The sequence below is a fragment of the Mesoplodon densirostris genome, chromosome 15, assembly GCF_025265405.1.
Source record: "Mesoplodon densirostris isolate mMesDen1 chromosome 15, mMesDen1 primary haplotype, whole genome shotgun sequence".
Classification (NCBI taxonomy): Eukaryota; Metazoa; Chordata; class Mammalia; order Artiodactyla; family Ziphiidae; genus Mesoplodon; species Mesoplodon densirostris.
Genome location: NC_082675.1, coordinates 17,794,512 through 18,038,304, shown reverse-complemented (window position 1 = coordinate 18,038,304; position 243,793 = coordinate 17,794,512). Strand labels below are relative to the sequence as shown.

The following is a 243,793-nucleotide window of genomic DNA, read 5'->3' as shown; positions in this document are numbered from 1 at the left end:
ACCTAGCAAGATTCTCCACCATCCAGCGCGCTGCCACCAACCTTCTCTGGGGAGGTCTGAAGCCCAGCCTTTGGGAGGAGACCCTCCAAGTTTGTCCCTTGTTGATGTTGAAATATTCCTCTGCAACAAGATAGTCTCCTTTTGACCAACGTTCTCATCACTCATCTTTGAATTACATAGCAAGTTTAGGCAACTAACATTCAGTGAGTACAGCATGGTCAGGAAAGCAGGCTATAGGGCCAGGCTATCTAGGTGCATATCCTGACTCTGCCTTTTGGCAGGTCTTGGACATGTTTTATAACCTCTCTGTCCTCAGTGTTCTCGCCTGTAGAATGGGCATGATAAGAGCATAGGGTCAGAATGAGGATCAAGAGAGATAATACATGTCAAGCATTTAGTGTAGTGACTAACATAGTAAATGCTCAGTTCCTGGCAGCAGCCGCTGTTACTACAGTTATTGCTTTTACTATCATTACTTGTATCCCTAACTGGATCATAAATGCTTAATGAAGAGAGCATAATTTAATCTCTGCTCTCAGCTATCCCCAGAGTTTGGGATCTTACTATTTTCATTTTAGACGAGCAATAAAAATGACAGAATAAGCGAGTTGCTGAGGAATGTTCTGTTTCCTGTAGAAAGAAGAAGTGGGACGGAAGCACATTCGTCTGCACATGGAAGGCGCGCTGACTGCCCGGGACAAGGTCGGGGTGCAGGATTTTGTGTTGTTGGATGCCTACACCAGTGAATCTGCTTTTCTGGACAACCTTCGCAAGCGTTTCAGCGAGAACCTCATCTATGTAATGTAACCCGTTTCTCAGCTGTTTTTCCTAGAGTGGTGGCTCCCTTCTGGTCTTGTCTCGATGATCGTGAACAGTATCACTCTAATTAGGTTAGGCATTAAAGGGGGGTGTCGAGGGACCACTGTCAGGTACACTTTGATTCTTTGAATTAAGACTTTTGTGTCTGCTGGTGGCAGAGACCCAACTTAAATCAGCCTAAGCTGCAAGAGGGAATCTATCAACCTATGTAACTTCAGGGTCCAGAAATAGATCTAGGGTTTAAGGGTGATGTCTTGAGGACTCTTTCCCATCCCTCTGCTTTCTTTTGCATCAGTTTCCTTCTGGAGCAGCCTCTCTGCATGGTGGCGAGGTGACTGCCAGCAGAACCAGGCTGATATGTTATCCTCTTAAAGCTGCTACTGAGAAGGGAGCAAGTCTTCTGGGAGATGGAGGATGGTTGGCTCTGATTGGCCCATGTTGGGTCATGTGTCTATCTCTGAACCAATCCCCATAGGTAGAAATGAGGAATATTCTGATTGGCCAGGCTATTCCCAGGCCCACTTCTAGAGGTGAGGGATGAGGCCAGTGGCCCCCTGACCTCATGATATGGACTGAGAGCTGGAGAAGTTCTCTCAGAGGAATCTGTTGGAAGAAGGGGGACTTGATGCCAGGCAGGCAAAAATAAGAGATGTCCACCATATCCCAGGAATCTTCAAGGGTCAAGACTGCAGTATTTTACCAGAACTCTGTTCAAGTTGGTCTCCTTGCTTCTAGTGGTCAATTTTTATTAAGATCTCCATTTATCACTCCACCTTGGTTTGATTGGTTGCTGTTCAGGTAAATTCCTTTAAGGGTGCGCTCAACAGTGTTTCTGTGTGTGTGTGTGTGTCTGTGTCTGTGTGGGTGGGTGTGTTATTGTTTAATTTTATTAGCTTTTGCTAAGAGTAAATGAGATGATCAGAAGCAGTTTAAAAATATTAAAAAATTAAAAAATTTTTTTTTCTTATAGTTATTTTGTTTGTAATAGTGCACGTGACTTAGTCTACATGTGGAAACCAAGGTTACCAAAAGAAACAAGCAGGGCCTCCCTGGTGGCGCAAGTGGTTGAGAGTCCGCCTGCCGATGCAGGGGATACGGGTTCGTGCCCCGGTCTGGGAGGATCCCATATGCCGCGGAGCGGCTGGGCCCGTGAGCCATGGCCGCTGAGCCTGCGCGTCCGGAGCCTGCGCGTCCGGAGCCTGTGCTCCGCAACGGGGGAGGCCACAACAGTGAGAGGCCCGCATACCGCAAAAAAAAAAAAAAAAAAAAAAAGAAACAAGCAAAGTGTTTCTCAGAGTGTACATTTTTAATCGTGGAAATAAATTTCATCTATAAGTTTATGTATAAGCAGAAGAGAAATAGTATGGTTTGGGGAAGTATAAGTGGGATGATAGGATCATCATGGATAAACGAAGTGTTTCCAACCTGAACAGGTAAATTTCAGAAACTGTGTTCTATCTTGGAAGATTTCTACTGATGGAAGCGATGCAGAGTTTTAGTCAAAATACTCATCTGTGATCCGGTTCTCTGTTTGAGTTTGTCCTAGAGATTGGAAACAATAGTTGGAATGATTTTAGCATAATTTAATGTAGGCTTGAGTACCTCCAGCTTTTGAGACTCTGAAATGAAAAGCAACAAACAAACTCAGAATCTGAAAATACCAGATATATTTTTTATACCATTTTTATTTATTTATTTTTTTTTTGCGGTACGCGGGCCTCTCACTGTTGTGGCCTCTCCCGTTGAGGAGCACAGGCTCCGGATGCGCAGGCTCAGCGGCCATGGCTCACGGGCCCAGCCGCTCCGCGGCATGTGGGATCTTCCCGGACCGGGGCACAAACCCGTGTCCCCTGCATTGGCAGGCGGACTCTCAACCACTGCACCACCAGGGAAGCCCTATACCATTTTTAAAGGTTACTTTCCATTTACAGTTCTTACAAAATATTGGCTCTATTCCCCGTGTTGTACAATACATCCTTGAACCTATCTTACACCCAATAGTTTGTACATCCCACCCCCAAACCTATATCTTGCTCTCCCCCGCCTCTCCCCACTGGTAACCACTAGTTTATTCTCTATATCTGAGTACCAGATGTATTTTTTTTTAATACTGGGATTTTTAAAAATAAATTTATTTATTTTACTTATTTATTTTTGGCTGCATTGGGTCTTCGTTGCTGCACGCAGGCTTTCTCTAGTTGCAGTGAGTGGGGGCTACTCTTCATTGCAGTGCGGGGCTTCACCGCAACTACTGAAGCCCACGCACCTAGACCCCGTGCTCCAGATGTATTTTTAAAGGAGCCTAAATATTTATTTTTATATATAAGAGCTTAGAACTTTTATTCATAATCATATTCCAAGAAGCTTTCTTTAGTGGCTATATTACACATATAAGTACTTCAAACGCTTGAATATTAGTTGAATCCAACAGTGAGATCTAGAGAAATAAATGCCAGTAGTGGGAGCATTTGCCCAGTTTTAGATGGCAGGTATATATGCTTGCCCTGCTTTCACTCAGTCACCAGAAGGACCTTTGTGAAACACAAATCAATCAGATTATGGTGTACACCCTCAAAGTCATCTCTTTTACAGAATAGTTCAGGGCAGTGTTTCATTTCAGTAGCGGGGAGTGGGCCCTCTGACATCCATTGCATGTGGAATGACACCCTGCATGGTCTCAGCTCACACCCTCCCCAACATCCTCTCTACCATTTTCTAGTTTCCCCTCCCTCACTGGCCTCCAACGTAGAGCCACACATGTCCCCTCAGCCTGAGATGCCCTTCCTGCCTACATTTTTCATGACAGGCTCATCATCCTTCAAGTCTCAGCTCAGATGTCATCTCCTTAGAGAAGCCTCCCAAAGCCCACTAGCTAAGGTGGCCTTCCTTAGTCATTCACTCACTCATTACTCTCTTTATGCCTTTCTTAGCACACTAATTGAAGCAGTCGTGGTCCCTCGGCTGTTTGTCTGCCTGCCTATGCCATGTAGGCTCCATAACAGCAGAGAGCGCCCCCCCTCCCCATCTGTCTTATTTATCGTGTTATAGTCCCAGCACTGAAGGAATACAAGGAGATTATAGCACGTGATGGTCTTTTGCTGTAGCCATTTGCACCCCGAAATTCCTCACTAGGGCTTTGGTCTGTTCCTCTAGACGTATATTGGGACCCTCCTTGTGTCTGTGAACCCATACCAGGAGCTTGGAATCTACACTGTGAGCCAGATGGAACTTTATCAAGGGGTCAATTTCTTTGAACTGCCACCACATGTGTAAGTAGCACCCATGAGGTCAGCAATAGGAGTATTTTCCTCGCTTTCTACCTCTCTTTTTTTCCCCTCTCTCCCTTCACCCCACCCATCCACCTACCACCCATCCAGCCATTCATCTACCCACCCATCCATCTACCCATCCATTATCCATCCACCCAACCATGTACATCCTTGATGCATGCTCATTAGGTTGTGTATCTCACTTAAACTGCTGCCTTTCAACAGTGGAAAACATCAGCAGATCAAATCTAAGCTTAAATATGATGAGAAGTAGAATCTTTGTATGACTGCTGAGAAATCTAAATGTGGCTAGGGAGGTGTCTTCTCTTGGAAATGGATTGCTATAGTGCCTTCTACTGCTACCTGAATGTCATGGCAGCTGAGAAGAATGCCCATTGGTAGGAACTTACCAGGGCTGCAGATCCATAGGAAAAGCAATTTCCTGCCTGGTCTATATGTGACTTGGGCTTTGCTGAATTTCCCAGTTCTCCTCCTTGGTTGACTTCTGGGCTAATATCTAGGTTCCCCCTTCATTTTTCTTGGTGATTCACCTATTCCACTCCCAAGGCATTTATGAACCTTTCTGCCTCACCACCACCAGTGATTTCTGAAATACCCAGCTTTCAAACTCAGCCACATACTAAAATTATACCCTTGAGAGACCTTCCTGCTTTGGTTTCTGATATTGTAGATAAAGCTCTTATACTAGTTTTACCTCTTGTCCTAAGGTTATCACAGAACTTTTCAAATCTTTTTGGTTTCCTGTCTCTATACTCTTAGTACTTTAGGTTTTGAAGGGAAGGAAACACGAGATCTTATATCTATTGAGTTACCCAATATTTAGACAAAATGTTATTTCCACCTACAGTTAATAGAGCATCTCTTGGGGATGTAACTTAGTATGTAGCTTATTCTTATAAGAAGTGTTGATAGATTTTTTAAAAATTGGTAAATTTTGAAAAAATCTTTTTATTCCTGCCCCAATTCTTCACTGTAACTCTTCTATTGTTAGAGTTTTGATATCTAGTACACACTGTGAGTGATCAGTCAATGGGTCATGGTGAAGGTTTGCTATCTGTCTGAACTAAGTGCCTTGTACCACAATCTGGACGTGGCTTCTGGGAGGCAGAGTACTTTGTCCTTCTGCTCTCGTGGGCATCAGAGTCAAGGGAAGGAGTGTTATAGTCACTTCCATTCCTTGCATTTCTGTCTCACTACTTCCCCAGCTACGCCATAGCTGACAACGCTTACCGCATGATGTGCTCTGAGCTAAATAACCACTTCATCCTCATTTCTGGAGAGAGCGGGGCAGGGAAAACGGAGGCCTCCAAGAAGATTCTCCAGTATTTTGCAGTGACCTGCCCAATGACTGAGTCACTACAAATAGCCCGTGACAGACTACTACTCTCCAATCCAGTGCTAGAGGTGAGCGATCTTTGAGGACCTAGAGAGGGCAGTTCCAGGGAGGTCACTAAGTAAGAAGCATCTTCTGTTCGGGTAGGTCGGTCAAAATGGGCAGGTCTGGAAGTTAAGAAGAGGGCAGTGGATCACATGGGTAGTATTGTGGTTGAAGGGCGTGACCTTGAAGTCCAGCAGGCCTGGAGACTAACGCTGGGGCAGTCATGCACCAGCAAGCTTCTGCAGTCACTCCCCATCTGGAGAATGGGTCTACTCATAGTACCTACCTCTTAAGAGGTTTTGAGGATTAAACAAGATGAATGCATAAAAAGCACACAGCAGAATTAGTAAGCACTAAAATAATACTCTTATTATTCATTAATATTTTTATTTAATTAAAATCATTTTGATGATTATTATTTCTACTATTGCAATTCACTGACTTGCTGGATGATTTTGAACACGTTATTTTCTCCTGTGTTTTGGTTGCTCTTTGCATAAAAGGTGTTTATGGTTGAAGGGATTTTCCCAGTAGACCTTTGGGCTGAACTGTTTACATCTTTGATATAGGAAGGTGTCTGGTGATGGGGGCCATTAACTGTGCCCTTCTAGAACAGCAAGGGCCTAGGGTCCTATCTACCTCTGCTTAGGCCATTTCTAATCTATTCCTAGATTGGGTTTTAGGGAGAAGATATTTTTCCCTTCTTTTCTCTGGGTCCAGCCCCAAATTTTGGCATCAAATCCTCTGTAAATAGTGATTCCTTCTTAGAAGATAAAGTATGGCTTTCATTCCTGGTTCCCCCTCCCCTCCTCCAATGAGCATGTCATTTAGGGTCAGGAATTCGATGAGCATGGCGAATGACTTAAATGGCACTGAATGACACTTAATGTCATTGAGTGACACATTAAATGACACTGAATGACACTTAATGACTTAAATGGCAGTGAATGACAATTTGGTTCAGTCTCCCCTCCCTTTGTATTCCAAGGCCTTTGGAAATGCCAAAACACTCCGGAATGACAACTCCAGCAGATTTGGAAAATACATGGACATACAGTTTGACTTTAAGGTACACTGAAGTTCCTATTACTGCTTCATGGGGACCCCTTAACTTGCCAGCAATGGAAACCCATCTCAAGGCACCTTAAGGGAGGAAGGGCATTTATTGGCTCAAAAAGTTGAAAAATCCAGGATTAGTGCTAGTTCTAGGAAATGCAAATAAAGACCACGATGACATATTTTACTATGTGGGCAAAAATTAAGAAGTCTGATAATACCAGGTGTTGGTAAAGATGTGGATCATTAGGAACTCTCACACATTGCTGGCGGGGAGGACATTGGTACAGCCCATTTGGAAAGCAATGTATCATCTTCTGATGTTGAAATCACATAATCTAAGGTGGAGCCATTCCACGCCTGGAGATATTCCTACAGATGTGCAAAGATGCCCACAACAGCACTGCTCACGATGGTAAAGGGACTGGAAAAGAACCAACACATCTCGAGGGAGCTGAATGCCCATCAACAGGAGAACGGCCAAATAGCAGGATGCTCACACAATGAGATGTTTTATGGCAGTGAGAGCATGTGAACGCCAGCTACGCACAATGTAGACGGGTCATGAGAACGTGCTGGGTGTCAGTGTGATGCCATTTCTTATAAAACTTGAAAATATTCCAAAGTAAACAATATATTGCTTATGTGTACATAATTATATGACATGGGTTGGCAAACTTATTTGGAGAGGGCCAGATAGTAAATATTTCAGGCTTTAGGAACCATACAGCCTCTGTCTCAACTACTCAACTCTGCTTTTGTAGCATGAAAGTAGCCAGAGACAACACATACTGAATGAGTGTGGTAGTGTTGTACACAGAGTTTAAATGAGGCTAATGCAAGTAGGAGGGGTAGGCAGAGTTCTCAAGGACATATAATTCCAAGTGACAAAATGACACTTAGGCTAGAGAACAGTAACTGGCTGAGCATTCGGTGTAGTGGTGAGGACACACTGACTCGGTTTCCCAGAGGCTGGAACATGGGTGTCTGGTGGTGTGTGCATAGACTTTGAAAAAAATTTAATAATGATATATATTTTTTCACTTTTTATTGAAAGTCAACACATAGTAAAAAGGACACAAATCATGTATACAGCTTGATAAATTTTTTACATATGAATCTACCTGTGTAACCACCACTCAGATCAAGATATAAAAATTTCTAGCACCTAGAAGGTTCTCCTACCTGTCTCTGACAATACCCCCCCTTCCCAAAGGTGATCGGTCTTCTGACCTCTATAATCACAGATTAATTTTTCTACTTCTTGAACTTCAGAAAAATGGAATTATACAATTGTTCTATTTTGTGTTTGGCCTCTTTCAATCAACATGTCTGTGAGATTCAACCATGTTGCTGCATGGAATTGTTCATTTTTTGATTGCTCGACTTTTATCACCATTTATCTGTTCTCCTCTGTTGGACATTTGGGTTGTATCCAATTTGGGGCTATTGCAAATAGTGCTGTGAGCATTCTTGTACCTCTTTTAGTAGATATAAGCACATTCCTTTATGTTGGGTATATATCCAGGGGTGGCATTGCTGGGTTCTTACCAGCAATGTTATAATTGAGAGTTTCAGTTTTTCCACACTCTTGCCAACATTTGGTATTGTCAGTCCTTTTAGTTTTAGGCATTCTGGTGGGGTATAGTGGTTTCTCACTGTAGTTTAAATTTGTATCTCCCTGATTTTTAATGAAATTTTGCCCGTTGGTCATTTAAAAATTCTCTTGTATGTTAAAGTCTCTTGCTCATTTTTTTTTTTTTTTTCTTTTTGCGGTATGTGGGCCTCTCACTGTTGTGGCCTCTCCCGTTGCGGAGCACAGGCTCCGGATGCGCAGGCCCAGCGGCCATGGCTCACGGGCCCAGCCGCTCCGTGGCATATGGGATCCTCCCAGACCGGGGCACGAACCCGTATCCCCTGCATCGGCAGGCGGACTCCCAACCACTGCGCCACCAGGGAGGCCCTCTTGCTCATTTTTAATTGGGCTGTCTGTTTTTTTTTTTCCTTATTGATTTGCACATGTTCTATATATGTTCTGGAACACAAACCCTTTATTGGATATCTTATTTAAAGCAATAATTAAGACAGTGTGATGTTGGCACAAGAATATATAAAGAGGCTGATGGACCAGAAGAGAGTCGAGAAAGACCCCTCCCCCCACCCCGCTCACGTATATGGTCACCAGACTTATGACCAAAGCACCACTGTGATTCAATATGCATAGAATTGTCTTTCCAATAAATGGTGCTGGTCAACTGGAAATCCATATGGAGGATAAAGAGATCTTTGGCCTCAACTTCACCCCATATACAAAAATTGAATAATGATGGATCACAGTCCTCAACGTGAATGGTAAAACAGTTGCTTCTAGACAAAAACACAGAAAATGTCTTCATGACCGTGGGCGTAGGCAAAACTCTTTTTGAAACGGAACCCAGAAAACACTAATCCTAGAAGATCGTTAGATCAGACTTGATTCAAATTCAGAATTTCAGTTCCTCAGAAGACACCAGTAAGAGAGTGGTTTGATTATTGGGGGTTTTTTTCCCCGAATTTTTTGTTCTGTTTTGAAGGGCATTCCTGTAGGCGGGCATATCATCAGTTACTTGATAGAAAAGTCTCGAGTCGTCTATCAAAATCACGGTGAACGGAATTTCCACATCTTCTACCAGCTGCTAGAGGGTGGGGAAGAAGAGCTCCTTGCTTACCTGGGACTTGAGCGAGACCCCCAGCTGTATAAATACCTCTCACAGGTTGGAAAGACCAGCACCTGGTTCTGGTGGCCCTTTGGGGGGGGGGGAATCAGGGGTGTTTGGGGGACTTCTGTGGGGTGTTCAGTAACTTTCTCATTACCATTGTGGAGGTATTCTACTGATTGGTGTCTTGACCCCTCCTTTTACACCTGGCAGGTATATCATCTTGGTAAAGTAACTGATATCTCGGTGAGTGGTTCTCAGCCCTGGCTGAAGTTAGAATCACCCGAGGAACTTTTGAAACACACAAAGGCCTGGGCTCTACTTTCCAGAGATTCATATTTAATTGGTCTAGAGCAAGACCTGGACATCAGGGTGGTTTTATTATTTTTTTCTTATAATTTTTTTTATTATGAACATTTTCAGTTTTCAGAAAAGTTGAATCAATATCATTACATGCCTCACTCACATTAAAAAATTATTACCACTTTGCTATGTCTGTTCTATCATCTAACTTCTGCTGAACCATTTTAAAGCAACTTGCGATTTTATGGCACTTCCATCACAAATAATTCAGCATGTAGCTTCTAAAAATAAGAGTATTTTCTTATACTGTGCTACCATATTGAACCTTAAAAATTAACAATAATTTCCTTATATCATCTACTAACTAGTCTATAGTCAAATTTTCCATTGTCCTCAAAATACTATCTATAGCAGTTTCTTCCAACTAAGATAAAATCATGCATCGGTTATTATGTTTCTTTCAATCTAGACTCTTACTTCTTTTCATAAAATTAACAGTGTGAAGATGCTAGAGCAGTAGATTGAGATTAAATATTTTTGGTAAGGACACTGCATAGATGCTCTGCGTAGGCATCCTGCATCATCTCAGCAGACACATGTTGTCCATTGCTTCACTGTTAGTGATGCGATTTTTTTTTTTTTTTTTTTTTTGTGGTATGCGGGCATCTCACTGTTGTGGCCTCTCCCGTTGTGGAGCACAGGCTCCGGACGTGCAGGCTCAGCGGCCATGGCTTACGGGCCCAGCCGCTCCGCAGCATGTGGGATCTTCCCGGACCGGGGCACGAACCCGTGTCCCCTGCATCGGCAGGCGGACTCTCAACCACTGCACCACCAGGGAAGCCCGTGATGCGAATTTGATCACTAGGTTAAGGTGGTGACAGATCTTTCCACTGTAGAAATATTTTCCATCAGGGTTGTTTTAAACATTCCTTGGTGATTAAATGTAATTCAGTGAATCCCCTGGATGTTCTAATGCACAGCTGCAGTGAGAGCTTCTGGTCTAGTGTGATAGAAACACACTGTCTATCTGTGTCCACAGCCTATGGTACTTCATTCTGCTTTCAGAACTAGTTTGGAAAAGACTTTTTGCACCTTCCTGCCTTCCATCCCGAGAACTGCGAAATGAATGAACATCCTCCCTTACAGAAATAGTTCAGACCATTTCTACGAGCAATCCTAGGATGTAGTGTTGTACAAAGTGGCTTCCAGAATTTAACTTCCCAGCACTAATTTTTTTGCAACCAGCACTAGGGTGTGGGATGCTCAAGATGTAGTGTACCTCTCAGTGTTTGATGTCACTAGCACCTTTTTGCCCCAAGATTTTTGGATTTTTCTCTTCTTTCTGGGCCTGGCTTGAAAGGAGGTCACTTGGCAGAGTACAAAGCAGGGACATCATTTAAGAAAGAGAGCCAGCTCTTATAAAGTGAATATTGTAAGATGAAGACCAACGTGTCATAGTAAATCATGGAGGAAAAGATGACTTGATGGAAATTTATTTTGAAAAATGCAGCTAAATCAGGAAGATAAAAGAATCTCATTTTATACTTAACAAACTTTGTACTAATTCTTAGAACAAAGAATAAATCAAATTTGATTTTTTTCCTTTTTGAGGACCTCATTTTTCCAACAGAGCTGTATGGGAGCATCACCTTTGGCTTTTCATAGCATGATCAGAGGATCAATTTGTTACACTATTTGAGGACTTCATCCATTAAGGATGGACTTCATCCATTTAAGAGGACTCCATTTATGTAGGGCTTCTCCTAACCATTCGATTATCAAATCACTCTCTTTGGGAATGTATCATGCCTTTATCCTTGCAGATTTTTTCTGGCCCGATTAATTTGGCAAGATCCTCATGCCACAGTGGCTTTGGAAATGGCTCAAGCAACTCACCAGTATTATTTTGATCGATTTCATATTCTCCTGTAACTTTGGCAAACTTTGTGACTGCTTTGTAGTATATTTGCACTGCTTCCAAACCTCTAGGTGTCCTCTGAGGACTGACTTAGACTAGCCCTGCCCTTGGAGAGGCAAGGGCAGATGTTGCTAGTTGTGTGGGATAGCTGGGAGGTTGCAGATTTAACACTGGCCAGTTCACTGGTGAATATTTTCATGGTATGACACCTTTGTTTTCCCCACACAACAAGGAACTCTTTTAAGGTAACAAACCTTCAGATAATCAGGAAACTAGGAATACTCTGCACTACAAAAGCAAAAACAACAACAACAGCAACAAACCCTCATCTAGAAGGTTTTCTCTTTAAATTGTGATATTGGTAGTCTGTTACTTGTTTAAAAGACAGCCTCTAGAGTTAATGGGAAAAGTCTTATTACACTTCCTGTAGAATCTGTGTTTCTCTAGATGCCAAACTTTTATTTCCTTGAGTGAAGGAAATCCTGCAGTGAAGTTTCTGATGTTGGTTGCTAAGTGTGTCAAGATTGTTTTCTGAATTTAAACACTGTCATTTTCCTGTATGTTTCAGCAGATATCTATTGAGACAAGTGTTTCCAATTTATTCAGCAAAAATGGCAAGAAAACCTATTTTTAAAAACACACTAAAGATATACCACTAATATGTAACTTTGAAAGTTTTCCCAGACAGATTTTTGAACAAAATTACAAATAAATTTGAAAAAAGCAGCAGTTGGCAAATCATCAGGTGCTAAACAGTTAGAATAAAATCCATTTTTTCACAGCTCAGAACATTATAGAACTAGCTTTTTCGTGCTTGTAGAGAAAATCATTTTGATTAGGAGTAGGTGTTTATAAACCTAACTGTCCTTATAAAAATGCTGTTAAGCGACCCAATTCTGTGTCAACAGGGCCACTGTGCCGAAGAGTCGTCTATTAATGACAAGAATGACTGGAAAACTGTTTCCAATGCCTTTTCTGTCATCGATTTTACTGAAGATGATCTTGAGGTATGAGCCCCCTGAGGGCAGAGATGCCAGTAGTCAGGTCTGGGATTGTGGAACCATCCTGGTTTCTTGGTGATTACACAGTAGGGTTGCCAGATTCAGCAGATAAAAACATAGGACACTTAGGTACATTTGAATTTCAGATAAACACTGACTAATTTTTTTAGTAGGAGTATGTCCCGACATTGCATGGGACAAACTTCATACTAAAAATCAGTCATTGCTCATAAATACACTACCATGTGTAAAACAGATAGCTCGTGGGAACCTGCTGTATAGCACAGGGAGCTCAGCTCGGTGCTCTGTAACGATCTAGATGGGTGGGATGGGTGGGGGGGAGGTTCAAGAGGGAGGGGATATATGTATACATATAGCTGATTCACTTCATTGTACAGCAGAAACTAACACAACATTGTAAAGCAATTTTACTCCAATAGAAAAAAGAAAAAAAAATTAGTCATTGCTTACTTGAAATTCAAATGTTAACTGGGCATTCTGCATGTTATCCTGCAGCCCTGAATTTTCCCCGTGTTGGGTGCCAGCAGGTGGTCATGTTTCCTCTTCCCCTTAAACCCAATCTCAAATATTTAATCCCTTAGAATGCTAGGAATATCATTTATTTATGCTTCTATATTGGAACAAACTGGACCAAATTGTAGGATTTATAAACAGTTTGTTTTTACATCTTTTTGTCCTTGTTTTCTGGGTGGGGGGAGTGGATTGTTAAACTATTGATCTTTCAAGGACCAGGATATAATTTAAAAATATATATATATATATATATGTATGTATATATACACACATATGTGTATATATATACACACACACATATATATACACACATATATCTGGGATCGTGACATTTGAACATTAGATGGGTGGGGAGGCACAGGGTGATATCAAAATAGCAGTGTCTTGTGCTGGAGATGAGTGAGGCATCATCCTGCCCTCCGCCCAGGCTCTTTCCCGGCTTCCCTTAATATCTGGGGAAGGAGGAAACTCCATTCGTTCTGTGAGCTCCAGGCTGGAGTTCAGGGGCGGGGAGTTCTCCCTCGGGTATCTCCTCCGATGATATTTATCAATTAGACGGCCACCGTCTTCTCTCCCTGCCCTCCTCACCACTTCCCACATTCCTAGAATCTCTTTGGAATTATTGCCAGTGTCCTACACCTGGGGAACATCTGTTTTGAAGAGAACCAGCAAGGCTGTGCCTCCATACCAGTCACCCACGAGATCAAATGGATTGCCAAGGTGATGGTCCAATTTGGGAGAGCCCCGGTGCGGGGGGAGCAGACACTCTCAGAGATGGAGAGGCGGGGGAGGGGAGCGAGGCAGCCGGATGCCCATGTCCCACATGGCTCACATCGTGTTCTCCCAGCTGACACTGGTTAGGAGGTTTAAAGAGCATGGGGGTAGATAAGGGAGTGGGAAAAAGCCAGTTGGTTGAAAGACCAAATATGATCTGTTTTGCCTTAAAGCACAATTAGTAGGGCAGGTACACCTGGACCTGGAAACACTTTATTAGTGAGTAAAGTTGGGTTACTGAATGGCATTTTGATTTCCATTTATTCAGCTCCTAGGGGTCCACCCATGGGTCCTTCTGGAAGCTCTCACCCATAGAAAGATTGAAGCCAAAACGGAGGAGGTAAAAATGGCTCTAGGTGGAAATGTACCCGCCCTTCCCACCACTGCTGCCAGCAGGATGGTGGCCCTAGGGGAGGCCAGACGCCTGAATCCTGCCCGCCAGGTCCTGTGTGGTCCAGCTTCTGTCAGCATCTCCTGCCTTAACTTGCCCATCCCCCAACATCCCACCATCACAAGCTCTCTGTGCCTCACACTCACCCTGCCTTCCCTCCACAGAGTCTTTGCATATGCTGTTCCCTCTGCTGGAACACTTTCCCCTATGCTTCTTTTAGTTAACCCAGCCTTATCCTTCAGTTCCCAGGGATCATTTCTTCAGAGTCCTTTCCCTGCTCATCCCACCCCTACCCTAAAGTACCATATGTATCTCCTTATAGCACTTGTCACTCTCAGCTTGAGAGCAACATGATGCTTCTTTGTGTGACTTGTTGAATGTCCCCCTGCCAAATGTGAGCCCACAAAGGCTGGAACTGTTTGTCTTAGTCATGGCTATATATCAGCACAGTGCCTGGCACTCAAGAAATAGCATGAACAGCACAGGCGGGAGGGGCATCTTTCCCCAGCAAGTATCCTTCCCTAGTCATCTTTAAAGCCTAGGTTGAACACTCAGGAGGCCTTTTAATTCTTTTAACCTCTGTAAAGATGTTACCTGTCATTCTTCTCAGGTCATATGCCCATTGACGCTAGAACTCTCTGCCTACGCTAGAGATGCAATGGCAAAGGCCGTTTACGGACGAACATTTACTTGGCTGGTCAACAAAATCAATTCCTCCTTAGTGAACAAGGTTGGTCCACACACATTGGATAATGTGCTCACTAACACGGTAATGTTTTATAACCAACATCTTTACTCTAAAGAATTTGTGAGAATTGACTGTATGCTCCTGGTGGGCAGGGATGGTGTCTTTTCACGTCTACATTTCCAGTGTTGAGCACACAGTAGGCTCACAAAAATGCATGCTGAGTGATCTTGGCTGTGTGTTCCCAAGTGTGGGACACACAGCATTTCAAGTATGCCAGGTGGCTTTAAGTATACACAGAAGCTTTTCCTTTTAACAGTATATTTTAATGTGTATAAGAAAAAACAGGCTGACTCCTTCGAATTTACCCTATGGGCATGTTTCCTTTTTAAGTGGAGTTATTTAAATTAAAAAGAGAGTTTATTCAAAGCTGGAAATTAAGGAAATGATGTGAGGGCAACGGGGGTACATAGATGTGGTGAGACTATTGGAGGACGCATGCAAAGGACAGATTTGGATACATGGACTCAGCACATCATATATAATGTTAAATTGTGTCCCTTAAAAAAAAAAATAAGACATGCTCTCTTTAAATAGCCATCCTTGCGGGACAATACTTGGTCCTCTGTTGAAAATGATATCCAAAGTATCTGCCTTCCCTCCTGGATAAACATCTCTTTCCTGCTGTTTATAGCTTCCTTCTTTCCTTCCCTCCCTCCCTCCCTTCCTTGTTTTCTCTTTTTTTTTTTTTTTTTTTTTTCTCTTCCTCTTCTTTTCTCTCCCTCTTTCTCTATCTCTTTCTTCTTCTTCTTCTTCTTTGGATTGAATGTGGGATTGGGAGGCTGAAGAGGGCTGAAGCAAGGAAGTGAATCAGAAGATGAAGGTTTCACTGCTCCGGTGATGGATAAGGAAGCTGGGATGGGATCTGGGGAGGCTGCGGGCAGGAAGAGGCAGGCTGGGAAAATTATTTCTTCCCTAAGGTTCTTCTGTGAGCCATTGCTGGAGAGAGAAGGCATAAGATTTATAGCCAAATCCCAGATTCGGGGACAGCTGCCAGGTTTTGAGAGTCACAAAGTAAACAACCTTAACAATTAATGGTGTGTGTTACTTTGACTAGGATTTCACTGGGAAAACTGTGATTGGATTGCTGGATATCTATGGGTTTGAAGTCTTTGACAAGAATGGGTGAGTTCGTTGTTACCCACTGGTTCTTTGTTTTTCTTTAAGGTCTGAATCTGGTTTATGGCATCTCTGATGTTATTGGAATTCGTTTTCCTATTTCTAGAAATTCTCCAGATTTGCATAGCCCCTACCTACTAGACTTTTCTAGAACCGGAATAACTATAAAAAATGCAAATGTCTTTTAGCTTGACTCTTCTGGTCTATTTAGTAAATGATTTGTTTAATAAGGGGCTTTGGTTTTTCTGTATGGAAAAGCATCCTTAAAAATAAGTAAAAGCAATTTTTAAAAACTTGGTCTACTCATGTAGCTTTCGTTACTTAAATCTTTTGCACCTCTAGTTTTGAACAGTTCTGTATAAATTACTGCAATGAGAAACTCCAGCAACTATTAATTGAGAGAACCCTAAAGGCGGAACAGGCAGAATATGAACTGGAAGGCATAGAGGTAACTGTGTCGATGTTTCCTCCTCCTTTGATTTCTTAACCGAGCAAAAGACATTTACTTGAGAAATATTATTTCATTGGAGATCTTTCCAGATTAGTACTAAGGATTATTTTCCACTCCTTCTCTGCTGATTTCGTGGGAAGTTATTTTGATATTCAGCAAGTATTCTTTGTGAAATGTTAGAGATAAAAATCAGATTTGGGAAAAACAGTTGGAAAATCAGTTTAAAAGAATTATATTTGATGTTCATCTTAATCCTTCTTGGAGAATATTTTTCCTCTTTGTCATTTTAGTGGGAGCCAATTCAGTATTTCAACAACAAGATCATCTGTGACTTGGTAGAAGAGAGACACAAAGGAATCATTTCCATTCTGGTGAGAAAATTAACATTGACTTGGGGCCCATTCAGTGGTATTTACAATACCCCGGAAGATCTTTTCCCCAGGCTTACAAAGGGTTAAGAGTGAAATCCACTGGATTATTGAAGGATGCAAGTTGAACTTTTTTGCTGAATTTTTGCTCCAGGCTTTAGGCTGAGCTTCCTCCTCTTGTTCAGATTCACAGACCTAAATTATAGCCCATCAGGAGATCACAAGGAAAGACCTTTTATAATGAAAGCATGCGTGTCTCTCTTCGATAGACATGGCAGGATGAGCCAGGGAACTGGGGACCTGGTTTAGGCACTTGGGGGAAGGGCTGCTTTCACACTTAGCACTGAGCAGGGAGCCAGAAGATTTAAAGGAAGGCTTTATAAAGAATATCCACGGATCCTGAGCTGAGGCTCTGTGAGGTGGGCCTGTGACCTTGTTTTAAACTATTGTGACTTCTGAGAACACCAGGGTCCTCGAATCCACAATTGTTCCACTTCAAACATCAATGTCTCTAACAAATTCTGAAGGCCAGTGAGAAATGACTTCCCTGCCTTGCCTTCCATTCAGGATCATCTGTACTATGGTTTGCCTCCCTGTTAATGAGAATTACTGGTCCCCTTCCTCCTCCTGCCTCCCCGACAACTAACTGCTGTGTGAACCCACGATTCTGAAGCACAGCAGGGACATTGATGGGTGGTGACTGTAGTCGCCAGGAACATGGGCACCATCTCGATTCAAATCCCAGCCCTACTGCTTATTAGCTATGTAAGCTTAGGTAGGTGTCTTAACCTCTCTGAGCTCCAATTTCATCATCTTTCAGTGGGTCCAATGATAACAGCACTTACCTCAGAGAGGAGCTGTAAGGACAAATTAAGTGAAATAATACACGCAGAGAGCTTAGAACTATACCTGGTGCATGGCAAACATTCAGACTCTAGGGCCTCCCCGGTGGCGCAGTGGTTAAGAGTCCGCCTGCCGATGCAGGGGATACGGGTTCGTGCCCCGGTCTGGGAGGATCCCATATGCCGCGGAGCGGCTGGGCCCGTGAGCCATGGCCGCTGGGCCTGCGCGTCCGGAGCCTGTGCTCCGCAACGGGGGAGGCCACAACAGTGAGAGGCCCGCGTACCGCAAAAAAACAAAAAACAAAAAACAAAAAAAAAACATTCAGACTCTATCCGTTCAACAAATACCTATTGAATGCTTACTTTGTGCCAGGATTCTGCCTTGTGCTTTGGGACATGGCAGTGGACAAAAACAGGTCAAAACAACTGCACTCAGAGGCTTTAAATTCTAGCATGGAGAGACTAACAACAAACAGGTGAATGGGCAAAATGCACAGCTTGTGCAATGGAGAAAAAAGCAGGAAAGATTAGATGTGCTGGGGAGGGAGGTTCAATTTTAGATAAGATGGTCTAGAAAGGATTCTCTGAGAAGGTGACATTTGAGCAAAGACCTGAAGGTGGGGACAAGCTGCGTGGACGTCCAGGAAGCACAGACTGATGTAAGCCAGTACAAGTACGTTCAATGTGCCTGCAGATTGCTAGACTAGTATTTTAAAATACCTTAGTAATAAGTACTTGTTTCTACTTGGTTTGCCATAGGTGGAATCAGAAAGCATAGAAATGTTGCATTGTAAGAATTGTTTCACCAACATGAACCCAGCTTTTTTGTTGTTTTAATAAAAGCTACAGGGTTGATTCGTTTTTGTTTTTGTTTTTGTTTTTTTTTTGCGGTGCGCGGGCCTCTCACTGTTGTGGCCTCTCCCGTTGCGGAGCACAGGCTCCGGACACGCAGGCTCAGCTGCCATGGCTCACGGGCCTAGCCGCTCCGCGGCATGTGGGATCTTCCCGGATCGGGGCACGAACCCATGTCCCCTGCATCGGCAGGCGGACTCTCAACCACAGCGCCACCAGGGAAGCCCGATTTGTTTTTTTAAGATGGTCAATTAAATGTTATCACTGTTGAGGACACAAAACAGGAAATAGACATAGCTTGTGAAATAGGAAAGGTTAGACTCAACTAGTTTTACGGCTTGCTTTCCCTGAGGGCTTTGCTCCTAGTAAAAGAGGGTATGTTCTTGGCCAGCTGGTTACGAGTGGTTAAGAGACAATGAAGTTGAGTGTTTCAGCTGGTTTTGAAAGCTGTGAAGTGTCCCTGGGAAGACTTTGGACATAGGCGTCAGACAGGTGGGAGAGTTGAGTTTTCATGGAAATTTCTAGTCTCTCTGGTTCCAAGGTTCCCTGATCAGATTTAAGAAGCTGAGCACATGGGCTTCCCTGATGGCACAGTGGTTGAGAGTCCGCCTGCTGATGCAGGGGACACGGGTTCGTGCCCCAGTCTGGGAAGATCCCACGTGCCGCGGAGCGGCTGGGCCCATGAGCCATGGCCGCCACTGAGCCTGCGCGTCTGGAGCCTGTGCTCTGCAACGGGAGAGGCCACAACAGTGCGAGGCCCGCGCACCGCAAAAAAAAAAAAAAAAAGAAGAAGCTGAGCACATGTGATGGATTACCCTTCCCCCCCACCAGAAATGTTCACCCAAACTTGTGTGAGATGATATATTTCAATCCACTACATTTTGCCCCAGCTGGTGGGAGCATTTAAACTTGGAATTGATGGAGGGTGGTGCCATGAACAGAGACTTCTCTTTCTGTTTTGTAGGATGAAGAATGTATTCGTCCTGGTCCTGCTACAGACTTGAGTTTCCTGGAGAGATTGGAAGAGAAAGTGGGCAAGCACGCACACTTCCAAACGTAGGTGTCTCATTGCGAGGCTGTTGCATGGGGGAAGGTCATGTAGAGTTGACCTTTGAACAACACGAGTTTTAACTGCATGGGTCCACTTATACATGGGTTTTTTTTTTCAATAGTAAATACTTACAGTACTATGTGATCCCATCCCCTGTTGCTTGAATCCATGAATACGGAAGGCCAGCTATGAGTTATACACAAATTTTTGACTGCGTGGAGGTCAGTGCCCCTAAACCCCATGTTGTTCAAGGGTCAACTGTATCTCCATTATCTTGGATGTATGGACAGTGCTCTCCAAGAGTACAGATACTTCTTCATTCCTAGAAATATCACAATGATACGCCAACTGCACACCTTTTGTTGGTAGGGGTCAAGCTCATGTGAATTCCAAGTAGAATTTTTTTTTTAAGATTTTGTGTCTTTATTCATCATCATTTCATTTTGGACATGTCCACGTGCATGAAATGTCTCTTCTGAATTCAGGTATAAAATTCATGCGGTGGTGTATGTAGATCTGAATTGTACAGCCAGATGAATTATGATATTTGTGTGTACCCACATCACCATCCCAGAGATGAAGACATAGAGCATTTACAGCACCCCAGAAAATCAACTAGAAATTTAACATAGTCTTTGAAACAAGGAGGAGAGAATTTAAGGGCATGTGCTCTGGAGTTGTAGGGAGCTGGTTATGAATCCCAGTTCAGCCACTTATTAGACACGTGACTTTGGGCAAGCAATACTCCTGAGTTTGAGTTTCCCCTTCTACAAGATGGGATAATTAATATACCTACCATATAGCATTGTAAATGACTACATAAATCACCTAGTGTAATTTCTGGCCATAGCAAAGATTCAGTAAATTGTAGTGGCTTCATCAAACCCCTTATAGACTATTCAAAGGCTAAATAAGTGGAACTGGATAAGTATATGAATCAAGAATGGGAAAATAAGTTGTAACATCTTCACAAACGGGATAATATATGGCCATGATAATGAACAATCTATAATACATGCAGTGATGTAGGTAAATCACAAAAGCGTATAATCAAGAGAAATCAGACACAAAAGAGTACATATTATATGGTTCCATTTCTATGAAATATCAAACCAGGTAAAAACAACCTCTTCTGTTAGCTGTCAGTTTGTACCTGGAGAGGGCTCAAGGTTGGGGGTTCTCAGGGACTAGTAATGTTCTGTCTCTTGATCTGATGCGAGTCACACAGAAGAATTCAGTTTGCAAAAATTCACTGAGCTGTGCACTTGGGATACGTGTGTACATAATATATATGTATATACATTTCAAAAAATTTATAAAAAATTATGAATCACCAGGATCTGAAAAACAATGTTTCATCAGTATTTTAGTCTCTCAGCATCATAAAAAGGTAAAGTAGTAAAACTGACTTTTAGGCATCACTTAGAAAAATGGAAGTTATTTCATTGTACAAATAAATGTGTTTCTGTGACTCATGTATTTTTTTTTTCCATTCCTCGGTGCTTATGAGAAGGAAGGATCTAATTTTAGAGAGACCTTGGTCTGTAGCCAGAAGAAATAGGAGGCAAGTTTTCCTGGGAGCTGCCCTTTGTGGTTAGCTTTCAGTGCTGGCCTTCAGCTGATTGTCACAATCCTAAACAACTCTTTTGCTTTATATGTTGGTGCATTTTGTTGCAGTGAAGTAGAAAGTTTCAGTTCGTGTCTATTTCTGTCTTGCTGCAGCCGGAAGCTGGCAGGTCCAAAGGGCAGAAAGAGGATTGGCTGGATGGAGTTCCGGCTCTTCCACTATGCAGGAGAGGTCACATACTGCACCAAGGGTGAGTGTCTGTGGGGCACAGGTTACAGGTCACAGCCATGCAGGTGCCCCCGAGTCCACTGAAAAACTGCTGCACATCTGTCTCAAATGTTCCCTAGCCCCGCGTGCAAACATTCCATTTTAAAAGTATTTTAAAAGTTTTTACTTTTATATATAACCACTTTATTGTGATAATTCACATAGCATCTATTTCACCCATTTAAAGTGTGCAGTTCAACGGTTTTTAGTATATTCACTCTGCAACTGTGCAATTATCGCCACATTCTGTTTTAGAACATTTCCGCATCACCCCAAGAAGAGCCCCTTTACTCATTAGCAGTCACACCCCATTTTCCCCCAGCCCGCCTCCCCCAGCCCTAGGCAACAAACCAGTCTACTTTCTGTCTCTGTAGATTTGCCTATTCTGGACATTTCATAGAAATGGAATCACACAACATGTGGACTTCTGTGTCTGGCTTCTTTCACTTATATAATGTATAATGTTTTCAGGGTTCATCCACGTTGTCTTTCCTGTTTAATTGCCAGATAATATTCCATTGCATGGTTACACCACATTTTGTTTATCCCTTCATCAGTTGATGGGCATTTGGGTTGTTTCCTCTTTTTCGCTATTATAAATAATGCTGTTGTGAACATTTTTTCAAAGCATTTTTCAAACACTTTCTTCTGTCACTTCTGCTTTAGGTTCTAGATAATTTTTACTTCTAAATAAGTTTATTTTGCTAAAAAATCTTTAAAAAGTAAAATACTGTATATTAGGTTTTTTCCCTTAAGTACAGAGTGGTATAAAAAAGAAAAAACGTTTTAAATAGGACAAATCTCTCTATGTATATAACATTGATTTTTGTTTAAAGAATAAAGTAATACACCTGCAAGGCTAGAAATTTCTGACAATACAGAAAAGTACAAAAGGAAAACTAAAAACCCCTTTTATTCTTAGTCTCTCCCTGAGGTAAATACAAGAACCAACTGGAAAATACAAATGTCTTATGCATATACTTATACACGTGGGGACATGCATGTGCGCACACACACACACACACACACACATCTAAATAACACATATTGTTATTTTGTGTTATCTCTTTTGCATTTTTCATTTAATAGATATTGGCAATCATTTGGACTCCAACTAATATTCATTGAGCTCTCACTACGGGCCAGGCACTGTCCTAAATGCTTTACCTCTGTTGCTCATTTAGACCTTACAGAACCCACCCTGTGAGGTGGGTAGCCTTATTAGCCCCCTTTTAATCTATGAGACACTGAACTCAGAGACGTTAAATAACTTGACCAAGGTCACACACCCAGGCCTCTTGCCTCCAGACCTGCATTTGCTCTCCATAGCAACAGACAGATTCCTCTGCATTTCTTCTGAAAAGCTACAGGTACTCCCTGTGGAGCTGTGTCCTGTCATCTGTTTGATGGCCTCTCATTGTTCCCAGCTTTGTCTCTTGTAAACACTGGTGTGTTTGACATTTTTGTCTATTCCACTTAGCCAATTTGTGCACATTATATACCTAGGATAAATTCCCAGAAGTGGCATTGCTAAGTTAAAGATTCTATCATAAGTTCCTTTTGACCACTTCTGGGCGTATATCCAAAAGAACTGAAAGCAGGAACGCAAACAGATATTTGTACAGCCATGTGCATAGGAGCATTATTCACAATAGCCTAAAGGTGGAAGCAACTCAAGTGTCCATCGATGGATGAACGGATAAACAAAATGTATTCTATCCTTTCAATGGAACATTATTCAGGCTTAAAAAGGTAAGAAATGCTGGCACCTGCTACAACATGGATGAACCTTGAAAACATTATGCTAAGTGAAATAAGCCAAACATGAAAGGACAAATCCATTCCACTTATGTGAGGTACGTAGTCAAATTCATAAAGACAGAAAGTAAAGTAGGAGTTATCAGGGGCTTCAGGGAGGAGGAATGGGGAATTAGTGTTTAACCAGTACAACTTTTCAGTTGGGGAAAAAGAAGTGTTCTGGATATGGATGGATGGTTGCACAACAGTATGAATTCGCTTAACACCACTGAACTATACACTTAAAGATAGTTTAAATGGTAAATTTTATGTTATGTATGTTTTACTGCAATAAAAATGTTAGTTTTGATAAGTCCAAATTGTCATCTAAAAAGGTTGTATCTTAGACATTGCTGATGCATCTTTTTTTTTTCCTGATGCATGTCATCTTTAGCTGGTTTTGACTTTATAATGCCATCTAGTTACTAATTTTTTTTTTTTTTTTTTTTTTTTTTTGCGGTACGCGGGCCTCTCACTGTTGTGGCCTCTCCCGTTGCGGAGCACAGGCTCCGGACGCGCAGGCTCAGCGGCCATGGCTCACGGGCCCAGCCGCTCCACGGCATGTGGGATCCTCCCAGACCGGGGCACGAACCCGTGTCCCCTGCATTGGCAGGTGGACTCCCAATCACTGCGCCACCAGGGAAGCCCCCTCTAGTTACTAATGTAATTACTAACTGGCTAGGTTTTAAGTGAGCATTGATAAGCCAAGTTTTAAAATTCAAAATAATGTGTCTTCCTTTGATGCCATTGGGTATCACTAGTCCAAGTGCTTGAGCTTGATTTTTGTCAGTGGTGGGGTGATTTTCTCATCCATCTACATAGTCTCACCTGGCCGCCCTTGGAAATCAGCTCCCTTCCATTGTTTCAATGTCATTCATTGTATGTGTAGTTCTTTACTAGGGCACGTGTACAATACTCAGTGTAAAGACTCTACATTCATGTGATAGCTCATCGGGGTTTAGCGTGTAGCATGTGAGCTATAGGTCAGTTCTGAGGACTTGGTTCTTGACCAAGGATGGAGTTATCCCCCCAGGGACATCTAGCAGTGTCTAGAGATCTGGCATCTAGTGGGTAGAGGCCAGGACTGCTGCTAAACATCCACAATACACAGGACAGCCCCCAAAACAAAGAATGATCCAGCCCCAAATGTCAGTATTGCCAAGGCTGAGAAACTCTAATCCTAAAAGATTATTTTAGAATTTCCCTTTACAATCAGTTGGGACGGAATTGTATTTTTAGTCAAAAACATTGATTCAGGGATTTCTTATTCAATGTTTTACAGGATTCTTGGAAAAAAACAATGATCTCCTCTACAGACATCTGAAAGAAGTAAGTCTGAAACTTAAGTACATGTATTTCTGATGGTTATGAGATATCACCTGTGATACTGACTTTGGGGTAGATTTGGCCTTCTGGATTTTTCTCTTCCATACATTATATTAGAACTCCAGCGTGTCATGGCCGGAACAGACATTTAAGATCATCTGTATGAACACTTGACTCAACAAACCCATTCATATGTGTGTGGTGTCCCTCCTGTGTGCCAGGCATGGTACTAGCTCTGGGGTCTCACTGGTGAACAAGACAGTCCTCGTTCTCATGGGTCTTATCATGGGGGGCTGGGGGCAGGGTGGGGAGGGAGGGAGGAGTGGCTGAGAATAAATATATACACAATTAAGTTATCCATCAGTGAGAAGTGCTATGAAGAAAATAAGGAACTATGATTGAGAGGGACATGTTTTTGTTTTTGTTTTTTGCAAAACGCAGGCTTCCCACCGCTGCGGCCTCCCCCGCCGCGGAGCACAGGCTCCCGACGTGCAGGCCCAGTGGCGATGGCCCACGGGCCCAGCCGCTCCGCGGCATGCGGGATCCTCCCGGACCGGGGAACGAACCCGCGTCCCCTGCATCGGCAGGCGGACTCCCAGCCACTGCGCCACCAGGAAAGCCCCTGAGAGGGACATTTTAAATTTAGTTTAAGTGGTCAGAGAAAACACCCTCGTTGAGGTGACTTTGAACTGAAACCTGAATGAGAAGGATCTTGGCCTTGGAAAGATCAGGGGCTACTCCAGGTAGAGGGACCAGCATGTGCAAAGGCCCCAAGGCCCAGGTGAGCTCAGCATGTGTTCAGTGAGGGGCAGTGTTAGAGGGGGCTGAGAGCTCAGCAGGATGAGGTCCCCAGGGAGGAGTAGAGATCTTGTCTTGCAACAGTGGGAATACACTGGGGTGACACAATCCAAGGATGAAGAAACTGAGACCCAGAGAGATCATGACTTGTTCAAGATCATATCTCAAGGTGGGGCTGGAACCAGGTTATACCCCTGGGGCTACCAATGAAATTCTATCTCTTTTCATATGCCTCACTGATCAGAGAAACCTTGGGGTTTTTTAAGCCTTTATTTTGTATTAAAATAGTTAACTGTTTTTTAAAAATTGGATCGTATTTAATGAGCTTGGTTTATAAAAAGCTTAAATAAACCTAGAGAGACATTTTCAGAGAGAACATGCAAATGGTTCATCTCAGGAGTGTTTTCTGCCTTTCCCTATTTTTCTCCACCACTTTAGGACCACTTGTCCCAACCTCTGGGATTCAGGATGGATAAGCGATTCCTAACTTTGGATGTTTGCTCCAGGCGGTGCTCTCTGGGTCTGAGTCTCAGCCTGACCCTGTCCCAGCTCGGGGGTCTCATGGCAGATTTCCCCATCGGTGAAGTGGGTCTGTTGATGCCTTCCTCTTGGAGTGGAAGGTCCTGTTGGACAAATGGGAGACAGTATTCCCCTTGTGCCTTTCCCCTCTGTGGGCATTGCCCAGCCCCTTCACAAACCCATCCATGGAGGGTGCTTCCCACAGGAAGAATCTCTAAATCTCCCACTTTTTCCACCAGGGCTGAAGTTCCCTGTACTTTCTGAGATGGGTGCTTTCTAATTTTTAAAATTTCCTATCTGCAAATTACTCTCTCATGCCACTGTGAGTTTAAAATTGGGGTGAGTTTTAAAAAATTCTTTTCTAAATTTTAACTGTGGCAAAATACACATAATATGAAATTTACTATGTCAATCATTTTAAAGTGCACAGTTCAGTTGTGTTAAGTACATTCTCATTGTTGTGCAATCCACCTCCAGAACTCTTTTCATCTTGCAAAACTGGAACTCTGTACCCATTAACCACTAACTCCCTTATTCCCCCGCCCCTCCAGCCCTTGGCAACCACTCTTCTACCTTCTACATGAATTTGGCTACTCTAGGTACTTATATAAGTGAAATTACACAGTATTTGTCTTTTGTATCTGGCTTGTTTCACTTAGCATCATGTTGTCAAGCTTCATCCATGTTGTTGCATGTGTCAGAATTTCCTTCCTTTTTAAGGCTGAATCATCCTCCATCCTATGGCTATAAGGAAAAAAAATTTGTGTGTGTGTCAAATTAAAATTTTTGAAAAGATATGCACAGAAGGAAAAATCAGACATACCAAAGCTGATGTCCTTGGACCCATGTCACCAAGTCCCTCTCCTGAGAGCCAGTTTATTGTGTATCCTCCCAGGGATGGTACAGACCACGACGTGTGTATGTGTGTATGTGTGTGTGTGTGTGTGTATGTGTGTGTCTCCCCCTTTTTCTTTTCTCTTCATACACACTATGCATGTGGTCCTGCATCTTGCTATTTTTCACTTAACACCATATCTTGGAGATCATTCTTAAAAAGCTGGTTTGTTCTGTAGCAGCCTAGCTGGACTGGAAATAATTATTGCTTCATCATGTCCAAGGAAAAATAATCAGATGGCCTCACCAAGTAGACAAAGCACTGGATATAGTACAGATCTTCCTCAACTTACATGGGTTACATCCTGATAAACCCATCATATATTGAAAATATCATAAGCTGAAAATGCATTGACTACACCTAACTACTGAACATCATAGCTTAGCCTAGCCCATCTTAAAGGTGCTCAGAATGGTTACATTAGCCTACAGTTGGGCCAAATCACCTAATACAAAGCCTATTCTATAATAAATTATTGAATATCTCATGTTATTGATTGAATACTGTACTGAAAGTGAAAAACAGGATGATTTTGAGTATATTGGTGGTTCACCCTCGTGATCGCATGGCTGACTGGGAGCCGTGGCTTGCTGGGCTGCTCAGCATCATGAGAGTGTTGTAAGCCCGGGAAAAGATCAAAAACCAAAATTCAAAGTATGGTTTCTATTGAATGTTCATCACTTTCACACCACTGTAAAGTCAAACCATTGCAAGTCGGGGACGGTCGGTATTTGAACATTTTCTTCTACATACGATTGTGTTGTTTTTTTTTAATTAATTAAATTTTTTTGGCTGTGTTGCGTCTTCATTGTGGTGCATGGGCTTCTCCTGTTGCAGAGCACGGGCTGTAAGTGTGCAGGCTTCAGTAGTCGTGGCATGCGGACTCAGTAGTTGCTGTGGCTCACGGGCTTAGTTGCTCCGCGGCATGTGGGATATTCCCGGACCAGGGCTCGAACCCGTGTCCCCTACATTGGCAGGTGGATTCGTAATCACTGCGCCACCAGGGAAGTCCCTATGATTGTGGGTTTTTTGTTTTTTGTTTTTTTGTTTTTTTGCGGTACGCGGGCCTCTCACTGTTGTGGCCTTTCCCGTTGCGGAGCCCAGGCTCCGGACGCGCAGGCTCAGTGGCATGGCTCATGGGCCCAGCCGCTCCGCAGCATGTGGGATCTTCCTGGACCGGGGCACGAACCTGTGTCCCCTGCATTGGCAGGCGGATTCGTAATCACTGCACCACCAGGGAAGCCCCTATGATTGTGTTTTTTCCCCTCTTCTTCTTCAAGTGCTCCCAAGGCAGATGCCTCTGGTCCATTGTACACACTTACGTGAACTTTCCTGAAGAACCCTTACTGATTTCTGAAGCAGCAAATGTGGTACTCATTTCTCTTTACCTACAGGTGCTGTGCAGGTCCAAAAACAGAATCCTGAAGGAATGCTTCCGGGTGGCCGAGTTAGAAAACCGGAGAAGGCCACCAACAGTGAGTGGCAGGGGGAAATGCCTGTGCAAAATTGGAAAGGTAGCAAAAATCACCCAGAGGGTGCAAGTACTTTAGTTACCTATGCTTTTTAAGCTATCCTCTCCTTTTTTTGGAAGTATTACTCTCTAAATGTTCTACTAAATATATATTTTCCAAGGTTAGAACCAGTGTGTTCATTTGCAGACATTCATTGAGCACCTACTGTGTGTCAGGCACTGTGCTGGGCACAGGGGTATCTACTAATAACGGAACAGACAGTGTTCCTGCCCTCGTGGGGTTTACAGTCTAGTGGGAGATAGTATAGGAAGATACAGTAAGTCCCCTACACACAGACCTTCAAGTTGCGAACTTTCAAAGCTGTAGACGTGCATGCCAACAACGTCAGGCATGAGTGAAATTGCAGCTTGCCCTCCATCTCCCATTGCTGACGATCCTTCAGCTCTACCATCTCCCACCTCCTCTCCCTCCTCCAGTCAGTAACTTTTCTTGCCTGTTCACTCGATGCCAGCCCCTGTGTGCTAGATGTTGTACTATACTACTGTACTTTTCAAGGTGCTATACTGTAAGATTAAAAATGTTTTCTTATTTTTTGTGTTTGTTTTTAATTCACTGTTTGTGTGAAAAGTATTATAAACCTATTACAGTACAGTACTGCATAGCCGATTGTGTTAGGTCAGTACCTAGGCTAACTTTGTTGGACTTATGAACAAATTGGACTTAATGTGCTCTCAGAACGGAATTTGTTCATATGTAGGGGACTTACTGTATCATCAAATAAAGAAATTACAGTAGTGCGAGTGTCATAAAGGAAGCTTGGTAACAAGGAAACAGGAAGGTGGTGGAGGGTGACTGGCTCAGCGGCAATGCTGGCTCCTACGAGGTGCTCACTTTGTATTTTCCAAGTGAGGGAAGCATCCTGGAAAGATGCTTGTCCAGCCTCCACTTGACCAGACTGAGCTTGGGCTTCTCAGACCAGGACATTCAAAGCCTTCTCTTAATGGACAAAACAATTTGTGACAGGTAACAAGCAGAACAGTCTGTCGAGCATTTGGGTCTAAAGGGCCAGTCTTGTGATTTAACCAGTCTTCTCTGTATAAATGGGGAGCAACAGCGTCTGTTTAGCTCATTCTCTCTCTCCCTGCAGGTGGGGACTCAGTTTAAAAACAGTCTGAGCAGCCTTCTGGAAATTCTCATCTCTAAGGAACCTTCGTACATCCGTTGCATCAAGCCCAACGAGAGTAAAGAACCCAGTGAGTTGTGAATTGTTCAGGACACTGAGCTCAGGGAAATGAGGCTGGGCGGAAAACCAAGATGACAGTGGGCAAAGTCCTAAAAACCACCACAGGCTTGCTGCTTGTTCTCTGTATTAAATGATAGAAGGCAAATGAATAAGGAGGAGGGTTCCTTTCATGGTCCTGTGTGAGCTTTGCTCAGAGCGTGGCCAGTTTCAGGACTAACACAGCTGAGCCAAGCAGACCTCAGAGGTGAGGGGAAGCAACCCTGCTTCTCTCCAGCCAGTGAAGAATCTTCCAAAATGGTCTATGACTTGGGTATTTTCTAAGCTTGTGCCATGGTCTCATAACAAAGCTGTACAGTCAAAGGCTTATAGAATCCAGGCAGGAAGAGCGAAACAGACCAGCTGTAATGCAATAGGGAACAGAGGGGACTGTGGCCAGCTGGAGAGAGCACACCCTGTCTAAAGGGGCAGTCCTCCTTCCTTAGGGCCATTTGTTGCCATGTGGGGCTCTAGGCCCAGAATGGCCAGATCTCATGGGTTTTCAGGAGAAACCAGAAATTCAGACTTTCCTGTAAAATTCCCCCATTAAGAGAAACACATTTAGGACCTAACAAAACATGCCTCGTGGCCAGACCCAGCCCACATATCGTCAGCTTACAGCCTCTGGTCTGCCTTGGTTGAAACAGAGCCACAGGGTCCTTCACTGTCACTCTTCCTTCTGTGTTTCCAAAGGCAAGTTCGATGACTTCCTCATAAGGCATCAGGTCAAGTACCTGGGGCTGATGGAGCACCTGCGGGTGAGACGGGCCGGCTTTGCGTACCGACGGAAATACGAGCATTTCTTGCAAAGGTAAAGTTTGTTTTGTTGATCTGAAGCCAGTGAAGTGTGTGGCGATGAACAAAAGGCCACCCCCCAGGGAACTCCATTTGCTTCTTAACTGCTGTAGTGGTAACAGTGATGAACACTGACATTTCAGAGAATAGGAAGCTGACTTAGTTTGCCACCTCTTCATTTCGCCAAGCCCCTAACTTCTTGGAATCTAGGAAGTACAAGACGCGATGCACAGACTTGCCCCCAGGGGGCAGACGTGGGACATGCACCCTTGGGGTCTGTACTTGGCTGGGGAAGACCCTTCCCATGGTGACCATGGGTGCTGGTTTTAGCGCGGTCAGTCTGGGAGCAATCCCCTTGGCCTCGTGGGCTGTCCAGAGACACAGGTGTAGTGGTGATAACATGGGCGTTGGAGCCACAGATTCTTGGGTGGGAATCCCCATTCTTTCTCTTCCAACTGAGACCTAATTCCTCATGTGTAACACGGGGATTAAATTGCTCTCGAGGAGTTTGGAAGGATTTAATCATACATCCACCACCACTCTTACTGTGGCCCAAATTGCTTGTGCATGCAGTTGGGCTGCATGTCGTTTGTGCTACCAAGAAAACAACACATTGTTACACTCGCAAGAGAAGCATAATCAAGTGGTTCTTTTTGTGGGTCAGCATGGTTGAATATCAGTAATTTCATATTTTAACTTAATATTAGACTTCTTTGTTATTAAAAAAATTTTTTTAAGTTGAAGTATAGTTGATTGACAATGTTGTGCCAGTCTCTGCTGTATAGAAAAGTGACTCAGCTATACACATATATACATTCTTTTTTTAATATTCTTTTTCACTATGGTTTATCCCAGGAGATTGGATCTAGTTCCCTGTGCTCTACAGTAGGACCTTGTTGTTTATCCATTCTAAATGTCATAGTTTGCATCTATTAACCCTGAGCTCCCAGTCCATCCCTTTCCCTCCTCTTCTTGCCCTTGGCAACCACAAGTCTGATCTCTATGTCTGTGAGTCTATTTCTGTTTTGTAGATAGGTTCATTTGTGAATATTAGGCTTCTTTTGAAGTACAGCTTCATAATTATAAAAAGCACATGCATGAGGTTACATTTTCAATCCAATTCCTCGCATTTTGCAATTTACATCAAGATCCTGTGCTCTGAAACTTCATTTTTTGGTGCTCTTATTTTCAGCCCCTCATTTAATCTCAGATTTTTCTCTACCCACGGATCTTGCTTATTTTTCTCCCATGAGCCCCATGTCTTGATAATTAATATCTGTGTATATGCATTTATTAAGTAACCATCTCTTTCCTCACTGTTGTTTTTTAATGATTTACCTGCCGATCTAAACCTCTGATGAGTATCATCAGCATTAACCTTTTGAGTTGATACAATTTCAGCTAAATACACTGAGGATTTTATTGACCTGTGTGTTTCTATCTTGAGAAACAGTGTAAGTGTCTTTGGGTTTTAGAAACAGTAAAAAGAATTACAGACAACCCCACCCCAAATACTACCTTGGAAGGCTCAGTGGGGCCCGGGACCCCAGCCTTGGAGATCTCTGCCCGGCTTTGCTCTACGCTATAGGTACATTTGGATAAGCATCTCCATCCCAATCCTCACAGATGAAACACCATCACAGGTGTCCCCCTGGAGGCCCGTCTGGAAGGCAGGTAGGAAGGAAACATGGGACCGTCAAGCAGCCTAGTGTCAGAGGCTGGTTGTCACCCCACTCTCCTTTTTGTCCTCTCTCCTTTTTTCTTTCATCTGTCACCATTTGGGGACCACATTGCCAGTGGATAGCCATGGTTTTCTTTCCCTAAACAGCTTCATTGAGATATAATTCACCGACTGTACAATTCACCCACTTAAAGCATCAGTGATTTCTGGTATTCACAGATCTATGCAAGCACAGTCCATCCGAGAACACTTGCATGCCCTCAAAAAGAAACCTCATACCCTTTAGCTATAAATGCCCTAACTCCTTACCACCGTGCCCCAGCCCTAAGCCACCACCACTCTCTACTTTCTGTCTTTATAGATTTCCCTATTCTGAACACTTCATACAAGTGTGGTCGTATCATATATGGACTTTAGTGTCTGGCTTCTTTCCCTTAGCATGATGCTTTTTTTTTTTTTTTTCTTCACGGTACGCAGGCCTCTCACTGTTGCGGCCTCTCCCGTTGCGGAGCACAGGCTCCGGACGCGCAGGCCCAGTGGCCATGGCTCACGGGCCCAGCTGCTCCGCGGCATGTGGGATCTTCCCGGACCGGGGCACGAACCCGTGTCCCCTGCATCGGCAGGCGGACTCTCAACCACTGCGCCACCAGGGAAGCCCAGCATGATGCTTTTAATGTTCATCTCTGTTATAGCATATGTCAGCACTTCATTCCTTTTTATGGCTGAATGATACTCAATTGTGTGGACAACATTTTATTTATCCATTCCTCTGTTGATGGGCATTTGGGTTGTTTCCATTATTTGGCTATTCTGAATAATGCTGCTGGGAGCACTCAAGTATAAGTTTTAGTGTGATCATATGCTTTCATTTCTTTGGGCACATACCTAGGAGTAGATTACTGGGTCAGATGATAACTCAGTGTTTGTTTGAGGATCTGCCAGTCTTTTTGCCAGGGTTTTTTTGTGTGTGTGGTGGGTAAGGGTTAGGTGGGGGGAACCTCCTTGACACACCAGTTTTGTTCATCAGCGACTTGTCATTCACCCTTATCTCATCCATTTTTCTGAATCTGAAGTCTAGTGAAGATGGAAGCAGCGCCACTGCCCACCCCAGCCCCAAAACACACAGGCATTTGCCATTCCAGTCTTCCTGCGTTTTTTCCTACTTTGCTGCTGTCGGGCTTGTTTATTCTTTCTGTAAATACTAGTGAGCCCCTGCTTTGTACCAGCACTGTCCAAGGTGCTGGCTAACAGCAGTGAACAAGACACACCCCACCCCTGCCCATATGGAGTGTACTTTCTACTGGCGATAACAAGGAGATATAGGAGGTCAGATGGGGCGTACATTCTTTGAAGGAAAATGAATCTGGGTTGGGGAAAGAGTGGTCCAGGAGGGCCTCTCCAAGTAAGGAAGGGAGCCATGGGGATAACTGGAGGCAGCTGTCTGGGCAGGAGAGCCTGGTGGTGGGAAGTGGGCAGCTTGAGGACCAGCTAGGAGGCTGGCATTGTTGCAGGACAGTGGCCCAGGGGAAGGCAGGAGAGGCCCATGGGAATGGGCTGGAGATGTCCGAATGTGTGCACCCTCCCTGGCACTGCTTCCCTTGACCAGGGAGCGACTGCATCTCAGAGTTAAACAGGACAGAAGTTATGAGTCCCTCCACCCTGCAGGCATTTAAAGCATCTCCCCATCTCCTCTGTGTCTGTCTAGCCCATGTTTAGACAGCTTTGATGGTGTGTGCTAGTGATGGGCCTGCAGCAGACAGGAGGGAGCAGGGCCCGGCGTTGCTCTGCGTTCCCTGGGGTTGGCATGTGTCTGTACCTTTGTGTGTGGCAGTAACAGAGGGAAGTAATCAGGGAAGAACATGTGACACTTAATGCCTTAGTTCAGGCTGCTATGACAAAGTACCATAAACTGGGTGCCTTATAAACAACCGAAGTTTATTTCTCACAGTTCTGGAGGCTAGAAGTCCAAGATCAGGGAGCCAGCACGGTCAGGTTCTGGTGAGAGCCCTCTTGTGGATTGCACCCTGCTCTCTTCTCATCACATCCTCACATGGTGGAAAGAGGGCAAGGGAGGTCTCTGGGGTCTCTTTTATAAGGGAACAAATCCCAAGGGTGAGGGATCCACCCTCCTGACCTAATCACCTCCCAAAGGCCCCATCTCCTAATACCATCATATTGGGGGCTAAGATTCTTCAACATATGAATTTGGGGGTGGGAGGGCACAAACATTCAGTTCATTGCAATGTCCTTAATGGATTTTCTCATAAAACGTAATTCCAGGAAAATAAACATGTTCTTAATGGTTTGACATTTGATTTTAAAGTAATACAAACCATATAATGATATTAAGGGAAGGAAGTGTAATAGGAATACCGTAGCTAACATTTTTTGAAGTCTCAGACTGTGCCAAATACTTTCCATGGGGTATCTCATTTCAACCTTGTGACGACCCCACAAGGAAGATCCTGTCATTCATTGTTTATGCTGCAAAGTGAGGAGGTGAAGCGACTTGTCCAGCTCCTGAGCTGGGCTCCAACCCAAGCAGTGCGGTTCTAGTCCCGTGGCTCCAGTTGTATCGCTTCTAGCCTTAGTCCACAGGCACTTCTGAATTCTGCATTCACTTTTCATTATATTACAGACATCATGGTTATCTTTATCGTGACCACATATTAGAAGGGAGTTGCATTTTATACTGAAATCAGGTTCTTAAGTCAACCTTGGCTCCAAAATTACCCTTGAAAAATCCCTCTGTCACTTATCAAGCATGATACCTTTTCTTCCCGTGCTGGACCATACTTGTTTATACATTCCTTTGTCTGTTGATGGACATTTGGGTTGTTTCCACCTTGTGTCAATTATAAATAATGACGCTCTGAATATTCACGTATAAGCTTTTGTGCGGACATATGTTTTCATGTCTCTTGCGTATACACCAAGGAGCAGAATTGAGTTTCTTGGGTAGAGTGTCTGATGAGGTCATTGTTCTATGAAGACAAGCCAAACCTCCCACCCTGTTGAAACAGTTCCTCTTGTTTCTTTATTGCTGAGTATATATCGTTGAATTCTAGGAAGTGGGTGTGATGAGTCTACTCTGTTACTCTGAGTGGTTGGTGTGCCCAGCGGAGTGAAGCTGACCTCTAGGGGAGCTAGTTAGTGTAAGGTCTGCGGCTTCCTAAACATGCCTCTCCCCTCCCTAGGTACAAGTCTTTGTGTCCAGACACCTGGCCGCACTGGCACGGGCCTCCAGCAGAGGGCGTAGAGCGGCTGATCAAGTACATTGGCTACGAGCCCGAGGAGTACAAGTTAGGGAGGTGAGTGTCCCGGAAATCGCTGTCAAAGTGTTTTCCTAATCGATCTGTATCCATCTTGAGCCTGGAGATTCATTCTTCAGGAGTTTACGTAGATTTATAAGCAGATACTCGCATTCACTCAATTTAAATGCATCTCTGTAAAGAAAAAACTCTCCTGTGTGTCTCTACTCTCAACGCTTCCCTCACACTCAAAACACTCCATCACACTTCTAACACCAGCTGGGTGTCCTACAATTAAACTCACTTCTGACAGTCTACCTGGAGATGGTGTCAGATCCCGCGGGTTAAGGGCTCGGTATCCCAAGACTGTCCATCCTCCCTTCAGAGACCAATCACAAGTCCAGTTTGTCACCTGTGTTTCTGACCAATCAGCTATAAATTGGAGGTCCCCATGACCCCCTCCTTGGGTTTGATTAATTTTTCTAGAGTAGCTCAAAGAATCAGGAAAATACTTACTGGATTACCAGTTTATTACAAAAGGATATAACTTGGGAACAGCCAGATAGAAGAGATACACAGGGCAAGGTATGTGGGAGGGGGTGCGGAGGTCCCATGCTCTCTCCAGGTGCACCCAGATCTCCAAATCATGCCTTTTGGGGGTTTTATAGAGGCACAAGCATGACTGATAAATTCATTGGCCAGTTGTCATTCATTCAACCTCACGCCCCTCTCCCCTCCCCAGGAGTGGGGCTGAAAGTTCCAACCTTCTAATCTCAAGGTTGGTTTCCCTGGCAACCAGTTCCCATCCTTAGGTTATCCAGGGGCTTTCCAAACATCAGCTGTTAGCATAAACTCAGGTGTGGTGTGGTTGAAAGGGGTTTGTTATAAATAATAAAAGACACCCGGAGAAAGGGGGTGGGGAGGGATAAATTGGGAATTTGGGATTAGCAGATACAAACTGCTATAAATATAAAATAAACAACATGGTCCTACCGTATAGCACAGGGAGCTATATTCCATATCCTATAATAAACCATAATGGAAAAGAATTTTTAAAAAGACACCCATTTCCCCTTTATCACTTTGAAGCTATTTCAGGAACAAAACCCAAAAGATTATAGCAAAAGATGCCCCACTGCTGTAATCACTTAGGAAATTACAAGGGTTTTGGGAGCTGTGACACTGGAACGGGACAAAGACCAACTACATATTTCTTATTATAAAGCACCGTATCACAAGCGCTAAATGGTTAGAAAGGCTACATAGCTGCCTATTGGAGGAGATTAAGTATAAAGGAGCCCTGGGTTCTAAACCTGCACTGGAGACTGGGATGAGCTTCTTTGTGCGCAAAATGAGGAGGGTGTCAGCGCAAATTCCCTAATCTCTCTGTGCCTACATTCTTTCATTGTTCAAAATGTATGCATGACTTCTCAGAGGGGATATCAGGACCTCGGCGACGAGAAAGCTCCTCTAGCATCTCCCAGAAAGTGGTGTTCTAGAACTCGAGGTATCATCACTGTAGAGTTGTCGTCCGTGAGCAGGAGGACTTTTCGTACACATTGAAAGCGTCAAGGCAGAACTCAGCGGGGTGAACCAGGATAATTTTCATCTGTTCTCTTAGACATTTTGGTCAGCGTTCATTTGATTGCAAAGAACAGGGCCCACGCATGAAGAGGATCTACTCCCAGGCTGCAGAGATTCCAGCGTCAGGGATCTCTGCCTTTGAATCTGTCAGTGGGCTTTCCCTGCCAACTTGTACATGGCCCTCTATGACCACCCTGGCCCCATTCCATCCTTTATCCTTCTATTCTGGGCCCTGCTCCAAGGAGCAGTCACTTTTCCAAGCCAGATTTCTGAGGAATAGGGCTTAGCACATCCAGTGGGAGGTGGGTCATGGAGGTCAGAGGTGTTATCTGTCCCCGGTATAAAACCTCTGATGGGTTCACGTGGCACGATGCACTGCTGTCCCCCAGTGGCTGGCCTGGGAAGTTTCCCTCAAAGGGTGGGTTGCCGGGGAGCCTGAGAGGGCAGGCAATATGAGCTCAATATTTATAATTTATCTTTGCTGGCTGATGGGATCTTCTCCTAAACTTAGACCCATATTCTCTGTCATCACTTTTTAAAGCCCAGGGAAGTCACTTTGGGTTAGGAAGGTGAATTAACTTCCTAGGGCTGCCTAATGAATTAACTACAGACTGGTTGGCTTAAAACAACAGAAATTTATTTTCTCACATTTCTGGAGGCCAGAAGGCCAAAATCCGGGTGTTGGCAGGGCCGTGCTCCCTCTGATGTCTCTCTGGGAGGATGCTTCCTTGCTGCTTCCAGTGGCTCCTGACATCCCTTGGCTTGTGGCAGTATCTCTGCCTCTGTCTTCACGTGGCCTTCTCCCCTGCATCTGTGTGTCTTTCCCTCTCTCTTATAAGAACACTCTCATTGGATTTAGTGTGATTTTATCTCAATCTTTACCTTGATGACATCTGCAAAGACCGTATTTCCAAATAAGAATCACATTCTGAGGATCTAAGTGGATGTGACTTTGGGGGCGGGGGGAGGACACTATTGAATCCACTACAGATGGTGATGACCAGTTAATAATTAAAACATTTTTTTCATTTCTAGATCCAAAATATTCATTCGCTTCCCCAGAACTCTGTTTGCTACTGAAGATGCCTTTGAATTTAGTAAACATCAATTAGGTATGGTTTTTTTTCCCTGCCCTGATTTTAACAGAATGTGATATGAACAAGCTTAGCTTGGGAAACATCTTAAACATGAGTGTTTGATATAATGCTAGAAGCACTGGCTTTGGAAACCCAGAACAAGGTAACAGGATTATAAGATACAGGTGAATTTATGCCTTAAACCAGAACAAGGCAACAGGATTATAAGACACAGGTGAATTTATCCCTTATGTTTGGAGGGCTGTCATGGATGCACCTGGAAACTTAAACACTGTAGTTCTGCCTCATTTTTAGTTTGGATCCAACTTTGTTGTGCCATACTAGGACCTAAACTGATGGAGTCCATCCCCCTTAAATGAAGGTGTGGGTTTTTTTTTTTGCGGTACATGGGCCTCTCACTGTTGTGGCCTGTCCCATTGCGGAGCACAGGCTCCAGACGCGCAGGCTCAGCGGCCATGGCCCACGGGTCCAGCTGCTCCGCGGCATGTGGGATCTTCCCAGACCGCGGCAAGAACCCGTGTCCCCTGCATTGGCAGGCGGACTCTCAACCACTGCGCCACCAGGGAAGCCCAAGTTTTTTTAAACCTTCATTTGTATAAGTGTCTGATGTCAGAAGGTGTAGCTATGAAGCCCACAGCCGGGGTGTGTGTTGTGAATGTGGTGAATGAGAAAACTCAGACGGGAGGAAAGTGCAAAAAATCACAAAGCACAACTACCAGTGGGTAGGGGCTTCCCCTCTGAGGTCTCACCTGGCCGGCTGAGACCAGCTCTGCCTGAGTCACCTCAGTGCTTTGCTGTATTCAGGATCTCATTGTATCCTCGGAACAAACCTGTGGACGACTGCTATTATCATCTCCACTTTACATGTGGGGAAGTTGAGGCCCAACAGCAGCAGAGCTGGGGTTTGAGTGTGTGTCTGTCTGGCTTCAGGGCGTGGGCTCGTAACCACTGTGCTTGGTGGTCTGTTTTTGACCCCTCCGGCAGCGGGCACTGATCACCCAGATCAGGTTCATGGGCAGGTGCTGAATGCGGGGGCCTGGGTTAACATTTCTCCCCAGCTCCCAGGGGATGTGATGCTGCTGGTGTGCGGGACCCTCGAGGAGCTTGGTCTGTGGGGGGACCCCAGTCACTGGGTGGAGGGGGCACGCTGTGAATGGAGGAGCTACAGGGCCTGTGTGTGGTTCCACAGCCCTGGGTTCACACTCCTGCTTCATAGCCGCGTGGTTGCCTCGCACCTGGCAAGGGTCTTCACCGGCTGGGTCTGTGATCCCCTTTGTGAAATGTGCTGATGCCTGCCTGCCTGCCTGCCTTGCAGGGTTGGGTGGGAGGATGAAATACAATGCCTAGAACCAGGGGCCAGCAAGCCCTCCAGACGGTGGTTCTGTTCCTTAGCTGGGGGAAGGCAAGAGGAAGAAAGGGAGCCCCAGTTACTGGCCAGCTCTGGCGCTCAGGCTGAATGTAACCCACCCACTCTCGTTTCTGTCCTATCGTATCCCGTGGCTTCCTGTCACCTCTACCCTGCACGCCCCTAGGGCCACTGCTGACTCCTCCCCTGAAGGTCACACCTACCAAGCTGCGCAACTGAAAGCCATTTCACCAAAAGTTTTGTTTTCTTTTAAGTTGCGAGAATCCAAGCCATGTACAAAGGCTGCCTGGAAAGGAGAGCATACGTGAGAAAAAGACAAGCAGGTAAGAACTGAACAGGACCTCTCAGGTTTGCCATGGCCCCCAGTTTCCCTCTTATCCACGTGGCACCTAGACCCACAGGCTCCTTTGAGCATCCTTTTTGCCTGCCTGGCCTTGAAACCTTGGTGTCGGGCATTCTCGGGGTCTGGTTCTAGGGCCTCATTTTTACTCTATATAACAATGTAGCCTTTACTTGTTCCACACGTTTTATTTGATCCACAACATATGCATGTGTTTTTTAAATTTATTTTTGTCTGAGTTGGGTCTTCATTGCAGTGCGCGGGCTTCTCATTGCGGTGGCTTCTCTTGTTGCAGAGCACAGGCTCTAGGCATGTGGGCTTCAGTAGTTGTGGCTCGCGGGCTCTAGAGCGCAGGCTCAGTAGTTGTGGCGCACGGGCTTAGTTGCTCTGCGGCATGCGGGATCTTCCCGGACCAGGGCTCGAACCCATGTCCCTTCCACTGGCAGGCGGATTCTTAACCACTGTGCCACCAGGGAAGTCCATGCACGTTTAAAGAATAATTTTTTTAAAGGTTACTAACACCATGAGTGCACTTGGAGCCCCTGCACTTTGTCCCTCCCCAATCACTTCTCAGCAGCCCCCCAACACACACACTATTCTTCTGAACTTTGCATTATTTCCTTGTTTTTCTTTATAATTTTATCATCTATGGATGCATCACTAAATAATATACTTGTAGGCTGGAATGTTTTGAACTCCATATTATGCTGTTTGTATTTTTCTTCTGCGACATTTCTATTGCAATAAAACTTTACTTACAGACACAGGTGGCCAGCCCGAGGGCCGCAGTTTCCTGACCCCTGTGTGCTATATGAGCGTACCATAATTTAGCTGTTCCGTTGATGGACATTTGGGTTGTTTCCAGTTGTTTGTTTTTGTAACAATGTGGCCATGAGGAATAAAATAAAAGCATTTTAAATATCTGAATTAACTGGAAAAACAACCTGAAAAGCATTTAAAAATTGGAACACAAGCCAGAAATCTGATTTTTGTGTCCCAATTTATGTATCCCCATTTTTTAACGTAGACAACTAAAACTAAACGCAGGGTGAGACAAAGCAAATGCAGTGGCGAGACTAATCTGTGCCGTCAAGTGCCACTCCGGTCTCTCAAAAAGACCTCAGAAAACTGACCCCCTTGCATAATTTTGGAGCTTCCCTTGATGCTTCCCAGCACCCTCTGCTCCTCTGTCACTCTGGTTCAGTTGTCCGTCTGGGCACGTCCAGGTAGAGACTGATGACTCTCATCCCACTTTCCATCTCGAGGGCTAGCGGAGTGCTGTGCTGGGCATCCAGGTGTTTGTGGAGTGGATGAATAATTCTGGAAAAGGCTTTTGTATTTAAGTGATTGTGCTCACCTTCTAATGCCAGCAGTGAACTCTTTCAGCCATTAAACTTGAAGCCCACTGGCGTGGAGCCCTGGCTCGGAAGGAGGCCAAAAGGAGAAAGTGGGCTGTGCAGATTATAAGAAAGTAAGTTCTCAGTTGGGTCCAGTAGGGAGGAAAGGTCTCTAAGTGCTATTGTGCTGCAGAGGGTGGTCATGGACTTGGAGGTTTTGGCTTTGGGCAGAAAAGTAATCTTCCCTGCAGGATGTCAACCCTTAGGAATTCTGTTCTATCTCCTTCCTCTGAGCTCCCTAATTTGACAGGGATCACAACTCAGAACGTTTGTTGTTTCTCTTAGCCTAGTGCAAAGGTCACAAAGTCGAATGCCTTCTGAGGCCAGGCAGGGACAGCAAGTCTCATGAGCTGGGATAAGGCAATAAGGTAGGGTAGGGACTGCGGCAAACTGGAAAGCTCAGTCCACCTAAGAGGGGCGGTCACTACTCCACTTTAGCAGACTGTGGCCAGGCCAGTGTTGGCAGATCTTTTTTTTTTTCAAGGAAAGCTGGAAATCTGGCTTTCATGTAATACTTCCCAGTTTGTTGTTGTTGTTGTTGTTGGCAATGAATTCAGGTCACTCAAAACAAAACAAAAAAAGTGGTGTGGGTGAAATAGAACCTATCTTTGGGCCAGATTTGGCCTGTGGCCCTACTTGGCGAACAAACTCATCTCCACCGTTTTGGCCACCGTTGAATCAAACCAGTGGGGGAGAGAACGCAAGTTTCAGTGAAGAAATGGGAAGTGAAGCAATAGAAAACGAACAAAACTCTCTCCCGCTTAGGTTCATAAAGGGATTCATCAATCGCAACAAGCCCCTCTGTCCTGACAATGAGGAGTTCATTGTGTACGTGCGGAAGAATTACATCTTGAATCTTCGGTATCATGTCCCAAAGAACGTCTTGGACAGGAGCTGGCTGAGGCCTCCTGGCCTCTTGGAAAATGTAAGGACTGTTCTAGAACTCACGTTGCAAATGACGTGGGCACGGATGGAGCTCAACTTGTGTACTTTTTGGTGCTGACTCCCTTTCCTTGAAAGGGCTGCCTCAGCGGACAAACCACTTCCCTGCAAGAGCGATGCCCAAGGGATTTAACTCTTCACAGTTCGTATATCCTCTCTAGAATTACAAAGCCCGTGGAGGTCTGTTTACACAGAGCACTCTTGAATGCTTTCTGTCCTTGATGTAACATTTCAGATGGGTTTAGGGACTGTTGCCTAGAACAGTGTTTCTCAGAAGATGCTCTGGGGACCCTCTGTGTCTGGAGCACAGAGTGGGGGTGACTAAGATTCCTGGGCCCCAACCCGGGCCCATTGAATCGGTGTCTCTAGGAACCTCCTGGCCAGCAACTCAGGTGACTCAAAACTCATTCAGGATTAGGAACAGGGCTTCCCTGGTGGCGCAGTGGTTGAGAGTCCGCCTGCCAATGCAGGGGACACGGGTTCGTGCCCTGGTCCGGGAAGATCCCACATGCCGCAGAGTGGCTGGGTCCGTGACCCATGGCCGCTGAGCCTGCACGTCTGGAGCCTGTGCTCCGCAACGGGGGAGGCCACAACAGTGAGAGGCCCGCGTACCACAAAAAAAAAACAACTAGGAACCACTAGTTTAGCAGTAGCGAACAGTGAGTCCAAAACTGGAAGATGAGCTGCTTTCTTTGACTAGAAAATGTTAAGGCTGTCCTTTACCTCAAACTGAATTCAGCTGTGCTTTCAAAGCTTCTGTTTTGGCAGCTGAAGCCTAAAGCGGGGGCGGGTGAGGGAGGCAGGTGGAAAAGAAGAGTGTTCTCCACGCAGGCATCGAATCTGCTCAGGAAAATGTGCGTGAGGAACCTGGTCCGGAAGTACTGCCAAGGGATCACAGCCGAGAGGAAAGCCCTGGTAGGGACGTGGCGTTGCGGGCAGGTGGCAAGATGCTGGAGGGGTGGGTGCTGGCCCCTGGAGGGTCAGCAGTCCTCACCCACCATCTCACCTGTAAGCCAAGGGTCACACGAGGCTCATGCCTCATACATGCTTTGAGGATAAAATGCATGGAGACCACTTAGCACAGAGCCCTTGTTAACTGGCAGCTGTTAAAAGTAGCATCGCTCTTTTGTTACCATGGGAACACCAACTAGACGACCTCAGAACTGCAAAGCATGCAGGGCCCCTTCTCTGCTGGTGGCATAGTTCTGTTTATGTTCATTTGCTGGTCGGCAGACTTTTTCTGTAAAGAGCTAGAGGGTAATATTCTAGGCTTTGCCGGCCACACCATCTCTGTTGAAATTATTCTGCCCTGGTACACACAAGCTGCCAGAGACAACCTGTAAATGAATGGCATGGCTGCGCTCCAAAATTTTTTTTTTACTGGATTTGGCCCACGGGCTGCATTTTGGGATCTCTGACCTAGAAGAAACTGGCAACTCTGAAAATTCCACTTCCAGGAAGTCAGTGCAAGCATAGACAAGCCTAAGTGTCAACTTCAGACTCTAATCAGTAGAATTTTTGGAGCATTTTGGCCAAAGCCAAATGTGTTTGACTTCTATGTGTTCTGACTCCTATGCAGAAGTATGACAAGGCTCCTGAGGAGCCTTACTTATTCAGGGAAGCAAGCACTAGTGTGGACCTCTTTAGGTCCCCAAAAGCCTCATGGCTACCATTTTGTACTTTTAATTATGTATTACCAGATGCAGCAAAAGGCGATTACAAGTGAAATATTCAGGGGAAAGAAAGAAGGCTATGCAGAAAGCTTAAATCAACCCTTTGCCAACAGCCGAATAGGTAAGTCCCTTTTTTCATCTATGTGCTCACTTCCCCTATTTAAGAAAAAAAAAGTCAAAGGAAGATGCTTGATCCACATTTCCTGACAGCTATCTCCCAGGTTGAGCTCTTGGTCACAGAGGGACAGAAAACCAGCAGATGCCAGTGGCTTGTGCACTGGGGTGGTATTTAGTGATGATTCGCTGTGTTCTGGTTGCTTCCTTAGATGAAGGAGACATTAATCCCAAAGTGCTTCAACTCATCAGCAGTGAGAAAATCCAGGTAAGGAAATGTGTGTCCTTGCCTGAGACAGGATTCCCCCGTGGGGTCTGAGAACAAACAGGGTCTGTCTTCTACGTGAAGGGGGTCTGGAAGCACTATTTAAAGGCAGGGGTGCGTGTGCGTGGGCCGGGCTCTCAGCTGTGATGCTCTGGGTGTTAAGATGACAGGGATCACGATAACGTGACTGTTAGGTACCTGTGGCTGTTCTTATGGTCCTCATCTGTCACCCAGGAACTGTGTTTGGCTTTCTATGAAGTTGAGAGAAACGCAGGCATACACTTAATCATTAAACATCCCCTATCAGAAGCAGTGTGCCTGGGCACCGACGTGGGTTTCATAACTTAGCTGTGTGATCCTGGGCAGGTGACTTGTGATCCTGGGCAGGTGACTTACGCCTTCGGTGCCTCCATCCTTCTGTGAACGGGGAGGACGGAGGGGTTGATGGTGTGAAGGGCACAGGCCTGGCATGCGGCAGCTGGTGACTGGCTCCAGTGGCTGCTCGGTCACTTCGGTCCCTGGGGACTAGACACCTGTGACTAGGTTGGATTACCCTCTGGCTGTCAGGGCTCTTAACGCCTGCAGAGCATCTTCATCTCTGCTGACCTTTCAGAGCAGCCCCGTGAGGCAAGTGGCTGTGGCCTTGAATACCTCAGAAGGTCAACGCCATAGGCAGAGCCAGGAATCACAGCCTTTCATGCAGAGAGCCAGGGTTCAGGGAAAACTCATTTATGCAAAATCCGTTTGAGCCCCTCTCCGTTCGGGCGCTCGAAGCAACGTTTCCAGAGGCCGAGTAACAAGGCACTCGGTACGCGGCCGCCCTCCCCCGCGAAGCAAGCGTCGCCTCGTAGTGACGGTCACCTCCTTGCAGTACGGCATCCCGGTCATTAAATATGACAGGAAAGGCTTCAAGACACGGCAGAGGCAACTCATTCTCACTGAGAAAGCAGCTTACGTGGTGGAACTTGCCAAAATCAAGCAGAAAATAGAGTACCCTGCGCTCAAAGGTAAGAAGCAGGCAATCTTCAGAAAATTCACTGGGTTGACTCAGCTCCCGGGCACACCAGCAATGAAGCAACCTTTCACTGAAAGAGTGAAGAGTGCCCACAAAACCCAGGGCCGCCCGGGCTGTGCCTCTTATTCTAGCATAAACGCCAACGGCGTCTCACTCCGGCATCCGGGTCGGACACTAGGCACCTTTAACAGGGACCAGCTTTTTATTCCGAGCACAGGTGCTGACTGCAGGGCCACCCCACTTGGCCCAGCTAGGAGGGAAAAAGCCTGGGGTTGGGGACCCCCAAGGCACGCCTTTTTTCTGTATTAATGTCAAGTTGTCCAGTTCCTGGCCTCTAACTTTGGATCTGTCCTAAGGTGTCTCTACCAGCAGCTTCAGTGACGGAATCTTAGTCATTCACGTTTCGCCAGAACACAACAAGCAAAAGGTAACACAGCTACAGGGCTGCTAACAGAGGGAAACACTGCCAAAATCTTTAGCTGCCCCCAGTGAAACCTCAGTGATGTTCTTCTTTGAAGCCGCTACCACTGAACCGGCCGTGTTCTCTCCTCTCTGTCGCAGGGGGATGCCGTCTTACAGTGCAAACACATATTTGAGGCAGTTACTAAACTCGTCATGCTGGTTAAGAAGGAGAACGTTGTAAATGTTGTTCAGGGAAGGTAGGTGGTTGCGTCTGTACTCAGGAAGTCATTCAATGTTAAGTGTCTATTAACAGATCAAGGAAGACGCAAATGTTAATCGTTTCACCCAGGCCTGCCCCTCCCCGTAAAGTAAGAACTGCCTACCCGCAAGGGGTGGGGTAACCCTTGCCCCCTCCGATCACCAGCTTTCTTCCCTCCTCACCCCCTAGGACTTGGGCTCCACAGAAATGAAGTCAGTGATCACTTATTCACCCAAGGGAATAAACAGTGGTTTCACCATCTAGTTTTCAAAGGAGGTGCTTATGGTCCTAAGGGAATTTGTCACCCAGTGAAAGGGGGACCCCCCCCTCCCCTGGGCGAGAGCAGGTGCCAACCACACCTCTGCTGTTGATGCCTGTGGAAGAACTGTGCTAAACTGATTTGAAAATAACTACAGGAAGGCATGGCCATTTTCCCAGTTGCAGAAACGGTTTTCTTTCGATTACTCAAACAGACAATAAAACTCTGTAATGAAACAGGAATTTGATCTTGAAACTAGTAAGCACCACAAGTGAATTTCTTTTGCAGACCCAAAGCTGAAGGAAAAAATAGAGTATGCCAGTAATTTATCACTTTGTGTATTTTAAGTTTACAGTTTTATATTAGTCCTGGAAAAGAAGGCACAATAGTTTTTGACACCGGACCAGAAGAACAAATCTATAAAGATAAAAACGGACAGTTAACAGTGGTGAGTGGCCGTGTCTGGGGAGGGGGAGGTGTAAGCAGTTTCAAAGAAGACTATAGGTTAAAATTCTCCCTATTTCAGTCCTCCTGTCGATTGACCAGAATCAGAATCTAGTTCATTTCTCCCTCTGTCCCTGATTCTACGTTGAAAAATAGGAAGGAATGGGTACTAGAGGTGTACATTCAAAACTGGATGAAAAGGAAAACAGTTTACTCACATTTGTCAGTGAACCAGAAGTTGACATTAAACTTTTCACAATGTTAAATGTCAAAGCCCAACTCTTCACTGGGTGTCAAAGGCCTTGTGCCCTATCATGTGGTTCTCAAGTGAGTCTCCACGGGGGAAACTCCTGGCGAGCTTCGAAAAATACCAGTGTGTGTGTCTCCCCCGACCCGCTCCCCGACACCATGACGTAACTGGCTGGGGATGAGGCCTGGGCTCTGGAAAACAAGGATCCCAGGACTGAGGAGGAGAGGTTTGGGAACCAGGCACATCTTAAGAAGTCGAGCCTGAGTGCTCGGTGCTTTTGCCCTCCCTAGCAAGTCTGATCCAATTGTGCTGGCAAATGGCAAACTGAAAGCTGAGGGGGATGAATCTTTAAAACGTAGTTTGTAGCAAATTATGAATACCTGGTATATATATATACAAACTAAAAAATGGTCTGACAACATGGACTGTCTCATACATTTAACGATGAAATTGTTTTGTGGACAAAGAGTACATGTAATTGCCCCCGGATACCGTTAACTCCTTTGGGGACAAGTTAAAATACTGAAGCATGAGTTTTAATGTAAAGTATAAGGTGACTTTTCAGTTTACATGCTGTAAACTTACCCCCATTCCTCCCTGGCTGGCTCAGGCTGAAGCTGAGAGGCCTCAGTGAGCCCACTTCTGGACGTGGCTTGTCTCACGGGAGGTGGGGCAGGAGACGGTGCGGGGGACGGGGCTTGGCCGCTCACGGCTTGTCCATGTCCCCCTCAGCCACGCGGGCGGCTGCACCGCTAACTGCCGCCTCCTGAGTGAGAGGAGAGACCTCTAAACCTCAGCATGTACCTTCCCCAGGTGTCGGTCCGCATGAAGTCCTGATGGAGGATGACGTCTGATCTCTCCCATCGCCGTTTCTCTGCTGCAACTGAGGAAAGCACCCAGGAAGCTTGAATTTGGTCCAGCTAGCGACACCTTCAAGCAAAGGTTCCAGCAGCTCTAGGAAAAGGATCGTCCCTGAAGAAGCAGAGTGGCATCTTATGCCAAAGGCCAAACCCTCAGGTGTTCTGTCACACTGCATGTTCTCTTTAGGGAGCCAACCTCAAGTCACCCAAGGGGGTGATTTTAAACATCCCCAGTAGGACCTACACTTGACGGGCACTTGAACGTGTCAGTATGGGGGGATGACAGATTCTCTTTGTCATGCTGCCCCTGAGGCACAATGAAGTATTATACGTGGTCTGAGAGCATAAAGCTGCAAAATCTGAATTCTGCTTTAAATAAATGGAACTCAGAAACATACCCAATTCCTTCACGGCTTTAGGTTCCACGTGGTGAGGTGTAGCTCTCCCCACCCCAAACCTGCAGTCGGGGGCAACAGCAGCCAACTGCTGTTTCACAAGCCCAGCAGCATTTCCACCCAAGACTTCCTTCCAGTGTTTGAGTTCAAACACTACGGAAAAATGACTCATCTTTTCCACCCTGAGCAGCAACCTTTAGGTGGTGAAGTACAAGGTGGGATCTCTGCTCTCTTTCCTGTGAACTGCACTTCAGTTCAGTGGCTGGACTGTGCTGGGTGTTTCTGAAAAGACCCGGAAAAACAGATTTAAGTAGAAGCGTTATATAACTTTTATTTTACATATGTCCACAGATGCTTGTACAACACACAGTGACTACTTCTGAAGCTCATAGCGTTTTTTTTCATGGCACAAAGAGACAGAAAGGTTAGTGACACAGATGTGTTACAGTGACTCTGGGTGGAGCCCTAGAGAAGACACATTCCAGAGGGAGGGCCAGGGTACCTGCACAGCGATCCCCCCTGCTAAGCCATTACAGGAGGACGATGGAGAGGCAAGGCCCCCAGTCACCACAATCAGATGACTTATTTGAAAAAAAGCCTCATTACGAGGGACCCAAAGCTGTTCTGCTTTTTCCATTGTAAGTTATTACAGTGAAATAAAACTTCGCTCTTCACCAGATCTTAGGCCAGTGTTTGTTTTACTTGGATGGTTCTTAAATACAAATATTGACTTTTGTTGCCCTTTAGTGCTCACATGAGAAATCAGTTCTTTGTAGAATTATGTTTGATAACAGAGCCTGGACCAGCCAACACTTTGTCATGGTCAGCTCACGGCTGTATGCAACTAACAGTATCACTCACCATGGAATGTTTCATGAACTTGTTCATACCCCAGGGAAGCAAAGACTCCAAACTACAAGTGCAAAGTTGAAGGAAATGTGAAAGTAGAGAGACGGCCAGAAACATTTGGTCATAAGGTGTACAAGCCCCAACTAATCAGACTGTTCCACAAAGTTAGTTACTCTTCACGTAAACATTTGAAAAACAGAACTTACATGATGGCTTTTCCATTCCTACAGAAAACATCAGAACTGACATTCACTTTAACTTTCTAAAAAAGTTCAACCCAAACAGCAGGGTTGGTGTTTAAAACTTAAACAGTATAAAATATTTACAAAACATTATTTAAGCCCCCTCCCCTCCCCTCCTTAGCACTTAATAAAGTCCAAATGGCCTAATATGAAAGTTTCCCACACAACAGTTTAAAAAGCATCTACCCGATACATGATTTTTAGGTTGGGTCATGATTGTTTTAAAGTTTTATTGTAGGCTTTGCTGCTGGATACAAAATAAAGGCATACAACTGTCACAAGTAGGGCAGGATGTACAAAGTCTAAGCTGTAAAAACCATTTCAAAATATAAACTCGTTTTGTTCGAATACACTGTATCAAAGGCTGCCCGTATTAATACCTTTGGTATAAAATGGAAACGTTTCCCTTGAATAGCAGACAAAACCCATCCATACCTTACACACATCCGAATCTCCTTGCAACTACTCTACCAGCCTAGTCTCAACCACCCACGTTCGTCACCACCCCCTCTGTGCGTCACGGGCGTGGAGACGGGGAGGTAGGTAACCGAGAACGTCCGTCCCACACGAGCGCCGTGCAGAGAGCAGGGCTCCAGCGCGGGCCACCCAGGCACCATGGGCACACATCCTCATCCACATTTGCACACGTCCCTTAAACAAACATGAACACGCACACTGACCGGACCCAAAAGGATCTGCACGTCCTCTCCGTCTGCTCACCAATGGCCACTCCACACTGTGTAAGAATCAGAGAGACAGGAAGGGATCTCCAGGCGACGGCTGCGTTGACAGCAGGTGAGCCGTCCTGAGGCTGCTGGTGTGAGCAGTGGTCCTGTCTGGACACCAGAACAAAGGGCAGGGCATCCGCTGGGGGCAGTAAGCCCTACTTAACGGGGCACAAGGCCAAGGAGGAAGGAATGGAGCCCACCGGGCAGTGGTTTGTGCGCTGTGCCCGTAAGCAGGCCAGGCAGCCTTCCTGGAATGGAGTGGGTCAACAAGGAGGGCAGGGGAAGGGGCAGCTCTGCTCTCGGCCAGACCCTGTGGGGTCCCAACAAGCACCAGCCCACAGACCAGCCGAAGGGGCGACAGGCCTGCCCGTTCAACAGAGCTGGGCATCCAGAGCCACACTAGGAACAGCGGCTGAGAGGCAGGAACCCCCAGGTGGTATCTCCACTGCCACGAGCTGTGGTCCTTCACCAACAAGCTCTAGGATCGATGCCCGAGGCGGGATGGGCTGTTCGCAAAGCCGTGGAGCCTGTGCCGGGCACGGGAATGGGGCCAGGGTGCTGGGGTGGAAACACTGAGCTCGCAGACACCTCTGCTGACCACCGACTACAGGACCCGTCTCAGAGTTGACAAACCGAACCCTGGAGGGAAGGCGACCCAAGAAGCTCAAAGAGGCAGTCAACACCCACAGAAATAAATACCGCAGACAAGTTCTCACATACACACCACACCCATTCATCCTCTTCCTCCAGAACCAGGAAAGCCTGGCTCCAGTGCTTCTTGGATTCTCAGGAAAGCAGAGACCTTGGACCCAGCTTGGTCAATAGCAGGGGTGTGTTCACCTGGGTAAAGACAATCCATTCACCTGGTCGAGAAATACCAAAATCGTCATCTGGCTTTTTAGGCAGTCTCTCCGGACGCGGGGGGAAGCGGGAGGCCCGGGAGCTCTCAGGGAATCAGTGCACAGCGGGGAGGAGCAGGGCGGGCGGGGTGCAGTCGGGGGCCCCCTGCCCGCTCACTGGTGGAGGTGGGCCCGGTCGTCCGGGCGCTTGATGTGGATCCGCCGCACGCGCTCGATCCGCTCCCGCTCCCGCTCCTCGTCCTCGTCCAGGTGGTGGGAGCGTCCGGCCGCCCCACCCGTGGCCTCCAGGAGTGCGTTGTCAGGTCCCCGGCCATCCTGGGCCTCATACAGCAAAATATTCAGGGTCTCCTCATAGATCCGGGCTTCAGGGAACTCCACCTGTAGCCCCACAAAACACAAGGCAGGTACATTAGCATCTCAAACCCCTCACCCCACCAGCTCCGCCACCACCCAGGACTTCTGAGCAGGGCCATCTGTCTACACCAGGCCCCTAAGACTCCGTAAGACCGTCGTTATTATGTTTAAAGCAGTTTTTATTGTCAGTACGCAACACTTACACATGGCGCTACATTCACAAGAGACAAAAGGGACACAGTGAAACAGATCGCCCTGCCCTCTCTGCCCCCCAGTTTGCCTTCCTTTGGACATTTACGTCATTCCCAATGTGTTGCTTCTAACAATCAGGGCTGCAGCCTTGTACACGAGGCGTTCCACACCTTAAAGCAGCGTCCTTTCTGAACAGGGACCAGCTGGGGACCCTCATAAAATGGACATAATCCCTCCCACTCAGTAAATCCCTGCGCGCGCTTACTGCCCTTCGGGGTCAGGCGCCGGGAGCTGGAGGTGGGTCCCAGGCAATCAGTAAGAACTGGTAAAGCACTTGAAACGTTCTGCCAGGGAAGGTACCGATTACGCAGAAACCCAGGTGGAACATCCGTGCAGTTACGGGAGACAAGGAACCATGAGTGACAGCTCCAAAGCACAGGTCCCGGAAGTGTGGGATGGAAGGAGAGGAAACTGTGCCTGAAGGGGCAGCCATCCCAACACCAACTCCCTGGAAAAAGGAAGGAGCCCTGAGGGACAAGAGGCAGAGCCAAGGGAGCCAGGAGAGGGGCTCTGGCCTCCACCCCGGCTCCACCACTAACCAGCTGCACGAACATGAGCACAGGCTCACTCTGGAACCCGTCCACGAATCTATACACAGTTGGGATCCAACCACGAGGTCTCTGAGTGCCTTTGCTCGCAGTTAAGCTCTAAAAACGTAAAGTCACTATTTTAAAGTTTAATCAATATTATGATTAGCTTTTGAATATCCAAGGGCAGAGGCAATCCATGTACATAGAAAACCAAACTATGACAAATGGAGAGTCTGGTTACAGGTGGAATTCACAGCCGTAAAGAAAAGAGGCACAGGCTTCCCTGGTGGCGCGGTGGTTGAGAGTCCCCCTGCCGATGCAGGGGACGCGGGTTCTTGCCCTGGTCCGGGAAGATCCCACATGCTGCGGAGCAGCTAGGACCGTCCGGAGCCTGTGCTCCGCAACGGAAGAGGCCACAACAGTGAGAGGCCCGCGTACCGCAAAAAAAAAAAAAAAAAAAAGAAAAGAAAGAAAAGAGGCACGTCTTGTTAACATAGGAGAAAAAGTGAATAATTCTGGTCCCCCCACTATCTTTGAAAGGAAAAAAAAGAAACTCAGTGTTTTTCCCTTCCTGGCTACCTGACAACAATACATACCTTTTAGGATACATTCTAAATACTAATGAATCAAATGTTCAAAGAAGCTAAAAAAAAAAAAAAAAAAAAAGGCTTCCCTGGTGGCACAGTGGTTGAGAATCCACCTGCCAATGTAGGGGACAGAGGTTCAATCCCTGATCCGGGAAGATCCCACATGCCGTGGAGCAACTAAGCCCACGAGCCACAACTACTGAGCCCGCATGCCACAACTACTGAAGCCCGCGTGCCTAGAGCCTGTGCTCCGCAACAAGAGAAGCCACCGCAATGAGAAGCCCGTGCACCGCAACGAAGAGCAGCCCCTGCTTGCTGCGACTAAAGGAAGCCTGAACGCAGCAACAAAGACTCAATGCAGCCAAAAATAAACAAACAAAAAAAAACACGTACCCTTTTAAAAAAAGAAAAAAGAAGTTAAAAAAAGATTTTAACTCTGGTTTCTAGCTTGTGGTCTGATTTTCTCTCGTTTGCATTTTGCCTTTGAGGCTGCTCTAGCATCACACAGAGCTGCCGGCTCCCTGGACTGCAGTGAGGACAATAACCTGCGCAGGTGACCTACAGATCTGTATGAAGGTGACTAGAGGCATGACCTGCTGCATGTGTCCCTGGCCATCAGATTTCCCCAGATAGGCTGAAAAGGAAATGACACAGTGTATGGGATGATTAAAAAAAAAAAAAAAACACAATCAAGATGGTAGAATAGTAGGACATGAACCTTACCTTCTCCCACAAATACAGCAAAAATATATCTACATGTGGAATGATTCTCACAGAATATCTACTGAACACTGGCAGAAGACCTCAGACTGCTGAAAGGGCAAGAAAATCTCCACGAAACTGGGTAGGAAGAAAGAAAAAAGAAAAAGGAAAAGAAAAAGAAAAGAAAGTGAGAAAGGAATGGGACAGGACCCGTGTCACTGGGAAGGAGCTGTGAAAAAGAGGAAAGGTTCCTGCACCCTGGGAAGCCCCCTCACCGGTGGGGAGATGGGCTGGGACAGAAGGAGAGCTTGAGCCTCAGAGGAGAAAACAGCAGCTGGTTGGCGTCAGCCAAAGCAGACGGAGGGCTGCACAGTCAGTCAGTCAGGGCTGCCGCCCTGCACTCCCCAGCCTGACACACGAGTCTGCCAGTGCTGGAACTCGGGCTTCAGAGATCAGAACTGGGGAGAGGACTGGGGTTGGCATGTTGTGCAGACGGACCAGGGGGGCTGGAATCCAGTGTGACCACAGCTGGGGGTGTATGCAGGGGAAGCCTGGGCCATCTTAGGGGCCAGTCGCCATTGTTTGGGGGGTGCATGAGGGGAGGGGTGGGATCTGCATTGTAGCCTTTTTCTCTGTGCGTGTGCTTGCAGAGGGCAGGATACTACCTGCATGGGCTCCAGGAGCAGTCGCAGCACCCCCCAACCCCCGACACCAGGAGTGGTTTCAGGCTACCACCACCTCCCTCCTGGACCCCAGGAAGGGTTGCAGGGCCCCCACCGCTGCCCGCCCAAACTCCAGGAGTGGCTGTGAGATGCCATCACGCCCATCGTGTGCTCTGGGGGTGTGCCTGAGCTGCCCACCGCCACCAAGAACCCAGGACTGGGCATCAGCCACTGCATCTGCACACCCCCATCAAGGGGATAACGACCAGCACATGCTGAAGAAAAAGGCCACGGGCATCCATACTAAAAACTGCCCTAGGGCTTCCCTGGTGGCGCAGTGGTTGAGAGTCCACCTGCCGATGCAGGGGACACGGGTTCGTGCCCTGGTCCGGGAAGATCCCACATGCCGCAGAGCAGCTGGGCCCGTAAGCCATGGCCGCTGAGCCTGTGCGTCGGGAGTCTGTGCCCCACAACGGGAGAGGCCACAACAGTGAGAGGTCCGCCTACCGCAAAAAAAACCCCAAAAAACTGCCCTCACGCCAAATATATTAAACTCACAAAAGCTACACAGGGACGACCCCACATATAAATAGCCCTCCAAGACCACAGTAGACAATTGTTTCTCCTAAACTCACAGAGAAATATGTAAAATGAAGAAGCAGAAGAACTACTCCCAGATAAAGGACCCCTGAAGGAACAAAGAGTGAAACAGACCCCTTCAGTCTAACAGGCACTGATTTCAAAAAGAAGATTATGAAAATACCGAAGGAATTAAGAAAGCCTATTGAAAGAAACGCAGAGTACTGTAAAAAGGAAGTAGAAACTATAAAGAGGAACCAAAAAAAATTAGAAAACTCATTTGCAGAGACAAAAGCTGAGCTAAAGGCAATGAATAGCAGAATAAATAATGCAAATGAATAGGTGATCTGGAAGATAAAATAATGGAAATCACCCAATCAGGACAGCAGATAGAAAGACAAATGAAAAAAACCAAAAGCAATCTAAGAGACCCATGGGATAATATAAAGTGTGCCAACCTATGCAGAATAGGGACTCCAGAAGGGAAAGAAAGAGTAAAGGGAATCGAAAATGTATTTGAAGAAATGATGGCTGAAAACTTCCCAAACCTAAAGAAAGACACATACCCAGGTACAGGAAGCTCAAGAGTCCCAAACAAGATAAACCCCAAAAGACCTACACCAAGACGTATTATAATAAAAATGGCAAAAGTTAAAGAGAGGATTCTGAAGGCAGCAAGAGGAAAACAAAGTTAATTAGAAGGGAACCCCCCCATAAGACTATCAGCTGATTTCTCTACAGAAATGTTGCAGGCCAGAAGGGAGTGGCAAGATATATTCAAAGTCCTAAAAGGAAAAAATCTGCAACCTAAGATACTCTACCCAGTAAGACTATCACTTAGAATAGAAGGAGAGAGAAAGAATTTCTCAGACAAGAAAAAATAAAAGAACATAGCAATATTAAACCTATCCTAAAGGAAATATTGAAAGGTCTTCTCTAAATAGAAAAGAAGTAACAATCTATAGGAAAGAGAAAATCACAATTGGAAAATAAATCACTTAAAAAAGCCAGTACAGGGCTTCTCCGGTGGCACAGTGGTTGAGAATCTGCCTGCCAATGCAGGGGACATGGGTTCGAGCCCTGGCCCGGGAAGATCCCACATGCTGCAGAGAACTAAGCCCATGAGCCACAAATACTGAGTCTGTGCTCTAGAGCTTGCGAGCCACAACTACTGAGCCCACGTGCCACAACTACTGATGCCCCCACGCCTAGAGTCCATGCTCCACAACAAGAGAAGCCACCGCAATGAGAAGCCCTCACACCACAACAAAGAGTAACCCCCATTTGCCACAACTAGAGAAAGCCCGTGAGCAGCAACAAAGACTCAACACAGCCAAAAAAAAAAAAAAAAAGCCACTACACAGATTAAAAAAAAAAAAAATCAAAATATTTTCTACGAAAGTGATGATAACCACAATGAACAGCAAAAGGATGAACGTGAAGATGTCAAAGAGGACATCAAAATCATAAAATGCTGGGGAGGAGAGTAAGAAAATGTAGATTTTTTCCCCCTAGAATGTGTTTCAGCCTATATGACCACCAGTCTAAGGCAAATATATGTAGGAAGGGCTTAACATACTTGAAAAACAGGGTGACCACAAATCAAAAACATACAATAGATTCACAAAAACCGAAAAGAACATAAGTATAATGCAAAAGAATATCATCAAGCCACAAAACGAAAAACCAAAAGAAAAAGGGACAAAGAATATAAAACAACAGGAAAACAAGGTTTAAAATGGCAATAAATACATATCTATCAATAATTACCCTAAATGTCAATGGACTAAATGCTCCAGTCAAAAGACACAGAGCGGCAGATTGGATTAAAAAAACAAGAGCCAGGGCTTCCCTGGTGGCGCAGTGGTTGAGAGTCCACCTGCCGATGCAGGGGACACGGGTTCGTGCCCCGGTCTGGGAAGATCCCACATGCTGCGGAGCAGCTAGGCCCGTGAGCCATGGCCGCTGAGCCTGCGCATCCGGAGCCTGTGCTCCACAACAGGAGAGGCCACAACAGTGAGAGGTCGCGTACAGCAAAAAAAAAAAAAAAAAAAAAAAACAAGAGCCTACAATACGCTGCCTACAAGAGACCCACTTCAGGGCAAAGGACACACACAGACTGACAGTGAAGAGATGGAAAAAGATATTTCATGCAAATGGAAGTGACAAGAAAGTGGGGGTTGCAATACTAATATCAGACAAAACAGGGCTTCCCTGGTGGCGCAGTGGTTGAGAGTATGCCTGCCAATGCAGGGGGCATGGGTTCGTGCCCTGGTCCAGGAAGATCCCACATGCCGCAGAGCAGCTGGGCCCGTGAGCCGTGGCCGCTGAGCCTGCACGTCTGGAGCCTGTACTCCGCAACGGGAGAGGCCACAACAGCGAGAGGCCCAGGTACCACAAAAAAAAAACAAAAACAGGGGCCTCCCTGGTGGCGCAAGTGGTTGAGAGTCCGCCTGCCGATGCAGGGGATACGGGTTCGTGCCCCGGTCTGGGAGGATCCCATATGCCGCGGAGCGGCTGGGCCCGTGAGCCATGGCCGCTGAGCCTGCGCGTCCGGAGCCTGCGCGTCCGGAGCCTGCGCTCCGCAACGGGGGAGGCCACAACAGTGAGAGGCCCGCATACTGCAAAAAAAAAAAAAAAAAAAAAAAAAAACAAAAAAAACAAACAAAAACAGACTTTAAACCAAAGCCCATAAAGAAAGATAAAGAAGGACACTATATAATTATAAAAGGATCAATACAAGAAAAGGATTTTATACTCATCAACAAATATGCACCTAATATAAGAGCACCCAAATACATAAAACAAATACTAATAGACATAAAGGGAGAAAATTGACAGGAATACAATATTGGGTTGGCCGAAAAGTTCGTTCGGGTTTGTCTGTAACATCTTTCAGGAAAACCTGAACGAACTTTTTGGCCAAGCCAACAGTGGGAGACTTTACCACCCCACTCAAATCAATGGACACATCTTCCAGACACAGACTCAATAAGGCAACAGAAATACTAAATGATACAATAGAACAGTTAGACTTAATTGATATTTTCATGACATTACCTCCAAAAAAACCAGAATACACATTCTTTTCAAGTGCACATGGAACATTCTCTAGGATTGACCCACATATTAGTGCACAAAACGAGCCTCGGGCCTCCCTGGTGGCGCAAGTGGTTGAGAGTCCGCCTGCTGATGCAGGGGATACGGGTTCGTGCCCCGGTCTGGGAGGATCCCATGTGCCGCGGAGCGGCTGGGCCCGTGAGCCATGGCCGCTGAGCCTGCGCGTCCGGAGCCTGCGCGTCCGGAGCCTGTGCTCCGCAACGGGGGAGGCCACAACAGTGGGAGGCCCGCATACCGCAAAAAAAAAAAAAAAAAAAAAAAAAAACGAGCCTCAACAAATTTAGGAGTACAGAAATTATCTCAAGCATCTTTTCTGACACAACAGCATGAAACTAGAAATTAGCCACAGAAAAAGAAATGAGAAAAAAAAATTACACGGAGACTAAACAACATGCTACTAAAAGACCAATGGGTCAATGATGAAATCAAAGAGGAAATTAAAAAATACCTTGAGACAAGTGACAATGAAAACACAACCATACAAAATCTATGGGATGCAGCAAAAGCAGTTTTTATAGGGGACTTCATAGATACAGGCCTTCCTCAAAAAAAACAAGAAAAATCTCAAATAAACAACCTAACCTACCACTTAAAAGAATTAGAAAAAGAAGAAAAAACAAAATCTAGTCACCAGAAGGAAGGAAATAATAAAGATCAGAGGGGAAATAAATAGAGATTTAAAAAACAACATAAAAAAAATTAATAAAACCAAGAGCTGGTTCTTTGAAAGGATAAACAAGATTGATAAACCTCCGGCCAAGCTCACGAAGAAGAAAAGAGAGAGAACTCAAACAAATTAGAAATGAAAAAGGAGACATAACAACTGATACCACAGGAATACAAAAAACCGTAAGGGAATACTAAGAACATTTATATGCCAACAAATTCAACAACCTAGAAGAAATGGACAAGTTTCTATAAACATACAGCCCACCAAAATTGAATCAAGAAGAAATACATAATTTGAACAGACCAATCAATAGAACTGAAATAGAATCTATAATTTAAAAACTCCCTACAAACAACAGTCCAGAACCAGACAGTTTCACAGGCAAATTCTACCAAACATACAAACAAGAACTTATACCTATCCTTCTCAAACTCTTCCAAAAAATTGAAGAGGAGGGGGCTTCCCTGGTGGCGCAGTGGTTGAGAGTCCGCCTGTTGATGCAGGGGACACGCGTTCAAGCCCCGGTCTGGGAAGATCCCACATGCCACAGAGCGGCTGGGCCCGTGAGCCATGGACGCTGAGCCTGCGCGTCCAGAGCCTGTGCTCCACAATGGGAGAAGCCACAACAGTGAAAGACCTGCGTACCGCAAAAAAAAAAAAAAAAAAAAAAAATTGAAGAGGAGGGAACATTCCCAAGGACATTCGATGAAGCCACCCATCACTCTGATACCAAAACCAGACAAAGACATCACCAAAGAAGAAAATTACAGGCCAATATCTTTGATGGTATAGGTGCAAAAATTCTCAACAAAATATTAGCAAACCAAATCCAACAACACATAAAAAAGATCATACATCAAAACCAAGTGGGATTCATCCCAAATTCATAAGGATGGTTCAACATATGCAAATCAACGTGATACACCACATAAACAAAAGAAAAGACAAAAACCACATGATCATCTCCATAGATGCAGAAAAGGCACTTAACAAAAATGCAACATCCATTCATGATAAAAACTCTTACCAAAGTGGGTATAGAGGGGACATATCTCTAAATAGTAAAAGCTATTTATGACAAATCCACAGCCAATACTCAATGGTGAAAAGCTGAAAGCCTTCCCTCAAATCTAGAACAAGACAAGGATGCCCGCTGTCACCATTTCTATTCAACATAGTATTGGAAGTCCTAGCCACAGTAATCAGATAAGAAAAAAAAATAAAAGGTATCCACATTGGAAGGGAAGAGGTAAAACTGTCATTATATTTAGATGATATAATACTATATACAGAAAAACCCTAAGGACTCCACACTAAAACTACTAGAACTGGTAAATGAATTTCAGCAAGGTAGCAGGACACAAGATTAACATACAGAAATTGGTTGCATTTCTTCACACCAACAATGAAGTATCAGAAAGGGAATGTAAAAAAATCAATACCATTTAAAATCACAACCCCCCAAATAAAATACTTAGGAATAAACCTCACCAAGGAGGTGAAAGACTTATATGCTGAGAACTATAAAATGTTAATAAAGGAAACTGAAGATGATTCAAAGAAATGGAAAGATATCCCAATGCTCCTGGGTTGGAAGAATTAATATTGTTAAAATGGCCATATTACCTAAAGCAATCTACAGATTTAACATGATCCCTATCAAATCACCCATGACATTTTTCACACAACTAGAGCAAATAGTCCTAAAATTCACATGGAACCATAAAAGACCCAGAATTGTCAAAGCAATCCTGAAGAAAAAGAACAAAGCAGGGGGCATAACCATCTCAGACTTCAGATAATACTACGAAGCTACAGTAATCAAAACAGTGTGGTACTGGCACAGAAACAGACATATGGATCAATGGAACAGTACAGAGAGCCCAGAAATAAACCCACACACCTACAGTCAATTGATCTTCAACAAAGGAGGAAAGAATATACAATGGAAAGAAGTCTCTTCAGCAAGCAGTGTTGGGAAAATTGGACAGCCACATGTTAATCAATGAAGTTAGAACACACCCTCTCACCACACAAAAAAATAAATTCAAAGTGGCTTAAAGACTTAAATGTAAGATATGACACCATAAACCTCCTAGAAAAGATCATAGGCAAAACATTCTCTGACATAAACCATACCAGTGTTTTCTTAGGTCAGTCTCCCAAGGCAATAGAAATAAAAACAAAAATAAACAAATGGGACCTAATCAAACTTACAAGCTTTTGCACAGTAAAGGAAACCATAAACAAAACGAAAAGACAATCTACAGCATGGGAGAAAATATTTGCAAATAATGCGACCAACAAGGGCTTAATTTCCAAAATATACAAACAGCTCATACAACTCAACAACAAAAGAACAAACATACCAATCGCAAAATGGGCAGAAAACCTAAAGAGACATTTCTCCAAAGAAGAAATACTGATGGCCAATAGGCATATGAAAAGATACTCAACATCACTAAATATTAGAGAAATGCAAATCAAAACTACAATGAACTACATTCTCACACCAGTCAGGATGGCCATCATTAAAAAGTCTACACAACATCGTTAATCAACTATACTCCAATATAAAATAAAACTTTAAAAATTAAACACAAAAAAATTAAATAAAATACCTTCACAAAAAAGAAAAAGGTCTACAAATAACAAATGCTGGAGAGGGTGTGGAGAAAAGGGAACCCTCCTACACTGTTGGTAGGAATGTAAGTTGGTGCAGCCACTGTGGAAAATAGTGTAGAGAATTTCCTCAGAAAACTAAAAACAGAATTACCATATGATCCTGCAATCCCTGGGCATATACCCAGACAAAACTATAGTTCAAAAAAAGATACATGCACTCCTATGTTCATAGCAGCACTATTCACAATAGCCATGACGTGGAAACAACCTAAATGTCCATCAACAGATGAATGGATAAAGAAGATGTGGTACATATATACAATAGACTACTATTCAGCCATAAAAAATAAAGAAATGATGCCATTTGCAGCAACATGTATGCAACTAGAGATTATCATACTAAGTAAAGTAGGTCAGAAAGACAAATACCATATGATATCACTTATATGTGGAATCTAAATTATGACACGAATGAACCTATCTATGAAACAGAATCATAGACACAGAGAATAGAATGGGAGAGGGATGGATTGGGAGTTTGGGATTAGCAGATGCAAACTAGTATATATAGGACGGATAAACAACAAGGTCCTGCTGTATAGCACAGGGAACTATATTCAATATCCTGTGATAAACCATAATGGAAAAGAATGTGAAAAAGAATGTATATATGTATAAGTGAGTCACTCTGCTGTACAGCAATTAACACATTATAAATCAACTATACTTCAATAAAAAGAAAAAAAAAAGAAGGGAGGAAAACAAAAAAAACCCAAAAAACCCAGTCACATAGCCTAAGGAGGAGGGTAGGCAAGCAGAAACCTAAAGGGAGTAAATATCCATTAACAGTGGACCAGATCTCTAACCACACTCTTCAGCATGATCTAGCTTTGGAAAACAGCACAGGGACAGAAGCCAAGGGAGAGGTCAGGTCCACTGGTTTGCAGAGGATGACATAAAAATGGGTCCAGAGTCCAGATCAGTCAGGCAGTCATGTGCTGGGACGAAGCCACCCAGGTTCACGAGGAGTGCTGAGAGGGCCCCGTGAGGGTGGAGGGCTGCCCAAGTCGGTGGGTAAGAGGAGGACAGATGACAAGGAAGTAGTAGCTCACAACTAGAAGGCCAAGGTCAAGACCTTGAAGGTAGCACTGCTCCTGATGAGTGAGACGGATGGGGCCAGTGTGGTGGGAAACAGCGTCGAGCGGAAGACGGCAAGGAGCTGGTACAGGTGGGGTCAGATCGTTGATGGCAGAGGAGAAAAGGCAGGCAGCGGGGTACACACGGGTGCAAGGACCCGTCTGAATCAACCTTTACGGAAAAGGAACCCAGGAGCAGTATGACTGTCTATACTTACTGGGTGTCAGAGAGGAAACGCCATTCTGTTTTTCCAAGCCTACATTTGGATCTTTCCAGGGCCCAAAAGAGAATGAATATTTGAACAATGAGCAGTCATGAGCCAAGGAAAGCATTTTTAGAGGCTTTCCCTCTTGAAGTGTATTTTGCTCAAGGAGAAAGGGAAGTTTTTCAAATACAGATTTCAGACTAGCCACTCAGAACCGTCCTCTGGAGGCCCTTACCTTGGTCTGTTTCTTCTCGGTGGCGTAGACGATAGAGGTACAGCAGACTTCAGCGATCTTGCGGCCCTGGCCGTAGAAGGACCAGCAGCAGATTTCGTCCCCAATGACATCCTTTATGAACAGGACCCTTCCATTAAAGCGCAGGGACAGCTTATCAAACAGTTCGATGTTCTTCAACATATTGTCGTCAGAATTGCTGCAAAAGAGCATTTGATAAGGTGGTTGGTTACAAGCTGGTGTTAACAGCCACCACTAGTGGGGGAGTGTTTCCACACACCGGGCCCATCATCTCCACCATCCCTTTTCAACCTCACAGGAATCCCGTGAAGAAGGCACTACCGTCCCCAAAGCTCAAAGGAAAGCAAGGGTCAGAGAAATTAGGGCACTGCCTGAGGCCAAAAACTAATAAATGGCAGAGCTGAGCCTCAAAAAGACAGCTCTGGCCTCTAAGTCTGCACTCCTCACCAGCGTGCTAGGGCAGACGCCCTGCTGTGCGACAGCCAGGAATGAAATGCTGAAACCACGGGGTCTGCAGGCAGAGGCATCAGGTGGGGGACATGGAGGAGAGCCCCACGGAGCCACATGAGAGGCTGAGTGACCTGCCCGAGGGAGACTTTTGATCCTGGGTCCGTTTATGAGTCTTGAGTAACTTCATCGAATACCCCTACAACCCTTAAGTTCCTGATTTAGAGCCACATGTTCCCAAGAGCCAAAAGGCATTCTAGAAACCTGTATATATTGCTAGTGGGAACATAAAATGGCGTAGTCACTTTGGAAAACAGTTCGGCAGGTCCTCAAGTGATTAAACGTAGAGTTACCATATGACCCAGCAATTGCACTCCTAGGTATCCACCCAAGAGAAATGAAAACATGTATGTGTACATGCATGTCCACAGCAGCATTATTCCTAAAGGCCAGAAGGTGGCAACAACCCTAACTGTCCATCAACTGATGAATGGACAAACAAAATGTAGTCTGTCTGAACAATGGAATATTTTTCAGCCATAAAATGAATGAAGTACTGATGCGTGCTACAACATGGATGAACGTTGAAAACGTTATGCTAAGTGAAAGAAGCCAGACACAAAAAGCAACATATTATAAGGTTCTACATATATGTAATGTCCAGTGTAGGCAAATCCATAGAAACAGAAAGCAAAATAGTGGTTGCCTAGGGCTGGGGGAGATAAGAGGGTGGGGGGGACATGGGGAGCGACTGCTAACAGGTACAAGTTTCCTTCTGAGGTGATGAAAATGGTCTAGAATTAGGTAAGTGGTGATGGTTGCACAACTCTGAATATACTAAAAAACACTGAATTGTGTATTTTTACACGGTGAATTTTATGGTATGTGTGAATTAGATTTCATATCTATCAATCCATCTGGGCATTCTCGAGGTGCAAAAAGGCCACCCTCATCTGAGGGGAACGAGGGGAGCTGGGCCTGGCTGGTGTGAGTGCAGATGTCTTTTCTGGCCAACACCTTACCTGGTATACGAGTATTTGTTGTTACTTCTGTTGTAGAGCAACTTCACGGCTGGCTGTGGGTTGTTTTAAAAAAAAGGAAGAAGAGAGTCACTTGGAGTGCAGGTGCGAAGGACCACCGGCTTCCCACAGTGCTGGAGCCCTGCCATCCGCCTGAAGAGGCAGGTAAGCGTAGCCTGCTGGCTGAGGTGGGGCTGGAGAGGGAGACTGCGCGAGCCAGCACCAGGAGAGACACAAGCTGAGCTGTGCGCCCCCATGCCTGACCCCTTCTCAGGCCTTGCCAAGGCAATTGCGCACATTTTTATTCCAAAACTTACTAGCCTCCAGCACTTTTGGTAGCAAAAGAAATGCCACAAGGTTGCCTCCACCATACCTTATTTGAAGTCGCTATAAGTTTCTGTTCTTCCTTGGATGAGGTGATGACAGGAACTTTGCAGAAAGGCTCATAAGTATCTTTGTTCTGCTGGAACAAAACATGCTTTCAGCCTGGGAGGCCTGCCCAGCACTGGACTGTTTAAGCTGGCCTGCCGGGCAAAGACGGACTCTGGCGAGGGGAGACGGGGCAGCCATGGCTGGGAAGAGAGGAGGATTCTCAGCACCAGTGAAGTAGGATGGGGGACGACCAGGGGTGGAGTTCTCCAGTGAACCCGCTCTTCGGCCAGGACTGTTATATGCCAGGGCGCTTGGCATATAAATACTAACAACAATGACACATTTCACAGCCCAGGAAGCCACTCAGAAATAAACCCTGAACATGGCAGATGAAATATGATTGCATCAAAGCTCCTAAAACCCCACTGCAATGACTGCAGAGGAATTATAAGCCCATGAGGAGAGAAAGAATGGGAAAAGTGGGGTCAGCAGACAAAAGATGTCAAAAATTCAAGTCTGGAAAGCAGGTCTCAAGTGAGTGATAACTGAGGAGGAGAACGCTGAAACCTAAGTTGCCGGATGGGAAAGAATCCACAGCTTTGAAGGCTGGTGGGCTCAGGGCAAGAGCAGAGGGTCGCGTGCTAGTCGGCAGAAGCACTGGTGAGCCCTCCAGATGGATCCCCTACCCCAGCTGGGCAGGAGAAAAGCCCACTTTCCTGGAGCAGTTTGCACAGGAGAGGACAGGGCTGAGTTGCTATTCCAAAAAGGGGAGATTCAGTGAACGATCTACGCGCTAAATGGTGAGCCCTACCCCCACCCCAGCCCCTTCTCCTACTCAGATCTCAGAAGGCAGCCAGTCAGGCTTATACCTACCAGGCAAGAGAGTGGAGGATTCCTCTACAGGGAACCACCTGTCCAAAAAAAAAAAGGCTACAGATTCTGACATTGAGAGTTCCCACTGAAAACGCCAGCCTTATCATCTGCCGCTGAAGCCCACTGGACAACAATACATACAGTGTTTCAGACCCTTTACTCTTGAGTTTCAACAGACCAAGGACCATCAGATTATACCCGGAAAGCCTCTCAAATATGAGACTGAAACCAAAACAAAGAGAAAAAGTAAGAGAAGGAGTCACACAATGAAGGCAGCAGAAAGAAAACTTCAAATAGTATCATCAGACAGATGAGAGCAGATATCGCATCCCATGAAACAAGATCAGCGTGCTATATAAAAAAGAGCACTCGGAGAACAAGAAAAGGCTCTCGGGAGTTAGAAATACGATAGCAGAAATGAAAAATTCAATAGAAGCGTTGAAAAGATAAAACTGAAAAAACCCTCTGAGAAAACAGAAGGATAAGGGCGACAGAAACTAGGAGGTCAGTCCCGGAGGTTTAATCTCAGACTAACAGAAACCACAAAAAGGAACCCAGAGGGCATGTCTCTAAGACAAAGATGAAACAGATTCCCTGATGTGTCTGAACATACCAAAAGGAGACTGAAGTTTCTGAGAATTTAGGGCTGAATTAGGGATGTGTGCTTAGAAAACCAAGCAAACGAAAGACAATGAAGCAATCACTAATTCTGGCAAACTGAAAAGTTACACGAGAAAGGAAATAATCACTGCATACTCTGTGGCTCAACTGTTAACAATATTTACACGACTCAACGTAAACTCTGAGTACGGATTTAATCAAAACTGTGATAAACTATACTGGGAGAAGGAATATGTGCATGCAAGTTTGGTAGTGGCTGGGGGTGGTGTATGAGCTAAATTTTAATTTTCTACAGAAACGCCAGTAGATAATGTGGTAAACTGAAAACTCAATAAATAGTATAAGAAACAGGTGAGTAAAGAAAGAACTGCTGCAAGAATTAAAAGAGGCTGCTGCAGGGGTGGGAGTGGGTGGAAGGCATATGGTAGATTTTTGACATCAACCTAGCTTACAATACTAACTTGGCTTGGTAAACGCTTTACATGCATTACTTTAATAAACATACAAATGAAATAAAAAATAACAAAGTAAAAGCTACAACATTCAGTTAAATTTACAGGGAGTTCACAGACTCGCAGTAGCGGCAGGGGTGGTGTGTGCAAATAACAGCTCCTCAGGCAAATAACAGTTCCTCAGGCAGACTGGCATTGTGGGTACTGCCCCAGTGGAGAGCCACCCAAGAGCCTCACGTTTACAGATCCAATTCCTAGGACAACGCAAAGGGGTTCTTCTGATTCTCTGCCATGTTTTAACTTGCCTTGAAATAAATGGCTGCTGGCCACATCTAGAAGTGTTCTGGTTTTGTAGGGATTTTACTGTCCCTAGACTTGACCCCAGTGGTCCTGTCCCAGCTCCAGCTGAGGAGTGAGGGGTGTCTGTCTGTAGAGATTACGCTGGGCTCTCAACAATGACTTGTGGGATGAGAATAAGTCTCCCAATGAGTCCAGAAAAAGGATCAGGTTTTATACCCCATGGCTCGGTACTGAAGGGTTACAATGCACACAGGGAGAGGACCCAACACCATGGGGGCTGAAATAAGCCAGAGAGCAGTCAGGTGGCATCAGCATCACAGGGAAGCCTCTCGGGGGTCGCGCAGGCCAGAGGGGAGCAGCTCCGGGGCCAACTCATTAACTCTCACAACAGCTCAATGAGGGAGGGGGACAATGAGAAAGGCAGATGAGTCTGGGGCTCCCCCCGCCCACACGGGGAGAAAGGGTGATGCCTACTTGCAGGGCTGCCTGGCACTCTTCCACCAGGCCCTGGACCAGGTAATACTTGGCTTCTGCCAGCAGCTCCTCGATCTCCCGGCGGCTCTCAGGCAAGGGGACTGCCCCGTCACGAAGGTAGTTGAGTATGGTACCAAAGTGCTTCCCACACCGGTCAATGAGGATCCAGCCTGCGGTGGGAGGAGGGGGGAGGAGAGCTGGGGTGTCTCTTGGCTCCCACCACCTCCGGGGAGAGCAGGACCACAGAGAGGGTTGAGGGCCCACCTGCCCAGCTACCAGCAAAGGGCTGACCAGGCCCTGCTGGCTGTAGACAAGCACACTCCAGACTCACTGGTTTGGGCTCCTTTATTTTATTTATTTATTTTTAACTTTTTTGGCCACACCGAAGGAAGGATTGAACCGGTGGCCCCTGCAAAGGAAGCACGGAGTCTTAACCACCGGACTGCCAGGGAAGTCCAGGGCCCCTGGGGCCTAAAAGCATGTTCCTAAAGTACCTCAAAAATCCCTTTGTTAAGAATATCGCAAGAGGGCCTACCCCACACCTGGATAAAATGGGTCCAAATGAGCACATCCCATTGACAGGGGAAAGGCTTCTGGTGTGAAAATATCTATTCCCTTTTTCAACAACGCTTTTTTTTTTCAGACTCCCAAATAACAGAGCCATTTCTAAGGAAGCAGACAGCTCACTGCCGCAGGCTGTGACATCTGACTCCCAAGGGTGACCCCCAGGCACTCACCAGCACCACCACAGAAAATTCCATCCGTAACCCCCCAAACAAGTGTTTAGTGGCTAACGACAGCGATCAGAGATAAAATGGTGACCAGCCAGACCCTGCCCTCAAGCAGTTCAGTCTAACTCGGGGAGATGGCGCTGGCATTCATGAGATACAGAAACACGTCCCAGCTGCTGACCAGAGCCAGGCACAGTGCGAAATCGTGCCTTGTGGGTGGGGACAAGGCGAGTCCTGCTGCTTCTCAGCGTCTTCTCCAGTCTCCAGTCTTGGCCCTGGTCTGCAGGGCCGCTGTGCGGCTTCTCGAAATTCCTCGGCTGAAATGCAAATGCTACTGGGAAGGGGAAAGAGGACTGGAGCCTGGGAAGGGGAGGAGGAGGTAGCAGAAGGGGAAGCAGGGATGAAGTGAAGACCAAGTACATCTCAAGAGAAAACGTGAAGCCAGACAGATGGAGAAGTCCCGGCCTTCCTGATAAGCAGGGTCACCCCGGGAAGGGGGCCCCAGGTCTCCTGCTGCACACTGCAGGTGAGGAAACACCAGTGCCCAGGGAAGTTAGGAGGTTCACACAGGAATCACTCCTTCTCTGCCCCTGCTTTCCCTCAGTTTGGGAAAAGAGCCAGGTTTCCACTCCTAAGACCACTATGTCTTCCCAAATCCTCCTCAGCCCCCGGGCCCTGGAGCAGCAGCAGAGGCCAAGGGCGGCCAAGGCACCTTTTCACGTCCGGTCACAAGTCGGTCCGCCTCCCCCGAGTCCAGCCCCACCAAGTGTGCTCAGGTGTTCTAGTGCACTGGTTAGTGTTCTTTGCCGCCATCACCAGAAGAGTTGACAACGAGGCCACTTCCACGTTCCGCTTTGCAACTGCTCCTCAGTCCACGGTTCCTGGGCCTTTGGTTAAAGGTCCCGTCTCGTCCCTCCAGAGCCTTCTGCGTGGCGCTTCCACGCTGCTATGGCTTCCTGAGTACAGCAAGAAGTTCATCCCCAATCTCGGCAAAAACAAAGCAAATGTGTGGCCTGGAGTCAGGCCCTGGATCCGAGCAAGGACAACGAGGCCTTCACAGGTGTGGTGAATCCTGTCACCTTGACAGTGCCCGCTGGCCATTACGTTCCCGCTCCTTTCTCCAGCTGAGACAACAAAGTGCGGACTCAGCATCTGTTCTGCAGCTCAGGTGCCTACAGGGGCCCTGAGCACACAGGATTACCAAGTGCGGGTGGGCAGGGTGGACCACAGCCCAGGCCCTGCCTGCCCCCCCACCCCTCAAGGGGGTTCTTCCCGCTCCAGCCAAAACTGGCCAGGCAGGAGTGAGCCCCAGGGCTGAGAGAGCCCCTGATGTTCCAGGAGATGCCAAAAATGCAGATTTCCCTGTGAAATCTCCTGACTTCTAAAGAACAGTAAGCTGATTTTTTTTTTTTTAAACCTGTCATTAACCCACCACAGGGCAGCCAAAGCAGGGCCTGCTGGCCACCAGCCTGTGACCCCTGTTGTTACTGTGGATCAAGTGCTCTCCTTCCAGCGAGCCGACGAGGTATGGAAAGACCGTATTATCTTCCCAACAGTTCTTGTTGATGGAGGCTCATTCCCCTGCATTTTCCTCAGATGAAAACAGGCTCGGAGAGGTTCAGGGACACTCCCAAGTTGGGGAGGCAGAACTAAACCACAGAGAACAAGCAAGGAACTCATAGGAAAACTCTTCTCATCATCCGAAATTGAGAAGACACGTAGAACCTCAGTCTTTGGGAGAAAGGGCAACAAATTCCACCCAGCTGCTCTGGGAAGAAAATGCCCTCATCTGCCTTTGATGCGTGGACAACGCAGCCACTCAGAAAGAACAGGGCCCCTGAAATCAGTTACCCAAGTGACAGTCCAGAGTTTCCATAAACGAACAGGCGGACCGTGACACTGGGCTCTGGCTCAAGAATGCTGTCAGGAAATGCTTGTGGTGAAAGAATCATACTTTGGACAAATAAGGGCAAAAAAAAAAGAGCACAGCCAGGCGCACTCTCCATGAGGTTTCAATTAGCATTTTGACTTCAAAATATTTTAGTTGCTTTCAAAGCAGGAATCGATCCCTTTGAAATAGTCAGCTCCAGTCCCCAGCATATAGACAAGCTGAGGGAAGCCAAGCCAGGTCCGGGCGACCTGGGCTCCCTGGCCCCTTCGGCAGGGCTGGAAAGAAGAGTGAGGGGCGTAGACCCGGAGGCGCTGGGACGGGTTGAGTGAGGCAGTACAGGCCTGTACTGGAAACCCAGCTCTGCTCCTACTCGCTGGATGACGTCGGTGTCTCACTTAACCTCTCTGTCCGACCGTTTCCTGTTCTAAAAATGGTTCCTCCCTGGGCTGGCATAAAGGTAAGATGAGAGGATGTACAGGAAGCACAGAGCACAATGCCGGGTCTGCCAGCAGCCATCACATAGGTCTCTGATGGTGAACCCTTTACCTATGTCATCATCACTGGAGAACAGACAGGAGTGGCAGCGGCATCCAGAGGCGGAATGTTCCAGCCCCCAGGAAGGGGGTCTGGGAGGAGGCTTGGCTCCTCCGCCGGGCTTGCCCCCTCCCAGCCCCGCCAGCAGACCAGGTACTTCCTCTCTCCTTCCCTCCCCCACCTCCTCCAGGGAGCTTTCACTGACCTCTCCTTCTCCACACTAAGCTATTTAGATTTTTATGGTCCCCAAACTTGCCTGTTCATAAGTTGCCTAAGGTACTTGGGTCCTTGTTACAAATTCAGACTCTTGGAAGTAGCCTCGTTCCTAAATCAGAATCTCTAGGGCAGGGTTTCTCTGCCTCAGCACTGACACTTTAGACCGGGTAATTCTTTGTTATGGAGAGACTCTCCATAGGGTATGAGGCAGCATCCCTGGCCTCCACCCAATAGCATTCCCACACCCAAAATGTGACACCCAGAAATGTCTCTGGATATTGCCAAGTGTCCCTGAGGGTCAAAAATCATCTCTGGTTGAGCACCACTGACTGAAATAGATCAAAGACCTAAATGTAAAAAATAATGTAAAAACTGAGAGGTATCAAAGTCAACAAATCAGATTGGGTGAAGATATTTACAACATAAGACCACAAAGAAATATGATCCAGAACATATACTTATACAAAGAAAGAAAAAAAGGAAAACGGGAAAATGTGTAAAGATACTGGCCGGCAGCTAAATGATGAAACACAACGGCCAATAAACATAAGTCACTCAATGCACTGGATATCAGGAAATGCTAAATAAAACAACAAAGTACTGTATCATAACCATCAGATTGGCAGCAATAAACAATGACAGGTGCCCAGTGTTGGCAAAAATTCAGACCCCTGTAGGGAGGATAACTGACACAACCGCTAATACCTAATCAAGCCGAGGATATGATCCCCAATTCCCCGCTTGGGAATCAACTCCAGGACAGAGCTCCCAATGGTGGGTAGGACCTTAATGCTGTGGGCCCTGGCGGGGGGCTGGCTGGGGCCTGGGGACTCCAGAGCTTCTTCATTCACCAAAGTAAAAATATTATTTTCTGGGTGTGCCATGATGTGGCAAAGGTTGGGAAGCAGAGCCCACACGTGCACTGGGAGAGTGTTGGAGAATGATAATATTCCTAACAGTGAATGCTGGAAACAGCCTAAATAACCATCACAGAACATGGATCCATAAACTGCATGGAACACTCTACTTCAGGGAAATGTGTGAACTAGAGCTGTTTTTTCATGGATCAATCTCACAGGCATAATGCTCACTAAAGCAAAAGCTAAAAGGCTAAGTACAAGCTATAACACGTAACACCGTTTATATGATGTTTAAAAATTCACCAGCTATACAGTGGTTACGGACATAAACAGTTGTAGTAACAGTAATTCATGCAAAGCCCCACACCAGTGGTTCTCAGCCCTGGCCGCGCATTAGAATCCCACGTAGAATCCCACGGCGAGCTCTTAAAGTCCTAACGCCCATCACACCCTGTCCGGTTACATCTGGCTGAGGAGGGGGTGGGGGACGGACACGACAGGCATCAAGGTTTAGCTCTGAGGGTGACTCTGTGCAGCAAAGACTGAAATCCACCCCAGTGACCCTATAGTCAAGCTACTTAGAGGTCATCGCTGGAAGGGAGAGAGGCAGAGAGGGTAAAGAGAAGCCCCATGGGTCCAGGTAACGTTTTAGTCCTTTTCTGAGTCGGGGCACAGGGGAGCCTGTTACATTATGCAGTTTAAACGCTTTCAACTTATTTCAGAATTTTGCATAAGGCAGGAGGCCTGGAGAGCTCAGGGAAACGGGTACTGCAGTTTTCCTGCTTATTACACTGCCCCACTGGTTTTCTAGGGAAGGTCTACTGATAATTAGATTCATGACTCTCTTCTCTGATCTAGTGTATAGACTTCCTTACTCCAAAAACATTAGCCAGAGACCAGACACCATTTAAGGCGGGAAAGTACTACAAGCAACAGGGAGGGATGAGGCAGGCAACTACAGGTGAGGGCCAGACAGAAGTCGTGTTACTAAAGGTGCCACATAAATCCACCCGCCAATGACGACAATGACAAGGGCTCCGGGAGAAATTCTAGCACTGCAGGAACTGAACCTTTCTGGGGAGGAGTCTGGGAAAGGCCTGATCACTGCCACCGTGTTCTCTCAGAAGAGCGACCCCTGTAGGGGGAACGTGAGACCGCAACACCCTCATCCCACAAGGCCAAGGCAGGCCACTTCTCCCCAGCGTGCTGAGACCCTTCCCCATAGCCCCGCCCCCTCTACACCCCAGCCCAGGCAGGACTAAAGCAATAACAGACAGCCCCCATTTACTGAGTCTCCCAAAGTGCCGGGCATTCTGTCAAGGGCTTTCTAACGTCCTCATGTAATCCCCATGACAACCCCGAAAAGCATTATCATTTGCAACTTTGAAATGAGGAAAGAGGCTCAGAGAAAAAGTCACTCGCCCAGTGTCACATCACCAGTGAACGGCACGTGAGCCTGTATGAGCACAATGCCCAATATGTGGAAACTGCTCCGTAGCGGTTAGCTGGGACAGCTACCATGTGACAGAGCAGGACTCAAATCCAGGTCCACCTCCAACACCCACGCTCCTCTCTGCTGAGGAATTACGTGCACACGGTACACAACTCAGGCAGGCAGAAGGGCGTGTAGTGCAAGAGAGTCTGCCACCCACCCAGGACCCCAGGTCCCCTCCCCAGAAGCAACCAGCTTCTCAGGTATCCTGTACAGATTTCTAGCAACACAATGCATATACTGTTCGGTATCTTCGGAGCCCTTGTTCTTTAACCAGCATGCCGTCCTGCTGGCTTTACACGCCTGGGTGAGCCGCACGCGGCAATTGGGCCTGTTTGTGGCAAACTTCACTGCTGCCGACAAGCTTCCTGCCTGAAGGCCAGGGTGAAGCTGTGAGATGCGGAAAATCTACCGCATTTTGTAGATCCAAGGGTGTGCTTAGGCCACGGGTCAGGCTGGGCAGTGTACTCCCCAGGGGCCAACAGGATTGCTCTGCCAGCACAGCGCTGGCTGGAAGACCAGACACCCAGCCTGACATCCCAGGCCCAAAAGGGCTTCATCTCTAAGCTGGTGGTTGGACCATAAGGCTGCCACACTCAGACGACCAGGCCTAGGGCTGGGCCCACATCAAACCACGCACAACAGACAGTAAGAGCCAGCAAGTCCTGGGTTCAGTAGCTTCATCATTTCCAGCCCTGTGGCTTTTGAAAAAGCATTTCACCTCTCTGAGATGTGAATTTCTCACTTAGCAATCGGTAACAACAGCAGCCACCCCTTAAAGGGTTAAGGTGAGGCTTAAATGAAACAAAACCCATAAAAGGCCATACTGTGAGCTTTTCATGATGACTTGAAGGGGGCTGGAGTTCTGTGAAGTGGAAATAGCTGAGGTTTGGAGTGTCAAAGGCAGCACTGCTTCCCTGGAGATGCTGGGTTTTTCATGAAGCACCGAGAAAGGACATCCTCTGGCAGCTGTTTAGAAGCCTGCGCAGGCCCACTGGTTCCACTCTCGTGCGTCTCCCAGTTGGGGGATGGGAAAGCTTGTGGACTCTGTCTCCTTTGTGACACGGCATCAAGCCACCAAGGTGAGAGCTCTCAAGGAGACACGGCTTCCACTTTGCCTTGGAAGCAAGCCAGCCGCTTTTCCTGAGCCCCGCCAGAGACTGGGCAGGGCGGAAGAAAGGCCACAACAATCCTGGGGTCTCAGATAAGGTCCACTTCCTTCAGCAGCTGGGGTGCTATTGTCTTGATTTCCACAAATACTCCCGGGCAATGCTGGGTGCGGCCCAGCAGAGGGGATCCTCCTACTCATAAAAACCCTGGTGTTTTCTGGGTGGGGCACGGAGGCAACTCTGGGGCTCTGACCTCATTCACCTGCTGCTGGGCCAGAAACCCGAGTTTGTGGGGAACCCAGGGAATTGGGACTGCAGGTCCCCCAGCAGCCTGGCTTCTCCAGGACACAGAGGGAGACGCCCCCACTAGCCGAAAGTCCAGGGTGTGGTCCTCTTAGGACAGGAGAACACGCTGTGCACACCAGGCCCAGAGCCCCCAATCCCACCCCCTGTGTCAAAACTCGCCACTCTTCCAGGAACTACCATCTCGAGAAAGGCAGGGGAGTCAGCACAGAGGCCAGCCTCGGAAACAGGTAAGGTAGGGTCAAGCCAAGCCGTGGTCTGGCCTGGTCTCAAGCAAGCTCAGGCCAAGGAATTAAGGATGGGGCCATCTTTAAACCTCATGTGACCTGCCCCATAAACCCAGCCCAGGAAGGATGCTCCCTCTTGCAGGGGTCTGAGTGTTCCAGGCGGGTGGAAGCAGTTATGGGAAGTAGGACCATTTTAAACAATCCTTTGCCCTTCATTAACATGACTTTCCACAAAAAGAACAAAGAAACCACACACTGGGGACTTCCCTGGTGGTCCAGTGGGTAAGACTCCATGCTCCCAATGCAGGGGGCCCGGGTTCGATCCCTGGTCAGGGAACTAGATCCCACATGCATGCCGCAACTGAGAAGCTCACATGCCGCAACTAAGAAGCTCGCATGCTGCAACTAAGAAGTCCGCATGCCACAACTAAGTTCCCATGCCACAACTAAAAACAAACAAAGAAACAAAAACAAAAAACCCACGCATTGAATATACATATATTGAATGCTTACTATGGGCCAGCAGTCCCCCCGGGGTGGGTGTCATTGTGCCCATTTACCAGATGGAGAAATGAGACAACGACAGGCTAAACAACTTGATTAGGGTCACCAGATAAGAAAATGGGGAGCTGAGACTCCAAAATCCAGGTTTCTGAGTCTTTTATCAGGAACCCATCCTAGGAGGACAATGGTCCAGAGAAAACGCTCTCACCTCTGTCACACTTGAGTTTCACTCTGACATCACAGAATCATGACAGAGAGAATGGGAAGAGAGCCAACCAGGGCAGCCAGTCCAGCGTCCACTGTACAGAGCTGATGCCTGGGGCGGGGAAGTGACTTTCTCAAAGTCACACTGCAAATCAACAGCTAAGTCGAGATTATGACCCCCCATCCCGCTGACTCCTACTCATCTTCAGCTCTCAGCTTAGGTGTCACCTCCTCAGGGAAGCCCTCCTTGACCACCTCCCCCACCCCCCCGATTAGATCTAGTCTCCCTGTTACTCACTCTCAAGGCTCCCTGCACGCCCAGTAACACTGAGCACAATAGGAAACCTGGGCCTGTGGACACTGCCTGTTTCACGTTGGTTTTCTGAACTGCAAGGAAGCCCTCGACCACAAGCACATCCCAGGCCCCGGAGGCTGGGCTTACCTTCACTATCCGTGAGCACCTCCATGCGCCCGCTGAACATGGCCTTCAGCATGGTGTCCTGCTTGGTCAGCGTCTGCATGGTGGTGTAGTACAGGGCTCCACCCACGTTCAGCTTCACGTACTTGGAGCTGGGGCTCGTGCCCTTGAACGAAGTGGTGCGGGTCGCAGCCGCTGGCACCGCTGAGCTCACCACACTTTCTCCTGACATCTCTTCCTGCCAGGGGACAAACACAGGGGCACTAGGGTCACAGCACCAGGCCTGATTTACTTTTTGCAGCCAGTGTGCTGCAGCTGGCCTCCAGATGTGTTCTGCTTAGTCCAAGTGTATACTGCATTGAAAACAAAGTTTGCTCCCAGCATTGACAACTCGGGAGAATTCACAGGAAAATCTGGGTTTCTGGCTTCTCTTAAAATCAGAGGCCAACTAGGCCAGCAGGGGAACCAGTGGTGGGAGCTGGGGCGTCGGCTGCCCCATGGGGAGGAGCATGCACTCCCCAACCTGCCCCAAACTCCAAGCAGACAGCCTCATACACTGGCTTCACTGCTGACCCTGCAAGTACCAGTTTGCCACTCCAGTCTTGCATTACAAGGACTTCCTTTGTGCCCACTACTCGTATAAATGAACACCCTGGCTGTATCCTAAAGCGGCCGAAAGCACTGCCAAGGTCTCGTTTTCTTACTGCTACGCACCACGGAACAGCTACAAGTGCCACTTTTCAGTTGCATTACCCATGAAACAAGCTTTCAGGAAATTGAGTGGGGTCTCAACTACCACTGCCTTACAGGGAAAAGGTGTTTCTAAGGACTCAGCAGACATAAAAACTCCTGGAAGCAAGTTATTGCAAACTGGAGACTTCCTGTACTGGTGCTACCCCGAACAGCAAGATCCGCGGAAGCTCCCTAAAGAGCACTGCCAGCGACCACGAACATCCCCGTAAGAGAAATGGATGCAGTGTCTGATCTAAGCAGACGCAGGAAAGGAGAGTGGTAGCTGGCATGGGTGTATTCAAAGAAAACTTCTTTTTCCCCAATTCTGTTTTTTTAAATTGTAGTCTAGCTGATTTACAATGTTGTGCCCATCTCTGCTGTATAGCAAAGTGGCTCAGTTATACACACATTTTTAAAATATTCTTTTCCATTATGGTTTATCATAGGATACTGAATACAGCTGCCCGTGCTATACAGTAGGACCTTGTTTATCCATCCTATATACAATAGTTTACATCTGCTAATCCCAAACTCCCAGTAGAAAACCTTTCTTGAATAGGGAACATTCTAGAGCGGAATATTCCAAGAGTGGCTGAGTCTTGACTTGATCTGGAGCACAGCACTGAGAAAGCAGCCCCCGCTGGCCAGGAGCTGGCCCAGCACTCACGCCGAGGCCTCGGGCTTCCCACAGAATGTGAATGACTTCACAGCACATCACCAGCAGACAAGGCAACTCGGCGGCTGATGCATCAAGACACAAGCGAGGCCACTCCGTAATTATGTCCGAACACAGACAAAAACAAGGACATTGTCCCCCCAAAAATGACCAATAAGAGTCATGGCTGCTTCTTTACCAATTAGAGCCCCATTCCATCCTTCCCGCCTTCAAGTGAGGAATGACTAAGACCCAGTCCCAGAATTAGCCCTGTTTCCCGGCAGCATTCAACACAGAGCAAAGCCCCACTTCCCTGAGTCCTTCGCACAATCACCCACCACCAGAAGCCCGAGTCCTCTTTCTGAGACTCTCCACAGTTCTCCCTCAATGCACCAAGGAAACAAACCCAACTATGACTACAGACATACTCTTGGTGATTTCAGCTGGAGGGCATTGACAACACAAAACCTTTAAAACTATACCCTGGACTGAAAAAGGACTGTTTTTTTTTTTTTTATTCTTTATGCTTTTCTTTTTCAGACCTCCCACAATAAACACATATTACATTTATAGCTGGTAAAACACAAATGTTATTTTTTTTAGAATTTATTTATTCATTTTTAATGGATTCATTTATTTATTTTTTGGCTGCATTGGGTCTTCGTTGCTGTGCACAGGCTTTCCCTAGTTGAGGTGAGCGGAGAATACTCTTCCTTGCGGTGCGCAGGCTTCTCACTGCGGTGGCTTCTCTTGTTGAGAACACAGGCTCTAGGCAGGCAGGCTTCATTAGTTGTGGCACGCAGGCCTCAGTAGTTGTGGCTTGCGGGCTCTAGAGCGCAGGCTCAGTAGTTGCGGCACACGGGCTTAGCTGCTCCGTGGCACGTGAGATCTTCCCGGACCAGGGCTTGAACCCAAGTCCCCTGCATTGGCAGGCAGATTCTTAACCACTGCACCAACAGGAAAGTCCCCACAAGTGTTATTTTTTAAATGGGGTAAGGGACTAACGGGTGGCAACCTGCCATCCACCAGTGATAGTAGAGGCAATGGCCAACTTGCTTGACCTCCATCCCCTCAAAAGAGTGGCCTGGAAATCACCCACTGGGGAACCCACTGTTGTCAGGGCACTGCAGAATGACATGGATGAAGAATGGCCTCCTGGAGAGAGAGGTGTTTTCTCAAGAAACTGTTCCTGCTTCGTTCATCAAGTGAAAACATCACAAGAAGGTTAAGTTTTCAAAAGCTCAGGCTTAGCTCACGTGGGGTCTCTGTGGCCTGATGTCAAACACAAAAGACAGAAGCCAAGAGGAAGTAGTGATGCCTCCCTCCTAGCTTTCCTGTGAAATCAGGCCTCAGAGACCTGCCACTAACAGTTATGACCAACCATTTCCCCCAGAAAGACACACTGTCCATTTGATGACAGAAATGGCTTACAGGAGTAAAGAGTTTCAGAAAACTCTGATGACCTGGAGCAGGGGGGAAAGAAAAGCTTATAATTATGGATTGGGAGGTTTTCTTTGGGGTGGGGGGTTAGTTAAGGAAATTTGCCCCCAAACGGAAATACTTTTTTAAGCACTTATTTCAGATCTAAATTTATACAAAAATAAATATGTTTTTGGGAAATGGTGTGGCATTTTGTAAGGCACTTACCGTGAAACAGACAAAAAAAGTCATAAAGTATAATTTTATGTGCTGTACTTTTTTTGCTTTCCAATACCTTTTTAAAGATAATTTGCATACACTAAAGTGTATTTTAAGTGTAGAGTTTGATGAGTTTGGGTCAACTTATGCACCTATGTAGCCCCTACTCAAATCAAGATAGAGAACATTTCCATCACTTCCAGAAAGCCCCTCCCTGACCCTTTCCCACTCCTCCCTTCCAGGAGATACCACTGTTTTAATTTCTATCACCACATACTACTATTTAAATCCAAACAATGCTGGAAGACAGTTATCATTATTTCCATTTTGTGGATTTGGATACCTCAGCCCACAGACAATCAGTCACTTCTCCAAGTGCACGGGTGACGGAGGTGTCTTGAGGAAGCGAGTGAAGGATGTGGGCAAGTCCTGCCTGGCCCCAAGCCCATGGTTTTACCAGTGGTCATGCTTGGTATACACAGAGCTGTGACACAGAAATTGAGAAGGGGGCCCCACCCCCCATTCTTCAGAAAGTACAAAAAAGCTCTCAAAGAAAGACAGCAGGTCATGTGTGGCTGAGGGCTTGGGTTTGGAAGTCAGACCTGAGTTTAGGCCCCAAGCCCTGCCACTTACCAGCTGTCTGAGTCTAGTCCCATCTAGTGAGTGGGGACAGCGGCCACACCTTCCAGGGCTGCGATGCCCCCAGAGAGCACTCAGCCCAGCCCCTGCCTCAGAACAACACAAAGCACTCAAACTACGATGATCTGGGAATGCGCTCCAAGTCTCAAATTATCTTCTCTTTGAAGTCCATTTCCAGGTCTACTTACATTCGACCGAATCACTAAGAAAGAAAGGCAGAAACCATCCTGATCTAGCTTGAGACTTCCAAGGAGACAGAGAAAGCCCTGAACCTTTCCAGAGCCCACCCTTCCAAAGGTCAGTCACTTCAATACTAGGAGAGGCCCTTGGAAAAAAGATTCTGGCTGTGTTCATCCCTAAGCCTGAGTCACAGGGAGCGGAGGACACAAAGCAGTAGACAATATGCCTCTCACAGCAAACCTCTCTTCGGAGGCCTCCCCAGCCATCCCTGCTGGGATCCTGCCTTTGTTTCATCGTTAATGAGGTTGGGGAGGTGAGGCAGGAGAGAGCACAACTGGTTACAAGAAACAGAGGTAATTAACACTTGCCGTATTGGTTACTGATTCTACTCAATCAGAAGTTTATTCCTGTTAGATCAGTAAGTCCAGGCTTCTCTTTCCCACCTCCCCTGAGCATACTGTTGCTGATTCTAAACAGTGGCTCTCCACTTTAAAAAAATCCTGATGCCTGGGCCCTACTCAGGGAAATTCTGATGCAATTGGTCTGGGGGTGTGGCTAGGCAATAGCACTTTAGAATTCCAACTCCCTAGGTGATTCCAATGTGCAGCCAAGATTTCAACCAGCTGTTCTAAAAGTTCTGTGTCGCCCCACTCCAATAAGCCTACATTTAACTTCCTGGTCTTGGAGAAGCTCCCCAACCTCTGGCTCTATAAGCCCTATGAATTTCTGACCACACAGAAAAACAAACCAAATCAGAAACAAAAGCAGGCCCCTGCTTCACAGTTTCAGGCCACACACAGACAAGAAGCAACTGTATGCATGCTTAAAAATAAAAATCAGCCTAAGGGGTAAAACCCCTGACTCGAAAGGAGACCCAGGCAAGTACAACAGGAAAAAAGGCACCAAATCCCTCACCCTTCGAGGTTCCCTCTACCTCTCTCTGTAGAACTGTCTCTCGTGTGTGTGCGTGTGTGTGTGCGTGTGTGTGTGTGTGTGTGTTGGAGATGTGTGTGGAAGGTCTGAATAAGAGTTCAGCAAACCTAAACCTGCAGTTCTGTGTGACGTTCAGACAAATGGTTTCACCGAGTCTCAGCTTCCTAACTTGTAAAGTGAAGTTAAAGCCATAATCTTCAGAATAACCCGCAAGGAATAAATATTTAAGTATTTGGTGTAGTTTCCCTTTTGCTCAAGTTGTCCTTGAGGCCAGAGCTTCCCAGCCTTGACTGAACTGGAATCACCTGGGTGCACTTAAAAAGTGGTGATGCCTTGGCTTCACCCAGAACAATTAATCAAATTGGGGAAGGGTGTGGCAACTCAGAAACTAGTGTTTAAAAAGCTCTTCAGGTGATTTTAATGTGCAGCCACAAAGCTCAGGTGTTTCTTTAACTAGCTAAGAGTCATTGTCTTGAGGCTAACTATAAAACTCCCTCTACCCCCCAAATCAGGGCACTTCTACAACTCAGAGGTCTGCTGTTCCATTTCAACAAAACTAAATTCAACCAGTGGACTTCCCTGGTGGCGCAGTGGTTAAGAATCCGCCTGCCAATGCAGGGGAAACAGGTTTGAGCCCTGGTCCGAGAAGATCCCACATGCCGCGGAGCAACTAAGCCCGTGCGCCACAATTACTGAGCCTGTGTGCCACTACTGAAGCCCGGGCGCCTAGAGACCACGCACCACAACGAAGAGTAGCCCCTGCTCGCCGCAGCTAGATAAAGCCCGCGCGCAGCAATGAAGACCCAATGCAGCCAAAAATAAATAATAAATAAATTTATGAAAAAGATAAAAATTCAACCAACCACATAACTGTAGCATTATTTTGCATCCAAAACTTACAGGACAGCCACTGATATTTCCAAGAGTTTTGTCGAATTACTTTCTCTTCCTGTGTTGAGCACACAAACCATTGGCCTATTTCTTTCAGCAGGCTAGTGAGGAAAAGGTTATCATCACGCCCATTTTTAAGGGGAGAAAAGTAAGTACCAGAACTATTAGGATCCTCTGCCTTCCACTCTCATGCACCTCTCATTACAGAGCCCAAATCAAGAAATCATCACTCTCTAGGGCCTCCCTGGTGGCGCAGTGGTTGAGAGTCCGCCTGCCGATGCAGGGGATACGGGTTCGTGCCCCGATCTGGGAGGATCCTATATGCCGCGGAGCGGCTGGGCCCGTGAGCCATGGCCGCTGAGCCTGCGCATCCGGAGCCTGTGCTCCGCAACGGGAGAGGCCACAACAGTGAGAGGCCCGCGTACAGCAAAAAAAAAAAAAAAAAAGAAATCATCACTCTCATCCGCTGCAGGGCTTGCTAAAACAGATTGCTGGTCCCCACCCCCAGACTGACTCAGTAGTCTGGTAGGTCTAGAAAACTTGACCATTTCTAACAAGTTCCCAGGTGATGCTGCTGGTCTGGGAACCACAGTTTGAGAACCACTGCTTTAATGACTTCTCTCCCTCAAGTGGAACTTACTTTGCACAAAATGGAGCTGTTTAAAGTCAGATACAGGTTGAATCATTTTTTTCTTCAACATTGGCCTTGGGACCGGTGTTCCCTAAAGACTGCACTTGCCAGGTTAAAGACTTGGGGCAAACAAGTAAAAAGAGGGTCTGGGCTGAACTTCGGTCATTCCCACCTTGAAAAAGGGCTATTCAAGAACAGACCTTTGAAGGATTCCAAGCACAGAGAAACTTCCCACAGCTAGAAGATAAGAGTGTGAGGCATCCCCAGCTCCTTGGGTGTGGCCACCCCGGGTCTCGACGCAAGTGACTAGATAGGTACCCAGGCGCCAATTAAGGCGCTGGATTCCGTGGGCGAAGGTACCCTGACCTCAGGACCCTGGCATCATACCTCCGCGGAGTTCCCAGCACCGAGCGCACGCCCGCCGGCGGGCTCCCTCGGTTTCTTTCCTCCGCTCCACTGGCCCGTGTGTTCAGACGCACTTGTAAGCCTCGTCCCCACTTCACCGAAACCCAGTGACTCTAGCACAACTTCCAAAAACCCCGAACACTCCGCTCCAAGGAATCCCACTTCACCCTCTCATAAATTACCCATTCTCCTTCACAACCCTGCCCAAATCCTCATTTTCCACTCCAGATATCCATCTTCAGTGACATCTCTTTGTTCTCTTTACAATCACCAATTCTCATTTCCGACCAGCGCTGAAGTCTCAGAGATTGCCCCCCCTACTCATCCATGCACATATCTACTCCCGAAGCCCAAATGCCCTTTCCCGGATCCCACAACAGCCAGGGACAGCACTCCCCTACACACACAAACAAACAAACACACACACACACACACAAGCACACGCACACACTTCTCTGTCCAGAGCCCTTCCCCCATCCCCGGCCTCGCCCCCCATCCATTCCCCCAATCACCTCTCTCCTATCGCGACAGCCCCTTATCAAACCCCCTCCTCTCGGTCCCTGCCCCCTTTATTCTACCTCTGTCCCGCTCTCTCGCCCGCCCAGAGCCCCCAGTCCGCGGGCAACGCCCTCCTTACCATGAAAAGCCGGAGGACGCCGGAGTCTCCAAACCCGGACTAAGAAAGACAGGAAACACCCAGCTCGCTTGAGCCTAGGGCGGAGGCGGGGCCGGGGCGAGAACTTCCGCACTAGGCCACGCCACTTCCGCCCCGCAGAGGACACTTTCCTAAAGGGTCCGTTGTACTCCTAGATATCGGCCGCTTTCCTTCCAAGTTCCCTGGCTGGAATGGGTTGCATCCCTTCTCGGATGGGTCAGGCAATTATCCCGCTCCTAATGCTCCGCTTTTTCGGCTTCCATAGAGGAGGAAAAGGTGCAGGGAGGTTTTCCTTTCCGGACGAAGAAGCTCTTCGGAACTGTCGTTTCCGGGACTGGATAGTTGTTTCCCGGCGGAGCTCTCAGAGTGAACACCCCGGGGCAAGATGGCGGTCGGGCCTCGGCTGCTTCCCCGGGTCAGGCAGAGCTCGGTGGTCTTGGGCTGAGGCGGTGGTAAACTGCGGCCCCGACCCCGAGCGCGGGGGCCTCGAGCGGATAAAGGTCTACGGCCTGCGGGTAGCGAGTGGCAACGGGGTTGTGGGTTCTCTGGGTAGTGGGGCCGGGGACTTGGAGGGAGGTGCACATGGGGCTGGGTCCCTGCTTCGCCTGGTCGGAGGGGCAGTGCTGGGGACTGGCTTTCGGGTTCCGGTGGGGGGTGGAGAGGGGGAGGGGCTCTCCGTGACCTTTCTATCTCTGGGGCCAATGAGATAAAAAGGGGCAATAGGCCTTTATAAGCGGACTAGCGCTGGACGAAAAAGATTTGTTATTGTGGTTGTTGATGCCAGGGAAAGACGCCGGGCCGCAGGAGTCACCCAAACCGGAGTTCGAACCCTACTCACTGTAACCTTGGGTGAATTCCTTCTTCTCTCTGAGCCTCAGTTTCCAACTCTGTAAAATGGAGTAATTAGCTCGTGTCACAAAGGGTGTTGTGTAATTTCAAGTTTTAGAACCATGTCTGACATTCAGCTCTCAATGGAAGCAGCTGATGTTAATGATACCAATAAAGAAAAGCTTGGTAGTAATCTGACTTTTAACTTAGCCCCACGGGCAGCCTTGCATTCTCGATTTTTCTTTGCCTTCCATGAATAGTGGCGTCCCTGGGTCTTCTCTGTTTCACTTAAAATAAATAATTGCTTTGGGGTTAGAAGTGGGTTCAAATTCAGGAGCCTAGTGACCTCTGACAAGTCATGTCACTTTCTACATTTCATTTTCTCTGTGTGAAGGTGGGATTTGATAGGATGCACCTACGTAGGCTGTAGCCTTCAAAATCTGTTGCTTATTCTTAAGAAAGTTACACTGTTGAGACCTGATAGAGCTGAAAAGACAGAGGTGGTTAAATATCTGTAGTGTCTGATCCACGGTCCACCCTTAACAAATGGTCATTCAACCAGGTCATTCAACCTGGCTGCCCAGCTATTCCCACCATAAGCGGAAAATTTTCTTGGGCTCAGACAGCAGTTGTTTATGGTGCTTCACCTTTGGACTACACTCTCTAGACTGTCAGGCTCTTTCATAGTGCTCCATGAAGTTGGCCTGATCCAGAAAAGATTGATTTTGAACAGTCTCATGGAACTATAGAAGTAGAGAAAAATCCTGACTCAGTATTAAAATCTTGACTCTGCCCCTTTTGGGATTATGGGAGATATTAAATGGGATTATGGGAGATATTAAATGATCATATAGGGTTGCTCTTCTTGTTAGATGAGATCACATAGAAAGGACAGGCAGTGGGTACCCAAATCAACATGTTTCCTTTTGCTTTTCAGACCATCTTGGTTATCACCAATCTCTTGTTTCCTAATCTTTCCACCTATAACATTTTTGTTTCCCTAACTGGATTGTAAACTTCTTAGGGAAAGAACGGTAAAGCTCACTTACCTGCTGTCTGCTTTCAGATACTCCGTATTAACATTTTCCCATTTAATCTAATCCCAGTATCCTGATGACTAAATCAAGATACAAGAAGGGTAAATTTTCATTTAATCCTTTTAGCAACTCTAGGAGGCAGGTACTATTATTATCCTCAATTTACAGATAAGGAAACTGAGGCCTAGAGAGGATAAGTAACTTGGCCAAATAAGGTAGAACCAGAACTAGAGAGAATCAAGGGCTACTTTGATGCAAGGCTTTCTCTGCTACACACAGCCTTTTCTATGCACAGCCTTTTCTTTGATTCTCCAGGGCATTTAGCAGAGTAAGTACTTAATAAATACTTCTGATGTGTTTTTATTTGATTGATGAACTGTAGTAGATGTTATGCAGGTAGAGGAGGTGAATAAGAAAGAATTTGAAGAACTGCAAAGTATAGACCATTATGTGGTGTAAACAGAAACCAACATATAGCGTTGCCGAGGGGATGATGATCTCAAGGAAGGGATCTTATCCTGCAGGGCCCGCTGGGAGAAGTGAAGTTTTGACATAGTCTTAGAGGTTCTTAGTCACCGTTAGCATGCAACCTCCTGTTTTTCTATTGGGAAAAGTGCTCTCTTCTTCTGCTCCCTCCCCTTCCTCCCCCTGCCCCCCAAGAGGGACTGTCTCCACATTAAGGAAAGAGTATACCATTGTGCTCATGGCTTGGGCCGGCTTGTTTGTAGCTCTCAGGACCTTGAAGCTGTTACCCAATATAAACAGGGCCCAGGGTTCACAGCCCAAGTGACAGGACTGGTGAGTCTTAGTGCACCCAGGGATAGAAAAAACTCTTAACGGGTGACTGTTATTTCCTACCCAAAGAACCATACTGTACAGAGGAGGGCCTCTGCTGAAGAGTTTTAAAAAAAATCTTTGTGTCTATAAAAATAATACGTCAATTAGACTTACTGACTGTGCACCCCGTCAGCCACCTCTATAGGTGCTTGATGTCGTCATCTCATTCAGTGTTCATGATCGGCCTCTAAGCTGATTAACAGACAAGACAGAACGACGCCGAGATATCTCCCCCGCGGTACATGGCAGAGCTGGGGGCTGACTCCAGCTCTGTGTGACTCACAGTGCCATGTCACGCTACCACATGCCTTCTATGGAGAATTCGGAAAACAAACTAGTTAGGGAAGCAAAATTCCCACAGTTCCCCTACCTCAAAACAACCATTCTTTTTTTTTTTAATATTGAAGTATAGTTGATGTACAATATTATATATAAGTTACAGGTGTACAATATTATATATAAGTTACAGGTGTATAATATGGTGATTCACAATTTTTAAAGGTTTTGCTCCATTTGTAGTTATAAAATACTGGCTATATTCCCCATGTTGTACAAAAGATCCTTGTACCTTATTTTATACCTTACAGTTTGTACCTCTTAATCCCTTACCCCTATACTGCCCCTCCCTCCTTCCCTCGCCCTGCTGGTAACCAGTTGTTCTCTATATCTGTGAGTCTGCTTCTCTTTTGTTATATTCATTAGTTAAAATAACCATTCCTAACGTGTTTTTCCCCCCAGTTTTGTGTCTACCTGTGCACATGATTTTTTCTGTTTTGTTATGTAATTGGGATCATGTTGTACTAGGGAAGAACCCTTTGTATTCTATTACAAGTTAATCACTAAAGGAATGTTGTCTGTAAGCTTAAATTATACATAATGGCCCGCCTCTGGGAACCCTGCCTCCCAGGTAATGAGCATTAAGCTAAAATACCTTTGTTTAGCTCACAGGAAACATCCTGACCAGGCCCACCTCTGAAGGACTGCAGGGAGGAAGAAATTAACACATCCCCTCTGGAGGCTGACCAGAACCAGGAAATGTTTGACTTTACTCCCTCCCCTTTTAGTATAAAAGAAGCCTGAATTCTAACTCAGGCAAGATGGTTCTTTGGGGCATGAGTCCACCATCTTCTCAGTTTGCTGGCTTTCCAAATAAAATCGCTGTTCCTTGCCCCATCAACTCATCTCTCGATTTATTGGCCTGTTGTGTGGCAAGCAGTATGACCTTGGACTCTAACAGTGTTGGTTCACAGCCAGCCTCCTTTTCATTTCTTAGACATAAATATTTTTCCAACTTGCTGAAAATGTCAAACATAATTTGCAATGGCTTTTAAACATGTCATCCCCTCTGTTATTCTTGGTTGCCATCACAAAACATTTACAGCTTTAATTCAGCAACTTCTTTGGGCTTATTCTCAACCTATTCCCTTTAAACTGTGAGGACTGGGGAGATACATCTACCATTTAGATCCAACATTAGCTAGAGAGGACACAGATTTTTTTTTAAAACCAGAGGCACTGTCTTTATTACTTTTTCTCAGTGAGGAAGATATATGATGCCTACCTATAAAACTAATCCTAAATCTGGATTTTTTTTCTTCTGTTGCCAGAAAACACAAGCTCCTCTGAAGTGAGAAGATGTCCTCAGCAGTGAGCCCTGTGCAAAATCACTAATGACTGATTACCTGACATTTCTGCGTCACCGGCAGGTCCTCAGGTGAGTGCTCCAGTCTTCCACTTCTGGGGCAGAGTGAATGGTTTGGAAGACTGGTACCTTTTTATTGCCTGTCTTCTCACACTCCCTCCCACCATCAGGTAAAAGCTTCAAGATAGTCTTACAGGTACTTAGTCACAGTGTGTGTGCAACCTCCTGTTTTACTGTTGGGAAGAGGCTCTCTCTTCTGCTTCCTCCCCGCCGACACCCCATGAGGGACTGTCTCCATGTTTGTTTGTCTTGAGAATTACTGATGAGAGACCCATGTGTAGGAAAAGCCTTACTGTTTAACAGATGTGAATCAATGTCCAACAGGGGCCACAGAGGTCCCCTGACGTGTTGACATGGGAGGAGCCTCTCGTGACCTTCTTATCCTTAATGTTTTCAAGTGGACACTGCTTTGAGTGAGGTAACCTGGTAAAGAGATGGTTTACAAGAAGTCTAGATTTCTGAGTAATTCATTTCAGTGCCCATGTCAGCTGGTCTGATTATATATTTTGGATAGAATGACAAAGTTTTCAAGCATCTAAAGACATCATCTCAGTGTGGGAGGCTCTGTGGACCACTGCTATGTGCTCTAGGCTGATAGCCAAAGCCATCCCTTTGGGAAAAGACACTTACTGATGATTTAGATTAAAATGTATTGGCTAATTTAGAGCCTCTGTCCAAAAATACCAGTCTGTGGATGGGGGCCTTTCTACTCTAACGTCTTCCTCAGCCCTTGGCAGTATGGGAACGGTGAGGACAACAGAATAAGTTATGCTTAAAACCGAACACGTTCGATTTAATGGATTGTCTGCCATTCTGGAATCATGTACCTTTGGCTGTTTTAGTGTTTAAATGGCCCTTTAAAAAAAAATGAAAGGCTTCTTTTGTGCTGGGCACAAAGTAGGTATCAGTAAATATTTGTTGAGTGAATGGATGAATAAAATAATGGTGCCAGTAAATAATTATGTTTAATGTTTTGCCCTCAAGTCTTTACTTGGCAAAATAAAAGTTGACTGCTAAGTGAAATATCCAGGGACCTTTGACTTGAGGATGCCTGGTTTGAGTTAGAGCTTTGTGGATGGAATTGATTCATGCTTTGTTTATTCATTAAACCATTGCAGAGCCCGGACCCTATGCCAGGCACTCTGTTCTTTCTCTTAAAAAAATGTGATTACTTAATACAGGAAAAGGCATCGCTGGTCTGGGGAGTTGCATGCAAGGAGCCGACAGGAAGTTGGGACTTGTGCGGGGACAGCTATCAGCCCTTTGGGAGGGAGCTGGGGGGTCCCGAGTAGCTTTCTGCTGCTGCCCAACTCCCTTCCTGCCCTTTGCTCCTGAGCCCCTTTCCGTGAGTGTTTTTAGTATAATGACCTACATCAGCCACTTGCCATTTTCTTTGCAGGGTTTTTGCAAGTTTGCAAACATGTTCACTGTTTCTCAGACCTCGAGAGCTTGGTTCATTGATAGAGCCCGTCAGGCTCGAGAGGAAAGGCTGGTGCAGAAGGAGCGGGAGAGGGCAGCTGTGGAGATTCAGGCCCACGTACGGAGTTTTCTCTGTCGGCGTCGACTGCAAAGAGCAATCAGGTGGATGTCAGGAGCTCCTCAGCACGTTTTCTTTTGTTTCCAATTCATAGCAAAAAAACCCCAAACCGATTGCTCTTAAGAGTGCTTGAACAGCCTTCCAGCTGCTATGAGCTCCTAATTTAAAACGTCTTTTTTTACCCTTCCCTCCCTAGGAGAGAGATTGATGAGTTTTTCAAAGCAGATGACTCTGGGTCCAGTAAAAGAAGTGCACTTTGTATTTTTAAGACTGCCAGGAAACTGCTGTTCTTGTTCAGAATTAAAGAGGATGATGAGGTAAAATAATAATAGCAAACCCACATCGTGCTTATGTGTCAGACCTTTTTGTAAGTATTTGATAGATATTAACTCATTTCGTCCTGACAACAACTCTATGAGACAGGTTCTGTTACCCCCACATCCTACCCCTTTTGCTTTCTTGGAACCTGTTGCGTAGGGATTATGCCCAGTGCTGGGAATCATCACGATTGTTTTCACATTGACTCTTACAGGCACTTGTCCTCAGATGCGTAGGTTAGCAGATTTAGGAGACACAACATGCTACAAGTCATAATAAATGGAACTGACAGGCGGTGGTGAGGACGTCGGAGGCAGCGGTGGGCTGTGGTGTGCCGTCAGAGGGGTGGCCGCTCCCCTGCTCCGGCCACTGGGGGACTGATACTCTGATTTGTTTAAAGACACTCCAGAGCTCTTTGACACTCAGTTTTCTAATTTGTAAAAATCGGCCGCTAATTTGAAATTTCTCTTATAATCCTGCAAACCAAACAAAACAGGCTAGTTGTACCTTTGGAGTTAGAAAAATCAGCCTAGAAAGTAAAATTCCAGGGGAGCAGCTAGTCATCTGTAACAGTACTAATGGAGACCCTTGAGGAGGGCCTCTGTGTTTCTGGGGGTTAGGCATCCATTACTGCTATGCTTCACATTGTGCCAGACCCTCTTCTGGGTACGGGGCCCCAAAAGGAAACAAAGCGGGCAACGTCTCTACCCTCGAGGAGCCTGTAGCCCAGCAGGAGAGAGAGAGAGGAGGACGCTGGCAGTAAACACAGTCACGAAGATGAGGACAGGCAGGCGCAGGGAGGTGACGCCTGTTTACAGAGGAGGAATCCGCAGCTCAGTCTGGTAGGGCAGCAGCCAGGGCCACTCCTCTTTTAAGGGTGGATCCAGGGTTGGTACAGCCAGGGTGTACCACTTCTCTTGCTTTTTCATTTCAAGATGAAAGTGGTGATACGACAGTTTGTGAGGCAAAAGTCAGTATCCGTGGTGCTTACAAAATGGCAAATGGCTGAGCACAATTTAGGAGACAGCTGCTAGTCTGCAGGAATCCAGGCCCAGGTTGCCAGGTTGATCTTGTTTTGCAAAAGGAGCCCCACTCTAAAACACACGTAGGGCTCATCCTGCCTGCGGGTCACCAGTTTGAGAGCCTTCCCTTAGGCTTTCTGATCCTCGGTTTCCACATCTACAAGTCGGAATTAAATAGGATCCTGATGTGAGTCATCTGGCGTCAGGCCGGCACATCCATGCCAGGGGTCCACGGAACATTTGCTGCTTTCTGATTTCCCCATTCATTGTGAGAATTTGTAACCCCCACTCTGCCTCTCTGCAGAGATTCGAGAAGTTGTGTCGCTGCATCCTGAGCGGCATGGATGTTGAGAATGAACCCAAGGTAAGTGGGGCGGAAGCCAGAAAGTCTCCCGCGACCCCTCAAGCTGGCCTGTCTGCCTCTGAAAATTCCTGATGAATGTTCTGACTGTTGTGTATGACTCTGCATGTTCACACCCATGTGTAAATAAGTAACGGATGGAAAACATTAACAAAGTACAGGTGAATTCCGTAGTCTTTGCATTATCCAAGAAGCCGTGTTCTGTTCTTGCCTCATACTCAGGATGGTAAATCCGCTTACCAGGCTATTTTTACCTTTGGGTTTAGTGTCAAAATAAGTCCTCCTTGCTGCTTATTTTTATGTTCATCCCCCTGCCTTATCTGGCTCTGGACCTAGATAATTGGTCCCATTCCAGTAGCTGGAATGTGTGTCATTTGATCCCTGTAACTGCCCATTACATTTCTCTTTTTCCTGTTTGTAGGTATGGTACGTGTCCCTGGCTCTTTCCAAGGATCTCACCCTCCTATGGATTAAACAGATCAAAGACATTATGTGGTATTGCTGCGAGTTTCTTGAGCAGCTCAAGGTAAAAAATAAAAACAAGACTGTAAATCTATCCTTCCCACTTGAGGCCTGTAGAATGTATTTTCAGAGTCCTCGTGGTTCCCTCATAGGTTATACCTTTGTGATATATCAGTTGGAGTCTAGTAAAGAATTACTGGAGCCCCTGTTCCCAGAGAGAGTGAGTTAGATGCTGTTAGCAACTTGAGGGCTTCTTTCATGCAGGGTATTTTGAACATTGACCAGCACTTACCACAGTCTTGATGCCAGGGAATCTTGTCTTCCTTTCAGTGCTTTTGATATAGTGGATACTTTGTAGCTGGCATTATTATACTAGTCAGGCCCCTCGTTACAGTGCAGAAACCCAACACGAGTGCAGCTGGTAATACATACTAGAGCCAGGGGGCTTCTGGATTTTCCCTCTCTCTCCTTCTTTCATGTGTGCTCCCTTTTGGAATCACCTTGTCCTCTCCCACTGTAATCATGGCAGCTGGCAGTTCTAGCCTCACATCCTGACTCTGTCTTGACCAAAAACAAAAGGGAGGCTTCCCCCATTGATTCAGAAATCTGAGAGGACTCATAAAGGTCCAGTGGGATCCTGGTCTCAACCCTGAACTGGTCACAGTGGCAAGATGGGTGGGGTACTGCCACCAGCCCTGCCTGGTCCAGTGCCCACCCTTGTGTTATGGGAAGGTGGGCAGGGGTGTGAGTGTGCACAAACAGCAGCCATTTCCACTTTGCACGTAGGGAGGGAGAAGTTTCAGGAGCAGAGGCTTGGCAAGGACTCTGGTAGTAACTGAGCAATGGAGCAGATGTCCCCAGAGCACCCGGTGATCCATTCCCAGACCTCTCTCTCAAGGCACTTGTGAATGGCTCTCTTGGCCTTGACCCAGCATCAAGCATGAATTATAGTCATCATTATAGTAATAGCCAATAGTATCAATACATAGTGTTCTTTGTGTGCGAGGCACTGTTCTTAGTGCTTTATGTTCATTAATCCATTTATTTCTCACAACAACTGAATGAAGAAAGCAGTGTTACTGTCCCTAGTCAACAGAGGAGGAAGCTGAAGTACAGAGAGGTTAAGAAACTTGCCCAAGATCACACAGCTAGTAAGTGGTAAAGCCAAAAGTCTGAGCCCAGAGTCCTTGTTATGTTCAATTGCATTTATACTCTGTTGCTCCAGTGTACATTCATACATATGTTAAATACTAAATGCATACATGCAGCAGGCCAGCCCTGGTCATCTTGTTTTCTAAGAATTCTCAATTCTCCATTCCCAGGAGTATTTCAGTTCTATGGTCAAGCACTAGTGTGCTGAAATCCCTGTTGTTTAACTCTTATAGTGGTCATTTCTCAAGAGAAAAAGAATAAAGACTTAGAATCCTGACTCGTTTGCATTCAGAAAAGTTGTAAAACGGTTGCTCTACTGTCTTGGACTGGAGGGCGTGTGTCTTAATCTTACTCTCTTTATTGTTTTTAGCCTGAAATTTTACAAGACTCCAAACTCATCACACTGTACCTCACGATGCTTGTCACCTTTACAGACACTTCAACATGGAAAATTCTCCGGGGAAAAGGTCTGTGGGACTTGCTTCAAAATCTTTCCTAAGTAGCGTTTCCATGGAGAGTTCGGGGACCTTTTCAAGAAGTATTTTTGCCGCCACAAGCCTCAGGGAAGGCCCTAGAACCACACACATGGAGACGCTGCACTGTGGTATCTAGGATAAGTTCAGTATCGTGTGCTCAACTCTCTCCCTTCTTGGAATTTACGTTTGAAGGCACAATCCCTCTGAGCTCATTTATTACAACTCCCGCAGCACCACAGCCTTCAGACTGATAATATTCCCTTAAGCCTCATCATTTCACTTGGAGAATATTCGGCAGCAAATAATTCTGTTTTGCCCATAAAATTGCATGTAAAGCTGCCTTCTTCCTTGAACACTGAACTCGGCCTTACATGTTTCATACGTTCACTTTATTTATCCATTCACCCAGTAGCCTGCTGTGTGCCAGACACTCTGCAGGCACTGGAGATCGGGGAGAGGTCACTGCCCTCCAGGGGCTTGAGGTGCTGAACTCTGTGTGCCTGCCCTTCCTCCCAGCACCTGAGTCTGGCGGGGTGGGGAGGAGACAGACACTAAAGAGAGGTCATATATATATGAATATCTGAGTAGTATACATGGGTATGTAGGTCATGACAACAGTGTGACAAGGGGCGCTTGGAAGGAAGAGCCCAGGAGAAACGAGAGTGCAGTGGGGAGGTAGGCCTTGCCTTGTGTGGGGCTCAGCCTTTCCCGAAGCAGTGACATCTGAGCTGAGAGCTGCAGGGGGAGGTGGAGTTTGCAGAGCACAGATGTGGGGCAGGACTCTGAAGCAGAGGGAACTGTGTGCCAAGGCTCCAGGCCAGGAAGGAGGGTTCATTTAAGTCATGATCCTGGACTCCAGGGGGGATTTAAAACTCGGTGCATTCTGGGCCCTGCCAGGGGGCTTGTATCCCAGTGGGGAGAGGAGGTAGCCACCGGGGGTAGAAAGTGCCAGGCCCTCGGAGGGAAGTAGAAAATGTGCTGCAGGAGCTTGGAGGCCGGGGATGATACTTCTGGGAAACCATAGGTCCCGTCACCTAAGAGGTTACACTTCCACTGGGCCTTGCAGGAGAGAGAATTCTGGAGATGTTGCGTGTCCCTGTCCTCTGGTGCCAGACCCAAGGGGAGCAGGAAGGCAAGCCAGAGGAGCTGGCTTACAGCTCCTTACAGCCTGGGGCCTGGGGCATGTGAACAGTTCACATTATGGCCAGAGGTTTTTTTTCTCAGACTTTTTTCTTCGTTTAGGTGAGAGTCTTCGACCAGCCATGAACCACATTTGTGCAAATATAATGGGCCATCTCAACCAGCATGGATTTTATTCTGTGCTGCAGGTCTGTGACCCCATCCCTAATATGGGACTCACTCTCCATACCTGAACTTGGGTTTTTACCTCTGGTTTCGGCATATCTGCTGCCATCCTCACAGAAGCGCTTTCTGCAGGAAGTGCCCTCTCCTCCCTCCCCAACCCCGGCTTTGAGACCCTCTCGATTTGTGTGAAGGGAGGACAGTGACTGGGACCCCTTCACTGTGCTACATTTTTGACTATGAGGATAATCCAGTCATTTGAGACTTAAACTCAGGAAGGAGGCCTCAGGATGTATTCCCTCAGGTTCCTTCTTGGTTGGTGTCTGGAATCGTCTTTCCAGCTCTGTGTCCTCAAACAGCCTTCCGTCCACACTGCATGTTATCTTGCCAGTTTGTACATCCAGGGAATTGTCAGAGATGTAACTAATCACTGTTGAAGAGTATTGACACTTTGGAATTCTTGAGTTTGAGAAGTGACATTGATCTAGGCTGTCCTCCTGCCTGGCACTGAGATGGGCTCCTGGTTGGGTTTCAGTTTCTCCTCACGACAACCCTGCGAGGTGCTGTGGCAACCAAAGGTGGATTCTCAACAGTTCATCTCAGTGGAAGCGTCTACTTGATGCCATAATTCTGAATTGCTTCTAAAATAATTGAGATTTTAAATCTGTTGTTCTTTTAATCGGCTGCTAATTTTTTTAACTATTTATTATTTTTTTAAACTCAAGTGTAATATTTAAAGTAGAGAGAGAGTGGTACAGTGAATCTCCATACATACCCATTGCTTTTCTTTCATTTTTTTAGAAACATTCCAATACAGTTTTTTATCTGAAGCACTTACTGTGCATTTTTTACGTGCACATGAATATAAAGTTGGTGTCGCCCCCTGACCAATTACAATGTTCTTTGCAGGTATTGTTAACCCGTGGCCTGGCGAGACCCCGGCCTTGTCTGTCCAAAGGCACTTTAACAGCAGCCTTTTCCCTAGCAATGCGGTGAGTAAGAAACTGCACCCGAGGAGCTGGCATGCTTCTGAAGGCCCGCTCCTCCTGCTTTTCTTCTCTTGTTACTGGTATTAGTTACGGGCTTGCCCACTTTGTTAGAATTTACAGGAAGCGTTGTTCTTGAAAATGACACATCTGTGACTGCCCTGTTCTTAATCTTCCGGCTGTACCCATGAATGTTTTTGCATCATGATTTGAGGGAAGCTGTTCAAAATGAATTGCTTTTATTCTGCCAGGGGCCAAGATATGACCATTTTTCCTTTTGAGCTTTTAATTGATAAAGGAAACCTAAGAGCTGAAAGAGGCCCAGCAAAGGGCAGGGTGAAAGGATTCAGGGAATAGTGTTGCGAACACGGGTTTAAGACACTAGAGTTCGGGGGCTTCCCTGGTGGCGCAGTGGTTGAGAGCCTGCCTGCCGATGCAGGGGACGCGGGTTCGTGCCCCGGTCCGGGGGGATCCCTCATGCCGTGGAGCGGCTGGGCCCGTGAGCCATGGCCGCCGAGCCTGTGCGTCCAGAGCCTGTGCTCCGCAACGGGAGAGGCCACAGTGGTGAGTGGCCTGCATGCCTCAAAAAAAAAAAAAAAAAAAAAAAGACATTGGAGTTCGGAGGACCAGAGAGGATATGATATTTATCTTCACTTAGTCAGTTTGGAGATGTAAAGTACATGAGAAGCTACATATTTCCTGATAGAAATCATACCAGCAAGTCTGAGAACTGCCAAGTGTAAAGAGCTGTGCTTGTTAATGGGTCCAGAACATACCTAAACTGTTGAAAGGAGCAGTAACCTGGGGAGTTGTTAATAAGATCGCTTGGTAATCTGAGATCATCTTAATCCCCAAGGTAATAATAACTTGGGAAAGAAGGAGTATTGTGGTCAAACCAGCTTGGTAAAGCTGCCCGTCTGCCCTTTCCTGGTAATTCACTGGGCACCTTCCTGCTGAAAGCTTTAACAGATCCTGTGGTAGCAAACTCTTTGGGCTTGTTTAACCTGATTTGACCCAAACATATCTGAACATGGAGTACTCTCGCCCAAGTTTTAGATGATGGAACATGTCTGTTACTATCCTGTGGAATCATTTTCCATGGAACACCAATTTGAAAAATGATGGTCTAGATTATAGGTTGGCAAACTTTTTCTGCAAAAGGCCAGCTAGTAAATATTTTCGGTTCTGTGGGCTACACAGCTTTTGTCACAACTACGGTGCCACTATAGCCGCCAAGCAGCCATAGACAGTACGTACACAAATGAGAACGGCTGTGTGTTCCAATAAAACTTTATTTACAGAAACAGGCAGTGGGCAGTTTTTGACCTGTGGGCCACAGTTTGCCGACCTGATCTAGATTGTGTTTTCTACTAACCATTAGCCACGTGGGGCTATTTAAATGGAAATTTATTAAAATTAAATAAAATTAAGAATTCAATTCCTTGGTTTCATTAGCCATATTTCAAGTGCTCAGGGGCCACGTGACTTGTTGAAAACCATATTGACAGCACAAATGTGAAACATTTTCATCATCACCAAAAGTTCTATTGGACAAGGCTGGTCTACACCGTCCAATAGAAATATGATGAGAACCACATTAAATAAGTCAAAAGAAAGGGGAAATTGAGTTTAACGATATATTTTATATAAACTGCTGTATCCAAATTTATCATTTTTGCATGGAATCAATACTTTTAAATTATTTATTTTAATTAAAATTAGATAATTTATTAATTTTTCTTTCCGTGCTGAGTCCTCAAAAAGTGGTGGATATTTTTTTTTTTTTTTTTTTTTTTTTTTTTTTTTGCTGTACGCGGGCCTCTCACTGCTGTGGCCTTCTCCCGTTGCGGAGCACAGGCTCCGGACGCACAGGCTCCGCGGCCATGGCTCGCGGGCCCAGCCGCTCCGCGGCATGTGGGATCTTCCGGGATCGGGGCACGAACCCGTGTCCCCTGCATCGGCAGGCGGACTCTCAACCACTGCGCCACCAGGGAAGCCCCAATGTGGTGGATATTTTACACTTAAAACATAGGAATTTGGCCTAGCCACATTTTATGTGCTCAGTAGCCCCTGACATGTGGCCAGTGGCTACTGCATTGGACAGCACACCTCTAGAGGCTAGACCTTCATAACAGGAACAGAATCCAACCAGTTATGCTATGATTAAAGAAGTAGAACAGATTATCTAGGTAACAGTCATACGTTTATTACATACTTTGAGAGGAGTTACATAGAGATGTATTTAATGTGTCGTAACACATGTTTTCCTAGATCAGGTTTACTGCAGCTCCCTCTCCTGAGTCACCTGAGCAGCTCATTCCAGCAGCATTGCCCACCCTCTCCTCTGTCAGAGACAGCGGAGGATTGACACACAGACGCCTGAGCCCAGGAGCGCAGCAGCATCCTCTAGCTCCCCTGTCTTCCATCTCCCAAGAACACAAGTCATCTTTCCGTCCCAGCATCCTTCCCCTGTCCCACTGTGGCTGCAGTTCACACTGTGATCCACCAAGGGGGTCATCTAGTCATTCCACCACGTTTCTTCTCCTTTGAGAATATAATAGCGTCCATGATTTTAAGTTTTTTCTTTCCATATGTCAGAATCCATTGACTCACTTGTTAAGGCCGGGCTGTTCTGAAGCCTTTTTCTTTGCACAGTACACTTTTTTTTCTCCTCTGAATATTTGTAAGTAATTGAACAGGACCAGGACCTTGTAAAACAAGATATTCAGTGGTTTTGTCATACAATATATAGATACTACTACTAAAAGTCTATGAAGTCATAACTGATATGTTTAGATGTGATCACCAAGTCCTATAATACAAATAGCTAACATTCATGGGCTGCACGTTGTTTTAAGACCTCTACACACATTAACTGACTCCTCACCACATTCTCTTATCTCCCTTTTATAAATGAGGCAGCTAAGGCCCAGAGAGGTTAGGTCTCTTGCCCTTGGTCACACAGCCGGGAGGGGCAGGGCCTGGAATTAAAAACCTGGGCCATCTGACTCCAGAGCCCACACTTTTTATTCCTTACTCTTTATACTTGCTTCATATATTCAACACATTTTTATATTCTAAGATCAATATATATTTCTTAAATTAATGGCCCATGGGAACCTTCCCAAACTCACCTTGTTCCACTTATTATCTGGATATATATTCAGAATAAATTGCTTAATTGAAGTATGAGTTATTGGTGACTTATCACCCAGTAAACATACCCATGTAAGCCCCACCCCACCTGTGAAATAGAACAACAGTAGCAGCACCCCAGAAGCCCCTCTTTTCCTCCTTTCCAGTCACTATCCCCATCCTCCTCTCCCATGTATATAGTTTCTCATTCTGCTTTTTTTTTTAAGTTGATTATAGCATGAGGATTCTCTCATGTCAGTAAAACTTCAGTAAATTGATTTTTCATAGCTGCATCATAGACTAAAGTACCACTTATTCAAACTTCCCCCAGTGAATGGGCCCATTTTCAGCCTTCAGTCTTCCTAGAAGTACTGTGAAGCATAATTCCAAGGGATTTGGGGGTGTTGGTAGGGTTGTTCTTTTGTTCCAGGTTCACATTAAACGTGTCTGAGTAAGGTGATATGTCTGTGTCTAGCCCTGTGATTGCTGCACAATTTTCAGACAATCTGATCCGGCCGTTCCTCATCCACATTGTGTCCGTGCCCGCTCTCATGACACATCTCAGCACAGTGACCCCCGAGGTGAGTGGGCTCTGAATTCCCCCAATTCCATCTTTGCCTTTGTCCTTAAAATAGAAAGTAAAATGTTTTCTCTGTTAATTTCTACCTCGTCTCCTGATGGTTCTCCTAAATCAGTAGCTACCGTAGACACACTTGTGTTAGAAGCCCAGAGAAAAGGGGTCTCATCTTTGTTCATTTTCTTCTTGGTGATGGATAACATGTTTGGCAGCTAGGGGGTGATCTGCAGGGATAGAGTTCACACTCTGGTGGGAAGCTCCTTTTATCAGCTTCCGCTTTAACAGTCTACGATTGTTTGCAGCGCCTCACTATTTTAGAATCTCATGACATGCTCCGTAAATTCATCACGTTTTTAAGAGACGAAGATCGATGCCGTGATGTATGTGAAAGTTTAGAAGGATGCCATACACTTTGTCTCATGGGTAAGTATCTATGGCTGGAATTTTATTGTGTTCTGGGCGTTGGGAGAAGCCCAGGTGTTTTGCTTTCCACCATTCTGGAGGCCACAAGCTGTTTTTAATAAAAGTTGGAAGTGCTTACAATAAAAGACAGGTGATGAGGTAAACAGTTTAAGTAGACACATGAAACTGAAAATCACATGGAAAAATACATCAGCCTGGCAAACTAGCTGAGTGACTGTAAATGAATGTTAAATTTCAGCCCTTAGCTTCCTGGCAGCCAAGGGAAAAATGAAAACGTGTTGAGTTACCTGGATAACTCTCATCTCAAGAGAGAAGAGAGCACAGTTGGCTGGGGCTTAGATCAGAGTAGGGTCTACAATGTCTATTTTACAGTGTTTTCATTTAGCTGAGGAAAGGGTTTGGGGATAGAGAAGCATCTGAAACAGCAGAGGTACACAGGTCTCGTTGCCTAATGAGAGGAAATTTATTTTACATAGAAAAAGGTTCTTGGGGCTACATTTTAAGGGAGTTGATGGTAAGAGTCCTCACAGAAAACGTTAAATAAATTCAGTGAACACTGAATAACTGATTTTCCAGGACTTTTCAGCTATTCTTCAGGAGGTCATTTCTTGTGTTGACCCTTGGTTTTAGAATCTTGATATAAGAAAATGTTATACTAACTTAAAAATCTGTGTACCTGACATTTTACACGTTACTTCACATAGTCCTCACATCAAGAGTGGGGATCATCACTCCAGTCTTACCGATGAGCAAACAGACTCAAGAAGTAGGTTGAGGATCACCTAGCTCACCTCTGGCAGAACCAGGATTTGAGGCCAGGTCTGCCTGTTTCTAAGCCCTGCACAGCACTGCAGCCCCAGCACTGATGGGTTCCTCTCTGCGTGGAATTTCTTCCTGCACGTAGACATGGACGCATGAGCCCCAGGCAGAGAGCAGGGCTGGGAGGTGAGGAAGCGTGTCTGTCCGGGCCTACCGCATTCAGCCTTCTCTCTTCATAGGCAACCTCCTGCACTTGGGCTCCCTCAGCCCCAGGGTGTTAGAGGAGGAGACAGATGGGTTTGTGAGTTTGCTCACCCAGATGCTCTGCTACTGTCAGAAGTACGTGTCCCAGAAGAAATCCAACCTGACCCACTGGCACCCTGTCCTTGGCTGGTTCTCCCAATCCGTGGACTATGGGTGAGTCCTGGAGGCAGATCACTGTCTTCCTTGTCTCTGCCTGCCTCTCTTCCACCACTTCCCCCTTTTCATCGAGACTTGTGGGCCAGGCCTGCAAGCCAGCTATGAAGAGGACAACGCAGTAGGCATCAGGAAGCTTTTGTCGACTGGATGGTAAACAGGATGGAATTAGGATGAAGAACAGATAGAGGGTGTCTGGGAAGTGACTGTGACACGTGGGGCCTGGGGGGAGCAACAGTGCTGCTGGCAGCACAGGAAGTCTGTGTGGAGCGAGAGAGCCAAGAAAGAGGTTGGTGCCTTCTGCATCCAGGCCTCAGCGGCAATTTGTGGATCCCACTTCTCTTTTAGCATCTTACTTGCCATGCTGAGTGGCAGTCCCCAGCTACCCTTCCGTGTGGCCATCCAGCGGGTGGAACTGACGTGCCCGCTCTCCTGCTCTCTCCTAGCCTTAACGAGTCCATGCCCTTGGTCACCAGACAGCTGCAGTTCCTGTGGGGGGTGCCTCTGATCCGGATCTTCTTCAGTGACATCCTGAGCAAGAAGCTGCTGGAGAACCAGGAGCCGGTCCACGCGCCACCAGCGTCCCCACAGAATGTGCTTCCCGTGAAGAGTGAGTGGCTCTCCTTCCCTGAAGTGCAGCGCCTGACTGGCCCTGTGTACCTGCTCCCCTCTGTCATGTGACCTCCGACTTCTCCCCTGAAGATTTTGAGACAGCTTAAATCAAGTTCACGTTTAGCAAAACAGTGACTGGGGGCCTCCCTGGTGGCGCAGTGGTTGAGAGTCCGCCTGCCGATGCAGGGGATATGGGTTCGTGCCCCGGTCTGGGGGGATCCCATATGCCGCGGAGCGGCTGGGCCCGTGAGCCATGGCCGCTGGGCCTGCGCGTCCGGAGCCTGTGCTCCGCAACGGGAGAGGCCACAACAGTGAGGCCCACATACCGCAAAAAGAAAAAAAAAAAAAAAAAAAAAAACAGTGACTGGAAGTCCTTAGGGATAGTAAACAAGGACTAGGGAAATGGAACTATGTGAACAAAATCAAGGTTGTGTGTAGAGAACATCCGCAGATGATCCATGAGGGCTGCTGTGTTTATCTCTGAACTTCCATTTGGCTCTGAATTTCCAGTGGCCAAAAATGAAAAGGGATTTGTGGACCCTTTATTACTTCTCACTAGTAGGAAGAAGGAGGAAGATCTATTTCTTAGGGGAAGTAGAGCTTTTCTGAGTTCCTAATCATAAAATAAATCTCCCCTGTGGAGCTCCTTATACAGGTGGCAGTGGTCACTGACCAGGCTACCACCCCAGCGGCATCCCCGTTGCAGGGTCACAAATGGGTTCCTTGGAAAGGTTTCTTATTGCGCACTCTGATAAAAGTAAGGCAATGCTGTTAACACATAATTCAGTGGAGTTACTTGCCTATGACAGATTGCCAGGTTCGGTGCGGTTTTTCTTCTGCCACCCAGTGTGTCACAAAGCTCCATCTTGTAGCTGTCCGTGAGCATGGGCTCAGTGTAACTTCAGCAGGATATAGATGCGAAGGTGTCAAACGAGAGTACAACCCCAAACTGATGAGTACTTGAGGTTGATGCTCCTACTTCCCTCTGAAAGCACAGAACATTGGGAATTAGCCAGGCCCCCCACCTTTGCCCCTCTTCCCATAATTCAGTCCTTGGAAGGTTCACCTTTGTGGGTTCTGCAGTTAAGTGGTTACAGTAAAAGAATCCACGGTAAGAATCAAATATGTTCGGCTTGTTCTGACAGGTCTTGTGCTGTTCTAAAGAGGTCGTTGTGTTCTGTCTGAAAACCTTTTGTGACTGCTTTTCTGATTTATCCAAAAGAGATGATTTGAATCAAAGCTGCAGCCTCTCTGTCTGGCTCTGGCTGGAAATTAGGAGCTTTACTGAAGTGCTCTCCCCTTTATGGGGTGGAGTTTGGCAGATGGCTGAACTTCTCACACGTTCCTCCTTCTCTCCATGCCAGCTCTCCTGAAGCGTGCATTTCAGAAGTCGGCATCAGTTCGGAATATTCTCAGGCCTGTTGGGGGTAAACGTGTTGATTCTGCGGAGGTACAGAAGGTTTGCAACATCTGCGTCCTCTACCAGACCTCGCTGACGACTCTCACCCAGATACGGCTGCAGATACTCACAGGTCTGGAGTCCTGAGGCAGTCTCTGCCATCTCTCACATTTGCCAGACAAGTTTTCTTAGAAGTTGATTCTCTCCTGGCTTCCTTGACTCAGAAAATAGATTCTGAAGAAGGGTATTTTTGAGCTATTCTTAGAACTTGATTCTCTTCAGTTAAATAGCTTAAGGTCATTGCAGTCCTAGCACTTCTAGTTTGTTCCTGTGACCTGGCTTTTATTTTCATTATGAAGTGCAACTTGCTTTTTTTTTTTTTTTTTTTTTGCAACTTGCTTTTTTAAAAGTTAATATTTTTTTATGAATAGAAAACTAGAAAAGACAAGGAAGCAGAAAAAATAAAACTTAAACCACTCTTAATCCTAGAGTCCATAGATAACCACCTGATCCTGAGTCTGTTACATAAATATATATTTAGATTGAAATACATAGTTTTATTTTTCCCTTTCCATTAATCACATTATAAGCATTTTATCATGTCAGAATTCTTTAAAAACCTCATTTTTATTGGCTGCGTAAGATCTCATTGCATGGATATGCCCGACATTTTCCTTTTTAGTTGAGCAAGGAAGAAAGTCCCCGCTGTGAGCAGCACAGGAGTTGTTAGTATGACAGGTGTTATGAGGACAAAATGTCTATAAGCCTTGAAGCTGTTGACTGCATAAAGGGTTAAGAACTTCTCTGTTACATTTTACATTTTTTAAATCAAAGTGCTGCTACTTCTGTCTTTCACACTTACTTACTCATCTTCGGATATTTATAGAGCACCTGTGTGTGCCAGGCACTGAGGATGCCGAGGGGAATAAGACAGCCAAGGTCTGTGTTCCCGAGAGGATTGCACTGTAGTAGTGAGGAGACCAATGATAAGTGAGAGGAAAGTATATTTAATATAATGAAGGACACTGTGACAATGAAAATAATGAGAGACATTGTTGACTTGGACTAGGGCAGGGTTTCTCAGCCTTAGCACTGTGGACATTTGGGGCCAGATAATTCTTTGTTGTGGAGGGCATCCTATCCATTGTAGGATGTTTAGCAGCCCCTGACCCCTACCCATAAATTCCAGTAGCACCTCTCTCCCACTTTTGACAACTGTACATGTCTCCAAACATTGTCAAATGCCCCCTGGGATGGGGCGGTGTGCAAAATCATCCTTGGTTGAGAACCACTGGGCTGATGGAGGTGGAAGAAGGAGGATTTACAATCCACTCCAGGAGTGGAGTTTACAGGTCTTACTGGTAGATTGGATCTGGGGGAGTGAGGACTATAAGTTTCAAAGATATTGCCAGATTTCTGGCCCAAGCAACTGTGTGGATGGTGGGGCCATTTGCTGAGCTAGGGGATGACCAGCTTGGATGGGGGGGGCAGGAGGTGGAGGGGGGATCGTGGGCAATCGAGAGTTCTGTTTGGCTGTGATGAGTGTAAGGTACCTGCTGGACCTGCAGCAGAGATGCCAAGCCAGCATACTGTGTACTGTGTGGAGGCTTGAGCAAAAGGGTGGGGTGAAAGGCCTGGGCCTGAGGGCCATTTCCCTAAGGAGAGTGCAGAAGGAGAAGGGGCCCAGATGAGCTGGCACCCCAGCACAGTGTGAGGGTCTGGGAAGCATACTGAGTGAGATGATTTTGAGGTTATAGCCTGTGTCCACCTTTATAAGATAACCACATTAAGCATCCCCCATTGTCCCAATGAGAGAATTGAAAAAGAAGTTTTTTGGCCAATTTGAAAGCATATGATTTTAGGGATTCCCTGGCTGTACAGTGGTTAGGACTCAGCTCTTTCATTGCCAGGGCCTGGGTTCAATCCCTGGTCGGGGAACTATGATCCCACAAGCTGCACTGCGTGGCCAAAAAAAAAAAAAAGGGAAAAAAATACATGATTTTTAAAATGTAGATGAGCTAGTCTAAAGTATATGTATAATATTCGTTCTATTAGCTTGGCTATACACAAACTAGATTATAGAAAATAACATACTTGTTTTAAAAATACTGCTGTTTTTCTGCTCTCACAATTTAGAAAATGTCTTTGTTCGTGCTCCTCACATACGTGTGTTGGTCCTGGAGCCACGTGCTGCTCCTCTGACCCGGCTCACCAGAGCATGGCATATTCATTCCTATCTAAGTTGCTCGAGATGCAGCCCTCGTTGAATTGGTATATCATGCTATAAATGAGTATATTTGTCCTGTAGAAGTATACCTGTGATCTCTGCACTGTAACTTCTTACTCCATTTTTTAAAATTGAGGTATAGTTGACATGTAACATTATCTTAGTTTCAGGTGTACAACATGATTTGATATTTGTACACATTGCAAAATGATCAACACAGTAAGCCTAGTTAACATCCATCACCATACATTGTTAATTTTTTTTCTTTTTTTTCTTGTGTTAAAGACTTTTAAGATCTACCCTCTTAGCAACTTTCAGAAATGCAGTGTATATTATTAACTATAGTCACCATGCTGTACTTTACATCCCCATGATTTATCTTTTTTTTTTTTTTTTTTTTTGTGGTACATGGGCCTCTCACTGCTGTGGCCTCTCTTCTTGCAGAGCACAGGCTCCAGACGCACAGGCTCAGCGGCCATGGCTCACGAGCCCAGCCGCTCCACGGCATGTGGGATCTTCCCGGACCAGGGCACGAACCCGTGTCCCCTGCATCGGCAGGCAGACTCAACCACTGCACCACTAGAGAAGCCCCTGATTTATCTATTTTATAACTTGAAGTTTGTCCTCTTTGATCCCCTTCACCCATTTTACCTTTCCCCTACCGCCAACACCCTGACCCAGCAACCATAGGTACACCAATCTGTTCTCTGTATCTATGAACTTGGGTGTTTTTTTCTTTGTTTATTAGTTTCTGCATATAAGTGAGATTATATGGTATTTGTCTTTCTCTGACTTATTTCAGTTAGTATAATGACCTCAAAGGTCCATCCATGTTGTCACAAATGACAAGATACCATTCCCTTTTATGGCTGAATAGTATTCCTGTGTGTGTGTGTGTGTGTGTGTGTGTGTGTGCGCGCACACACATGCACACCACATCTTTTTATCCATTTGTCCATTGGTGGACATTTGGGTTGTTTCCTTTATCTTGGATATTGTAAATAATGCTGCTGTGAACAAGGCGGGGTACATACATCTTTTCAAATTAGTGTTTCTGTTTTCCTCAGATGAATACCCAGAAATGCAATTGTGGAATCATATGGTAGTTCTATTTTCAGTTTTTTTGAGGAATCTCCATACTGTTTTCCATAGTGGCTGCACCAGTTTACATTTCCAGCAACAGGGCACAAGGGTTCCCTTTTCTCCACATCCTCACCAACACTAGTTATTTCTTGTCTTTTTGGTCATAGCCATTCTAACAGGTGTGAGGTGATATCATTGTGGTTTTGATTTGCATTTCCCAGAGGGTTAGTGATGTTGAGCACCTTTACATGTGCCTGTTGGTCATTTGTATGTCTTCTCTGGAAAAATGTATTCAGATCCTCTGACCATTTTTTAATCAGATTACTTGTTTTTTTGTTGAGTTACATGAGTTCTTTATATATTTTGGATATCAACCCCTTATCAGGTATATGATTTGCAAATATTTTCTTCCATTCCATAGGTTACCTTTTCATTTAGTTGATGGTTTCTTTTGCTCTGCAGAAGCTTTTTAGTTTGTTGTAGTCCCACTTGCTTATTTTTATTTTTGTTGGCTTTGTTTTTGGAGTCAGATCCAAAAAAATCATTTCTAAGACCCTTGTCAAAGCGCTTACTGCCTGTGATTTCTTTTAGGAGTTTAATGGTTTCAGATCTTACATTCAATTCTTTAATCCATTTTGAGTTTATTTTTATGTATGGTGTAAGGTAGTAATCTAGTTTTATTCTTTTGCCTGTGGCTGTCCCATTTTCCCAATACCATTTATTGAAGAGACTGTTCTTTCCCCATTGTAAATTCTTGCCTCCTTTGTTGTAAATTAATTGACCATATATGTGTGGGTTCATTTCTGAGTTCTCTATTCTGTTCCATTGATCTGTGTGTCTGTTTTTACGCCAGTACCATACTGTTTTGATTACTGTTTCTTTGTAATATAGTTTGAAATCAGAGTGCGTGATGCCTCCAGCTTTGTTCTTCTGTCTCCAGGTTGCTTTGCATTCAGGGTCTTTTTTGGTTCCATACAAATTTTGATTCTATTTCTCTGAAAAATGCCATTGGAATTTTGATAGGGATTGCATTGACTCTATAGATTGCTTTGAGTAGTATGGACATTTTAACAATATTAATTCTTCCAGTCCATGAGCATGAAATATCTTCCATTTATTTGTTTCTTCTTTGATTTCTTTTATCAGTGTCTTTAATTTTTTGTAATTTAATTATTTATTTATTTATTTTTCATTGCATTGGGTCTTCATTGCTGTGTGCGGGCTTTCTCTAGTTGAGGCAAGTGGGGACTACTCTTTATTGTGGTGCGCGGGTTTCTCATTGTGGTGGCTTCTCTAGGTTCACGGGCTTCAGTAGTTGTGGCACGTGGGCTCAGTAGTTGTGGCTTGCGGGCCCTAGAGTGCAGACTCAGGAGTTGTGGCACATGGGCTTAGTTGCTCTGCAGCATGTGGGATCTTCCTGGAGCAGGGCTCGAGCCCGTGTCCCCTGCGTTGGCAGGCGGATTCTTAACCACTGCGCCACCAGGGAAGTCCCTTATCAGTGTCGTATAGCTTTCAGTGTACAGGTCTTTCAGAACTCCTTGGTTAAATTTATTCTAGATATTTTATTCTTTTTGTTGCAGTTGTAAATGGGATTACTTTTGTAATTTCTATTTCTGATAGTTCATTTCTGATAGCAGCGGATTTTTGTATATTGATTTTGTATCCTGCAATTCTACTGAGTTAATTTATTTTAACAATTTTTTTAATGAAATCTTTAGGGTTTTCTATATATAATATCACGTCATCTCAAATAGTGAATCTTACTTCTTCCTTTCCAACTGGGTTGCCTTTTATTTACTTATTTTTTCTTGCCTAGTTCTGGCTAGGACCTCCAGTGCCATGTTGAATAAAAGTGGTGAGAGTGGGCCTCCTTGTTTTGTTCCTGACCTTAAAGGAAAAGCTTTCAGCTTTTCACAATGATGTTAGCTATGGGCTTTTCATATATGGCCTTTATTATGTTGAAGTACATCCCCTCTGTACCCACTTTGTTGAGAGTTTTTTATCATAAATGACTGTTGAATTTTGTCAGATGTTTTTTCTGCATATAGTGAGATGATCATGTAATTTTTATCTTTCATTTTGTTAATATTATGTATCCCATTGATTGATTTGCAGATACTAAACCATCCTTGCATCCCTGGAGTAAATCCCATTTGATCATGGTGTATTATCTTTTTAATATCTTGTCAAATTCAGTTTGCTAATATTTTGTTGAGGTTTTTTGCATCTATGTTCATCAGGGCCTGTAATTTTCTTTTTTTGTTGTGTCTGTCTTGTTTTGATATCAGGGTAATTCTTGCTTTGTAAAATGGGTTTGGAGGCATTCCCTCCTCTTCAATTTTTTGGAAGAGTTTGAGAGGGATGGGTATTAATTCTTCTTTGAATGTTTGGTAGAATTTATCATTGAAGTCATCTGGTCCTGGACTTCTATTTGTTGAGAGGTTTTTGATTCAGTTTTCTTACTAGTAATAGGTCTATTCAGAATTTGTTTCTTCATGATTCAGTCTTAGAAGATTGTATGTTTCTAGGAATTTATCCATTTCTTCTAGGTTATCCAGTTTGTTGGCATATAATTGTTCATAATAGTCTCAGGATATTTTGTATTTTTTCAATCAGTTGTCTCTTCTTTCATTTCTGATTTTATTTGAGCCTCTTTTTTTTTTTTTTTTTTTTGGTGAGTCTAGCTAAAGATTTGTCAACTTTATTTCAAAGAACCAGCTCTTAATTTCATTGATCTTTTTGGTTGCCTTTTCAGTCTCTATTTCATTTATTTCTCCTCTGATCTTTGTTATTTATTTCTTTCTACTAACTTTGGGCTTCATTTATTCTTTTTCTAGTTCCTTAAGGTAAAAAATTAGATTGTTTGAGATTTTTGTTGTTTCTTGAGGTAGGCATGAATCACTATGAACTTCCCTCTTTTTTTTTTTTTTTTTTTTTTTGCGGTATGTGGGCCTCTCATTGCTGTGGTCTCTCCCGCTGCGAAGCACAGGCTCCGGACGCGCAGGCTCAGCAGCCATGGCCCACGGGCCCAGCCGCTCCCCGGCATGTGGGATCCCCCCGGACCGGGGCACGAACCCGTGTCCCCTGCATCGGCAGGCGGACTCTCAACCACCGCGCCACCAGGGAAGCCCTGAACTTCCCTCTTAGAAGCACTTTGCTGCGTGCCATAAATATTGAAATGTTTTATTTCCGTTTTCACTTATCTCGAGGTATTTTTTAAATTTCTCTTTTGATTTCTTACTTGACCGATTGGCTATTTAGTCACCTTGTTGTTGTTTTTTTTTAAACATCTTTATTGGTGTATAATTGCTTTACATTGTTGTGTTAGTTGCTGCTGTATAACAAAGTGAATCAGCTATATATATACATATATCCCCATATCCCCTCCCTTCTGCGTCTCCCTCCCACCCTCTCTATCCCACCCCTCTAGGTGGTCACAAAGCACTGAGCTGATCTCCCTGTGCTTTGCAGCTGCTTCCCACTACCTATCTGTTTTACATCTGGTAGTGTATATATGTCAATGCCACTCTCTCACTTTGTCTCAGCTTACCCTTCCCCCTCCCCGTGTCCTCAGGTCCATTCTCTACTTCTGCATCTTTATTCCTGTCCTGCCCCTGGGTTCTTCAGAACCATTTTTTTTTCTTTAGATTCTATATATATGTGTTAGCATACGGTATTTGTTTTTCTCTTTCTGACTTACTTCACTCTGTATGACAGACTCTAGGTCCATCCCCCTCACTACAAATAACTCAATTTCGTTTCTTTTTATGGCTGAGTAATGTTGCATTGTATATATGTGCCACATATATAAAGAAGAATTGACATTTAGGTTGCTTTCATGTCCTGGCTATTGTAAATAGTGCAGCACTGAATGTTGTGGTACATGACACTTCTGAATTATGGTTTTCTCGGGGTATATGCCCAGTAGTGGGATTGCTGAGTCATATGGTAGTCCTATTTTTAGTTTTTTAAGGAATTTCCATACTGTTCTCCATAGTGGGTGTATCATTTTATATTCCCACCAACAGTGCAAGAGGGTTGCCTTTTCTCCATGCCCTCTCCAACATTTACTGTTTGTAGATTTTTTGATGCTGGCCATTCTGACCAGTGTGAGGTGATACCTCATTATAGTTTTGATTTGCATTTCTCTAATGATTAGTGATGTTAAGCATCCTTTCATGTGTTTGTTGGCAATCTGTATATCTTCTTTGGAAAAATGTCTATTTAGGTCTTCTGCCCATTTTTGGATTGGGTTGTTTGTTTTTTTGATATTGAGCTGCATGAGCTGCTTGTATATTTTGGAGATTAATCCTTTGTCAGTTGCTTCATTTGCAAATATTTTCTGCCATTCTGAGGGTGGTTTTTTCGTCTTGTTTATGGTTTCCTTTGATGTTCAAAAGCTTTTAAGTTTCATTAGGTCCCATTTGTTTATTTTTGTTTTTATTTCCATTTCTTTGGGAGGTGGGTCAAAAAGGATCTTGCTGTGATTTATGTCATGGAGTGTTCCGCCTATGTTTTCCTCTAAGAGTTTTATAGTGTCTGGCCTTACATTTAGGTCTTTAATCCACTTTGAGTTTGTTTTGAGTTTGTTTTTGTGTATGGTGTTAGGGAGCGTTCTAATTTCATTCTTTTACATGTAGCTGTCCAGTTTTCCCAGCACCACTTACTGAAGAGACTGTCTTTTCTCCATTGTATATTCTTGCCTCCTTTATCACAGATAAGGTGACCATAGGTGCGTGGGTTTATCTCTGGGCTTTCTATCCTGTTCCATTGATATATATTTCTGTTTTTGTACCAGTACCATACTGTCTTGATTACTGTAGCTTTGTAGTATAGTCTGAAGTCTGGGAGCCTGATTCCTCCAACTCTGTTTTTCTTTCCCAAGACTGCTTTGGCTATTCAGGGTCATTTGTGTTTCCATACAAATTGTGAAATTTTTGTTCTAGTTCTGTGAAAAATGCAATTGGTAGTTTGATAGGGATTGCATTGAATCTGTAGATTGCTTTGGGTAGTATAGTCATTTCACAACGTTGATTCTTCCAATCCAGGAACATGCGTATCTCTCCATCTGTTTGTATCATTTTTCATTTCTTTCATCAGTGTCTTATAGTCTTCTGCATACAGGTCTTTTGTCTCCTTAGGTAGTTTTATTCTTAGGTATTTTATTCTTTTTGTTGCAATGGTAAATGGGAGTGTTTCCTTAATTTCTCTTTCAGATTTTTCATCATTAGTGTATAGGAATGCAAGAGATTTCTGTGCATTAATTTTATATCCTGCTACTTTACCAAATTCATTGATTAGCTCTAATAGTTTTCTGGTAGCATCTTTAGGATTCTCTATGTATAGTATCATGTCATCTGCAAACAGTGACAGTTTTACTTCTTCTTTTCTGATTTGGATTCCTCTTATTTCTTTTTCTTCTCTGATTGCTGTGGCTAAAACTTCCAAAACTATGTTAAATAATAGTGGTAAGAGTGGGCAACCTTGTCTTGTTCCTGATCTTAGTGGAAATGGTTTCAGTTTTTCACCATTGAGGACAGTGTTGGCTGTGGGTTTGTCATATATGGCCTTTATTATGTTGAGGTAAGTTCCCTCTATGCCTACTTTCTGGAGAGTTTTTATCATAAATAGGTGTTGAATTTTGTCAAAAGCTTTTTCTGCATCTATTGAGATGATCATATCTTTTTTTTTTTTTTTTTTTTTTTTTTGCGGTATGCAGGCCTCTCACTGTTGTGGCCTCTCCCATTGCAGAGCACAGGCTCCAGATGTGCAGGCTCAGTGGCCATGGCTCATGGGCCTAGCTGTTCCACGGCATGTGGGATCTTCCCGGACCGGGGCACAAACCCGTGTCCTCTGCATCGGCAGGCAGACTCTCAACCACTGCACCACCAGGGAAGCCCTAGATGATCATATCTTTTTTATCCTTCAGTTTGTTAATATGGTGTATCACATTGATTGATTTGAGTATACTGAAGAATCCTTGCATTCCTGGGATAAACCCCACTTGATCATGGTGTATGATCCTTTTAATGTGCTGCTGGATTCTGTTTGCTAGTATTTTGTTGAGGATTTTTGCATCTTTGTTTATCAGTGATTGGCCTGTAGTTTTCTTTTTTTGTGACCTCTTTGTCTGGTTTTGGTATCAGGGTGATAGTGGCCTCGTAGAGTGAGTTTGGGAGTGTTCCTCCCTCTGCTATATTTTGGAAGAGCTTGAGAAGGATAGGTGTTAGCTGTTCTCTAAATATTTGTTAGAATTCACCTGTGATTCCATCTGGTCCTGGGCTTTTGTTTGTTGGAATTTTTTTTTTTTTTTTTCGGTACGCGGGCCTCCCACTGTTGTGGCCTCTCCCGTTGCGGAGCACAGGCTCTGGACGCGCAGGCTCAGCGGCCACGGCTCACGGGCCCAGCTGCTCCACGGCATGTGGGATCTTCCCGGACCGGGGCACGAACCCATGTCCCCTGCATCGGCAGGCAGACTCTCAACCACTGCGCCACCAGGGAAGCCCCTTGTTGGAATATTTTTAATCACAGTTTCAGTTTTAGTGCTTGTGATTGGTCTGTTTATGTTTTCTATTTCTTCCTGGTTCAGTCTCGGAAGGTTGTGCGTTTCTAAGAATTTGTCCATTTCTTCCAGGTTGTCCATTTTATGGGCATATAGTTGCTTGTAGTAATCTCTCATGATCCTTTGTATATCTGCAGTGTCAGTTGTTATTTCTCCTTTTTCATTTCTAATTCTATTGATTTGAGTCTTCTCCCTTTTTTTCTTGATGAGTCTGGCTAATGGTTATTCAATTTTGTTTATCTTCTCAAAGAACCAGCTTTTAGTTTTATTGATCTTTGCTATCATTTCTTTCATTTCTTTTTCACTTATTTCTGATCTGATCTTTATGATTTCCTTTCCTTGTGCTAACTTTGGGGGGGGTTTGTTCTTCTTTCTCTATTGCTTTAGGTATAAGGTTAGGTTGTTTATTTGAGATGTTTCTTGTTTCTTGAGGTAGGATTGTATTGCTATTAACTTCCCTCTTAGAACTGCTTTTGCTCCATCCCATAGGTTTTGAGCCATCGTGTTTTCATTGTCATTTGTTTCTGGTATTTTTTAATTTCCTTTTTTATTTCTGCAGTGATCTCTTCGTTACATAGTAGCGTATTGTTTAGCCTCTGTGTGTTTGTATTTTTTACAGTTTTTTTCCTGTAATTGATATCTAGTCTCATAGCGTTGTGGTTGGAAAAGATACTTGATATGATTTCAGTTTTCTTAAATTTACCAAGGCTTGATTTGTGACCCAAGATACGATCTATCCCAGAGAATGTTCCATGAGCACTTGAGAAGAAAGTATATTCTGTTCTTTTTGGATGGAATGTCCTATAAATATCAATTAAGTCCATCTTGTTTAATGTATCATTTAAAGCTTGTGTTTCCTTATTTATTTTCATTTTGGTTGATCTGACCATTGGTGAAAGTGGGGTGTTAAAGTCCCCTACTATTATTGTGTTACTGTCAGTTTCCCCTTTTATGGCTATTAGCATTTGTCTTATGTATTGAGGTGCTCCTATGTTGGGTACGTAAATATTTACAATTGTTATATCTTCTTGGATTGATCCCTTGATCATTACGTAGTGTCCTTCTTTGTCTTTTGTAAAGTCTGTTTTGTCTGATATGAGAATACTACTCCAGCTTTCTTTTGATTTCCATTTGCATGGAATATCTTTTTCCATCCTCTCACTTTCAGTCTGTATGTGTCCCTAGGTCTGAAGTGGGTCTCTTGTAGACAGCATATAGATGGGTCTTGTTTTTGTATCCATTCAGCAAGCCTGTGTCTTTTGGTTGGAGCATTTAATCCATTCACGTTTAAGGTAATTATCAATATGTATGTTCCTATGACCATTTTCTTAATCATTTTGGGTTTGTTTTTGTAGATCCTTTTCTTCTCTTGTGTTTCCCACTTAGAGAAGTTCCTTTAGCATTTGTTGTAAAGCTGGTTTGGTGGTGCTGAATTCTCTTAGCTTTTGCTTGTCTGTAAAGGTTTTAATTTCTCTGTCAAATCTGAATGAGATCCTTGCTGGGTAGAGTAATCTTGGCTGTAGGTTTTCCCTTTCATCACTTTAAATATGTCCTGCCACTCCCTTCTGGCTTGCAGTGTTTCTGCTGAAAGATCAGCTGTTAACCTTATGGAGATCCCCTGTATGTTATTTGTTGCTTTTCCCTTGCTGCTTTTAATATTTTTTTCTTTGTATTTAATTTTTGATTGTTTGATTAATAAGTGTCTTGGCATGTTTCTCCCTGGATTTATCCTGTATGGGACTCTCTGTGCTTCTTGGACTTGGGTGGCTATTTCCTTTCCCATGTTAGGGAAGTTTTCAACTCTCATCTCTTCAAATACTTTCTCAGTCCCTTTCTTTTTCTCTTCTTCTTCTGGGACCCCTATAATTCGAATGTTGGTGCATTTAATGTTGTCCCTAAGGTCTCTGAGACTGTCCTCAATTCTTTTCATTCTTTTTTCTTTATTCTGCTCTGTGGTAGTTATTTCCACTATTTTATCTTCCAGGTCACTTATCTGTTCTTCTGCCTCAGTTATTCTGCTATTGATTCCTTCTAGAGACTTTTTAATTTCATTTATTGTGTTGTCCATCATTGTTTGTTTGCTCTTTAGTTCTTCTGGGTCCTTGTTAAATGTTTCTTGTATTTTCTCCATTCTATTTCCAAGATTTTGGATATCTTTACCATCATTGCTCTGAATTCTGTTTCAGGTAGACTGCCTATTTCCTCTTCATTTGTTAGGTCTGGTGGGTTTTTGCCTTGCTCCTTCATCTGCTGTGTATTTCTCTGTCTTCTCATTTTGCTTAACTTACTGTGTTTGGAGTCTCCTTTTCACAGGCTGCAAGTTCGTAGTTCCCGTTGTTTTTGGTGTCTGCGACCAGTGGGTGAGGTTGGTTCAGTGGGTTGTGTAGGCTTCCTGGTAGAAGGGCCTGGTGCCTGTGTTCTGGTGGATGAGGCTGGATCTTGTCTTTCTGGTGGGCAGGACCATGTCCAGTGGTGTGTTTTGGGGTGTTTGTGAACTTAGTATGATTTTAGGCAGCCTCTCTGCTAATGGGTGGGGTTGTGTTCCCGTCTTGCTAGTTGTTTGGCAGGGGGTGTCCAGCCCTGGAGCTTGCTGGCCATTGAGTGGAGCTGGGTCTTACCATTGCGATGGAGTTCTCTGGGAGAGCTGTCACCAATTGATATCATGTGGGGCCAGGAGGTCTTTGGTGGTCCAATGTCCTGAACTTGGCTCTCCCACCTCAGAGGCTCAGGCCTGACCTCCGGCCAGAGCACCAAGACCCTGTCAGCCACATGGCCACGTATGTGGGGAGTTTCTTGCCTTTTGGGAAGTCTGAGGTCTTCTGCCAGCAGTCAGTAGGTGTTCTGTAGGAGTTGTTCCTCATGTAGATGTATTTTTGATGTATTTGTGGGGAGGAAGGTGATCTCCAAGTCTTATGCCTCCGCCATCTTGAAGGTCCTCTCAGTCACCCTGTTTTTTGTTTTTGTTTTTTTTTAACTTATTTTTAAATTGTGAGGTTTCTGCATTTTATAACCACATCCCCTTACCCTTGAAAATGTGAGGTCAAACCCTTAGGAATAATAATGAGATGGGTGTTAAATTTCTTTGCCTCCATTACAATCCCTTCACTTCACCCTCTAAACATCCATAAGTAACGTTGATTGAGTCTGCCCCCAGGCTAATATATCTTCCCCAAACAGTTCTTTGTTCAAAATTAAGCCATTCAAAGTGCTCTATAAAGTGAGAGGCATTATAAGGACTCAAATATAAGGTGACTCCTCCTTTTCTGAGGAATAATTTGAGGAACACATCTTACTGTACATTCAGTGACACGTGGAACTTTAGAGCCACACTTTCTAGGTCAATAGCCATATTAAAAGCCTTCAGAGATAACAGTGATGCAACTTGTGTGCCTGAGGCCTAGCCATCGAGAAGCCCTCTGCTTCTCCCGGGGTCAAATTTTTGTGTGACACTTCAGAGTATCTCATATTGTCATTCGCTGCTTTCCCATTTTTAACAGAGATAGAATAATAGCAGTAGATGAGAGGAAAGCTTTGCTAAATGTGGATAAGCCTGCAAGATAGTTTAAAGCAGGGGTTGGCAAACTATGGCCCATGGGCCAAGTTCAGCTCACCACTTGCTTTTGTAATTAAAGTTTTGTTGGGAACACAGCCACATCCATTTATTTACCTATTGTCTATGGCTGCTTTCATGCTGTGATAGTAGCACATTGAGTAGTTGTGACAGAGACTGGTCCAGACTGAAAACCTAAAAATACTGACTGTCTGGCCCTTTCCAGAAGAAAATTGCTGATCCCTGATTTAAAACGTAAACACTGAGTCAGCAGATCTGGTCTGTTCTTGGCTCTGACACTTAATGGTTGTGTGATTTGGGGCCAGTTACTCAACCTCTCTGAGCATCAGTGTCCTCCCTTAAAATGGTGATAACATCGGGTTTTCCAAGGTGAAAAGGAAATAGTGCCTGTAAAGTATTTAGAATGGTATCTGACACATAGTAAGCACCCATTAAATATTAGCTGCTATTATCATTGTTGTTCTCATGGTGATGTTATTCTTCGTAATTGCACCTTCTTTCTCTCAACGTGCGTTAAATGGTCACTAATAGGTTTAAGTGTTTTGTTTTCCTGAAGGAGAGGAGACGTAAGGGACCAGGTGGAGCCCCACCTGAAGCTTGGGTTTCTCTATCCTTTTCCAGGTCTCACTTACCTTGATGACCTGCTGCCCAAACTTTGGGCGTTTATCTGTGAACTGGGGCCCCACGGAGGGTTAAAGCTCTTCTTGGAATGCCTCAACAATGACACTGAAGAGTCTAAGCAGCTCTTGGCCATGCTGATGCTGTTCTGTGACTGTTCCCGGCACCTCATCACGTAGGTTGACTGCTGTGGGGCTGAATTCCTTTCCTAGAATGTGGAGAGACCAAATTACAGTGTCAGCAAGGAAGCAATTGTTAATGTGATTACTGCAAGCATTTGGACCTGTCATTAGAAGAATTAGACAAGACATTTACAAAGTGGGTGGCACTTAGTAGGGATTCAGCAGTTGTTAGTTCCCATTCTTTCAGGAGAGCTGGGTCATTACCACTTGATGTGGTCTTTGGGGTCTTCTAGAGCTGGGTTCAAATCACACCTCGGCTATTTACTCACTGTTGTAGGTAGTTAATTGGAAAATTCCAGAGCCAGTGTGCAGAACCTGGCTCAGCCACTCAATGAGACACCCTGGGCCAGAGGGGAAGGGACTCCACCTCTCTGGGCCTCAGTTTCCTTATCTATAGTTAGGAATTCATAGCACCTACCTCTTAGCCGTGTGGGAAGGTACAGAAGAGATCAGTGATAGGCATAGTCCCAGGCACCGGAAGCAGTCAGTGTGTGTTGGCTGTTATTCTTACAACTGTTGTCAAGCTGACCCTGGGCAAGTTGCTTAACCTCTCTGAGCCTCAGTTTCCTCAACACTGGAATGGAGACAATATTACCAATCTGATAGGGAGTAAATGAGAAAAGGAATGTCAAGTACCTAGTACAGTGCCTGGCACAGTGAGAAACTAACAAATGTTAGTCCTATTCAGTTCCTTTCCTTTGAGCTTATGTGTCTACTTGAGTATGTGGTATTCTTTTAATTCCACTTTTTCCCAAAAGGTTGGTGAAGAATTGTAAGATAGAATGGACCTCAGGAAGTTATATTCGGTCTGGGAGAGATCGGCAGGAGGGGATTAGGGGTATGTAGGTGGCGGATTGGGTATGAGACATGGAGGGAGGGCCCAGTGAGTAGTTAGAGGGGAGAGCAGGGGTCTGTAGCTGCTGGTGACACACCCTTAATTGCCTGGTCAAGGGTGACCCAAGAGTGAGTCAGGCTCTAAAGTGAATAGAGCAGTTATAGCAGATTTTCAGATAGAGCTGCATCTTATGGTTCATTTATTCATATATGCTTTCAGACATTTATTCATTCACCCTCAAATACTTATCAAGCACTTACTCAGTGCCCCTAGTGTCTGTTACAGGTGCAGAATAAGATTCCACAACTTCCCTCAGTAGACACAGACTCTCAGTCAAGATTCCTTGATAATTCAGACATGAATTCATAAGCAGTGTCACAGTCAGATCCTTACGAATAAGAAAAGGGTAGAGCAGAACGTGTTGTTTCCTTCCTTTCTCAGTTGTATTTTTTAACTTCTTACTACAGACAATTTCAAATAAATAGAAAGTGGAAAGAATAGTATAACGAACCTTCACGAACCTGTCACCAACTTCATTAGTTATTGACTCATGGCCACTCTTGCTTCATCTATACCTCCACCCACCCTTCCATCATAGCCTTTTACCTGTAAATTTTATCTAAAAGATACAGCTTATTTCTTAACATTATTTTGTCTAGTATGAGGAATAGATCTTTTTTTTCCCCTTCTTCTTAGTGGGAAATTGTGAATAATTTTCTGTCTGACTTAGGATCCTTGATGACATTGAAGTTTATGAAGAACAGATTTCATTCAAACTAGAAGAACTGGTCACCATCTCCTCTTTTCTGAATTCCTTTGTGTTTAAGATGATCTGGGATGGAATCGTAGGTAAGGTAAAGATGTAAGCTGTTGTTTAATTGCTGCTACACATGGGAAGTCTAGAGTCTATAACATCAACTGATTCTTAGCCTTGTTGTCCATCAGAGTTAATTGAAAATGCACGTTTATTCACATAGTTAGAAGTTTTATTTCTCCACTCTTTATGACCTCTTAAGATAGTAGTGTGGGTATGGAAGTCTTACTCTCCCAGGCATCCTTCAGGATTTACATGTGTGTGTGAAGGATTATTCATGATTAATTTTGCCCTGAAACTCCTCTTGATTCTTTGAGTTGATCTTCATGAAGATAAAACACGTGCCTGGTCCCACTTCAAGTTAGAGTCTACCTCCTGAAGTGTTTCCAGTCGTTCAGCACCAACCTCCTTAGATTAAAAGGTCCTTTGGATGACATACAAGTGGGAGGCAGCCCGAGTGACTGTGTCTGAGACATTCCCGGGTCCCACAGGCCCTTAGAATGTACCCAGGGAGCCTTTTAATTCCGTTGATTCCATGTAACGTTCAGCATGAGGGAGACGAAGAACCGCTGGGCCTCGGGGCTGACGAGAGGGGACACGGGCTATCCTCCTGTCCCCTCCAGTTCTGAGCAGCTCCGGGACTGTAGCTCTCCTGGTTGTCTGCCCCACAGAGAATGCCAAGGGTGAGACCTTGGAGCTGTTCCAGTCCGTCCACGGGTGGCTGATGGTGCTCTACGAGCGGGACTGCCGGCGGCGCTTCGCCCCCGAGGACCACTGGCTGCGAAAGTGAGCACGGGGTGGGAAGGGGGTTTACGGAGGCTGGAGTCCCTCTGTCACGCCGCCAGCACCAGTGTGGCCTGATGCTCAGCACTCATGTTTTAGGGCAGAGAGGACTTGCTCCGTCTTCTTCATCTTGTCCTTTCATCTGCATATGTCCCTATAAAGCACCTGTCAGGACAGGTCACCTCGCAGTTGCTTCTGTTAGGACACAATACGCTGAAGATGATTAGAGCTCATTATTGGCAGCCAGAGCCAGCTCACATTGAGCAGATGTTTCATACGCAATCCGGAAAGAAAAGTTTCAGCTGAACTAAGCAACAGGTTATGATCATTAAATGGCAGTTTTTATCAGCAGAATTAGGGCGATAAAAACCACAGCTAGGGGCCTCCCTGGTGGCGCAGTGGTTAAGAGTCCGCCTGCCGATGCAGGGGATATGGGTTCGTGCCCCGGTCTGGGAGGATCCCATATGCCGCGGAGCGGCTGGGCCCGTGAGCCATGGCCGCTGGGCCTGCGCATCCGGAGCCTGTGCTCCGCAACGGGGGAGGCCACAACAGTGAGAGGCCCGCGTACCGCAAAAAGAAAAAAAAACAAAAACAAACAAACAAACAAAAAAAACCCACAGCTAGGCTTGTTGGGGGGTAGGGTAGGGAAATCCTCTTGCAGCCACTAAACATAAGATCATGTCTGCCTTTTTTTAATCAATGACAGATCAACTCTTATGTAACTATTGAAGTTGTGGCACTAGAATAGCAATTAGCAGACTTTTTCTGTAAAGGGCCAGACAGTAGATATTTCAGGCTTTGCACACCAGACAGTGTCTGTTGCACCTACTCAACTCTGCCATTGTAGTGCAGAAGCAGCTAGAGACAGTACCTAATGAATGGGTGTGACTGTTCCATGAAAACTTTATTTACCAAAATGGGCAGCAGGCTGTATTTGACCCATAGGCTGTAGCTGGCCAACCCTGCGCTAGAGGATGGTTTTCTTGTTTTTTATCCCAAATCCATGTCTTTGTTTTTAAGGGATCTCAAACCTAGCGTGCTCTTCCAGGAACTTGACAAGGACAGAAAACGGGCCCAGCTGACCCTGCAGTACATCCCGCACGTCATTCCTCACAAAAACGTGAGTTGCCCTCAGAGCTGGCGTCCTCCCACCAAGTTCCTGACTGTCCATTTTTGTTATAGCGATTATTAGAAATGAAGAAAAACGACCATTCAGTAAATGCAGATGCTGATTGACTCTTACTCTGTTGCAGCTGTTATGCCAAGTGCTGGGGGTGCAGAGATTGAAGACAGTGTGAACTGTCCATTTGGCTAGTGTGGGATGGATGCTACGGGGATGGATGCCGTGGGCACCCAGGGCAGGGGCTCAGGAGAAGACTCCACAGGTAGAAGTGGACAGTGCTTGCAGGCCCAAGGTGAGAGAGAATGTGGTGCCAAGGGAGAGCCAGGTGGAGCCCAGAAATGAAGCTGAGGAGGTTCGTAGGAGCTGGAGCAGGAAGGGCCTCGTAAACCAAGGGCGGGAGCGTGGATTTTGTCCAGAGCCGTTGGAGACTTTTTAGCTGTGGAGGCACCTGGTCAGAGCTCTGCCTTAGAAGATTCCTTCTGGCCGTAGCGTGAAGGACTGGCGAGAGGCAGGTGTCGTGGCCAACCGGCCTGAACTCGGGTGGGCCCACGGGAGTAGAAAGACAGTGACTCCAGAGATCCTGAGGGAGGCAGCACCCGCAGGCCTTGAAGAGCGCGTGGCCCTCGGGGGGAAGGAGGAGGGTTCAGAGCGCGCTCGGGTCCCGGCCTGCGGGCCTGGCTGCCCGAGAGAGCCGTTGCCAGAGGTGGGGGCACAGGCAGGAGCGGGACTGGCAAGAGCCGGGAGCAGGCGGCGTGTCTGCGGCTCCTCGAGGCCAGTGGACACGAGGGTCTGGAGTGCAGGAGAGAAGACGGGGCTGGAGGTGGACTCGACCTGCGGACGGCTTGCCACCTCCTCGGTGCATTCGTGGACGAGGCTGAGGCGGTCAGGGAGCCAGAGGGAGTGAGCAGACCGGGGACGGAGGCCAGAGCCCTGCACGGGGAGAGGAGTGATCAGAGGAAGGAAGAGAACGGGGCGGGGGGGTGTGGCATACAGAGCCACGGGGCGTGAGAGCCTTGGGAAGGGCCGGGTGCTGCGGCAGGGGCGCCCGGGAGATGAGGGGCATCCCTGGTGTGTTGTGAGCACTCCAGAAATGTCTGCTCCTTCGGGGGGAGGCTCCTTAGAACCCACAGGTGCCCTTTCCTTTCTCTCCTGACTTACTTAGTACTCCTCACTGTTCTCTGGTATGGTCTTGACCTTGATGTCATACTTTTGGTTGCCCTTCTTTACCTCCCCTCAGGCAGCGGTTCACAAACAGATGTGGCTGTTTAAATTCTTACTGCGCCTGACAGCAGAGCCTCTCAGAAGGCTTAGACAGAACTAAGCCTCTCACGGAGATGACTTAGTCACGCGCCCTCTATGCATGAGCCCCTTCAGCGGCATCCCTGCCCCTGCCTCAGATAGAGGATGCGCAGCTTTGCAAAGCAGGCCATTGTATGGCTTCTGTCTTCCCAGTGGTGGAACATCCTTCCTTGTCTTACACGATCTACTTCTCTGTAACTTCTACCCTTTGGTCCTTGAACAGCCACTAAAAGTGGACGGTGTCACCTTCTGCGGTTTGCTTTCTGGGTGGTCTGTTTTCCAGGGGTGATGCCCTGCCCTTCTCCAGCCAGTCCTCCTTTGAAGTGGGTTCCAGCCCTTCACCTCGTGAGTCTGGTCCAGGTTGGTGGAATCGGACTTGAAATGCGGCTCCTCGCTCCGTTCCTGGGTGTCTGTGACTTCAGCGCTGGCCCACAGCGTCTGGTCTGGAATCTCCACTCCGCGTGTCTGCAGTTAACAAATGGTGTGCTGGGGCATCCTGGTTGCTACTGGATATTTTAAATTTTTGAGGGAAACACAGTGAAATCTGTTGGGTACCATGTGAAGTACTTGCTTGAGTTCACAGCGTCAGCGTTAAATTCTGCTCCATTCTTCTCGATGATGTCCTATTTGCTAAGCTGGGTTTAAAAAAAAATGAAATTAAAATATTTTTAATTTCAATTGATGCGTGTTTTTTAAATACAGCTACTAAGTTCTTAGGACATAAACACTTATTAAGTTGTCAGGACTTAACTGTCTACTAAATGGAACTGTTAGGTATTTCTTTTGACCTAAGAGTGCGGTAAGAAATATTACTGAGCCATTAGGGGTGCTGAGAACAAGAAAGTCTGGGAAGCTCTGGGTTTAGCTGACCTGACTTAAGAGTCCAGGCTGTATGGTAATCCTCACCAAGGGGCGGAGTGGGGGGCGCTTAAGATGGACAGCATGAAGATTATGAGCCATTCGTCCTTGGCTCATAAATCTCTTGCCTCCCTTGGGAAAATAGGGCCCTTCCTCACGTTCTGGCCCCTGTCCTGCTCCTGTGATGGCACCAGCAGGTCTGGGATAGTGTCTGAGGCTTGGCATGTTTTCTGTGTCTCAGGCTTCCCTTCTCTCTTCACAGCGTGTGTGCTGTTTTCTTCCGGTGACGTTCTTACTGGGGCGTACAGGGGGTGAAAGCCTCTCTCCAGGCCTGCGTTGTCTCTCTCATCCGTTACTGTTATGCCATCTGCCCTAGACACCGAACCTCTCCTTCGTTCTTGATCCCGCCTCAGTGGGTGGCTTATCGTGCCTTTACTGCTTTCCTTAATATTTTTTAAAGTCTCAGCTCTGCCTGGTTCACACATGCAGCACTTCAACCCCTGCACTCTCTTATGTTGCTTTTACATGTTTACGTGCAGTTCATCTCCTGACTGGTACTTAAGGCTCGCTCGCGCTCTCTCTCTCTCTCTCTCTCTCTCTCTCTCTCTCTCTCTCTCTCTCTCTTGCTTTGTCCTAGAAGGCCTAGGCCCACGTGTGGTGGGTAGGGCTGGGTAGTGTGGTGGTCTGTGCATGGGCCCTGGTCCCCGGTGCACCAGCTGTGTGACCTTGCATGACAGTTTCCTCATCTGCAAAGTGAGATGATGATCCTTACCCAGATGTCCACTGTGCTCACTGAGGTCTCGTAGCCCCTTGAGAGCTGGTGACAGTTACCCCAAACCTTCTTCCCTGCCCCACGGAAATCCAGAGGCCCATCCAGTCTTTCTGCGATTCATGGGAGGCCAGCAATCTTGTGGTCACCTCTGTAGTTCTGCCTCTGTGTCCGCTGTCTCTGCTCCATGCGGCATTAACCTTGACAGGAGGCTTATCTTCTGCCTCAAGTTCCACAAGACGGCACCCCTTGTTCAGGTGATCGTGCTAAAGACTTGGGGGTCACGGGAAGCAGTCATGCCACATGGCCCCCCACAAGTTAAATACCTGTGCCTGACTCCAGCTCCCCAGCACAGAAGGCAGAGGTGGGAGTCCCCGGCATGTGCATCTCCAGCCACCCTCGCTGTCCTCAGCCCGCTCTCTCCCTTCTGCGTTGCCCAGGAACCCCGAGAGCTTTTGCTGTTTTTCAGGGCACTTCAGTCCCAGTTTCTAGACTTGTAAACCAGCCACATGGCGCCCCTTCACTGACCAGTCCCTCCACTAAGCACATCCCCCATCTCAGGAGGTTGTCGGCAGTGGCTTTTCCTGTCTCAACCATATTTACTTCAGGGAGCTAATAGAATGGTCAAATGAAAATGCAGTAGCCTCCCCTCTTGTATAGTTAGTTCTTATTACTACTGTGGCTGTTACTATTATTACTGTTATTATTTGTATTTAACAATGCTCTTGACTTTGGGGAGATTTCCATTTTTCAGAAAAACAGCTGAGGTTGGAGTTATTCGTTCATTCCGCTGACATGATTTGAGTGCTATTACAGGATGGGGCCAAAGGTCAATGCTCTCCTAAAGGAGCCTATCAGAATCTTGAGAATGCGAGAGGCTTCTATTTAAATGATACTTGAGAAATATTACTGGTGGGACTGCGATGTGCTTGAGGAGACAGAGGAGGCAGGTGGAAAGGTCAGCGACCTTTATACTGTAGGGTCATTTACACATTTCTGACAGTAAAATATATATATATCTGTGAAATGTTTCTGTGTTTTAAATTCATGCTGTTGATTTCCTCTAAAGCAGGCACGGCTATATAAAGCACCCTCTGTAGTTCATGCTGCCGCAAGGTTTTTACGGTAGATTATTGACTGAACAAGGAGAATGATTTTTCTCCCAGACTGTTCTTAGCTGGGCTCTGGCTGCAGCCAGACCACTCTTTCTGGAACCTTTCCCCTTGGCATGTATTCAGCTATATTTCTAATTCCCAGGAGCGTTTGGGGGGATGTTTACTGTCCTCACAAAACACTTCTAACCTGTAGCACACATCAAAGCGTCCCATTCTGGGAGCCTCTCACGTGCTTACATTTCATTAATTTTGTACAGTGTGTTTTAGGGGATCCTCAGTTGTTGACCCCTTTATCGGTCTCACCTTTGCTCATTTCAGAGAGTTCTCCTGTTCCGAAACATGGTGACCAAGGAGAAGGAGAGACTGGGGCTTGTGGAAACCAGCTCCGCCTCCCCTCATGTCACTCACATTACCATCCGCCGGTCCCGGATGTTGGAGGTGAGAAGCCGGTTGCAAAGTGCGCTCTGTAAACCGGAGGGTTTCTAGTGGGTGACCTGTTGCCTCTGAACTGTTCTTATCACTCCTTGATCTAATGACACTGAAGCTAGTGCTGTGGGTGCAGGAAGGGCCTGTTTGTCCTGCCAGCTGCTCTGAGCACTGCTTGATTAAACACGCCCTCAGTTCTGGAGACCCCAGCGCAGCAGTTCCCTCCCTTTACCCCACAAGGTGAGAGTGGCCAACAGTCTGTGCCTCTGAAATGAGGACAGACGCGCTTATACCTGTGCAGACTCTGTCTGTCCTGGCAGGCGCTTTGCCCAGCCGCCCAGCTGTGAGTGTGGAGGCTGGAGTGCGGGTGTTAAGTTACTGAGCCATCCTGGGAAATACATCGATCACAGAGCTACATGTTCTTTTTGGACATAAACTTAGGGGCTGCACGTGAAGTGGCCCACCTATGCCAAACCCAGCGTCCAGTGTTCCTCCCATGCAGCAACTTTGTGTGACTTTGAAATAGGTTCCTGTCCTCAGGACACTGTCCTCCGTGTGTCAGGAAGTTGTCATGATATGTTGATTTTGCTGGAACAAGACCCTGAACATTGTCATAATAAATGCGCGCACCTGCAGTGTCTGCGTCGTGCCTGCCACACGCCCCTCCGGCATTGTGCAGTGTATGTGCATGTATGGTGATTGAGCCCCATGTCCCCATTCCCAGGAGCGGCTTGGCTTCGTTGATTTGCCCATGCTTGCCCTCTTGCCTTTCATCACACTCCAGCCGCAGTTCCTCATCGGCATGTTCTGCAGTGTAGAACAGTCAGGGGATCCCAGGACAGCACAGGGCCGCATCGCCAGCCACCAGCAAACGGCATCGGCAGCAGCCCTTCCTCCCCACGCGTTTTCATTTCTGCCTCGGGGCATCTGTGCTGTGTTTGTCGCTCCTGGAGAACTTGTTTAAGTTCTCTGACCACTGGTGATTGACACTGAAAGCTGCCGGGGAAAGGCAGCAGGTGGTGAACAGATGATTCTGACATTCTCAAAAGTAGGGATAAGGAATGTAAGTGCCCCCAGGGGCGCTGCCAGTCATGGAGATGAGTAACGCTCGCTGAGAGTGTCTCGGCACAGGGACATTTTGTTTGCATGCTAAATGAATAGAAATATTCTCCACTTCCACTGCTTGCTCCTGTTTTTCTTGAAACACAGCCCTTGGACTAACCTCACAAGTGAGTGGATAATGACAACTGACAACCAGCCTCAGTGTCGGGGCGCAGGAGAGGGTAGGCAGGTGGAGAACACATTCCTCTAAAAGAGGCCACCTTGTGGAGATTTGGGCTCTATAATGCTCCGGCTTGTTAAGAAAAGACCAAAATTTAGGGTTTTGTGTGAAATCCACAGATCCTTTGTGTTGTGAACTAGTCAGTTTTTGTAAAGTACCTGGAAGGTCAGATAACACCTGTCTGCCCATCAAATTCAACCTGCTGGCCACCAGTTTGCAGCCTCTGCTTTGACTCAAAGAAAAAAAAGCCCAGTTGTGTTGTAGGGACTCACTTCTCCAGCACTTTCTTTGTTGGACCCAGATGCACCTTTCCTGTCTCTTAAACTCCTCCATCCCACCGCCCATCATACCCACTCCTGTGTGGCCTGCACAACGGGGAGTCTTGGTGGTGGAAACTGGGGTGTCTCCTGAGAGTCACACAATCCCCGATGCCCTCCTCAAGTGTTACTGGGAGATTTACCAGACACCTACTTACCCTGGGCCAGCTTGTTTAAACACATCCCTCAGGGACATCGAAGGAGGGATTTCTGTCTTAGATTTTAGGCAAAGTCCATTTTCCTCTTTACGTTCCATTGGGATAGATCCTGTCATGAAATTGATCACTGGTGTTCGTACTGAATGAGGAAGGAGAGAGGGTCATTGATTCAGTGACCCCAGTTCTCACGATTCAGTGGTTTGGGTATCAGAACTTGAGAGCCCAGTGGCCTTTGCTTGATGAGGACACATGGGGGCATCAAAAAGCCGATATTTGACCCATGATATCCTGGGCTTTTATTCTGTCCCCTTGTTTATGGTTTGTACTGAAGGTGAGGCTTGTGTATTAGGCTTCCAGGTGGTGGTCCAAAGTCCTGCAGGAAGGCCTTTCCTCACAGGGGTGAACGGGGGCCAGAACACCAGCAGCACTGCAGAACTAGAAGGAGCCGTGGACACACCCTTGCTCATCCCCTTCCCCTCACCCCGTCAAAGGCAGGACTGAGGCCAGAGGAATTCAAGGTCACTCAGGTGTCAATGACAGAGCTGGGCCTGGAAGCCAGTTCTCCCGCCCCCGTCAGTGTTCTGTGCATCCGCTCTTTGAGATGCAGAAGAGAAGAGGAACGCCCTGTCCCCTTTCACCTTCCCCTGGGGCACAGATATAGAATCCTCCAGAGAGGGCAGTGGGGTGCAACAGGAAGTATGTCAGAGGAGGTGGGCAGCAAATTCCTCTCTACAGTGTTTCAAAGGGAGACTAAAGAGGGGCTGATCCAGCAAAACTGAGATTTGAGTCCAGCAAACATTCCTGGAGCACCTGCCATAAGCCTGACCACTTGCTAAGAGCTTTCACATGGACCAGCTCGTTTAATCTGCATGACTCTGACACACCTCCTAACACATGCTAAGGTTAGGGAGGCATCATTTTAAAGCAGAATGGAGGAAGTCCTGCAGGCAGGGGCATGTTAGAATTCTCTCCCCGTCCCCACTCAGTGCCAAGATAATTACCTTACATTTAGGCAGAATGATTGAAATGCTGCAGCAGCTGCCTGGTGACTCCCTGTTTTTCTCTCCTTTTCGTCTGACTTAATGATTTTCATATTTCATGTGCATAAAAAAGTACTTTTCAGGATTGTGCACTCAAAACCGTGTTCTTACTCCTTCAGGTGATTTAGGGGACTTCAGAGGTAGTTTTTTTTTCCTTGCTCACTAACTTTGGAACCTAACTCCTAAATAAGATGGGTAGCCACCATGGCACAGGCCTTTGCATCCGTAGGTGAGCACAAGGAAAACATGATCGGCAGGAAGGCAGCAAGCGTTCCCCAAAACGGGTCTTGCCATACTGGCCTCATTTGCTTTGTGACAAGGAACCAGACTGGCAGGTGAGTGGGTGCTGTGGAGATGGCCTGTCTGATGTCAACAGAGCATCTGAGAGCACTGCACTTGTGCCTGAGGGGAGGAACGTGGGGTGGCCACAATAGGACGTGGCAGCTGATTTGTAACCTATTCTGTGACAGTATCTAAAGACATCAGTTTGACCCTGGTTATGGGGCCTCTCAGGCTGGGCCGAAGTACTCCTCCCTGGGCCCTATCGTGTTCTAAGCACGGTTTTTTATAATCACTGCTCTGAAATGAAAGCCTAAGCAGCTTGCCCGTCAGCACCCACCTGCCAGGAATACATTTGAGGACAGGCTCTGGAGCCAGGAAGGCCTCGGCAGATCAGAATCAAGAGATAGACTGTGCACGATGATTTAGCAGGAGAGCTCCAGAGTCATGTCCTAGCTTTCTGGACAGGGAGACATGCCCAGTGGCTGCGTGTCTCAAGGGAGCCGACCGCAAGCCGGAGGTGCTGAGGCCTCTCTTCCCCCTGCTTCTGCCCTCCTCCAGGCCCAGCAGCACTCCTGGCACCCATCTCCCTGCTTCCTGCCATCCCTCTGCTTTGCTTCCAACAGAAAGATCTTCCTAAGACAGAAAGCCAGCCATGTGACTCTCTGCCTAAACTCTTCTGTGGCTCCCCAGCGCCCTCAGGAAATAACCTGAATTTCCCAGCGTGACTCACAGCTTTTCATGATCTGGGGAAAGGTACCAGGAGTTGAGTGGTGGGGGGCTACTCTGATTTTTCATCTTACAGCTTTCATCTTGTCTCAGCGTCTTCTGTCCTGTCTGATGACCGAGAGCTTGTCGTGGCTCATCTTGTCTGACCTCTCCATCTCACTGCTCTGCATCCTCTGAGGGCAGTCTCCCCTTGCCAGAGAGTGGTAAAGTCACATCCCCGAAATGGGTTTTTCTTTTCACAGGCTCTCGTCTAGAAGCAGGTGAAGACTGCTGGCTCTCCTCATGCACCCGTGCGTCCTGACACATTTAGTAATGACACTGGGAAGGCTTCCCACAGGGGAGAGGGAGCTTTGAGGAGGGAGCCCTGAATCATGCAGGGGCCCTTGGGTTCCTAATGGGCTATAATTCTGCCCTTGGCAGGACGGCTACGAGCAACTTCGGCAGCTCTCCCAGCACGCCATGAAGGGCGTCATCCGCGTGAAGTTTGTCAACGACCTCGGGGTGGACGAGGCAGGGATTGATCAAGACGGCGTTTTCAAGGAGTTCTTAGAAGAGATCATCAAGAGGGTGTTTGACCCAGCGCTCAACCTGTTCAAGGTATTTAAAGGGCACGAGATCGTGGTTGATGGCAGCCAGATTCGAGGTGACAGATGAGAAGTGAAGGCCTTGCTCGTTGCAAGGCATTTAACTTCCCTGTCCCTACCCGTCCTTTTGCCTTGCAGACGACCAGTGGGGATGAGAGACTCTACCCTTCGCCCACGTCCTACATTCATGAGAATTACCTGCAGCTGTTTGAGTTTGTGGGCAAGATGCTGGGGAAAGCTGTGTATGAGGTAGGCGCGTTAAGAACCAGTGAACAGGATTGGAAAATAAAATGTTCTAAGTACCGTGGGCTTCGTATACATGTAAATGATCAGGTACATAGTGGCAACTACCTGTCACAAGGATAAAGGCGAGGAGAGAGGGACGGGAACCAGCACCAACTGCTCTCGTCAGTGAAGGGGGGATAGTAGAGCTATGTTATTGGGTTGCTGTAGGTGGTAAATGAGGTAATACAGGTAAACATCTCCCATGGTGGCTGGCAGCTGGTCACGGGGGAAGTCGGAGCTGGCATCCTCACTGTTATTAGGAGGAAGGGTGTCTGAGCTTCTGCTCCCGGTGTTGTGGGGTCGGGGTGGTGTGGCCTTCCGCAGGCTCTGGGCCAGCCCTCCCGGCTCCTGGTCCCTCTCCCCTGAGAGCCCACCAACTGGCAGGACTGCTTCCAGGTGGCGCTTTACCCCCTGCCCTTAGGATCCTGCTCCCCAGGAAGGAAGTAAAGCTCCAGCTTGAGCTCATCAGCAGCCTGTCCCTGTGGCCTCACAGTGGACTCCAGAGCCGCAGGAGACCAGTCCGTCCCCACCCTGCCTCACCCCCAGTGGCCGCCTCCTGAGTAGTGCTCATGTCACACCCATCACAAAGCCCAGGGAGGCCAGGATGCCTTCCAGAGGCAAAGAAGCTGTAGCGGGCCAGGCTGGGAGAGGAGGCCATGTGGGTGAACGTGCTCTGACTCTCGACTAGTCCATCATTCTCTCTGTGTAAACAGCCCTGGTCCGCGGCCTCAGCCCTTGCTGTGATGATGTCAGGTGCCCCGTCTGAGTCCAAACACCCTCCAGGCCTCCTCCTGCCCTGGACTGGTTGGGTGGCTGGGGCTCATTCTCTGTGCTTCTGTTTCCACATCTGCAAAATGGAGACAATTTCTCAGTTGATTCCCCTTTTTTACAAACAAAACAAGACAAAACAAAACAAAACAAAAGCCCCATGAGGCCCTGCCTGGGCATATGCCGTGTTTTTCCTTTGAACGTGTAGTTGTGATGAGACCCAGGAGAGGCTGGGCCAGCTGAAAAACACCACTTCCTCGCTTTGTAAATGTCCTCCCCCACTTCCTGGGCCTCGTCTCCGTCTCCTCCCTCTCCAGCAATAAGGACCTCCTGGGTCCTGATGAGGAGTGGCCTGTGTTAACTCACTTCACACTCGTCCTCAGGACAGGCCCGTCGTGGGGTTTGATTGGCTCTCCCTTCATCTCTCCAGCCCGCACACCTCTCTCCACCCAGTACAGTCTGTCTGAAGTTCCTGGTGTTGTGCAAGGGCTTCTGGCCTGTGTCCCTGCCTCCAGGCCATTCCCTACAGGAAGTACCCGTGAGGAGAGCCCTCCCAGCGCTCCCTGCTGCCCTCTGGATGGAATCCAGACTCCAGGAGGCTTATGAGCGCTTCCTGATCTGCCCTGTTTGCCTCCCTGGCCTTCTCGCTCACCCCCTCCTTCACACCCCGTGCTGGGGCCAGACAGACCTGTGTTCCACTCCTGGAGGGCACCTGTGAGCCTTGTACTAAGGGCCTCCTGCTCAGCTATCCCTTCCTCCTGGAAACTTTCCCCACCTTGCTCCTTTAACCCTTAAAACTGAGGCTCTTCTGGTCCCCATTTACAGACGATAAAGCCAATGCCCCGTGGCCTAGCAGCAGCGGAGCTGGGATGTGATCCCTGAGCTGTGCAGCTGCAAAGCCTGGGCCCTTAACCACTATGTGGTAATGTCCCCAGGAGGCGCTCGACTGTGTTTAGGTGGTAGGGAGGTATTGCTCTCCAGATTGAAAATGTAGGAAGTCTAGAGATGTCATTGGCGCCCTCGGAGCCCCGTCTGCAGCCCGAGCCGCCCTGGATGAGATCACCGAGACGGGCTCCTGGGCGGCAGGTGGCAGCTCCTGTCTCCTCTCTGGCAGGGAATTGTGGTGGACGTGCCCTTTGCATCCTTCTTCCTGAGCCAGCTGCTCGGGCACCACCACAGTGTCTTCTACAGCTCTGTGGATGAACTGCCTTCTCTGGACTCCGAGTTCTATAAAAACCTCACTTCCATTAAGGTCAGTGTGGAAGGTGGCATGGCTTAGCTGAGTGCTGGTGTGAACTCAGCCAAGTGATGCCCCGTGGGGTTCAGCTGTACCCCGTCGTCATGGGGTGGAGTGGGATTTCCTGCGGTGGTGAAGTCGCACACTCCTTAGCCACTGCAGGGCCTCGTGTCCCCTCCTGAGCACTTCCTCCCGGGACTGATGCTCACAGCCTCCTTCCTCCAGGTGATGAGTGGCCTTTTCCTTTGTTTCAAGTTGTACGGCAGCCACAGTGGTAGCTGCCCAAGCCAATGTCATAGGCGGGAGTGTTAAAACCTTCAAGGATGTAGCACTCCTTGACCCCTACCTTGTCCCTTTCTCTGTTGCTTTAGCGGTACGATGGGGACATTGCTGACTTGGGCCTGACACTGTCATATGATGAGGATGTCATGGGTCAGGTAGGTGGGCCTCTGGCTGAACCTTCTTCCCCCTCCCCCCTTTGGCTTCCTAAGACCTGCCCTACTCTGGGTGTTTTCCCCAGGAGACCCCCAGACTGGGGCTCTGTCTGTCTGTGTGTCCACCCTTCTCCTCTGCCTCCCCAGCCGCTTTGCCACCCTGCCAGGAGGGAGGGCACTCCCCTCCCCTTCCCAGCTGACCTCGCCTTGGCCCGCTCGCCACCCAGAGAGCTCCCACAGAGACCCTGCTCTGCTTCCAGGGCACTTTGGGGTCATTTCTGATGGAAGCTGTGACTTCTACTTTGTACACTGCCTTTCGTTACCATGGTGAGGATTAGCTGTTCCAGAGGATCATGACTGAAACATGGGGAAGAAACCACGTGACAGGGTGGTGCCTCTAACAGAGTCCTGTCCTTGCTCCTCCTCGGCTTGGAGAGCAGAGCCGGGAAAAGAGATCCTTGAAGTCGTGGCAGCAGAGGGGCTTCCCTCAGACTTGCTCTGTCCTGATTTTCCTTGCAGGGCTCCCAGCCCCTCCATTTGCATCCCCGGACCCCTGCATGAGCCCCAGTGTGCATGTGGTGTTAGGGCTGCTCTGGAGCTCGTAGTACAGGGCCGGCTTCCCAGGGCCTCAGCGAGGTCACTCAGTCTCCCTGAGCCACACTTTCCTTATCTCAACAAATACCATTTGCCAAATGAGTCCTTGCTGGGACCAATGTCACCAGACGCCCTCTAGACCACACGCCCTGTCCTCCTCCTGAAGAGCCACTGAGCACGCTGGTACGTCAGGGCCCTAAGAGAAAGAAACCTGCTGTGGTTGTGTTAACCTCAACCTTCCCCAGCTCATTTGGTCACAGAACTCCTTCAGGGAGGACACACCATTTCACGGAGCGATTCTCCAGATGGTGGTGCACAGGCCAGGAGTTCCCTGGAACCTACTGTGGGAAACACCAGGCTGGGCATTCCTTAGGGCCATCCAGCTTTAACATCCTGCGGCGTCAGCCCCGAGATGTTGATAGCAGTGGGACTAGAGGGCACCGTTAACTCCTTTCCAGGTCTCTAGAGTTACAGTATATTATGTTAGTAGAATTTCTATTAAAATTAGCTTTGAAATGATGCATTCTTTGACTTTTAGGCTACACACAAGACTTCTTGAAGTTGAGGAAAGCAGTTGATTCTATAGCGTTTTTGAATCTTTAATCAGATTTTGAGACTTCTTCCTGACATTCTTAATTTTCTGTCCTGACTGCAAAAATAATGCAAACTTCTAACCAAAAATTCAGCTACAATAAAAGCATAAAGGTAAAAGTGAAAACCATCTATAGTGCTGGTGCCTGGAGAGCGCCACTGTTAACATGTGGCCTGAGCCTTTTTAGGTTTTTTCTCCCTGGGCACGTATATAATTTTTTGCATACCTTGCCTGCTGTTATATAATCTGCTCTTTCCCCCCACCTTTTCAAGAAATATACTTTTTCATCATATTTTTTAATAGCGCCACTGTATTCCAAGGTATGGTTGTACCAGCATTTATTTATCCGTCCTCCTGTGCTCTTCATTGCTAACACGTTCCCCTCCACGACACCCCGGAGCCTTAATACACACGTTTGAACGAGGATCAGATGAGAAGGAACCTGTCATATTGATCATGCAGGGCCGGCTTGTTGATATTTAAGCCCTGGCTTTTTGTGAAAATGATTGTTCCCAAACATGTCTCATCTTCCTCTGTCGTTATTATGGATGTCGGCATCAGGCCCTTTCATCTTCAGGAAGCTTTATTTTCTCATTAGAATTCTCTTGAGTAATTGTTCCCCTTCCTCTCCCCCAGCTTGTTTGCCATGAACTGATTCCTGGAGGGAAGACCATTCCTGTTACAAATGAAAATAAGTGAGTATGGCAATTAGATTTTTAAGGTCACCACTTGAAAAGACTTCATTCTAGCTCTCTGGGCTTACTTTGAGAATTTATTAAGATAAATTGAAGTAGAAAGAGGCCATAAATATCATAATGGAATTGACTGGTTACAGTTCATAGGCCGAAATCGTATTAAATTCGATTTGCAAAATAAGAATTGACAATTTATATTTTGCAATAGCACTTCTAAGGTCAGAGGCACCCAGGCCGTGGTGTTCCTAGGAATTTAATGACGGCTCTAGATGGAGACAGATGGGTTCTGAGCCGGTCGGGCACGAAGTCCTGAACCCAGAGGGCACGGAGGCGGGAAGACTCCTTGGAGGGGCAGATCATTTTGGAATGAGGGTGTGTGGCAGTTGTATAAAACACTGTTCTTGAGAAGACACAGTGATGAATTCAGATGCAGCAGACAGGTCCTCAGACGTGGGGAGACCCTGAGGCCCAGCAGCTCTTGTCACAGATAACAGGCTTTTAGGAATCTATCATAAATGGTCCCTCAAAGCAAAGCCCTTCCATGCATGTCTCCACCCAGCCCTGTACTCACCTAATTAAACAGTGGGACCCGGCTCAAGGAGTAGATATCGGCCCTTTTGTCAACCGGTCAATCTCCTGCCACTAGGCTCAGCTGAGCATCTGAACTGTTAATCTGAGCATCACTCTCTTCAGTGACAGGTGAGAGCTTAGTCCTACCCGGTGAGTCATTTGGATCAGATGCACGTCATAGCCCAGTGTCCCCAGGCATCGTGTCCCTCTCGGGTCGGATCAGTCAGTCCACGCGCTCGGGGAGCTTTTATTTAGACTGCCAGAATAGTCAGGAGAGCAGACCCAAATCTCGTCATGACTGAAATACACCCATTTTGACTCTTGGCCACGGAGCCTTAGAGTGACAGCTGAGAAAGAACAGGGGCCACAGGGTGGGTGGAAGCTGCCTGGGGGTGTCAGAGAGCAGGGTGGGTCCTGAGCCTGCCCACCGTGTGCCTGTCATCATCCCTTCAGAGGGTTTCACATGAGAGCGCATGTAAAGTACCTTCCAGGATGTCTGGCTCAAAGGAGGCCCTTAATAAATGAAAGCAGTGATCTCACCATCATCAGATATGTTACCCTCAGATGGGCCCTGGTTTGCCAGGCATGGCACGGGGATGATGGTAGGAGCCATATGTACAGCAGCCAGTGGAGGTGGGTTGATACAGCCTGGGTTGGAGTGGGGTTCCTGTCCTGCCTGGAAACCTATGTGGAAAGTCATTTCACAAACTCTTATGTGTTCTTAGCATAAAACCTCAGTATAAGGGCAAGGACGTTCAGTCCTGCAGACTCTGAAAAGGCCTGACATCACCAGGACCTGCTCCTGCAGTGATGCTTGAGCTTGCACTTCCTGGGTGTTCGATGGGAAAGTCTCCGAGGCTCCCTCCCTCTTTTGGTAAAATGGAACAGTATTAGTCACCTGCTTCAACGAGTACATGAAAGGAGTAGCAGTGATAGAAAAAAATCATATTTAAGTATATCAGTGTGCAAGCTTGCCACTCACTGGAAGCTTTTTTTAAATAGGCATATTTTCCAGGTGAGTAACTCAGATCTGAGCATCGTGGGGTAAAACAGTTTTATTTGGACTGTACTAATTTGGAATTTTGAGAGTTGTACCTGGGCTGGGCTCACATTCTTTGATCTGAATAAATGGTTTGCTAAGAAATCAGCAATGCTGGCAAGCCTGTGAAAAGGGACTTCACCTGGGCAGAAGCATTGCATTGTGCCATGCAGCTGCAGATGAACTACTTGTGTTGGTGAAAGCAGACCTGCAAGACCGGCTGCTTGGAACCGTTGTTAGTGCTCCAGCTTCCTCATTAAGCCTGATCGTCAGCCAGCTGCGTGTGGTTAAAACTTTCCGCAGCCTTACCTTCTCATGGCCTAGGCTCCTTGTCCGGTCTGGCAAGGTTTTGGTTGAAGTTTCAACATGGAACAATTTTTCTCTGGAGGACTGAACAGTATCTTAATTGGTTTATGTCCAAAAGGATGAAGTTAAATAAAAGTCCCTTTGTCCTAAGCAGGGCCCTCTCCTTAGCTGGAGAATGCCTCACTCTGATTCTTGACAGTGAGGTTACCCCAACGTCTGACCCACTGGCTTTCGGGAGGAGTGCATGAGGTGACGCCCTTGACACTAACGCTTTCACGGTGGCACACCGTGGGCCATTCAGGAGGCCTGTCATCCTCATCGCCGTTGTGCTGGTGAAGTGCTCTGGTGCTATTTGTGTTTTTGTAAAATGGTTCAGAACTGACTGGACTCATCTTCCAGCCCATCAGCAGCTGCCCACCCTGTCTTGTTAATTTCCGTTGTTTTCCCTTATTGGCAACAGAATTAGCTACATCCATCTGATGGCCCACTTTCGAATGCACACTCAAATCAAGAACCAGACAGCTGCCCTCATTAGTGGATTCCGTTCCATCATCAAACCTGAGTGGACCCGGATGTTCTCGACCCCTGAGCTACAGCGACTCATCTCCGGGGACAATGCTGAGATCGATCTGGAAGATTTAAAGTAAGGAGTGAGTGCAGGGGCAAGGTTGAAATTCTTAGGCCTCCAAGAAAGCAAGCTGCTCCTTTGCTGGGTTCCTTTTGGAGAGTTTTCAGGGTCCTGTCTCCAGATGCACTCCTCCGCCCTGATCTCTGGGTGAGTTGCTTTGGAAGAAAAGCTCAAGCCCATGTCTGCCTGGAGACTGAGAAGCAGAAGCAGAGCTTGAGGCCTATGAGGCTCTCCAAAGTCCTAGGAAACAGTGGTGCAGGGTCTCCTGTCGGCTTCTGCTGGGAAACAACAGGGCCTACAATGCAATGCTCCACCCACTGAGCTTCCGGGACCTGGGGTTACTAAGGCATGCACTTCTGGCTTAAGAGAAGTTTGTCATCACCCAGGCTGGCCAGAGTTTGCTGTGCCGCTTGTCTAAATTCCATGCCTGCCTGTGTCTGTAAGCGCCCGTCAGAATGTGTGGTTGAGCCCTTGTCTGCATTGTTTTCAGGAAGCACACAGTGTACTACGGTGGTTTCCATGGAAGTCACAGGGTCATTATCTGGCTCTGGGATATCCTGGCCTCTGACTTCACGCCCGACGAGAGAGCCATGTTTCTGAAGGTATTTCATATGTTACCTATACGTGCAGGGGGACATTCCAGAAGTTGATTCTCAAGAGAACCAGTTTTTCCAGCAGGGCCTCTTGTAGGCATAACAGTCTCTGCCAACCTGTAGAGCTGCTTACCCCCCTCTCCTAGAAAGAGGAAAGCCGGTCTCTCCTAACCATGTGGTCAGTGCCCCTCACAGCAGGCATGTTTATTTATGTCTCTGGGTGGCCTGTCACCACACCTGCAGTTCCTTGTCCTGTGCCTGCCCTTTTCTGTGGCTGCAGACAGCCCCAGAGCCAGGAGGAAGCCACAGAACTGTTGTACAGGAGAGAATGTGACTGTACTTTCTTTAAATATAATGATAACAGAGCCCCAAGGCTCTCCCTGCCCTCCAGTCCTCCTCCTCCTGTCCCAGGAGACCGACCACCCCTCCCTCCCTGGACCAGCTCTGGCTGGCAGCGGGCAGCAGGCCTGATCGGCCTGAACGGGGAGGGGCACAGACTCGCCTGCGTCTGTCTCCTAATCCTTCACACGGGTCGAGTCACGCAGCACCTGTGGTATGATTAGCTGAGCTCGGGTTCACAGAGGACACGGCACAGTGTGGAGATGCTTCTAAATAGGATCCGCTGCCGCGGTCTTCATGGTGGAAAGTACAGGGTATTAGGATAGTGATATATCCTGTCAATGCTTCTTGTAAAAACCGTTTTTGAAGCATGACACGTAAGCTTTTTGGATCGTCTTAGGAATCTCACTACCATTTATGACATTGTGTAAATGGTAGTATTTATTTTAAGACCCAAACACTCAGCCTGACACGGAGTTTTGAAGCACAGCTCGGTGTTGTCAGTAGCAGGTACCTAGATCCCCTGGAGAAGGGAGAGCGTTCGGCTAATGTTGAACTAAAGAAAGCGAACGGTTTCTTAGGATTTCCCTGTGCAGGTTCAGCACTTGGATTTCCAGGTGGGTAGATGCCTCTGTCCACGCAGGACTAGTCATTTTGGGAAATGACACAAGAGCTGCCATCTGGAAAATGCAAGGAATTCCAAGAGTGTAGCAAGGAAGCAAGGCTGGCTGCCCACAGGCCCCATTTGGGGCATCCAGTACCTTGGTCTGCCCTCAGCCCCGCTGGCTCCTGAGGCCTGGTTTCTGTTAGCGTGCTGAGAGGAGGTTAGGAACCAAGCCCACAGGGGCCGCCCGGCAGCCCAGCAGGCCCGCGCGCACATCCTCTGTGCGTGGCGAAGAAGCCGAGCGGGAAAGCAGGTGCGGAGCGAGCACTCACGATGGGTGGTGTGTGCTGCGTGCCCCTGGCCCCGGCCCTCGGCCCTCGGCCCTCGGCCCTCGGCCCAGGCCTCCCCCTGACACACTGAGCGGGCCCACCGGCTCCTCCCTCTCCGGCGCTCTTGTCGAGTGGTCTCTCCCTGAGGACGGCGTCAGCCAGGCCCACTCTGACTCCCGGCCCTGCTTTGTGTTGCAGTTTGTGACCAGCTGCTCCAGGCCCCCCCTCCTGGGATTTGCCTACCTCAAGCCTCCCTTCTCCATCCGCTGTGTGGAAGTGTCGGATGATCAGGTACCGCTGCTGGGGAAGAGCCGGCCCCGCTTGGTGGGGTCTGCTGCACCTACCGGGTGGGGCGCTTACCCAGTCGTATCCACAGGGCGGGCCGCCAGGCTCCTTGGCCGGGTGAGAAGGTGTCGCGGTTCTTGGGCCAGGAGCACAGGCGGGCCACTTTGGGGCCTCAGCTCTCCTGGAGGTCCATTTCTCGTTACTCCCTCAGGGAAGAATACCTGCGGGGCATTTTTCGTAGCTGCTGGTACAGGTCTGAGCGGCAATGTGGGAGAGGGGTTGGAACGTGGGCTCAGGAATTGGACAAGCGCAGGCTTCAACTCCTCCACCTGCCGGCTGTGCACACCTGGGTGCGCGGCCTCATTCCCTCCTCTGCAGAGGGAGAGTGGACGCCCTAGGGGTTATCGTGTTCTGTGTGCCACAAGCCTGACCCATAGTGGGTGCTCAGATGGTAGCCGTTGTTATAAGTTTCTCACCCCCCATAAAAACCCAGTGGCCTCTGAGTGTAGCAGCCTTCCACGATGCCACCACCCTCACGCCGATCCCTCCTCTTAGGTGACACTAGACGACCCTCAGCCCCCTTACTTACGGAAGGCTGCCCCAAGTTACGGTCTGTCACAGGCTGCAGCGCTGGCAAGGTCAGGAAGGAGTTTGTTACCATAACATTTTTACAGTGTTCCGGCTCTTTGCACATTAGTTTACTGATGGTTAGCAGTTAAACCAGAGGTCCTGTTTCCAAGTGCTGCTTCACGCAGGCTTCTGCAGTGCGGGACCTCAGGAGCCAGGCTTGCTTCTGTGCACCCACCTCTCCAGGCTGGTTGTCCTCCGCAGGGGGCCGGTCCAGCCCTCTCCCCAGGCGCCCCCCAACCTGAGGCTGTGGGGTGTGCTTGCAGGACACCGGGGACACCCTGGGCAGCGTCCTGCGCGGCTTCTTTACCATCCGCAAGCGGGAGCCAGGTGGCCGCCTGCCCACCTCCTCCACCTGCTTCAACCTGCTCAAGCTGCCCAACTACAGCAAGAAGAGCGTCCTGCGGGAGAAGCTGCGCTACGCCATCAGCATGAACACGGGCTTCGAGCTCTCCTAGCTCCCGTCCTCACAGACTCTGGGCTCCCAGGCACCCTCAGCCCCAAGAGGCAGCGTTCCCCTGGGAGCACGACTGACGTGCCAGGGGACGGTGGCCCCCAGACCCTCTCTATAGCCATGAGACCCCCCTGTGGCCTCAAGAACTTTGGATGCATGTGACAAAGCTACCCAGCACTCTCCAGGTGACACTGACAGGAAGGGGGTGTTGAAAATAAACCTCCAGGTTCCGCCAGCATTGGTCCTTCTTTCCTGCTTTACAGTGACCTGAAGCCGAGGCCTGTGATGGCAGTGAGGCTTCCCTTCTTGTTAATTTGGTCTTTTCTTGAGTTTCTGTTCCTTAACCTTCTGAGCGAGCCATGCATGAACAAGTCCCAGGAACACCAAAGGCCCCGGAGTGGTTTTCAGGGCGTGGGCCTGAATGCACGAAGCCGACCAAACGTGAGATGCTCCCCTTCCGTTTCTGAAAACTCTTTACTCAGGTAAGGCCTCGCCAAGCCTCTATGCACCCGACAGAGTCTCAGCCTCCGTCCCGTCCGCAGCAGCCTCTCTCCAGATAGCCAGGCCCACCTGCTCCCGGGCAGCAGAGGTGCCTGCCGGTGAGACCACGGAGCACCGGAAGCTCAGGGCGCTGCTCCCACCTCAGAGCCACGAGTTCCACTCGGCGGCGGCCCTCTGCCCATTCTCACCTCAGATGCTCCGGGTCCGCAGCAGCCGGGCTGCCAGGGAGCCCCTTCTGGCTTGCTCCCGTCTTGGGCACTCACGTTGGCATCCCAGGTTTGGGAGAAAAAACACATCGGTCCTTAAGAGCAGCTCCGTTTCCAGAAGGCGCCGGCTGTTACTCGAAGCCTGCTGATTCCTGGGGAGGGCGGCTGCCTTTCCCCTGCTTGTTGGCCACACTTGTCATCTAGTGAGGAACAAACACCAGCTGAAGGTACCTGTCCCATCTGGGCAGTGGCTTTACTCTGTAGACTGTAAAAGTCCCAAGAAACTTGGGTCTTGTTTCCCGTCCTTCCTCAGCACTGGGAACCCGGGAGCCCTTTGCACTGATGGAGGCTCACGAGGCCGAGGAGACTCACGGGCCCTCCGGGGTTTTTGGTTTTGGGTTTTTTACTTTGTTTTCTCTTCCAACCCATTGCACTCTTCTGCCGCCATTCTTCACCTTCATCACGAGAACTGTACTCTAGATCCAGGGAATTGAGGCAGAAGCCATGGTAGTGTTCTGTGTGGACAGCCACCCACCTCGCCCACGTCACCACACTCCCGGTGCATCCCCACCAGCCAGATTGAAGCCAGACTAGAGGCCAGGAGCCGGCAGAGGGCTCGCAGCTCTCTTCCAAATAGCAAAACACCTTCCAGAAAGAACCTTCATGTTGGCGGCAAAGCGGGCAGGACCTGTCTCCATGGCCTCCGGCAGAGGGTTTCAGCCGGGTGCCGGCGTCCTGCCCACGCCCAGGTTTGGCCATGTTTAGAGCCCCAGGCTTCTACAAAACAGAGCACGTGTTTTACCTTGATGGGGAGACGGCAAGGAATTTAAAGACGGATAGGAATTTATTACTCTTATTAAGATTTGTCAGTAATCTCCGATTCTGTGGACTTGCCACTATCTTTAAACACTCGATTCCTGGGAAGATTCCTTTTAAACGTGCGTGTTGTGCTCTGGGCAGGTGGGTGCATTTATGCTGGTGCCTAAAGGATTGTCAGCCTGCACTGAGAGGGTTGATTCTTGTTCCCTATGGGCCTGCCAGTGTGGGGTGCAGAGAGTGGGTTCCTGAGCACCAGCATCAACTTTGTTCTTCTGATGAGGAGGGGTAGTTTGTAATTTCATTTAACTTCAGCAGCTGGAAGTATTGCACTATCTGAAACCCTGAGTCTGTACTTTTCTAGGTGGTGTTCACAGACACCTCGATGGCTCTTGATGGCTCTAAAAAGTTGTGGGGTGGAGCTTGTTTTCATAGATAACTTTGGATTGAAACAACAAAAGCTTTATTAAATTTGTACTCAGCACATAGTGGCTTTGTTCTGCTTTTTATGTCGGGAAGGAGCACTTTCCAACCGAGCGCCTGGAGAGCTCAAGATGGGGCATCTGGGGCTTAAAGAGCACGCAGGCTCCCACAGTGGGAAGAAGACACAGAGGATGATACAGCAGACAGCCGAGGCTCACTGCCTCACCAGGGTCAACAGTGGTGGACAGTGTGTCACCTTTCAGATAAAGCTAAAGGCCCCTTAGGCACCCTTCATGCTCCCCATCCTTCTCACGCATTTCCCAGAGGCAGCCACCACCCTGGATTACATGCCTTCCACAGTAACGTAAAATGGTGACAGGTGTTGGTTGAAAAGAATCCAGATAATTCAAAAGTGCTCAAAGTAAGATTTTCCAGCTAATCTGGGTGTATTCGGCTTTCCTCCATTACTGAGGGTCGCATTTGCAGGACACGGCCAGCCCTGTCTCTTGCTGTTACACAAGCCCAGGTTTACACTCAGCAGAAAGCCCATCTCAACCCTGCCAGTCTTTCCAGCTCCTCCCATGAGTTCTTGCTGCCTCCCCTGGCCTGGGGGCACCTGAGGATCTGAGCATCAGGAGAGAGGTCTTGAAAGCCTGCCAGTTGGGCCACCTGGGCTCCCAAGAGGAATTCGCATATGCCAGGCTCCCTCCCACAGAGCATTTATATCCTGCAAAGGAAAAACCTTCTGCAGAGTCCCCCAAGTCCATCAGTGGCCTCCAGTGCGGGACACGCCCACCTAAAAAACTAAAGCCTTATCCTGTGATATTTTGGCTTTTAATTACAAGTTAGTACTGCAAAGAGAAAGTTTGTCTTTATAACTAGGAAAAACAAGTGGGGTGTTTTCCATTACTATTAAAATGAGGACAATTCAATACACTGATAGAACTTGCAGGTGCCTAAGAATATTTAGGTGGAACACAGTTTGAGGAACACAGGTCACCACTGTTTCTGACTCCAGCAAAGCCATCAACCTATGTTTGTGCTGCTGATGTAGCCGATACACGCTGCTAACTGTGAGAGGTATGGACAGGCAGGTTGTCTCTAAGCCTGGCTAACATGTAGACCCAGGGCCCCCCTTAGGCTGAAGTCTTATTTCCTGGAAATGTCTTAAATTGATAAGAGCTGGTGGAGAACTGTGTAAAGTGTTCATTTGGTGTCTTTTCCAAGAAACAGGCACGTGTGCAAACCCGGTCCCTCACTTCCTGCTCTAATTCGCATGGGGCGGCCTGGCTGTGTGCGTTTCCAGGAGTCCTGGTGCCACCATGGGGGCGGCCAGAGTTCCGTGGCGTGATGTGCACCCAGCACGAGTCAGCACTCAGATGTCAGCCCTCTTCCTGCCCTTCCTCACCTTTCATGTTGTGAAACCCGGGCTACCCTTGCACCTGGTCGTCGGGCTCTGGCCAGGCTTCCAGAGTAGCTTCTGGTGCTACCGAGAGTCACAGCAGGATGTCGAGAGATGACACGGAGGAGGGTCCTCTGTGATCTCTGTGGAGCTTCTGCGGAGCAGGGAGAAGCACTCTCCTCTGCACTGCCTGTGGCGCGGGGCTGAGCAGGAAAGGACACAAGCAAGAGCACGTCAGCCAGAGGATCCTGGCCCAGGTGTTCCCAGGCTTGTGCCCCCCATCCCCCAACCAACACACGCGCACACAGCCACACACCCACACAGTGTGACACTTGAGTAACACTGAGAAGGGGCTGCTCTGAGGCCCAGACGGGATCCATGGTTTTCTCCAGCCTTTGGAGCATGGAGTCAGAATGAAACAGCCTCTCATTATAATCATCGTGATGGTTAACATTTGTTACAAGCATGTGCTTAACAGGTGGCAGCTGACTCCCGAGTCGGGCGGAGTGCAGCTCTAACTGAGGACGCTAGAGAGAGCAAGGGCTTCGGAGCATCTGGAACTGGGTTCGCGTTCCAGCTCTGCCTCCCACCAGCTGGGAGGCTGTGGGCGAGGCCCCTCGCTTCCCTGGGCTTCCATTAAGTAGGCGAGCGGCACTCACCATGCCATGGAGGAGGAGGAGGAGTCAGCGGCTGCAGGACCCTAAGGAGCTGGGCTCCACGCTCAGCCCAGCCCCAGGGGTGCAGGTCCTCCTCTGCCCGAGCCCTGGCCGAGCTCTGCGCTTCCCCGTGCACTCAGGCCAGGCATCTCCCCAACCCAGGACTCACAGCTGCACTCCCTTTGTGGTTTTCTCAGCTCTTGGAAATTTTGGGGGGACTGGCTACACCGAGAAGCCAGACTGCAGGGATCCCCCAGCGACAGCAGAAGACACCCCACTGAAGCTGGGCCGCAGAGGAAGCCAAAGCAGAGCGTCGAAAACACGTGCACACGAGTCCCCAGGGAGACGCTGCTTCAGCTGGCCTGGCTGGGGCACTGCGCCGCAGACCACGCTGAGGAGCAAGGTTTGGAGTGTCGTCTGCCAAGCCCCAGCGATCAGGCTAAGACCCTGGACTTGGCATCAAAAGCTGCGTGACCCTGGGTAAGTTTCCAGCTCCCTGAACCTTCTTTCCTCATCAGTAAAATCACCCCAGTGATGGTAGTATCTGTCCTGAGAACCTCACGAACAGCTGGGGTGGAAACATGGGCTGTGGGGTCACAGACACGGGTGCCAGGCCCATCCTGGCCACTCATCGGCTGCAGGAGCTTGGACCACCTCCGCCAACCTCTCCTTATCCAAGAACTGGGCATAGTGAGTCGTGCCTTAAAGAGCATCATCATGGTAACAAGTAGTGTGCGGGGGTCAAAGAAGAGGGGTCGCATCTGTTTAGGCAGGAGGGGGCCGTAAAGGAGGTGTTCTTTCATTTTCACTTAGAAAGAGGGTTTCCACTTCAGAGATGGGAAGGGAGGCATTTGGGCAGAGGAAGCAGCCAGACCAAAGGTGTTAAGGTGGTGGATGGTGGGAATTAGAACACATCTATCACCAAGGACGGGAGCGGGAGCGTCATACCATAAACGTAGTGGCAGTAGCTGCCATCCCCCGGGCCTTCGCCCAAGCCCAGCACTGCGCTCAGCCCTCTGCACAAGTGGTCACATTCAATCCACCCAGGGACCCTGGGCCCTGGGAGTGTAACTGGTCTGTTCTGCAGATGAGGACACAGGTTCAGAGAGGTGGGTTCACTTGCATGAGACCACACAGCTCAAAAGTGCCAGAAGTGAGATTCGGCCCCTGCGTCTGTGAGACCACGGAGGTCCCCCTTCCACCACTACTAGCACTGCCGCCACAGGGAACGGTCCGTGCGGGACACCCCATGCCGTGAGGGGCGCTGGAGGTGGCAAAGCCTAGGGGGCTAGAAGTCACTGGGTGCAAACAGACCCAGGGGGGCTGCAGGGGAGGGGCTTCCAGGGGGAGGCCAGGGAGCCTGAAGTTAGAGGCAGAAAGAGACAGGTCGGGGAGACACAGTGACACTTTGTCCTCTTGACAGTTTGGGCTGCTCTGGACACCTATCCCAGACGTCAGGCTCCATGGTCCTTTCACCTTCCCTCTGGGCCTGGCCCCACTGACTCCCCACCCTGCTTGTGGCCCACCCAGGGACGCTGTCCAGGGAAGGGACCATCAGCCAAGTGGGGCAGTGCAGGGCCGCATGGAGTCTGCTGTGCAGCCTGGATGGTTTGGTCACCATTACAGATGGTGCCCGATGGGCCTGGCAGCTGGCAGGTGTCCCAGCCAGGAGCTGGCCCAGGAAGCCATACTGCCAGGGAGTTCAGGCTCATGTCCATTCATCTAACAGATAGATAGCCAGGACCTACTATGCTCTGGGCTGGGCTCGGTGCTGGAGGTACAGAGGGAAGAATGTGGGTACCACCCTGCCCTGCAGAGCTCGATATGGGGTGGGGGAAGGGGCATAACTAATCCAAGGAGGACGTGTGTGAGCACATACGGTCATCACTCATCTCCAGTGTGCTGCTGCTAGGATGCTCACTTCACAGCAGGGAAAACTGAGGTTCAGAGATGGTAAGCCCCTTGTCCGATGTCTCAGCATCAGTAAACGGCAGAGCCAAGGTTTGAACCCAGGTCTGCCACACTCCAGAGCCCTTACCTGGTTTGAGCAGGCAGAAGAGGGGTGGGAGAGCCTTCTAGCCAAGGGGCCAAGCTTGAGAGAAGCCCCAGGGGCTGTTCTGTCCCTTGTCCAGAGCCTGCTGTGTCTGCTGCTGTCCCCTGTCCCACCTACCCTCTCGGGGGCTGAAGGAAACAGACAAAATCGCGCCCACTTTGCAAATAAGGCCCTGCAGCATTTTTAAGGACTTGCCGAGGACCCCAGAGCTCAGTCTCCCTGAGTCCTGGCAAAACCAGGAGAAGTGACAGTTTGCACAGCAGCGCAGGTCCCCAGCTAAAGAGCTAAAAGGCAGGGTTGGATTTGGGAGTGTACCTGATAAAGGTGTGCCCTGCCCTGTCGTACTGTCACTCCCCCTGACCCCTCACACAGGTTGGGGGCTGTGCCTGTCTGACCCTCCAGTGTATTCCATTGCAGCTTTAGCCTCATGCATTCCTCCCTCCTTATAGAGGTTTATTAAGACACCCCGTCATAGAACTACCCCTGCTTCCTTGAACCTTCCCCAAAGCACCTGACACGAGCCCAAATCCTCTATGTCTTTTCTAACACCCTGTTCCTGAAACACCCCGCGGCTCTCCGTATTGTGTGCTCTCTCGTTGCAACAGGACTGTCGATCTGACTTTGCTCAACTACGGGTGTGGGTGTGTTCTTAGAGGTCTTTAGCTGGAGGTCACTGTAAATTGGAGACCCAAAAATGTCCCCCTGAACAAAGCGTTTGCCTCAACTAAATGTAGCACTGCAGGGAGGGGAGCAGGACCTGGTCCCTAGCACAGCAGGAAACAGCCTTAGAGGGAACTGAGAGGAAAACAGCCCAAGGAAGCGGCTTCCAGAACTATAGCCCTTGCCCCTAGGAGACCCGCTTGCTGGCGAGAGGAGGGATGGATGATGGAGGCAGAGGCTGGAGGTGGGCTGGGGGCGGGAGGTGTCACGCCACTTCTCACTGGCTTTAATCTTGACTTTGCATGTTTTAATGTGAAATGTAATTACAGATTCTAAATTCTGCTGGTGAGCTCATCAGGGCTGACTGATCAATTAGTCAGACTTACAAGTGTTTGGGTCTCAAAGATCTATGACCCTGGTGTGTCGTCTCAAAGCCCTGAGAAATCCCTGTCTTGCTGGTTTGCTCTCTTGGGGAGCTGTAGGGTTAGGAGAACCCTTAGGCAGCCTGAAGACCCATACCTACCTCTGAGGTCCCCACCCTTTTGAAATCTGTGAGGGATTTGGCCCAGGAATTCAGAAGCGTCAAATACACATTATTTATTGCATTACCTCCGTAGGAAGCCATGGCAGACATTACTAATGGATTACCAAACTCCTTCCTGCTGAATCGGATCCAGCTTCAGGCTCCTTACCACAGCCCTTTAGGCAGCCACTACCAATCAGTTGGAATTGGCATTTCTTGCCCATCCCTGGGATAAGCCCTGTCTCAGCAGAACAGAGTTGGGAAAGGAAGCTGGATTGTGATCTAGGAAGCCCGGGTTGAGTGCTGGTTTTTCCACTTGCTGACTACGGCACATAGGATTCATTACTCTACCCGATGGGGCGCCAGTTTGTCCAGGTAAAGTTAGGGTGATAATCCAGAACAAAAATCCACATAAAATAATTAAATGTGAAAGTCCACTGTCTACTCTCAAATTCTATACAAGTTAAAGATGCAGCAACCAACGGAGGACAAAGAAGGATGCCAGCATCCTCAACATCCTGTGAAAAGCTGGTGTGATTACCCGCCGGGGGCGCTTCAGTGGGGCTGCGATCATTTTTCTTCCCTCAGCTGTTGTCCTAGAATGGAAGCCAAACATCCACATTCAGGCTGCACAGGGGCTGCACTCCAAACAGCCAGCTGTCTCCAATAGAACGAACGCAGGGCACACTCTCCAGGCTTCTAGTTTTTGGAGGGGCCCCGTGGCTTTGGCTGCTGGTGGGCGCCCTCCCCTTGGGCTGTTCTCTTGGCTCCAAACATCCCAAGGGAGGTAGATGATTTATTATAGGCAGGGAAAGCAGTTGTCAGTTTCTTTACACTTTTTCAATCATGTTTATTATACAAGTATGCCTCTGTCAAATCTAACCCAAATACACTGTAAAAAAAAATTAGGAAATCCAAACGAAAATGTAAGTAAAACCCACCCAGTAATCCCACGATTTAGAGATAAGCATTATTAACATATAGAATGAATCCTTGCCTCTTTTTTCTATGGTATATTTACACTCATGTTTCTTTCACAGGATTTGGATCATTCTATACCTATCATTTTATAATTTGGGTTTTTTTCCCCCACTTTAATAGATTGTGAACACTTTTGCATAGTAATAAATATATAGGCACCATCATTTTCAGTAGCTTTATGATATTTCCTACAGTCCCTTATCGTTAAATATTTCTTCTTTAATAATAAGCTCCCTATTGTTGGACATTTGTTTCCAGTTTTTCTCTGTAATGAGCAGCATGCACTGAAAAGACAAAAAATAACAACCCTATGACTCCACTGATGAATCTATTTCCTTCCGAGAAATTCTCAGACACGGAATTGCTGGGCCAGAGGGACGCACATATTCCAGGGATAGGCGTTGCCAGATTGCCCTCCTGAGAGGTCGTACCTAACTCCACCCACCACAGTGGAGTCAACGTTTCTCTCTCCCCGCTGACACCTGCAGGTGGAGATCCACAGGCTTAGAACTCACTCCAGCTGCCAGTCCTGCAGCCGGACCCCTGAGGGCTGCAGGAATCAAGTTCCTCCCCTTCCATGCCCCACCCCAAAGCGCCTGAGAGAGCCCGTCTGCCAGGCAAGGCCAGGGTCCCGATGCCACCCGGTGTGGCCACCCGCAGACCCTGACCTCCTCCCCTTCCACGTAGGCGCCTGATGTCTCTCCTTGAGGCCTGTAGCCCACACCTCGTGACGGGACAGCGAGCTTCTGAGTTATCGGCAGCCTTATTTCCCTCTACAGCTCCTACGGAGTTAACAGATGTACGCACGTCTGAGGCAGTCATGCGGCAAGAGACTTTGGGGCCAATCCTTCCCGTTTTGACAGTGTGTAATCGAGGTGAAGCCATAAATTTTATAAACAAGAATAAACGACCCTCGGCAACATATGTCTGCTCGACCCTTCCAAGGTGATCGTAAATAAAGGCACCTGCTCACTGGGGAGGGACGTGGGCACTGCAGATGGCCGGAGACAAGGGCCAAGGGTCTGTGCCTTGGGAGCAGCTGGTGCGGGGAGGACCCCCAGGTCCTGGGTCAGCTGGACGCCTTTCTGCCATTTATTCAGCCCCTTCCCCAGGCTGCCTTTGCCCTGGTGCACGCTGAGCTGGCCTGCTGCTCATCCATCCTCAGAGAGGTAGCTTGTAGGGGGGTCCTCCCGGGTTTAGGTCCCCTCGTCTCCTCCTCTGTCCCCGTTATTTGTCAATCATGTCCTCTGTCCCAAGAGGGCCGCTTGCGGGAATCCGAAGACCAGGCTCTGCTGCTGCCCGCAGGGCACTGATCCCTTTTGGCTCTCGCCAAAAGTTCTGTGACCCGGTTCTGTGACCGGGTCACCCTCCCTTTCACTTCGGCCTGTTGCTCCTGGAGCCACATCCCCCTGGGCTGGCCTGGCCCAGGACCCTCTGGAGGCCCCCATCTCCCACCAGCTCAGGAAGTCTTAACAAACCAGAGGTGCTGCTCCCGGTCCTGTGCGCTCCACCTGGGCCTGAGCTATTTGAAAGTGCTTTGAAAAAGGATAAAACCTGATTCAAAAATAGCTACATTTTATTTTTGTTGAGCTGCTGCCGTGTGCCAGGCCCATGGACATATTTCCTGAACCCTTGGAAGTTGGTATCATTGTCCCCAAAAATAAAAGTTGAAGATTGAGGCTCAGAGTGGTTACAGATTCCCTCAAGGTGACTCAGCTAGGAAGTGACAGAGCTGGAACTTGATTTCAAATAATAATAATAATCAAAATAATAATAGCTAACATGAGACGGGGGAGCATGCTAAGCCTTTTAAACATTGCCTCATTAAACTCTTCCAGTGGTCCTGTGGGGCGGATATGATTTTCATTCCCATTTTACAGATGAAGAAGCAAGTCCAAGGAAGATGGAATGACTTGCCCAGAGTCGTGATGCTAGGAAGTAACAGAGCTGGTCTTGGACCCAAGTCTGCCTGAAGCTGATGCCCATGCCGAGCGTCTGACTGTTGCTCACACTCCAGTGCTCCTTCTTGCACCACAAGCCTGGGGCTCCGCAGAGCCAGCAGTGAGGCCGCTGGAGCAGGCAGCCCTGTGCATGGATTCACTCCTGAAGTGGGTGCTGCACTGGAGAACTGAGAGCAGAGGTTCTTCCCCGGGGCTTCCACGGGTTGTACGCAGACTGCGAACACGTGTCTTTGTGTCTGTCTAGGGAGAGGATGCACAGAGCCTTCATCAGAAGTTTGTGAATCTGTGGAGTGCGAGAGCACCGGGACACCCCCAAAGTTCCTGGGTGTCCCCCAACCTTCCAAATCCTGGTGTCCCCAACCAGCTCATCTCCTGCCTCTGCTTGCGCCCAAGCACTGTCTTCCACGATGGACTCCAGAGAAGAAAAGTGACAGGTCAAGGCAAATGAACACTGCACCCTGGCTGGGCTGCAAAGGGGGCCTCAGTCCTCTCCCTAAGCAAGGTGGGACCAGCCTGGGTCCAGTATCGCCAGTGGGCCTGTTCTGAAGGGAGGGGTGAGCCACAAATCCTCCCAAGGCACTGACTTATGTAGCATTCATGTGGAATTTATTACACAAAGGATTTTATTCAATTAAACTTGAAATGCGTCTGGATTCTTAAAGGTTCAGTAGTGATAACTGGGACAGAGGGATCATAAAACCGTATGGGTTGTCGGAGGAAGGCGTGAGGGTGGGGTGGGGGGAGATGAGGGTGACATTGCAGCTGACGGGGGATTTGGTACCGGGGACGTTTGTCATTGGGATGTGTTACAAGTTCGGGTTATGAAAATCACTCAGTGAAAAATGCACATTAACAATAGCCATGAAGTACCAGTTAAGGGAAAGTAGGTTGAGGAATGAGACAGCAGAATCTATTAGTGCCTGACATCGTTCTCAGCGGCCCAGGGCGTGATTAAAATGACCGTCAAGTGGCAGCGGGGGGAGGGGCACTGGGCCGGGAGTCACAGGGCCGCGTCCCTGGCCCACACCTTGGCACTGACTCCCTGACACAAGCTGGTTCGCAAGTCTGTTCCCCTCTCCTGCCATAGACAGTGCCTCCCTCGGGGTTGCTGTGAGGTTTCAACGCGATGATGTCTGTGGAGCCCCTGGCCTGGGGCCTGGCATGTCAAGCCCTTTGACAATACTGGCTGGTGGGCTTCTCGCCGCTGGAATATCCAAGGTTACCTCTGACTGTGGCCCTAAATACAATCCTGAGAGCCAGATCTGGACCAGGGAGAAGCAGATGGAGCACTTTCTTGGGTGCAAAATGTATGGGAACACCCCCAAATCCAGGAAGTGAGAGAAATAACTTTCATGCAATTTTTTTTTTTTACATAATTTATTCCACTGCAGTATTTTTTTTAGGATTTTTTTTTATGTGGACCATTTTAAAAATCTTTATTGAATTTGTTACAATATTGCTTCTGTTTTATGTTTTTGGTTTTTTTGGCCGCAAGGTATTTGGGACCTTAGCTCCCTGACCAGGGATGGAACCCACACCCCCTGCACTGGAAGGTGAAGTCTTAACCACTGGACTGCCAGGTAAGTCCCCCACCGCGATATTTTTAAAAATCAAATTTATGCAAAAACAAAATCTATGATCGACAAGGTATCATCATTATAAATAAAAACAGCCTGCCATTTCTCTCCCGACCTGTGTTGCTGTGTGATGCGGACAACCATTTACCAGGGTTGACAGCGGTTGCAAACGGGCTTTATATAGTCATGTGTTTCGATCACGGAGCTTTCATTAACTTTTCCCACTGGGTTTGAGACCGGGGAGGATGTTTTGCTAAGTGTACAAGGGTGAACACATTTTTCCTTTTGCTTCCAGCTCCCACATGGCTATGTAAGGCACAGCAGAGGAGCGAAAGTTTCAAACTGACCCGTCCCCTGGGCGAGCCCCTCCCCAGCAGGCCTCCTCAGTTCTTCCCAGGTCAGTGGCACAGGACATGCCTGCACCTGCACGTTTCTCAGGGGTGTTTGTTTCTCCGGGATGTTTGCTGGTGGAAGGGATGATGCAGGGGGCGCGGGGCCTGGGAACCCAGAGTTACCATCTGGCCTGCGACAGCCCCTCCCAGCAAGGGCTGGTGGGGAGGGGATTTGGCTACAGGAAAAGGCCTTGTTTCAGAGATCATCCCGTGAGGACGCTGTATCTACTCAAAGAACTTCTCTTGTCCTTTGCAGATGTTTCACTACGGTGGGGAGTGTGGGACTGTTGTTTTATTACGTACGTCCTGCTCCTTCCAGGAAGATGCTAAGGTGTGGGTAGGATCTAGTCACTTGATGGATTTGCTGTGAGCTCTTGGAACATAGCCCTCCCCGGTCCAGCCTGAGTGCCTGCCCGACAGTGAACCGCCCTTAGCCTGTTCTGTAATGTTCTCAGTTCTGTTCACACAGGCCGAGCGCCCACCATGCACCAGACCTGGCACCAACTGCTGGCCGGGGCCACTTCCTGGAGGGTTTTCACTTTCACTCACGGTCACCTGCACCTCGGCCACTTTGCCCAAGTCCAAGAACGAAAGGACCCAGAAGGGACGAGATAATGATGTTCCTCCAGCAAAATGAGCAGGTAAGGTGGTTAAGAACGAAAGCAAAAGCAAGCACAAAACTCATCATTTTAATGTTTCCTAACTGCTGGCAGGGATGGCTGGAGGGACTTCCGAGCTTCAGGCTAATAAATGATGGCTGGATGGAGTTCACTGGGCGTTTCTGCCCTGACAGTTAGTGAGAGCCTGCCCTTCCCAAGTTGTTTCCTGCAATTAGTGGCGTGGAATCTTCAGGTTCTCGGGGCTGCCTCCTCGCCCTTCATAAATATCCCCCTTCCCAAGGACACAGCTGGCACTGGCAGGGTCACTCCATAGCGGGAAGGAGCAGCAGTGACAGCTGAAATAAAATACAGCTGCGGCCCGGATCTCAGAGGCATAAACCAGCCAAGTGCAACATCAGAGAAGTCGGTCTGGTCTGCGTCAGCCTCGCTGGAAACCTAAGAGCTTATAGTCTGAAGCTGAACGCAGTTCACCTCTGACCCTGGACGCCACCTGCCCGGGCAGGACACACCCTCCTTAAAGTGGTGGTGTTCCTCTCCCAGGGATGTCCGTCCCTTGATGGAGGAAGGCTCCCCTTTAGAGAAGATTCTCCGGGCTGCACCCTCGCCACACGTGCACTTCAGTCCAAGTGTTTCCGAGGCCTCGCTGTCAATCTGCAGCCGTCCTTCCCCCTTGATGAGTGGCTCAGAGGTGACTGAACTCCAAATCCTGTCTGCCTTCCTCTTTATAAATGTGACATTTTAAAGCCCCTTTGGCACAGGTAAATCACAGTTACATTTCCAAGGGCCTCTGGTACCATTCCAAATAAGCTGCCAGTGGAGGGCATCTGTCTCTGTCACACACACACACACACACACACTCACTCTCTCTCTCTCTCTCTCTCTCTCAAGCCTTTCCCACTTTTATTCTTTTTTGGAAGGCTGAGGAGAGCCCAGGGGAGGGGGGGCAGAATTCTCCACCGGCCTCAGCTCCTGAAGGAAGTGGCGGGGCCCTGAGAGGAGGCTGAGTCCGGACAAAAGACCAACTTCTGGCCCCTCTGGGTGAGATCTTCAGGAATCAGGATATGAGGGCAAAGTCTTCCTTTCCCATCGTCACTGTGGAGTCTACAAAGCTCCCTTTTTCCATTATTTCCAAGCGCCTCAGGCAGGGACCGACAAGTCATTTTTCTTGTATATTTTTTCTGGATTCCCCTCCTTCATGGCTGTGTATCTGGCTAACGTGAAGAGATAGTCACTGAGTCTGGAGGGGCAGAAGAAGGCAAATGGAATGATCTGAAATGAGAGATCAATGCTAACAGGGTCCTCCCTATATTAGCCTTCAAGGAGGAAATATAAGTCACGTGCCCCAGGAGCACTGGGTGGGACAGCGGGTGCTCAGCCAACCTGGGCTTGATGGATGGCGCTCCAGGCTGGCTCCCTGAGAGCCCAGCGCCCGACTCTGGCGCCAGGGCTGGGGTGTTTCCTGCAGGATGAGGCCACTACTCTGACGTCACAGGGCTGGTGACTTTGGGCCACTCCCTGGTTTCTGCACCTTCCAGTGAACAGGACTGGTGCCTCCCAAACTGGGGTGTGCACACAAGTCAGCTGAGGATCCTGGTGACATGCAGATCAGATTCTGATTCGGGAGGACCGGCTGGGCCCGGCCCAGGGTTTGGCAGGTCTAAACCGTGCCCAGGTGCTGCTGGTGCTGCTGGTCTGCTCTGAGTAGAGGGAGCCTAGAGCAGGCTTCTCGACCCCGGCACTAGAGACGTTCGGGACCATTCCTTGTGGCTGGGTGATTCTTCGTGGCAGGAAGAGGGAGCTGTTGTGTGCGTCGCAGGACACTGGGCAGCACCCCTGGCTCCCACCCACTTGTCTCCAGACATTTCCAGGCATCCCGGTTGAGAAGCACTAGCCTGGAATGTTCTAGTGGGCTAGACCCTAGTGCCCCTCTCCCTTCTTTCTGTGACCCAGCAGTGATGGGGCCTCTGGGCAGGGGTGGGTGGGGAGGGAAACAGCGAGCCTGCCCCTAAGGGGCTGGCAGTTAGTTTGCGAAGCTGCTCTGTGCTCTCCCTTGTTTCCGTGCCTCACTGACCCCACCCTCCTCTTCTCTCCCTGCCCCAACCCTACCCCCTGAGGCCAGCTCCATGCCAGGTCCTGCTGGAACCTTCCCTGACCCATGCCCCGTCCTGGAACCATGGCCCCCTCCTCCTGATGCCTGGCTGTCTCTCTGGGAGTGGGGTGGAGGACTGGGCAGTGGAAGAGACTGCTCTGGGTGATCCCCCCCGCCGCAGAGCTGTCATATGCTGGTTCCTCATCTGTTCCTCACCTCATCTGCGGTGATGCCTTCCTTGCTAAGAGAACGAACTGGCTCGGCCCACACAACCTACATGGCCGGAGGGCTCCCCAGGGTCACTACTGTGACATGAACAGAATGGTCCTCACTCCCCTCAGGCCCACTCCCCTCCCAGGAGGAAAGGAGCTGGTCAGGGCCATCAAAGCCCAAGCCATGTCCTGGGGGAGGAGTGACCACATTAAGGGGCCAGACCCTGGCTGTGGGGTCACTTTCTGGACCCCAGGCAGCTCCTGGGGTCCCTCAGCTCTCAGCCCTGGCCTGGCCCACGCTGGAGCCGCACGAGCCAGGGCTGGAGCCACGAAGTGCCTACTTTTTCAGAAAGACTCTCCAGATCCCATCTGAGTACCTGTTTAAGAACTTGGCCACGTTTGCATCCGTCTCACCGGACTGGACAAGAGGCACCACGCTAGAAGGGGAGGAAACACAGCATCACACTACGTTCCGGGCTCAACACGCTTGGGGGCAGGAGCTGCGTCCTGAGCCAGCATTTCACTCCCGCTGCAGCCTCGCCCGTCTGTGTGCAGACACTCTAGATGGTGCCGTCTGCTGAGCACCAGTGAGCTGGCAGCCCCTCCATGCACGTCGCCTCTGCTACATAACCCCCGCTGGGAGGTGCTCGCCCCAAACCGAGGCCCCAGGTTTGTGTCTCCTGCCCCAGGGGCTTTGTCACCTGGGCACGGGTTTGGTGTCCTCAGGAACCCCCTCTGCTCGGCCATTCCCTGATGTTGGGCCTTTGGGTTGTTTCCAATTTTTTGCTACTACGAGCACTGCTGATGTGGACAGCTTTGTACAAATGACTTTTTTCCTTTTGAAGCTGAAGCTCTTTTGTGACTCAGCATCACTTTAGGAACCACTTGGCCCCAAGGGCCTTTTATGAAAAGTGAAATCTTTATGACATGGGGCTATGGAAAGAGCTCAGGTATGGAGCAGACACACCTGGGCTCAAATCCAGACTCTGCCATGGACCACCCAGGTGACCCTGGCCACGGTGTCACCGCTGAGCCCCCGAGTCCTGACTCCAGTAGAGTGGGGGCTGCCACCACCTCTCTCCCAAGGTTACCACAAGGAATCAATGAAATAATGGATACAAAGTGCCCAGCACGGTCCTGACGGTTATATAAAGCAGGGCTTTATTCCCATTTCTCTGTAAAACCTGGTGGCAGCCTGGCCTATGAGTGGTGTAAATGGAAATGTTGCAATTACTCTTTTAAAGTTTCCTTGAAAAGGCAGTCAGGAGCTTCTGGCGGGGGGCGGGGGGGGTCCCTCCTCTCCTGACTCTGAGTTGGGGGATTGGGGTAGCAGGTGGCTGGTCTGGGCCCTTCTCCACCCAGCAGCCAGCACGTCATCTCATAGCCTAAAACCCATCAATGGCTCGCAGGATAAAGGCTCTCAGGATAAATGCAGAGCTCTCGGGGCGCATGAGGCCCTGCCCGGCCTGGCCTCCGCTCAGCCTCTAGCCTCGCCAGGCCTCACGCCCCTCACTCTGGACCAGACACTCGGCATCCTTTGTGTGTGTTCCATGCAGACTGCCGCCTCTGCCCTTGCTGTCCCCTCACCCCCGGCACTGTCCACTGTGCCCCCAGTACCCCCCATGCCCCATCCCAGGCTGGGTCACTCTGGTGCCAAGTACCCTCCCTCATAGCTCTTATCATGGTGTGGAGCTTTTCAATCTTTTCTGCTCAGCTGAGACAACCCCCACCATTTAAATTAACCCCAGGAACAGGGAGTCTTCACTGAATACACACCTGAATTTCATACCACGTGAATGTTATAATTACAAATAATCACCTAGACGCGCTGGGCCTCCCCCGCCCATTTCCTGGAGCTGCCTGCTTCTGAACAAGCTCTGATCCCGACGTGCTTTCCCCACCCCAACCCCCACCCCGGTCAGGATCACTGTCTCTCTGCCCAGGTCCCGCTCCCTCGGCCCGGCACCCCAGTACCGTCTCTCAGCTCGGCGGCACACGGCCCGACAGAAATGCAGTGCGGAGCTGCTCTTGCCTCCGGACTGAAAGGAGAAAGCGGGTGTTGGCTGGAAGGGCGTGGGGGAGGGTGCCCACTGCAGGCAGGGAGCCTGGATGGACGGAGGGACACACAGGCCCCGCCCACAACGGGCAGTGTTCTGTCTCCAGGGGCCCTGCCGGGGCACACCCACTGGGTACCCCTCTCCAAAGCAGGCAGGACTGGGGAGGGAGCTGTGACGGTCTGGAGGGGACTTGGGGGCTGGGGGAAAGCTTCTGTCGCTGTTAAAAATTAAAAGTGGGTGGGGGGCGCTGAATCCCTGCCTGTGTGTTTTGGTCAACACACTGGCCCGCAGCCACCCCCAGGTTGAGGCAGCCCAGTACCTACAGGCAGGATGAAAGTGGTGAGCGGGGGCAGCTGGCTGGAGTATCTGTCGATCCACTGCTCCAGCTCCAGTATGGGCCCTGCCTCGAATGTGGCGTGTTCTGTGGAGCCCAGGAGAAGGACGCAGCCGTGAGGCCACCGCCCCCGGATCAAGGAGCCCGCCCCGTCCCTTCCGCCTGGGCGCCTGCCAACCACTGCCCTGGCTCAGAGGGACCTTCCATCTCAGGCTGCACAGGCCAGGTTGACAGGGGTCCCAGGCAACACCCAGGACAGAGTCATTCCCCCCGCCCACGGGCCCAGGCCCCCCGGGGCCCTCTGAGCACACACAGTGGGTTCAGGGAGAGAATTACTTAAGTGAGCCTCCCTGGCTGAGGAGCGCGGTGTTGCCAGGGCAGAGCCGACGTCCTGCAGGGAGCACTGGATCTGGGGAGGAATGGAAGGCGTGGGTGAAGACCCTGTCACGCGGGCCAAGCGGGGGTCTCGTGCGTCCACCTGCAGGGGTGGGCCTGCCGGGAGCTGTCAGACCTCTAAGGAGCCGGCATTTAAAGGCTCATCAGCAAACTCTGTCTGAACCTGCAGCACAGCACGTCTGCCCTGTTGGGAGGGGCCCTGGCTCCCTTGGAACGCCTGGGTGACACAGACGGGGAGTGTCAAGCGCCCAGGGATAGTCAGGAGGAATCTTCTCACCCCGACCCTCCTCTCCCATGTGCCAGGCCCTTCAAGGTCTTTTTCTTTTGTCTAAACTGACAGCCTTGGTTTTCTAACCTATAACACTTGGGCGGAGAGACCCAAATTGACAGTGCTTTTTAAACTATACAGGACAGGGCTGTGCCCTCTGATGAGACAGCCACCGTGGCAGTGTGCCGGGAGCAGGACACAGTCGGTGAGAGTAGACGGTGCCCACCCGGGAGTGGACTGGAACCCTCTTGAGCCACCAAGCAGCAGACTCTGGGTAAGTTACTTGACCTCGTGGTGTCTCTGTGGCTTCCAATGGAAAGGGGCGTCACAGTACTACCCCGCCGCCGGCCACCTGCAGCGTTTACCCCGGGGGCTGGAGAGAGGTGGCCCCAGTCTAGGAATCCGATCCCAGCCCCGCTGATTCCTGGCTGTGCGGCCTTGGGCTGAGCCTCGGTTTTGTCCTCTGTAAAACGTGAAGGCTGGCCTCCACCCCATGGGCTTCTGCAGGGAGAGCCGAGAACAGGCTGCCTGGCCTGCCATAGGCCCGGAGCAGCCCCCGGGGGCCAGGAGGGGCACCCAGCTGAACAAGTCACAGTCTGCGCCCTTGGGGCACCCAGGCCACACTCCTGGTGATGCTTGCCTTTAGAGGCAGAAGCACAGGAGCTGCGGAAGCCTGGGAGAGGGACCAGCTGGAGGCAGGGGTGGCCAGGGAAGGCCCCGGAGGAGGTGATGTTGAAACTGTTACCCAAAGGACGTGGTCTAAAGCAAGGTAGGGGCTCATCACGCCACTGACCCCCTCTTCCCTCTGCAAACCCCGCTCAGAGGTGAGCACGGCAGACAGAAACGACCACTGTAGATGCCAGCAATTCCTCATTATGAGGCTGAAGACCAGTCTTCCTCATACGGGAGGTGCCTCATTCATAGAATGTTCCAGCAGTTTAGGCCTCCCATCTTTCTGCAGCCCCTCACTACCCTGTGTCTGCTCCCAGGGGCCCCAGTGGGCTCCAGCCTGGCCTGGAGGACGGAAGCAGGCCGAGGGCTGACCCTCCAGGGAGCAGCTGACTCGGGTCAGCACGCAGACTAAAACCCCAGGTACGTTCTCCATGTTCTGGGGGTGGTGGCCCTGCCTCTATTTCTGAAGTCCTCTCTGTGGGCCAGAGCTCCTGCTGCCTCTTAAGAAACAGAACAGTAATTCTAAGAACCCTACCATCCCCCCCGCCGAGGGCTAACCATTGCTGGGCCTTTCAAGTCTCTCAACCTCTGGGCCACTGACACTTTGGCCCAGGTCATCCTATGTCACGGGGGCTGTCCTGTGCGTTGTAGGACGTTTAGCTGCATCCCTGCCTCTACGCACTAGATCCCAGTAGCACCTCCACCTCCAGTGTGACAACTTAAAACATCTCCAGACACTGCCCTGTGTCCCCTGAGGGGCAGAACTGCCCGGGGCTGAGACCACTGCCCTTCACATTTCCCTCTCTGAGGGCAAACTTCACCACTCGCCTGTGAGGGAGGGTCTTCTCTGTGTCCCCATCTTACAGGTGAAGAAACTGAGGCTCACAGAGGGTAAGTGAACTAGTCCCAGGTGACGCAGAAAGGAAGTGATGGTCAGTTGGCAAATCCAGTTATGGCCACCAGGCCTCGGGGTTGGAAAATCCCAGCTCGGGGTGAGACGAGGTTACTCACTTTCTGAAGCTCTTCCACAAACGGGTGGCCCTTTTCTGCAATTAATTCCATAGCAAACCTGTGAGGAAGAAGGAAAAAGAATCTGCCTTGAGTATAACATCCCCAGGCCCTGTCTTGCTGGAAGGCAATACATTCTCAGGGGTTTGGCCATTTTGCTAATTGAGCTATCACAGGAAGGCCGTTATTTTCTTGCTGACATTGAGAACATCGTAACCTTCCATGTGGTTGGGGGTATTTGTTTTTCGCTGCTCATCCAGCCAATAACTCCTCTTTCAGCGCCTACTCTAGCCAGGTCCAGGTGATTCAGTATGAACAGAGGTGACCCAGGCCCCGTTAGGCAGGACAGGGAGATGTGAATCAGATGTCACACGACTGACAGTGAAGTTGCAAACTGAGGTCAGTGCTCTGAAGGAAAGAGTGAGAGTCCTGGGATATTTGGCCTTGATTAGGGTTCAGGGAGGGCTTCCTGGAGGAAGCGATGCTGGAGGTGGGACTTTGAAGGCTGAGTAGGAGTTTGCTGGTAAGGCTGGGTGGGGCAGGAAGATCAGAGTGCTCCCGATGCAGGTCAGGACTGTGGCCCTGGCCTCCCTCAGAACGCTGCACCCTCTTCTGGACCAGTCAGTGTCCTGGCTGGACAGGGGTGTGTTTGAAGGGTTCCTGGAGAAAAGCTTCACGAAGAGACTACTGACAGAGTGGGAAGGCTTATGAGAACTGCGGATGGATCCAGAGATGAGCAAAAGCAAGAGCCTGAAGGGGCAAGGGAGGGTCACAGGCGCTACCAACCCTGGAGAGAGCTGCATTCTGGGCAGAGGCCACCGCCAGGAGCTGGGCAGCTGGGAGAAAGCAGTGGAGAGCCCCGCAACTGCCAGAGCCGCACAGGGCTGGGGGCGGGGTCACAATACCCCTACCCCTCTCACCCTTGTCCGATCTCCTGCTGGTGTTGCCCATTGGCTGGACCAACTCTAAAGCCAGAGGACAAGGGAATCGGGGTGAGACCATCTCCAGGCCAGCCTCCCAGGCACAGGAGAATGGCTTTGAAAGGGCAAAAGAAGAACTACTGTGCATCTTCTAGCCCATCTTACAATCAGAACTAAATAATAAGCACACACGTAAGCTGTCCTGCATTGGTCTTCCCCTCTGGATGGTGAGGAGGGGGCGTATGCCTCAGGCCTGGCACATTGGAGATGCTCGGGAATATCTGCTCACTGAGGATGTTCCCACGACAGAGGCCAGCGGGAGGCCCCTCCCCATGCTCGCTCCATCCCCGCTCCCACCACTTGTGGCTGCCCCTCCAGCGTCTGTCTGCTCCGCCCCGCCCGCTGCACCGCACCCCGCAGACCACAGGCTCCATGAAGGCAGGGCTGAGGCTCCCCACTCAGCAGAGCCTGGCACACGCAGACGCTCCGCCAACACCTGAGGACGGAAGAATCCACAACTGAGCTGTGGCCAGTCCCCTGCACATCACCTGAGGGATGATGGCCTGCTGATGTGCTAATTCTAAACAGCCAATGCTAGAACCCGCCTTCCCGCCCCTCTGCCCACTTCATCTTGTGTGCACTTCCCCCTCGCCACACCCTTCCCACACACACCAAGGGGTCTGCCCTCTCTCCTCTGCTGGCAGACTAGCTACATTATCTTTCCTGAGAACCTCACTTAGGCCCATCACTGAGAAATGGCGACCATGAACAGGTAAGTTTTAATAATTATGATGATAATAATAGCTAGCATTATGATTGGTGCTAGGTACTGTCGTCCTAAGGGGGAAACATGGAGTTCTCTCATTACATCCTCAGAAGAACCCAATGAGATTGGATACTATTACTAGGATCATTTGAAAGAATAGGAAACTGAGGCTCAGAGAGGCCAGGTGATTTGCCTGAAGTCACACAGCCAGTCAGCAGTGGGAGAGAATTTGAACCCAGGTCTGTCTGATTACCATGATCTTCACCCAGAAGGCTGAGTCAGAACCTGTGAACTAGTACTTATAATAACTGCAGCTCATGCTGCCAACAGCTTGCTGAGCACGGTGGCCTGAACTTTGTTCTCAAATATTTGCGGCCCCTCCCACCCCTGCTGCTGTCACATGTGTCCATGTCCCTGGCTCTGGCCAATGAAATGTGAGCAGAGGTGGCGTGTCACTTCGTGGAAGCTTTAAGAGCCAGCGTGGGCATCACCGTGATCTCTCTTCCCTCTGCCACAATTACTGGTGTTATTCTAGACAGAGGCTGTCCCACCAGCCCGGGTCCCAGAGTGAAGGCCAGGCAGAGAAGAAACATACCCAACCCACGATGGGCTTGAAGTGAGAGGATGAACTCCGCCTCTGGTGGTTTAAGCTACGAAACGTGGGGGTTGTCTGTTACAGCAGCATGGCCCGGCCGATCCTGACTACTTCCCCGAGTCCACCTTCTAAACTCTGGCTGTGTGTACGCTTGTTTACAAAATAAGCCTCACGAAAGGGATCGTGCCTGACGCCCTGTGTACTGTGCTCGACTCGCCTGTCACTTAGCACGTGCACCTCAATGGCACACACATACGAGCACAGTGCGGGGGCAGGGATGGAGGGGCAAGGCAGCATCACGCGGAGAGGGACAGAAGCCACAGGCCAAGGAAGGTTCTTCGAGGGCTGGCAGCCTCTGGGACTGGCGGGCACTCGGGAGAGCTGCACGTCAGTCATAACCTCTACCAACCAACTCAAGCCCGACCTCAAGGCCAATCCCGTCCCCCTTACCCAATGGCTGAACTTAATTCATCTGTAGTTCCCACGGCTTCAAACACCTGGTCGTCTTTCGGTCTCCTTTCTCCGGTGAAGGTGCTGGAAAACCCTGTGAGAATGTTTTGCTGCCCAAATTAAAGAGTTTTTTTCTTGACAGGCTCTTTTAAAGCATTTTTCCACTTGAAGGATAACATACACAGAACAGTGCCCGAATCGAAAGTGTACAAGTTGATGAATTGTTACTAACTGAAACAGACTTCTGTGGTCAGCAACCAGATCAAGAAATAAAATATGAGCTTCACCCTAGAAGCCCCCATGTCCCTGCTTTCAGTCACTGCCCCCCTCCCCAGGGGTAACCACTGTCCTCACTTCTTTCCTGATATACTTTATTTATTTATTTATTTATTCTTGGCTGCGCTGCTTGGTTTGTGGGATTTTAGTTCCCCGACCAGGGACTGAACCCAGATCCTTGGCAGTGAGAGCGTGGAGTCCTAACCACTGGACCGCCAGGGAATTCCGTCCCTGGAGTCTTTGGCTGGAGGGCATCAACACTGTCATCCCTTTGCATCTTTTTTTTTCTTATTGTGGTAACATAAAAATAATGTAAGATTGGCCATTTTAACCATTTTTAAGTGTACAGTGGCATTAAGTACATCTATGAATGTTTTTATCTTCTTACTACATAAATATACCCCCAAAGCAATAAATACTGGTAATCTGCGTGTTTCTTTTTTTGGGGGGGGGCATGCCACGCAGCATGCGGGATCTTAGTTCCCCAACCAGGGATCAAACCCGCGCCCCCTGCAGTGGAAGTGCCAAGTTCTAACCACTGGACCGCCAGGGAAGTCCATGGGTGGTTTAAAACTTTAGAAAATGGTATCACACTGATATGTTCTTCTGCATCTTTTTTTTCTGTACATTATGTTCTGGCATTTTTTTAAATTATCAAAGCAATATATGCTCATTACAAAATAAATAATAGAATAAAAGTATGTATAGGAAACAATGAAAGCCCGTCTATTCATTCCCCTCTCCCAGAATTCAGTCTCTCTCCCAGGTAACAGTCCAAGGTATAACCTTTCACAATGTTCTATGCACACCTGAACACACATATAAATACACACACACACTTTTATCCAATGGATTCCAACTACTTGGATTGTTCTGCAACTTGCTTTTATCACTTAATTTATCTTGGGCATCTTTCATTTCACATCACATTTGGGTGATGCCTATTGAGATCTGTCACATACTTTTAATGTCTGCAACGAATTTGGAAGAACTTTAAAAAATATATTTTAAAGCTATTATTTATTTAATTCTCATTCCAGAATTTTCCATCAATTTCTAGTGCCGTGTGGCATACAGGATCTTAGTTCCCTGACCAAGGATCAAACCCATGCCCCCTGCAGTAGAAGCGTGGAGTCTTAACCATTGGATTGCCAGGGAAGTCCTAGAATTTGGAAGAACTTTAAGATGGAATCTTCCATGTCTTTCTTTGCATTTTTCACCTGTCCCCACCCTACCTTTGTCTCCTGTTTTGGTGTAGATCTTGGGGAGCTTGGGTGTGTTCGAGGAAGGCTGTGGCCTAAGGAGAAATAAACATCAAGAGATGATGAGTGAGGATGGCGTATATAGTGGGGCACGTCTTTCAGTGGGTCACAGTTTGCTACCCATATCCTCAGAGGCAGCACTTACCCCTTTCTGCTTGGATCTCTTGAAATCTTTCCCCTCTGTTCCTTTTAGTTTTAAGCCCTTTGTGGGCAAGTTCTGTGTCTTGCCACACCAGTACGTGCAGAATAGGTGATGTAGCGCATTGCTCAAAGCAGACGCTCAATAAATATTGGCTGAAAGAATTTATCGATCACCTTCCACAGTCTCTGCACTGTGCTAAGTGAATTACAGGCATTATCTCCTTGAATTATCCCTGGAACCTTCCCAAGCGCTACCTATGATGTTCATTTTGTTTCTGAGGAATCTGTAGCTGACGGGATGAGACTCACCCTCCTAGGTCACCAAGGGAAGAAGCGGTAGGGCTGGGATTCTTGCCCAAGACTCTTATTTGACACCCCAAAACTGTTACCTCTGCTCTACCAAGCCAGGGACTCTTGGAAGGAAAAATCCCTGGGCCATTTCCATACTGTAAAGCTTCAAGTATACTCCGAAATGGAGAATTGCCAAAACAGGGTTCGAAAACTGGCATTTTCAAATAGCAACACCTTTAATAAAGACTTCAACATTAAAATGTGACATTAGAAGGTTATTCAAAGGTTAAATTACTGGATCTGTGAATTAGATTAATCCATTATTAAGTCAGGTTCTGAGATCCGGGAACGGGGTGCAAGTTTCAAGGTATATGATGGCAGCCATCTTTAGACCGCGTTGGTGTATCTCTGTGCCTTAAAGTATAAACTGCTTTACAGATAGGTTAATATCCGAATTGAGGCCCCTCCTGATTGTGAGGCCAGGCAAGATGACCCTCTTGGCTCACATGGGATATGCCCTGTCCTGATGGATGCTGGGCTTCGTTTGGACTTGTCTTGTGCCAAGAAGCCTTGGTCTCTGGCTTCCAAGGAGCCCACGTTGCCACGGTGACGTCACGACTAAAGAGGACGTCACCTGGCGACTACTGCGGAGACCTCCCAGCGGTTTGACGGAACCACGGCGACAACATAACTCAGGGCAGGTGCCTGAGTTACCCTCCCAGCCAGGTACTCACCGGTCCCCGTCTTCCACGCCCTGGGGGCCGCGGCTCTGGAAACGGGGACACAATAGCTTGCGGGCGCCGAGGCACCCGCGCAAGCCAAGGCGACCTCCCAGGCCCCACATAGCCATGCTCCAGGGCTCTGGTCGGGGACTGACCCTGCCAGGCTCCCGTCCGGATCCCGGGGTGACTCCACCTACCTCCGGCCGCGCCACCCATCAGCCGCCATCTTCCATTGGTCCATGGCTCTCTCCCCAGGGCGGGACACTCCCAGAGACTTGTTTTTCATTGGTTCATGGAAGGAGATGGGCGGGGAAACCCGTGAGGACTTAGTTAGCAGCAGCTATTGGCCAACTCTCAAGCCAATTGGTAAAGGGGCTCTCGGTTCGCGCGCTCTGATTGGCTGGGCGAAGGAAGAGGCCTCTTCCCCCCCGCCGCCCGCGAGCTTGGGGATGGAGTCTCGGAGCGGCTTGGGCTCGGAAGCAGAGGGCCTGTGGCGACAGGTGAGAGGTCGGGGTCCCGGGACAGGGTGGCGCGAAGTCCGAGGCCGAGACCCAGGACGACCCTGGACCGGGCTCCCGGCTTCTCTGGCTTAGTTTCCCCAACTCTGAGAACCCTGACGAGCCGGCAACCTGGAATCTGACAGACCGGATTTGGAGTTTCGGACAAGCAATAGGTCCCCCCACTCCGAGCCTGAGTTTCCCCCCCTAAGAAACAGGGATCACTGTAGTATATACTTAGCGCATAGTGCGGTTCTGCTCTCATGCTATTGAGGTAAAGCCTTAAATGGATGGTAGTTTTGCATTATTTATAAAAATCTAAAACGCGCACACGTACGCCCAGCAAGTCACTTTCTAGGACTCTGTCTTGTAGAGATCCTGACTTAAGTGTGCAAAAAACAAACAAAAAAAGGTATAACAGCTGTTTTCTGCAGCCTGTTTGTAATTGTGAAACGTTAGAAACAGCCTAAATGTCCAGGAAAAGGTTCCTTCCGGTCCATGATTTCATTTAAATTTCTGTCTTTAATAGTAGTAATAATAAAAGCTGGAACCAAGAACAGAGCCATTAATAAGTAACTATGAGTATTTGAGTGATTATGGTGTGCCAGACCGTAAGTGTTTCCCTTGCATTATTTAATTTAACCTTCTCAAAACCCATTGAGGTCAGTACAGTTATTGTCCCCGTGTAACTTTTGAGGTTCATAGCTATTTGAGTGAGTTAGCTAAGATGACATCACTGGGGAGTGGAAGAGCTGGATTTGAACCCAGATCTATTTGATGTGTCTAGCTGACTGCTACCCTGCACTGCTTTTTTTGGGCACATAGCAAATGCTGATGGTAGCTGCCTTTTTTATTGTAATGGTGAGCTTGAACTAGGCATTCTCTAAGTTCTGGGGACCTTCCGTCCTCTTTCTGGCTTTCCTTTGCAGGACTCCCAGGAGCCATGTTGTCAGAAGTCCTGCTGGTGTCTGCTCCAGGGAAAGTCATCCTTCACGGAGAGCATGCCGTGGTCCATGGCAAGGTATACAAGGCCCCCTGAGCCTTTGAGGATTAGGAACTGCTTCTCCCTGATGCTAACCTTAAAAGAAGCTGAAAGGAAGCCTTGAGGCATAGCTTGGGAGTAACATCAGAGAGGAGGTCAGTTTCTCCCCAGCTGGGCAAAGAAAAGACAGGTCTCAGGCCCTCCGAAGGGCTTCTCTGGCCCAGCCAGTAAGAGAGCAAAAAGATGACATGGAAAGCCCCGTGGGTGGAATGAGGTCACTTAGGAAGTGAGCTTCGGTGGAGAAGAGAAGAGTTTTAAGGACTAAACTCTGGGGAAAACGAATAGGATTCTGCAAAGGAGTCTGAGACATGCATTGTCTCATTTACCTCTTACAACTACCCTCTGATGTTAAACTTTTATTATCCTGTTTTGCAGACGTGGAAGCTGGGACTTAGGAGGGGATCGGTAACTTGATCAAGGTCCCGTACACCTCGGTAGAGCTAGGAGTGAACCTAAGTCTGCTTGAACCCAAAGCCATGCTTTTTCCACTCTTTCAAGCTGTCGTTTTTCATATTTTTAACTTATATTTTTCTTTGAAAGCATGGTGATTATGGGGAAGCCATTCCTTGGTGTTGAGAACGTGTGAAGTTTTACGTGGGGAGGGCAAATATAAGTAGGTATTAACTCCTAATTGATTGGTAGTGGCTGTGCCTAGGCGTGTGGGAGAGGGTGCCAACGTTTGATTAGGAGAGGGTGCCGAGGTTGATTAGCAGTGTCTGCCAAGGGCATAGGTGAGAGTGGCCTGTGTGCTAGTATTTGTCCTCTCTTCTCGGCTCATTGAGGAGGGCCCCTTTTTCCTAAGACAGGAGCCATGCTTGTTGCCAACCACCCTCAGGCTAACTGCTTGTGCCCTTCATTCTATAGGTAGCACTGGCTGTGGCCTTGAACTTGAGAACATTCCTCCGGCTTCAGCCCCACAGCAATGGGAAAGTGGGCCTCAACTTACCCAACATTGGCATCCAGCGGGCCTGGGATGTGGCCAAGCTTCAGATGCTGGACACCAGCTTTCTGAGTAAGTGCAGGGAGCAGGAACCAGGTGTGGGAAGAGCCTGGGCCCCGAAGAGAAGAGGAAGGAGGACAGCTGGGCTGTCAGCCCAGGCTGTCCCCAAGGGACCAAAAGCCAGCCACTCTGGGGGTGTTTTCTCTCCTGTCCCCACAAAAATAGCTTCACTTATTTATTAATTTTTTAAAAATTTAAAAACATAAAATGATGCACTGGGTCTATGTGAGCCGTTGGGACAGGTCATCAGGGCCTACTGTTGAGTGAAAAAACACAAGATGCAAAACAGCACGTATAGATTAAGTATCAGTGGGTATGTAAATGCAAAGAGGCCTGGGAAGATGTATATCCACTGACAGTGGTGATTAGTTATGTCTTGGAGGGTCCTACGGTCGGGGAGTGGACAAAGGGAGCCTCCCTTCTACAATGTTGTTTTAACAAAGAGAATGTTCTGCTGTCTTGTGTGATTGAAGATCGTTAAAAATAAAAGTAACTTACGTTACTGGAAAACATGGTCAATGCTGAGACGTTGCCAGGAAAAAAAAATCCCCAATTGTCACTGCCTCCCACTCTACCTCCCCCCCGACTGAGAACAACGCTAAGCATTTTGGTGTTCATCCTTCTGGGTTATTTCCTGTAGACCAGTAATTAGATTGATTGATTGAGATAGGGAGAGAGCTTGTTTTTTGCCCAAAATTGGATCAAGCCACATAAACTTTTTTTTTCCTTTTTTCTTCTCTCTTTTTTCCTTCTTTTTCTTTTTGTTTCTTTCTTTTTCTGTTTTCTTTTTCTTCTTTATTTTTTTTTTTTCCGTATAAACTTCTTAGAAGCGTGTGGGATTATTGCCTTCTTCAGTATATTGGGGCTCTCTTCCCATGCCAATAAATAAAGGCCTCGGTGCTTATTTTTGCTAGTATTGGGACTGTTTTGTCCACTCCTGAGCAGACACGGTTCGTTCATCAGCGGAGTGACTGTCTGCAGCAAAGCTGCGGTGTGTTCTTCGCTCTCAGTGTCTCCTGTCTGGGCTGACGCCTCGTCCTTTGGAACAGTGTCTCCCAGCCAGGGTGGGGCAAGTGAGACTCCTCCAGGGGCCTTTTCTTTTTTTAAAACTCATTAATTAATTAATTTTTTATTTTTGGCTGCGTTGGGTCTTCGTTACTGCATGTGAGCTTTCTTTAGTTGCGGCGAGCGGGGGCTACTCTTCATTGCGGTGTGCGGGCTTCTCATTGTGGTGGCTTCTCTTGTTGCGGAGCACGGGCTCTAGGCACTCCGGCTTCAGTAGTTGTGGCTCGCAGGCTCTAGAGCGCAGGCTCAGTAGTTGTGGCACACGGGCTTAGTTGCTCCACGGCATGTGGGATCTTCCCGGACCAGGGCTCGGACCCATGTCCCCTGCGTTGGCAGGTGGATTCTTAACCACTGCACCACCAGGGAAGCCCTAGGAGCCTTTTCCAGACGGTTCCCTGTCCCCCATGAGAATCAGTCCACATCTAGTCACTCAGCCACTCCCAAACCCTGCAGGGAGATGAAGGAAGAGTTTAAAACCCACAGTTTCAAGCAAGCCTCAGTTCTTCCTTGAGATCCCTGGGGGAGGTTTTTGTTGTTGTTGTTTTAACAGTACAGATGGCTTCCTGGCCCTGCCCCTCTCCTATTGAGAATCAGTAGTGGTGGTAGGTGACCCGGCCTGTGTATTTGGGTGATTGCAGGGACAGCCTCAATTCAGAGTCACTACTTTGGAGCAACCTGGCCCTTGCTCTCCGTGCTACCCCAGGCCACTCAGCCTGGCCGGAAACATTCCATGAGAACTGGCTGCTGCTTTTGTACGTCAGTAGCATGGATTGAGCAGCCAGGTATAGCGGTACACGTCTCAGACCACCTGTCTGAGACTCCCTGTGTGAGCCTGGGAGGGTCACTTACCTCTCTGAGCCCCTGTGAGCAGCGTCGTGATGCCTGGGAGGGTTGCTGTGAGGATCCCGCAGGGTGGGTGGTGGGTGGAGGCTGTGATATAGAGTGTAGTCCATTCGCAAGGGCTCGTTAGGCTACTTCTCCAAGGAGACAAAGGGGATCTGAACCTTTTGGTGTCCAGTTTTCTGCTAGGTTGCCAGCGTCTGCCACGTTTTTCTTCGTGTTTTTTGTTCCCTCCTAACAGTCCTAAACATGGTGAACATTCGGGCATTTATGTGTCCTGGTTTTATGTGTGTGTCCTGTTCTCACTAATTATGTTTTGGGAGAGGGACATATTGGGGAAATAATACTTTGGTTTTGATTTTGTACTGTGGAGTTCAGTCCTAGGCCTTTGAATGATTGTGTGTGCGTGTGTGTGTGTTTGCTTGTGTGTGTTTGAAAACTACTAGCAATTAAGCCCTTACTGCGTGCCAGGAGCAGTGCTAAGGATACTCTGTACCTTATTTAAACAACCCTGGGAGGATGTACTGCTGTTATCTCTGTTTACCAAGGAGGGAAACTGGGGTGCAAATAGATTAAGTCACCTACTCAAGGTCACAGTAACTGGCACAGTCAGGGCCCAAACCCCAGTCCGCCTGCCTCCCAAGCCTGCAGTCCCCTGACACCCTCGGCTGTGGTGCTTGGACCCTGAGTCCATGTCCATCCAGATGCTGACTCCCGTGATTGCTCGGCCTTGTGTATTCTGGCGTCTGTAAAAGCCCCGACGCCCTCTCACTCACCCGCTTGCACTTGTTTGCCCATGCGACAGAGCAAGGTGACGTCACAGCACTCACCCCGGAGCAAGTGGAGAAGCTGAAGGAGGTGGCGGGCTTCCCCGAGGACTGTGCCGACCACGAGCACCTGGCTGTGCTGTCCTTCCTTTACTTGTACCTGTCCATCTGCCAGAGTCAGAGGTGTGTGCGTGGTCGGGGCAGGGAGTCTGGGTGCGGCCTGCCCCGGAAACTGAGCCAGGGTGGCGGTAGTTTTGGCTGCTGGACGATGCACGGGCTCCTTCCCAGGCTCTAAATAACAGCAGCTGTCCTCGCCACGTGCCAGGAGCCGTGCTAGACCCTATATGTATGGTCTGCTTTCAATATTCATGGCAACCCCACGAGAAGGACACTCTCCTCATTTTGCACAGGGAGAAACTGTGACCTAGAGACATAGAGACATTCAGGGCCACACAGCTACTTAGTAAGTGGTGAGAGCTGGGAAATAACTTAGTTCCCTTCAGTGTCAGCGCCTGCCCTTTTAACCCCACACTGCCTCCTCTGGCCTCTTCGATTCAACCAAAGCCAGATTCCATTCTCAGATCCACTGTGTGTCTTCTTCAAGCCATGCCCAGAGAGGCACCCTTGTTCCACATCCCACAGGCTCCAGGAGAACTTCGTGATTAGCAGAGTGAAGCCTGTGTTATGATAAGATCTGGGTTGTCTGCTCTCTCGGGAAAGCCTGCTCCTAGAGGGGCACATTCCTGCTGAGGTGGTATCACATGGTGACAGAGGGCACAGGCTGAGGGTCAGACAGCGTTGGTTCACACCCCAGCGTGACCATTTACTAGCTTGTGTGAGGTTCTTACCCTTCCTGAGCCTCAGCTTCCTCATCTGTAAAATGGGGGTGGTAATAGCACCTACCTCGTAGGGTTCCTGTGAAGTTAAATGAGTTCATTTACTTAAAGTGTTTGATTCAGAGCCTGGCACGTAGCTTGATAAATGTTAGCTATTATTATTATCACCTTCCTCAGAAAAACTATCAGAGGATTAGAAACATTATACATGAAATGGGCCTAGCACTGTAACTGGCACACAGTGCGTGTTCATTGTGATTTGTGGTCCAGAGCCTGAAGGGGAAGCCTCGAGGTGCAGCCCTTCACTCATGCAGCAGATGCTGGCTAAGCGGCCACTGGGCCTGGGCGCTGCGCTTCAGACACATTCAATCACGTCTTGACACTTGCTGTCCAATGCCAGGGTTTTCACCTTGATTGGGGAGTGTCCCCTTCCGAGGTGAGGGCGGGGGACACATTCCAGAATCTGATGTGGGTGGGGTGGGCATGTGCAGTTTGAAAAGGCAGATTCAGTCTTATAATGTTATATTTGGAAAACGGGAAGAGTGCTTAATGGAAATGATAGAACCTGACGTCTGACAGTTCTCGCTGGGGGGAAGTAGAGGTAAGATGCAGCGATTGGGAACTCTCTGCTGATCCAGAGCAGGCCTGTGTTACACGCGGCTGGGAAACGCTGTCTAGCGGGAGAGGCATCCCATGAACACAGTATCAGGGCCCAGGGGGATCATTTGAGGACGGTCTTGAGGATGGGTAGGAATTCCCCTGGGGGAGAGAGGGGTGCAGAGCTGTCCTGGGCAGAGGGACCAGCCTATGCTGAGGGCAGGGCCTTGAAAGAGCCTTGCTTGTGTGGGGAGCAGGAAGGAGTTTACAGGAATGGTCGGTGGGTCGCGAGGCACTTTTAGGAAGAGCTCCGGTTGGACAACAACATAGTGACTTAAACGATCCTCTCCCTATTTTCAAGTTGTCTGATTCACCATGAGTTCCTGCCATCCAACAGGGGTGGCTTTGGGGTTGGGAGATCTCCCCGAGGTCAGAAAACCGGGCCAGACAATTAGAGTCAGGCCCTGCCCGTGTCCAGTCCTGGGTCTGGGCCACCCGTTCAGTGCTGGCCCCTCACGGCCCTTCAGGAGAGTCACGCTCTGCTGCCTGCTGTGTTTCAGAGCCCTGCCCAGCCTGAACATCGCCGTGTGGTCGGAGCTGCCCACCGGGGCCGGCCTCGGCTCCAGTGCCGCCTACTCCGTGTGTTTGGCAGCTGCCCTCCTGACGGCATGCAAGGAGATCCCAAACCCGCTGAAGGATGGCGAGGCCGCCAGCAGGTAATCAGGCCCTCGCCTCACTCCTTGTCCTTCCTGAGCTCCGCACCCCACGCCAAGAGGAGAGAGGTGTCCCTTGGCCACCTTACAGCTGAGGACGCTGGAGGACAGGGCGGCCACACAGCTAGTGATGGCAGAGCAAGATCTGGACCCGGCGGTCTGAATCCAGAGCCTGAGCTCTTTGCCCCCCACCCGCCACCCCTCCTTGCCTCCTTTGGGTTCAGGTGCCCGTGATTTGGTAGAAAGAGCCTGAGCCCGGATGTAGAGGGCAATGGATCAGAGGAGCCATCGGGCCGCCCCTGCCATCGACTCGCTGAGGGACCTTGGCCAGCCTGCTGCCCGCCCCGCCACCCTGGGAGCCTCACTCAGTGCTCTTTTCTGTAAATGGCGATACGGTTAACCCGGCGGATGTTGCCAGCCGGTACCAAATGGTTATGAAAGGGAGTGTAATGTGCTGAGAAATAAACATAGGAGGAGTGTCTGTCAGGTCAGGGTGCCTCCCCTCCTGCGGGTCCTCGACCCACGAGGTCGTGGCATCTCCTCCGCGGCTTATTGTAAGTCACTGAGGCTTGTCCAGACAGGGCTGCCGGCAGACTGTTTCTGTTACTTGGGGAAACTTGAGAAACCGGCCCGAGTGCAGATAATGCAGTTTGCCCTGGGAGTTGGGGATGAGGCCCCGGCATCCAGCCTGGCAGCTTCTTGGTGACGCCTGCCCTGGGCCCTCATGGCTCTGGGGAGCCCTCCCGCTGGGGGGCCTTATGTACCAGCCACGTGGGCCCAGCTGTGCTGTGTCGGGGGCTCTGCTGGCTAAGCCCAGAGGTCGCTTTGGTCCCCGTGGCCGCAGCAGGTGTGGGACTGTTGATGTGATTCCCGGTCCAAATTCCCCAGGGCTGCTCTGAAGGGCTTGTGAGCTGGAGAGAGGCTGGGGCGGGGTGGGGGGTGAGGGGCCCGCGGAGGTGGCTGTGGGAAGCATCTGGCAGGTAATGAGCCCGTAATGATTGCACCTGCGGGGGATGTGAGACAGCTATTCTCCAGAATGGTTTTCAGGAATCTCAGGTTTGTCGGGTAACTGGCTTCTCTCTGGGGCTCCATTTCCTCATCTGAAAGTGAGGGGCAGCACCTGTGATCCCTTGGGTGGAGGGAGCTTCCAGCCTTGACATGTGCTGATCCCGAGATAAGATGGTGACTCAGGACGGAGGCTTCAAGACAGCCGCTCATCACTGTGTGCTGATCACTGATTCTAGCCCAGAGCAGTGAAGGCCGTGTTGCCCTGGGTGTCCCAGATAGACACCTGCCCACCGGCCAGCCAACTGGCTCTGCCTTTCAAAGGATATGGGTGTGTGCGTGCGTGCATGTACACGCCTGTGGGTGAGCCAGTGTCCAATGTGCGTGTGGGTGTGGTCTTTCTCATGCTGCTTCCTTCCACCCAGTTCTCCCATCATTCCTTCTCAGAAGCTGTGAAGAGAGCAGACCCACCCGCCCTGCCCCCCAGCATTTCCCAATCGTAAGGAAGACTCGAGTTTGCAGAGTGGGCCAGGCCCTGGGCTATGTTCCGCTACCCCTTCCCCACCTTGCTGGCTTGCTCACTCGCTCGCTTTTTGGTCCTGGAAAGGGCCAGTTCTTGTCCAGTTCCAGGAGTAACACAGGCTGCACGGCCTCGGGCTGGACTGCTCTCCCACTGTGTCTTGCCTCACTGACCTACCTTGTCCCTCAGCCCCTCCATTCAGAACAGGGTGTGCCCCATCCAGCCGGCATCGCACTTCCCAGAGGCTGTAGTTAAGTTCTGGTAGCTTCCTGACATCTGCTCTGTATTAGACTCCAAGCTGCAAGCAGTTAAGGACCACGTCTGTGTGGGCTTAGTCACAGGCACATAGTAGATGCTCAATAAATATTGGACAAGTGAGTGAGTCTCGTCGGCACCAAAAAGGTCAGTAGTTAACGAGCTCAGGCTTCCATTAGCAGATGTGGTTCTGATGTCGCAGTGAGTGGTACTGTGATCTGAGCCTCGGTGTCCTCTGCTGTAAGAACGGGGATGGTAATTGTACCTTCCCTCTTGAGTTATTGTGATTGTGAGGATTACAGATGGCCCATTAGAGAGAGCCTTTAGCGCAGTGCTTGGCCCTGGGTAATCAGTAGCTTTGAGCAGTGTTAACTCACTATGAATCATAGCCTCACAACCACCATGTGAGTCTCAGGTCCCTAAAATCCTCATCTGACAGATGAGGAAAGAGACTCAGAGGGGGTGATTGACTTGCCCAAGGCTCCACAGCAAAGGAGTGGGTGGACCAGGCTTGGAGTGACTCCAGGTGCCATGATCCCAGGTGGCCTCTTTTTCCGGAGCACATACTGTCCCCTGGGCATTTTACAAAGCACCTGTGTGTTTTTCCATCCCACAAAATCCTCTGTGAGGTGGACATCTTTATCCCTATTTCCCAGATGAGAACACTGAGGGTCGGAGGTGACGCAGTTGCTCAGGGACGCCCAGTGAGTCAGCGGCGGGATGGGGTTCACACCAGCTCCCTGCTTGATTCCCAGCTCAGCTGCACAAGCCCCAGTGGCTTCTGCCGTTTCACGGGGCAGGGACTCGACAGAAAGGAAACAAGAGCTGAGAGAAGGTGGGGCAGTGGGGCTGAGCGCTTGCCCTCGTTGGATACTCACATGTTTTGGGTCTGTTCACTGAAACCGTCATTGAGTCTGCATCCCTTCTGGGGAGGCACCATGGCCGCGGGCTGGGGAGGGATCCCGAGATGACCCACATTCCACACCCCTGTGCTGAGCCTGTGAGGAGGGAGGAGTTACCATCCTACAGAGGAGAGTGAGGCTCAGAGAGGGCAGGCAAGGGGCCCAGGGTCACTCAGCTCGTAAGAGGCAAAAAGCAGGATCCCGTGAACTCAAAGCCTTGGCTCTTTTCACTGCACCAGGCGAAAAGGCATGCTTTAGGGCGTGCTCTTTAGCCGGAGAGGTTCAGAATTATTTATTTTTCTCTTCTTTCTGAGTTCGGGGGCCCAAGCCCCTTTGCCTTTTGGTCTCCAGCAAGCCCAGCCTGTGACCCCTGCCCTCTGCTTCCCTCGGTGACCCCCAGCCCCCTATTCACCACCGTGGACAGTAAAGACGAATCTCTGTGTCTCCTTCAGGTGGACTGAGGAGAGCTTGGAACTAATTAACAAGTGGGCCTTCCAGGGGGAGAGGGTGATTCATGGGAACCCCTCCGGAGTGGACAACGCTGTCAGCACCTGGGGTAGGTGCTGCCTCGGGCCTGTGTTCTTTATTTTTATTCTTTTAGAAATTCTTAGGACAAGCGTAGCTGCCCAGGCTCTGTGGGTTTGGGATGAGCAGCGTCAGTGGGTTCTGAAGAAGATGGCATTTTCCTGGTGGAGGAGGGATGGGGGACGTCTCAGGGCCTCGCACGTCCTGGATCCCAGTCTTGGGGGTGGGCCAGGGCCTGGGAAGCTACGGTTTCAGTGGGACCCCCAGCCCCAGGGGTCCAGATGGTGAAGCTGCAGAACCATTGTTGTGGGGTCTGCAGACCACACCAGCTGGGCTCCCCTCCGGTGAGGACGCCTGCTGTGGTCCCACCTCCACCCCATCGCCGTGCAGCCCGTCGGAGGGAAGCTGGATGCCTGGATGTAAGGGAGGGACCCCAAGTCCTGGGCGCAGAGCGCCTTCGCGCCCTCCTGGGCCTTTGCTGCCTGAAGTGAGGTGCCTGGTTACGGGGTTGAGTCTAGTCACGGTGACACTCTACCCCTACCCCAAACCCAGCCCCTTTCCCAAGGGGCACAGGTACGGAGCTTTTCCTACGACTCTGACCCACTCTTTCTTCTCTTTAGGAGGAGCGCTCCGATACCAGCAAGGGAAGATTTCATCCTTAAAGAGGTAATTCTGGGGGAGCCACAGCTTCCGCGTCTGGCAGGGAAGGGGGAGCCCCATTTCTGTGGGAAGGAGTGAGGGGCACGTGCCCCTGGGCGTCCCCTCCCCTGTGTGGTCCCACAGGGCGTGGGCTGCGAGGAAGCCTGCTCTCCTCTCCACTTCAGCTCTTTTTTTTTTTGGCTGCGCCGCGTGGCTTGTGGGATCTTAGTTCCCTGACCAGGGAGGATTGAACCCTGGCCCTCAGCAGCGAGAGTGCAGAGTCCTAACCACCGGACCGCCGGAGAATTCCCCACTTTAGCTCTTAAATTGCAGAGAGATCAGAGGGGGAGGTCATGCGAGGCTGCGCCATTCCGCTTCCAGGAAGTGGCTGTTTCCCCAGACCTTCATTCAGTTACCTGTTCATCCGTTCAGTTACCTGTTCATCCGTCCATTTGTTCAGTAAACAAGAACTGATACCATCCTGTGTTCCAGATGCCACTGCATTAGGGCCTAGGGGTATAAAGATGAATCTTGGACATAGTCCTGGGCGATTAGGGACAGACATACACACACAAGCCACCAGAAGACAACGTGGGAGTTGCCATAGTGACGGCACCATGGCCGAGCAAGACTGGAGCCCAGCAGGCTCGTGGGAGTCTGAGTGGAAGGGACATTTAGCAACTTTCAGCTTGTTTTATATTTCCTTCCGCCCTCCCGCCGGAAGCCTTGGAATTACAGAGATGCGTGTTAAATTCCAACACCCTCTGTTCTGTTCGCACTCAGTGTGGAAACGTGAGCGGCAGGAGTGGAGCCCATGGCCAGCAGGAGCAGGTGCCTCCTGGCTCTTCCCTGAGCCCTCCATCAAGTTGGGGGTGGGTGGGCAGTGGTTGTCCCAGGGTGCTCTGCGGCCTCGGGGCGCCTTTCCACACTCTGAGGGTCCCAGGGCTCCCTGTCACCTTCTGCAGCCAGGGTGGTCTTCTTGGCAGCTGGACAGCAGGTCCCGGCCCTCCGCCTCTGCCAGCTGGGCCACTCCATTCGGGGCTCAGTGACCTGGCAGGCCTGACTCCTTCTGCCTGCACCTCTGACATCTCCCCACCCCTGCTCTGTCAGCTTCTGGGAGCCAAGCCTGCCTTCCTGAGGCCCCACATCAGCGTTTCTTTAGCCTCGGCGCTGCGGACATTTGGGGCTGGAGACTTCCTTGCAGTGGGGGCGGTCCTGTGCAGCGTGGGATGTTTAGTAGCATCCCTGGGCTCTGCCCACCGGATGCCCGTAGCACCTCCCCTGCCTCCCAGTGTGACAACCAAAGATAGCTCTAGACATTGCCACCTGTCCCCTGGAGGGCAAGTCCCCCGGGTGACAACCACTGCTCCACACAAAGGAGGGAGCGGAGCCATTTAGGAGCTCGGAGCAGCGTCCTCCGGCTGCTTGTGGAAGCGCTGGCAGGGGGGCCTTGTGCCCAGGTGGCGGCTGGCCCTGCCAGGTGGACCGAATCCATGTGCAGTGAGGGCAGGAGCGAAGGCGGGATGCAGAGGTGTGTGGGCCCGCGGAGGAGGCAGCCGTGACCGTGGTCCTCGGCACACAGGTGTCCTCGGGGTTCTGAAGCCGCTGGGGATGACAGTCACAGACAGGCTGCAGATCTGGGGAGTCCTTCATGGGGCAGGGGCAGGTCGTTCACTCTGTTTCCTGCAAGCCTGTTGCATCCTAAGCCCTGAACTGGGCCCTGGGGACAGAAGATCAATGCAGATGTGGCCGGGCACATGCGTGGCCTGTGGGGGGAATTAAGGGCTGAGCGCTGGAGGGTTTCCCAGGCATGCGGAGGCGTGGGGAGAGGCCCCAAGGTGTGCACAGTGGCCGGTGGTGGTGGCGGGGTGGTGGCAGATTCTCTGGGGTCCACAGGCTCAAGTTTGAACCCAGCTCTGCCATTTGCCTGCTGGGGACCCTTAGGTGAGTCACTTCTCCTGAGGCCTCTGTCTTCTCATTTACGTAATAGGGATCCTGGGCATGAAATCAGAAACGGTATCTATCAAGTGCTTATTCACTCCTTCCTGACCAAATTCATTCATCCAGTCTACAAATATCTCTGAACAACTACTGGGTGCTGGGACCTCAGCAGGGAACCCAAAGTCCCGCCTTCACGGAACTCCCACTTTGTGGGAGGACAACCCACAGACAGATGTCTCTGTAAGAGCACGGCAGGCCATCCCCATGGCCTTAGGACACATAAAGCAGAGTGAGGGCCGGAAAGTGAAGGGGGGAGTTGGATAGGCTGATCAAGGGAAGCCTCTAACCAGATGGCATTTGAGCAGAGCTGCCGAGGCCGGGGCAGGTCTCTGGAGGAGGAGACGCACATGCAAAGGCCCTGAGGCAGGAGTGTTCCTGGCGTGCTTAGCAGCAGCCAGGAAGCCAGCATGGCTGAGTGGAGTGAGCTCCAAGGGAGGGCAGAGATGAGATGAGGCTGAGGACATAGCCAGGCCCAGATCACTTACAGGGCATAGCCCCAGGTGGTGGTCACTGGATGTCATAGGACCCTGAGTTTTGTGGGGCCCGCAGGGCTAGCAGCAGGCCCGTTTGCAGAGGACTTTATCTGAGAAAGATGAAGATGTGATACCCAAAGTTCTCCCACCCCGATGGATGGTGACACAGAGCGACCGACCTTTGCTGCTGGCTACAGGGCGCTGCGGCGAGCAGATGGCAGATTCTCTGAGAAGCCAGGAGGCCAGACTCCACATTAATCCTGCCAATGGCTTAAAGAGGAGCCCTTGCACCCCAGACCACGCCTGGTGCTTCTCAATTAAAAAAAAAAAAAAAAAAGCATTGTTTGCGGAGAGGATCAAGATGCGGAGAGGATCAAGATGCGACCTCCCAGAATGCTGCCCTTTTGAGGAACGGCTTGTCTTTAAAGGGAAGAGAAAAGCCAAATAGAATGTTCATCGTTTGTAAAGTTAAAAAAAAGCCAGTCTCCAAGGCTGAGAATCGATATTAATTTCATGGGCTTATGGGCGGTGAGAACAAGCAGGTTTCTGACAGCCTTTTCCAGCCCTGTTGGATTTTACAATCTTGATCTGTGAAAAGAAAAGCGAATAAACGTATCAGGGGCCTGTCCATCTCCAGCTATCTCTGGCTAGAGCTCATCCAAATTCTCCACGCTCTGTCTCTGGCCTTGGAGCAGTGCTCTGAAAGGCAGTTTGGGATGACAAGAAACAGTGGCTTAAGTCCCCAAAGACAGCCAACCACAAGGACAATTGGGGTTGTGGCTTTAGGAGGGATTAGAAAGCCCAGAGGGCAGATAAGGGCAGCGGGGTCGTGCTGGAGAGCCGGCTGACCGTGGCCACCCCAGGCCCTCCGTTCTCCCACCTGGGGGTGACTGACTTCCTCTAACCACACCTGGTATCATACCAGGGCCACCGGTCTGGGCACCGTCGAGGCAGGGCAAGAAGTGGCTCAGTGCTGGGACCCTGACTCTCCCATAAGGCTGCCCTCCCCTCATGTTCCTGTGCCCACTGGAGCATCCTTCTCCCCAACGCCCCCTCCATGACCCATCCCTGGTCCTGTGGCTTTTTCTTTTTGAATCTCCAGCACCCTCCTCTCCAGCTCCCCGGGGTGGCCCACAGGACAGAACCTCAGCCCCTTGTACCCTTTGAACTTCTAACTCCATGCATGCCAGGCCCTCCATGTGCATGCTCGCTCGAGGTTGAATGAATGAATGAGTGAGTCACAAGCCAAAGGAAAATGTCCGTCCGCCCAGGGGCCAAAGCAGGGAGGCAGCTGTAGGCGGTGGTGGGCACCCCGGGGTGGGCGTCAGGAACCCATGCTCCCTGGACCTGTCTCCAGCCTGCCATTGACGTCGCCTCCCTGGGCCTCTGCTTCCTGCACTTCCTGGGTCAGGGTGGGGCAGAGTACAGGCGGGCCCCCAGCCCTGACCCAGGTTCCCCGTCCTGGGCTCACCGTGGACCCTCTTCACCCCACAGGCCACCAGCTCTGAAGATCCTGCTGACCAACACCAAAGTCCCTCGCAGCACCAAGGCCCTGGTGGACGGCGTCAGGAGCAGGTTGCTGAAGGTGCCGCTGACTCCACTCCTGGGCGGGTTCCCGGCAGGGCCACGGCACTCACGTTTGGGTGTCCAAGCCCTCCCTCTGCCTCGTGGGTTAGTGTAGGGGAGTGGGGTGGAGGGGACCTGGGAAGGTGCCGTCTGTCCATACCCCCGCCGGGAGGCAGAACAGGGATTGTTAGACGTGCTGGCTTTGCAGTGAGAACCCCCGCTTGGGTCAAGCGTGGCTGGACAAGGTGGGGACCAGGCCAGGAGGAGAGGGGGTTTCCTTAGAGGGTGGGTGTGGGCCCTGGGGACACCTCCTCCCCCTGCCCTGCTGCTGGAGCAGCTGTCCAGTGTCTGCCAGCCCCCAGGCCTCATGGGCCCTCGATCCCTTTCCCTGCAGTTCCCAGAGATCGTGACCCCCCTCCTGACCTCCATAGACGCCATTTCCCTGGAGTGCGAGCGGGTGCTGGGGGAGATGGCGGCGGCCCCGGCCCCAGAGCACTACGTCGTGCTGGAGGTAAGAGCCTGCCTGCAGGATCGGCGTCCCTCACCCATGGAGCTGTCCCAGGCAGGGGCTCCCCATCTGTGCTCAGAATCCCTGGGAGTTAAAACACAGAGGCTGGGCCTGGGCACCCATGTGTGCACCCATGAGCAAGCGTGCCTTCTTTTGAAGCCTCTTCCCAGGTGAATCGGAATAATCAAGTGAACACACAGACAGCACTGAGGGCGGTGCCTGGCATGTGCTAAGTACGACAGGCCAAGTTGGGGATCATGCATGTAAGGACACAGTCCTCCATAGGTCCAGGAGCAATTTCTCCCCTGGCCGCTTCTTTCCTGTCATGTTTGCTAAGTGCATCTATTCATGCAGTAACTGTTTCTCACCTGCATGCTGTGGGTCAGACATGGTCTAAAATTGTTCTCTCACTGTCAGTACTCCAGCCACCACCCTGTGCCTAATTCTAGTGTAGAGGTTGAGACCTCACGCTTCGGATTTCCTCAGGCCCAGGTCTGAATCTGGCCTCACTGGAGTGTCTTAAGAGCGCAGTGAGGCCCTGTGGGTAACACGCGAGCACAATGCCTGATGAGCCACCAGCTCAGCCAGAGGGCCCAGGCTCATTCCCAGGCCCAGTCCATCTGGCCCAGTGAATGGAGTGCATTAAAAAGCCATCTGGCTTCCCTGCAAGAATCAGAAGATCCGGCAGCCCCAGCTGACATAGCTGTGTGGCAGCGGTCAGCTGGAGGTGCCCAGGGGACCCCCTTGAGAGTGGCCCTGGGGTCTCCATTTCTCCGTAGTCCCCACCACTCCCTAAGTATTACCCACAGCCACTATACTCTTTGCCTGGTGCCTCCCTGTCCCGCTGTAGGCATTTGAGTCTGCAGCCCCTGTAATGAGTGGGAACTGCTACTCTCCCAGGTCTCTTCACAAATGATTCCTCACTTAGTCCTACAACAACCTACCTGTGAAGTGGATAAGTTGCCACCCTTTTACAGATACAAAAACCAAGACCTAAAGAGAATGACTTTCTCTAAGGTTTTCCAACTAGTGAGTGGCCCTGAGCTGGGGAGTCACAGACTTATTTGTTTATTCCTTTAGTCAACAATTTTTTTTTTTTTTTTTTTTTGTGCCTCGTCGCACGGCTTGCGGGATCTTAGTTCCCTGACCAGGGATTGAACCTGGGCCACGACAGTGAAAGCGTCGAGTCCTAACCACTGGACCGCCAGGGAATTCCCAACAAATTTTTAATGAGTATCTACTACAGGCCCGGTGTAGGAATTCCATCTAATTCATTTCTGGGCTTTTGCCCTCATTCCCCCAGCCACCTCCCTCCATTCCCCCAGCCTTTGCCTGCTCATTCTCAATTCCTTTCACGTAGAAAGGAAGGGAACACAGTCCTCCCGAGTAGGAAATTAATAATGATGGAGTGCTGCCTAAAATACACCCTGTTGAGCCCCTGGAGAATGCCTCAGAACAGCACGTCGATTATACATCGTGTATATTTTTGGCTTCGGCAGCCGCTGAAATGTGCAGCTCGCCTCCCGGACAGCTCTGCACTCAAGCCAGCGAGCTGTTCTCCTGTGTCACAGCCTGTCATCTGATCCTTGACAGATTTTGGATCAGAATGTGACAGGTGTCTGGAACCTGCCTTGGCAACGTGACACCTGGTGTTCAGGCGCAGAGAGAGGCCCCCAGAAGTTTTCCCTCCCATCCAGCCCTCGGGGCTGGTGAAAGGCACCCGAGGCTGCCACTGGGCCATCACGCCTGTCTGCTCGTTTGTCAAAAGTACTGGGGTGTGTGAGGCGGGCTGTGGGGAGGAGGCAGACCCGACCCTGCCCGACGGCTCCAGGCAGGAGAACCAGGTGGGCCTCGGCAGACAGCCCTGTGATTGGCAACCCTTATGGCACACAGGCGCTCCCAGGACCCCGGGGCAGAGCTGCATGCTGTCAAGCCGCACACGGCAAGAAGTGGGTGGCGGGAGGGATGCCAAGGGTGCTCTCAGAGGCGGGGTAGATGCACGCTTCACATCAGGGAGACCCGGCTTCCCGTGCCAGCTCAGTATCTTACTAGCTCAGTGACCTTAGGCAAATCACTTTCTCCTCTGAGCCTCAGTTTTCCCCTTTGAAAGCTGGGGATGATGGTAGTGCAACCGTAAAAGTACTAACAGCAGCTGACGTTTGCCAGTCACTTACCCCGTTCCAGGCATCATGTGAACAACACCTTATTCCATCCTCACAGCAATGAGGCAGATACTCTTACAATCCCTGGTTCACAAGGGGGGAAACTGAGGCTCAGAGTGAAAGACCTCTTCCCAAGACACACGACCAAGAAGTGGCAGAGCTGGGACCCAAACCCAGGCCCCTCTGCCTCCAGATCCCACATTTGTAACTTCCCTGCAGACCGGAGCTCATCCTCAGAGCCTCAGCATCTAGCAGGGTGCCAGCAGCATGTTGAAGGGATTTGCCAGACACCGATGGAGTAAATGAAATGTAAATAGGGAACGCCTGGGCAGTGAGGGTTGTTAGCTTTGTTATTTCATCAACCTGCATCTTGTTTGATCTGCAGGAGGGCAGGAATTTTATTATGCATAATCAAAGAAACCTGAACAAACATTTAGCAGTTTCCCCCACTTGTGACCTTCTTAGAACTACAAACCTGTTCTTATTCTGAAGATCGGTACCTGAGGGAGCTGTAGGATGGCATATTACTTGAGACTTCTTCTCCTGCAAATGACAGAAATCCATCTCAACTAGACTTGAGCAGAAAAGGAATTTATTGGCTTATAAGTGAGACGACCAGAGGGGACAGCTTCAGGCATAGCTGGATCCAGGGGCCAAAGATCTAGTCTGAAATCTCCATCTTCTCTGTAATCTCTGACCACGTGCAGGGAAGATAACTCGGGCGGCCTACCTCTGAAGTCAACCAGTTTTGGCAGCTTCCAAGGAAAGAGGCAGAGTAAACCCTGGGAGGGATCTCACTGGCCCAGCTGGGGTCACAAGCCTGATCAGTCCCCATGGCCGGAGCCTTCTGTGGCCAGGCCTGGGACATGTGCTCACCACCAGCTCCATCCCAGCCCCGTGGGACGTCCTGCAGGAAGGAGAGGTTCTTTTATCAGTGGAGAGGGACAGTGTGCTGGGTAGTCAGAGCCATTTGCGTTCCCAAACCAGCAGCTGTCATGTGGACAGGGCGGGCACAGGACCTTGACCTCAGGCAGACCAAGCAGGAACAGAGACCTCTCTCCCTCAGGAGCTCATCGACATGAACCAGCACCATCTGAATGCCCTCGGTGTGGGCCATGCCTCGCTGGACCGGCTGTGCCAGGTGACCGTGGCCCACGGACTGCACAGCAAGCTCACTGGCGCGGGCGGCGGGGGCTGTGGCATCACGCTTCTCAGGCCAGGTACCCAGGGGATGGGCAGGGTTCCACCTGGGCAGTTCCCTTGGGAGAAAGAAGAGGCCTCTGAACAGTCTCAGCTCTGCTGTATGGCCTTGGTCAAGTGAATTATCCTCTCTGGACCTTTGTTGCCACATTGGTAAAATAAGGGTGCTAACAATCTAGTTTATGTAAGATTGTTGCCTAGATTCAAGGAGGAAAAATGCATTTAGAGAGGCTGGTGCCGGGCTTGTTCCTACCACCTCCTTACCTGCCAAGCCTCCCACAAGCTTGAGAAGTAACCAGGACATTGTCACCACCAACCCTACCAGCCTTGCATCCCCTGCTGTCACCTCTTGATGGGGCCACGATGCGGACTGACCTTGCTACAAAAAAAAAGGGTCTCTTTCCTCTTAGTCTCTGGGGAAAGAGCAGGGCCGAGGATGAGGAACGGGCTTATAGCAGCCCCTGTGCTGGGGTGGGAGTCACTGCTCCTTTTGGTTTCCTTTCTCTCCGTCTCTCCTTCTTGGCCTCCTCCTCCTTCCTTTTCTTGTCCTGCTTTTCCCCTTTGCTCAGCTATAAGCCCTCAGTGGCCCACAGAGGCCCCCTCTGCCTCAGTGGGACTCCCAGGCCTCAGGGAGTCACCGTGTCCTAACTTCAGGAGACCTTGACCGTGGGGACCTAGTTCAGGCGGCGATGACGATGGCGAGAGAACATTTCTAGAGCGTGTGTGGTGTACCAGGCGCGGTGCCAGGCTCTCCACCTGCAGTAGCCCATGCCAGCCTCACCGTGACCCTTGAGGGGTAGGTCTCATTATTGGCCCCTTTCCCAGATGAGGAGACTGAGGCTGAGAGAGGGGAAGTCATTTGTCTGAGGCCCCACGGCTGAGCCAAGGCCAGATCCTTGTGACTCGGGATCCACAACCCTCCCAGGGAGGGTGCCAGGCTCGGCATACCAACAGGAGGACCAGCCCCTGGGCCTGTGTCGTGAGCACAGGGAGTGGATCGTTGTCAGGGGTGACCTGCCGCCCTTCCTCCCCACAGGTCTGGAGCGGCCAGAGGTGGAGGCCCTGAAGCAGGCGCTGACCAGCTGTGGGTTTGACTGCTGGGAAACCAGCATCGGTGCCCCTGGTGTCTCCGTCCACACGGCCGCCTCCCTGGACGCCCCTGTCCGGCAAGCCCTGGATGCCCTCTGAGATGAAACCACCCCGCCATGAAGCCCCTTCCCGGATTATTCTGGGCACTGGAGTTGACCTCTGTGCCGGCCAGTGGGCACCCAGCTCCTGACACTGACCGGGAGGCCCCCAGCCCCTCTGTGACGTCCCTCCCACTGGCCATGCCCCCCAGTCCCCGGAGTGAGTCAGGCGGCCCAGAAGCCATGTCTGTGTTCTACAACATTCTCTGGAGCCGGCGGGCAGTGGGGCCGTGTGGAGTCCTCTGAGACTCAAGGGCCTCTTTCGTGTCCTCCCTGAAGCACCCACAGACCCACAAATCCCCTGGCAGGGCTGCTTGGATCCGAGATGCAGGGGTCTGGTTCCCAGAGCAGCGGGCCTTCTCCCTCCTTCCACCTCTGCTCACCTCCCCCAGGAAGCCTTCCCAGGCTGTTCTCTCCAGCTAGATTGTGGGTCCCCTCGGGGGGTGTCCGGGTGGTGGTCTTTGTCTTCTACCCTGCAGCCCAAGGGTTGGCCAAAGGCAGGGTTGATGTGCAGTTTCTTCCAGTCTGAACCCAAGGGATTTGCAGAAAAGATGGCAAAGGGAGAATAAAAAGACCTTGAGTAAACGGTGCTTTACTCGTGTCCGGAAAGAGGGGGAGGGTCTGGTAGTGTCCAGCTGCCCACACCTTCCTCTCCTGTCCTGTCCCTTCTGCAGCCACTTTCTCAGTGGAAAGAAAGGCTTTAGGTCACTTGGTTGTGTGTCTTGGGGGATGGGACGGGATTTCCCCAGATGGCCCTGGCCAGACAGGGACGGATGCCCGGACATCAAGCTCTCAGCCCCTCAGCAGAGCTCCAGCCCGCTTTTCCAAAAAGGGGAATTTTAAGCTTCCTTGCTTCTCAAATCGTGAGTACCCACTAATCCGCAGACTTTTTTAAGAAATGGAAACAAACCTGCTGTAGGTCATGGAACATTCCTTTCTTTCTAAAATTGACTGGGGGTGGGAAAGAGACTTGAGCACTGGTAGCCAGTGCCTGGCACCTGCTGGCCCTATTTGGACTTTGTATTGCAAGTCAAGGCTCTTTATGAAATGGCAGAATCCATACAAAAACTCTGGTAGCTAGCACATTGCCACCAGAAGCTCTGGAAGCCCTGGGTCTGCAAGAGGCCGGACAAGAAGTTTGGGGGGCTGGGGCAGGGAGTGCAGGATTTGGTTAAAATGGCTCTGTGCTTCTGCCCTTGACCACTAGGGGGCAGCTGGCTTCTTTCCCAGCATCTTCACGGGGAGGGTGAGTAGGAGCCAGCCTTAGAGCAGGCTCTCTGCCCCCCACACCAGGGTTCTCCAGGTTCCGCCTGGGGTCACTGCCAGGAATCTGAGGGCGATAGGAAGAACATCTGCCCCAGCTTAACATGTGAAAATGGCCCTAGCATCACTGATGGGGGGTTGCCTGCCTCCGCCCTTCAAAACAAATAATGCATAAAATGATAATACTGAGGGCACTGTTCTAAGCACTGTCCCTCAGTCATCGCTTTTCATCTACCCCAATCTTGGAGAATAATTACCAGTCTCAGTCCCATTTTACAGATCGGGAAACTGAAGCTCAGAGAGGTTGAGTAACTCGTCCAAGGCCACACAGCTAATCGGCATCCAAGGCAGGATTCCAACTCAAATGGTCTGACTCCAGCCCGTGCCCTCAGCCCCTATGTGCTTCTGCCTGGACACAGGTTTGTGGTGATTCTTGCTGTTTTCCACCCTTGGGCTCCTGATTTCCTCCAGACTCTGATGTACGTGGTCAGAGTGGGGCTTGGGCCTGGGTGTTTTTTGAAAGTTCCCCATATGGCTTGAATGAGCACTCAGGGTTGCAAATGCTTTCTCAGGGATGAGGCTGGTTGGCAGCATTTCTACACTGCAGGAGGCGGGCCTGAGAGGAGGGTGTCCAGAGGCTGAGGCCCCAGAACCTACCTGCTCCTTGAGACGCTCCCTCTTCCTCGCTCCCTGGGGACCAGGTGTCACTCCTGGAGCAGAAGCCAACCCGTAACTCTTGCCCCACTGAAGCAGCCACCTGGCATGCCTTGGCCTGCAGGCTCTCACCCCAGCCACCGTCACCGGCCACCATATGGGCCTAGTGGCCCCCACTCCTGGCCACCTGTCTTTGATATAACATTTGTACGAATGCCTCGCCCCACCCCCAGCTGTTCTGATTTAACAGATCATGGCGGGACTCAGTCATGGGTAGTTTGTCCAAGCTCCTAGGTGACTCGAGTGTGCGGCCAGGGCCGAGGACACTGAACTAGATGACACCTAAGGTCATTTCTGCAGCCTTCACAGCACTGAGAGCTCGCCTCTGCCTGGGCCCCCATTCGGCTCTGCCAGCCACTAGCCACGTGACCTCGGGCAAGCCAGTCCACTCTCAGGGCCGTGGGCTCCTCATCGGGAAGATAGAAGTAATAGTAATGCCCACCTTACAGGGTTTCATGAAGACTGAATGAGAAAATGCACGTAACGCCCTTGGCACGGTGCCTGGCACAGTGTAAGCGCTCAGTAAATGCTCATTTTAACTGTCCTGAGCTGAGAGACGGTGTCTCTCAGAGCCCAGAAATGGTTTACAGAGCTGGTTAGATGCACACAGCTCCGTCTGTTCAAAGCCCCTAGGTGGAGAGCCCAGGGGTCGCAGTTCGAGAAACACAGCGAATGCCAACTGGCTTTCCAGCCTCCTGGCTTCCTCCCCAAAGAGGCGGTGACGTAGCCCCAAGCCCTCTCTGGCTGCCAGAGGACAGCAGTTTCTCAAGTCAGCATTTGGAGCAGCTCCCAGCCTCTGCAGCCAGTTTAACACTCACCCCCCGCCCCCCACCAGCCAGAAGTTCGCAGGACATTTGCCCGCTCTGGCAGAGGTCTCGCGTTGGGAGACAGGCAACAGACACTGTGATCCACAGCAGACAGAGGAGCCGCTACAGTCACACCCATGTTCTGTCGGTGGGGATCTTTTTCTCCCTGAGACCGGCTCCCATGGACGGCTGGCAGCCTGTTGAGTCAGGCACTGGCTGCAGGTCAGCAGGTTGGTCGGGCCCGCCCTGCCATACCAGGCACATACCAGTGTGCTTGGGCCCATCCCTTTGCCTCTCGAGGTCCCCATTTTCATTCTTGTTCTCCTGCGAAAGCTTTTTGTTTAAAAAAAAAAAAAACTAGTAGGCACCCCCTTCCCCCGCCCTTCCCACCTTCCAGCTCATTTTGGACCCGCTCCTTGGCTGTCTCTTAGCGCTTACTGTGTGCCAGTCTCAATCATCAGTTTACGTGAGGAAGGCAAGGCCCAGAGAGATTAAGCAACGTGCCTACAGTATGCTTTCATCTCCAGTGCCCAGGCCATAGTCACATTTCCTCCCAGTTGTTCCCCAAATGTCCAAAATCCTGTCCAGGACCACACATGTGGCTGTTATAGCCAGATGTGCCTCAGTTTCTTCACATGAAAAATGCCAGGCAGCATGCTAAACCCCGCAGGCGTTGTCACATTTAATTCCCACAGCAACTCTGCAGTGCCTGCAGGACAGGACCACAGCGCCTTATCTGAAACCCTGGGACCAGATGTGATTTGGAATTCAGAATTTTGCAGCTTTAGGGATAGACACCCTATGTTCCAGCCTTTGTGGCATCTGGGGCAGCGCCACTCCAGACTGCAGCGACGGGTGTGAAGGGTAAAGGTCACACATAGTGTGTCAGCCCGTGTTGCATCTGCTGACAAGTGAGTTTTGGTGCCAAGCTTCTGGGTTTCAGAGGGTCTTGGACCGTGGGCCTGAATGGCCGTCCCATTTTGCAGAGGAGCAGACAGATGCTCCCTGAGAGAGTTCAATGACTCACCCAAGGCCACAGATCTAAGTGGGTGAAGCCCAGGCTTGAACCCCATCTGTCAGGCTGGACACGACATCCCTCACTGCAGGGTCTGCCCAGGGCCAATCTTTGGCCACCGGGGTGAGAGGGCTGGGGTGTCAGTACAGACTGAGGGTGAGGGGCGCTGGGCTCCAGCTGGTAAGTCAAACTGGAGTCGTCCACCGTATTTGTTTCTTTCCCACGGTAAAGCTTGTAATGTGACAAACGCAACCGCAGGAAATGGCCCAGTCCAGCTGCTGGGCCCTCTTGAGGGGTCTGCTTCTTCCTGAAGACTGGGGGCAGAAGTGAGGGGCCATAGCCTGAAGGGGAGGGAAGGGGCCTCCCTCTCCTCCTGGGCCGCCCCTCCTCCCTCCAAGGCAGCGGGAAGGGGTGGGGAGGCTGAACGCATCCATTCTCACCACACTCATGGGCTAACGGGGAGGCCACCTAACTACACACGTGGGGGAAGAGACGGGGGAGTTGGGCCTCTTTCGCAGGCTGCTCTGCCAAAACCACCCGCCCCCCGCCTGCACAGAAGATGAGCTGGGTCTGTTCTCACACACTGTTTTAAATCTGATAAGGAAAACATCCATTTCAATGCATTTACATAATGTGTTGGCTGAGGCTGAGGTGTCCCCCATGAATGCTGATGGGGGCACGCCGAGGCTTTCCTGGGATGCACCTGGCCTCCCCCCGGGCATCCTCCCTGCCCGGAGAGAAAGGGGTTGCCCTCCTCCCCACGACTGCCAAGGGCTGTAGGCAGATCCTGGCCCCTGAGCTCATGGACGATATTCATTCAGCAGATATTAAATCTGCACCTATGCATGCCAGGGACTGGGCTGGGCCCTGGGGAAGCTAGGTGACTGATGGAGCTGCTCCTACCCTTGTAGGCTTGATGGCCTGTGGCTCTGGATGCTTTCATGATCATTCTCTCCACCTGTACCCACAGCAAGCCTGTGAGGAAAGTGTGGTGAGCCCCATTTTACAGATGAAGAAACTGAGGCCCAGAGGGAGTCCCTGCTCCAAGCCACGAAGTCAGCAGGTGTAGGAGCTAGGCCCTGAGGTGGGTCTCTAGACACCAGTACAGTGCTCTTCCTAAGATGCTCTGGCTGTGAAGAGAAAACCAAAAGGCAGCTTGCTGTGTGACCTTAGGCAAGTCTCTTGCCCTCTCTGGACCTTGGTTGCCCCATCCATAGAAATCATGGGGCCCGTTCACCGTGCCAGGAGCTTGCCCTTGTGCCCTCGTTTCATCTTCCCAGTGATTCCTATTTTGTGGTCTCTGAGGTCAGACAGGTCTGGCCTTGTTCTGTGGTCTGATCACCTCCAGCTGTGGGGCTTGGGGTGGCTACATCACCTCCCTGAGCGTCAGGTTCCTCGTCTGTAAAGTGGGAATACTAGGTAACAATGCACATCAAACACTTAGCCTGGAGCCTGGTACGTGGAGTGAGTGTCCAATAAGCAGGAGCTCTTCTTATTATCAGAGATCGGGAAGCTGAGGCTCAGAGAGGTGACCGGACAGCTCGGAGGTGGCCCAGCCGGGATTGGAATGCAGCAGTGTCTGACGGCAAAGCCTGGGGGTTCCTCCGCTTTCCTTGCCGGGCGAGGCTGGGCTTTGCCGATGCAACGTCCTGCCCCAGGAGAGAGAAGATTGGGTGCTAGTACCTTCCCTGACACGCTTAGGGAGCTTCGGCCAGAGCCTGCTTCCAGGAGGGGTGATGTGATAGCGCACAGATGCAGGAGTCTTCACGGCTTTGATGGGGAGCGGGGAGGGGAGGTATGGTGGGACCAGACTCACGACCCCCCATCTCCCCACCAGCCTCATGTGGTTGAGGAGAGCACTACCCACGAATTGGGAGATTTCTAAAATGCTGTGTGACTTACACTTGAGGCCTTCCCTCTCTGGGCCTTGGTTGATCGTTCCTGAGGATATTATTTTCAGCTCCATGAAAAGTACCCTGGGGTGTTCCACCTGACCCTCAGCCCCGCTCTGAGGAACCCTACCCACCCAGGGGTCTCACATTCACAAGCCTCCAGGGGCCAGCCAGGCAACACAGAAAAACCAGGCCTGGGGGAGGGTGCAGCACCTCCACCCCAAGCTCCGGACAGGTGTTGCCTTGCGGGGTGGTAGGTCCTCTATCGCCCAACATTTCTATTTAGTTTTTAAGGAGAATTCAGACATCTGGGTTTGGGGGGTAAAATAACCTGTTTTTTAAATGCTGTCAACCAGTTTTTAAAAACCCCGAATGGTCAAATCAAGCTCTTCTGCAGATGGAAAACCGCCAGGGCTTGAGACCTCTTTCAGAGCCCATCTCCCCGGGGCTCTGGAGAGTGAGCCTGGGAGCAGGGGCTCCACCTGTGGGAGGGCACCCCGCCCCCAGCGGAATCTGATTACCCCCGGGCGCCCCCGCCAATGGCAGGCGGCGGGAGGCAGGGGCGGGCCGGGGCGCCAGAGGTTGGGTTGAGAGCGCTTCCCCGTCAGGCACAGATGGTATTTTTTTTTTTTTTATCAGTGTCAGCATTGGCTTCTTTCTGCTCTGATGAATAGATTCTAAAGAGGCAGTGACATTATTCGAGATAACAGAGGGAACAGAGAAAGGGTCAGCGACGGAGAGAAAATGGCAGAGCCAGCAGATAAAGGGGAGGCCGGAGGGGGCGGAGTGCCGCGGCTGGGGCGCCCCCCGCCCCACATTACTGCGATGCCCCGCCAAGCCCGGCTTCCTGCAGCGGGGGCTGCGGTGCTCGCCCGGCCCAGGGCAGGGGAGGCCCAGGCAGCTGCGCGCGCGCGCGCCTGCTCCCTCCTGGCGTCCCGGCCGCCCATTCCGCCTTTTCAATTCGATTCAATTAGGCCTCCCCGCTCGGAAGCTTGTCTCCTCTGATATCCAGTTTAACTGACAGGGGATTAGAGCTGTTTGTATTACACACACACTCTCTCGGGCTGCTAAACCACAGGCAGGGCCCGGGGACCGGGTTATTTATGGAACGTGCAGCACTGTTTCTCTCGACCTGCTTCCTTCTGGGGGGAGCTAGGGGGCCTGCTGTCTGCTACAGCCCCACGCCTCCCTCACCCCCACTCCAGGCCTGGGCAGTAGAGCAAAAGAGCTCAGGGAGAACTGAATCTGAATCTCAGCTCTGCCACTTGCTGGCTGTATGGCTGCGGGCAAGACTCAATTTCTTCATCCGGCAAATGGAGACAGCCAACTCCATCGCCTCCATTAAGGCAGGTGTAGGGACGACCTGCAGAAACAGGTGTAGGGCATTTAACACGGTGCCTGTGCATTCACTTGGCATATCACTCAACAAATATGATTGAGGGACAGCCCTGTGCTGGGCGCTGGTCTGCGTCACTGAGGAAGTAAGGCCCCCTGTGCCTGCCTTCAGGAAGCTTACATTCCAGTGCAAGAGTTGGAAAATAAACATGGACTCCCTCCCGGTGCTACATGGGGAGGACCAGGCAGGTGAGAGTGAGGATGGTGGTGATGGTGATGGAAGTGAGTACCACTGCAGGGCCTCTGCCTCTGCTGTTCCCTCTGCCTGGAACACCCCCACCCCACCCCACCTCACCCCACCCCACCTCTCTCTTTGTTTTATTTCCAAAGTGCCGTCATTTGCTCTTACATCACCTGTCTCCCCAGTCAATCGCCAGCTCTCCGAGGGCAGGCGCCAAGGCTGTCTTCTCACTGCTGCCCCCTCCCCAGGTTAGCACAGTGCCTGGCACATGATAAGAGTGAAGAGTGAATGAGTGAGTGAATGGATGGATGGATGGATGAGAAGGCAGGGAGACAGAAAGTGGCCACTCTTGCCTGCGACGTGGCTACCCTGCTCAGCTCAGGAAACCTGGCCATCCCCAAGCCCACCTCTCCAGACCACCTCTCTAAAGGGGTTTTGCTGGGTTTAGGAATGGGTAGGGGTCGGGGTCTTGGTCAGAAGGCAGGGGGCTCTTCCCTTCTTATCCTATTTTCACTCAGAGGGAAAGAAGGGCCTCCACACACCCTCCCTCTCCCAGCAACCAGGGGCTGGGGAACAAATAGCATTTCTGAAGTCTGGGGGTGGGGAGGAGGAGGAAGTGTCTTCATTGTTGGGGGAGGGGTGGTGCTGCCAGCACCCATCTGCACCCTTTCCTCACTCCACTTACCAGACCTTGAGGGGGCCTTGGCCCTAGGGGAGTGCAGGTCTGGACGCTCATAACATTCAGTGCAAGAGAATAACAGCCACCAGTAAATGCACACATTCCCCGTGTCAGGCTTGACATGCAGGACCGAATTATTTCCCACAACAGTTCTCCATTCTCCAGAAGAGGAAACTGAGGCTCAGAGTGGTGGGAGGGCAAGCCCAACATCACCCAGCCAGGAAGGAGTGGCACTGGGATGGAACCCAGGACTCTGAGGTTCAATACCTGCTTGTTCATCTAACGTCTGCTGTGTGCCAGGCACCTTCATGTCTCCAGACAACCTGAGAAGTGGGTGTTCTGTCCCCCATTTTGCAGAAGGGAAAACTGAAGCTCAGCAGAGAGGTGAAAGGGCTGGCCCTCAGTCTCACAGCCTGTTAGAGGCAGGCAGGGCCAAGTGGAAACACAAGTCTGCCTGACTCCAAATCCACTCTGCAGTCTCTACCCTGCAGTTCGCTCCTCAGCTCAAGTGTCCAGGTTGTTTCAGATTTGTATTAGGCCCTGGGTAGTGAAGGGTCAGATCAATCAACCAGCAGTTGTTGGGTCCCTCAAAGGCCCCTAAAGTATGACACTGTCCCTACAGGTAAGGAAGATGTCATCCAGTTGGGAGGGTGACATATTAATATGTAAAGAGTTATAAGAATTAAATGACAAAGAGAAACTTTGGGCACTCTCACAAGGGCATGTGTATGATCCACAATTCTGAAGAATTGGTCAGGGAATGTGGCCTTGAAAGATTTTTTAGAGATAGAAGTCCACATGATACTCATTACAATTACAATGAATCGATCATCATTATAATGACAAAAACCGTTAATAATCACTATAATTAGGCCCCATTGCTGTTCCCATTTCACAGATGAGGATGCTGAAGCTCAGAGAGAGGAAACGACATCCCCAAGGCCGGCCAGCTGGTAAGTGAGACTCAAGCTCAGGTCCTCTGACCCCAAAGCCAGTTTCTCTCCCCCTACCCTGGGCAATCTGAGTGTCACAAGCAGGAAAGTAACTGGCCCAGGTCTAGGTGGCTGAGCTAACATTTGTTCCCAGAGCCAGCTTCTTGGCCAAGGCCTGAGTTTGGCTGGGGCCGAGGGATCAAGTAGACATACTACCTGACCTCGAACAATGTGCTGGGTGCTAGGGTCTCAGAGGTGAATGAGACCTGTCCCTGCCCTCCAGGGCTCACAGGCAGAGCCAGCTAAGCAAAATGACAATGAGAGTAAAGAGCAGCAGGTTCCGAGTTACCATGGAGCCCAGGGAGGCGTGGTATGTGTCCCAGCTAGAGTGTGGGCAGGGAATCAGGGAAGGCTACCTGGAGGAGGAAGTGTCTTTGCAGAATTTTGGCTGAGCTGGGAAGTGAGCGAGGGCATTCTAGGCAGCAAAGGCACTGAGGGGAGCAGTGCTGGAGTAGGTGCAGAGAAGGCACACATGGTTTGGTGTTCAGATGGCACCTATTGTATGAAGCAGGGTCTGGGCCAACACGGAGCAAGGGCCCTGGGGAGCCATGGTGGGTGTTAGACATGGGACGGCAGGTCACAGTTGTGCTTTGGTGAGTCCTCTGGCTGTGGTGTTACAGAGGCAGGGGGATAAGGGGAGGTGAGAGATGGCAGTGGCTGGAAGGGAGTGGCAGCAACGGGAACAGACGGACTGGAGGTGACAGATGGAAGGATTACCCAGGTGCCCAGAGGGGCCTTTCAGTTTTGGAGTCCCACTACACTCCCCCATTCAAGGAGCATGTTTCCCCTTTTTGGATAGTCTCCTGCCTGGGGTGGGGCCTCTTCGCTGCTTCTTTAGTTGGCATGCAAGCCCCTCATATTAGCGTCCAAGGGCTGCTGGAACACAGTACCACACACCGAGAGGCTGAAAACAACAGAAATTTCTTGTCTCACAGTTCTGGGGGCCAGAAGTCTGAAGTCAAGATGTCAGCAGGGCCATACTCCCTCTGAGACTCTAGGTAGAATCCTTCCCTGCCTCTTCCCTAACTTCTGGTGGTGGCCGGCAATCCTTGGCATTCCCGGGCTCACAGCTGCCTCCCTCCCGGCTCTGCTTCTGTCGTCACGTGGCCACCTCCTCTCTGTGTCTCTGTCTTCACACGACATTTCCTCTTCTTATAAGGGCACTAGTCACATTGGATTCGGGTCCACCCTCGTGACCCCGTCTTAACTTGATGACACCTGCAAAGACCCCATTTGCAAATAAGGTCACGTTCACAGGTAGCAGGGGTTAGGACCTCACCATCTCTTTTGCGGGGGATGCAGCTGAAATCATAACACTCTTCAGAGCAGGGGTTTTCCGGGTTCGTTTCTGCATCTGCGGTCCCTGGCACAGAGCCTGGCGTATGTCAGAGCTCAGAGGGAGTCGTGGGATGAACAAACGAGCGGACTGAGTCCGGGCGTCCAGCCTCTCCTCCGTGGCTGACCCTAGCTCCTCTTGTGACTGCAGCCACCCCAGCCCGAATGGCAGGCAGGCCAGGCAGGTCTCGGGGGCGGCCTCTCCCACGGGTTGTTCTCCGAAAGAAGTGCTGTCGATGTCAGCAGATGCCTATCACTTTCCTTCCCCAGCAGAGTCTCAGCTGTCAGAGGAAGTGAAATAGTCATTGCCTATCCTTGCGTTTGAGATTTTATTGACAGTTTCATTGTCACCCAAAAAACCCTCCTTTTCTCCAGTGGCATTTTCATCAGGAGAGCCTGGGGGCAAGAGGGGAGGCAGGGCTGGTTCCTGAAAACTGGTTTTGGCAGGCAGTGAGCACTGACTGGTTCCTCCCGCCTGGGGTCAGTCGGGGTAGAAGCCCCCTGCCACCAGCCTTGGCTCCAGCCCTGCTCGGCACCCCCCTCCGGGGGACAAGAGGGAATGAGAGGTAGGAGAGGAAGGCACCCTGAGGGGCCCTGGAAATAGCCACGGTGGCCAGATGGGGCAGCCCAGACCCCATAGGGGGTCCTCACACCTTTCTCCAGCCCTCCACGGTGGACATTCAGTGGCATCAGGGGGCTGGGTGAGAGCACGGGCTGTGCGATCAGGCCCACTGGGGTGCAGTTCTCAGCTCGGCGATGCACCTCAGGGCAAGTCCTTAACCCTGCGGAGCCTCAACGGCTCCATCTGTCTAATGGGGTAGTAACTTGTAGCTTCAGTGGCCGAGGCTCCATCTGAGCCAAGCACCCATTATCCTATTCAGTTCTCCCCAGAACCCAGAGAGCTGGTGCCGTCAGTATCCTCACTTTAATGATGTGGAACCGAGGCTCAGAAGGTGGGGCAGCCTGGCCAAGACCTCCATGGCTGGAAAGTGACAGAGGCTGTGTCTGAACCCAGGTTGTGATACGCCAAGCCTGGCTGTGAACCACCTCATGGTGTCAGTGGGAGGGTGCAGGCATGAAAGTATCACAGTGCCTGCGTGTGGGAAAAGCCATCTGCTATTATTATCGTTGTTGTTTTTGTGGGGTGGAACCGGGCCCCTCTACAGCCACTCTGCCCCGAGGACTCTCTGGATGTCACTGGGAGGTGTTGGCCACACAGCAAGGTGAGCTCAGGGGCTGAAGGCCCTATCAGCGGGTCCTATCCTGCTCCATGCTGCAGCCCCCTCTGCGCTCCCCTTCCCTGGCCCCCAGCAGGGCTCCAGGCAGAGCTGTCAGTTACCAAGTGGGCAAGGGCAAGGTCAGCTGACTACAGCATCAGCCTGAGACCTTATAAAGCCGCTTCACCATGTCCAAGCCACCCAATGGGAAATGAGGGCTGGACAGCTGCCCCTGCTCAGGGCCGCCGAGCGAGGGAGGTGGATACTGTAGTCAAAACAGATCCTGGGGCCTCCCTGGTGGCGCAAGTGGTTGAGAGTCCGCCTGCCGATGCAGGGGATACGGGTTTGTGCCCCGGTCTGGGAGGATCCCATATGCCGCGGAGCGGCTGGGCCCGTGAGCCATGGCCGCTGAGCCTGCGCGTCCGGAGCCTGTGCTCCGCAACGGGGGAGGCCACAACAGTGAGAGGCCCGCATACGGCAAAAAAAAAAAAAAAAAAACAGATCCTGGAGTCCACGAGTTTGAGTTCTGGTGTGGCCACCTGCTGGCCGGCGAAAGTTGCCAAATATCACTGAGTCTAAGTTTCATCTTGCGTATGATGAGATAATAAAAGGTCCCCCTCGTAAGGTCCAGGGGCTAAATAACACTGCACAGAAAACACTTAGCACAGGGTCTGGCACAAAAAGAAGACAGAATTTTAGCACCTAAACGCTTCTTAAAGGATCTCGGGCTGCCAACCCCTCCATGGTGCACAGGAGGAAACAGAGGCCCAGAGAGGGGAAGGGTTTCCTCTTAGCCAGTCCCCAGAGCGGGGCTCGCACCTTGGCCTCCGGACTCCCAGTTCAGTGCTCCGCCACCTCCCCACCCAACTTGTCAGCCGAGTCCCTCCGGCCCTCGCCCATCCTTCTCCCCGTGTCTCCGGTCCCCGTGGCTTCGAGAGCCCGAGCCGCAGGCCCCGCAGCGAGGCCCGCCATTCTCCCTCTCTCCGGCACACTGAAGGTTTTGAAAGTTAAAGTATTACCGTCGGCTTTGTTGTTGCCTAACTACGACAGACAAATTGAAAACCAGTTGTCAAAATGTCAGTGCACAACAAATCAACATGCAGAACGAGTGGCGGCCCTCTGCGGTGTATAATTAAACAAAAAATCCCTTTTAGAAATTTCAGCGAGCGTTGGTTCCACTTTATATTTGTCTGTGTGATTAATAAAGGCAGCTAATTTTCAGACTTTAAAAACAGCTAGAAAATAGCTCCTAATTACATATTAGGTTCCTAGCGGCCCCCGCTGAGCTGCACCGGCATTGGTGGGCCAAAGAATTTGGCAGAAGCTTAATTGCATTCTGAGCATCATCTAATTTTAGTTAAATGTAATGTAATCAGCACCAGATGTCTGAAATAAAATATGAATTATGAATATGATGAAATTTCATTCTTGAATAAAAAAGTAATTTGCTATTTAGTTCATTAAAGTCTTAGAGTTTTATTAGGAGCAGGTATATACAGCCCGGCGAGGTGATGTATTAAATGATATCTGGGGGAACGAGAGAAACCCCAAAGGGATGGAAAACTTTATCCAGAGTGTCCAGTTATGATTAATTACTGTGGGGCCTGGGGAAGCCCCTGGGGACCCCAATGAATCTCTCAGGCTCCTTGAGGTGGAGCCTGAATTTTAGGGCAAGAAGCTTGGAGTGGGAAGCCATGGGTGCCGCTGAGGCCTGTGCCACCCCTGGCATCCCACCCCTATCTCCCTCCCACCCACAGCTGGCGTCCCCTGGCTTCTGAGATGAGTATGTGGAGGGCTTGCTCCTGGTGACACTGCTCCATGGCGGGCCCCATGCTGGGCTTGGTGACACCGTGTGGGACGGCCATGGGCATCCCAGGCAGGGATTCAGTCTCTGCCTCTCACTGTCTGTGTGACCTCAGTTCAGGGCCTCAGTTTCCTCTTCCATAAAATGGGCATAATAATAGCGCCTATCAGACACTCAGAACAGTCGCCGGCATGTGGCAAAGCCCCTGCTTCATGTTTGCTATTGTTGGAGTTGTTATTACTATTCAGAGAGGTCACAGTAAATCAGTATTAAAATGCCTTCTTTGGTTTCGTCTCTCGGAGCAGCCCATGATGCAGACTGTAAACTCTATCTTGTTTTTCAGCTGAAGCTCAGAGAAGTCACACAACTTGCTCGTTGCACAGCTAGTAGTTGCCAAAGTCAGGATTTGAACCTGGGACCATCCCTGCTTCCAGTGTTTCCCACAGCATCCCAGGAGAGCTGTCCTGGTGGGAGGCCTGGGCTGAGGATTCTGGAACGGGTCTGGGCAGGGTGCAGGAGGGAGCAGGGTTCATCTGCCCCAGATTCAAGGCATAGAGAAGTGGGTAAAGGCGGGAGGCTGGGCAGAGAGTCTAGGCCGGTATCCTGGGCTCTGCCAGGAGCTGCTCTGGGCAGGTGGGGGGGACAGAGGCCATCTCTCCACCCTCACTTCACACCAACCAATAATTTCCTGCAATTATCTGGAAAAGATTAATTAGCAAAGTGCACCATATTGACTGGAGGCTGCCCTGGCAATCGATAAACTTGGGACAGTCTCCCGGGTGCTTGGAGAAAAGGACCAGAACTTGAAAGCGGGGGAGGAAGACCAGCTCTGGCAGGTCTGAGCCTTGTTTTCGAGCCCTGGGGGGGGCTGGTCGGCTTCCTGGGTGGGGCTCAGCTCTGCGTGACCTCCTGGTGGCTCTGAGGAAGTCCCTTTGCCTCTCCGAGCCTCAGTTTCCCCACCTGTAAGATGGGGGTCTGGGCTGCCCCCAGTCAGGGATCTTCCTTCTTCTCTTATAAGTTCTGGGAGGTGTAGGGGAAAAGCGGGTACAGGGGGCCAGTAGGGCAGCAGCTGTGGAGGGAGCCCCTCTTCTTGTGGCCTCAGCTTCCCTTTGCTGACTTGGGAGCCTACTGGGGACTGAGGAAGCAGAAAGGGTTCACCGAGACTGCCTTTTAAGGGCAAAATTGAACATCTGGTCTTTCTGAGGAATCATCAGTGTACAGCCCCAGGAGCCCTCCACTGCCCCAGGTTCTGGTCAGCCTAAGAGCTGAGTGCGCGCAGCCTGGTGGGGAAGGTGGCAGAGCTAGAGGTCAGGCGAAGGATGGCTCAGGTCCCGACACCCCCACCTCCCCACTCGGCGCCCCAGCCAGTCTCCAGGCCTCCTGGGGCCCCAGTGCTCCCCTCTGGAAATCGCACACCCCACTGAGCAGTTGGGAGTTTCCAATGGGCCAGGGGATGCCGGCGGCCCAGCCTGGTGCCAGCACAGAGCAGCTGTGGGGAGGATGGAAGCTGCTGTCCATGCAGATCCCCACCCCGACCCCACCCGCATCCGGCAGCGTCCAGCCGTACCCAGTGTCCCCCTCGGATGGTACAAGTGAAGAGAGTTCTGTGGAGGGATTCTGTGCACAGAGGTGCAAGCCAGCTGGGGACACTGAGGCCCCCGCACTCAGAGGGACACGGCCGCTTCCAGGAATGCCACACCAAGGCAGGCATACCCCAAACTCACCCTCTCCCTCGACCCCCAGCCTCCGATCGGGTGATCCTTCCTGGAAGCCAGAGGGTGGAAAGCCTGTGGAGGTCAGCTTCCCAGGGCACAGAGCCGGGCCAGAAAAGTTGGGAACAGACACGTGGTAAAAGGGAAGAACCCACCACCGCCTCTCTTCCCAGAACTTTGGATAAGTATTGGGGAGAGGGGAGGCTTTGGGTGGGAGTGGGGACGAGGGGGTCCTAAGCAGGCGTGGTGTTCACCCCATGTTGCTGATGCTGAGTCCCATGTGACCTCTGCCCGTGGCTCCTCCCCTCCCCCCCTGGGGCCTCATCCCACCCATCAGAGTCTCACTTGGCACCAGTGCTCCCAAAACAGTGCTCCCTGGGGAGTCAGAGAGGATTCCAGACAGGCTGGGTTCTCTAGTTCTCAACTTGCTTGTGCCCTAGGCTTAGGGGCTCCACCTCCCTGAGATTAATTGAGGCCACATCAGCCAAGCACCTTGCACAGTGCCTGACACATAGTAGGTGGTCCACAAAGCATCCCCTTCCCCCCCTCGCCACCCTCTTCCCAATCAGTCCCTGGGGCATCAGGCATTCATCTGATAGTGATTGGGCTCCGGCCCCCGACCCAAGCTGCAGGGAAGCTGGAGTCATTTGTCCTGCGGCGAAGACTGACAGAGCTTCTCCTACGAGCTGGACTCTGGGGACACGGCAGTGAGAGGACAGTGCTGGACTCTGCTCCTGCAAGGTCCACGGGGTCTTATGGAGGCAGACTTGGAGTGGGAGTTCCCAAAGTTTGAGGTGCTGTAGCAGGGGGTGACCCAGAGGGCAGTGGGGTGAGGCCCCTGATGTCAGTCGGCAACACGCTTCCAGGAAAGAGCCCCTTCCTCTGTCCTGTCCTTAGATGCAGGGGGTGCTCGTGTGCAGAGCCCCCTAGGTGGGTCCAAACAGCCCTAAGTCCTGTGCCTGGAGGGGACCAGGAAGGCTGGACGGCTCCAATGTCCCACCTCCACTCACCTCCCGGGTGCCCCCTCACCACCTCACCTCCCGCCAGGCCCTGAGGCCACCTGCCTGCCTGCCACCCACTGGCCACTCCCCAGCCCAGGTCAGCTGCCTGTCCCTGCTCTATTCATCAAGGGCATGACAGCTAAAATTCATCTGAAGATGAAGAAAGTGCCCGCTAATCCGTTCTGGAAGACATTGATAGACTAGCAGCTCAGGGAGAATTGCACAGCAGTAATGAAATTAGGCTAAAACTGCTGGCGGATTGCAGATAATTGCCCTTGTCTGTCACTAGGAATAACATCTCCCAAATCCAACACAAGGATTGTTCAACTTGCAGGAATTTCTTTTCTTTTTTTCTTTTCTTTTCTTTTTTTTTTTTGAGACCGAAAGCCAGGGCTTGGAATCTTTGTCTGGGCAACAGCCTCAGGAGGGTTGGGGAGCAGACATCGCTGTGGTGACTGCCTTCCTTGCCCCTAGAGACCCCCAGGAGCCCCAGCTGCAGCCAGAGAGACAAGGGGACAGGAGGAGGGGGCTGAGCCACGGTCCCGGGACCGTTCCTCCACGGCCCTTTGTGGGTCCCACCCTGAGCCTTGGTTTCTCCTTGATGCCCACCAGCATGGTCCAGCTGGCAAGGCCCTGGGTAGAAACCAGGGAGGAGGGAAATCTTAGGGAACTGCACCTACAACAATGATGGCTCTGGGTTCTGGGGGGACAGAATCTGGTTGGAAGAGGGCCATAGGACTTTGTATGGAAGTTACCTTTGCATTATGTTGAGATAAAATCAATCCTTCATATAAGAGGATGGACTGTGGGAGATGCGGACAGCTAAGGTCTCCTGAAGCCACTCTCTGGGCCACCATGGGGGTCTAGATTCCTGGAAAGGAAAGTTCTGAGGAGGGACAGTTTATGGACTCACAGGTTTCCCCTGGCTGTTGGTGTGACCAGCACACAGCTGGCACTCAATTCACACTGATGTCATAGAGCGTTCAATGTCAGCCACAACCCCTGTGAATGTCAGCATAATGTCTTTTCACGTGTTAGTATTATAGACTGTTGGATGTCGATATCACTGGATGATGTCACAGAACATTTGAATGTCAACGCCATGCTACGTTCAAATGTCGGTGGCCCGGAAAGCTTGAATCTCCCTCTCACAGGAGGTCAGAGTGTCAGTCAACGTCAAGGACCATTAGTACATGAGTATCATTGACTCAGAGAATTTGGGAGCTGTAAGGAGTCTTAGAGATTGATTTAAACTCTTCATTTGACAGATGCAGAAACCGTGGCCCAGAGAGGTTAAGTGATTCGCCAAAGGTCACACAGTGAGAAGGACCACCCCCCCAGATGTAAGTTTCATCAAGGTCACAACATGTAACTCCTTCCTCTCCTCCAAGCCCCACCTGTCCCAGTCCCCCCAGGGTGCTGGTCCCTGGTGCTCAACTCTTGGGGATAGGCACATGTTCTGGGATTCATAGCAGGATCTCCCAGGATCCTCTGGTCTGCTCCCCACGGTTAGCCGGTGTCACTAATCAGCCCCAGCCACTGGCCGAGTCACACTTTCCATCTCCTCATTCTTTTGGATCAATGTGGTTCTGCTGAGGACTTATTATGTCCGATGAGGGCGCTGAGAGTGAGGTGAGGCTGGAAGAGAGAGTGGACAGGAGGTTCAGAGGAGGGAGACACGATCCTCGCTGAGGGCTTGTGTTCAGGAAGAACTTGACTGTGAACAGGATCTCGAAAGAGCCAACAGGTTTCCATTAGTAGCTTGACTTAGGGTTGGGCTCGAGGGAGGAGCTGCACGTGGGGATGGAGGACACTTGCCCCGCAGAATGCAGAGGCAGCCTGATGATAGGGGCAGGGACGGTGGTATCCGATGATGGACAGCAACTCGTTAAGGACCGCTTGCCCATCAGACTTCATCCGCGTCTTCCAACACCTCTAGCGGCACCGGGGATCATCACCCTGGATCAGTGGTTCTCAAAGTGTGCTCCACAGACCTCCTGGGACACCTTTCAGGAAGCCTGTGAGATCAAGACCATTTTCATAATAATCCTAAGTCCCTACTTGCCCTTTTTCACGTGTTGATGGTGTAAAAGTAATGGGTGGATAAAACCTGCTGGCCTCATAGCATGAATCACGGCATTGGCACCAACATGGAATAGAGGTGTTTGCATTTTTTATCCTGAACACTCCCTTGGTTAAAAATTTGACAGCTAGTTTCACTTAAGAATGTTCTTGATGAAAAATAAAAATTTTAATTTTTAAAAATCTCAACTTTTGAGTACACATCTTTTAAATACTCCATGTGACAAAATAGGAAGCACACCCGGAAAGGCCCAGAAAAGTGCCATGTGACTGTTTGAGTTGCGAGCTGCACTAGCCACTTTTTTCACTCAGCATCATTTTCACTCTAAATAATGACACACAGACAAACTATAGCCTTGCTGGCTCGGCGATTTGGCAGGTATTTTCTCGAAAATGCACAAAGTTGCCTGTCAGCTGACAGTATTTGTTGCCAATGATAAAATTTGACTTTCAAGCAAAAATTTGAATTTTGGAGAACTTGTACCTGCCGCTCTGGGTTTGACAGCTTCCTACGGAGAGGCTTACCAAAGAGCTGGGTGGTAATAGTGAATGTGACTTTTTTTTTTTTTGGATATTGTATCATGAAATATGTCAACATTTGGAAGAGCTACATAACTCAGTAAACCAGTACGTTCCCAATGACTAATGCAGAGTGTTACAAAATGAGTAAAAGAGCCATTCAAAGTGCAAAATAGACCAATGGGTTTTAATTTAACAGAATCTGAGAGTTAATGGATGTGGTTTCAGGTGCCATACTGCAGCTAACCTTTAGTGAACTGCCACAGAAGGACTTTTGGTTTAATATCAAAGTAGAATATCCATAGTCATCTGAGAAGGCTATTAGAATATTCTTCCCTTTTCTAGCACACATCTGTGCCAGGTCAGATATTCTTCCTATGCTTCAACCGAAATAAAACATAGCAACAGATTGAAATGCAGAGGCAGATGTGGGAATCCAGCTGTCTCGGTAGGCCATATGTTAAAGAGATTTGTAAAACTGTGAAACAATTAATGAACTGCTCCATTTTACAGATGCAGAAACTGAGGCTCAGAAGGCGACAGAGGTAAGCCTTGGACCAAATCCCTTTCCCCATCTGGGCCTCCATCTCATCTGGTTGCCGACCTCCAAGAATCCCCTGGCCAAGCGTCTTCTCACGGCTCCTTCCCAGGCATCCGGGAGGCGGAGCGGCGCAAAACCAGGCCTCGCCTCCCTGGCCCCTGCCAGCCCGCTTCTTACCCTGCTGCCCAGGGTGGGCGGGGTCCAGGCCAGGGCAGCTGGCAGCTGGCCCCACGTCCCTCCGGCTGGTGAGGAGGTGACCAGGGCCATTTGCGGTAATGGATTGCGGGCGGGTGGTGGCTGGGTGAAGGAGTACATTGGCCGCGGCCCTTAATGCCTCACAAGCCAGCTCTGGCATGGGTAATTTACTGCTGCCGACAATAACATATTTCACTTCCCGTCGCCCCGATGAAGATTAGTTGTGTTTGAAAGTGGCTGAGTACACAGTCAATTCCGCTTAAACGTTTACAGTCAACTGAGCACAGATAATGCCCCCTCCAACATGTGTCTGGGCCTCCTGTGGCTAGAGGAGGGGCCCGGATCGGGGGCAGGGGGTCGCAGCCCAGGGAAGGGGCTGCAGCTGCGCGGAGGGAGGGATTCGGGAGCTGGGGGCTGGGCAGAGGTCTATGGCTTCCTTGGGCCCCACTTTTCAGATTGTCTTTTAAAATCATCCGTGCAACAAATGCTTCCCCGGGACTGGCCAAGGACATCTGTGTAGATGGGTATGGGGAGGATTCAAAGCCATGATTACATTTCATCCCGACAACATCCCTGGGAGGCAGGTCTTATCTCCAGTTTCCAAAAGAATGGAAACTAAGGCTCAGAGAGGCTCATTAGCTTTCTGTATGTCACACAGCTGGTACCAGATGGGGCCATGATTTGAACCCAAGCCTGATGGAGCTTCTGAGTCTTGAGTTGTTTCTAGTGACCTGGATTCTACCAGCTTAAGCCCTGGGCTGGGCAGGGTCGTCTGCCCAGGGCTCCCGGGTGAACTGTAGACTTGCATCCTCTGTGCACCCATGTTTGGGTCGACTACCAGGCTCCAAGGCTCAGGCTTAGAATCCCTGGGTCATATGGAGGGTCCCGTGGGTGCCATGAGTCTGATGGGATTGGAGGCTGGACAGAGTCCCAGGCACAGAACTTGACTTGCTGGGGAGGGAAGTTTCCCTGACAAGCAGGCTTCTTGCCGTCTTTGGGAGCAGAGTGGTTTGAGGATTGGGTGCAGCTCCCGCCAGGCCTGCCGGTGACACTCTGAAGGCTCTGGATCGGGTACAAATGGAGGCCCCAGCACCAGCCCCGGGGCCTTCTCTTCCCATCATGGGCCATGTCCAGAACTGGAGGGGCCTCACTCCCACACAGGGGGACACCAGCCTGCTAGGGTCACACCACCCCCTTCAAACAGCCACCTCTTGACCTTGGGCTTGGGGGTGCTCACATCTGTGACAGGTTTGTTCTGGGAGGATGGACCTCGGAAGAGGACTTCCAGGCCTTGGAAGTGGGCTCAGGGCTCTTAGAGAAGGGGATTCCAGGATGCCGGCTTCCTGAGTATGGTCAGCAGAGGCACAGGCTCCTGGTGGGCACGTCTCCTGGGCCTGTAGATACTTCACCCTGTGGGAAGGGGCGTGGTCAGCCCTGTAAGACACAGGTGGCGCCCATCCAAGGTGGTGCAGCCGCCCAGCCAGACTTGCTCACGAGGCGGGGGGAGAAGGGGTGAGGGGGTGGCCTGGGCTTCTCCCCTCCTCACCGCTCCCCAACCTGAGCCAGCCCCGAAATTCCTCCGAGGGGCATCCACGCCCGGGGACGCTGCAGGCACTGCACCCAAAGCCTGCCGGGAAGAATCAGAGGCTTGCCTGTCTGGCCTGAGGCTGGGCCTTCCACAGCCAGAACCACGCTGTAAGCAACAGCCTTTATTGAGCGCCTGCAGTATGCCAGCTCTTCTCCAGGCCCCTCCAGCATTATTCCACTCAAGCTGCATGGTATCCTGGCTGGTGGCTGTTCCCTCTCCCTTTCTCAGAGGAGAATGAGACTCAAAGCGGGGAGGAGGACACACAGAAGGAGGGATGGAGCCAGGATTCAACCCTGGGTCTGCGCTCCTATGAGGGGGCCTGGCCTCTGTGCTCGGGACACGTGGTGTGAGAGCGAATGTGATTGTGTGTGTGGGTGGCCACTCATGTCCCTGTGTGACAGATGGGGTGTATCCCATGCTGAGTGTGATACCGTGTCTGGTAAGTCATGCCCGTGGATGCCATGGGCAATGTGTCTCCCAGGGTTACACTGTCCCAGTTACGCTATGTTTTTCCGTGTCTTTAGGACACGGCCATGTGACCCTAAGTTGTTGGTGTGATATCAGTGTCGGTGTCTATCCGTGCCTGATGACACCATCTGGGTGACCTGTGTCTGTGTGACCCCCATCTACCCGTGTCTCATGACATTGTTGGGTGACCTTGTGTACGGGTGGTGCTGTCCCCAGTGAGGAGCTGTAACTGGGTAATTCGCAGGGTCGAGAGGCCGCGCTGGACACTGGGTGCTGGCAGAGCTTGGTGGCTGCTGGACCCATCTCTGCAGTCCCGGCCACCCTGCCCACCTACCTGGCCATGCGGGGACCCTGAGGCCTGGGCCCCCGAGTGGGGGAAGTGGCCCCAGAGGCTGCGGTCCTCGATCACACTGACCAGAGTGCCTGCCACTGGGCAGGGCTGACCCCATGTCATCTTGTCATCCCTCCACCCCAGGGGGCACCTCTCACCAGCAACTCTCTGTCCTCAGCAGCAGCAGTGGCAGAGCCCTCTGTCCGGGGCTGCACCCCATCCCAGCCATGTCCAAGTCTGGCCCCTCTGTGGGGTCCCCGGGACCCTCCCCCCCATCCACTTATCAAGCTCCAATGAGCCAAGCCTATTCCAGGCACTGGGGATTCAATCAATTCCCTGCCCTCACCAAGCACAATGAATAGATGTGCTCAGGTCTGGAGCGCCCCCATTAGACCACCCTTGGATGCTGAGCCCCTGCCTAGCTTCTGCCCCCATGGTAACCCCAGCACAGCTGAAGCCTCCTGAATTGGAGGATAAGGAAGTCGGGATGGGATTTTTGAGCCTGCCCGATGTTCCCTTGCTGTGTGACCTTAGATATATTGCTTAACTTCTCTGGTCTGAGACATGAGATGACCTAAGAAAGGGCTTGACGGTTTGGAAGGGCAGCAGAAACAGCAGACTGCCCTGCATGGCACAGAGCTCTGCGGTGTTCAGGGGGCTGCTGCCGCCACCACCGATGATGCCAGAAATGGCAACTTCCGTCTCTTAGCACAGGCCTGGGGCCAAGCTCTTTGTGTGTTGTAGCTCCTCAGAGGCAGGCCCTCTTTTATTTTCACTCTGCAGATGGGGAAACAGGTTCAGAGAGGGCAAATGACTTGCTCAAGGCAACCACAGCAAGAAACGAACAGGCTTAAACCAAACCTGTATTCAGAACAACTCCCGCGTCCCCTACCATTGTCTCCAGTATGGATGGGGCGTGGCAGGAATGACTATCCCTTTTACAGCTGGGGAGACTGAGGCTTAGAGAGGGGATGTGACGTTTTGGGGTCTCTGGACTCCCAAAGCCAGTGCTCTCTCCCACCCCTCCCTAATCTCTCTACCCTCCTGAGTGCAAATCACCATGGTGGGGTGGGGGAGGGCTGGGAGGCAAAGAGAGAAGGCTGTCAGAGACAAAGAGCCGCTGTGGCCGCACAATGGTGACAATCCAAGCCAGATGACAGGCACTGGGCTTCAAGAGCAGCTTGGAGCCCACCTGCAGCTTCCTCCAGACAATGAGAAGCCTATGCTCCTGGGGGGTGGGGCACAATAGGCACCCTGTGTTCAGGGGCCTGCCTCTCCCTGCACCCCTCTGGGGATGAGAGATGGCCCTGGCAGCCACTGCCTGGCCTAGGAACAAGGGGCGAGGGGCTGGTGAGCTCACACATGGTGGTGGTGGGAGGGGGAATGGGCAGCCCACCCACATGGCAGGATTAGGAAGGTCTCTCTTTCCCGACCCAAACACCCCTCTGTAAGTGGTCTCTTACCTTGCCTGAAAATGTAGAAGTAGCTCTCTATTCCCTCTGGGCAAGCAACTTAAGTTTATCTCCGAACTTCTGGTTCTCCACCTGTAAAATGAAGATGATAGATTTTGCTTGGCAGAGGTGCTATTAGGCTTAGATGAGGGAGACACGTTGAATGACACGTAGTAACGGCGTGAGATGTGTCAGTTCCTTTTCATGATGGGTGAAAGGATGGATGGGTGGGTGGGTGGGGTGATGCGTGGATGGGTGAACGAATGAATGGATGGAGAGGAGATGAGTGGACGGATTAGATGAGTGGAAGGATGGCTGGCCGGCTGGCTGGCTGGGTGGATGCGTGGATGGAGTATGGATGGAGGGGAGATTAGATGAGTGGAAGGACTGGTGGATGGAAGGATGGGTGGGTGGATGGATGGATGGGTGGGTGGATGGATGGATGGATGAACGGCTGAAGGAGACAACAGATGAGTGGAAGTATGGATGGGTGGATGGATGAATATCACATTAGGGTCTAGGTAGCAGGTGGATGGAGGAATGGCAGATGGAAGGAGGGGTGATGGCTGGGGAAGTCTGAGAAGGCTTCCAGGAGGAAGCAAGCTGCAGATAAACAGAGAGGAGGGTATTGTGTGTTCCTCAAGGGCAGGCAGTGTGCATCTCCCAGCTTTGAATCCCCATCTTCTGGCCCGAGCCTCCACGCAGAACAGGTGCTCAGAGATCCCCTCACGCTGGATCTCAGGTCTGTGCCGATCAAGGTCCCAGTGTGTCCCATCTCTCACCAGCCCCTTCTAGTGGACGGGATGAAGACTCCAGTCCCTCTCCATCCTTGGTGGAGGTGGAAAGGCAGGAGACTTGGAGCCAGGTGGCCCTGGATCTGAGTTCCAGCTCTACCTCCTACTTGCTGTGTGACTTCAGGCCCGTCCCTTCCCCTCTCTGAGACTCAGCTTCCTCTGCTCGTATGCTAGGCACCCTCATCCCAACCTCACTGGCATTGTGGGTAGCAAGAGAGATGATGGAGATAGAAGCTTTCGGCACACAGTCTGTGCACGGTCACGAGTCTGGCTGAGACTTAGGGCAGAGGAGAAGCGGACGGCAATGAGGAGGATCAGGACTCAGAGCCCCTGCCAGGCCTGACCTGTCCCCTCCTGAATCCGAATAGTCCCCTGTCTCCTGTCCTCTGACCCCTGAAACTAGAAGGAGCCGACGGGACATTTCATACTTTAAAGAGAACAAGCAAGAGACTCTCGCTCCACAGCCACCTCTTAATGGAATTACCATAAAGGGCTTCTTAATTAAAAACAAGAAGCTGGGGACAGGTTCATATCCATGATTCAGGGCCCGGTGCTGCAGCCGCCCATGGTTTCATTTCCCTTTATTTGTGTCTCACTCTCGGCATGAACTCTATTGTTAAAATCCTGCGTGAAAAATGGGCCCGGCTTTTCAGGTGGAGCTGTAAATATTTACCCTGCCTCATACGGGTCCCCCTGTTGCGGGAAGCTTGGGGGCTTTTCAATGCAGCTTAAGACATCCCGGCGATGCCTCATTAAAATTTAGTCTTGCCTTTTTCGTCTGCTCTGATTAACGCTCAGGGCATGGGAGAGGCAGCGGCGGCGGGGTGGGGTGGGGTGGGGGATATAGACGTTGAGTGGGGAGCGGGTTAGGGGATCCTAGCTGTACGGCGCTGACGCCCTCCCTTTTGGGGTCACAGGCGCCCCAGCCCGGAACAGCGGACAAGACAGGGGACGTGGCTGGGAGCTGGTTCTGCCTCTGGGAAGGGGCTACTCAGGGCCGACCTGTGGGCTGCTCCAACTCTACCCTCCCAGCCCCTTCCTCACAGAGCCAGGGGTCCTTCCTCGTCCCTCCCAGCCCCTCGTCCCTCCCTTTCTTCTGGATACACCATGCTCTCTTGAGCCTCTAGGCCTTCACATCTCCTCTTCCCCCTGCCTGGCTACTTGTCCACCCCTGAGCTCCTTCCCGTCTCTGCCTACGTGTCCGTTCCTTGGGAGATGGTCCGGGTCCCAGGCTGGGTTAGGAGCCCTCCTCTCTGTGCTGGCTGGGGTTGTAGCAATGTCACACTGGGCTGTCATTTCTGCCTACTTGTCAGCCCCACTCCATCTGTCTGTCGACTTCCTGGAGGTAGGGAGTGTTTCTTGCTCCCCACCAAGTCCCCAGCTCCAGGACTGAGCCTGGAATGGGGAATAAAGATTGAACGGCCATGTGGGTTCAGGGACGGGCCCAGAGCGTCTCGTATGGAGATTCCCTGTGTCACCCCCTGGGCTGTGCCACGAGGCCCTGCCCAGGTTTGGTGGGGAGTCTGAAGGCCTTGGGGTACCCCAGCTGGGCTCTCCCCTCAGCTCAGGTGCAGGGCCTGAATCGCAGAGACACTGGGCAGGAGTCTACTCGCCGGGGTTTTGGGAACAGCTTCAGTGAGTTATAATTCACACATTCGAAGTGTATCATTCAATGGTTTGCAGTATCTGCACAGAGTACAGATATTGCAACCAGCACCACAGTTGTACAACATTTCCCCGTTTCCCCCGGAAGGAAACTCCCTGCTCATTAGCGCGTGTGCACACGCGCGCACACACACACGCAGCCTTGGCAACCACTAGTCGTTCTGTCGCGTGGACTTGCCTATTCTGGGCATTTCATATAAATGGAATCATACAACACGTGGTCTTTTGCTACTGGCTGCTTTCACTTGGGATCCTGTTTTCAGGGTTCATCCACACTGTAGCATGTATCAGCATTTCATTCCTTTTTAAGGCTGAATACTATTCCATTGTCTCGATGGGCCACATTTTGTTTATCCCTTGCTCAGCTGCTGGACATCTGAGTCGTTTCTGCCTTTTGTCTGTTATGAATAATGCAGCTATGCACATTTGTGCACAAGTTCTTGGTGTGGACGCATGTTTTCAGTTCTCAGGGGTGGAAACTGCGGAAGAGAGGGAGTTCCCTGGCGGTCCAGCAGTTAGGAGTCGACACTTTCCCTGCCGTGGCCCTGGGTTCATTTCCTGGTCGGGGAACGGAGATTCTGCAAGCTGCATGGTGTGGCCAAAAGAAAAAAGAACCTGAGGAGGAGAATATGCTTGGGTTTCGTGATGGCATTTTGGCAGCTCTGAAGCTTTTTGGCAGCCTTCTAGGTGGCGAGGGAGGGACTGTGCTGAGATGTGGTGGGAGGGGTGGGAGCACCAGCAAGAGGGGAGCACAGCAGTCCCTGTCTGCCTGCCAGGAACACGAGTCACTCTGTCTCTGAGCCTTGGGCTCACCATCTGCCCAACGGGGACAACCAAGGCGCCTCCCAGAGTTGGTGGGGGCCACGGGAAATGACAAGGCTGCAGGAAGAAGGCTCACAGGAAACATTCTCCTTTGCTGGGTGTGGGAAGGGCCCTGGAGATGCCGTGTCGACTGTCCAGGACTGCCACCCCTGCCAGCAGGGGATGGGGTGGAAGAGCCAGGCTTGATGGCACTGACTATATCGCCCTGAGAGGGAGATGTCATTAGGCCCCCACTTTGCAGATGAGAACACGGAGGCCTCAGGAAGCAAAGTCACTTCCCGGGTCACAGTTGCAGTCCCCACATCTGCCGGATGAAGTCTTTCCCTCAACCCGCTCCCAGCCTGGCCCTGCCTCCTCCTGGCTGCCGTGAGAAGCAACGAGAAGCCAGGTTCCTTTTGTGGGTGCGAGTCCCCAAAGGGCTGGGACGATCTGTCTTGTCCCCTGATGTGGTCCCAGTGCCCAGAACAGTCCTTGGCACAAAGCGGGCGCTAGGCAATTTTGCCAGAAGGATGCATGATTTGGAGACTGTTTCCCCATCTGTGAAATGGGCATAACATCCAGCCCCTGCGCTTGTGAAAGCACAGGGCACAGAGCCTGAGCTTTTCAGATGGCATTCCCGCCTCTCCCTCCTCCCCCACCGGGATGGTGTTGGGGCAGGGCTGGGAGACCAGCCCTCACCTGGGGGCGGGTCCCCTGGGAGGAGAATGGGACGACAGTCAGAGTCCATGGCTGGTCCTGCCCTAGAGCTTGTGGGGGCACCTGGCGCCTCTCCTGCTGCCCTCTCCCTCTTCCCAGGCTGGTCCCCATCAGTCAGCTCCGGCACACTTCTCTGGGGTCCCGACCTCAAGTTCTGCCCATCCTGGGGGTGCCGAATGAGTACGTCTTCTGCACAGAGGTGCCCTCGCTCCTTTTCCAGCTAATGGAGCCAATTAGTGATGTCAGGAGGCCTCTCCCCTGTGATTCCACTACAGCAGCCAGATTTTTAAAGTCCAGATTATCAGAGGCCCAGCCCTGCCCCTTGCCCACCCAGAAGTGGTAGCAGAGGGAGGGGTGTCCCCAAGGTGGAGGTGGTGAGAGGCCTGGCTTCGAGGGGGCCCTAGCTTCTCTCCCCCCATTTGCAGGCACTGCTCTGCCAGGGAATCAGCCCCTGCCCCCTGTGGGCTGTGGGCTGGTGGGAAGGGGAGTGGGACCAAGGCCTCCCCACTTCCCAACGGCCGGCCTTTCCCTGAACCAGCTCACAAAGGTAGCACCATTGATTGCAGAGCTGAAAGTCCCCTGGGGTTGCAAGACCCAGAGCCTGTGCTTTGTCAACCTCAGCGACAGGTCGGTGCTGCTATTGCATTATTATTATTGTCAACATTCTCCACAGATACACTTTGCAAATTGGTGCCCTGGTGGAAAAAACTGTGGGGTGGGATTGAGGGGCCTGGGTCCTGGCCCCTAGCTGCTATGGCCCAAGTGATCTTGGGAAATCCCACCCCTCTGAGCCAGGAGCCACCCTCCGTACAGTGGCAGTGTCTTGCGGTGGCCGAAGCCCAGGCTGGGAGCCAGGTTGCCTGCTCTGCTCTGCATAAACAGGTGAGCTGGGAGAGGTGACTTAAACACTCAGGACCTCCGTTTCCTCACCTGTAAAATGGGAGCATAATAGTCCTCACTCAGCTGGGTTGTGGTGAGGCTATCTGTCGGGGCTACGTGTGCAACGCCCGGCTCAGCAGATTGCTATGCAGCGGACCGAATCAGGGGGTTATAGGATCAAGACCACAGGGTGACACCTGACCCCCTGCCTGTGGCAACCGCCCAGGTAGATGTTTGAGGGGGGCGGTCCGCGCATCACCCAGGGGCTGCGGTTGGAGGAGAGCCAGTCGTTTGTGTCATTTTCCAACCTGCCACAGGGAATCAAAGGCTCTGAGGGGCCTGTTAGCACCCATTCTCTGCGGATCACTCAGACAGTTTCCGCAGTGCTCCACGACAATGGGCCGTAATTAAGGTGTCAGCATATCATTTAGCCCTTTCAGCGCAAAGCCCAGAGACAGGCCGGGCAGTCTTCAGCCCCTTTAATGAGAGATGCTTAGAAGGAGTGGGAGGGTGGGAGGTGCGCATGCGCGAGTGGGGGGCGGTGCACGTCCCCCAGAAGCCTTCACTGACCCAGGGGGACCGACCAGATGGGTGTCTGAGCAGTGGAGTTGGGAGGAAGATGAGATAGGCCTGGAGGGGAGGAGGGGCACAGAGGACCAAGGACAGGCTGGCTGGGTGCATCAGCTGTGCCCTCAGCCCCCTGAGTCCCTGCCAAAGCCCTCTTGAGGCTGTGTGGCCAGCGGCCTGTGCAACCTCCCTCTCCTTTCTAGACAGTGAGCTCCTTGAAGACAGGCACCACGGGTGCTACCTGTGTCTCTGTGCCTCCAGTTCCTTGACCAAGAGCGGCTTAAAGGTTGTAAGAAAGAACGGAGAAAGGGAGGGAAAGACAGAAAAACAGACAAGGTAAGAGGGACCAAAGGCAAAGGTTTGATAGTACGAGGGATGGGGTATGAAAATGATAGAAGCCTGAGAGAAAGGTGCAGAGGAGTGTGTGTGTGTGTGTGTGCACGTGTGTGCACACGCATGTGTGTGTTGTGGGTTGAATTATGTCCCCCACCAAAAAAAGATAGGTGAAGTCCTAACCCCCAATACCTGTGAGTGTGACCTTTTTGGAAATGGAGTCTTTGCAGATATAATCAAGTTAAGGTGAGGCCAGGGAATTCCCTGGTGGTCCAGTGGTTAGGACTCGGCGCTTTCACTGCTGGGGCCCCGGATTCAGTCCCTGGTCGGGGAATTAAGATCCTGCAAGCTGCACAGCATGGCCAAAAAAAAAAAAAAGTTAAGGTGAGGTCATTAGGGTGGGCCCTAAACCAATATGACTGGTGTCCTTTTAAGAAGAGGAGAAAAGACACAGACGCACAAGGGAAATGCCATGAGACGACAGAGGCAGAGATTGGAGTGATGCAGCTGCAAGTCAAGGATTTAGGGCCACCACCAGAAGGTAGGAAGAGACAAGGGAGGATTCCACCCAGCGTTTTAGAGGGAGAGTGGCTCTGCTGACTGACATCTTGCTTTTGGACGTCTGGCTTCTAGAACTGTGAGAGAATACATTTCTGTCATTTTAAGGCTTCCAGCTTGTGGTGCTTTCTTATAGCAGCCCTAGAAAATTAAAGTAGTGTGTATACATATGTGTGTGTGTGTAAGAAAGCGAGGAAAGACGAGAGAGAGAGATGAAGATGCAAAAACACCGTGCGTTAGTGCCTGTGAAAACCAAGTCTTCAGCGTAGCCTGGCCTAGTGCACTTTCTGTGTTGAAAGACTCTCTTAACAACAGCACCACTATCCCCATAACTACGTCCACCCCCATCATCACCACCATCACCATCATGACCACCACAGTCATCACCATCAACCACCATCATGACCACTATCACCATTATCACAACCACCGTCATCACCATCATGACCATCGTCACCATCATGACCACCATCATCTCCCGTCATCCCCACTGTCCCTATCGTGACGACCGCTATCACCATCACCCTCATGACCACCACCACCAAGTGTGGGAGGAGAAGCAAAGAGGGAGAAGGCAGAGCCCTGGGGAACACCTGCATTCAGAGGCAGGCAGGAAAGGAGGCAGCTGTACAGGCAGACAGCCAAGCAGTCACATCTGGGGAGGCAGGAGGAGAAGAGAAAGCAGGAATCTCAGACTCGCAGGGAGGAGGGAGCTAGAACAGTGTCTGGTTCCCCAGAGAGGCCTGTGAGGTGGGGCTGGCGCACATCCCAGGGTAGAGGAGAGCATTCTTAGGGGATGGGGGCCCAGAGCAGATGGCAGTGGGTTGAGGGGTGAATGGAAGGTGGGAGTGGATGAAGGCACCAGGCTGGGAGTTGGAAAGATTCTCCCAGTTGGTGGGTGGAGAATGGATGGAGGGGACAAGCCTGAGATTCCCAAGGAGACTGGGGAGGGGCTGGTCTGGTCCTCCAGGTGGGGGACAGGGGCAGCCCCACCTGGGACAGAGGCCTGTGGGAGGGGCCTCGGGAGCCTGGAAGGAAGCAGCCTTGGCTGGGCTGCCTCACTGGGCAACTCATCCTCATCCCCTCTGTCTTAGTGTCCTAGGGCGGCTGTAACCAAGTACCATAAAGTGAGTGGCTTAAAACAGCAGAAATGTATTCTCTCAGAGTTTTGGAGACCAGAAGTCTGAAATCAGGGTGTCAGCAGTGTTGGTTGCTTCTTGGGGCTCTGAGGTCAAAACCATTCCACGCCTTTGTCCTAATTTCTGGTGGTTGCCAGTAATCCTTGGTGTCCCTTGGAGTCTAGATGCATCACTCCAGTCTCTGCCTCTATCATGACATGGCGTTCTCCTCTCTGTGTCTGTGTGTCAACTTAGAACACCAATTATTGGATTTAGGGCCCACCCCAATTCAGTATGAGTGCATCTTAACTTGATGACACTTGCAAAGGCCCTATTTCCAAATATAGTCACATTTACAGGTACTAGGGGTTTTGTATTTTGAGGGTGGGGACACCATTCTACCCACTACAGCCACTGGGACAGTGGCAGCTCTTTTTCTTTTTTTTCAGCTGTGCCACGTGGTGTGTAGGATCCTAGTTCCTTGACCAGGGATCAAACCTGCATCCCCTGCAGTGGAAGCGTGGAGTCTTAACCACTGGACCGCCAGGGAAGTCCCCCTTTTTTTTTAGCAGCTCATTACTAGAGGCATTTAATAAGCAAATCATGGGCACTGGAGCCAGCCCAGGCATGGGGCTCCTAGTCTCACGAAGCTTACAGTCTATGACCAAAACATGTGGCAGAAGCTTTGGGGGACAGGGCTGGGGCTCAGCAGGGGGTGTGAGTGCCAAGGGGCCACGTGTTGGAATGCTGCCCTCAGAGCTGGACTAGGAAAGGAGGCAGGCTGGGGGGAAGGGGCTGCACCCTCGGCCCCCAGCCCTTCCCCACCTTCCCTGGCATTTGGATAAACCCACAGAGGAGCTTGTGACATCTGGAGCCCGTGTAAACGGAGCATAAATTAGCTCTAACAATCACATCTGCAGCCGCCATGCTGCAGTCTGTTTCCTGCTGAGCCCTGGGTGGGCTTGGCGTGGGCAGGAGGGCAGAAGCTGGTCCCATATGTGCCTGAAACCCTCACTGATAGCATCGCCGTGTTTAGAAGCTTCTGCTGAAATGTGTTCGTGTTCAGGACACATGGGACCCAGGATTCTCTTCATAGATGGTGGAATTGGGGTGTTAAGAGATGTGGACATAGGAGGAAATTTGAAGGGTGGAGAAGGAGGGAAGGGGCACCTCCGGGGCTGAAGGAAGGTAAGGGCAAGACCCAGTGGCTAAGAGGCCATGGGCGGGTGCACAAGCAAGAGCCTCACACCCTTCTCTGTGCTCCCTCCCTCCCACCCTTCTCCATGCTCCCTCCCTCCCACCCTTCTCCGTGCTCCCTCCCTCCCACCTCACGCTGGGGGTCCCAGAGCCAGCCAGGGGTGTGGGGGAGCAAGGGGCTACCGTGGACCAGACCTTTACATAAATTAAGTCATTGTCCTTCATCTAACCTTGACCATGTCCTTGTGAGGGTGGTTTGTATCATGTGCATTTTACAGATGAACAAACTGAGGGGCTGAGATCGTACCATTAAGAGGCACCTATACCAGGGCCCAAACCAGGTGCTTCGACTCTTCCTCATCTTCATTGTGTCACCTTGCACCTGATGAAGAAAGGGTGTTGCACATGTGTGTGCATGAGTGTGAATACGTGAATACGTGTGTGCAGTGTCATCGTGTGAGTGTGTGTGTGAAAGTGAGGGGAGGCAGCCACAACCCAAGATCAAAGTGTGGGAACCAGAACCTCCTTTCCCCCTCCTGCCCCAATCAGCAGGGCCACCGTGGATAGTCATCCTCCGGTCTTAAGCACCTACTGTACACAGGACCAGCGCTTTGACGCGCACAGCCGCTTACCCACCTACTCATTCATTCAATTTCACAGGCCATTTCATGAGCACCTACTACAATCCAGTCTCTGCACCAGGCACTGGGGACACGAGATGAGTGGGGCAGTCCCTGACCCTAAGGTGCTCGCTCTCCAGTGCAGGGGGGGGAGCCGTGGAACAGCTGAACTTGGTAGCAAACTGTGGTTGGCGTCCTAAGAGATTAAAGAGATAGGTTTCCAGAGGGTGGCGTTTGGAAATTTGCTTCCCGAGCACAGGGACCATGTCTGTCTGGTTCATGCTGAATCCCAGCTCCCGGCGCAGTGCCAGGCACACCACAATTGCTTGCGCCTGTACGTGTTTGTTGAAAGACTATTGATTGAAAGATGGGCAGGTTCTCAGCACGCAGAGTTGGGGTGGCTGGTCATCCTGGCTGAGGACCCTGCGGCACAGAGGTGGGGAAGCACTAAGAGGTCTGGAGGAACGGCTTTTTGGGGAGGCTCGACTAGGAAAAGCATGTCCCCGAGAATGAAATAGACCTGAGGGAATCCTGGCCCCAGCACTTATGCACTGGCTGGGTGAGTCTAGGCAGGTTTCTTAACCTCTCGGATCCTCTGCATTCTCATCTCCAAAGCAGAGCCTCCTGTATTTGCACAGTTATTATTATTTGGGGGGAACTGTTTTCCTTTTTATTGTGGAAGCCTTTAAACACATAATGAAGGGGAAAGAATAGAATAATGAACTCCCACGACCCCATCCTCCAACCTCAACACTTACCAACATTTCGCCATCCTGGTTTGAAGATGCTTGGATGGTGATTAAACCCAGCAGATGAGTGACAACAATAGCAGTCGCTCGACGGGGTTAGGACCCGCGGGCAATGACAATTCCACCGTCACTGCTGCCTGGCAGCAGCGGGTAGAGGGTTGAAAGGAGTGGGACTGGAGGCCACAGCTACTGCAAGGTGCACCCGGGTTTCAGAGACGTCCAAAGGTGAAGAAACGCACGTCCTAGCATTGATGAAAAGCAGCAGTGAGGCCAGGCTGCATTTTACTTGTGAGACATAGGGTTCGTACCTAAGGTGGGGAAGAGGTCAAGATTTTCCTCACTCGATGTTTGGTGAGTTTCCCTGTTTGTTTGTTTGTTTGTTTCAGAGAAGAGCCCCTTGCGAGGTTATTAGGACCAAAAGTGATCGTGGGGTGTAGGGAGGTGGCTGCTTGCGGTGTGGTTGGGTGTGGAGGATAGGACCGGGAGAGGTGACCCTTGAGCTGAAACCTAATTAACACGGAAGAACATTCCAGGCAGAGGGACAGGCTAGAGCTGACCTTTAGGTTTAGAAATCTGCATGAAGTTAAGTGAGCTGTTGCCTGCACAGTGATGGGGGGAGCAGGAAACGAGGCTGGGGCAGCAGTCAGATCACCCTCGGCCTTGGATGCCAACCGGTGACGTTGTCCATCTTTATTTGCTCCATGTCTGCCTGTCCCCTCTGGAGGGTCAGCCACTTGGGGGCAGGGACTTTCTCACTGTATTAGGGTTCTCCAGAGAAACAGAATCAATAGGTGGGGTGTGTGTGTGTGTGTGTGTGGGGGGGGTGTTGGTTCATGCAGTTATGGAGGCTGACAAGTCCCAAGACCTACAGTCAGCAAGCTGGAGACCCGGGAGAGCTGATGGGGTAAGTTCCAGTCCGAGTCTGAGTTGGAAGGTAGGAGAAGATGGATGTCCCAGCTCAAAGACAGTCGGGCAGGGAGAGAGACAATTCTTTTTCACTCAGTTTTTCCTATTCGGGCCCTCAGTGGATTGGTTGGGGTCCACCCACATTGGGGAGGGCAGTTTGCTGTCCTCAGATCACAATTCAAATGTTAAGCTCATCCGGAAACACCTTCACAGATACACCCAGAATGATATTTGACCAAATGTCTGGGTACCCTTGGTCCCAGGCAAGTTGACACATAAAAATAACCCTCATACTCCCAGCATCCAAGACAGCCTGACACAGAGTAGGAGCTCAATCCACATTTATTGAATGAATGAATGATGGGGTTGGAGAGACTTGACTTTGACATGGGATCCCCCCTGTATGGCTGAAGCCACTCTTGCTTCAAATCCACACAAAACCCACCTCCTTGTCTGGGGCATCTTTTCTGCATCACCCCCTCCTGGATGTACCCGACCTCGCTCTCCTTGGGCCTCCCAGAGCCCTGGGTCACGTTGTCTCTGTTGGGACCCTCCAGGTTGTCCCCAGGGATGCCATCCCAGGAGAGGACCCCTCCCCGCCGGTAGATATCCTCGGGGGCAGCATCTGGATTCCATTCACCTCCACATCCTGAACGTGCAAATGGCAGATGCCCCCTCCCTGCCCCACTCAGCATAAAGGATTCATGGAGTAGATGCTTTTTTTTGCTTTTTTTTTTTTTTTTTTTGCAGTAAGCGGGCCTCTCACTGTTGCGGCCTCTCCCGTTGCAGAGCACAGGCTCCGGATGTGCAGGCTCAGCAGCCATGGCTCTCGGGCTCAGCCGCTCCGCGGCATATGGGATCTTCCCGGACCGGGGCACGAACCCGTGTCCCCTACATCGGCAGGCGGACTCTCAACCACTGCGCCACCAGGGAAGCCCCGGAGTAGATGCTTTGAAGGATCTTCTAACCATCAAAAGGGCTCCCCATTCCTCATAGGGTGCCTGGAATCCCCTGGAGCATCAGTCTGAACATACGTGTGGTGTCCTCAGAAGACCCCCAGGGAAGATGTGGAGGGTGCACGTTGCCAGCCCCTGGGAGTCATGAGTGTGTGGACGGAGCACAGGCAAGATGTGTCCCCTTGAGCCCTGGGAGGTAGCCACAGTGGGTATCGTCTCTGTGCCCACGTTACAGATTGGGAAACTGAGGCTTATTTGTCGAGGGGAATCGCGGCACTGAGAGCCTGAGTGACCCGCCTAAGGTTTCCTGCTGCTTCTCAGAGGAGCCCAGACTCACATCCAGGGCTTTCTGACTTTAAACCCCATTCGCTTCATCCCAGACCATTTTGTAGACCACGTCTGGGCCCGGGCCCATCTGTATTAGATTCACGGAAGGAACTGGTTTGCAAAGGCAGGATCCCAGGCCTCACTCTGGAGATTCTGTTTCAATGGATCTGAGTTGAGACCCAGGACTCTGCCTTTTTAGTCAGCTCCCAAGCCAATCCTGATGCTTTCTGAAGTGTGAGACCCACGGGCTACACTCTGCTGCTTGTAAGGGGGTAAGACGTGCATCTCAGGACCCACAATTTTTTTTTGGCGGTACATGGGCCTCTCACTGTTGTGGCCTCTCCCGTTGCGGAGCACAGGCTCCGGACACGCAGGCTCAGCGGCCATGGGTCACGGACCCAGCCGCTCCGCGGCACGTGGGATCTTCCCGGACCGGGGCATGAACCCGTGTCCCCTGCATCGGCAGGCGGACTCTCAACCACTGCGCCACCAGGGAAGCCCCAGGACCCAGAATTTTGAAAGCAAGAGTGATCGGTCTCTGCCTCCCTGACGGGGGCTGGTCCCCCGGAGCCCTGCTTGATGGGGACTCGGGCTTCTGCCTCTGCCCCCCTACCTCCACAGGGGCTGCTGCCAGCAAGTGCAGCTCTGCTGGTAAAGTCTTTATCGGGAATGTCGCCTAATGCATTCATATCAAACAATAGCGCCTCATAGATCATCCCTGCCAGAGGCCACCTCCGCTAGGACAAGCACAGTCCATTACCCTGACGGGCGCAGGCCATGCGCAAAACAGATAACGGGTCCCAGCTGTGGGGGGCATCCATGGGAGGGGAGTTGTCACTGCCCCAGCCATCATCAAGGGGACCCTGGGCGCCTGCCATTCTGTGCAGTGGGGACAGAGGTCCCAGTCTCACAGTGCAGTCGGTAATTGGTTGAGAACCTGGCTCTGCATCCTCAGGGAAGTAACTTAACTTCTCTGAGCCTTGTTTTCCCATCTGTAAGAGGGGCTAAGCATAGTATTTGCGTCACATAGAACTGTAGGTGGGGCTTAAGAAGAGGAGGCCAGTAAAGTGCTGGGCACAATGCCTGGGGAAGAGGAAGCAACCTGTAAACAGTAGGTGTAACTATTGCTTTATCAGCAGGACCCCATTCACGCTGGCCTGCCCCTTTCCAGGGATGGTTGTCAACAGTCCTCTTGACCCCCAAGCTCCCGTGGATGCGAAGGGACCAGTCACCCTTCCCAACTGCTGGCTCCCCAGGCCCTGAGACAGGGATTTGCAAGCCTGCAAGTCGTTTATTTTGGAAATGAAGCGCACACCACGAGGAGAGTGGGGAAGTGCGGCAGGGCAGGAGGCCGCCAGTAAAAGGCGTGTTATGAAGCCCAGCTGCCACTGTGGCGAGTGAGGGAGCTCTGGGATGCAGCTGGGAACACGCCAGCTCAAGGAGCTGGGAGCTGGGGTATTTACAGATCAACTCCCATCACCACTGGGGTTGCTCCAGGGGACATGAATCCCTCAGTTTGGCCTACAGGTGACAAAGCAGGCTTCACACACTGGTAGCTAGAGGCTGGATTATGGTGCACCCAGGTGGCAAGGGTGAGGGGCTATGGTGGGACACAGCTATGGGCTGAATTGTGTCCCCCGGAAAATTCGTATGTTCAAGTGCTAACCCCCAGTGCCTGAGAATGTGAGTACATTTGGAGACAGACCCTTTACATAGGGAGCTAAGGTAAAATGAGGTCATATGGGTCACAGCCACTCCAATATGACTGGTGTCCTTATAAGAAACTATCAGGACACAGATGCACACAAGGGGGAAGCCCATGTGAAGACACAGGGAGGAGAAGACGGCAGTCTCCAAACCAAGGAGAGAGGCTCTGAAAAATCAAACCTGCCCACACCTTGATCTTGGACTTCCAGCCTCCGGAATCGTGAGAGTAAATTTCTGTTGTTTGGCGCTAGTCCTCTGGTTAACATCACACATGACTTTGAACTGTATGCAATTGAATGCTTTGGCCCCTACTTTTAAATATTATGGCAGGGGGTTACAGCTTAGAAAGCATTTGAACAGTACTGTGTAAGTGTTAGCTATTATTATTAATCCCATTTTAAAGATGACAAACCTGGTGCAAAAGCTGGCAGCTGGCAGAAGGCCAAGGGCAGGAGAGGGCATTTTGGTGCCCCCTGACGTGAGGACAGGGTGGCTTCAGATACCTCCATCCTCCCCAAGGGGCAAGGGGCAAGGGTCTCAAGGGGCAGCAACTTCATTACATGCCCCAGTCTCTCCACATCATCTGAGTCAAGTGAAGGGATCATAAACCAGGGTTTTATTAGCTGCCCTATTGGTGGGTGGGCTGGGCTCGGCTGGGTCTCCTCCCTGAGCCCCTGAATAATCCAGGAGGGCATACCTAGGGCAGACAGGAATGGAGGTTGGGTTTGGGGTTGCATAGCAGCCCAGAGAGTAGGGGAGTGGGCCAGGGTCTTAACAGCATGTGATTAAAGACCCTAGTAATTGTGTCTGACAGGGGACTCATCCCCAGGGCTGGAGAGGAGGGGGATACCAAAGCCCAGATGTAGCCTGGGGTTGGAGGCTGATGGGGTAGGGGAGAACCCCACTCGGAGCCCCTGAGCAGTGAGTCCTGTGCCATACATCATCAGACACGCCTTTCCGTGGGACCGGCCTGGCTGACAGCAGCCATTTATCTGAATGTCATTGGCAGTAAACTGGCGCGGGGGAGGGCAGCGAGGAAGGAGGCAGTCAGGGGGCGGGGTCTCCTTGGGAATTTCCCAGAGGCCAGTTCGCAGCCCCAGCCTCGGAGGGGAGCTGTTATAAGCGGGGAGGTGGCACTATCCGTGGTGCTGAATCCCACCTGCCCCTTTCTCTTTCTCCCTGGGGACAAAGAGGGCAGAGGTGGGGGAGTCCTGTGAACTCAGTGCTACCCTGTAATCAGATGGGAGCTGGGGGCAGCCCCAGTGGTGAGACACTGACAGGGGAGGAAGGTGACAGTCATATACTTTCATGGTTATGGACATGAAATTTGGAGCCATACTCCTATTGTGTTCATTCATTTAAAGGATATTTATTTATCAAGAACAGTTTCCCCAGGACATAGTCCCTGAAGATGTCAATCAGTCATACAACCTAAAAAATGTCGACACTAACTGTGTGACCTTGGGCAAGTTACTTAACCTACCTGTGCCTCAATGACCTCATCCATAAAATGAGGGTAATAATCATAGCCACTTCAGAGGGTTGTGAGAGGATTGTGATTATGTAATTAAAGTGCTTAGAACAGAGACTGGCTCATGGAAAGTGCTCAATAAGTCTTAGCTCGAGTTACTGTCATTATTTATACTATGAACTGTACAGGGAGCTCTCAGAGGCAATAACAGGGGGAGCCAGACTTTGTTCAGAGAATCAGGGAAGACCTGAAGGATGATGAAAGCTTGCATGTGGGAGGGTGGAAGGCATTCCAGGCAAAGGGGACAGCATGGGCAAAGGCCCTTAGGCAGGAAAGGTGCAGGACACCATCCAAGAGCTACAAAGAAGCCAGAGGGGCTGGACCATTGAGAGTGATGGAAGAGCCTCAGTTTCTTAATCTGTTAAATGGGTATAATAGTAGAAACTACCTCCTGCAAAGCTGTGAGGGTTAAATGAGATGGTGTGTTTAAAGTTCCCAGCACAGAGACTGAGCACTCATGGTGATTGGTTAGCTTCCTGGTTCCAAGCCCAGGGAAGCCACATTCAGTTTGCCACATCCCACATCAAAGCTGGAAAGGACTTCAGAGGCCATTTATTGTACAGACAGGAGCACAGAGGACTTTAGGGAAATCCACTGGAAAGGGAGGCTGCTGGGGCTGCTTGTTCCAGCCTCCTTAGATGGGAGAGAGTGTGGGGCAGTGAAAACAGTAGAGGCTTGGGGGGCTGAGGGGTAGGGTGAAGTCCTGACCCCAGTGCTAACCTGTTGTGGGACTTGGTGGGATGGATGCCTTGAGGCACTCAATTTCTTCATCTGTAAAATGGGGATAATAACACCCAGAAGGCATTTATGGTTATAAGAGTGGGTCAGACACTCAGATGCCCACAGGGACCAGGCAGACAATGTAAAGGAGACTTCCCAAATTAGTCTCACTTCTCAAGAGAGCCCTAAATCCCGATTTTATGTAGGATATCCCTATTTGTAAGTGTTAGAAACTAATTTAAGCTTTTTTAAAACACAAGGTGGGTCAAAGCTACCACGTTTGTGGCTTGAATTTGATCTGTGGACTGCCAGGGTGTAGCCTCTGGCGGAAGGTGATGTACTTAGCAGGTGCTCGATAAGTGAGGTCCCTTTCTCTTGGGGAGCCTCTCCTTCATCCACCTCTATGCCGCCACCTGCCTGCTAGGAGTTCAGACCTTCCTAGAACCCTCGAGTTCAGGAAGAGGCTGAGTCCTACCCAGATCTAAGCCTCTGGCCATCCTCACCCCTCCTCTGTCCCCATCCCTGGAGATCCTGTCTTACCAGCAAGGCGCTGCCTGCCTGGGGACCCAGGATCACAGAGCACACAGGTGGCTGGTGTGGGAGGTACGTGTCACAGCCTCGTCATCAGCACGGCGGCCCCCTCCTCCTGTCTGTGGCATCAAGAAACCCTGAGAACCAGGTGACACAACTCCCCAGGGAGTGTATGTGCCTCGGGGAGTGGTGGCTGCGACTCAGAGGTGCAACTGGGCTCGGATGCTGGTGGATGCACCAGTAAAACAGGCAGAAGAGGAGTGTTAGCAGGTCAGAGCTACATGGGGCCTTTTAGGGCAGCCCAACAGTGTTCCGTGGAGAAACAGAGGCCTGGAGAGAGGAAGGTCACATGTCTACTGATTCGCAATTGAGTGCTTTTTCCGTGACATCTTCCTGCCAGACCAAGATCTAGAGCAGGGATGTCAGAGTCTGGGGAGGAACCACATTTCTTGGTCTTCATATCCCCTAAGTCATGGGAAGAAGAGGCCTACAGACTTTGTTTCCATCCTGGTTCTGCCACTTACTGTGTGTCCTTGGGCAACTCACATAGCCTCTCTGGTCCTCAGTTTCATCATCTGTAAAGTGAGAATAAATGCTTTGCCAAGGTTAAAATGAGAGCTTGTGTAAAATGCCTGGTTCATAATGGATGCCTAAAAGTCTTTTTCTAAAGGCACTTATATCTGGCCTCATTTCAAAAAAGGCTTAGAAGTGGCTTACAAATACACACTGCAATGCCAATTCAGGAAAGACCTAGATGAGAGGACAGGATGACAAGATGGTGGGGTAAAGTCTTGTATGGTTGCGAGCAGGGGGCCACACATCTGGATCAGAGTTTCCTGGCAGCCACAGCAAAGGGAGAAATACGACCATTATGTGACTTTTGGTATCCATAAGCTGAGAAACTACTGCTTGCTTAGGGAAAAAAAATAACTTTTCTTGGTAATGGGATATGAGTGATTTCTCATGTGAGTCTTCAAAAACAGGGCCTGTGGGAAGAGTAATTCTCTTTCCACTCCCCCACTTCCTTCTCTAGCTATTCCTTGGGGTCACCCAAACCCTACAACCATAGCTGATGGCATAATGGTTAAGAGGCCCAGCCCTGAAGACAAAAGCAGTCTCCACCTCTGCACAGCTTTGGGCTCGAGACCGCCCCTCTCTGAACCTCAGTTTCCTCATCTGTAAAATGGATGGTTATAGAAAGAACTACCTCTAGGTTCTCGAAAATTAGAGGTGGTGAAACAGCGTGTAAAACACTGACCAGCTTAAACTGGTTTTGCTTCCTTAAAAATGGGTCGTTGATTAATCTAACCTGGAGTTATTTTTACAGACAGCATTGCGCATGTGCAAAATGGGAACGCATGTCTCCAGGATGACCCCAGAACCAGGAATCTTCAGCTGACGGGACTTAAAGAATAGAAATGTTGCCACCGGAGCCCTTTACGAAACGTGAAGTCCTTCAATAAGGAGACTCTGGCTTCCAGCAGTAGCTTATTTGGACTGATTCGAGACTAGCTAATCAGCTTCCAAGTTTGAAGTTCCCTTAACCCTTTAAATTTCACCCAGAACCCTGGATTGAGGAGAGAGATTTGAGCCCTGCTTCCTGTTTCCTTGCAGGTCGACCTAGCAGTAAAGCTCTTTCTTTCCTCAAAAGCTGGTGCCACAGTATCAGCTCCTACATGCATCAGGCAGCCAGCACTTGCTGGGTAACAGAGGTATCTTCTATGAAGACCTTCAAGTGACATCTTGCACACAGTAAGTGTTCCATAAATGGTGGCTGCTCTTAGAGCAGGAACTCAATAAATGGTCACTGCATGAGTATCATAGGGCAGCAAAAGCATTTTCTCTTCCAAACCGTCTCTTCAGTGCTTCTCAGCAGCAGGCATTCTCCCCAAACCAAATTGAAACTGCATGTGTGTTTTAATCAATTCCATGGTTTGTGGGCGCCAAAGAGCCCAGGTTAATGGAACACAGCCGAATCCCCCGTGAATTTCTAACCCTTCTTGAAAGGCCTCTGCTTTTTCCTGCTCAGCCACTGGGAAGCTGTTGCCTCCACTCGGGGAGGAGAAATTGAATAATTGATGCAATTTGAATAACACTAGGATTTATAATGATATTGAAATGTAAAGATAAAAGGGGGCGTGAACGGGAGGGGGGCTCACAGTGGAAGAGGCAAGTTGTTAATAGGCGCTTAGGGGCTCTGTGGGGTGGGGGGAGCTCCCCTGGAAACATGTGCTGAAAAGTCATTTGAGAGAGGAGGCGCTGGGAGGGGGGTGGGCTGGGAAATCTCCACCCGGAGAGGGAGAAAAGCCATATTCATAAATAAGATTCGGAAATTTCTCCCGACTCAGCACCACTAACAGGGAGTGGATAATTATTTAAATGCCAAATCATTCTGCTCATTAGAATCCCAAATCATATCTGAAGAAACTGATTGCCCAGGGCAGGAATGAGAGGGGGCGGAGGAGGAAATGGGGTGGCTAGGAAAGCAGGAAATGGGAGGGTCTCCCCGACTTCTGGTCCAGGCCAAGGGGAAGATGGGGTGGAAATGATGGCAGGATGGTAGGGAAGGTAGGAACATGGGGTGGAAGGAAGTCAGATAGTCGTGGGTTCAAGGCCAGGATCTGATACTTCCTTATTGTGGGTCTCCTTTGTTACCTTACCTCTCTGAGCCTCAGTTTGCCCAGCTGGGAAATGGGGTTGATGCTAAGATCTCCTTTGCAAGCAGCGAATGTTAGCTGCTGTGATTAGGGAGGCAGGACGGAGAGGGGCTCAGGACGGGGCATGGGCTAGGGCTGGGGGAGAAGCCTCGCATAAGCCCCAAGCCAGGGCTCCTTTCCCTCCCAAACCTACCCTGTCTGTGACCCCAGTCACAGACAGGAGCTGACTTGAGAGGTGGAGACCGAGTCCCAGAGAGGGTAAGGGTTAAGGGACTTGGCCAAGATGACACAGAGCCAGGGACCCCAAGTACACACACATCCTATCATCCCCACGAGTCCACAACTCCCAGCCTGATCTGGCTGCCCTCCCAGGTGCCGGGAGGTCTCCAGGTTGGGAGTCGGCTCAGCCCCCAGGAGCGTTATCATGTCTGTGGACCGGAGTCACAAGGGCAAGTCGGTAACAATCCAATTATGCCGAGAGATTCCGGGCTGGCTGGTGCCCCCTCCCATGGTGGATGACCATGCCACCCCTCAGAGACGAGCAAGCAAGCGGGGGCCCTGGAGCAGGGGGGCCACAAGGAGCGCTGGCTGGGCTCAGCAGGGACAGGAAAACCCAAAAATAGGGAAGCAGCGTGCACTCACGTGCTCTCAATATAACACTATGAGTAGTAGTAATAAGGCAACCGCACACCTGTTGTGCAATAGCATGTCGGCTTTTATTCTGTGCCAGGCCCTGTGCTAAGCATTTTATATAATTTAACTCTCATTAGAACCCTGTGAACAGAGGCGATGGGGAAGCTGAAGCCTGGAGAGGTGAGGCGACTTGTTCATGTAGCTCAAAAGCTGTGAGGCTAAGGTTTGAACCTGTTGGCCTGAAACCCAAGCCTCTTGGTAGCTCTGGGCTGCCCCCAGACTCAGTCCACAGCCAGTGCCTGGCTTTCTCCTCACCATGGCTCTGGGAGATGCCTTAGGTGCTGTTTGCAGGCGAGACCCTCCATAGCCCCACAGAGAGATTGAGAAGGAGCTGGGATTCAGACATGGGTTGTTCCAATCTCGATCTCACACAGCCCTCTGTCTGACCCCTCTGGAGCCTCAGACCCTTCCACGTTCCAGCCCACCTTGCTGACCGCTCTCCACCCTCCCCCACCCCCATGGCCTTCTGGTCAACGCAGAGAGCAGCCCAGCTGCCACTCCCCCCATCCCTTCAAATAAGACTTCCAGCAGCCACTTGCCTGTCCCCAGAAGCCTGGGGAACCAGGTGGGGCCCCCTACCCGCTTGCTTAAGGTCACCCTGGCATTCGCATTCAGTAGAGGTTGGGGGCCAGGCCTTCCAAGGTTCCCCAAGTAGTAACTGAAACATTAGCTCAATTAATATTTCAGTGGCCCAGTCCTGGCTGGTGATTGCTGCAGCTGGGAAGCTGGATCCTTTCTCTTCCCAAGAGGCCAAGCGGAGACAGCTGGGAAGCCTTGGGGCCAGGGGCAGTCAGAGGATCTGGGTTGGAGCCTGCCTGCATGGCTGTGTGGCCTTGATCAAGACCCTTCCCCTCTCTGGGCCATGTCTGTCAAATGGAGACATCACTCTTTCCTGCTTATAGTGTTACTGGGATTAACCTGGGGCCTGGCATATGGTCGGATAGTATTCGCAATACCTGTGTTTTCCAAGGTGAGCTGCCCATTCTACCTGCTCCAGAATTCCATGGGGTGCTTGTTACAAATACAGTCTCCTGGGCCCCGCCTGGACCGGCAGAGCCTGGATGCTGGGGCCCTGGAGTCTGCACTTGTGCCAAGGGCTCCCAGTGACTCCCCAGCACCCCTGCTTCCTAGTGAGGGAGTAGGAGCCTAGGCTCTGAGACAAGCAGTTGCACCTCGGTTTCCTTGTATGTAAATGGGAACAGAGACATTGACCTCTCAGGGCTTCTGGGAGGAAAGAAGGAGATTAGGGGCTGGCACATAATAGGTACTCAATAAATGATTTCCCCCCTCCCACCACCCACTCCCCTTCAGTGGAAGACCAAGCATCAGCCCCCTAAAGAGGGGCCGAGGGGGGTGTCCTGCCCCTCAGGAGCCTTGTCAGCAGGGCCCGCTCCAAATCGATCTTTTTCCCCCCGTTTTCACTCACAGTGTCAGCATCTCTTGGGGCGGGAGAAAATGCCAGCATCAGCACACTGCATGCCCCAGCCAGACACCGCTGCTCTTTATTAATTAACCACCAGATGTTAGTTTTACATCTTTTATCAGAGGGAGGTTTATCACCGGGACCCTGTATGTCAGGCCATTAGGGAGAGGCAGGAAAACATTCCTTGGGGGGCCCTGGAGTTGGCAGGGAGCGGGGAGGGGGACAAGAAGCGTGGTCGCCAGCCCAGAGCACCCCTCCGCCCTGGCCACCCCCCACCCAGTGCCTCCATGGTCACGTCCACAGTGGCCATTTGGCCCATTTGAAGTGGCTACTTGTACATCAGCTCACAGGGCCACCATGATGAGCAAACCAGGCCCAGTCCCTGTTCTCCAAAGCTCACAGTCAGTTGGTGAGACAGCCACGTTCCAGTAAACCCAAGTAAGTAACACTATGACAAATTGTAAGCGGTGTCATGAAGGAAACTGACAAGGTTTTCAGAGCAGGCAAATAGCTGGCAGGGGACCTAATTTAACGGAGCAGTTTCCCTGGGGAGGTGACATTTAAGTGGCCTCATGGACAAGGAGCCGAGGCAGAAGATTCCAGGCAAAGGGCACAACAAGGGCAAAGGCCCTGGGGCAGGAACTGGCTCAGCATGTTTAAGGATCTGAAAAAAGATCCGAGAGGCTGGAGCGTGATGAAGGAGGAGGCCACCAGGATGCTGAGGTCAGCTGGGCGGGGACCAGGGGTCCTCGTGGGGCATACGGAGGAGCATGGATTTCTCGTGTTGAGGGCACCAAGGAGCCACAGCAGGCTGTTGAGCAGGGGAGCGATGTGATGATGGGATTTTGACATGAGAAAGAGCCCTCTCTCTGCCCTGGAGGGTGAGGAACGGGTTAGAGGGGAGGGAGGGAAGCCCGCCAGGTGGTCAGTCTGGGAGAGATGGTGAGCCCTTAGTATTGACTGGACCCTCACAGGGTGTCGGGCAGTGTTCACATGCAAGAAATATTATGAAGCAGAAACGGGGGGCGAGGGTGAAAGAAGGGTCTAAGGTGACTCCGGGTGCCTTGCTCCAGACACACCCGAGTCCTCTCATGCCCCCAGCACCCACGAGACTGGAATTAGGATCATCTTCATTTCACAGATGAAGAAATGGGGGCCCAGTGAAGTGTAGCAGCTTGCTCAAGGTCACACAGCGAGGAGCAGCAGATCCCACACTTGAACTTGGTCTGCCTGCTGCGCTGTCTTTCCTGCAAACAGCTGCCCAAGCTCACGCAGGCTGCAGGTAACTGCTGTCTTCCTCCTGCTGTTTCATGAATGCTGTGCTACCCTCCACCAATTACCCAGCGAAGACCACTGGGCGGAGCAGAAGGGGCCCGGCTGACCTGAGCAGGTAAGGGGCAGTGGGTCCAGATCCAGCCCTTAACTTGTCCAAGGCACAGCAAATCCAGACACGAGTCTATGTTATCTCCTTTCAAATTGATGTGACACCGTTACCCAGGGTGATTATTTTCTGCCTGATCCACTCACCATCCGATAAACAGGTGATTACTTCTCCCAGTTCAGTTTCTGATTTGCATACAATAAATATCACCCCCTGGGTGTGTGTGTGTGTGTGTGTGTGTGTGTGTGTGTGTGTTGTGGGTGGAAAACAGGTCTCATGTCTTATTTATGAGAAATAAACAGGAGCACGAGCTCGCATAATCAACACATATTTAATCTGGCTTTTCGCCCTTTTGACTCTAATCAGGCCAGGTCTGTGCATGGCTCTGTGTGTGTGTGTGTGTGTGCACCCCCACACTCACAGGCTGCAGGGAGACACCCCTGCCAAGATCGTCATCCCAGCCTGTTTGGGGCTGATGGTTGGGGCACAGGCTGCCTAAGAGGTCTCCTGAACCCCAGTGCGCTTAGTTTGAGAATCCAGGCTCAAGGTATGGGAGGGGGGGCAATTGCATCCCCCCAACAACTTCGCAGAGGGAACCTTTATTTTAAAATTGTCGAAATATGTTTGAACCGTCAAAAGTACCAGCAATATAATTGGGCAGCATTAGCCACAGTTCTGTTGGCAGTGACACCCAACATCACATATATATATATATTTTTTTAAAATTTATTTATTTAATTAATTTATTTTTGGCTGCATTGGGTCTTTGTTGCCGCGCGCGGGCTTTCTCTAGTTGTGGCGAGTGGGGGCTTCTCTTCGTTGCGGTGCGCGGACTTCATATTGCGGTGCCTTCTCTTGTGGTGGAGCATGGGCTCTGGGTGCGCAGGCTTCAGTAGTTGTGGCACATGGGCTCAGTAGCTGTGGCTCGCAGGCTCTAGAGCGCAGGCTCAGTAGTTGTGGCACACGGGCTTACTTGCTCTGTGGCATGTAGGATCTTCCTGGACCAGGGCTCGAACCTGTGTCCCCTGCATCGGCAGGCAGATTCTTAACCACTGGGCCACGAGGGAAGTCCCTCAACATAACATATTTTTCATCAAGATAGAAAAGCCAAACAGAAAATTAAAAAAAAAAAAAGCTAAGCATTGCATGGAGAATCAAGGTCACATGCTCATAAATGCCAGAGCCAAGGCTTGAACCTGGGACTCTGACTGCAAAGCCCAAGTTAATATCACCCCATGATGCTGCCTTCCTGACATGATGAGTGAGAGATCTGGGAGAAACCAGCAGTGTGATCACCTACTGCCATCCAGCTGCTGTTCCACTGGTAGAGAAACTAAGACCATAAAAGTAAAGGGACTTGCCCAAGGTCATACCCAAACCGTGTCAGGGCTGGAATTCAAATCCGGGTCTTAATTGTGTGCGTGTATGTTTAAAAAATAACTGTTTTGGTATGTTGACCTAGGCAGAGCACAGAAGGGATAGCTTGTGTTTGCTCACCAATGACTGGGTCCTAATTTGGAGTGGTTTGAAAGACTAGAAATATGTCTGGGGTGGCAGTTCTGGCTGCCAAATGGGCTCCTTGGTTCTTCTCCAAGTTGCATGTGCTGGGACTGAAATGTCCAACATGGCTCGCTCACTCGCATATCTGATGCCTGGGCTCAATGGCTGGGACAGCTGGAGCTTCTTCAATATCTCCCTCCTTTCTACACAGCCTCTCCACTTGGCTAGCTTGGGCTTCCTCACAGCGTGGCGGTCTCAGAGTAGTCAGGCTTCTTTCATGGCGGCTGACTTCCACCAGAGAAAGAAATGTGAAATCTTGGGTGTGTTTTCTATTTTGGTATGCTTGTTTATTTTTATGAATGTATCATTTTTATGCAAGCACATATGATGGCTGTAAAAATATGTGATGTAAAAATTCAAACACTATGGAAAAGTGCAAAGATTAGAGGGGAAAAAAAACACTCAAGATTCCACTACCCAGAAATTAACATTTGGTGAACTTTAATCAAGGAAACTTTTTCTTTTAATTTTTATTTATTTATTTCGCTGCGCCGGGTCTTAGTTGCAGCAGGCGAGGTCTTTAGTTGCTGCATGTGGGATCTTTTAGTTGAGGCACGCGGGATCTAGTTCCCTGACCAGGGATCGAACCCGGGCCTCTTTCATTAGGAGTGCAGAGTCTTAACCACTGGACCACTAGGGAAGTCCCAAATCAAGGAAACTTTTTACAACAAAAAATAAAAATAGCAGAATGGGGAATTCCCTGGCTGTCCAGCGGTTAGGACTCGGCACTTTCACTGTCATGGCCCAGGGTTTGATCACTGGTTGGGGAATTAAGATCCTGAAAGCCGTGTGGCGAGGCCAAAAAAAAAAATTGGCAAACAGATGGATGGATAGATGAGGGAGAGATGGGTGGATGGGTGGGTGGGTGGGTGGGAGGTGGGTGGTTGATGAGTAGATGGAGAAAACAAAAGATAGAGGAAAATTCTGACTGTTGAGGATTCTCAGAGCTGGGAAGAGAGACAATTAAGTTTCTCAGTGTTGGAAAAGTGGTGATGAGAGGCCTGTCACCCCAGACCAATTACTACTATTACTATTACTGCCACTACTATTACTATCACTATTACTAGTAATATTACACTATTACCACTATTACTATTATTGCCACCACCACTATTACTATACTATTACTGTTATTTTCACCACTATTGCTACTGTTGCTTTTACTGCCACCAATACTGCTACTACTCTTACTACCACCATTACTGATATTATCAGTACTATTACCACTGTTACTATTGCCACCACCACTATTACTACTATTCCTAGTACTATTTATACTATTACTACTATTACTTCCACTATCACTGCTCTTATTATAACTACCACCACTATTGCTGCTATTACTACCAGTATTGCTACTATTACCACTATTACCAATATTACTATTACTGTTGCTGCCATGATCACTATTATTATTATTATTATTATTATTTTTTTTGCATTACGTGGGCTTCTCACTGCTGTGGCCTCTCCCGTTGCGGAGCACAGGCTCTGGACATGCAGGCCCAGCAGCCATGGCTCACGGGCCTAGCCGCTCCGCGGCATGTGGGATCCTCCCAGACCGGGGCACGAACCCGTGTCCCCTGCATCGGCAGGCGGACTCTCAACCACTGCGCCACCAGGGAAGCCCCATGATCACTATTATTGTTACTTCTTCTCCTTCTCTCTTTTTTTCCGTCTGCTGTAATTTTTATTGTTATTTTAAAGTTATTACAAAGGTAACACATGTTCATGATAGAAAAATCAAGAAAGAGGTAATTTCAAAGACAAATTAAAACTCACCCTCAAATACCACCATCCACCATGTTTCGAGGTGTCAGCCCCTGGCAGGTCCCATTCCTCAGTGGGGTCTGCAAGGCCCTCCATGGCCAGCTGCTGCCCACCTTCCCATCTCATCTCCTCTCTGACCATGCGCTCCAGTCAGACCAAACCTCTGATGCCCCCAGACCCACCTGCCTTCCCTCCCCTTGTCTCTGGGCCTTTGCATGGGCCTGTTCCTTCTGCTTGGCATGGCCTTCCTCCTGTACTCCATCGGGCTCACCCCCATGCTCCCTGGACTCTGAGCAGAGACACAGATCCTCTAGGGAACCTCTCTGAGCACCCCACCCCTTAGACTGGATCAGGGGTCCCCTCTGGGCCCCAACCATCCCCGAGTGTCCCCTGCAGAAGTACACCTCACCCTTCTTTGTTTGTCTGTCTTTCTTCTCCACTGTAGAAAGCAGGGAACATGTTACGTCACCTCTGTGTGCCCAGCATGGACCTGCCACATAGTAGGGGCCTCCATATGTGTTTGTTGGGTGAATAGGTGAACGTGTCAGTCTGGAAAGGTTTCCTAGAAGAAGTGGCCTATGACCCATCCTCTCCTGGTGGTATTGGGGAAGAAAGCAGTCAGGGTATAGGGCCAGGCAGCTTTTTCTACACCACATGACAGCTGTCTGCGTTGACTTTTGATCTGGGCTGTCACCTGGGCCCAGGGGCCCCATGTTTGCAAACTCACCAGGCTCCCAGTGGGGTGTTTGAGGAGGGCAGGGTGCTCCCGCCCTCCCGCACCACTGAAGAGGCAGCGTCAGACACGAGAAGCAGGGTTCCTCTGTGCACTATTGATTTGTCATAACTGCCTGCCGACAGACAAGGTGAACAGTTCACTTTTATGCATCCTTATTAACAGCGTTGCAAGAGATATTTCACTTTAAGTGCCCCCTTTTTGCTGAAAAAGAAAAAGAACAGAAAATGTAAATTATCTCATCACAGAGAGACGCTGAGAGCTCTGAGCTGGGGCCTCCAGAGGAGACAGAGCAGAGACTGGCTGGGACACGAGGAGGGGAGGCCCCTTCACGTCCCCTAAGTGGTCAAGGCTGGGTCTGTGGAGGTCCCCAAAGCCGAGGTCGGTGGGGAAGGCAAACTTGGCAGGGGGAGCGTGGCCATGCAGCTGAGGGCTGTGGAGCAGGTGGTTACAGCATGGAAGCCAAGTCTGTGCTTAATGGGCAAAGAGAAAAGTACAGGAATGCTCATGGCAACCTTAAAAAAAGTGTAAAACTGCAAACGGTCTAAATGTCCTTCAACAAGGGACTAGATACACGTATATTATAATACAGCCATTTGAGTGGAATACTAGGCAGCTAAGAAAAAGAATGAGATCATCCTGTGTGGACCAATAGAGAAGAAAGTATATGAGATATTACTGAGAGGAAAAAGCAAGTTATAGGACAGTTTATAATGTGCTCTCATTTACATAAAAGTAGGCATATATGTGCTTGATGTGCATGAAAAGTATGTAGAAATAGTCACACAAATATCTACTCACAGCAATTCTCTCTGGGAAGTGAGACCAAAGAACCGGGGATGGGGTCAGTTTTTGATTTTCATTTCATCCACCTTCGTGCTAGTTTAATTTACTTTTTACTATGTGCAGCAGGACTTGTATTTTTTAAAAGTTTTAACTCTTTTAAAATGTTCAGCTCCAGGGGGGTAATTTAATCGTCTCCTTTATAACCTTTTCCATGGTTTGAGTTTTTTTACAATAACCAACTAAGATGTCTGTAAGTATAAAAATGTAATACAAAATTTTTAAACAAAACACTGGCTTTGGAGTCAAGCCGATCTGGTCCTTGTTCTCGGTCTTCCTTCTACCAGCTGCGTGACATTAGGGAAATTACTTAATCTCTTTGGGCATCAATTTCCTCCAGCAACAGTGGATGTTAATAGTATATACAGATAATCTGCAAAAAAACCCACAACTGAATCCCTATGCTGTATACCTGAAACTAACACAATATTGTAAATCAACTATACTTCAATTAAAAAATCGTATATACAGAGCAAGCACACAGTAAATGGTAGCTTTAGCCTTATAATTATCATTATCCCATGGAGAGAAATGGCAAACCCTTGCATGCCCTCCCAGTTGGTGAATTCATACCCATCCCTGTGACAGACCCTAGGAAGCTATTTTAAATGATCCTCAAACAGTTTTTAGGTATGTAATTCATTTACAAATGGAATCTTAGGTGGAAACCCAATACGTGTAAAACAGGAACAAGAACGTTTTAGTAGCATTCAAAGCGTGACATTTGTACTCAGGGACGTTTGCAGCCTTCTGGCCATCCTGCATCCTTTTTCCTTTTGGTGATAACATCCTGACCTTCCTTCAGGGGGATTGTCCTTCCCCCTCTCTCAGCTCCCCACCCCCACCAGAGTTGGCATTTACTCAATGCCAAAGACATCCCCTGGCCACAGGGAAAGGTTCAAGGACCAGACTGTGACCAATGTGAGCCAGTCAGGCTTATGATTTCCATACAAACTATAGAGGGAAAGAAGGTCCTTTTTCTCCTAGATTTGAGCCTGAGATGGGGGTTGGGTAAGCCTAGAGCTGTCAGAGTTCACCCCTGGAGTCTAAGAATGAAGCCAGTACCCTGAAAGGCAGAGCTCAGAGATGGTGAATACTTGCACCCTGGTGACATCACGAGAGCCCCTGAATCACGCCGTGCCTGAAAGTAGCACCACCTCTGGAGACTTTTGTTGCAAGAGCCATTTATGCTCTAGCCAGTTGGGTTTTCTATCACTTGTGACCAAAGATAGGCTAAATAAGATAATATATGTATTCATAAAGCCAGTTAGGAAAAACAAGCAAGTTGCTTTGACAGATGTAAACATTTGAAATCAGGAGTTGGGGATGACAGGTGCTGTCTTGTATCAGCCCCACATCTAATTTATTTCCATATTTGTTTCTGTTTTTTTCTTTTGGACACACTGTACGGCATGCAGGATCTTAGTTCCCCAATGAGGGATCGAACCTATGCCCCCTGCAGTGGAAGCGTGGAGTCTTAACCACTGGGCTGCCAGGGAAGAACCCTGTATTTGGTTTTGATTGCCCAGTGTCAAGAAAATTTGGAATCACAGGTAAGTAGAGCAGCAGTTTAGTGTAGGGCTTTGGTGCCCAGGCTCTGGAATAAGACAGTCTGGGTTCAAATCCCTACCCTGATCCTCAGCAGCTGTGGGACCTGGGGCAAGTCACTTGACCTCTCTGAGTCTCCACTTCCTATCGCCTACCTCACTGGAGGGTTGGAAGCAGTAGATGAGTTGCTCCACGTGAAAGCATTTAAATAGTGCCTGGCACCTGGCCTGGGTGAGCTCTTGTTATTATTATTATTTTTTAACACCTTTATTGGAGTATAATTGCTTTACAATGGTGTGTTAGTTTCTGCTTTATAACAAAGTGAATCAGTTATACATATACATATATCCCCATATCTCTTCCCTCTTGCGTCTCCCTCCCTCCCACCCTCCCTATCCCATCCCTCTAGGTGGTCCCAAAGCACCGAGCTGATCTCCCTGTGCTATGCGGCTGCTTCCCACTACCTAGCTATTTTACATTTGGTAGTGTATGTATGTCCATGCCTCTCTCTCACTTCGTCCCAGCTTACCCTTCCCCCTCCCCATGTCCTCAAGTCCATTCTCTAGTAGGTCTGTGTCTTTATTCCCGTCTTACCCCTAGGTTCTTCATGACCTTTTTTTCTTTTTAGATTCCATATATATGTGTTAGCATTCGGTATTTGTTTTTCTCTTTCTGACTTACTTCACTCTGTATGACAGACTCTAGGTCCATCCACCTCACTACAAATAACTCAATTTCATTTCTTTTTATGGCTGAGTAATATTCCATTGTATATATGTGCCACATCTTCTTTATCCATTCATCCGATGATGGCCACTTAGGTTGTTTCCATCTCCTGGCTATTTCATGTACCAAAATGTTTACTGCAGCTCTATTTACAATAGCCAGGAGCTCTTGTTATTATTCTGCCGTGTTCCTGCTCCGTCGGAGCACCTGTGTGCTGCCTCGGGCTGACAGCTCTGAGTGAAACCTCGCCTCCTACGTCAGTTTCATTGACAAACATCCCGAGATGGCAAGGTAAGTTTTTACAAAATTTATTGGCAACTGCTTATCTGCGGCTTAGGGTTTTCTGGAGAATGATCTCGGTGCTGTGCTCCAGGGGAAAGAGATTCCTAGAGGAGTTTGAGGGACATGAGCTTGAGCTCAGAGGGGACTATTCCAGTGCCTGACGTTGTCTAGGGGTGGACCAGGCTGCCCTCCAGGCAATGAGCTCCCTGCGTTGGGTAAGAGTTCACAGTGAGGCTGGGCTCCCGTGGGGTAAACATGTCGTAGTAAGGATGCCAGCGCCAGACAGAAGGAAGGCTTCATTCATTCATTCATCAAATATTCACTATGACCCAAGCACTCGACTGAACATCCCCCCTCACTCTCAGATTAGGTCATTTCATAAAGAATTTCTTGCTAAGATAGGAGGACTCCCTCCGCCAGCCTTCTAGGGGCCGTTTTCATTTTTAAAGGGGATCCCGTGTCAATGGTAAGAAAAGGGTTTCTAATGGTGGACTCCCGGGCGCTTGGGCAGCTCACCCGGGCATAGAGATGGGAGGAGGCCCACTCATCTCGCCTTGCATCTTACCTGACCAAAGTGGACGGAATAAGAGAGATGGACGCGCCCCACACCCCCCAGGTGGGGTTTCAGATCACAGTAGCAGTATTAACGTGACCAGATGAACATGTGACACGTGTGCTATTTCGTTTCATCTCAGCTGCCCTGGGCAGCTGTGAGGGTCCCCCAGGCAGGCAGTTTGGCCTCAGGCAGCCCTCCCCTTTCTGCCCACCCCACCCACCAGAAGTCCTCAACCTCCTCCAGTGCTGGGTGAACAAACAGGCAGGCTGAGGATGACAGGTCTATCGAACTCCCATTTTCAGATGAGGCTCGAGAGGAAAAGCTCTGGCCTGAGGCCTGCCTCCACAACTCCCATAGTCCTCCCAAAACCTCCGAGTGTGGTTTTATGCCCATTTCACAGGTGTAGAAATAGAGGCCCAGAGAGGCAAGTCACTTGCCCAAAGTCTCATGTGAGCTGAGCCAAAGCTCAGCCCAGTTCCATCTCATTTCCCATCCTGGGGTTTGCCCTTCCTTGTGGCCTCCCTGAGTAAGACCGTGCAGGAGACAGAGTGGGGTGCACAGGCCCATTTCTTGCTCAGGGGACAGTGTGTGTAGTTGGCGGGAGTGGGCTGCAAGCCTGTGGTGGGGAACCATTGACCTGCCTCTTTCTCTGCAGCCGGGGGAATATCTCACCCCCACCAGGGGCTGCAGGTGTAGCAAATACATCTTTATGTTTCTTCCTCTAAATGTAAATGGCAGATGAGTGGGATGTTATGGGATTTGGTAAAATAAAAAAACAACAGAAGAGTAATTTGCATTAGGTGTGTGACAAAATCTCAAGAGACAAGTGTTCCTCCGCTCTCGGTTCAGTCCTGGGTCTCCACCTTGGAGGGTGGTGAGGGTCACGGAGGAATGAGCGGGCCCTTCATGTCCCTCTCTCCCTCTCTTCCTCCTCTTCCCTCTCTCTCACGTCTCCTTTTGTCTTTCTGCCTCCCTAACCTCTCCTCCCTTTCCCAGCTCTCTGATTTTCTCTCTCCCCAACCCTCAAGAACCCCTCAGGTGCAGCACTACACCAAGAAGCCATTTATAAAGCAGTTGTTTATTGCAAGGTTTCACACAAGCTTGGTGCCTCGCCAAACGTTATAGTAATTGGAGGCTGTGTTTAACTACTGATCAATATAAAGTTGGGACGAGACAGGCCAGGAAACTGCCTTTGGTCTAGACTCTCTTCTCCGTTTCAGAGAAGGCAGGAGGTCTTGGCCCTCCATCTCTCAGCCCATCCAGAGCCAAGGCCTGGACAGCAGCAAGGAAGGAGGATGTGGGCTTATAAGTAGCTACTGACCCACTGGCTTCTAGGAAATGGCTTTGGGGAGAGGAGACCCAATTCTGCTATTGTCCTTTACTTGCCATCCCATTACTGTGGAGGCCTAGTCTGTGCCAGGCATTGGGGTTACAGTGATTAATAAATTTCTCCCAGTGCCTGGACTAAGAGCTTTACATACATTATCATTCAATCTAACATAAGACAGGTGTGGTAGCCAGGCTCCAAGTCAGCCCTCAGTGATCCCTGCCTCCTGGTATTCATCTGCTGTGTAGTCCTCTCCTACATGAAGAGACTGACCTTTGTAACCAACACTGCAGAAATGACAGTTGTGACTTCCAAGCCTCCCTCATTAAAGACATTGTAGCCTCTGCCTTGCTCTATTGGATCACTTGCTCTAGGGGAAGCCAGTAGCTATATCATAAGGACACTCAAGCAGCTATGGGAAGCTCCACATGGGAAGGAACTGAGGAGCTACTTTGGGGAGTGGAACCTCCAGTCCAAACAAGCCTTTAGATGAGACTGCAGCCCTGGCTGACACGATAGCTGCTCATGAGAGACCCTGAGCCATAAACACCCAGCTAAGTTGCTCCCAAATTCCTGACCCTTAGAAACTATGAGATACTAAGTGGTTATTGTGGTAAGCCACCAAGTTTTGGAGTAATAGATAACTAATATAATAGCCATGGGAAAGAAGGAAACAAAAGGAAGACTGGTAAATAGGAAACAAAACAAATATGGCAAGAAAGAGTGCAACCATATAATCACATAATTATATAATCACTACATATGGATACAGATTTTAAAAATCTACTTATATGTTGATGGCATATACTTTATATATGATAGTATAATCACAATAAATGTGAATGAGTTAAATTCACCAATTAAAAGAAAAAATATTATTTCATTCTTTCCTTCAAATAATCCCATAAGAGGCATTTTACACCCACTTTACAGATGAAGGAGTTAGGCTCAGAGTTGGGGAGAAACTTGCCCAAGGTCTCCCAACTCAAGAGTAATAAGGTTGGGATTCAAACCCACGTCTTTCTGACTGTAAAACCCAAAGCCCAATACACCATACTGTATTGTTAGCTCCTTTGGATAGAAGAGGAAACTGAGACTCAGAAGGGGTGGGTGACTTGCCCGGAGTCACACAGCAAGTCATTTCAAAACTGGAGCCAGAACTGGGGAAGATTTGTTGTCTGGTGTCTGCCTCCATGAACTTCAGGACTTTGCCATCAAAGCACAAGGATCTCATTGGTTTTCTATCTTCATAGCTGCTTAAGACAGCTGGGGACCTTTGGCTGTGGCCAGAGAGACCCTGTGGGGTCAGATTGGGAGTGTTTTCGGGGAAGAACACCAGCACAAAGCAACGTGCAGGGGTACAGAGTGGGGGTGGCTCATGCATCGAGCTGAACTCCAGTAATTACATCAGGACCAGCAGCATAATTTGTATCTGGGTGATGAATGTCTGTGTTTTCGGGCCTGATTGCCCTATTTACATTTGGAATTTGCTGATCTATTATTAATGTCTGCCGGAGGCCAGGGTGACAGGCAGGAGCAGCTGGGGAGTCCCCTCCCCCCTGATCCAGGGAGCACTAGCTCTTAGGCCCTAGCTCCCCAAAGTCCCACCTTAGTCCCCTTTGTGTGACCCTGACTTTCACAGGGCTCTTGGACCAACTGGCAGAGGGGTTGACCTGGGATGAGGTTTCCCAACCTCTTATCTGAGTGTACACACTCAGATGTACATATGCATAAACACAGAACGTGCTTACATGCACATACTTGCACATGTATATACATCCACATCCTTATATACCAATAGGCACCTTTACAGAAACACGCACATACATGAAATGCATGCATGGACATGCAAACACACCACACTCATGTGTACATGCACACTCATGCATGTACATATGCACAAGTATATAGCATACATACTGTTATGGATTGAATGTCTGTGTCCCCCTGCCCCCTAAATTTATATGTTAAAACTCTAACCCTCCATGTGATGATGGTATTTGGAGATGATGTCTTTGGGAAGTAATTAGGGTTAAATGAGGTCATGAGGGTGGAGCCCTCATGATGGGATCAGTGTGCTTATTAGAAGAGATACCAGAAAGAGAAATCTGTCTTTCTCCATGCGCATGAACCAAGGAAAGACCATGTGAGCACACAGCAATAACGCAGCTGTCTACAAGCCAGGAAGAGAGCTCTCACCAGGGACTGAATAGTCTAGCACCTTGATCTTAGACTTCTTAGGCCTCTAAACTATGAGAAAATACATTTCTGTTGTTTAAATCACCCAGTCTGTAGTATTTTTATGGCAGCCTGAGCTAAGACACACACACGCACACACACACACACACACATACACATACACACATCCTCATGTGTCTCATCATTCTGGGAGCAGCACAGCAACTTGGCAAGGTCTCCCAACTTGAGAGGGAAGCGTCCATGAACCACGGGCCCAGATAGCCTGAGTTTGACTCCCAGCTCTGCCACTTATCAGCTGTGAGACCTTGAGCAGCTTACTTCATCTCTCTGTGCTTCTGTTTCCCCATATGTAAAATGGGAATGATAATGTTACCATCTCATAGGGTTGGTGTGAGGATTAAATGAGTTAATGGAGGGGCTTCCCTGGTGGCGCAGTGGTTGAGAGTCCGCCTGCCGATGCAGGGGACACGGGTTCGTGCCCCGGTCCGGGAAGATCCCACATGCTGCGGAGCGGCTAGGCCCGTGAGCTATGGCCGCTGAGCCTGCGCATCTGGAGCCTGTGCTCCGCAACGGGAGAGGCCACAGCAGTGAGAGGCCTGCATACCGCAAAAAAAAAACCAGTGAGTTAATGGAAGTCACTTGCCTGGTGTACCATGAGCAGTAGATACATATTTGCTGTGTTATTATTATTGTTGTTTATGTGCTTGTCACATAATAAGCTCTGAATCATTTTGTTGAAGATGATTAAACACACTCTTCCACGCCTACGTATTCACACATAACACACACACACACACAAACACACTTTCTACCCTCCCTCATCTCTGCTTCCTCAACCCCTCCTGAACCTTCAAGGACTTCATGGCCGCTTCTCCCTGAAGCCCCTCCTCACTGTTCACTCTTCCATGCCCACCTCGAGGCTGTAGGCAGGATGGGACTGGGGAAAGACCACTGGATTTGGAGTCCCCAAACCAAGAATCAGAACTTGGCTCTGCCACTTGCTGGCCGCATGATCCTGGTCCAGCCATTCTTAGCCTCACTTTCATGATCTACCCAATGGGTGTAATGATAGAAATGACCCCACAGAAATTGAACCTCCAGTGGGTAGCTAGGGTGGAGTTACAGGCACAGTCCCTGGCCAGGCTGCGTCCTGCTAAGGGAGTGGCTACACTGGCATGCAAATGAGCATACAAATTAAAGCTAAGTCCCTAAGACTCTCAGAATCCAGGCACTCCCCAAGCTGAAAGGCTCCTGTCTCCAATCAGCTCTTTGCAAAAAGGCACTGGGTAGGGATGAAAGAACACTGGACAGGGAGTCGGGAGATGTGCTCCAGGTACAGCACATACATGCTCACATGTGGGTGGACACCCACATCCTTATATCGGCACCTCTACACAAACATGCACACACACGGGAGGCATGCCTATGCATGAACATGCAAATGTATATGGTTGTAGCCAAGGGGCAAGGGTCTGGACTTGGAGGCAGGTGGTGCTGTGTAGCCGTGCCCGAGACTCTGTACTTCTCTGGGCCTCTGTTTTCCTCGTTTGTAAAATGGGGTTAGTCATCTCTGGCCCATACTTGGTGTGGTGAGGACTGAATAAGGCAATAGAGGGTAAGCTATGACTGTGGTGTGCGGAATACAGTAAGCACTTAATATATGGCAGCCATGTTT

The 243,793-nt window shown here is 49.5% G+C and overlaps 5 protein-coding genes and 1 long non-coding RNA gene across 10 annotated transcripts; 4 read left to right on the top strand and 2 right to left on the bottom strand.

Annotated features, from left to right (window-relative positions):
• Positions 1 to 672: 672 nt before the first annotated feature.
• MYO1H (myosin IH) lies at positions 673 to 47,398 on the top strand. The gene is made up of 31 exons (XM_060118328.1): positions 673 to 798; positions 3,973 to 4,088; positions 5,315 to 5,513; positions 6,476 to 6,556; positions 9,117 to 9,296; positions 12,369 to 12,467; positions 13,602 to 13,715; positions 14,038 to 14,109; positions 14,771 to 14,929; positions 15,963 to 16,030; positions 16,367 to 16,472; positions 16,766 to 16,846; positions 19,502 to 19,593; positions 21,311 to 21,405; positions 24,502 to 24,548; positions 28,152 to 28,232; positions 29,377 to 29,482; positions 30,202 to 30,319; positions 35,182 to 35,295; positions 37,855 to 37,931; positions 39,537 to 39,605; positions 41,009 to 41,093; positions 41,785 to 41,944; positions 42,793 to 42,876; positions 43,662 to 43,755; positions 43,961 to 44,016; positions 44,885 to 45,020; positions 45,385 to 45,455; positions 45,590 to 45,687; positions 46,297 to 46,396; positions 47,375 to 47,398. Exons 1-31 carry the CDS (start codon positions 673 to 675, stop codon positions 47,396 to 47,398), a joined length of 3,108 nt encoding a protein of 1,035 aa, XP_059974311.1.
• An 804-nt stretch (positions 47,399 to 48,202) lies between these two features.
• On the bottom strand, positions 48,203 to 82,745 carry KCTD10 (potassium channel tetramerization domain containing 10). 2 transcript variants are annotated; one of them, XM_060119702.1, is made up of 7 exons: positions 82,641 to 82,745; positions 75,324 to 75,537; positions 66,811 to 66,980; positions 64,092 to 64,181; positions 63,722 to 63,774; positions 62,235 to 62,430; positions 48,203 to 50,954 (listed from the first exon to the last, which is right to left on the bottom strand). In XM_060119702.1, the coding sequence occupies exons 1-7, from the start codon at positions 82,641 to 82,643 to the stop codon at positions 50,730 to 50,732; spliced, it is 951 nt and encodes a 316-aa protein (XP_059975685.1). In that variant the 5' UTR covers positions 82,644 to 82,745; the 3' UTR covers positions 48,203 to 50,729. The 2 variants fall into 2 exon arrangements, with proteins under 2 accessions (XP_059975685.1, XP_059975686.1); XM_060119703.1 differs by having other exon boundaries at positions 64,092 to 64,178.
• A 42-nt stretch (positions 82,746 to 82,787) lies between these two features.
• UBE3B (ubiquitin protein ligase E3B) lies at positions 82,788 to 141,042 on the top strand. 4 transcript variants are annotated; one of them, XM_060119697.1, is made up of 28 exons: positions 82,788 to 82,874; positions 86,968 to 87,074; positions 88,462 to 88,643; positions 88,796 to 88,916; positions 90,244 to 90,303; positions 90,722 to 90,826; positions 92,285 to 92,381; positions 93,633 to 93,718; positions 94,602 to 94,684; positions 98,289 to 98,394; positions 98,693 to 98,813; positions 99,812 to 99,989; positions 100,436 to 100,599; positions 101,966 to 102,133; positions 116,065 to 116,236; positions 117,809 to 117,927; positions 118,564 to 118,678; positions 119,696 to 119,795; positions 124,158 to 124,277; positions 128,491 to 128,667; positions 128,793 to 128,903; positions 130,822 to 130,959; positions 131,316 to 131,381; positions 133,201 to 133,259; positions 135,635 to 135,817; positions 136,293 to 136,404; positions 137,866 to 137,958; positions 138,846 to 141,042. In XM_060119697.1, exons 3-28 carry the CDS (start codon positions 88,483 to 88,485, stop codon positions 139,035 to 139,037), a joined length of 3,207 nt encoding a protein of 1,068 aa, XP_059975680.1. In that variant the 5' UTR covers positions 82,788 to 82,874; positions 86,968 to 87,074; positions 88,462 to 88,482; the 3' UTR covers positions 139,038 to 141,042. The 4 variants fall into 4 exon arrangements, with proteins under 4 accessions (XP_059975680.1, XP_059975679.1, XP_059975678.1 ...); XM_060119696.1 differs by lacking the exon at positions 82,788 to 82,874 and adding an exon at positions 83,014 to 83,158; XM_060119695.1 differs by lacking the exon at positions 82,788 to 82,874 and adding an exon at positions 83,014 to 83,173.
• A 10,817-nt stretch (positions 141,043 to 151,859) lies between these two features.
• On the bottom strand, positions 151,860 to 164,425 carry MMAB (metabolism of cobalamin associated B). The gene is made up of 9 exons (XM_060119371.1): positions 164,276 to 164,425; positions 163,083 to 163,144; positions 161,572 to 161,665; positions 158,844 to 158,901; positions 156,833 to 156,905; positions 156,486 to 156,583; positions 156,080 to 156,144; positions 154,483 to 154,542; positions 151,860 to 153,041 (listed from the first exon to the last, which is right to left on the bottom strand). The coding sequence occupies exons 1-9, from the start codon at positions 164,389 to 164,391 to the stop codon at positions 152,942 to 152,944; spliced, it is 726 nt and encodes a 241-aa protein (XP_059975354.1). The 5' UTR covers positions 164,392 to 164,425; the 3' UTR covers positions 151,860 to 152,941.
• Positions 164,426 to 164,696: 271 nt separating this feature from the next.
• MVK (mevalonate kinase) lies at positions 164,697 to 185,148 on the top strand. Its single transcript, XM_060118722.1, is given in 13 exon segments — positions 164,697 to 164,763; positions 165,690 to 165,781; positions 166,667 to 166,814; positions 169,513 to 169,657; positions 171,468 to 171,623; positions 174,755 to 174,858; positions 175,448 to 175,493; positions 179,435 to 179,525; positions 179,901 to 180,017; positions 183,243 to 183,396; positions 184,413 to 184,510; positions 184,512 to 184,573; positions 184,575 to 185,148. Coding segments are annotated over 12 exon segments (1,434 nt in total). The 5' UTR covers positions 164,697 to 164,763; positions 165,690 to 165,703; the 3' UTR covers positions 184,810 to 185,148.
• Positions 185,149 to 186,033: 885 nt separating this feature from the next.
• LOC132502368 (uncharacterized) lies at positions 186,034 to 201,912 on the top strand. Its single transcript, XR_009534479.1, has 3 exons — positions 186,034 to 186,245; positions 193,407 to 193,461; positions 201,838 to 201,912. It is a non-coding gene; the product is annotated as an uncharacterized LOC132502368 (long non-coding RNA).
• The last annotated feature ends 41,881 nt before the right edge of the window (positions 201,913 to 243,793 follow it).

Bases quoted from the DNA above. Each gene is read 5' to 3' on its own strand.
- MYO1H (XM_060118328.1), top strand. From the start codon at position 673: ATGGAAGGCGCGCTGACTGCCCGGGACAAGGTCGGGGTGCAGGATTTT. The intron at 799-3,972 runs GTAATGTAACCC...CTGTTCCTCTAG, and splicing joins TCAGCGAGAACCTCATCTAT to ACGTATATTGGGACCCTCCT. The intron at 30,320-35,181 runs GTAAAGTTTGTT...TCCCCTCCCTAG, and splicing joins TACGAGCATTTCTTGCAAAG to GTACAAGTCTTTGTGTCCAG.
- UBE3B (XM_060119697.1), top strand. From the start codon at position 88,483: ATGTTCACTGTTTCTCAGACCTCGAGAGCTTGGTTCATTGATAGAGCC. The intron at 128,668-128,792 runs GTATTTAAAGGG...TTTGCCTTGCAG, and splicing joins CAGCGCTCAACCTGTTCAAG to ACGACCAGTGGGGATGAGAG. The intron at 128,904-130,821 runs GTAGGCGCGTTA...CCTCTCTGGCAG, and splicing joins TGGGGAAAGCTGTGTATGAG to GGAATTGTGGTGGACGTGCC.
- KCTD10 (XM_060119702.1), bottom strand. The intron at 62,431-63,721 runs GTAAGGTGTTGG...GCTCTTTTGCAG, and splicing joins AACAAATACTCGTATACCAG to CAATTCTGACGACAATATGT. The intron at 50,955-62,234 runs GTAAGGGCCTCC...GTGGGGCTACAG, and splicing joins CCGAGAAGAAACAGACCAAG to GTGGAGTTCCCTGAAGCCCG.
- MMAB (XM_060119371.1), bottom strand. From the start codon at position 164,391: ATGGCTATGTGGGGCCTGGGAGGTCGCCTTGGCTTGCGCGGGTGCCTC. The intron at 156,906-158,843 runs GTGAGTAACCTC...ATTCCTCCCCAG, and splicing joins TTGTGGAAGAGCTTCAGAAA to ATCCAGTGCTCCCTGCAGGA. The intron at 153,042-154,482 runs GTACTCAGATGG...CTGCCCCTCCAG, and splicing joins GTGGCCAAGTTCTTAAACAG to ACTCAGTGACTATCTCTTCA.